The sequence below is a fragment of the Sesamum indicum genome, linkage group LG5 (genome assembly GCF_026168435.1).
Source record: "Sesamum indicum cultivar Baizhima isolate 11 linkage group LG5, ASM2616843v1, whole genome shotgun sequence".
NCBI lineage: Eukaryota > Viridiplantae > Streptophyta > Magnoliopsida > Lamiales > Pedaliaceae > Sesamum > Sesamum indicum.
In genome coordinates, this window is record NC_142661.1 from 13,436,290 (window position 1) to 13,703,965 (window position 267,676).

At 34.7% G+C, this 267,676-nt stretch overlaps 13 protein-coding genes, 5 long non-coding RNA genes and 2 pseudogenes across 25 annotated transcripts; 7 read left to right on the forward strand and 13 right to left on the reverse strand.

The window, feature by feature from the left end:
* The first annotated feature begins 6,581 nt into the window (after window positions 1–6,581).
* On the forward strand, window positions 6,582–10,341 carry LOC105162249 (protein PHOX1). Of its 2 annotated transcripts, none has more exons than XM_088880752.1 (3): window positions 6,582–9,337; window positions 9,434–9,678; window positions 10,031–10,341. In XM_088880752.1, exons 1-2 carry the CDS (start codon window positions 7,291–7,293, stop codon window positions 9,580–9,582), a joined length of 2,196 nt encoding a protein of 731 aa, XP_088736878.1. In that variant the 5' UTR covers window positions 6,582–7,290; the 3' UTR covers window positions 9,583–9,678; window positions 10,031–10,341. The 2 variants fall into 2 exon arrangements, with proteins under 2 accessions (XP_088736878.1, XP_011078545.1); XM_011080243.3 differs by having other exon boundaries at window positions 10,044–10,340.
* A 14,440-nt stretch (window positions 10,342–24,781) lies between these two features.
* On the reverse strand, window positions 24,782–38,534 carry LOC105162248 (protein S-acyltransferase 24). Its single transcript, XM_011080241.3, has 13 exons — window positions 38,145–38,534; window positions 37,364–37,504; window positions 36,059–36,171; window positions 35,151–35,230; window positions 34,847–35,010; window positions 34,494–34,629; window positions 34,308–34,407; window positions 34,075–34,132; window positions 32,876–32,953; window positions 31,690–31,788; window positions 31,295–31,373; window positions 31,036–31,184; window positions 24,782–25,377 (listed from the first exon to the last, which is right to left on the reverse strand). Exons 1-13 carry the CDS (start codon window positions 38,397–38,399, stop codon window positions 24,970–24,972), a joined length of 1,860 nt encoding a protein of 619 aa, XP_011078543.3. The 5' UTR covers window positions 38,400–38,534; the 3' UTR covers window positions 24,782–24,969.
* A 23,763-nt stretch (window positions 38,535–62,297) lies between these two features.
* LOC110012025 (uncharacterized) lies at window positions 62,298–70,157 on the forward strand. Its single transcript, XM_020694102.2, has 5 exons — window positions 62,298–62,371; window positions 64,072–64,894; window positions 64,984–65,055; window positions 67,436–69,580; window positions 69,680–70,157. Exons 2-5 carry the CDS (start codon window positions 64,219–64,221, stop codon window positions 70,018–70,020), a joined length of 3,234 nt encoding a protein of 1,077 aa, XP_020549761.2. The 5' UTR covers window positions 62,298–62,371; window positions 64,072–64,218; the 3' UTR covers window positions 70,021–70,157.
* A 15,492-nt stretch (window positions 70,158–85,649) lies between these two features.
* Window positions 85,650–92,946, reverse strand: LOC105162316 (putative (S)-N-methylcoclaurine 3'-hydroxylase isozyme 2). Its single transcript, XM_011080326.3, has 2 exons — window positions 91,207–92,946; window positions 85,650–86,428 (listed from the first exon to the last, which is right to left on the reverse strand). The coding sequence occupies exons 1-2, from the start codon at window positions 92,080–92,082 to the stop codon at window positions 85,823–85,825; spliced, it is 1,482 nt and encodes a 493-aa protein (XP_011078628.1). The 5' UTR covers window positions 92,083–92,946; the 3' UTR covers window positions 85,650–85,822.
* A 732-nt stretch (window positions 92,947–93,678) lies between these two features.
* On the reverse strand, window positions 93,679–94,703 carry LOC148788152 (uncharacterized). Its single transcript, XR_016065465.1, has 2 exons — window positions 94,356–94,703; window positions 93,679–94,252 (listed from the first exon to the last, which is right to left on the reverse strand). It is a non-coding gene; the product is annotated as an uncharacterized LOC148788152 (long non-coding RNA).
* A 6,867-nt stretch (window positions 94,704–101,570) lies between these two features.
* Window positions 101,571–103,321, reverse strand: LOC105162247 (uncharacterized). Its single transcript, XR_847828.2, has 3 exons — window positions 103,239–103,321; window positions 101,809–101,912; window positions 101,571–101,728 (listed from the first exon to the last, which is right to left on the reverse strand). It is a non-coding gene; the product is annotated as an uncharacterized LOC105162247 (long non-coding RNA).
* A 1,179-nt stretch (window positions 103,322–104,500) lies between these two features.
* Window positions 104,501–106,600, reverse strand: LOC110012024 (putative (S)-N-methylcoclaurine 3'-hydroxylase isozyme 2). Its single transcript, XM_020694099.2, has 2 exons — window positions 105,718–106,600; window positions 104,501–105,300 (listed from the first exon to the last, which is right to left on the reverse strand). The coding sequence occupies exons 1-2, from the start codon at window positions 106,585–106,587 to the stop codon at window positions 104,689–104,691; spliced, it is 1,482 nt and encodes a 493-aa protein (XP_020549758.2). The 5' UTR covers window positions 106,588–106,600; the 3' UTR covers window positions 104,501–104,688.
* Window positions 106,601–112,736: 6,136 nt separating this feature from the next.
* LOC105162314 (uncharacterized) lies at window positions 112,737–113,162 on the forward strand. The gene has a single exon (XM_020694098.1). The coding sequence runs from the start codon at window positions 112,737–112,739 to the stop codon at window positions 113,160–113,162; it is 426 nt and encodes a 141-aa protein (XP_020549757.1).
* Window positions 113,163–122,196: 9,034 nt separating this feature from the next.
* LOC148788153 (uncharacterized) lies at window positions 122,197–124,190 on the reverse strand. The gene is made up of 4 exons (XM_088880372.1): window positions 124,134–124,190; window positions 123,166–123,420; window positions 123,034–123,117; window positions 122,197–122,586 (listed from the first exon to the last, which is right to left on the reverse strand). Exons 1-4 carry the CDS (start codon window positions 124,188–124,190, stop codon window positions 122,197–122,199), a joined length of 786 nt encoding a protein of 261 aa, XP_088736498.1.
* Window positions 124,191–128,490: 4,300 nt separating this feature from the next.
* LOC105162246 (senescence-specific cysteine protease SAG39) lies at window positions 128,491–129,598 on the forward strand. Its single transcript, XM_011080240.3, has 2 exons — window positions 128,491–128,926; window positions 129,009–129,598. Exons 1-2 carry the CDS (start codon window positions 128,491–128,493, stop codon window positions 129,596–129,598), a joined length of 1,026 nt encoding a protein of 341 aa, XP_011078542.1.
* A 20,207-nt stretch (window positions 129,599–149,805) lies between these two features.
* On the forward strand, window positions 149,806–153,734 carry LOC105162244 (heparanase-like protein 3). The gene is made up of 9 exons (XM_011080239.3): window positions 149,806–150,465; window positions 150,941–150,977; window positions 151,077–151,260; window positions 151,352–151,500; window positions 151,646–151,876; window positions 151,972–152,161; window positions 152,247–152,372; window positions 152,911–153,010; window positions 153,110–153,734. Exons 1-9 carry the CDS (start codon window positions 150,238–150,240, stop codon window positions 153,476–153,478), a joined length of 1,614 nt encoding a protein of 537 aa, XP_011078541.1. The 5' UTR covers window positions 149,806–150,237; the 3' UTR covers window positions 153,479–153,734.
* Window positions 153,735–154,407: 673 nt separating this feature from the next.
* PHT4;5 (phosphate transporter 4;5) lies at window positions 154,408–164,924 on the reverse strand. 2 transcript variants are annotated; one of them, XM_011080237.3, is made up of 15 exons: window positions 164,413–164,924; window positions 163,858–164,003; window positions 163,082–163,181; window positions 162,822–162,874; window positions 160,945–161,019; window positions 160,612–160,692; window positions 160,247–160,308; window positions 158,914–158,981; window positions 158,480–158,595; window positions 157,743–157,779; window positions 156,290–156,385; window positions 155,464–155,605; window positions 155,322–155,374; window positions 155,098–155,184; window positions 154,408–154,809 (listed from the first exon to the last, which is right to left on the reverse strand). In XM_011080237.3, exons 1-15 carry the CDS (start codon window positions 164,785–164,787, stop codon window positions 154,708–154,710), a joined length of 1,593 nt encoding a protein of 530 aa, XP_011078539.1. In that variant the 5' UTR covers window positions 164,788–164,924; the 3' UTR covers window positions 154,408–154,707. The 2 variants fall into 2 exon arrangements, with proteins under 2 accessions (XP_011078539.1, XP_088736641.1); XM_088880515.1 differs by having other exon boundaries at window positions 154,408–154,872; window positions 155,073–155,184.
* An 11,785-nt stretch (window positions 164,925–176,709) lies between these two features.
* On the reverse strand, window positions 176,710–177,381 carry LOC110012016 (uncharacterized). The gene is made up of 2 exons (XR_002287160.2): window positions 177,193–177,381; window positions 176,710–177,081 (listed from the first exon to the last, which is right to left on the reverse strand). It is a non-coding gene; the product is annotated as an uncharacterized LOC110012016 (long non-coding RNA).
* Window positions 177,382–178,998: 1,617 nt separating this feature from the next.
* LOC105162312 (protein LATERAL BRANCHING OXIDOREDUCTASE 1) lies at window positions 178,999–190,885 on the forward strand. Of its 2 annotated transcripts, none has more exons than XM_088880535.1 (4): window positions 178,999–179,443; window positions 188,968–189,215; window positions 189,525–189,852; window positions 190,502–190,885. In XM_088880535.1, exons 1-4 carry the CDS (start codon window positions 179,204–179,206, stop codon window positions 190,736–190,738), a joined length of 1,053 nt encoding a protein of 350 aa, XP_088736661.1. In that variant the 5' UTR covers window positions 178,999–179,203; the 3' UTR covers window positions 190,739–190,885. The 2 variants fall into 2 exon arrangements, with proteins under 2 accessions (XP_088736661.1, XP_088736662.1); XM_088880536.1 differs by lacking the exon at window positions 178,999–179,443 and adding an exon at window positions 182,179–182,319.
* Window positions 190,886–190,968: 83 nt separating this feature from the next.
* On the reverse strand, window positions 190,969–194,604 carry LOC105162242 (arogenate dehydrogenase 2, chloroplastic). The gene is made up of 2 exons (XM_011080236.3): window positions 193,277–194,604; window positions 190,969–191,321 (listed from the first exon to the last, which is right to left on the reverse strand). Exon 1 carries the CDS (start codon window positions 194,421–194,423, stop codon window positions 193,296–193,298), a length of 1,128 nt encoding a protein of 375 aa, XP_011078538.1. The 5' UTR covers window positions 194,424–194,604; the 3' UTR covers window positions 190,969–191,321; window positions 193,277–193,295.
* Window positions 194,605–214,698: 20,094 nt separating this feature from the next.
* LOC148788154 (uncharacterized) lies at window positions 214,699–215,752 on the reverse strand. Of its 3 annotated transcripts, none has more exons than XR_016065582.1 (2): window positions 215,163–215,752; window positions 214,699–215,020 (listed from the first exon to the last, which is right to left on the reverse strand). It is a non-coding gene; the product is annotated as an uncharacterized LOC148788154 (long non-coding RNA). The 3 variants fall into 3 exon arrangements; XR_016065581.1 differs by having other exon boundaries at window positions 215,107–215,752; XR_016065583.1 differs by having other exon boundaries at window positions 215,102–215,752.
* Window positions 215,753–219,046: 3,294 nt separating this feature from the next.
* LOC105162240 (pyrophosphate-energized vacuolar membrane proton pump) lies at window positions 219,047–224,832 on the reverse strand. Its single transcript, XM_011080235.3, has 8 exons — window positions 224,397–224,832; window positions 221,704–222,278; window positions 221,240–221,619; window positions 220,898–220,984; window positions 220,482–220,812; window positions 219,955–220,365; window positions 219,731–219,790; window positions 219,047–219,631 (listed from the first exon to the last, which is right to left on the reverse strand). The coding sequence occupies exons 1-8, from the start codon at window positions 224,638–224,640 to the stop codon at window positions 219,425–219,427; spliced, it is 2,295 nt and encodes a 764-aa protein (XP_011078537.1). The 5' UTR covers window positions 224,641–224,832; the 3' UTR covers window positions 219,047–219,424.
* Window positions 224,833–241,574: 16,742 nt separating this feature from the next.
* Window positions 241,575–252,261, reverse strand: LOC105162310 (putative disease resistance RPP8-like protein 2; annotated as a pseudogene). The gene is made up of 3 exons (XR_016065563.1): window positions 251,892–252,261; window positions 245,536–246,459; window positions 241,575–243,534 (listed from the first exon to the last, which is right to left on the reverse strand). The product of XR_016065563.1 is annotated as a putative disease resistance RPP8-like protein 2 (transcript).
* Window positions 246,467–249,370, forward strand: LOC148788155 (uncharacterized). 2 transcript variants are annotated; one of them, XR_016065565.1, is made up of 5 exons: window positions 246,467–246,972; window positions 247,112–247,216; window positions 247,394–247,493; window positions 247,586–247,838; window positions 248,702–249,370. It is a non-coding gene; the product is annotated as an uncharacterized LOC148788155 (long non-coding RNA). The 2 variants fall into 2 exon arrangements; XR_016065564.1 differs by having other exon boundaries at window positions 246,467–247,216.
* LOC148788156 (putative disease resistance RPP8-like protein 2) lies at window positions 249,439–251,613 on the reverse strand (annotated as a pseudogene).
* Window positions 252,262–267,676: the final 15,415 nt, after the last annotated feature.

Sequence of the window (267,676 nt, forward strand, 5' to 3'; positions counted from 1 at the left end):
AGATTGGAAAATGAAGGGATTTCAGACACACCTCCACAACCACAAGATTTACAATCACAAAGGCCAAAGAGGAAAGAAACGTGTAAAAGATCAAGAATCTGGGACCACTTCAATTCTTACACTGATAGCGAGGGAAAGCCTAGAGCTAAATGTAAGTATTGCGAACGAAATTATGATGCTGATCCATCTAGAATGGTACTTCTATGATGAATAATTACCTGAAAGCATGCAAAAAAAACCCACATAACGCTGTTGTTGCATCAAATCAAACAATAACTAATTTTTGTCAGAGTATAACTGGGGATGCTAATGATGGAGAAGCTTCTTCTCATTCGAAATTTGATCAAGAAGCTATTAGGCAAGTCTTAGCTCGCATGGTCATCATCGATGAATTGCCATTTAAATTTGTGGAAAATAAGGGATTTAGGCAATTTATATATCTTGCACTTCCACAGTTTATTGTCCCGTCTAGAATCACTATAACCAGAAATTGTTATAAGTTATTCTTCGATGAAAAAAGAAAGACTGATGAATTATTTTAAGTCTTCCGGACAAAGAGTTTTCTTAACAACGGACACATGGATTTCTGATCAGAAACTCACCTATATGTGTTTGACTGCCATTACATTGATTTTGACTAGAAAATGCATAAGGTCATTCTTAATTTCATTTCATGTCCTACTCATAGAGGTGATGATGTGGGTTTGTTGATTGGAAAATATATGTTGGATTGGGGTATTGATAAAGTTTTTGCTGTAACTGTGGACAATGCTTCTTCTAACGATACAACTGCTACTTATTTGAGAAGAAGGTTTGTTAATTGGGGGACTGCCATACTTGATGGAAAATATTTGCATATGAGATGTGTGACTCATATTATTAATCTTATTTTCAAGAATGGTTTGAAAGAATTGAATGATTCCATTGAGCATATACGAAAAGTTGTTAGGTATGTTCGTTAATCACTAGCTAGGACAAAAAAAATTTAATGATTATACTGTTGAGGAGAAGGTTCAAAGCAAAACAGTATTGTGCTTAGATGTACCTACAAGATGGAATTCAGTTTATACGATACTAGATACTACTTTAATTTTTCAAGGTGCGTTTGATAGATATGAAACATATGATGCTGATTTTCGTAATGATTTCATGCTTGGTGGGTGTTATGGTAAGATTAGATTGCCTTTGAAAGATGATTGGGTTATGATTTGCAAAATTTGTGAAGGTGTTGTGATTCTTTTATGATCTAACCAATTGAGTTTTTGGGTCTTTATGTGTGACATCTAATACTTTTTTGGATGAAAGAAGTGATGTTGATGATTTGTTGAACGAGTGGCTTATGAGTGATGATGGTTATTTGGTAGACATGGCACGACAAATGAAGTACAAACTTGATAAGTACTGGGGAAATGTTGAAAAGATGAACATGATGTTATATGTTGCTTTTATACTTGATCCTCCTTATAAGTTCTCCTATCTCCAATATTTTTTAAGAATATGCATGGGCCAAAAGTAGGAGAGAAAATGGAAATTTGGCCAAATCTGCTTTGTATGATGTATTTGAAGAATACAAAAAAAATATATTCTTCTACAAAATCACGCCCTTCTTCTACCACTTCATCTGGTGAATTAGGTCAGACTGAGGATCAAGATATGATAGTGAACAAAGGGCTATTAGAGACAAGAGAAAGAAATGAAAATAAATGATGTTTGAGATTGGAGGTAGGCATAGGTTAGAATTGAATAGTTATTTGAACGAGGAAAAATTAAGACAGATGAATCTCCGAGCTTTAACATCACTGAATGGTGGAAATTGCATACGTCAATATTTCCCATCTTAGCAAAAATTGGCACGAGATGTGTTAGCTATGCCTATATCTATCGTTGCATCGGAGTCCGCTTTCAGTACCGGAGGTCGCATAATTGATGATTTTAGAGCTTTATTGACTCCAAAGATGGCACAATCTCTAATTTGTTGGCAAGATTGGCTACGTCGCGCTCCATTCAAACCAATTGAAGAAGACTATGACGCCATTGACAAAATTGTAAAAGGTATAGTTTAATTTTATACTTATTGCAAATATTAGTTCATTGACATATATTTTTCAGTTATTATTTTATTAATGATGAGTAATCTTATAATTCTTGTAGATGCTGGATCAAATATTAACCCAGAGTCAACCATCATCGGGTTGTGATGTTGTGTATCGCGTAAGTCGTAAGTAGTGTTTTTTTTCATGCACTTTTATAGTTTTACTTTTATTCGTCGTTTGTTTTATAATTTTTTTTTTTGTTTTGTTTCTTAGGTGCAAGTTGAATAGTTAATGATCGATGACTCAATACTCAATTGCGGAACTTTAATTCGCTATATGTACTATTTGGAATCTTGGATACTGAATATTGTAGTGGTGCACTTGTGACTTGTAATATTAAATTTGAATTTAATTTAAATAATATTTTGTTACTTGTATTTTTGGATAAAATTAAAAAATATCAAAATTATTTATATATATTATTTTTAAAAAAATGGTTTTTTGGTTTTTTTAATCGAAAAATCGAACTTTTTCGGTTTTCGATTTCGGTTCGATTTTCGATTCTTAAAACCCCCAACCCAAATTTTCAGTAACCAATCGAAAAAATACGTTTCGATTCGGTTGGATGAACCTAAATGAACAACCCTACTTTTATGTGTTCAGTAGAACGTGATTTAACACTGGGGATTAATTAAAAAGTTAAGTTGTAAGTACTGTTAAATTGTCTTGTGTTAAAGTTGACTCCTTTTAAGTGAATTTGAATTTGGTAAATAAATCATTGAGGATTATGGACATGCATTGTATCTACATGTTCTAGAGCAAATATCTACATTCAAATGTCTTGCATTTACAATTAAGAAGTGTGATGCTATGCTTAGTTGTTTCTTCTATGTTGTTAGATTTTCAAGTATTCAAGTGGACCTGAAGTGGTAGATTTTGACAATTTTGTTTGAAAAGTGAAAATGATCTTCTGTATTATTCATCTTATTGTCCATTCTGCCTCGACTCGTTTTCTCGAGTTTTAATTTCTTTTTCATTCATTTGATGGGTAATTGGTATTTAGGGAAAATTATTATTTTATTACACCAAGTATGCCTAATTTTAATTTTAGTCCGATGACGATGTTCATTTTTACTTAGGTCCAGTAATTTACGAAATTGCTTACTTTTAGTCATTTGTCAGATTTTTGGATAATTTTACCCCTATAAGTGCATATGGACTAAAACTGCCTTTCAAAATTGCATAGGGGTAAAATTATCCGAAAATCTGCCAAAGGACTAAAAGTAAGCAATTTCGTAAGTTATTGAACCTAAATAAAAATAAACATAATTATCGAATTAAAATTAAAATTAGACATACTTAACGGACTAAAATAATACTTTTCCCTATTATTTATGTGAGGCAATGAGATTCAAATTGGGTATTCGATATTGTTTAGCAGGATCCGGTGATGTGATCTTGAGGTTGGATCTTCTCTCTCTCTCCTTTTTCTTTCTTAATGTTAAAGATTGAGTAAAAATTTAATCACATCTTCCCCTACCTTTTTCTGGTGGCCTGTGGATAATGAGCACGACTGTGGTAGCTAAGTAACATTTGAACTGCATCAGCCCCGTAATGAAAGCCCGTCCCGTTCGTCTGTGATTCAGATTTTTTGGAAAATGTATGCAATTTTCTGAAAATTGTTAAGTAATATAAAATTTTTATGCAATTGTTTGAAAAATATATATGTATTTTTATGGAATCTATATGTAATTTATATGTAAGTACGTTTTGAAAATTAAAAAAATAGAAAAAATTTCTAGTCTCATTTTATGATAATGCTGGGATTTAGTGTACACTATAAGTATTGGATTTACCATAATGAATTAATAACATAATAATTACAATAATCCTAAAAATGAGGCTAATATGAAATAATAATAACATTATTTACAAAAATACTTAATTTTTTGGTGTATAGATAATATGTCTAATGTTACGATTCCACTACCATGTGGTCGTGGACGTGGCCGGGGCCTTGGCCCGCCAGTGCCATCGGTGCCGTCTGATGCTTCCCATGTTGGGGAAGCAACATATCGACCACTCCCACCACCCGACATTGCCTTGCTGTCATTCGCCGCGCAAATCCCAAATGAGGGTGAACCATTTGTTACAGGCAACCCCCCGCCACGAGGAGACAGAATAGCCATCTGATCTACCAGCGGTTGATCCTGCCCGTCTGTGGGTTGTTCCTACACCACCACCACCACCACCAGTCGTCCCCGCACCATCAGCCCGCCAGCATATTACCCTCGATGATGCAAGGTAATTTTATTTATTATTAATATAGGTACTTATTATTATTTTTTAATATTATTTTATCTTCAAAATATCTAATTAAATTGTCCCTTCAGGTCTGGTAGAAAATTCCACAAGCTCATCAATGCAGTCGTGCGGGGGCAATTTCCATACCCTTGGGGATGTTTGAGGCAGGTGTTGCCAGAGCACCAACAGTTCTAGTTCGAAAGCATAAAGGTTCGTAATTTTTTTACTTAAAATAAGTTATTATCTTAAAGCTACATTGTTACATGAATTTCACTAATGTATTTTCTTAATTTGTTATTTTGTAGATGACCTACTGATGGGATTGTGACGATGAATTCATATTTTGGTTCTTCCACATATAGGCTGAAAAATACATCCGAAAAAAGTTCGCCGTAGCTTGGAGGGAGTTGGTGAGGCCACTTTGATTGCCCAAGGAAGTTTGGCTCTAGCTCCAAGTGTACTGAGCCAGCGCGACTTCCAGGAGGAATCCACGAAGAATAAGGCCAACAAGGCGACGAACCCTATGACGTCATCCTCTGTGTACTGCGGGCGATCCTCCTCTATCGGGATGAACAAGAAAAAGTTGGTAAGTATTTTTAAATATTTTTTAAGTTTTATCATTATTTTACAAATATTGTGCTAACTATTTTGATTTTTTATAGGAGGCAAAGCTTCGTCGGCTGCCCAAGCAACTAGAGCTGTTTGCCAGATGTTATAAGAAGAAGGCGAACAGCGGTTGGAGCGGCTAGAGGAGAGCTGAGGTAGTAGTAAGTATATTACAAATTTTACTATTATTTTTTTATTGATATTGGACTTAATTTCTAAAAAAATTGTTTGTTTTGCAGGAGACGTTCCAGAAGATGATGGAGGAACATCAGCCTCAACCAACGCCCAAATATATCATAAACATACAATTACAAAGACTGTGCCTAAATATATCCCCTTCATAAATATAATGAGTTCCAAAATGCTGTCAATAGTATTACAAAAACCGTTCCAACTACATTTCATAAAAGTATTTCTAAATTACCAAGACCATTCCTAAATGTATGCCAAGTACAATCTCTAATTCATAAGGATACAGTTCTTAAGACCATGCCTAAATATATCCCCATTTTAAATACCATGAGTCCAAAACTCTTTCACAAGTATTACTAGGACAGTTCTTAAATTCAGACTGAATAATTTCATCGAACATTGCAATACACGTGTTCATTACTAGTAATAAAATTAAAAGTACTAAAATATTTATGTACTTCTATCATTAAATTAAACAAATTAAATTTTATAAATAATCAATTAATAAAAATATTTAATTTATTATTATCATATATCAATTTTAAAAAGTATTTAAATTATTGTGATCATATATCCAATTCATATTAATTTCTATTTGCAACTTTTTGAATTATCTTATGAGATTTAATAAAAAAAATTAATTTCAATTTATTATTAAACTTAAGGTACTTTCTTCTTAAAACTTTTTTATGGTAAGTTCAATTTTACTAAATTACGATTGTTTTGCGAGTTAATTATTTATGAACATATATAACAAAGGATACACACTCACTTTATTTAGTAATTTATTTTCATCTTTTTTCTTTCTGGTTTTATCTTTTTCAATTTAATTTAAACAAGGAAAGTAGAAACAATAAATATCTTATAAAATATTGAAAATATTAAACAATTAAAATTCTCTTAACCAATATTTATAAAATTATGCTAAATGTACCCCAGAAATAAAATTTTGACATAACACTCACCAATATATTCTGAATTAACTATCTTTTATTCTTGTTTGACATCTCAGATTCAATATTAAAAACAAAATATTTTTATATTATATTTCTTAAAATAATAATGTGACGTCATTAATTTTTTAAAAATTTCCTTCTAGATATAACAACAAAAACTAAATTAATCAACTCATACTTAATTTCATTTATACGTTTTCTTTTTTTATTTTGGATACGTTGAAACAAAAGAGTATCGCTTTTGACATTAAACAATGAGACAACATTAAGTCATAAACAGTTAAGCAAAATAATGAAACTTTATTAAGAAAGAGTCAATTCAAACATGACGGTTGATTCATCGCCACACATGATGTCGCCCTCCAACAATCTTGGAGTTCAGTGAAACGCGGGCCCGCATTCTTGTGTGTCCCTTGTGCAAAACCGTTGTTCTACACAAACTAGAAAATAATTTCCCTTCTTTATCTATTCTTGTGATTAATAAGTTCTTTTTTGTGGCTTTTTACCTCGAGCTACAAAGAGTTTCTTGGTTCTTGGCATACAAAACTTCTTCTTCTGATGGTGGTTTCTCCTTTCCATTTATCTGCAACCGCATAGTATCATTCAACAAACCTACAAATTTCTTGATTTTCTCCTGAAAATCTCAAGAAACTTTTGAAGGGTTTGATATATTAACATTGCGTATTTGCAGATAAGTTTTCTCATTTTTCCATCATATTATCATAATCTTCTCATTGTTTCTTAGAGGAAAGAGGCTCGAAAGAATCAAGTTTATATCCTGACCTTCGTTTCTGTATAACTCTTGAAATATTTGGGATTTACAGGAAGAAGATTCTGTATTTTGCTTTGGATTCTTCTTTTTTTTTTTCATTTCTTGGTGGTTTGGTTAGAAATTTTCTGGGATTCTGGTGAACTTTTATATCTGGGCTTTTTGAGTAAGGTTTGGATCAATTTTTAGTTATTATTGTTGCTTTTTGGGATGTGCATTGGGGTAGATCGTGCTGGTTTTGGTTTTTGGATTGTGGATTAGCTTGAATTTGATTTGTAAAGTTCTATATTTTTCTCCGATTTATTGGATTGATATACTTGTTGAGTGTGGTATTTGGATCTAATTATTAGGCCTAGTAATAGGTTGAAGGCGATAGCATAGAAGTTGGTTGTTTGAGATCAAGTTTTTGGTAGTTTATTGATATCTTGGTATGAGCATGGGGAGACAAACTGGGAAGGAGAAGACCAACTATGGAGATAAATGGCGTGAGCTGAATTTGAAACAAATCAGAGCCAGCGGAAATAGCCTGCATGCTCATGATCATGACACGGCCATGTTCATCTCAATGTCCCAAGAACTGAAGGAAGAGGGTAATAGGTTGTTTCAAAGGAGGGACTACGAAGGTGCCTTGTTGAAGTACGATAAATCCATAAAATTACTTCCAAGGAACCATGTAGATATAGCATATGTGAGGAGTAATATGGCTGAATGTTACATGCAGTTGGGTATACACGAGTATCCAAGTGCAATCAACGAGTGTAATTTGGCCCTTGAAGTCTCGCCGAAATACAGTAAAGCTCTCTTGAAAAGAGCTAGATGTTATGAGGCGTTGAAGAGGCTTGATTTTGCGCTTAGAGACGTCAGACTAGTACTGAAGATGGAACCGAATAATCTCATGGCGACTGAAATAGAGCAAAGGTTGAAGAAAACGTACGAGAGACTAGGCTCCAGGTTTAGTGAGATTTCTGTGGATTTGGTTCCATTGCCCGACTACGTAGAGCCAGTTGTTTCACCTAAAAGCAAAGGAACCAAGGACATGGGAAAGAAAAAGAGAAGCATAAGCCTATTTGATGGGAGGACAGGGGGATATTACGAAGGGACAGGAAGTTATGTGAATGAAATGAAAGGAAAGCCGGCAGAACTAAAAACTGGTGCTGGAGTTGGGATGAGGATGTTTCATGATGTGATTGAGGAAAAGAACACTGAAGACAAATTGGTGGTAGAGGAAGAAAAAGTTAGTAATGGTACTGCCGAAGAGCCAAAAAGAACGGTGAAATTAGTGTTTGGAGAAGACATAAGGTGGGCACAGGTTCCTGTTAACTGCGATGTTTTGAAACTGAGGGAAGTCATATTTGCTCGGTTTCCAAACTCAAAAGCCGTTCTTGTTAAGTATAAGGATCGAGAAGGTGATTTGGTCACAATCACGACAACTGAAGAACTGAGGTGGGCTGAAGCATCTACAGAACTTGGTTCTGTCAAGCTGTATGTTTTTGAAGTTAGCCCAGAGCAAGATCCACTCTTCCCAAAGGTTAAAAAGAACAGGCTTGACACGAGACATGTTACTGAAAATGAAAATGTCGACAGAGGAAAGGAAATACAGTGTGAACCGACTTGTATCAATGATTGGATCATTCATTTTGCTAAAGTTTTCAAGAACTACGTGGGGTTTGACATCGATGCTTATATAGATCTCCGTGAAGTGGGAATGAAACTCTATTTGGAAGCTATGGAAGAGACGGTCACTAGTGAAGAGGCTCAAGACCTTTTTGGTATTGCTGCTGATAAGTTCCAGGAACTGGCAGCTTTAGCTTTGTTTGATTGGGGGAATGTTCACATCTCAAGGGCAAGAAAACGGGTGTATTTTACGGAAGATTCTTCTCGAGAATCTGTGCTTGAACAAATCAAATGTTCTTATGACTGGGCGCAGAAAGAGTTCACTAAAGCAGGACAAAGATATGAAGAGGCTCTAAGAATGAAGTCAAATTTCTATGAAGCAGTTGTAGCTCTTGGACAGCAACAGTTTGAACGGGCAAAACTCTCTTGGTATTACGCAATTGGCACTGGGGTTGATCTTGAATCATGGCCTTCAGGAGAAGTTCTTATGCTTTACAACAGTGCAGAGGAAAACATGGAAAGGGGAATTCAAATGTGGGAAGATCTAGAAGAGCACCGTCTTAGTCAGCTATCCCAGCCAAATAGAATTGAAATTCTACTGCAGAAAATGAAACTCGATAACTTGTTCAAAGACATATCTGTAGATGAAGCCGAAGAACAGGCAACAAATATTCGGTCTCAGATATATGTACTATGGGGTACTATGCTGTATGAAAGATCTGTAATGGAATTCAAACTAGGACTTCCTGTGTGGCAAGAATGTTTGGAGGTCGCTGTCGAAAAATTTGAACTTGCTGGAGCTTCTGAAACTGATATTGCTGTTATGATAAAGAATCATTGTTCCAATAACACGGGATTGGAAGGTAATCCACAAACATAGCATCTCAAAGTTCTTTGATTTCGTGAACGAAAAATTATTTAGTTGATTACGTACTTCTGACCTTTTAACATGCTTCCAGGTTTAGGATTCAATATCGATGAGATTGTACAGGCGTGGAACGAGATGTATGAAGCAAAAAAGTGGGAAGGACACATTTCTTCTTTCCGTTTGGAACCACTACTTCGCAGACGAGTTTCAAAAATTTATTATGCCCTCCAGCGTGTATAAATGCTTTATGTTTTATGCATTACAGAGGGAACAAAAGTACTGAATGGAGGTTCCAACTTATGTCGCAAGCTTCTGTGCTTATTGCATCCTTGGAGAGTAAGATATCGTTTTCAGTCGTATTTTTTCTGTTTTATGGAAAACTTAAGACTAGAAGAAACTCACAGCTAATAACAAAATGCTTTTGAAAAACTCTATTTCCTCATGTAACCATCTTTATTCATATCAAGACCTCTCCTGAAAAGACGCATCAACGTCTAATTCTCTATATGTTCTCATATTCTACAAACATGTCCTTCTTGATAATATGCCTTTCGTGTATATGTCCTCATATGACATTCAAAGCTTTAGCTACCACGGCGATTAGCTAATTATAATGACTGCTTATATTCTACTCACAATATTAAGCTTATCATTGTTGATCATTACTCGCTAAGTTTATGTGAAATAGATCCGATATGCAGAATTCAGTGTTACAATCAACTTCCGGTGACCGTGATGAAAATGTTCATTCGGCGGGTGTGGCAGCCTGCACGTTACCTAACGACAGTGGGAACGCAATCAGCCATACGGCCCTTCCAGTTTTTCAGTTCTGGGGGACCAAGTTGGAGTTGCAGAAAATCATTTTTGATAATTTCTGCTTCATTGTTATCACCTTCTCTTGGTAGTTTATTTATTTATATATATCTATATGTAAGAGCATTCATTAAGATTGATTTTGTGATATTATAGCCTTTTGTTTTATGTTTCTCTTTAGGAAGTTTTTTCTTTGTGAAGCTTAAAAGCTGTAATTTCTTTTGTTGTCTGTTTCAATGTTCATAAATGGATGGAAGTGGTTTTAGTCATCCTAACAGAAGTATTTTCTGTTTGAAGTGAACAGATGCAATTGTTTTTCAGTTTATTTCATGTGCTACAGCTCTCAAAAGTGACATTTCTCTTGATGAACGAATGGTGAAATGACTTCATTGATACTATATTTGGATTGATAAATTTGTGTTTGAGCGAAAAATCTCAAATGATTTTATTTTACAAAAATTTGCAATCTGCTAAATATTTAGTAAATTTTGGGCCTTGTTTACTTGGCCGGTTTGAATCGACTATCCACCCAAATCTGCCACAGTAGGCCATTTACTTGCCAAAGGACCACCCAACTTATAGTCAGGCCAACCTAATCTTAAAACACAAAGAAGGAGCGGATTTAAAACCCATAGGACCCACGTGAGTTTGGACAAATTGTGTGTTTGAATTTTGGAAAAATTATAATTTTACTTCCGTAATTTAAGGATGGTGGCATTTTTTATTCTGTACGAATTGATTTTCGTATTTAGTCTTGTAACTTCATAATTTTGGCAATTTTAGCCTTTTTGTAGCTAATTTGACAAAAAAAATTGCATGTGACTTGTATATAACTTTATTAAATTGCAAATTTAGTTCTATAAATCAATTCGTGTAGGACAAAAAATGTTAACTTTTCTAAGTTACAGCACTAAAAATGTCACTTCTCACAGGATCGATCCAACGGCATTTGAACAAAACGATCTTCATGTTTGGAATAAGTGGGTAATCCAACTGAATTATCTATTCGAGAATCCATAGAAGTCACTACCCATGTCTGTATATAATGAGCTTTTGACACATCCCACAGTTCATAGTTGGTTTGCTTACGCTGTGACGTTCAATTTGAAAATTGTAACTATTCACAAAGTAACACTGCAATGTTGTGACCTCAACTGTAGGACCCCAATAATGCAACTTCAACAGCTTGTTGTTCGTCTAATTTAATTTAGATTTCACCTATATTAGTCATATTAGAGAAACCATATATGGACAATGACAGATGTGACACAATTCATCAGGCACAATTTATCCTCAATATTGGAGTCCTCCGAATAGTGGTGCTCGTAAAGTTCATTCAGAAAGGACTTGTATATAAAAAAAATTGAATACATATCAATACATAGGTTAAAACTCTAAAATAAGAATATGAATAAACTAGCAGTATCTTCACACTTACTTATAGTATGGCGTGATTACTTCACAATTGCACAAGATGTACATCTCAATTATGTGACGCTCTGAGCCGCTGAGCCACCTCTTGTTTGAGGCACCACTTGCTCGGCCAGGGTGATTGAAAATAGACCGTTGGATAGGAGTATCATTTGTACAGAGGTCGTCATTTCTACGGGGCTTGTTTCATTTGCAAAGAATCTGCGGCTCAAAGTAGTGAGAAATGAATGATCGATTTTTTCTACAAGGTAAGCCTCTATAATTGACTCATCGATGTGTGTTTTGTATTTCACATTCATTTTCATGTCTCTATAAAATCTAAATGGATGAATATTTATTACGAAATATATGATACTAGAACTATTTTAAAAAATCATAATAACTCGTGTACTTACCTCTCAAATATGTACACATCCACCAGTATTGCGTGGGCCCTCTCACACGCGCTTCATATGTCAGGTGAACAATTAGGTGCTCCATTGAGTCAAAAAAAGATGGCAGGAATATTTTTTCGAGGTTTCACAAGATGGTCGCTGAAACTACCTTCCAATTCTTGTACCTTGTTGACATATTGTGTCATCGAACATAAAATTTAGAATAGAAGGTTGACCTCTGTTAACGCATTCCACACAAACTCAGAAATATTTCACGAAAGGCAATCGAGATTAATTTTTGTATGAATACTTGACAATTATGTTTCTTCATACTGTGCATCCTCAGTTCCTTCCTATCGACACAACGGGCCAAATTAAATACGTAACCATCAGGAAACATAAGATGACTAATTCAGTCACATATCCTCCTCTACTGCTCCTTAGTCAGGGTATATATGGCTTTGGGCATCACGTTCGGCCTTCTTTTATCCACCTCAAGCTCTAGTCGATTACATATGATCTTCAGGCTCTTCCATGCATTCAGATTGTCCTTCGTTTATCCTTTTATGTCTATTGCGGTATTGAATATATTGTCAAACACATTCTTCTCAATGAGCATATTAGATGCGTCCCCCAGTACTCGAGCTCCGAGAAGATACTTTTCTTTGTCCATTTATGCTCGATACTGTAGTGTGGGAGTGACAACAGTACTTCAACTGCCGGACTAAAGTTTTCAACCCAATCGCGGATCTGTTCTCTCGTCAATCTTGGACGTTTAACCTTTCTTTCTACTCGGTTCTTAGTGAATGCTTACTTGTTCCTGCAGTACAAATGGTCTTAGGGTAGGAACTATCTGTAGCAGTTAAAGTAGCACGCCTTCTTACCGTTCTTGAAATAGAATGCACGTATGTCTTCCATACAAATTGGACACTCAATTACAACAGTGGTACTCCATCCAGACGCTATTCTATAGGCGGGTAGGTCGTTCACGATCCACATCAACGCGGTGCGCATCGTGAATGTCTCGTTCTTTGCATTGTTCTTGTATCAGTACACTCACATGCCACAAATTCGGCAACTCTTCAATCAGCATATATAGGTAAACATGATGAGACGTTTCAGATTCGAAGGGCCAAAGATCACCATTATCAGGAATATAATGCTAGCTATATAATGCGCCAACATGAATACGCCAACATGAATGCGTCAACATGAATACGGTGTAAATATAATGCGCCAACATGAATACGTATGGTCATACTACCCCTGCGGTGCGAACCCATTCGTGCATAAATCCAGTGTAACATTACAGGGCTCTGCTGCAAAATCGATATATGTTCGGTTAAAATGCCTTTATGCCTCTGTATCAGATGGATGGCACTTGGATCCCTCCTCCGTCTGATGGTTGGCATGCCACATCATTTGTTCAACAATCGCTTCTGAAGTATACAACCTTTGTAGGAGAGGGGTAAGCAGCAGGTACCTAAGAATGGCATACGGGGTCTTCTTTCGGTTAGGATTTCGCTCCCTCGTTGGCTTGTACTTAGCTTCTCCATAAAACTTGCAGTGGTTTAGATTAATGTCGTTATTCCAAAACAACATGCAACCATTCTAACAGGCATTAATCTTCTCAACAGGTAAACTCAAGTCTCTTATCAACTTCTTTGTATTATAGTAATGGAGGGGTAGGGTGGCACTAAGAAATATGGCCCTTGACTTTGATATTCACGAACTTAGCCATAGATGTCAATTGAGATTGGGTGCAACTGTTCCACAACGACTGCTCAGTAGCATGCACTACATTATGAAATCGATCTACCAGCGTAGACACATAATCACAAGGGCCCCCGCCGTATTATGAATTAGGCCCGGCATCAATAGGATATGACCTCGTACCATCATTAGGTGCACCATTCTGGTTATAATTAGACCAGAAATTCAGCTCGAAGGCATAAAAAACTATCCTCTACGTCCAATCTATCTGCGTAGTATCATCCTAGTACGTACTAGTACACTGCTCTTCATGAGAAGAGGGAATGTGCTCTTATTGCAAAGGGGGCACGATGACGGCCTCAATATACTCTTGCACCCTCTCCTCGCCATGAGAATTCCAATTATGATACTTCAGCATAAAACCTTTCATATACAAGTCAAAATTTACCTCGTCTAGAATTTTGAAAACTTTGTTTTTGTACTTAATAAGGACACTTCATTTTCTCACTGTCCTTATATGCATGTTGAGTCTTGGCTCATTCTATAACGCACTAACACCATTCTCAAACTTTGGAGTAAAACCCACCCTCCTCAGCAGGTTTTTCGCATACACCCATCTCCTCAACTGTCTTAATATGAGTGAGTCCTACACACACATACTTATATCAAGACAATATTAAATTTAATTGATAAAAATACAATAAATATAATCAATTGACAACTAAACGGTTAAAACTATTACCTAATCAAAATAATTTCAAAAATCAAAAAAAGTTCGAGAGAGATTGATGAACGAGAATGTAAAAATATTAGTGGATAGTCAAAGATTAAAAGAATTCAAGAGAGATTGAGGAAACAAAGAGAATATAAGGAGAATGGAAGAAGATAATGAGATTAAATAGAAAGAGAAGAACATATATATATATATATATATATATATATATGGAAAACTGGAACGATTTTTGGAACGGTTCCTGCCACATATAAATAGCCATTAAAAATAGCTGTTAGTGTACAAGTTGTAACCATCGTAGGACCACATATAGGAATGGTTTCTATCTGTTAAATTATAGCCATTATACTATCTTTGGAATGATTTTAGTAATACAATATTTAATAATAATTCAAAATCGTTCCAACATGTATCACATTTAGATACGATCCTTGTAACACATTCCGTTTAAAATAAAACTCATACTAGGAGCAATTGTTCCTCATTATGGAATAGATTTACCAACTATCATTTTTGAGACATCAATTGTCTTATATATAGGAACGGTCTAGGCAAGACCGTCCCTAACTTTAATAACATGTTCCAAAATGAGTTCCAATTATTTACTGTTATAGGTTTGGAGCGATTTTATGAACACTACTTGTGACACTTGTTTTGGAACACTTGTGGTAATGGTCCGGCCATGCCAAAACCAAAAAACATAAAAAAGGAGGATCATGACGTCATTGGCCAATTCTCGTTCCTCATGAGTGCCAATAATAATTTCAATGTAGAACGGGCTTTGGCACGGTCGTCCAATCCATACCAAATTCCGCTTTTTTTTGTAGTTTAAATCTGTTCTAAATTTGCAACAAATTTATTTAACCTGTTACAAAGTTTTGGGCAAAATCGTGTTTTGGTACCATTAAAAAAGGTAAGTTTTGTTTTTGGTATCACAAATTTTGCAAGTTCAGATTTTTGGTACCATTAAACCAAAAAATAAATATTTTTGGTACCAACTTAACAGCAGAGCCCATGTGCCGTGCACATGGGCCTTAACGGCCGTCAAATCCCGTTAAATCACGTGCCCAATGTCTGTTGACCTCTAAAGACCAAAAAAACTGGCAAAACTGCAGAACCCTCTTTCACACCTCCAAAGAAGAAATTTCCCCCTTTTGAAAATCCTAACCTCAAAATAGAAGCTAAATACGAAAATTAAGCCAAATGTGTGATTGAGAATCTGAATTCGAGAGCGAGGAGACTGGTGTTCATAGTTGATTCGAAGAAATGGCATTGACGCCCATCCTTCGACCCGATTCAGGTGTCAGATGGTGTGCCCGATTATGGTGAGTTTTATTTCTTCTTCTAAACTTTTGTAGTTAGATTAGGTAATAGTTACTTTTGTCTCTAAAGTAGGATTTTTTGGAGTCCAACTGAAATCAATTGTACCATTGGCTTTAGGAGAAGAGTTCTGCATTTTGATTTCATGGCGTCTTTTATAATTTTTCTTGATTAGTATTAAATCAGTTCACATTGAAGATCTGCATCATTAGCTGTTAGATTTGTCATGTCATGTTTTCAAGCTTCGTCTAAACTCGTTAGTACTAAAAACTTCTTGAGGTTCTTACTTACATCTTGGACATTGTTCTATCACCCCCTATGTCCCCTTTGCCTTTGGTATCTTCTGCAACATAAAGCATTTTATACGTTAGACCCAACGGTTTAGCATATTTTAGTTCTCTGTATAAAAAGATGAATTTGAAAAATTGAATTCCCTGTACCTTATTTGGGATTTGGATATCTATCTAAGAAAACAACTAGGTACTTCATAGGCTACCAATGCCTGGTATCGTTTTTATGCTTTATAGAAATTATAAGTCTTTGTCCTGTTAGGGAGGCATATATTTGTCTACTGCTGCTTGCAGTTTTTATGATGTATAATTTGCTGAAATTTTAAAGCTAAACTATACTACAAAATGAAAGATTGTTCTTATACTGGCTTGTCCTGAAAGAAATATAGGTGTGATCTTTGATATCTATCATACTTGTCCTCCCCAAGGACTTCGTTGAACTACCAAATTGTGACAAAAGAGGCAAATTGCACCCAGTTTTGATATTTCACGTACTTTGCTTGATTGTATTAGCTCTGTACGCTCCAAATGTGGAAGTGCAGAAGTAAAGTTTAGAATATACTGATGTCTTAAGTACTTCTTTGGAATTTTTTATCTTATGTTTAAGTATTTCAATTTGTTATATTATTTCTGAAATGGGTTATAATTATAGTACTTCATCCCCAGTATAAATCATATTTTCTTTAATGTAATTTTAGCTATACAACTATTGGATTCTCCTAATTGGTGATGTTACCAAGTTTCATTCGTTTATAGTAGCATGTTAGGCGAGATGTTTTTTGCTTATATTTAAACATGGGAAGTTGAGAATGGAAAATCACGATTTTACTATAGAGGTGATGGTTAAAATTTGTTCGTGGTAACTTCATAAGTAGATCAATTGTGTTTCTTGCCAGATGGCAAATTTGAATTCTGTTCTAATTGTTTAATTGATTTATTTGTGATTGGTGCTATTATTTATATTTGCAGTAAAGATAAATTTCTTATCAGCTTACGAATTTATCATGGGGGTAAATTGATATTCCATCCTGAAGCTGAGATAGAGGGGCTATGAAAACTGTGTTTGACTTTGTTGATAAGGACACTTTTTCAATGCAAGTACTTGACAAGTGTTATGAACTGTTGGGCTATTTGGGTAGGAAAAAATACTTTAGAATCAATATGTTAAAAAAGTTTAGAGCATTATGCTTTGAAACAAATATTTTTCAACTTATAGATGACCATGGGGGTGAGATTAGGGTATACCTTGAAGCAGTTAGATGCCCCATAGTTGCTGCTGAAATTCAGGGGGGTGATAAAAGTAAGAATACTGCAACTGAGGGTGATAAGGGCAAGAACATTATGACCGAGGGTGATAAGGAAAAAAATACTGTGACTGAGGGTGATAAGGAAAAAAATACTGTGATTGAGGGTGATAAGGGAAAAAATACTATGACTGAGAAAGAACTTGTGCAATATAATAGAGACAAAGGGAAGGGTGTGATAATAGAAGAGAGTGGGGATGGTGAGAGGACTGATTGGGTTGATTGGGATAGGGATGACGAAGATATGAGAGACACTGAAGAATGGGTGGCTGATTCTGAAGATGATTTGTTAGATGTAGATGAAAGTGTTGATTATGATGAGGATGATGAGTGTTTTGATGAGAATGTAGAAAAGGATGCAGAATGGGCTGGTATATTGCAAGATGCTTTTGAAGATGAGATATGGTTTGACAGTGATGATCATACCGATGGTAATAGCCCAGATGAATTTTTTAATCGGAAAACCAAAATATTACAAAAAAATTATATAAATAATTTTAGTATTTTTTCAATGTTGTCCAAAAATACCTGTATAAAGTATCAAAAATTAAAAACTAAAATGTACAATGAATATTATTTTATGAATGCAATTCAAAATTTCAAATCAAAAGAACACAATAACAATCCATTCATTCAATCCAAAATTTAAAAAAAAATTAAATTCAAATTTAATAGTACAATATTCAATTTCCAAATAATACATATAGCAAATAAACATCGATGTATCCTTTCAATGACATCATAAGTTCATAACCCGTCACTCGTCAGTTGGGACTTGAGAATCCTGAGAATCTGTCTGATATTGAAGTTCTTCCCTTACAACTAAGAAACAAAACCAAAAAAAAAAAGAAATTTTAAACAAACGACAACTAAAATTATAAAAGTTCATGAAAAGAATTCATATTTACGTGGTACACAACATCATAACCTGCTGATGATTGAATCTACAGCCACATTTGATACATCTATAAGAATAAGATTACTCATCAAAAATAAAATGTGGTTTTAGATGGGACAATAAACTGTGGAATCGCAACAGATATAAATTGCCTAAATTTTTCATTTTCTACAAACTTAAATGACAATTAATCGATAATGATCATACGAGCTAAGGCTTTTTTAACAGCTTCTTGATCAAAGTTCGAATGAGAAGCTTCTCTAAACTCCCCGGTTACACTCTGGTAGAAACTAGCTATTGTTTGATTATCAGCAAGAAAAGTGTTAAGAGAATGCTTTTTGCATGCTTTTAGGTGATTATTCATTGTAGAAGAGTCATTCTTAAATGGATCAGCAACATAAGTTCGTTTGCAATACTTACATCTAGCTCTAGGCTTTCCTCGCTATCAGCATAAGCAATGAAGTAGTCATAGACTTTTGATCGTTTACACGTTTATTTCCTTTTTGGCCTTTGTGATTCTTGTGGAGGTGTGTCTAAAATCTCTTCATCTTCCAATCTCATTTCTCCTTATTCGTTCCTCTCAGGCAAATCGGATGTTTTCCTTTTCCTTTGAATACACTACAAATAATTACACGTTGAGTTGAGTGAGCAATCGTATTAAAAAGCAACAATTCACAAATACACGGTTCAAACTTCAAAGCAACAAAGCAAAGCAAAGAATTCCTTGATAGGCAATTACAAACTTCAAAGTTTATTTTTCTTGTTTATTTGACGAATCTCAAGAAATATATATATATTTTTTGTTTGTCTTCATCTTTTTAGTATTGGATTAACAGATAGCGAACTAGGGAAGAGGGAGATTTGAGGCGAATATATCGGGCTAATATATGTTTGTTTTCCGGCTCAATAATGTTGCTACATGAAGACTAGTTTGCTAATTGTGGTTTCTTCAATGCATATAACAATACACAATACACGAAAAAGCAAAGTTCATCTTCAATTCATATAACAATACGTCATTTGTCATTCCCACAACAGTGATACCAAAGACCAAGCACGAGAACGACTTTGGAAGCTGCTGATGGTGTTGTCGCCTGTTGCACTCTACACATGAATGACCAACAACAGATGAGCAGAAATCTACTCAATCTTCACAAATGAATCGTGTCTTGATCCTGAGAGTGACAGAAAGGGCAACAATAATTACCATCTCGAATTCACTTCAGAAGGTTAGTAGAAGTATGGCTAGCATTCAAGCTTAGTTTCCAACAAAATAGACGTACCTTACTGCAAAATATTTATGGCCCAAACCAAAAATTGCCTGGGCTCATAAACAAACTGGACGGCTAAATCACTAATGGCCCAATGGGCCATCTAACCCACCAGGTTCAACCCGTCTACTGTCCTATTAATACCCTCTCTCTCTTTTGCTCGTCACAATCCTAACCCTAATTTCCCTCACCCCTACACCGACTATCTCTCTCTCTTCTTATCTCTGTGACCTTTTGGGTCTCCCTCCTTCTCCCTTGTTTTCCTCTGTGATTGTTCCTTCTCCGATGGCTCTTACCAGTCATTTAATGGCCAACTTCTTTAAATGGTTGGTGCTAAAATGGTTTGGTGGATAACAGTGAAAAACCTCTATCCTCTTCTTCCTCCTTTCTCTGAAACCTTAACCAGTTCTTCATGCTCTAAGTTGGAAGGTGCTAGGTTAACTAATAGCCTTAGTGGCTTAGCCTTGGTGTCTTTGTGAAATCGCCTTAGTGGCAGTCCTTGGTGGTTCTATTTGAAAAGCCTTCGCGGCTAAAGCCTTGGGGGCTCTGTGATTTTAAGCAATCGTGTGTTTAAGGGTTGTGGCTACTGGATCTGGCTATCTGAGCCTTAATCTCTATTATTAGTTACATGCACTATCTCTCTTTGATTTTGCAGTTCTTAGGGTTGAGCATTATTTATTATGTTTATTTATGAGATTTGTAATAATTTTGTAAAAGGGTTTGTTCAACCCAGAAGGTCTGTAATAATTTTTAAATTTTTGTATTACTCTTTAGAGCTGGTCACTGATCCTCACCTTATAGTGGTATCAGAGCCCTAGGTTAAGTCTCTGGCGCTAGGTTAGTACTTTATTTTTCTCTAAATATTTAATCCTTTGCCCCAAAAACCTTGCTACTACCGTCACCTAGCCAGGCTTTTGAAGCCGTCGGGTATCTGGCTTGAGGGGCCCTAGTTATTACTTATATGTGCTTAATATTTTATCATTGTTTATATTTCTGTGAATTTTTCTATGTCTGTTAAAATGGCTGGATATAATCTGCAACAATTTGATGGAAAAATCTTATTTTTCTATATGGCAACAGAAAATGAAAAGAATATTAATACAACAGAAAGTGTTTAAAGCCATTGATGGCAAATATGCTGAAAATATTTCTGAAGAAAAATGACTTGAAAACAATCAATATGCTTATTCTTCAATTATTTTAAATCTGTCTGACTCTGTGATCAGAAAAGTTGGTAAACAAAACTCTGCCAAAGAACTTCTGGAAAAAATTGGAAGAACTTTACACTGAAACTTCTCTTCCTAGTAAATTGTTTCTACTTGAAAAAATTTTTAGATATAAACTTAATTTATCTAAAAACATTGAAGAAAATATGGATGATTTTACAAAATTAATTCAAGATATTAAGTTAACAAGGGATAAAAATATAGATGATTATTCACCTATTGTTTTGCTAAATGCTCTACCAGAATCTTATGGAGATGTAAAGGCTGCCATAAAATATAGTAGGGATAATGTGAGTCTTGAAACAGTATTTAGTGGGTTAAAAAGCAAGGAAATGGACTTAAAAACTAATCAGCCTAGTCAAAGCCATAGTGAAGTTAATTATGTCAGAGGAAGACCTAAAACTAGAAATTCTAGTCATAAATTTAGGAAACACAGTAAAACTCGGAGCAAAAGTAGAGAAAGAAGTCCCTGCAGATCTAAATACACTGAAAATAAAAGGAGTGATGAAAAACAAAATTCAAAGAAAGATTATAGGTGTTATAATTGTGGGGGTAGAGGTCATTTCATAAAAGATTGCAAAAATCCTAAAATGAATTTTCAAAGAGATTCAGCAAATGTGTATGAAGAAACATTAAATGAAGTTTATATGATTTCTGATATAAATTATGCTGAAAATTCTTTGAATAAATTTGAATGGGATATTGATTCTTGATGCACTTTTCACATGACTCCATAAAAAGAAATTTTGATGAACTATAAATTCGAAAATTTAGGATCAGTGTCTATGGAAAATAAAAAATTATGTGATGTGCTTGGTTTTGGAGATATCTGTTTAACCTTTGAAAATGGTTCTAGAAAACCCTTAAATGTAAGGCATGTCCTTGATTTGGCTTATAATTTAATCTCTTACTCAGCCCTAGAAGAAGAAGGGTTGGAATGGAGATGGGCGAAGGGGTTATGCGAATAATGAAGGGTTCTCTTACCATTTCTAAGGCAGAAAAGAAAAGAAACCTTTGTTTATGCACTATCAAATATGATTCCTTTGCTGGTAATATTTTGAAAGAAAACAAAACTAACCTATGGCATAAAAGACTCGGTCATATTAGTCTTCAACGTCTTGAATTATTGCATAAAAATGGTTTCTTGCATGAAAAACCAATAAATATAAGTTTCTATGACGAGTACATTCTAGGAAAACATCATGGGGTGCATTCTCCTTTATCACCTTCTCTAGGTCCCTCTTCTTCAAATTGCATCTTAGACTATGTGCATGCAGATCTCTGGGTCCTACCAATACTGAAACACATAGAGGAAATAAGTATTTTCTTTCTATTATTGATAATTTTTTCAGGAAAGTTTTTGTTTTTCTAATGAAACAAAAATCTGAAGTATTTGACAAATTTCAAAACTAGAAAACCTTGTTGAAAATCAAACAGAAGAAAACTTAAAGCCCTATGTACTGATAATGGTCTTGAGTTCTACAACAAATAATTTCTGATTTATGTGATACATTCGGAATTAAAAGACATAAACAACCCCCTACACCCCCCCCAACAAAATGGTATAGCAGAAAGAATGAATATGACTTTATTTAATAAAGTAAGATGTCTACTTATTAGTTCATGATTACCTAAATCTTTTTGGGGAGAAACTTTATTAATTGCTGCACATTTAATTAATAGGTCTCCTTCTGTGTCCTTACTTGGTAAAATTCCAGAAAATGTATGGTCTAATTATGATGTTGATTTTTCTTCTCTTAGCATTTTTGGTTGTTTTGCATTTTGTTTAACTAATGGTGATAAATTAGACCCTAGATCCCAAAAATACGTATTTATTGGTTATCCTCAAGGTGTTAAGGGTTATAGGCTTTGGCTTAGGAGCCAGCTTGGTTTGAAGGTAATAATAAATAGAGATGTAATTTTCAATGAATCTGAAATTCTTGTCTTTCAAAATCACCTAAAAATACTGAAAATTACAATATAGAAAACACCTTTAATAAAGTGAAAGTAACTAATGAGGATAACCAATAAGGGGTAGAAAATAGAGAAGAAAATCAAGATAATGAAAACTTAGAAAACGAAAACACTGAAAATAATTCTAATAATGATCAACTAGTAAGGGATAGAGAACGTAAGATTTCCTCTAGATTCAGAGATTATCACCTAGCACTAAACACAGAAAATTTTGAACTAGCTACCTATGAAAAAGCCACTGAAAGCACTAATCCTAAACAGTGGATTTTAGCAATGAATGATGAAATCAAATCTCTAAAAGATAATAAGACTAGGGTTCTGGTTCCAAAACCTAAAAATACTTCCATTATTGATCGTAAGTGGATCTTCAAAATTAAACAAGAAAATAATTCTACTCGTTTTAAAGTTAGGTTAGTAGCAAAAGGCTTTACCCAAAAAGAAGGCATTGATTATACTAAAATATTTTCTCCTGTAGTTAAATTTACCACTGCTCGAATTATTCTTGCTTTAGTTGCTCAATATGACTGGGAACTTAAACAGATGGATGTTAAAACTGTATTTTTGCATGAAAACCTGGAAGAACAAATTTACATGTCTCAACCTTACAGTTTTATTGATAAGAAAAATCATGACTTTGTATGTTTGCTCAAAAAGTCTTTATACGGTTTAAAACAATCTCCCAGACAATGAAACAAAAAATTCGACCAGTTTATGTACTTTTTAAATTTTAAAACCAGTGCTTATGATCTTGCTTATATTACATGTATGAAAATAATGTACCTCTATTTCTTGTGCTCTATGTGGATGATATGCTTATTACTAGCCCTAGTATAAGATGATTAATGCCTTCAGAAAAGTTTATGTAAAAATTTCGAAATGAAAGATCTTGGTGATGCCAAGAAAATTTTGGGGATGACTACTGAAAGAAACATAATCAAATCCACTATTTTCTTAAACCAAAAATCGTATATTCAAACTGTACTTGAAAAGTTTTCTATGTTAAAATCAAAACCAAAAGTTTTATTATGTTTATTTGTGAGATTTGTAATAATTTTATATAAGGGTTTGTTCAACTCAGAAGGTTGGTAATAATTTTTAAATTTCTGTATTACTCTTTGGAGTTGGTGACCGATCCTCACCTTACACTAACTTGGAACCTTAGCATTCCAGACGAGTTTCCTGGAACATATATGGTGGCGGGTTGCAGCCGTGCTGGTAGACGCTGAGTTTTGTTGCTCCAGTGTAATAAAGTAGGCACTTTTGACACTAAACTGACAATCCTTTGAGAAGTGCCAAACAATAGAAATCTGGACAAAGCTCACGCCCCAAAGGAATACTAAGGATGTAGCTCCATCACACTCGAGAAACAGATTATTGATGATATCCAGGTCCCAGTTCTTTGTAATCGGATTAATAAGTGCAGCGACCTTAACATTTTCCAATCCTTCAGGTGTTCGAGTGATAGGTCCGAAAGATTTAGGCCAAGGTAACCACTTATCCAATTCCATATTTTCACCTCTGTACCTGCACCAATTCGCCACCTTCAACCAGCATTAAGCACATCCCGAGCACTGAGATACAACTCCAGGTAAGGGATGGTCGGTAACCAAGAGATACTGTCGATGGCGATGCGTATGGCTAGTATTTTGCGCTAAGGACTTGAGCAAGAAGGCTGCGAGGTCTGGTCACTAGGCTCCACAGTTGCTAGTAGTTTTCTTTTTCTTCAAAAAAATATAATCAATTATGCTGTTAGAAAACAATAAAAAGAACTAATTATTGTATTTAAACTTTACGTATGAATTATCATATCTATCTTTTAGTAATTCAATTTTTTTTTTTTATTTCATCAACTTTTGAGAAAGTCAGCTAGAAATTTACTTACCCAATATTTATTCTTCCTTATTACCGTTGCAAGTGGTTGATTTAATTTTTTAAATGTAGTTTAGTTTTACAGCAATAGTACTAATTAATATACACTGAAACATTTGTTATTATTGTAATGCCTTTTATAATTTTGTATTTAACTACATTTACATATTTTCTTATAAATTTCTTTTTAACAAATAAGATTTTGTGTGTAACTGGCGTAAAATATCTGAAAGAACATCTGCACTATACTTTCATAGTTAGTTGTCTCTATTGTACACATTTTTAAACGTACTCTCTACTAGTTTTAAACAAAATTAAGCATATTACAGACACTTTCGTCGCGTGTAGCTACACACAGCAGGCGCAGCACAAAGACAAACATTTTCGACCAAAAACTAAAACAGTATGGTGTTAGCCAAAAACTACTGCAGGTCGGGCACTATTTCGACCAAAACCTAAAGGACCAGACTCGATTTTTCTGCTGTGACTATGATCATGGTGGCTACAATGATTGTATCCATCATGTTTGCTGATATTCACATCGATTGCTACATGAGCATTTCCATTAGTTTTATGAGAAAGGCCGACGATGGCATTTGGAAGGTTACCACAGTGAGGCTGTATCATCCCGATTCCTTCGTGTTCTGTTGATGGTGCTTCAAGAAGTTCGATATCTTCGTTGTAACCCTTTATCAAGAAATCTGAGCAGTTGTTCTTACAGCCATGATCGTATGGGTTGTGGAATTGATCACCTGGTCCTCTAAGGTAATCATACCGCATTACGTTCGCCAATTCATTCGTCGTGATATTGCGAGCAATCTGCAGCAGGAGAGAAAATTCTCAGACGCAAAGCAGCAAAAATGCCAATGGTTTGCAGAGACACTTACACTCATATTTAACTGAGACTAAAATAGTTGTCCGTGTTCATGTTCCAAACAAGAGTTCTTGAAATGATGAGTTAAAACTATTAGGGATTCATTACCAAGTACTACGACAAAAGAAAATTGATGTTTGCCTACAATATAAACCACCACGATTCAAAAGAAATTTAATTTTTCCCTACAATGTAAACCACCATGACTTAAAATCATGCGTGATCAAACAAAACTAATGTGAATCTTAATTTTTACCATGATTAATAAATATTTTGTCATGATTTTTAGCTGTAGTCAAAATTTTTACCATGATATTAGTTATGACTAATGTTTCAGCCTCACTTGTAAAAGCAACAGTTAATAACCATTGCGGAGCCATGATTAATTTGTATTTGCCGTGTTTCATTTTTTCATTTGTTCATAGTAATTAAAAAAAAACAGTCTTTTTTTTTTCCTAGTGTGTGGACATATATTATAACCTGAGTATTGATCTCACAGGTCACCTGTGAACGGAAGGAAGGGGGAATTTCTTACAACTAGATATTTAAGAAAGGATTCACTAAAAGAACATTTGGGTATTCATCATTTTCATCCATGTCATTTGTAACTCATATGTAAATTCATCCTTCTATTTTTCAAATCCAAATGTCGTCCTTCTGGCCACTATTTCTGGCCGAAATTGGCTAAAAAAAATGAACATTTGACTAAAATACGGTTCAAATGACCATAGAAATATGCACCTGAAAGAAATAGATCGCTCTCTTGCAATTAGGCCGTTGGAAGGCCATTAAAATCCCAACCAAATGAACTTTCACTAGTTTAGCAGCAACATGCAAGAATTCAACAACAATCATCCATTTTTTTTTCACTAAAATCATAAACACCAAGCCGTCAACCACATATCATTTTCAATCGATTACTGTCTACACATTGACTACATATGCCATTCTTCAGGTTCAACTAATAACTGGAGTATCATCGGCAAAATGTATTTTTCGTCCAATAAAGGTAGTGTTGTAGTACTTTTGGTCTACTTTGATTTTAATTCTGCAGTTGAGGATAATAATTTATAAAAGACCAGCACGTTTGGTCATTTTTGCTGGAAAATGCCAATTTCCCCAGAAAAAAGCACATTCTTGACATATAGCACTTACAAAATCAGAACAAATTTGAGTCTCGCAAGATTGAAAGTTCTAAATCATTTCAGATTATTTCACTAGAGTATTGGCTGTTGTTAATCAATTAAGACGATGTGTGAAAAACTATAAGATATTTGGGTAATTGAAAAGTTTGTTGTTCTCTTGATCAAAGATTTAGTATATTTTTGTGGCTATTAAAAGAATCAAAAGATTCAGATACCCTAAATATTGATCAGCTCATAAGTTTTCTACAAGCCCATGAAGAAAGGTTGAAGGACAAAGAGAAAGCTTATAGTAGTGAAGAATCTCGGACTGGGAAGGAAGAGGTGGCGGAGGCAACAGAAGACTTTATAATTACTACGATCAAGGAAGAGAAAAATCTGACAGAAACTTCAACAACCAAAAGGAAACAACTCAAGAACATTTTCAACAAATCAAAAACAACCTCTAAGAGGTCGCCCTAGAGGAAATTGGTGAGAAGTAGAAGAAAAGAATTGGTGGGTATTATTACAATTGCAAAGGATTTCACCATCATATTTCTAAATTCAAAAAAATGCGTGTTATAGCAGAAATTAGGCTTTCTTTTCACATGTAACACGACAAAGATCAAGAGGTTGGTTCCTGGATACTGCTGCAAACAATCACATTACAGTCAAGAAAAATTTGTTTATTTCTTTGGGTGCATCTTCGGCAAAAGCATTTCCTTTGGAGATGGAAGAGTGGTAAATTTTAAAGGAATTGGAGATATTTTGATCTTGGAGAAAAATGGATCAAATCAATTTCTCGAATTTATCATGTGCATATGCTTAAATCAAATGTTTTATGTTTAGGCCAACTTTTGGAAAAAAGATATGGTATCTGATTGAAAGATAGTGGATTGACCATCGGATTCAAGAGGCAAGTTAATAGCACAGATGACTATATCAAAGAATAGATTGTTTTCTCTTTTATTTTAACCTGGTAATCCCAAGTGTGTCAAAACTTGTGCATTATATTCTTCTTGGCTATGATATCAATAAATGGGTCATCTGAACTTTAGACATTCAAAGAACCTATGAAAGACAAGATGGCATATGATCTACTTTGAACTGATTGCCCACATCAAATGTGTGAAAGATACATTTATGGCAAGCATTACAGGAGAAAAAAAAACACCTTAATAAAGAAGTCACCTACAAGAGCTAGAGCTCTTTATGCATGTTGAGATTTGTGGAGCAATTAGTCCACCTTCTCTTGGTAAGATTAGATACGTTTGTTATTCATTGATGATATTTAGTCAAAAAAAAAAAAAAAAAATAAGGTCTATTTTTTGAATGAATAGTTTGAAGCCTTTGGCTTATTTAGGAAATTAGAAGGGCTAATGGAAAAATGTATACTATGTTATGAAATCCTTACAAACTGCCAAAAGAGGCGAGTTCACTTTAAGAGAATTTGATGATTTTTGTAAGTGTTGTTGCTTGCTATTCAAGATCGACTTAGCTTAATGGTGTGGTTGACATGCCTAAGGGGGCAATTGGTATGAATGAGTTTTGATGTGAATAGAATAAACTTAGAAATGCAATAAATGTAGGAGTGAAATGATTTTAGTATATCATTTCTATGTTTGGTATACCAAAGTAATAAGAAAACGATTGAATCAAAACTTTCAAAAGTACTCATTTATCTGTTTGGTAAATAAAGAAACTTAAAAATTATATTTAGAAAACAACTAAACGAAGTCTCACTGTTAAAAAATATTGTTTTGAAATGTTAAATTAATTATAAATTTATAATAATTTTTTTTGGATGTTTTCATATATTTTAAATTATTTTTTGATAAATACTTATTATTTTCATATTTTGGCATACATGTTGAAAATACAAAATATAACAATACATGGTATATATGTTGTTATATAATATTTTATACTTACAGTAATATTTGGTCAAATGCAAATAAAGATGTAAGTAACTTTTGTATTATATGAATAGAATACTTAAAGTTCAAAATTATATATACTATATACTTTTATATTTTGATAACACATATTTAAATATTTCATATTAATATTCATTATATCTAGTTTATTTAAAATAATATATAAGTTTGTGACTATAAATTTTGCAACTATGTTATTGGAAATAGCTAAAATCATAGGCAAGAGGGGGAATGCCTAATTCCATAGTTGTGGGAATGGGAATTCCCAAGGAAATAGATATTCCTAGTCCTAGGTTATACCAAGAATGAATTTTGAAATAAGTTTAGTAATCCCTATTCCCTCATTTCAATCATACCATAAGAGTTTTGGGTAGAAGTTCTTGCTTGTTTGGTTTATTTTTCTAACATAGGCTGAACTGAAAGCTTGCAAGGCTACACCTCAAGAAATACAAAGTGTAATAAAACCAACTCTTTTCATTTAAGAGTTTATTATAGTGCAGCTAATGTTTATGTTGCCAATGAATCAAGAATTAAGTTGGATGATAGAAGTGACAAGATTGTATTCATTGGATATGATGCAAAATCCAAAACATACAAACTCTGTAATAATCCCAGAAGTTAGCCGTGATATGAAGTTTGATAACGATGAATGCTAGAGTTAGGAACAACAAAAAGATTACAATTTTGCAATCAACTCAGAGATATGATTAGTAATTCGATCACATGTTATACCAACACATACTCTTGATGATTTTGGTTCTTCTAGCTCATCTGGTATAGGCAAAGGAAGATGTGAAATCTTCATGATATTTATGCTAATGCAGAAGAAACTAGCAATGTGTCTCTTACTTCACAGTCTGTTTGTAGGTTTAGAATTAATAAACTTTGAAGAAGTCCAAGATGAGAATGGAGTGCAGCCATGGATGAAGAAATAAAATCCATCTAAAAAAATAAAACATAGGATTTTTTTTCTTCTTTTCTTTTTTTTTGGTAATTAAACATAGGAATTTGCTACACTTCCGGAAGACAAGAAAGTTGTTGCAGTCAAATAGATCTTCGAAATCAAAGAGTGTTTTGGGTTTCCTATTTAGTCTTCGAGATGCAACATTCACTTGGAGTTCAAAGAAACAATCTATTATAATAGAATGCAACTGCAACACATGAAGTCTCACGATCACGTTGCTAATATATTTACCTAAGCACTGAAGTTTGAAGATTTTACTAATTAAGAGCAAGACTTGGATTGAGAAGAATTCAAAAGTAAGGAGGGGTGTTAGAAGGTAAACTTGAATTGATGAAATAATTAGTTATTATTATGTATGTGGAAAATTAAATGTAGGATATGAAAGAGTTTGTTAGTTTAATGTTCTTATATTTGAAGGGTTAAAAATCATATATTTGAAGAGCCAAGGGTCTAGTATCAAGGATCATATATTTGTAAGTTGTTTTCTTCATGAATGGAATGAGTACAACCAACAAAATATTTTCAGTCTTATTGTCATCATCTTGCAAATAGTACTCATGTGCAACATTTGGAGGAGTTACTAGTAGGCCTGTCAATGGGTACAAAAAGACCCTACCCAGGCTCAGGCTTAGGCTCAGGCCCAAAGAATTGCAAAACAAATTAATTTATACCTAGACCCTACCTAATCTATTGAACCCAACTCAAGATCCCTAGGTCTCTAGTCCCGACCAAGACTTAGCTTTTTAGCGGGGTCACATCCAGGCCTAATTTTTTTTTCAATTCAATTTTTCTGCAATTCATACTAATTAAATTAAATTTCTTTCTTTTTATTTCTAATTTTTACCCATAATTTATCAATAAAGAGCAATTCACAAATAACTCTTTTTTAATAAATATTTTAAATATTATATCATTTATTATACCATTTACAAAATAATCTTATGAAAATATTAAATCTACATATTTACTAGAAATCAAACTTAATATTATAAAACTTTAAAATTCAATTTTATCACTTCAGTCTTCAAACAAACAATATTGCCTATCAAGATATTGAAAAATATGCCCAGCATGATAATATATTTATGTAACTAATTATTTAATTATTATTATTTAAAACATATACATGGTTAAAGAGTTACACGATAAATAATGTTATGGAGTCTTTAAATTTTTTAGATTTGTTCACTTCAATGTATATCGACTGATAAATAATAATCCAATTGAATTGGAAAAAAAAAAACATATTTTCTTGTCCAAATTGGGTACAGAGACCCATGAGTATTGATCGGTGGAGACCTAACCCAGATTCAATCTATATTTTTTTGATGGGTCTGGGTCTGGGCCAGGACCTAATAACATTCATTGGGTTTGGGTATAGGTCTTTGAATTAGTTTATGACTCTATGGGTCTGGGTAGGGTAAGACCCTACCCATTGACACCCCTAGCTACTAGGTAGCTGCAACCCTAAAAATTGTGCGAGAAAGATGCTAACCATGTGAGATTGGGAATCATCGGCATTTTATGTGAAGTAGCTAACATAAAAACACGACAAACAAAAGATGAAGCTTCTAAGTATACCTGAGAGGCCTGCACACAAGTCAAGGCTACAACACCAGAAAGGATGAAAAGATCTGCAATCACGAATGATAAAGCACCAATATGCTGACCACCGACATGGTTCCACCACGCACCAAATGAAGATGGAGCCATTGGGTCAGTCAAAATTCCTGCAATGATAAGAAAATGTTTGCAACGGATAAAGACACAAAGAGAAAACTAAATCTTAATGCAAATTTCAAATACTTTTTATGTTATAAGGCAATGAGACAAATCTCACTTGTAAGAGCCACTGCTCCTGTGAGTAACATTGCCAAAACTTCCAAACCAAGAAACAAGATGAAGTCCCACTTGTTTTTCTGTTCCAGACAATTAAAAGCAGTTAGATCATGACAAACTTGTAAGTTTTGATGCTCTCTCCCTATATATGCGCAAAGCAGCAAGATTCTTTCAGAACAAAAAAAATTATTCACCAGTTGACTAGAAAATATGACACTAGCAAAATATGAAAACTCAAGATATCATGATGAAAGACATTAAGCATAAATAAACTTGTTCTCTAACCGTAGCATTGGGATCAGCATACTATAATTTCTAAGACGTAAAACACGAAAAAGTCTCAGCTATTTATATAACAGTTATGTAAAATGGAAAAACATGGAAGTGTAGAAGCACCTTGCCGATGCAAGTAGATACCCATGGGCAATGATGGTCAAATTGTTCAACACAACGATCACAGGTGGAACAATGCTTTGAACGTCGAGGCCGAACAATCTGATAAAGCAATCAATTATGAAGCAAAAGAACTCAAAAGATTAGTTTAGATATTGGCATTACCTGAACCTAAGGGGCTTAACACTTTACTTTGAAACTACAGATTTGTGTGGTCAATATCCTAACCTCTGTAAAATATTTAACTACAATCTACTCTTGTTTAGAGAATTGAAATATTATTATGTGCGCAGGTACCCACTAGCTTTAAAAAGATGGGTATTTAATCGTCTACTCTATTAAAAGTATTGCACTTCACTATTGAATCCTTATTTGGTAGAATAAGGTGGAGTATTTCGCCAAAATATTGTCATGTGTTACTCTTTTACCTGACATTTCAGATAATTCTAGTTATCTTATAATAATAAACTATTCTTAGTTATTTTCTTGTCTTGGTTCTGCATGCTAGGCAACAAAATTTTTTTGATGGTTATTCCCTAGTTAATGTTTTGAACATTTGCATATTTGTCGAGTATGTTTTAACTGGAATTTGAAATAGATAAGAAAGATAAAAATGTTTGATTAGATATAGGCACTAAGAAAAAGAACCATGGTATCATAATCACCTTCCTAATTTATCCCTGGACTGAACTACTAACATTCCATCATATATCCATAATTTAGTGTATCATAAGTCATAGGTTAACTCATATTGCATACATAGACATATGATAACAACTATAGAATAGTTTATATTTATACAATTGATAAAATAATTCAAGTTGGAAATGTTCTACATATTTGGTAAGTGGGAGACACATGAGAATATTTAATTTTATTCAACAAAAATAAGGATTCAAGTGCAAGATTTCACTAAGCTAGATAGTTAAACACAGTTTCGTTAAGAACGAAGGACATGACATAATGTATTTCAAAATTTTCAGCAACGTATTATATATTCCATCAATTTGTAGGTGTGGGGCATATCTAATGTGCTATCTGCACAAATTGATACTTTGGGCGAAATGCTAACCCCTCTATAAGCTCAGCGGTTTTCTGTAAGTAATCTGAATAATAATTACACGGAGAACTATTTGACACTCCCACTTTTAGAGTTATACAATAGTTAGTTCAAAAAAAGAAGTCATACCTTGCAAGTTACACAAAGTTGGGACCAATTCCCAGCAAGCAAAGTTGGATTATTCATCTCAATCTTCAGTAAAGGTTCCTAAACAAAAGAAATGAAGGTAACATTGAAAAAATTTCCAATGATGCAGAATAATTTCAAGCTCGAATCATTAATCAAACTGGATAGCTACGTGGGTTATTGGGTCATTAGTCCAATTGGTTTAATTTCAAAAGAACAGTTTAGAGTAAATATATAATCCTAATCTATACTTATAAATACTTTCGTAATTTTTTCAAAATATAATATAATTGTATTTATATTAATTCAAGCCCACAAATAAGTGACTACTGGTTAACATTGAAATTGGCTTGCCCAATATATATATCAAGTGCATTATACACTGGGGTTCTCATCTAAAACCATTATCTATTGAATAAATAACATTTCCATAAATACTATCTCTTTCAACAAACCATTTAACGCGCATACACCAACACAAGTCTGGTCCGTTCATAAACCCTCTTTACACCTCAAAACAACACACACACACACATGTATATCTAATTATACATATTAATGTTTTTGAATCATGGCTGCCACCCAATCCCATCCTAACTAGGTCCCAGATAGCAAACCAACCACAATAGTAGAACAAGCAAAATGGCAACCTCCATTTGGTCCTCTTTCAAGTGAATCGTTGTCAACAGTCAAACGAACCCAAAACCAGTCACCCCAAGACCCAACCTCACCTGTACTTTCACTTCTTTATTAAAGTCAACTAAAGATCAACAACCAAAAGAGGGGGAGAAAACGATGGCTAAGGTCTAAATCCCAGTCACCAATTTGTGCAAAACTATTAGTTCTGGTTGATACTAGTTCGGGGTGGGGGTGGGGGTGGGGGGTGGAGAGGGGTTAGGATCAAAAGCAACCCAGTTTTAGGGTGTGATAGTATCTTGTGGCAATTCATGATTTAACTGGTCGGATCAGCTAATGTTGTCAAGCTTTTAGAAGAGTTGCATATGCATAACACTTAAATAAACCAGCAAGTTGATAATTTAACAACAAAGATGAAGCCCCTAAGAGCGTGTACATGAAAAGAAGAGCTATGACATGGAAGTATGAGAAGTAGTGCTTATCCAAAAATAGAGGCTCGATGTCAAGTTAGCAAAGAGAAAAGTAACTAATAGAATGTGGATCCATGATATATTGTAGCAACTTACTTCATCTTTCATGTTTTCTGGATCATGTATATTTATTTTGATATACCCAGGATCCATCCTGCAAATAAAAAGGATATAAAGAGTTAGCTTTGCTGATGCATCTTAGCACATAATGCCTGGCTTTAAACAAACTGAATAAGAAGGTTTGACAACCCATGAAAACTACTAGGCGTCTTCGTGAAATTCTTTCTCTTCTACCAACTACTAAATATTACAAAAGAACCGAGTTTTACCTGCTACATCTATAAAATGGAACCAGTCCAACTGTTGTCAAGAATACGCCTATCCAAGCAAAAAGACCAAGACCAGCTGTTAATCTTGGCAAATTGGGAGCTGCAAAAATGACCAAATACCATAAGTACTAATTCAACTAAACGAAAGAAATGGAAAGACTGATGAGAAAAATTCGTAAGGAATACCCATAACAACTGAATGTATATATGTCATAAGTAGCAGCAAGATTATAAACCAAAGTAATGGAGCAAGTCCTAATTTTGAGAATTTGCCAAGAAAGCTCTTTCCGTCCTGTCTGTCCAACAACTTCCTAGCAGTTCCCTGCCAATCAAATCCAAACAACATTAATGTTAGCTGCATGGTTCAAATTTGCAACATCGCAGCACATCAGGATATGATAATAAATAATTACTTGTAGAGTGCTTAAAGAAATTTCAAAAGAAAAATATAAATAATGCAAATTCCAACTTATTAGTGCAGTTGCAAGAACGATATTTTCACAGAAACTTATAATCAATAGTATAGCTAGAGTACCCACAAGGAAAAGTGCTACTTGTTTGTGATTTTTATCAGCAGCAAGTTGTGCAGGTGTAAGGCCAGTATTATCTGATACTATCAAATCATCCTTCTTTCCAGCTTGCACAAGAACGGTGCATGCTTCTAAGTTACCCCTAATGGCAGCCCAGTGGAGAGGGGTGCAACCTAAATGATGAAATACAGTATTAGACATTCTTTAATCTGAATAATGTAACATATTTTCCACATGATACTAAGTTGCACTTAAACAACATGAAATATGAAAATGCACAAATCACACCAAATATTAAGCATTGGAATGTGACCTTGTTTGTCCTGGCGTCCTCTAGAAGCATTTAGATATAGCAAAAGACGTATGCAGTCTGCAAATCCTTTGTAAGCAGCCCTTTAATCACCCAAAAGAAATTAAACAAAAATTATTAAGTACTTCAACTTTTAGACCAAACAAATGAATAATGTATGGGTATAGCTTATAAAGAATAATTTGGAGAAATAGTGTGCTATTAAATAAGAAAACAAATTATACTGCTCCAACAATGAGAGTTGTTTGCCAACAACAAATCAAATGATATCAAATAAATTTATCTCATTCATTACTGTCTGAAATTTCCTTATATTAAATTCCAGGTGCATATAGCAAGCAAAAGGTTGATGCTTAAAAGAGATGGCAACCATAGTTAAGTTAGAGGACTGAATGTTAAAGATATCAAAATATTTACCATTAGATATGACACAAATTAAGTGCCATTGAGTTATAAATTCAAGTGAGCATCAAAAGATTCAATTTTTTTATATGGGCCAGCTTTAACCGGAGCATAAACAGAGTTTGGAAAAAGCAAACATGTAAAGGAAAAATAAGCATATTTTAGGACTATGCATGAGCTATCTCAACAACATTATTTTATGAAATACCAGCGATGAGGAATAAATATGAATTCTAATTTAGAGCATGATCTCGTCTTTATAGAAACAAGTCAAGAAGAACTCCACACCAACCTCAAAATGGACAAAAGTAGTCGATCAAAATTTGAATTTATAAAATTCAGACCAATACTCTCTTTTCCAATAAATAAAATGTTGTTTCCCAAATACCTTGCTTGAATGAATGACATCTACTAAGTATTTGATCTATAGAGATAAAACAAAACAATTAAATGATAATATGCCTATATATGTATTAGACAGAAGAATAACAATTATATTTGTCAAGTACCAGTGTAAAGGAGTTCTTCCATTATTATCGCAAACATCAGGATTAGCACTCCATTTTGTGACAATATGATAAAGAAAAGCCGTTTGACCATATTGTGCAGCAACATGTGTTGTCTGCAACCAGAGTAAGAGTAACAATGAATGTATAGGACAAGTCCCCTAGGGAACAGCCCAACATCTTGGGCTCAAGATTTCTTATGGGAGGTCTTGGGTTCAAACTTGAAAGGGTCTGAGTGTGTTGGGTGTGTGCATAAAATATAAATAAATATATAGGACAAGTTTCGGAACATATTATGGAAAGTGTTACTATAATAACAAACTGGGAACTAGCATCAAGTTGAAAATACACAGACTCCAAATGACAAGATGGAAGCCAACACCAACCAGCAAGCATAGTTGGGGGTAATTTGTTATTTACTCTACTCAAAATGAGTGTCATGATCGATGATAATTTTTACTACTTCCATGAATTTTTCAAGTGGAGCATTTAAATCACATTCAAATTGTTGTTCACATCGTCAACCAGTTTTCCTGTTTGTAGCTTCGCAAAAAATTCTCCTTGTGTCAGAATCAAAATAAGCAGTCATTTTTCTCATACTGTGTTTGCCAATTCATTTATTTACTTATTTGTTATCCTACTCAATGAAAAGTGACTTTTCATCATTTGGAAGGTAACTTAGGATATTCCAGTCCCTATTAGGCAGAGAAAAAGAAAAAGAGAAATAAAAACTTCACATTACCTCTCACGTTGTCAACTAAGGTTGTATGATCTGTCTAGTTAAAAAGACCACAGTGCATATATATAAGATATGCAAGGGTAGATAGAGAATATGAACTAAAACTATATTGATGGCATAATATTACAAGGAATTACTTATTTTATATATTCTAAAGAAAATAACTGATTTTATATCTTTCTGCCCATTCATACTACAAAAGAACCACATAGAAATGAAGAATCCATGAAAAATAAAATGAAAATTAAGGTCTCAAGATCTTACATAGCAGTTTTGAGAATAGAATACAAGTGAACACATGCGAAACTCTTCAATATTCTGATTCAGAAGAAAAATAATAGCAGTTGAAGAGGGAAATCGGAAAACAAAATAAGAGCCCATCATTAAGGTTGACATCTAGGACCAAATTTTCGAATAATAAAAGGAATTTGGCTACTGTTAATGTTGTGTTTCAAGAAGTTCAGACATCGCCATGACTGTGCTTATTCCTTGCCAACTTTTCATAATAAATGCATCTACAGATCAGTAACTAAGCAATTTCTATGAAGACTGCCACAATCAAAACAAACCTGATACCCATTAACATCAGTTACAGAGAGACGAGCACCCTCCTGCAACATAAGTTCAGCGACCTGGACTGCACCTCTGACTGCACTCCAGTGTAGTGCCGTTTGGCCTTGATGATCACAAGCATTAATATCACCTCCATGCTGTAAATGATACACCATAACATAATCAGCACACAAAGTACTTTACCAGGATACCTATAAAAAGAAAAATTGAACAAATTCTTAACTTCACCTCCTACTCAGCTAAATTCTTATGCCCTATCTTTGAGAAAAGAAACTATGTAATGGCAACCCCACCCCACCTTTCCTGCCTCACAAACCGAGTACAACAAATGAGTAACTTCTCCACCCCCTCTCCCCTTATCATATTGTAGCTTCAGTCCTTCGTACTCAGCAGAACACAGATAAGAAAATTAGAAATATGTTACTAACTGGACCATTCCAAATTTCCATGTATCATTTAGAGCTCCAAGCTTTAGTTATAGGACAACTTCTGCATGCATATTTAAGCAATTAACTCTATGATGAAAAATGTGCAAAATCACCAATCACTTGTACTATTGGGAATGACACAATTGGTCTGAGTTCTTTCACAAGTGAAATGAGATAATCACATTACCCCCACCCCGACCCCGTTATTTCGAGAATCAATTTTCTCATTCCCAATCTAAACAACAAGACTTAGAAAAAATGCTTAATGCTCAAACCCAAAATCAGAAACCTATAATATCCCACCACTAACCAACATCAGAACCTTAAATGCATTTAACATTCCTCGTACCTCGATGATGTATTGTGCAGCGGCCGTTCGGTTATTAAGCGCAGCCCATTGGAGGGCGGAGTAACCAAGGGCGTCGGACTCGGAAACCAAGCAACCTTCTCTCTCCACCAGCCTCTGCAGCTTCTCCATGTCTCCGTAGGCCGCGGCCGTGTACACGTCGTTTGTCAAGCTCTCATCTTCTACTACGACCGGCGTCGCCTTCTTGAGATGATATCCGGATTCCTCCTCTTCCATCACCTCGATCTCCGACGACATTATACAATGCTCCGAGAAAGGGATGATGGGCTCATGAATCAGGAGGATCCAGTTCACAATCAAGAATGGCGAGAATGATTGTTATTTACATATACTATATTTATAGATTTCTCTTAATTGACGGTTTTTTTCCGGTTAAGTGAAAGGGACAGTCCATTTTTTCCCCCTATTTTTTGCAGTTCTTATTCTCTAATTTATTTGTTTTCAATTTTTTAAAATTATAAATGACAAAAACCTAGGGTATATATATATGGATATTTTTTTATATTAATTGAATTTTCAGCATCACAAATTCGTAATTTAAATTAAAATATTTTAATAATATAAAAACCCAAAAAAAATAAATAAAAAATAGTGACAAAAGTCGTAATTTTAATATTGTTAATAATTATATATATATTTAATGATAAAAAAATTATTTTGTCATAATAACGAATTTCATAGTTTTAAATACTGATAATTATTTTGTAAAACCAGCCGTTAGCAAGAAGTTGTGATAAAAAATAGTTCATTAAGTTGTCACTGAAAATAATTAATGATATATTTATAGTAACAATTTAATGAAATAATTAGTTATTTTCATTGTATTTGTGTTGTTATTAATTAATTTGATATTATAAATGTGTCACTAATTATTTATAATGATAATTTTATTAATAATTAATAATTATATAGTAACAAAATCAAAATTATTATCATTTCATATATATTTTTAACGATAACTTTAAAATTTCACTTATTATTTTGTGATAATTTAGGCACAAACTTTTTTTTATTAATTATTGCTAATAAACAACTTTTATAAAATAATAACCAATATTTAACTCATGAAATTCATTATTATGACACAATAAAATTCTTGTCATTAAATTATATAATAAGGACTATTAAGTTTGTTACTTGATCTTTTTTGCTTCTAATTTTGTGTTTTTATTGTTGTATAATATGGTTAAATAGAAGGATTTTGTTAAAATTTTTAAATAAATTAAAAAAATTTCTTATAATTTTATTTAAAATAAACTTTTAAACTTCCAATATCTTATTATCAAATTTATAAACTCGTCATAAAAATGAATTTACTCGACACTTTTCAATACTTTATAAGCTTTCAATCATTTTATTTGTTGTGATGAAGACCTACAAAGTCCTTCCCTATTGCAGATTTCCAAAAAGTATGATAGCTAAAATAGATTAAGATCATTTTTTATAGCTCTTATACAAATAGACAGCACAAGATGCATAATATGTAACCGTGGCTAATTGTCATGATTAATAATAAATAGTCGTAATTTTTATAAGGATGGCTATTTTAAGCTAAAAGCCATGACAATGGTTTTATCATGGCTCTTAGTTGTGGCAAATAAGTTTTTCACGGTGGAAAACTAATTTTTTGCATCGATTTTATTTAACTGTGGTTAATAAGAGTTATTCACAATGGTTTTTATCACAACTATTAATATTGTAACCAATAGCAATTTTTTTTTATAGTGAGATATGATACAACAAAAATATTGCATTAAAAAATTCAGTAATAATTCTTTGACAATAAACAGTGATTTTGTCTCCCAAATTCCAACATCAAACTGACACCACTTAATTTAGAATATTTTAAATTACCTCAAACAAATTCAAACATACCATTTATTTTCAACACGCACTTGTTTATTTCTAATTTTTTCTCTCTATCTCCAAAACACAAATCCAAATATTATGATAAGCTTTGCTAATAGCCAACTACACCCTCAATTTATTGAGTGGGAGTGGCTTGCTTCAAATGAAGGACAGATGACCTCCAATTCAAGAAGATGGAAGCACTAGTGAAGGATCTTTAGTGCCTAATAGGGCTTGTGGTCTCTTGTGGATCCCTGAGTCTTGACCACAATTTAGTTAAATATTATTTGATTTTACATTAGTAATTAATTGAGACAATCAGTTAATTTGAAGCCCACATCAAGTTCTTATTTAGCTCTTGTGCCTAAGATAATTAATCTCAAAATCTAAATATTTAATTAATCTAATTAATTAACACTTTGGTATTATATCTGATAGGATCTTGATTGAATAATTCAATTATTCAAATGCTTAATTTAAACTCCTTTGAATTAATCTTCTCTCTCTTTCTCTCCATTAATTCGAAACTTAATTTTTATCCAAAATTAATCTTCCAATTAATTTCTCAAAATATCATTAGGTCATGTTTACTTTAATGTATTAGGTATGATATTCCATACAGCCCGTTACTAGTTGGGTTAACCTGGTATTAACCCAAAATTTGGGTGATTCTAATATCTAGCATTCATGGTTGGCCAACATTGTATGATTATTTTTTGTTGTCCATTTGTCCCCAACTGTTTATTAGAAAAAGACCGACATGCCCTCAAATGTTTCTTATTTTACCACCTTACATGTCAGTGGTTCCCGTGCTTGACTTTGATAAATATGTATCCAGTCTTCACTGTTTATTTAATCAACATAGGAACTACTTTTCCATTTGAACAACAACTGTGATTATAGACTTTCAACAATTAGCATAGTCCAAAGGACATAGGAGATTGTCATCATTTGATGATGGACTATGGATTTCTTCTTAGATTACACCAACCTCCATGTGTATTGTAATTGCACTGGGCAAAGGCTTTTGGCAACCACACAATACCACAGTCACATCAATCAGGACCAAAATACAACTGCCCCATACATAAGGTTGTTGTGGTTCTTCAAGTTAGATGATGAATTTTTGTACTATCGCAGCTAAAGAATTCTAGTAATACCGATCATGTTACACGTGCTTCCAAATGACAACTCTTGTGCGTAATTTCGATGAATGACAACCTATGCCAAGCACCTACCAAAGTGTGTAGACATCATACGTTTGTGCCGATAATACGTGAGATTCATCACTTGAATGCATTACTTAGTACAAGTTTCTATAAAACTATTACTACAAAAAAAAAAGAAAATGATACTAAAACTAATGTCGAGCTAATTAACAAGTAAAATTTTCATTACTAATCTATATACGTGATTTAACCACTACAAAAAAAAATGGTGATTTATAACGATTTTTTTGGAACGGCCATAGGGTCGTTGCAAAACGCACGACTTTTGTTACGTTTTTGTAATGGATTGGATGTGATGACGTCATAAAAGGACTGATAAAAATTTACTTTTTTTGTAACTACCAAAGCCATTGAAGAATCAATTATAATCATCTTTGTATCCATAAACCCGTTACAAAAGTAAAGCCGTTATAATTTGTAACGGTTTTGTAATGGTTTCTGAAATTAGGGACGACTGATTTTTCGTATTATGCCAGCCGTTTCAAAATACATTACATATACTTGATCATTACTATTTTTCTATGATTTTTGCGATGGCTGGTAATCTTTGTAACGTTTTTAAGAAAAAATTAAAACTCGTTACAATTAGTGTGGAAAAAAATGCGAGAAAATATATAAGAAGAAGGTATTACAAAAACTGCGTCATTAGGGACGCCTTTTTTTTTACAGATAGTATTACAGAAGTCGTGAAAGGCGGACATGATAACAACTAGTTTTCAACAACTATATTAATCGCCCCAAAAAGCCGTTAGAAAGGCATGCAGTTACAAAATAGATTATATATAATTATGTTGCAAGTTGTTTACATTTCATTTCATTTGTTGTAGAAATTCTTACTGTTAATATAAATGGCCCAACAAGACCCAAACAACTTAAGCCCACCTGGAGGCCCACCTAAGCTATCTGACGGGTTGACCCATTAACCCATTGACCCGACCCAGGTTTGTCCTTATAAATATTGTCTAAGCCTCAAATTTGATTCTATTTCCTTCTCACACCCCCAAATCACCGTCTGCTCTCTTCTCCCTCATATCCACTGATTCTTTAAATCTCCCATTCTTCCATGGAAATGGAAGCTTTCCCAAAACCAAGATGATGGTTTTGGGGAAAATTTCCATGGCTCTATTTTTCCGTTGATTCTCTACACCTATAAAAGGCTCGTGACCCCGTTTGAAAGTGATACAACTTGAATCTCTCAGATTCTCACCACAATCGGTTCTGAGTGAACACGTCATCCTTTGTGGGTCTTTGTGACAGAAAGTTTCTAAGTGATTTCTTGAGGTTTCCCATCGGGTTCTTGGTGGTGGTGCAACCGTGGTCTAAGATTTGTACAACTGATTTTGTGTGACCAAAATCTGGCTTTCCTGAGCCACATTCGTTAAGAATCTGTTTTATTATAGTTTGATTTGTTCATTCTATTATAAGTTGTAATATCGGTTTGTATTTTAAGGAGTTTCGTACTCCATATTATTGTAATAGTTGATTAGGATCTTAAGGTTGCCACTCTACACTTATTAGCACACACACTCTCAATATTCTAATTTTCGTGCATATACACTTGATCAGGTAGATTATTACTTAATTTTTGGACCATGAACTGCTGATCATCTCTTAAGTTGGTTGACCAAGTAACAACGACTAATTTAATCCTTTTGTGTTTAATTAAATTAATTGTAGTTTACTTATTTTGGTTTTATGATTTTTTTGATCTTATATGTTATGTATATTTAAATCGTAGTAATGTAATATTTATAAATTTATAGATCATCGAATTATATAATTAATTATATATATACGTGTTAATACACAGTGGTATATATATCATCATGTTACGAGAATTGAGGAGATACCACCCAATGTAGCACCCCCTACTCGCTACATCTAATTATTACTATTTCATCATTTCTTTAATCAGAACTCATTCTATAAGTAATTCTCTTTCAACCCGTAAAATAAATTCTAATTTATCAATATAATATATATATATATATATATATACACCACAAAAGGTAGTAGATACCTCCGAAAGTTTATATTTACCCTTACTAGATGCCTCATGTACATAACCTCGAGAAAAATCATACCACAACTTATAACACAAATCCTGATAAAAGACCAGAATATTTAACAACCCAACAATCAAAAACTCTGGCTTCAGATGTCACAGCTGACCTACCTAATAGAGACGTCGGCACCGCTCAAAGTCCAATGTGGTTAATTAGTGTGACCTATCTCCTAAAAAGTATGTGGCAAGGAATGAGTTCCCTACTCAATAAGTATAGCCAATCAGTTTATATATATACACAGGCAATAATTCACATACATGCAGTCACATTGACTAACAGTCATTACTCATATAGCAACATCATATATAAGCAGTAATACATACTCACAACTGTAAATCAATCCACGACATAATATTCGACGTTATCGTTTATTAGTTAAAGGCCCCACTTACTCTAGTTGGAGTACATCAGTCAATAGTTTCGTCGGCCATATCATATCATATACAGCACAGGATACCCGTTGTGTGATATCCCCACACTCTTTTACTTCAAATGTGTAGCAATATCAGCATTGGACATCATAACAAATATGGTATCCCCACACCACCCCAGTGTGTAGCTAACAGCACAGGATATTCCCTGCTACCCGGAATACCCCGGTACCCTACGCGCCATGGTACCTAGCTTAATTCATATATTTTTCATATCTCATTATATCATATCATCATCAATCACATTTTCATAAACCATTGACTGTGTTCCCAACTAGGTAAGCATCATCTTTTATTTCAATTTACGATCATCATTCTATTCTTTATAATAATTACTTCCTCAATAATAACTCTCAATTCGATTTCATACAACAATCAATTATACGATCACGTCATCATACCATTCTCACGTCCAACTATTACAAATACATATGACACATAGTAGCAATTCCATCGATATTAAGGTAATCTAACAAATAATCCACAACTAATTATATAAACAATCAATATACGAAAGTCACGCATAATAATATAAAGCCAAGTCCATGTTCGCATCCAAGAAACCAATATATATAATATATACAATACTACACATATAGATATATATATATATAAATCCAATTAGCTATACTTACCTTAAATCCCAAAATGCTTCAATTTCACGAGCGACTGCTCAATCCTCTACTTTATCGTCACGTCCTATAATAGAATATTATACGTATAATCAATATATTTAGAATATTATAACTCTAAATAAAATATTATATAATGTTCGTACATTTTCTACCAATCTTTTAATATTATATTTATACTAAAGTCCAAACCCCTGTTCCATTTTATTTTAGATAACTATACTTTCTAAACTTCTCGAACATATATTTAATTTATCAACTAATTCTTAAGAATTCATTTAATCAAACCCCTTATATATATTTATAACTATCGTTTTTAATAACGTCCGTAAATGAAATTATCATTAAACCCTCATCTTCCCTTCTTAATAATATAATATTCTAAAATATAACTTTTCGAGGTATTTTTATGAATTTTCTGTCAATTTATCGTTGCTATAAAATTTAATTAAGCTCTAATACATAGAATTACATATTTGGTTAATCATTCCGATGGAATTGTGTAAATTAGCTATAATAATAATTAAATCTAACAAATCTAATAATTTAATTAACCAACTATATCATTTTTATATCAAATGTGATATTTATGAGACGCTAATTTAAATAGTTAAAATTATAAAATACTCCGATTAAATAGTACATCGCTCAATATAAACTATATTTAATAAAAGGACTAATTAAATAATATAATTATATAAATTATTAAAGAATAAAATATAAAATCCGCACCTCTGTTTCCTCTGCAATTGTGTGCATCGCTGTGTGTGTAAATGTGAGTGTGTGTGTGTGTTAATGTGTAAATATTTTCAATTAACATACATATATATATTGGATGATTGGTGAGGCGGTGGCGGCACATGCCACGCCCACCATCTTATTTTCTCTTTTTTTTTTAAATTTTTTTTAAATAATTACTTTTACGTCCTTCCTAATTATCTTAATTAATATAATTTGCTCTCAAATATTATAACGAACTCCAATTTAATCCATTCAAGTTTTATTATATCCCAAATTCAGTGGGGTTAAGACTTTCATCAAATGGGTTAAGTGTCATCTTGGACATATGGATGGATACAAAATTAGATGCCTTTGGCGAAAGTGCAAAAACATAAAGTTCAGAACACCTGAAGATGTCAGTTATCACTTGTGTATGCGAGGGCTTATGCCAGAATATTATAATTGGATTTCTCATGGTGAGAAGAGAGTGTAGGAGTACTTTGATGCTGTGACTGCCCCTCTAGTGCCGGAGTAGCAAACTCCAGCTACTCATGTCAAGGGTATTATTCACATTAGGGTGATGAACAACAAATAGATTGGGCGCAGAGGATGGTTTTTTATGCAATCTACCCGTATTATTTTTCTTCTTCTCATGATGGTGTGCCTGATGATGGTACGAGGTCCTATCCTGTTCATGCCGGTCCTAGTTCATGTTATTATGTCGGTGGCCCATAGAATTATGAGTCAGGGTTAACAGACCATTTTTACAATATTAGTGCATGTTACCGACCAGCTATTCGGGAATGGTTGCACCCAATCTCAATTGGCATATGTTGCTGAGTTGGTAGATATCAAGGCGGACGGTCATATTTTTTAGCGATCATACGATGGAATATCCAATGGGCTAGTAAAATATTGTCCCCCCATCACTCCCTATCGAGAGATCACTACAACACGAAGAAGTTGATAAGGAATTTGGGTTTACCCATTGGAAAGATTGACACGTGTAAGAATGGTTTCATGTTGTACTAGAAGGACAACATCGATTCGGAATACTACAAGTTTTTTGGAGATGCTAGGCACAAGCCAACCCGAGAGTGAGACCGACGATGCAAGAAGTCCTAGTATGCCGTCCATAAGTACCTGCGGCTTACTCCCCTGTCTGCAGAGGTTGTATTCTTTGAAAGCAACTACAAAGCACATGACGTGGTATGCCACACATCAGATGGAGGAAGGGTCAATGTTTCATCCATCTGATGCAAAGGCTTGGAAGCATTTTGACTGTACATATCCCGATTTTGCAGAAGAGCTGCATAATGTTCAGTTGGGCCTTTGCATAGATGGTATTGCACCGCACGGGCAATACGATCATACTTATTCATGTTGGCCCGTTATTATTACACAGTACAATCTCCCTCGGGTATGTGTATGAGTTATGAGTACATATTTCTTACGATGGTGATCCCTGACCCTTCTAGTCCGAAGTGTCTAATCGATGTGTACTTGGAACCGTTGATCGAAGAGCTGCTGCAGTTGTGGCATGTGGGTGTTCGAACGTACAACAATGCCACGAACAAGGCATTTATTATGCTGGTAGTATTGATGTAGATTGTGAACGATCTACCCACCTATGGGATGTCGTCTGGGTGGAGTACCTGGTGTTATGGGCTCTCCAGTTTGTATGGATGACACGCGGCATTCCATCGGCAGCACTGTAGGAAGGCATGTTATTTTGACTGCCACAAACAGTTTCTCCCTGAGCACCGTGTGGAATATAAAGTTGCACATCCGAGGCTGACAGGAGACTAGATCCACGATTTGGTTGCAGACATAAGTCTTGCAGTTGAAATGTTGTTAACACTTCCTTCTGGATATGTATCCTCCACAAGAGGACGAAGAAAAGCATCTTCTTGGATCTTCTATATTGGCAACATATCTGATCCGGCACAACCTTGATGTCATGCATATTGAGAAAAATGTGTTTAACAATATATTCAACACCGTGATGGACATAAAAGGAAAAATGAAGGATAATTTGAATGCACGGAAGAATTTGAAAATCATCTATAATCACTCGGAGCTTGAGTTGGATGAACATAAACCCAACGCTATGCCTCTATATCTTGACGAAGGAGTAGAAGAGGAGGATATGTGAATGGATTCGTGGTCTTAAGTTTCTTGATGGCTACATGTCTAATTGCCCGCTGCCTTGACATGATGAAGTTGAGGATATACGACACGAAGAGCCACGACTCTCACGTATTCATGAAAAAATTGATCCCGATTGCCTTTCTTGAGATACTTCCCGAGCATGTATGAAGTGCATTAATAAATGTGAGTCTTTTATTCCAAAGCATATGCTCGACCATGCTTTATGCTGCCAAGGTACATGAGTTGAAAAACAGTGTTGCCATCATAATGTGCAACCTTGAAAAAATATTTTCTCCAGTTTTTTTGACTCAATGGAGCACCTAATTGTTCACCTGTCATAAGAAGCTCACATAGGGTCCATTGCAATACAGGTGGATGTTAAAAACTTTATTTTTTTAAATAAAATTATGTATTTAGAACGGCTAAGAAATAAAGGACTGTTACTAAGGTCGTTACAAATAGACACGAAAATTTTGAGAAATAGAATGGAAAGAGGAGGAAAGTGAAATTTCGTACCGACCATACTTTAAAAAACTGTTATAAACGCCATTCCATTTTAAATTAATGGCGGCAAAATAGAAAAAATTGGGTGAATTTTTTATTGCAACAGCCATTACGAAAGCTAGCCCAAATGTTGTTACAAATATTAAATATATAGGCCGTTTAAAAAGGCGTTAAAATATTGAACTATTTCAAAAATTCATATTGAGAATTACGATTTTTTAAATTTCGAGCACCCAATTTATACCGAATTTAAATATATACAGTATGTGTCCATTAGATCATACCGCTCACATGGCTTGATTCAACGATACACCATCTTGAATGATTACTGTTATGTTCCAAGTACGATATATCGACATCCATATACCTAATAAGGCTAAAACTTTATTAAATGTATTCTTTCATAAGTGTGATCATATCTAACAGTTTGATTTGAATTTGGACGGTCCGATTAACTCATTCAGTTCAACAATATAAGATGATAGTTATATCAATGATACTAACATTTTATGAATATACAAATTTATTGCATATTGTGAAAACATATATCAACTATATTTTTTTTATATTGTATTTTAATTATATTGTTCCATATAATTGATACATTTCTATAACATTAAATTGTCTAATACGGTATTTTGTTTGGTACAGTTTAATTAAAAATAATTAATTACTTGGAATACCATTTATAACGATTTTTGGAACAAAGAGGAATAAAACAACGTGAATTTGTTGTTTCGGAATACATTTGTAATGGTCTTTTACACGGCTACCAATACGATATCGTTTATGATAATACAAATATCATATTTTGTAACTCTTTTTGTAACGGCTTTGTTAACGACACCTTATTGTAATTTCTTTTGAAATGACCTCTCAATTATTGCAACACTCGTTGTAACCATTTTTAGAACAGTCAAAAAAATAAATATAAGCCATACTTAGTATTTTTTTTCCCTTCTCCTCCCTCTCACTCTCTTCTCTCACCCCCGATCGCCCCTGCGTCTGCCCGCCCCCACCACCGCCCCCACCACTCTCTCTCTCTCTCTCTCTCTCTCTCCATCGATTGGACCACCACGCCACCACTGCGTCACCAGGTACGTCCCCATTCTGAGATTTTAATTTTTCTGTAACTTTTCTAATTTTCTGCAATTTTCTAAAATTTTTGTAATTTTAAAAAAATTCTAATAAATTTCTGTAATTTAAAAATTGTAATAATTTTCTGCAATTTTTTTTACCTTTTCTCTGTTTTTTTTAAATTATGTTAAATTTTTCGTTATTTTAAGAAAAATTCCGTAAAAAATAATTATGTTATGTAATTTCTGCATATTTTTTAATTTTCTGTAATTTTTAAAATTTTCTGAAATTTTCAAAAAATTCTGTAATTTTAAAAACTTTCTAATAAATTTCTGTAATTTTAAAAAAAATTAATATTTTTCTGAAAAATTTTTTTTGGTTCTTTTAAGAAAAATTCCGTAAAAAATAATTATGTTATGTAATTTCTGCAAATTTTTTAATTTTCTGCAATTTTTCAAATTTTCTGAAATTTTCAAAACATTCTGTAATTTTAAAAACTTTCTAATAAATTTCTGTAATTTTAAATTAATAATTTTCTGAAATTTTTATTCTTTCCACTATTTTTTTAAATTATGTTAAATTTTCAGTTATTGTAAAAACATTTCCCTAAGAAACATTTATGTTACGTAATTTCTGCATATTTTGTAATTTTATGCAATTTTTTTAATCATTTTCTGTATATTTTTTAATTTTCTACGATTCTAAAATTTTTTTACAATTCTTAATTTTTTTTAATCATTTTCTGTATGTTGTATTTTTTCTGAAATTATGTATGTATATATGTTGTATGAAGTATATTTATGAAATTATTTGTAATTATGAAGATGATTGTTGATTTTACAGAAATATATTTATTCAAGTTTTTGATTTTACACATTTTAGCAAAATTTTAGGAAAATTATGGACTTTGAAAAACAATTGGACTTTAGTACACTTTTTAGGAAAACATTAGGATCTTAATGCATTTTTATGAAATAATTGGACCTTACAACAATTTTAAGGAAAAAAAGTTTGGACCTTACTGCAATTTTTAGGATAATTAGGATAAAATGGACCTCAATGTAATTTTAGGAAAGGTGGACCTTAATGCCATTTTAAGAAAAAAATGGACCTTAATGTAATTTTAGGAAAAAATGGACCTAATTGTAATTTTAGAAAAAAACAACTTTAATGGAATTTTTAGAAAATTAAGTAGTTTACGATCATAGAATATAATACAATTTTTAGAGGATTATGAACTACAATGCAATTTTTAGGGAAAAAATGGACTTGGATGCAAATTTTAGGAACATTTAAAAATTTTAGAAAAAAAATATGATTTTATCAATAATAAATTAAAATTAATACTTTTTAATGTGAATACTTTTAATATTCTAGATTCATAGCTATCGGTGCTCCGCCTCCTCGACGACGAGGTCGTGGTTGGGGCCGTAGTCGTGCACGCAGCTATGTCTGTTCGAAACCGCATAAACATGTCCTATGCGGGGCATAATCGAGGGGTTGTTGTCCAACCGATTATATTGTTTTTCGATGTCATTAGTCATTAAAGTCAAAATTATAATGTGGATCTTTCAGTTGTTCTCAAGTCATTTTTCGAACGTTACACGTTCCTCAGGAGAGGATCTCTCTAGCAAGGCCATCGGGAGCGATTTGTCCAAGATATAGCCCTGGTTCGCAAAATCGAGGACAATACTCAAATTTTGCAGCCAGTCGCTATAATTCATGCTTTTGAGTTTGTTAGTCTCCATGATCATAGTTAGAGGGTTCTTAGACATATCTGCATAAAAGAATGTAAACATAGATCAAGAAATGATTGTAATATTCTTATTAAAGTTGAAGACGTGGCTTGTAGTCTTTAACCCTTACACTATTTATATGAAAGTCCACCATTTTCAAATGCGATCTCGAAAAATTAATTCATTGTGGGCTTGGGATCCACAACCACAATTTATTATGTCCCGCTTTTACGATGCACATGAAAAATAACTCGTGGGAGGTATTCAATACCATTCTCATCTAATGAGATTCCCAAGTTGTTTTGCCTGACCTCTTCACATGATCCCGAGGATTCCAAGCGAACCATGCTACACTGTGTTAGACCCAACCCATCAACCAAATCACACCTCAACTGTCAACCCCCACAACTCGTGAGACAGAAAAATAGTAAATATATTCCTTTGTTCCCAACAATTGTGCAACTTTCCTCTATTCCAAATGTACCATGACTCATGAGACCACATTGTTGTGAATGGAAGGCTTGGATATATCAAAACAATTTTGATCCAAGTGTATTATGGGCATAATATTTAACTTGATCTAAATCAAGTTAAAAATTATGTTCAAAAGGTTTGCATCATTACAGACACTTAAACATCTATTCAGAAGGTCAATTACATGTGTCTCACTGCTCATTTATTGATGATGATTGGAATTTACATACTAGAATTTTGAATTTTTGTCCAATTATCCGATACAAAAGTGAAGAAGTAAGTAAAGGTATTGAGAAATGTTTGCTTGAATGGGGGTATTGATAAGATTTTTACTATTATTGTTGATAATGCATCTTATAATAATTAGGTTATGGTTTACTTGTTAAAAAAAGGGTTTGAATACTGGGGCCATAACATTTTAGGTGAAAATATGTGCGCATGTGGTATATGGCATATATAATTAACCTTGTGGTTCAGGATGGTTTCAAAATGCAAGGATGAACATGAGGACATCTCTCGTATTAGAGGGACAGTTAGGTACATGAGAAACTCTCTGGCTAGGTACAAAAAATTTCAAGAATGCGCTAAATTTATGGAAACAAAAAAGTTATTATCTCTTGACGTACCTACCAAATGGAACTCCACCTACTTGATGTTAGAAGCTACAACATGCCTTAAAAGGGTATTTGATGCTTATGAATATATAGATTTTACTTATAGGATCGATCTTTCAAAAAATTCATTCGATGGGTTTCCGATTTAATCCGATTGGGATAGGGCAAAACTACTATTGAAGTTTATAAAGCATTTTTACAATCTCACATTGTGCATTTCCACTTCTTCATATGTCATATCTAATATTGTATTTGTAGGGTATAACCCTCCAGTGGTACTCTTCTTTCACAAAGAATCCTATCAACTATTACAACAGATATGGAGTGTATACTCCTTAGAAATTACAGCCCCGAAAAATAGAGATTTACAAGAAAGAAATATACAATAAAAGAAAGATATAAAATCACTGTTTGAAAATGGCTCAGGTATTAAGCCAGATCCATAAACCGAAAGAGGGACTCGGTCACCAAAGAGTACCGTTCCCAGAACCCGAAAGCCCTCACAAACCCACGGTTGCACCTCACCAAAATCACCCTAGGAACACGGGTCACAAAGACCTCAGAGGTCACCGAGAAGACTAAGAAACACACACACAGTAAACTCACAGAGATATCGGAGTGAATATAGGAGAAAACAGATTTCAGAATTGCGCGCACCCGAAGAGGGAGATAGAACCCCCAATTTATACAACTCTTCAAGTAACGACCGAGGGGGTGTGACGGTTAGGCGGTTTCCTCGAAGCCATTAAGTTGGCTTCGAAAACTGGCCGACCGGAGGTGGTTCTGACCGTCATCGGAGGGTGCAAGAGAGAGAGAGGAGAAGGGGTCGGCGGATGAGAGAGAGAGGAGTGAGGGTTTTGACCGATTAGGGTTAAGGAGTGATATTTAAGTGAGCTGCTCGGGTCGGGTAACCTGTTAGGGTCGGGTCGGTGGGTAGAGGGCCTCCAAGAGTGGGTTGTGGGCTTGTCGGGTTTGGGCTCCGGGATTTTGGGCCATATATACATAACATACCCCACCGTGGACCAAATACCCAATAGGCAGGTCAGGGGTGTTGGATCTGGTCTTTTTCATCATAGCCAAAACAAAAGTACTCCGTGGGTGTACCTGCAAGATAGCACTACACACAAAAATTTTCAGTCAGGATTTAAATGAAGTAATTTTAAACACTTACAGAATTTCTCTGACGGTAGGCATTTAGTACCCATATCTGCAGGATTTTCTTCAGAACTGATTTTGTCCAGTTTTATAACATCTCTCCCTACGATATCTCTAATGAAATGATACCTAACATCTATATGCTTTGTTCTATCATGAAATACGGGGTTTTTACACAGTTGAATAGAGGATTGACTATCAGAAAAAATTATAAGTTTTTCTTTTGAAAACCCAAATTCTTTTATGAGCCCGTCATAAGGCTTCTTTAAAAGCTTCTGTAGTTGCTATATATTCAGCTTCAGTGGTTGATAATGCAACAATGTGTTGTAATTGAGACTTCCAACTAATGCATGAACCACACAAAGTAAAAATGTATGAAGATGTAGATTTTCGACTATCTCTATCATTCGCATAATTTGAATCTACATAACCAATAAGACGAGTATCATCAGAATATCTAGAGAAGGAAATACCAACGTTATCAAACCCACGTAAATATCTAAGTAAGTATTTTAGTGCTTCCCAATGAGGGGGACCAGGGTTGGACATAAAACGACTAAGACAGCTAATAGAATAGGCAACATCAGGTCTGGTACAAACCATTAGAAACATAATAGAGCCAATCAAATTAGAATAAGGGATTTTGTCCATTCTTTGCCTTTCAGAAATCGTTTTGGGAGATTGCTCTTTGCTAAGTTGAGAATGAGCTGCCAGGGGTACAGCGGTGGGTTTAGCATTTTCCATTGAAAACTTTCTAAGGGCATTTAAGAGGTATGATTTTTGATTTAGAAAAATGGAAAACTATTTTCTATTCCTAGCAATGCTCATACCAAGAACTTGTTTGGCATTTTCAAGATCTTTCATTTCAAAGGCTTTACACAAATTCTTTTGTAAAGTAGATATAAGGAATGAGCTAGGACTAGCAATTAACATATCATCCACATATAGGACTAAGAAAATTGGGGAATCATGCACATGCTTAAAGTAAAGACAATGGTCATATTGACTTCTAATGAAGTTTAAAGATAACATAAACTCGTCGAATTTTTTGTTCCATTGACGAGGAGATTGTTTCAATCCATAGAGTGATTTTTTCAATAGACACACATAGTCAGGTTTAGACAAATCAATAAAACCAAGTGGTTGATTCATGTAAATGCTTTCTTCTAAGCCACCATGCAAAAAAGCAGTTTTAACGTCCATTTGTTTTAATTCCCAACCATAATGAACAGTGAGGGCAAGTATTATGCGAACTGTAGTATACTTAACTACCGGTGAGAAGATTTCATTATAATCTATGCTTTCTTTTTGTGTAAAACCCTTAGCAACTAATCTAGCCTTATATTTGATGGGGTTTTCTTGTTTTATCTTGAATAACCATTTACAGTCAACAATAGAAGCATCTTTTGGTTTAGGGACTAGAATCCATATTTTATTATCTTTTAAGGATTTCATTTCCTCTTTCATAGCACTAAGCTACTTTTCAGATTTTAAGGCTTCTTCGACACTAGAGGGTTCTATAGATTCAGTGTTGAAGCTAGTATGAAAATCCCTAAGTTTAATAGGTATTCTAGGTTGTCTTCTATCTCTATCTCTAGTGAGTTGGTAATTGTCTAGAGGGTTCTGAATTTCTGGGTTTCGTACCTCTTGATTGTTCCCTAATTGCTCGTCTAAGTGTGTTTCATGTGTTTCATTGTCTCCTAATTCCTCCCCTTCTTGGTTATCCTCTAATTCTACCTTATTGAAGGTTGAATCTTTTTCTAAAGGTTGTGATTTCTCTAAACATGGCATTTCATATTCATTGAAGGTAACATTTCTACTTATTAAGACTTTAAAACCTGGTTGGTTCCTAACCCACAGTCTATAGCCTTTAGTGCCTTCAGGATAACCAATAAAAACACATTTAACAGATTTTGGATCAAGTTTATCAGAATTTTGAAGAGCAAACGCAGCACAACCAAATACACGTAAAGATGACACATCAGGTAATTTTTCATACCACATAAAATCAGGAGTTTTTCCAAGAAGTGGCACAGAAGGAGATAAGTTGACAAGATGAGCAGCAGTTAAAACAGCTTCCCCCCAAAAGGTTTTAGGTAACCCAGAGCTAATTAATAAACATCTGACTTTATCAAGTAATGTACGATTCATGCGTTCAGCAATCCCATTTTGTTGAGGGGTATAAGGGTTTGTCTTGTGCCTTTTTATACTAAATTCTTCACACATATCAGAAAAACTTTTGTTGCAGAATTCAAGTCCATTATCAGTCCTAAGTGATTTTAACCTTTTTCCTGTTTGATTTTCAACAAAAATTTTCCACTTCTTGAATTTTTCAAAAACTTCAGATTTATGTCTCATAAAAACACTTTGCGAGAAAAATTATCAATAATAGAAAGGAAGTAACGATTTCCACCATGAGTGGGTGTATTACTAGGACCCCAGACATCAGCATGCACATAGTCTAAGATACATGGAGACATAGACGGATTGGGGGATGGGGATGCAGGAAAATGAACTCTATGTTGTTTGCCCATGACACATTCATCACAGAATTCTATTTTATCAATTTTGTCATTTAAAACACCATCTCTTTTTAGAAAATCAAGGCCTTTTTGGCTAATATGGCCTAATCTCCTATGCCACAAGTAGGTGAAATCACAGTTAGAAACTGATGCAGCAAAATTATCATAGGATGCAGTACATATATAAAGGTTTCGTTTTATTTCAGCCTTGAAGACAACTAAGGATTCTTTCATAATTTTCATGAGGCCTTTGCCCCATCTCCCTTCTAAACCATTTTCTTCTAATGCAGCACATGATATGAGATTATGACTCAAGTCAGGAACATATCTGACATTTTTCAAGATCATTTTATAATCTTCAAAACAAAGTGAGATGTCACCTAGACCCTTAATCTCACATTTTTTCTCATTTGCCATTGAAACAAAACCAATGTGCTCATATTTCAAATTTGAGAAAATTTCTTTAAAAGGACTCATATGAAATGTGCACCCAGAATCTATAAGCCATTCATGCATATCAAAAGTATTCACAGAATTTACTTCATAAACAACAAATACTTCATCATTAGCCTCAATAGACACATTATTGATTTGTTCTTTATCATCATAGTTTCTATTTTCACGTCTAGGTTTTCTGCAGTCTTTAATATAATGACCTTTAGTACCACAATTATAACAACGTCTATCTTTGATTTTATTATCCCTAAGGTTTGTTTCTCTTGGTCTTGACTTACTCCTATAACTTTTATTTTTACTTCTACTCCTGCTGTTATATCTGGGATTAGGATTCCTAAATTTAGACCTACCCCTAACAGAGTTAATCTCATACTGGTTCTGACTTGGTTTATTAATCTTAAGGTCTAGTTCTTTACTTTTTAGTCCATTTACTACAGTTTCTATGTTAACACTGTCCCTACCGTATTTGATGGCAGCCTTAACATCTGAGTATGATTCAGGAATGGCATTTAGCAACACAATAGGAGAATATTCATCAATGTATTTGTCACCCGTAAGTTTAATATCCTGAATTAGCTTAGTAAAATCATCAAGATTTTCATCAATATTCTTGGACAGATCAAGTTTATATCTGAAGAATTTTTCTAATAAAAACAATTTGTTAGGAAGTGAAATTTCAGTATACAATTCTTCAAGTTTATCCCATAAAGCTTTTGAAGATTCTAATTTTCCAACTTTTCGTAAAACAGTATCAGACAGATTCAAAACAATAGAGGAATATGCAAATTCATCATTTTCTTGTTTCTTTTCTTCAGAGATATTTTCCACATATTTGCCATCAATGACTTTAAAAACTTTTTGTTGGATAAGGATGCCTTTCATTTTTTGTTGCCATATAGAAAAGTCGGATTTTCTATCAAAGGGTTGAAGACTGTAACCAGCCATTTTGAAAAGGTTTTAATATAAAAAAAAACAAATTTTCTGAGTTTTGTAATGAAAGAAAAAACAGGAAACACTCAGAACCAGATATAAACAATTACTACCAAATACTCCAAAATACAAGGTTACGAAAAACAGTGTAAATTTCAAAGAAAAACACACACCAATCCTGAAATCACAGAGATATAACAGTAACCGAAAAGTATACACACAGATGATATACTGAATAAGCAGAAAATAAAGAAAACAGGCCACAAGCAGTTATCGACAAGATACTCAGGAAATAAAGCGAAGAATAGCAGGAAAGAGTAATCAGTAGTTAATATCACAGTAAACAGAAATATAGAACCGAGGCTCACCAGCCTAAGTCCCGTCTAGATACCCGACGACCTCAAGGGTCTGGCCAAGAGGGATATTAGGGGGCAACACCAACGGTAAACAGAAATATAGACTGTAATAATAAAAGCAGTAATATGAACGGAAAAAATAAACGGAACAGAGAACCAGAGGAGGGGTTTATCGGAAGTTACCACCACCACGGATCTGCACGGATCAGATTGTGGGCTCTGATACCACTGTAGGGTATAACCCTCCAGTGGTACTCTTCTTTCACAAAGAATCCTATCAACTATTACAACAGATATGGAGTGTATACTCCTTAGAAATTACAGCCCCGAAAAATAGAGATTTACAGGAAAGAAATATACAATAAAAGAAAGATATAAAATCACTGTTTGAAAATGGCTCAGGTATTAAGCCAGATCCATAAACCGAAAGAGGGACTCGGTCACCAAAGAGTACCGTTCCCAGAACCCGAAAGCCCTCACAAACCCACGGTTGCACCTCACCAAAATCACCCTAGGAACACGGGTCACAAAGACCTCAGAGGTCACCGAGAAGACTAAGAAACACACACAGTGAACTCACAGAGATATCGGAGTGAATATAGGAGAAAACAGATTTCAGAATTGCGCGCACCCGAAGAGGGAGATAGAACCCCCAATTTATACAACTCTTCAAGTAACGGCCGAGGGGGTGTGACGGTTAGGCGGTTTCCTTGAAGCCATTAAGTTGGCTTCGGAAACTGGCCGATCGGAGGTGGTTCTAACCGTCATCGGAGGGTGCAAGAGAGAGAGAGGAGAAGGGGTCGGCGGATGAGAAAGAGAGGAGTGAGGGTTTTGACCGATTAGGGTTAAGGAGTGATATTTAAGTGAGCTGCCCGGGTCGGGTAACCTGTTAGGGTCGGGTCGGTGGGTAGAGGGCCTCCAAGAGTGGGTTGTGGGCTTGTCGGGTTTGGGCTCCGGGATTTTGGGCCATATATACATAACAGTATTTTATGAAATATATGAAGTTGATTTGCTTCACAGAAGATGGTTGAATAGTGATGATGTTGAATTAAGTGAGATGGCAATAAAAATGTGATAACTATTGGGGATCAATTGAAAAGATGAATATGATTTTGTATTATGATGTGATTTTTGATCCACGTCACAAATTAGGGTTTGTCGAATTTTTCTTTGACAAGTTATTGGTGGTATTGGAAAAAGTAGTGCTATGAACGAAAGAGTAAGGGATGGTCTTCATGAGTTGTTTAATGATTATAAGTTAAGAATGGACACACTCGTTAAGGAACTATAGAAAGCTCGGCTTCTTCATCTTTTTCCTCATCAGAGGAAATGTCTATGCATGATGAACAGAACGCGACTCGCATGTTTTCTTTACAACAAGAGTACATATGATGTACGTGTATAGGGGGAAAGATCACGTGAAATCAGAGTTAGAAAAATATTTTAGTGAGGATATTGAAGAATATAGGAAAAAGCTTGATATATTAAAATAGTGGAAGGTGAACACTAAGAGGTTTCCAATTCTTTCAAAGATGGCTCAAGATATAATGGCAGTTCGCGTCTTGACTGTTGCTTCAACGGTTGCGTTTAGCATTGGTGGACGTGTTCTTAATGCATTTAGGAGCTCATTATCTCCTAAAATTATTCAAGCCATTTGTGCTCAAGATTGGATCCGTAAAAATTCTAAGCAATAAGCATAGAACATTTAAGTGAAATTGAAATGTTTGAGCAATGTACTTTTTATTTTTTCTTTTGCTTCGTTTTATATTAAATTCTATATACTTGTATTTATATTAATCTCAATATTTTTTTCTATTTTCTTGTAGAGTTGACAAAATTGTGAGTCGATACAACCATCATTGATATTTGACTGGACTACTTTCGACTATTTGGATCTAGTACTTCACATGTAATTGTGAATTGATGATTAGAATGTAATTATTTCATGCATTATTTTGTTGATCTTGTTTGCAAAAATTAAATTTATTATTTAATTGATAACAAAACTAGAGGTCCGGGTGTGTTCGTTTTGCTAATGCAAAAATTGAGTTTATTATTGCTATTTATGAAATTATGTATTTAAAATGAGTTTATAAATTATAGGTGTTGGGCTATTGGTTATATTTTTAGCTGGGCCAATGGACTTTTGTGATTGTTTGCAATTACAATTTTTTTTGTGAATAAAATTTCATTGCTTCATAATAAAAATAATAATAGAAAAAAAAAACTCTCAGTTGCAATAAAATACCCAAGCCTGATAGGTACCCAGTTAGACTCGAGTAATACCCGAGAAACCCGACCCGATGCCCAACCCCTACTTGAAACGTTTCAGATCCAATCCCATAGCAGTTGATTTCATAACCGTCATCCAATACATGGTCCAACTGTATGGGATATCTAAATGGTTTATGGGTTTTGTTGTGATGTTATAAATGAGCGCAACAAAAATAAAGCCAATAATGAACACTCATTTCTACTTATGAATAATATTACATAATATCGAGTTTGTCAAATAGATTAATGACGCACAATCTAATTGGCTTTCTAATCATCTATTCTAACACCAGGCAAGACGCACATAATTAATTTCAATGACTTTTGCAAAATCCAATCCAGGATCTTGCGGATTTAGGTGTGCTTTCCTTACGTGGTTTCAAAAGTTGACCACGACTATTCTAGAACTAATTAAGGAACGCAATGACATAATAGCCACATAAATTATTACAGGTACGTATAATAATATTTGAGGGATTCTATTAGTACCCGTAAATGAAGGGTCATAAACATTACCTTAATTAATGGTTATATTATTGTAGATAACGCCTCCACTCCTAACAGCAATATTCGAATCTAACAGCCGCCATAACAAGACAAAGTTCACAATAAAAAAGAATGTTAGCGACAATAAAATAAGTAACAAAATTAAAATAGTCACTAGTTATATGTATTAAATGATTTTTTTTTTATTTTATTACTATAACAATTTTTATAACTTTAATACTCACAAATTAATTAAGTAAATGTTGCTACTAAAATTAATCAGTGACCAAATATTTGTGCATAAAATTATTATTGTCATTATAAATTGGGAAAAATATTTTTTTAGTCCGTTAAGTATGTCCAATTTTAGTTTTAGTCATATAAGTATGCCCATTTTTTATTAACTCCAATAACTTGAAAAATTGATTAGTTTTAGTCCTCCGATCGATTGTATTTGTAATTTACGCCGGAAAAGTAACATGGAATGACACTTAGATGCATTTTTGTTGATTTATAATCCTATGTGGCTAAAATTATGATGTGGAAGACAAATTGATCATCTTTTGTGCAAGTTTGGAGAGAAGAAAAGTCACCTTTCTTCCCTCCAAAAGATGGCCAATTTGTTTTCCACATCAAAATTTTAGCCACATAGGATTATAAATCAACTTTTTCCTCTGTCTTGAATGATTGGAACCCACGGAGCGGTAAGGGATTCCCAAGTAAGAAGCACCGAGGTACACAATAGAATAAAGAGGAGCCCGAGGGTGTGTCCAACAACTCCTTTCCATAGGACCCAATGCAGTGCGTGCTGCTTGGAGTGTCAGGCGCGGTGGATGGCGAGACCCGATGGGAGAGGCAATGTCAATTGTGCTTGGCAGATTCCGAAGCTTTACAAAAATGCATCTAGGTGTCATGCCATATCACTTTTCTAGCGCAAATTATAAATCCAATCGATCGGAGGACTAAAACTAATCAATTTTGCAAGTTACTAGAGTTAATAAAAAATGGGCATACTTATAGGACTAAAACTAAAATTGGGCATACCTAACGGACTAAAAAAATATTTTTCCCTTATAAATTTATAGTAACACATGTACGACGATAATACTAATAACAAAAATATTTGTCGTTATGTTATGTTGTCACTATAAATGCGTCATTAATTATTTATATAGTTGTGAAGTATTAATCTTGCATGTTAAGGGTGGCCATTTATAATGATAATATTTATTCGATTTTCTTCGACTTAAGGACTCCGACTACCACAGTTGCCATTCGGCTCATGGGCAGTGGTTTGGTTAAGGGGTTAATTATTTTAATATTATTAAAAACAAATTATAAAAATATAATTTATATAATTCAGGACTCAAATTAAAAATATGTTTTTTAAAAAAACAATTGCATGTCGTGGTTTGTCTTGAAATGGGTTTTAGCTAGACACACAAAATATATATATATATATAAATTAGTCTCATCCTTGTTCACGTGCTTTCCACATGCAATTTTCCAATCAAATCCAATAAAATTCTCAATTCTAAAGATTCTCAATTGGTACAGTAGAATTCAGGTTAAGTTTTGCTTGAAGGACTGAAGTTGCATAAAGTTATTAATTCTAGGACTAAAATTAACGGGTTAAATTCATTTCGATCTTGGGTGATATATTAAAATATCAAAAATTTTCCAATGAAATTTTTAATATAAAAAATCATCTCTATGACATGAATAAATAATCTATTTTTTAGAAATAATGATAAAATACTCTTTCTAGTCAACCGTTCAAATTAAGTCTATTAATATATAATTATTTTGATTTATAATATATATTTATAACTATTAAAATATATTTATAATATATATAATTATAATTTATAAAAAAATTCAAAATAAGAATTATAACTCCCTGCCTCCCTCCACCCCTCGCCTCCACCCTCCCCTTCCCTTGCCCCACCACCAGTCTGGGCAACGCTCGCTGGTTGCCCAGAAGTGGTCGCCCTAGCTGTGTTAGTCAATGGCCGTCGCCCATGGGTGAGGAGGGCGCGTCCTTGATGCCGCCGCCACTGTATTTTTTAAAATATATAATTTTTAAATAAAATATTTATTAGATGTGAGAGAAAGGCAAAACATAATTTTTTAAATATTTCTATTATCATAAGGGGAGTTTATGAATTTTTTCCTAAAATTAACTGCTAAGGACATAGTTACACAACCAGACCCGTTCTTGAGGGTGGTCTGTCTAGGGCGATGGCTCAGGACCCAACTCTGAAAGGGGGCCTCTAGTCCAAAACAAAGAAATAATAATAATAATAATAATAATAGTATATGTATATACATATATATGTAGAGAGATAGAGACGAAAGAGAGGGTGAAAAGACAAAAGAGGTGGGAGCCACCCGGCCCACCCCACCGCCTCAACCTTTAGATACATATGTACATAACGTATGTATATATATACATATAAATTAAAACAAAATCACACTCGTACACACAAACTTGAACACCACACTCTCGCACCTTACGGACACATTCACCCAAAGTTCCAAAACTCAGGTAAGGAAAGTTTTAGATTTTAATTATTATTAATTTATATAATTATATTGTTCGATTAGTTCATTTACTAATTGTAATTTATATTGATTGATGTATTATTTAATCAGAATATTTTATGAGTTTGATTATTTAAATTAAAATTAATTAATTAATTTATTAATTAAGTTTGTTAGATTCAATAATTACTATAATTGATTTACTCAATTTCATCGGACCAATTAACTCAATGGTTAGTTATGAGTATTGGTATTTAATTAAATTTTATAATAGTGCAGAACTGACAAAAAAATTATAAAAATATTCACAAATTATATATAAGAAATATTAGAAAGTTGTATTTGAAAATATTTTATTTACTGAAAAGAAAAATGATATTTTTGAAATAATTTAATTTATAATCAGTGTCGATACGAGGGTGCTACATATTAGGTCAATTGGGAATAAAGAAAGTAACTATCCATTTTAGTCGCTATCATATTGCTACTTTCTTGTGCCTCTTTTTTTGATTTTTAGGTATATGACATATTATTTGTTAAGGTATTATTGTATTAATCAATTAAAATTATAATAAAAAAAGTTATAATTATGGATCAACCATTTTATATGTTTCGTTAGGGGTTTTTTTTTTCTTACTCGCTTTAAGCCCACCAAAATATCAAAAACGGGCCTATACACAGCTACGATCGCCACCCGTGATATGTATATGATTAAAATTATATATATATATATATAAAATTTCTGTCAGTGTCGTAGGTGGTAGGAAAAATATTGAATTTTATTGAGTCAGTCGACGGGCGGACTTCTTAAATTGTGAAAGTTCAAATATATGCAACCTCCAAAAATGGGTGTCCTTAATATGCCACCTACCCCACTAATACATAGGACTCAAAATGTATTTTAGACTTATCTATATTTATAATTTAATGCATAATTTTTGTCATTGATAAATATAGTGTTAAGATTAAAAATATTATCAGTTGAGCTATATTTATTAATTATGACACTTTAATATTATTATTTAATACTTTGTTATATGGGAAGATTAAAGCTAGCATTAGTTAATTGACAAGACATTAATAGCCCACATAATTCATGTCGTTACCATCGCTACAAAAATATATTACTGTCTATGCTTATACAGTTATGGACTTTGATGGTATCAAACATGTTTAGAGATCAGCAAATACTGCTCCTCATAACCTTGCTTGATTGAATAAATTATATTTTTCCTATAAAAAAAAAAAAAGAAAGCTGTGATGGTACCATTACACATATCGATTAATTGTTACTAAATTTGTGCAACATCAATTGCGTAGTATGTGGAAATGAGATCATGTGTTTGTTCCAAGCGCCTCGTTTAGGGATTGGTGATGTAGACAAACGTCCCACATTAATTGCAGATGACGCACTGCTGCAGCGACTTATAAGTAATAATAAGTCCCGTAGCCTCATTCCTAGAGAGGCATGTTTTTATGATAAAAAAATCATGAGGTTCATACGATATTAAAGCGGACAATATACCTTATATAACATAATATCGATTGAGTCGTAAGTTACATTAATTTATCGTTAATTAATGTTATTTTTTAATTGTATAGTGGCATCTGAATTGTCCTGCCTCCTATTCTCCATTCCCACGTGTGTAGACAATTAACATTTTCTTCAGCTGACCTGGCCTCATTCTTCGCATGTCATCTTAGGTATTTGTAGACCGCCGTTGAAGCAGGAGTGGAAGACCTCATTATCCCAGCTACCATTCTCCATTCCCACATACATATATATATGTGGACAACATAGTTAAAACCGAAGAGAAATTCCTCTTTATACACACACATACGTTCAAGCATATGGGTTGGGCACATACAGTGCTGGTGCTAGTGATTTGCATGGGGATCACTAGCACGGGCTCATCGTACAATGATGAAGCAGCCCTTTTAGCCATCAAGAATCGTGTAACGTCCGACCCGAACAACCTCTTGCTAAACAATTGGACCCAAGCAACGCCGTTTTGCAATTGGTACGGTGTTACTTGCAGCACAAGGCACACGACGAGAGTGACCTCGATTAGACTTCTAAGTGCGGGCCTAAGTGGCACCATTGCCAAAGAAATCGGCAATCTTTCCTTCCTCGTTTTCTTGGAAATTGGAAACAACAGTTTCCAAGGAGACGTCCCGGAGGAAATAGGGTTTCTGCACCGGCTAAGGCACTTGTCTCTTCAGTACAACATGCTCTCGGGCTCGATTCCCCAGAGTTTTGGATTGCTGGGTAGTCTCCAACTATTAGATCTCTCGAACAACCACCTCATTGGAACTATACCTTTTTCCATCTTCAACATCTCTTCTTTGGGGGTTATCGATTTCAATGACAACCAATTACAAGGGACTCTCCCGACGGATATCTGTCGCAATCTGCCTAGGCTGCGGGCCTTGTCTGCTACAAGCAATCAGTTGGGGGGTGAACTCCCATCACTCGACAAATGCACACAAGCTATTTATATTTCCTTGTCCAGAAATCGATTCACTGGTAAGAAAATTAAACTTCTTCTTTGGTGTTTGCTAGCTAGCTTTTTCTTTCCCTTGTGTTGAAGCTTGTGACGGTTCGTGTCGATGCAGGAAGCCTTCCCAAGGAATTTCGTAACTTCTCAGTACTTGAGGGGCTATATCTGGGATGGAATAATTTGACAGGTAACACTCCGGTCAGTGATTGATCAACAAGTATGAATGACTTTGCGACAGCAGCGATGGATTTTGCAACAAATTTGGTACGGGTATTTCCTATACCAAAAAATGTAGCAAAATCCTCGCAAAATTTAAATGAATTAAACTTAAATTTGCAACGGTATAATTGTCTCAAGTTCTGTTACAAGATCGACAAGGAATTGACGAAGAGCTATCTGTCGCAAATTTTGTCGGAAATATCCAGAATTTGCTTCGAATTGAGTAAACTTGTAGTAATAATACATGAGAAAAGTTTTTGAAAAATGATTGAAGAATTCAGAGTGATAAATAATTTGGTATTTTGTTCAGACATTCTTAATTTCTTTACCAATAATTTGGCTGCTCCTACATATTATAATGCAACAAAACGTAGTTGAACAACCTCAAAATTTAGACAGACGTGTGGTGATATTTAATGAGGATTCGCTGTAATCATTATATATGACTAAGATATAGTACTATATGGTCCCATAATTCCATATGAAGGGGCTGTAAGAAATAGTCAACGTTACTAAATTTAGATTGATGATCTTATGACAACAACTGCTGATAAAAAAAATTAAATGTCATAATTAGGTTATTAAATTAATTGGGAATGATCAGAAAGACTCCTCTTGGAGTTTATCTAAATACAAATGGATCCTTCCAAATTTTTGAAATTACACCCGCTTCATGTCAAACTAATGATTAATGTTTGGAAACCTTTATAATTTTTTTAAGTAAATGAAAAATCCCTACTTGTTCCTTGATAATTAAAATTACATAATCTTTTAGTCAATTATTTTTAAATCAGATCAATTTCCCTTGAACATGTCAAACAATTTCTCGAAAATATAGATTTTGTGTAGTGTTTATTTTAAATAAAATTTTTATTAACAATTCAAATTAAATTTAGGAGAATGATTGTAATATATATTTTTCAGGGGTGTAAATAATATGGTCATTATCGTCATAAGAAATTTGATCTATATTACGAGGGGTTATTTTATTACATTTTATAATTTAGGGGTGTAAATGCACTTTATGTATAGTTTAGCGGTGCAGAATATATTTAACCCTAATTTTAATTAGTGAGAGAAGAATTTCTTTTGTTCCAATAATGGGTTTTATAATTTTATTAGTCATAGTTTTGTGAAAATGATCTTTAGAAAAAATTAATGATAAAAATAGTGTATAAAGTTGTCATCAATGACATATATAATGATAGTCTAGTGATAATAATTGTTTATTATCAACATATTTGACGTTTTAATTATAACAAATATTTTGGCCTTATTTATAAAACAAGAATTTACATTGCAACTTTTTATTTTTTACGACAAAGGTAATTAATTAGCATTAACTTCTTCCGGTGTGAGATATTTATATATATATGTATATGTATTATATGTATTATTCCTGAAATTAATCAAAAGATTTTTTATCAGTACAACAAAACTATGTTAGGAAAAAAATTGGACAGATCTCTACAAATCGACAATTAAAAGTTTGTCCTCAATGCGTGACTTGATTTTTAAATAATGTTCTCAATTATTAGATTCAATTTTTTACCCTACGAAGGTGAAAGTCTGTATGCTCTTTATTACTTCTATTGGACATATTGTTTATTAAACCTCATTTGCTATTGAGCAAAAAGTAACTAGGACATATGTGGTTTTCTTTTTATTTGAGAATCAAAGAGGGAATTCCGTCCAAAACTTCAAGTTGGCGTTAAGTTTTGAACGGAATCCCCTCTTTGGTCCTCAAATTGAAAGAAAAAAAAAAACCACATATGGAACTAAATATGCAAATTCGTCTGAGTATGGGATTAAAATTAAAAACAGGTCCACCTATGGGACTAAAAATATAATTTACCCTAACGTAAGTTATTTGATATTATTTTTTTTAATTTTTTAAGATAATATTTTGGTCATGTGCATTGTTCGGAGTTCACAATTCTCGCAAGAAAAATGCATGTGTTATCATGTAAAATTTTAAAACTACTGCTTCTATTGATTCTTTTGTGTCAGTATTTTTATCCTATAAATTTTTTGAACAACATTTTTGGTTTTACATATTTTAATTTTTACGAATTCAGTCATTTTTTTCGTTTGGAGTTTAGCTCTCTTACTTGTGGAGGTGAACTTGGGCAAAAGAAGGCCTAAAATTATAAAAATTAAAAAGAATTCAATAAAAAATTAAATGATGAAAACACGACATGAACGAAGTTACAGTGAAAAAAGTGCTTTTAGTTACCGACAATTCAATCTAAATGGACTAAAATAAATTAAAGAATATATTGTCATTGGATATTTTGTTATTACTATTATATCTTGTTGTAGTGATTCTGAGATTCATGTATTAACAGGAAGTTTGCCAGAAGAGATTGGAAATGCTCCAGTGCTCCAAGTATTAAGTCTTCGACAAAACAGATTGGTAGGCACCATACCACCTTCACTTGGCAATCTATCAAACCTGGAGATGATCGACATAGGCGTAAACAACTTTCACGGATCTATTCCAACTGAATTAGGACATCTCTCAAACCTGCAAGAGTTGTACCTTAGCTTTGACAACCTTAGCGGTGAAATTCCAATGTCCATCTTTAATATCTCCACGTTACAAGTTCTTGCGCTCACCGGAAACTCTCTCTCCGGCAGCCTTCCAACAGATATGGCCGTCAGGCTCCCAAATCTGCAAGGAGTCTTTCTTGGAAGTAATCAGCTGACAGGACCAATTCCCAGCTCTATTTCAAATGGATCAGTACTTAAAGCAATTGATCTTGGTTACAACTTTTTTGATGGAAATATACCTATGACTCTTGGGAATTTACTCCAGCTGAAGATTATAATGCTTGAAGGAAACCAATTGACAAATGATCCCACTAAGACTGAATTGGAGTTTCTTACTGCATTGACAAACTGCCCGAGATTAAATACCATACAAATCGGCTATAATCCGCTAGACGGAGTTCTTCCCAGATCCTTCATGAGCTCAGGCAACCTGTCGGCTTCTCTTGGAAAATTTCATGCCTCCGGTTGTGGCCTAAAAGGCGTGATTCCTACAGAAATCGGTAACTTCAGCAACTTATACTGGTTAAGCTTGGCTAGAAATAATCTTACAGGGCAATTTCCAGACACAATTGGGAACCTGAGAATTCTGCAAAGATTTCAAGCAAATGAAAATGGAATTCAAGGTAGAATACCAAGTGGTTTGTGCAATTTGGAGGGTTTATACGAACTAAATTTGAGCAAGAACAAGTTCTCGGGAGAATTACCGAGTTGTTTGGGAAATATTTCTTCGTTGAGAGAGATTTATTTGGACTCCAATGCTTTAGCTTCATCCTTGCCATCAAGTTTTTGGAAAAATAAGGATGTTTTGGTTGTGAACTTGTCATCCAACTTCTTGTATGGTGCTATAGGTCAAGAAATTGGAAGTGTTGCTGGATTGAGACAGTTATACTTAGGTTGGAATAATTTTTCTGGTGAGATTCCAACTAGTATTGGGGGACTTCAAGAGTTGGTCAATCTTTCATTGTCAATGAACATGTTAGATGGCTCAATACCAGAGGAATTTGGAGACCTAGTTAGCTTGGAATACTTGGATCTATCCCACAACAATATCTCCGGCATAATCCCCCCGTCGATGGAGAAACTAGGTCACCTTGTCTATTTAAATCTCTCTTTCAATGAGCTAAGTGGTGAAATCCCAAATGGAGGGCCTTTCCAGAACTTTTCGGCAGCCTCATTCATCGGCAACAACGCTCTATGTGGAGCGGCACGTTTCAATGTCATGGCATGTAAAGCAACAGAATCAAGAAAGCCAAGGAGAAATAGGGTTTTGATATATGTTCTGCCATTTTGTGCATTTTCAGTGTTGATCATTGGTTTATTAACTTGGATACTGATAAGATTCAGGAAGAAGGGGTACAAGCTTCAAGTTGAGAGCGGTATCGCGCTTAGACAGAGGATTTCATACCTAGAAATTCTTAAAGCGACAAAAGAGTTTGCTGCAGACAACTTATTAGGGAGTGGAAGTTTCGGCAAGGTGTACAAAGGAACGTTTCTTGATGGAGTGGTAGCCGCTATAAAGGTATTCAACTTAGATGTTCAAGACGCAATCAAGAGCTTTGATAGAGAATGTGAAGCAATGCGCAATATTCGTCACAGGAATCTAGTTAAGGTGATCAGCAGTTGCTCGAATGAAGACTTTAAGGCCATAATATTTGAATATATGCCGAAAGGAAGCCTTGACAAGTGGCTCTACTCTGAAAATAATTTCTTGGACATGAAACAAAGACTGGGAATCATGATCGATGTGGCATCTGCACTCGAATATCTACATCACGGTTATTCTTCTCCGATGGTTCATTGTGATCTGAAGCCGAGTAACATTCTTTTCGATGAAAATATGGTCGCACGCCTAGGCGATTTTGGTATAGCCAAACTTTTGGGAGGAGAGGAAATAAAGGTGCAAACTAAGACACTTGGTACCTTGGGATACATGGCACCAGGTACAATTTCTCCTAACAAATATTGCTGCATTGGATTTTTTATTCTAAATTTTATTATATTTTTTTATTTGATTTAAGAGAAGATTTTCGTTTTTACAGAATATGGGTCAGAAGGTATGGTTTCCACTATGGTTGATGTTTACAGTTATGGGATCCTTTTGATGGAAATATTTACTGGGAAAAAACCCACGGATGATAAATTTACGGGGGATTTGACCATGAAGAAGTGGGTGTCTGAATCATTACAGGATGAAATTATGGAGATTGTTGATGCTAAACTAGTTACGATGATGAATGAAGCAGAGTTGGATGCTAAGAGTAAGTTATTCAGGTTAGTCATGACTTTGGCCCTGGAATGTACTGAAGATTTGCCAGAGAATAGAATTGATATGATGAATGTGCTGGCAAGAGTCAAGAAGATCCAAGCTCAAGTTCATTAGATTAATAGAACAAATTCATGCATCAAGAAGCTCTCCAGGGAACAACCACTAAATCTTCATGATGTGTGTGTGTGTGGTTTTTTTTTTTTTTAAATCGCATTTTCGGACTCATATAATATAAGCTCATTTTCAATCAAGTCCATTTATTATTTTTTTTTTCACATTGGCTCATACATTTTAAGAAAATCTCAATGTTAATCCGACGTTACTTTTTCGCTCAATTTTTTTACGAAAAAGGCACATGAATTAAGAGTGATCGCTAAGTGCTGTTCTTGGAGGCAAAAAATAACACGTGAGCATAACATGTATTCTATCATTGACTTGAGAAAACGAAAATTTAATATTCCTTGACCTAACCTGCCTCGAATCCCCTCAAACCAAAAACTCTATCATTCAACTCAGCCACAACTAAACCTGAAATCAAAGAAATTGAAAAGATAACCGCAGTATATTGTATGGAGTGTAGGAAGCAAGAAGGTGACTCAACCAAAACGACTAAAAAAGAAAAATATCCAAGATATCATCAATACATAAAACAACATTTTCACTTTCCATTGCAACATTGTGATAACTCCTTGAAACTTTTTGATTTCTTCTTTCATGCATGCTCCACTTTTCTTACAACCCAAGTATAACAACACTAGACTTTTTACACAGAAAATCACACTCACCTACACTGCCCCTCGGAATTGTAGAATCTTCTACCTAAATTTTTGTGTGTCCATGAAATCGTCAACTATGTCGACCTTCCACAATAATATGTGAGCTCTTCTTTTACTCAGCTTCTACACTCAATGGACTTGCTTGGGCTCCTTAACAACTTGCAAAATTAATTTTCAGGGTGCAAAAATGTTGGTGTGAGCCATAATTTTTATTTTTCTCTTATAAAGCCGTTGTTTCCCACCAAAATAGACCAGCACGTATACTCACTAACAATCACGTGACTTTTTTGTTAAAAAAATGGACGAAAAAGTCATGTTGGACTAACATAATTGAGATTTTTTTTTTTAGATTTATGTGAAGAAATATGAGAAAAGTGTAACAAATTGGACTAATTAATTGATAAAGAGCCTATTATATAGGGCTAAAAATGTGATTTTCTTGTTTTATGTTAAGTACTTGTTCTGTAAATTACAATTAACACCTCTAATTAAGATTTCTCATGATTAAAAATATTTCATAAAATTAATGATCGTCTAACAAATTAATACCTCCTCGTGAAAAAACATTGTAGGGGGTATTTGTTAGACGGCAGATAATCCCAAGGAGGTTCTTATAATATTTTAAATAATAAAAATATTTGTAATATTGACAAATTTCAATGAGCTGATTGTAATTTATCCTTCCTAATATTGAGCTCATTAAATTGTGATCATGCATTTCTTGCTAATTTGGATCTTTATCATATCTATCTATCTGTTCAATTATAAAAGTGTTAACATTTCTTTGAATTTCTAGTTAGACTAATTTATTATTACGATATAATCATATAAGGGTAATGAAGTAAATTAGTATTGTTATTTTTCAAAATTTTAATTTGGATAAAAATTATTTTAATGGAATGCAGAAACTTGAAGCAACGAACTTAAAGTTTATCTTGGAAAAATGATATTCTTCGTTCCGTAATTTAGTGCGTTTTCACTTTTGGTCTCATTGATTATAAAGTTATCATTTTTGATCCTGTAATTAAAAAGTAGCATTTAATCTCCCGATACATTTCCGTTATATATTTTAAAAAGCACAGGGAGATATAATTGCTATTTATTTTTTCATAAAATATAATCTACTTATTTGTAATATCAAAAATAAGTTGTTTGTATTTTTTACATTATAATTTTGTTGAACTATATTAAATTAAACTGAAAGAATATTAGTTAATTGCAATGGATTTTTTGAGGGCCGAAGGGACTCAGAAAAAGACCCATCACAGTGTTTTGTGACGGAATTTCACTGTGCATCACAAAATATTGTTACAGTGCAAACAGTCTGTTGCAAAGTTCGGCAAATTTCATTTAGAAATAAAATAAGTATATATTTAGGACGAAATTTACAACGGGAACTATCTGACAACAACCAAAGAGAGGTTGCAACGACATTTATAACGATCTTTTATTACAAAATGTATTTTCTTCTAATTATAGGAAATTTGCGACGCTTATGTTTGCAACGGAATGGGCATAGCGGATTTGTGATGACAAGTTTGTTAAGTTGTGAAGATTGATTTGAAGAAGAAAAGGATAACCTGATTCAACTTAGAATTCCCAAGTTGAGTTGGAGAAGGATAACCCGATTCAAAGTTGAGTTGGAGAAGGATAACCTCATTCAACTTAGAAATCCCAAGTTGAGTTGGAAAAAGGATAAGTCATGGCTATATATACTACTCTTATTAGCATTGTTTTATAGAGCAAAGTAGAATAGAGTAGAGAGAAAAGAAAGAGTTGAGACGAGGGTGAGTGTTGTTTTTCACGTGTGGTGAAGACTTGCATACAAGTGTGTGTGTGTTGTACTCCTCAATTTTCCTCCTCTTTGAGTGTTTTCTCCTGGCTTGGTATCGCCCCCAGACGTAGGATTTATATCCAAACTGGGTTAACAAATTCGTGTGTCTTTTATCGCCTTCATATTCCACCTGTTATCCATCTTAACCCGATCCATTTCCTAACAACTGGTATCAGAGCCTGGTTCAAGGAGTTAAGATGGAGGGAAAGTTTCCAGTCGAACGGTTCAATGGTTCCGACTTTGGGTTTTGGCGTATGCAGATGGAGGCCTACCTGTACGGGAAGGACCTGTACGAACCACTTGCAGAGAAGTCCGAGAAGACGAGTGATGAAGAATGGAAGGTGCTCGATCGAAAGGCGATGAGCGCAATAATCCTGTCGCTCTCTCGGAATGTCGCCTATCATGTGAAGGGAGCAAAGAGCACGAAGGAAGTTCTACAGACTCTTGCCGATATGTACGAGAAACCCTCAGCAATGAACAAGGTTATGCTGATGAAAAAACTATTCAGGTTGCAGATGGAGGAGAGGAAGTCGGTGGCCGATCACCTCAATGACTTCAACCAACTCACGACACAGCTGGCGTCTGTGGATATCGTGTTTGACGATGAGGTAAAAGCGTTAATTTTGCTTTCATCTTTACCTGACAGTTGGGATGTGGTTGTTACTTCAGTGAGCACTTCGTCTGGGAAGGAGAAGATGAAGTTCGACAACATCAGAGACATGATGTTGAACGAGGAAACCCGTAGAAAGCAAACGGGTGGATCATCTGGCTCTGCGCTACATACAGAGTCCAGAGGGAGACCTGACACACGGGGTAAATACCGTGGAAGGTCAAGGTCAAGGTCCAGGGGGAAGAACAAGGGCAAGAAGGAGATGGTGTGCTGGAACTGCGAGAAGCCCGGACACATGAAAAGCGAATGTCGGGCGCCAAAGAAGGAAAAGGAGGGCCGAACAGCGAATGCCGCGACGGAGGAGATCACGGATGCACTCTTGTTGAGTGTGAGCAGTTCTTCCGATGATTGGGTTGTGGATTCAGGGGCCTCATTCCACTCATGCAGCAACAAAGACATCATGGAGCCATACACCTCAGGTGATTTTGGCTTAGTTTATCTTGCAGATAACAAACCCCTCAAGATTGTAGGAAAGGGAGATGTGCGGATCAAATCAACGAATGGGTCATGCTGGACCCTACATGATGTGAGACACATACCAGGACTGAAAAGGAACTTGATCTCAGTCGGACAGCTGGATAGTGATGGATTCCACACGACGTTTGGAGACGCGAAGTGGAAGATCAGTCGGGGAGCAATGACTTTGGCTCGAGGACTAAAGTCGGGAACGCTCTACATGGCGGGAGGATCTAGTTCAAACATTCCCTTTGCAGGAACTGTATCGCAGGCTAACCTGTGGCACAATCGCTTGGGCCACATGAGCGAGAAAGGAATGAACGTGCTGAAGTCGAAAGGACGGTTGCCCGAGTTAAAATCGGTGGAGGTGGGTCATTGTGAACACTGCGTGTTCGGAAAGCAGAAGCGGGTGAGCTTCTTGACCACAGGAAGAACTCCGAGGAAAGAAAAGTTGGAGCTTGTTCACACCGATTTGTGGGGGCCAGCACCAGTGTCATCTCTTGGTGGATCAACGTACTACATGACATTCGTCGATGATTCCACTAGAAAGGTATGGGTGTATTTCTTAAAAAGAAAATCTGATGCCTTTGATACATTCAGGAGATGGAGGGCACTAGTGGAAAATGAGACAGGTCTACAAGTGAAATGTCTCAGATCGGATAACGGTGGCGAGTACAACAGTGAAGGTATCAAGAATTACTGCGCCGACCATGGAATCCGAATGCAGAAAACAATCCCGGGGACACCTCAGCAAAATGGCGTTGCTGAGAGGATGAACAGAACACTGAATGAGCGTGCGAGATGCATGCGATTGAAGAGCGGACTACCAAAGATGTTTTGGGCAGATGCAGTCAACACGGCTGCTTTCTTGATCAATCGAGGGCCTTCTGTCCCGTTGAACAACAGGATACCAGAAGAGGTATGGAGTGGTAAGAAAGTGGATCTTTCTTTCTTACGTACGTTTGGTTGTTCAGCCTATATTTTGAACGATGATCGGACTAAGCTGGATGCTAAGTCGATTAAATGTACATTCATTGGGTATGGGACTGACGAATTTGGGTATAGATTCTGGGATGATCAAAACCGGAAAATAATTCGTAGCAGGAATGTTATATTCAATGAGGATGTAATGTACAACGACAGGAAGGTAAGCCCGGACGATGACAAGAAGGAAAGGGAATTTGTTGATCTCGATATTTCAAATTCCGGGATCATGAGACCAGCAGATACGGATTCAGTGGGAGTTCAGACGGACGAAACCGAACAAACGGAGATAGAGCCAGAACCAGTATCGGAGGAACCGATTACTGAAAGCAGCACACCCTTGGCACTAGGTCGAGAACCGAGGCTGAGAAGGGCCCCAGATAGGTACTCCCCCTCTCTTTATTACTTGCTTTTGTCTGATTGTGGAGAACCCGAATGTTACGCAGAGGCAGTCAATGATGTCCACAAGAGCAAGTGGGAGCTTGCGATGAACGACGAGATGAACTCGTTGAAGAAAAACAACACATGGGAATTGTGTCAGCTCCCAAAAGGAAAGAAGGCCCTACAGAACAGATGGGTCTATCGGGTTAAGGAAGAATCAGACGGGAAGAAGCGGTACAAGGCAAGACTCGTAGTAAAGGGATTCCAACAAAGATACGGTATTGACTTTACTGATGTTTTTACACCTGTTGTCAAGTTAACTACTATTCGTCTTGTGTTGAGCATGGTAGCGGCAGAGAACTTGGAGTTACAACAGATGGATGTAAAGACAGCCTTCCTACACGGGGATCTTGAGGAGGAGATATACATGGTACAACCAGAGGGGTATAATGGAGATGATCAGCAGGTGTGTCGCCTGAAGAAAAGCCTGTATGGATTGAAACAGGCTCCGCGGCAGTGGTACAGGAAGTTTGACAACTTCATGCTAGAGATAGGTTTCTCTAGATGCAATGCTGATCATTGCTGCTACGTGAAGAGGTTCGATGAGTTTTTTATCATTCTACTCCTGTATGTTGATGACATGTTGATAGCAGGATCAAATGTCAAGGAGATCAATAGGCTCAAGGATCAGTTATCGAGGAAGTTTGACATGAAAGATCTTGGCGAAGCAAGACAGATATTGGGCATGAAAATCACAAGGGACAAAGGTATTGGTAAATTATGGTTATCTCAATCTGATTATATTGAGAAGGTATTATGCAGATTCAAGATGGAAAATGCAAAACCGGTTGGAACGCCATTGGGAAATCAGTTCAAACTATCCAACAGTGATTCGCCCCAGACTGACTCCGAACGTGCAAAGATGAGAGTCACACCGTATGCCTCAGCAATTGGGAGCCTGATGTATGCTATGATCTGTACTCGACCGGATATAGCACATGCAGTGGGAGTAGTTAGCCGTTTTATGAGCAATCCAGGAGTGATGCACTGGGAAGCTGTGAAATGGATTCTTAGGTACCTGAGGGGTACTAAGGACCGAGCATTGGTGTTTGGTAAGGGCAAGCTTACCTTGTTTGGGTTTGTTGACGCTGATTTTGCAGGGAGTGACTATGACAAAAGGAGGAGCACTACAGGGTACGTGTTCACATATGGCGGTACAGCCGTATCCTGGGTCTCAAAGTTGCAGAAGGTTGTCACACTGTCCACGACGGAAGCTGAGTACGTGGCAGTTACTGAGGCAGCTAAGGAGCTCATTTGGCTGCAACACTTGTTGGGTGAATTAGGGAAACCTCAGGCAGATGTGATTCTTCATAGCGATAGCCAGAGTGCGATCCATCTGGCAAAGAATCCCGCGTTCCATTCGCGGACAAAGCACATCGAGATCAAGTACCATTTCATCCGACAACTTCTGGAGAAGAAGGCACTGCAGCTGGAGAAGATCCAAGGAGAAAAGAATCCTGCGGACATGCTGACCAAGGCGGTTGCGATGGCGAAGTTGAAGCTGTGTACGGCTTCGACTGGCCTTGATGACTAGAGTGGACAAACCCGGCGGTACCAAGAAAGAAGTGGAGAAAAGCTAATCAATCTTCAAGTGGGAGATTGTTAAGTTGTGAAGATTGATTTGAAGAAGAAAAGGATAACCTGATTCAACTTAGAATTCCCAAGTTGAGTTGGAGAAGGATAACCCGATTCAAAGTTGAGTTGGAGAAGGATAACCTCATTCAACTTAGAAATCCCAAGTTGAGTTGGAAAAAGGATAAGTCATGGCTATATATACTACTCTTATTAGCATTGTTTTATAGAGCAAAGTAGAATAGAGTAGAGAGAAAAGAAAGAGTTGAGACGAGGGTGAGTGTTGTTTTTCACGTGTGGTGAAGACTTGCATACAAGTGTGTGTGTGTTGTACTCCTCAATTTTCCTCCTCTTTGAGTGTTTTCTCCTGGCTTGGTATCGCCCCCAGACGTAGGATTTATATCCAAACTGGGTTAACAAATTCGTGTGTCTTTTATCGCCTTCATATTCCACCTGTTATCCATCTTAACCCGATCCATTTCCTAACAAAGTTTATGGTGTTTTTATCAACAATATTGCTATGAGACATACGCCAAGTTAACCACGAGTGTGACGAGTTTAGTGACTTGAGCTTTCCTTGCAAATTAAATAATTTATTATTACAATTAATAGATAACAAAAATTGCAACATCACCTGTGAGTGCAATGGATCTGCGACGGATTTGTGATGTCTGTGTTTCTTTAATTTAATTGAAAAAATAAGTATTTAAATATAAATTTTAATAATTAAGAGATTTAATGTAAGAGAAAAATTACATTAGAGATTAAATATTATAAGATTTGTAATTTACAGAAAGGAAAACGAGATCCTGATCTTGTCAATTGCCTCATGTTCTCTATACGAGGCTTGGTTGCCTTGACAACTGGATTCATTGGTACTAAAAGAAAATTAAATATTCGCCGGAATATAAATAATTATGATTTAAAAATTATGATAAATCAATACTATTAATTATGGTTAAATAAAATTAAAATAAAAACTTAAACTTTTATTATGAATAATCAATATTCGCCATGATTTTTAGTCATAGCCAAGACGTTTCCCATGGTTTTAGCCAAAGCTAACGTCTTGGGCACACTCGCAGAAACAACGGCTAATGGCCGTTGCGAAATCATAATTAATTTGTATTCATTACAATTTCTTTCTTTGACTATAAAAATTAATAGCAGGAATGTGAGGAAAGTTGGCTATTAAGGTACTAGGAAGCACGACAGAGTACAATGGCACCGTAATGGGACATCCAACCCGCCCAATTTTTGTTCCAATTCCTGGAATTTGTGTTCTAGAAAGTCTATGTGGTGCTACCTTCACTACAAAGAAAAATGATCAATAATTATAAAAAATTTGATACTAAAATCAGCGTCCAATTAATTAGCAAATAAAATTTTTATTTTTAATCTACATGTTTAATATATCTTTTAAATAGTTTGTCGCTAAATTCGTAGCAAGTTAATTTTCCTTGATAAATCCATAGCAAATAAGTTTCTTTTACTAAATAATGTAGATTACCGACGAACGTTTTACTTATTAATTATCATAACGTTAATTCTTTTTCGTTCCTATTAGACAATTTTCTTGCAGTGCTTCCAACATCGGTTCAACGAAGGTAGTGGGATAACTATACATAGTGGTAGACTAGGCCTCCCACTCCATCGTAAAGATCTGGCCCCTTCTCGTGCCCATTGTTACCAATAAGGCCTTCCGGCCGGGTGGCACACTGCTAGCAGACATACCTTCGTCCGGGGGGCATGACTTGCTTCATCCTCCAGTAACTTTTTGTAATTCTCTTGAAAGGAAAAACATTATGAATAGTTAGAGAAATCTAAAAAATGAAAACATCACAGATAGTTTTGGTGAAACATTACCACAACTTCCTACCCCTTGTGCCTACTCTTAGGTCTATCAGCCTGTTTTTTCCAGGTCTTGTAGACCTCCATCAAGGATTGTGTCTGCTCAATTGATCCATCTAAAGATACAACAAATTAATAGACTAATAAAAAAAAGGGGATAAAATATATAAAATCCCACTGTGTTTTAAAAAGCTGGCTAAAAATTTATTTCTATTCTAAAAATAGGCTAAAATCCTCCTGTGTTTTGTAAACTCAACCCAATTCCCCCCTCTCGGTTAAATCCAACAACGGTGTTAATTTTTTTTATAAAATGACCGTTATACCCACACTTAATATATATTATTTTTTAATATACATTTATCTCAACAAAGTATCTCAATTGTCAATAAAAAATGATGCCCCAAAAATATATTCAAAGGTAATTAATAGACTTACTCTAATCCAATTTCAGGAAGCTCAAAAAAATTAATACGGAAATTGATAATAAATTCGAGATGTAATTAACTGCAACACTCCGAATAATATCAACATATTATTATGTGAAGAAACACTGCTGCAAGAATCCTTGGTGTTCTTTAGCTTCACCTACGGACAAGAGAAAATATATTTAAAGAATAAATTTATATTTAATGTCACAATAACATTAAAAGTAATACTACAGTGGTGAGCCATACCTATATTGTCCTCATCATCAATCTGAATATATAAATTGGTTAGTTTTGAACTCAAATGCAATTCATTATCACAAAAATCTTCATTTACAATAGAAAATTAATGCCTGAACAATCTATGGTTTCAAAGAGCATCGATATTGATCAAGTACTCTTCCTCCAGCACTAAAAGCGGATTCTGAGGCTACAGTTGTCATAGGAATTCAAAGTACATCTCGTGCCATAATGGGTCAAAGTGTTTTGATTTCCACCAATCTAGTGCATTAAGATCGACACCTAAATCTTCCTTACATACATAAAGACCCTCTTCAAGGCATATATCCAAATCAGATTTTGTAGGTACAATGGTATCAAGTTCTTGTACCCACTGTAAAAGCTGATCAATACAGTAGCTGTCTGCAGGTGTTACAATGAAAGAGAAGAAGCCATAAGTCGCAGATTAAACCTCTCGCGTTTTTATTACTAAAATGCGATCTTATTACTTTAGTCCGCTTATAGTCGCATTTCCACACTCTTGTCGTTTCTTCATTTCACGTTTTTATAAGTAGAAACGCGAGGTAGTTATAGGCGGTTATTGGTGAACGTTATATAATGAAGAAGGGTTGTTGTCTTCTTCAACTGAACATGGAGAAAGAACAAAAACTCTGTACTTCAAATAGCAGTGCAATGCTCTGCTAATTAGAAATCTTTTCCAGAAATTACTTCTTCATTCTTTATGCTTTCGCTGTGATACTTTTACATGGTATTAGAGCCATCTTTTGATGGTCTCTGGTTTATCCGAGAAACTACCCAATACAATAATTTCTTGAAATCAAGAAACTGATACAATATAACCATGGCCGAAGATCCGGAGATTTTAAAGCTACAACTAGGAGACAACCCAGGTATAAGCTTGGTGACTGCGCCGTTTGATGGATCAAACTTTCTAATTTGGAGTCGTTCGATAAAGCTGGGATTGAAGGCAAAGATGAAACTTGGTTTCATCAATGGAGATATACAGAAACCGAACAATAAGGCTAAGGACTTTGAACAGTGGACAAGAACAGATTCCATGGTGTCATCATGGATTCTGAATTTCATCACAAGAGAGGTGGCAGAGAGCTTCATCTATACCAACACTTCAAGAGAGCTGGGGGTGGAATTGGAGAGCAGATTTGGCCAAAGCAATGGGCCTAGGGAGTATCAACTCAAGAAAGAACTAGACTCCATCTCACAAGGTTCCATGAGTGTATCAGCGTATTTTACAAGAATAAAGAAACTTTGGGACTAATTGGCTTGTATTACTGGAACGTTAAATGCACACGTGGATGTACATGTGGAGCAGAAAAAGAAAATGCAGAAATCAAAGGGAATGATCAGCTCATGCAATTCCTCATGGGATTGAATGAGATGTATGATCATGTGAGAAGCCAAATTTTATTGATGGAACCATCACCAGACAGTAACAAGCTCATTCAATGGTTCTCAGGGTTGAAAAGTAGAGAGAAGTGAATTCAGAACAAACATACGTGGCACCAAATTTGGCAATGCAAGCCTTCAAGAAACCTGATTTCTCAAAGAATTTTCAAAAAAAGAAAAATCTTATAGACAAGAAATCTCAGATATGTAAACATTGTGGAAAATCTGGATATTTGAAAGAAGGATGTTTTGAAATCCTTGGATATCCAGAATGGTATAAGGGGTTCTTGGATCAAAAGAAAGGGAATACTATGAGTACAAACAAAGTTGCTGCTATGGTGAAATATGAAAATGAAACAGCCAACAGTGCGATGGATGAGAGAACTGTGGCAGAGTTGGTCAAGTCAGAATTCCAGAGGCTTGTTGAGACATTGAAGTCACAAACATTTCTAGGAACACATGGTGAGAATTATGAATTCTCAGGTAAGTGCCTTGAACTCATCAAATCTGAAACTAAGAATTCAAATGCATGGATTATTGACAGTGGTTCCACTGCACACATGTGTAACAATGAGTTATTATTTGATCATGCTAAAGTTCATAAATAGAATACCTTTATACATTTAGTTGATGGTACAAAGCATGTAGGTAAATGTACTGGAATTGTTAGATTAAACAATAAACTGTTGCTTGAAAATGTTCTGCTAGTTCCTGATCTAAAGTTTAATCTGTTATCTGTTAGTAAACTATGTAGTAACTCCTCAATAAGATTTAAATTCTTAAAATCTCACTGTATTGTGCAGGACCACAAGATTAAAGAGGTCATTGCCATAGCATCCCTTGTAGGAAAATTATATACACTCAAGGCTGAATCCTTTGACAAGAATTTCATACAAGAAACCATGAGTATCTACACTGATGTTGTTTTAGCTGCATCTCTCATATCTCCTGAAACCTGGCATAAACAATTAGGACATCTATCTCATGATGTTTTGATCAGCACTGGACTATTGAAGAATAACAAGGATTATAACTCCTTTTGTGAAATTTGTGCAAGGCAAAACAACAAAGGCTGCCATTTAGTTCAAGCAATTCTTATTCTGATGCTTGTTTTGACCTTGTACACATTGATTTGTGGGGACCTTACAATGAGTATTCAATAACTAAATGTCTTTACATGTTAACTATTGTGGATGACCATAGTAGATGCACCTGGACCTATCTTATGCAACAAAAATCTCAAACCTTCTACCTATTAAAGGAATTCCATAAAATGATTTGGACATAGTTTGATAAGAAGATCAAAAGAATAAGAACTGATAATGGATTGGAATTTTTAAGTGAGCAATGTCAAAAAAATTTTAAGGAAGAAGGTATCCTTCATCAAATCACTTAAACATATACACCTCAGCAAAATGACATTGTAGAAAGAAAACACAAGCACTTGTTACAGGTAGCTAGATCAGTGATGTTCCAATCCAATTTTCCAAAGATGTTTTGGACTGAAGCCATTCTAACATCCACCTATATTATAAACAGACTTCCAACACCTGTATTAAAAATGAAAACTCCATATGAGGTGCTGTTTAATAAACCTGTTGATTACTCATCCTTTAGAGTTTTTGGATGCTTATGCTTTGCTACTAATAATATGCCCCATAAGTCTAAATTTGATTCAAGAGCTGTTAAATGTGTCTTTTTGGGTTATACACTTAATCAAAGGGGTTATAAAGTTTATGACATTGATAAGAAAGTCGTCTTTGTTTCAAGAGATGTAGTTTTTGAGGAAGAAGTTTTTCCTTTTGCTGATAAAATTACAGATCCTATTACTTATTACACATCTCCAACAAACACAGAATTTGGCATTGAAAACTTGGAGAGTGAAAATGATGACTTAGAATCAGATCCTGAGCCTGTTAATGACAACTCCTCTGATAATATTATCCAAGAACAGGAACAAAGAACTGACATTATTAATCTGAGAAGACCAAAAAGACAAGTCACTAAACCTGCAAAGCTTCAAGACTATGTATGTTCCTGCAATAAGGAAGAACATGATATCCTTAATGTTACATTGTTGAATGATATGGACAGCTGGATGTGTACTACAAACAGTTTACCTCAGGAACCTAAGAACTATAGTGAAGCTGTAAAGGAAAGGAAATGGATAGATGCTATGCAGACTGAAATAAAGGCATTAGAGGAAAATCAAACATGGGATATCACTGAACTACCAAAGGGAAAGAGGGCCATAGGTAGTAAATGGGTTTACAAACTGAAATTGAAACCAGATGGTAGTATAGATAGACATAAAGCTAGACTTGTCGCCAAGGGTTCTAACCAAATTGAGGGAATAGATTACATGGACAGTTTTTCCCCAGTTGCTAAAGCTGTTACAATTAGAATCCTTCTGGCTATTGTTTGTAAAGAACACTGGTACTTGCATCAACTTGACATAAAAAATGCCTTTTTGCATGGCTTCATAGATGAAGAAATATATATGTATCCACCTGATGGATACCAAGTCCCAAAGGGACATGTTTGCAAATTGAAAAGGTCTCTTTATGGCTTAAGCAAGCCTCTAGACAATAGAACTTAGAATTTACAAGATAATTAGAGAGAATTGGTTTTGTACAATCAAAGGTTGATCATTGCTTGTTTACTATAATGACTAATGCTAGTTTTTTCTGTCTTCTTGTATATGTAGATGACGTGCTTCTTGCAGGTCCATGTGAGGACACTATTACTGGTTTTAAACAAAAGCTACATGATCTATTTACCATAAAGAATCTGGGAAAAGCCAGGTTCTTTCTTGGTTTAGAAATAGGAAGATCTGATGCAGGTATGATCATAACACAAAGAAAATATATGAAAGATATTATAGCTGATACAGGACTCACTCGAGCCAAAGCAGTCAACACCCCACTACCAGCTGGACTACAACTCAGAGCAGCAGCAGGGCAACAGTTAGCCAATCCAGAGTCCTACAGGAAATTGTTAGGTAGATTGCTATATCTAGGCTTCACCAGGCTTGATATATGCCATGCTACCCAACAACTTAGTCAATATATGCAGTATCCTTGCACAGATCACTGGAATGCTGCCCTACACTTGGTGAAATGCTTGAAAGGAACGGTTTACAGAGGATTGTTTTTTAACTCTGAAAATAACTTTGATTTGGTAGCTTTCTGTGATGCAGATTGGGCTACTTGCAAAGAAACACGAAGGTCCCTCACTAGATGCTGCATATTCTTGGGGAAGACTCTAATATCTTGGAAAACCAAGAAACAAACCACAGTGTCTAGGTCTACAGCAGAGGCAGAATACAGATGCATGAGTTTAACTACTTGCGAATGAATGTGGATTTTTAGTCTTCTCAAGGACTTGAGAGTTAAGGTGCCTACACCCATTCCGTTCTACTGTGACAACCAAGCTGCGGTCTACATAACGGCAAATCCAATTTTCCACGAGAGAACAAAACATATTGAAATTGACTGTCACTTGGTAAGTGACAAATACAAAGAAGGTTTTATTGCTCCGAAACACATACCTTCGAAGGAACAACCAGCTGATCTTTTTACAAAGATACTACCTGGACCAAATTCATGTCCTTAATTTCCAAGTTGAGCTTGGTAAAATGTTACCACGAGCTCAACTTGAAGGGGGAGTGTGAAAGCTGACCAATACAGTAGTTGTCTGCAGGTGTTACAATGAAGAAGAAGAAGCCATAAGTCGCAGATTAAACCTCTCACGTTTTTATTACTAAAACACGATCTTATTACTTTGGTCCGCTTATCGTCGCATTTGCACACTCTTGTCGTTTTTATAAGTAGAAATGCGAGGTAGTTATAAGCGGTTATTGGTGAACGTTATATAATGAAGAAGGGCTGTTGTCTTCTTCAACTGAACATCGAGAAAGAACAGAAACTCTGTACTTGAAATAGCAGTGCAATGCTCTGCAAATTAGAAATCTTTTCCAGAAATTACTTCTTCATTCTTTATGCCTTCGCTGTGATACTTCTACACCCACAAGATAAATTCCGCTCGACCTTTGGTTTTACTTTTCATCTTGTCGCTACGATCACTTTCAGTGAAAAAGCTAGCTCTTGATTCATCACTTAGCTTCATACTACTAGAAGAACAATTAGCAGCACATTCATTGTAAATCTCTTGCAATGAATAGTGCACCAATTCAATTTCTTTGGGAAAAACAATAAAGAAGTTTTTGACTCCGACAATGCTTTTGATTCCAATTTCTGAAGGGAAGTGAAAAAATTTCCTTAATTGAAGACATACATCTTCTGTAAAATCATTGAATTCCATAATTAATTTTTGTTCAAGGGATGAAAATGTAGTTGAACAAGGAAAAATTCATATGGAGAATGTAAGAAAGTTGTATTATATATCTTTGATTATATTTGATATTATTTATGATATAATGATACTATCTCCTGTATCTGATAATATCGTTGATAATATTTGATATTATCGGTGTGAATATGTGAAATATGAAATTACAGACAAGTATGGTTGGGAGAGTAGAAATACTGAAGAAGAGGAGATAAGAGATTGCTTCAGGGCATTATGCACGTATATATTGACACTGTAATTCCATCACTATCTTATATTTCTCCTTTTCTTGAATCTCCGTTGCTGAAAAGGGCTCAAGCTCAAGAAAAAAAAGAGAAAAATATGAAGTTTTATGGGCTCAAACTTTGTACAAAAAACGTAAGAGAAGGGAGCAAATAATTGAGAAATTCTTTCTTCTATTCAGCCCATTGTGAAAAAACTCTTGTCTCGTCTTCACAGTTTTCTTAAATTAAATATTTCTTTTCAAATATTATGTATATTAAATAAATTTTTAAATATATCGACTTATTCATTAAAAATGCTATTAGAATTAACTTTAATTGAAATTAAAAATATTATAGGAGGAGTGATGATGATGCCCATCATTTTGAGCCCCACTGTATCCACTTTCTTTTCACTATGCATATATGTCTTAAATATTTATGTAATTAATTTCATTGATTTTTAATATTATAAAACTTTTAGTTTGTAACATTATGTAACAATTTGTGATGCTTCATCATTCTCATAATACTAATTTTTCTGATATTTTAAGCATTGTACAACACATTCTTTCTGTCTCGCCTCATAATATCTCGATACATCGAGATCCATGTATAACAATATCTGCCAACTTTATTTCGAACCATGATCTGAACCAAAACAGTTGATTCAACACATATCAACGTTATGGTCATGTTCTTGATCTAGGAATCAAAGACAGTGGTTCCTTCATGTACACTGTTGTCTCAAACTTCTCGGTCATGTTGAGATTATCTGGGCTCATACCCTCTGGAAGAAACCAATCAAAATGATGCACCAGTAATGCCACCATACCCTGAATATGAGTGGTGGCCAGACTAAGTCCAGGACATGCCCTTCTCCCAGCCCCAAACGGAATAAATTCAAACTGAAGATTTCCCTTCAACTCTAATTTGGACACAAGAAACCTCTTTGGCTTAAACTTCAAGGGTTCGTCCCAAATCGTTGTGTCTCTCGCTAGTGCCCAATTGTTTATCAGTATCACAGAATCCTTGGGGACGACATAGTTGTTCACTGTACAAGACTCTAATGCACGACGCGGTATGACAAACAATGTCGGGGGATGCAACCTTAATGTCTCTTTGAGACAAGCCTGCAAGTAAGGCATGTGACACAAAGAGGCATTTTTAATATCTCCGTCGACCATATTTTCAATCTCATGGCGAAGTTCGTGCAGAACCCCTTGGTTCTTTGTGAGCTCCGCCATCAACCACTCTATTGTTGCACAGCTCGTAAATGTTCCGGCTGCCAACATTTCCTGTAGGGTAACAAACGTTAGACAACTTTGTTCGAAAGAATGTTGAGAAATGAAGGGGAAAATACAATTTTTGTCTACTTAGTATAGGATGGCTGTACTTTCAGTTTTGTCCGGTTTGAAAATTGTGATTGATGAATATATCAAAACATATAGTATATTTAATTCAACTCTCACCCAAAAAATTAAGGCATGTGACCTATGTAATTTGGGCCTTTTAAATTTTTTGGTCATTTTTTATACTGACGTGACATGAGAATCATTTTTTATACTGACGTGACATGAGAAACGTAAGAAAAAAGATGCAGTTTTCATCCTTAAATATAGCCGACGATACATTTACTCCAAATGTTACTAGCGAAAAATGTTACATTAGAAAAATTGATTAGAAAATTAAAAATTTCGGCAAAATTGCAAAATTGATCCTGTAAGTATAGGGGGGTGGCAGAATTGGGACCGTAAGTACAGGACTGGCAATTTTAGTCCTGTAAGTATTGATTTTTTGGCAATTTTGGTCCTTCCGACAAAAATTGCCCAAAAACGCGGCGGAGAGATTTGGGGCTTAGGGTTCCGACGTCCACATGCGCAACTTAAACACGTAGGTGCTTGCGTGGCGAATGACATGGCCAATGACGTGGCTTTAGGCGGGAAAAGAGCTCCTCTTCCCGCTTTTTTCACCTTATGTAAGGGCTCTCTCTCTTTCTCTCATTTTTGCTGCTGCAAATGAAGTTGCAGGTGAAGAAAAACAGAAAAAATGTCTTCTTTATCGTCGGGCAATGACTCCACCAGTGTGATAAACTGCTTTTGTGGCATTAGGGCTCTATTAAGAACCTCTTGGACCAATGACAATCCCGGAAGAAGGTTTTATTCTTGCGCAAATTATAAGGTAAGAATTGAAGTTTAAGTTTAAGTTTTGTAGATGTTGGCTTATTTTTTGTTCAATTGCAGAGTAGAGGATGTCGATTTTTTACATGGGATGACCCACCTATGTGTGCTAGAGCTTTGTGGTCATACCCGGTTTGCGTCGCAAGCTTCAAGCAATGGAAACCGAAGCAAAACAGCTGAAGAAGAAGATATTTTGGCTTAAAGTTTGCTTGGTGGCATCATGGTTTGTGTTGGTCGGTTTTTGGATGGGTAAACGGGTGGTGGTCTTTGGATGAATCGTTCAATGAATTGTTCCAAGTTGTTAGATTTGTAGGGGCTTATATTATGTTGTTAGATATGGGAAAAAATAAAATGGAGGAATTGTAATGGGATTTGGTAGTTTTGATAATGAAATTGAGACTCTCAAATTTGAAGCTTTTGTGAATTATGTGTTATGTTGTTAAAGAATTCTGTTAATGAATTTTAAGAATGATATTAAAAGCCTAAAACTGCAGTTGTTAATTAATTTAGTAATAGAATAAAAATAAAAATAAATTTTCAGTCATTTCTGCACCCTTTTCAGCCATTTATGTACCCTTTTCAACAATATAAGAAATTTTCAGCAGCATTTCTGCACCCTTTTCAGCCATTTCTGCACCTTTTTCAACAATATAAAGAATTTTCAGCAGCATTTCTACACCTTTTTCAACAATATAATGAAAATAAAAACATTCATTTCTGCACCATTTTCAACATGTTAATGAGAAACATTCATTTCATAATAACATCAACAATTTTATAACATCCTGTCCACAATATACAGCCCGTCTTCACAAAAAACATGAACATCCATTTACGACATTTCTTTAACAACATATGCACAAAACCCCCTAATTCATAGCATATGAAATCACAACTGATTCCTCAAGTTTCTCAAGTATCTTGGGATTACAAACAAAAAATGTTTCAATCAAAATAAAAAAGTTCTTAAACAAAAGGTGAATTCCTCCCATCTTTTTTCTTGCCCTTGTCTTCCTTGTTTCCCTTGTCCTTCGATTGTGATAAAACATTGTTCAATCGTGATAATGTAACATACTTCTTGCCATCCTTCTCCAAAAATGTACATGTTGACAGAAGAGATTTGGTCTCTGGTTGTAAAGGTTGTTTTGGAAATACCTCCTGTCTCCCTATCCATCGTGGTGGAGCTCTAATATTAACTTTTGGGATTGGTGGCTGCAGATGACTTGGTTGAGTTGGTGGAGGAGGCCTAGAGTTTTGAGCTGCATTTTCTTGTTGGGATGTGGAAGACTTGTATGATGGCTTCCATGGTTGTTTGTGTGCAACTTTTTGTTTATACCGGGGTGGCTTGAATGGTTTAGGTATTACCTATAAGGAGAATGAAATAAACCGAGTAAGTAAATGATAAACAAAACGCTTGAAATTACTTGAGAAAAAAAAAAAAAAAAAGAACACAAACAAACAAACACAAAACAGAACAAGTTAAAATTCATACAAAATCATACATAAAAAGAAAATAGAAAGATTCATAAAAAAACATAAAAAGAATCACATTTACACATAATTTCAGAAAATGGATACATTTACACATAATTTTAGAAAATGAGTACATTTACACAAAATAGATTTCTAAGAAGACTTCGTAATACAAAATATGATTGTCAAAATTCATTAGATTTCTAAGGAGACATCATCTTTTTGGGTAATAAAAATAATAAATAGGATTGTTTTCTTGTGAGATTAGAATATGAAAAGTAGCATTAAGATCACATTCCATCGCTACAAGTGAGATTTCTCAAAATCTCTATGAGATGATAGCCTACAGATTGTATGATTTCCTGGAAATTTAAAAGCAAAATTAGCTCTTGTTCTGTATAGGATTTAGGAGAAGTTGCTATTATCTTTCTTATATTTGTGGTTGAATATGCATTTACTGGAATAGGTATGTGGAGAATGTTATAGCATATCTTTTTCCTTGCAAATGAAATGCTATTCAACTGAACACTGAGGGGACTCTATTGTATTTATCCCTTTGTCAATCTTGTAAGCCCCATCAAAGTGACAAGTTTTGCCTTATTTTTACTTTCTTTAACTGGAAAATAACTACACTCAAATCTCTAAATTTACAGTGGTAATGAGTAAGTATGCAGGTCGCATTTGCTGTGTACAAGCAAACTATCCCTCTCGAAACTCCGATGCTCAATTGCACTTTCAACAACTTTCAATATACTCTGTCTACGTACACTTAAACCACATATCGACAAACAACAAACAATTCTTCATTGGAATCACAAAATTAAGACAATAACAACATAGAAACACAATGGACCACTTTTATTTTTGGGACCACAAAAAACCCTAGATTTAACTCTAAAAATCAGATTTTTTGAAAACATAAAAAACTTACCGTACAAAGGTGGAGGAAAATCGTTAAACTCAGGATCCCGAAGTGGCATTGCTTCAATCGGGTTTCTTCCTCCTCAATCGACGATCAGTTGTAGATTCGAGTTGAAAGAAGAATTTTTAGGGTTCTTTCGATTTGGGGGTGAATTTTTACTGCTTTGTTTTACAGCTCTCTTTTTTAAGTTTTTAACTCCTCAGTTTTTTTACAATTTTGCCACCTCAGTATTTTTTCCCATATGTCAGGCCACGTGTGCTGCTGACTGTGTAATCTTGCCACGTCATTAGCCACGTCATTCGCCACGCAAGCACCTACGTGTTTAAATTGCACACGTGGACATCGGAACCTTAAGCCCCAAATCTCTCCGCCGCGTTTTTGGGCAATTTTGGTCGGAAGGACCAAAATTGCCAAAAAATCAATACTTACAGGACTAAAATTGCCAGTCCTATACTTACGGTCCTAATTCTGCCACCCCCCCATACTTACAGGACCAATTTTGCAATTTTGCCTTTCTAAATCAAAGGGGTTACTTACCACACATATGCTTAATTTTAAGTGAATTTAGCATTTTTCAGCAATATTTGCACAAAAAGGTGTTATTTTTTTATTTATATTCCTCAATTACAAATTTAAAATCAGAAAGGATGAAAAATATTATTCCTATAATTATAGGACTAAAATTATATTTTTCTTAATAATTAATGTACTTAGTCACACACAACAACAACAAAATAATAATAATGAATTTACTTTAGGTGCTAAGCAGAGATTTTGGTTCTACTAAAATTCAATTGGCAATTAAGTGGTTTAATTTTTAAAAATTAGCACATGCGAAATTCTAAGCCAAAATTGCAATTTCAGGTGGATTTCGTCCTTGATGGACCGATTTGTAGAATAATAGGACTTAAACAATCATTGTAAAATGATCAAATAAAATTGAAGCGAAAATTTAAATTTTTACTGTGATTCATCAATATTTTTCATGCTTTTAGGTTAAAATATTTGTTATAGTTTGTTGTAGCTGATGTTTTGACCTCGTTCATAGAAACAACGGCTAATAAGCATTGCACAAATGTGATTAACACTAAAAAAAAATTTGCTATTGACTACATATTAATGCTTGTAGCTAAAAATTATGGTAAATGACTACTATTAACTACGGGTAAACAAAATTGCAAAAAACTAGCTTTTCCACCATAAAAAAATTATTTGCCACGACTAAAAGTCATAGCAAACGTTTTAGCCACCTTAGCAAAAAACTACGACAAACAATCATTTGGTGGCCGTAGTCATCAACTATTTGTTACGACTATTTTTTTTAACCATGACAATTGTAGTAATTAAATGTTACAATTCTTCTAATATAATTAGCTAGCATTCGGTATAATTTTAACCATAATAAAAAAATAATATTTCTTTTAGTGTCCCAACCTACTATAATTACGAAATTAAAAATATAATTTTGCGAAATATATGCAAATAAAACATAGCATCAAACCATCAAAAGTGCGCAGATATCGTCGTTGCAAAATCCATCATCGATCAAAGCATCCAACAAGTCTTCCCTACCACATTTTGCTTGTCTTCTTTCTTCAATAACTTCCCCCCAAAGAGACTTGAACTCTTGATGTAACTTAGTGGCCTTCCTCCTCTCCCAAAACCCTAGTAATCCATCCAAAGCCGGAAACAGGTCAACTAGACTTGGAGTTCCAAGAATGGTAAGCATTCCCTTTATAAATCCCATCAAACTCTTAGTTCCATCTTTACATTCACGTTCAAGATCGATTATGTCCGTCGACACCATCATGTGACACATAGAGTTAGCAAGAGTTGCAAAGACTATATCCCTTAGCCTCACGACTTTCCCCTCCTTAGCACGCAAATAATCCGCCATTTCCATCACCTTCCTCGCTCTAACCTCATTCCTCAGTTTTATAGCTTTGGTAGAGAAAACCAGATTGTGACAAGTACCTCGTATGTGTTTCCAACTGTCGTTGCATTCTTTGGCTCCCAATACCGACGATCGCTCCATGTGTGGGATCTTGTAATATAATGAGGGGATATACCTCCCACAAAATATATGGTCGTGAGCTTTTAGTATTTCCATTGCTGTTTCTGGTGATGAAGCAACAACGATGAGCAATGCTCCTACTCTTAGAGAGAAAATGGGGCCATAAATCTGAGCTAGGTTGGCTAATGAGGCTAGGGGACTCATGAACATGTTCCGTAAGAGTTGCCAAGCAGACGGGCCTGGTGGAAGTCGTCTAGAGCTATGAATTGCTTCATGACGCCGAACAAGAAAAGACAGACAAGCTGGTATTGATACAAGAGCAAGAAGAGGAAGAAGATAAATATACCCGACATCTACGTTCATATTTTGTTTCTTATTCAGGGAATTGTGGCTCACTTATTCAAACATTCAAGCAATATTTATGGATCAAATGTTTACTGTTTATGAGTATGTATGTTAGGTGAAGGTCACAATTGCTTTTATTACTGGAAGCTTTATGCTGCTACTGATCAATCACTATTGATTATGTGAACAAATTAGGATCTATTTCTCTCATTTTTATTGCACCTTTTTTGTTAAAGAATAATTGCACAGGTTCAAAATGCAAAAATAAATATGAGTTCTGATGATGCACATGTTAAAAATACAAAAAAAAAAAAAAAAAATTGGCTAAATTGCATAACCCCTTGTTTTAAAAGTACAACTAAAAATTTCCCGTATATAATAAACAGGCAGAAAACTCCATTTGATTTAAACATAGCTCACTTGTCCCTCTTCATTAAATGCACCGGTTAATTTTTTTATCAAGCGACTGTTATGTCCTTACCTATTATATGTTATTTCTTATTTTAATAATCGTTGAATCTTTTTTAAGTTATAAGAGCCATAGGATCTAATCAATTTATGTCAACAGTTAGATCTATAAATGATTAGGGGTACAGATTTATCAAATTTTAAAAATACATTATAAAAAATAATCTTATTATTTTTTAAAAATAAATATAATAAAATTAACCTCCCTTCCTCCACCACCCACCCCAAAAACCCCCCTCTCCTGCCACTCACTACGGAGGGGGCACCGCCGTTGCTTCCGTTGCCCATCCATGAGCGACCGCAACGACAATAGGGAGATTTGGGTGACGATAAATTTTAGTTAAAAGAAATAAGAAAATTAATTTTATAATTTTCAAACTTATAAATAATTCAAAGAAAGTATTAAAAGTTTATTTTAAATACTTATAATAGTAATTTAAATTCAAATACTATTTATGATAAATAATATAATTTATTTAAAAATATTTAGACAAAATAATAATTTAAATTAGTCAACCGTAGTATAGTAGTAATAGAGTATAACCTAGCATGATTCATAGTGGGGGTAGCCAAAAAAATTAATAGTACTTAAAATATAATAGTACAAATGCAAGCATTAATGTTAGGGATAACTTATATAGACTTTTAACTCATATGTATATGGAGTCTTTGGGAGACCCCATACCTCAGCTCCTAGAGACTTCCCCCAACCTACATGTGACATGACCGACCATGTAATGACTGTGTTAGGACATTATGGGGACTTAAGGTAAGGTTGTGGTATAGTTGTGGAAACTTCTGGACAAAAGTTGAAAGGAGAATGAATACTGGAGGGATGATGACATGAGGTTGGATCTTCCTCGCAGAGAACGAACAAAAATAGTTGTTGAGTTAGAAGGAAATTTGGAAGAGCAAATACAAACTAGCAAATCCCAAGTAGAGCAACTTCAAGTTGAGATTAGGGGTTTGAAGCATGATAGACAATCCTTACAGCATGAGATACTCAACTTGCTGGAGTTTGATATGATCCTATGTATGAATTGATTGGCGGGCAATTTTGCCTGTGTGTATTGTATGGGTAAGAGGATAACTTTCACCCACCTTATGGGAATTGTTTCTCCTTTCAGATGTGTATGAAGGGACAAATAAGGAAACATGCACCATTCTATTAGAACCTCACACATTTAGGGCCATCAGAAAGGGATGTGAGGCTTTTCTAGCTTCTGCAATTAACACTACAAAGGTCACTTAAAATTGAAAGATATCCTAATAGTGAGAGTTCTCAGACGTCTTTCCTAGGGACCTACTTGGAGCACCCCAAGATAGGAGATAGAATTTGAAGTCAACTTGCTCCTAAGAGCAACGCGCACCATCATGCGAGGATCCTATTATTGATGCAGGCAAAATTGCAAAATTGATCCCGTAGGTAGGGGTGGCAAAATTGGGACCATAACTACAGAACTGGCAATTTTAGTCCCATACGTATTGATTTTTTGGCAATTTTGGTCCTTCCGACCAAAATTTCCCAAAAACGCGGCGGAGAGATTTGGGGCTTAGGGTTTCGATGTCGACGTGCGCAATTTAAACACCTAGGAGCTTGCGTGGCTAATGACGTGGCTTCTTCTTCCTCCCTCACTCTCTCCCAGGCCATCTTCTCTCGCTCCACCACCCTGTGCCATGCCTCTTCTCACCCTCCTCTCTCTGTCCCTGCCTGAAAGAGCTGAGAAATAAATTATTAGGGAGAGAATACACCCATGTGCAGGGGAGAGCACAAAGTTGTCACGGTTAAATTAATAGGGATTCTTAGGATTGTACTTCATCACCTCATCGTACAATATGTGACCCATCGGCGCGTAGCCCATAGGCAAACCAGGGTGGCTGGAATTGGCCGGTGTCAATTGACAAGAACCTAATAGTGTTGATGGATTTCTCAACGAGCTCAGTGTCAGTTGTTTGCTCGAGGGTCTTGACAGCGGCGAAGGCGCGAACAGGGAGGCGGGTGACTACGGGGGTGCTACGGTGGCGGGAAACAGAAACAGGGGCGGAAGAGAAAGCGGATTTGAGATCAAAGATGGAAGGGATAGAGAGATGGGGGTGAGAGGAGGCATGGCGTGGGGCGGTGGATAGAGCGAGGATGGCTTGGTATAGAGTGAGGGAGGAAGAGAAGCCGCGTCATTAGCCACGCAAGGTCCTAGAACGTTAGAAACCTAAGCCCCAAATCTCTTCGCTGCGTTTTTGTGCAATTTTGATTTTTGACCAAAATTGCCAAAAAAAACAATACTTACGGGACTAAAATTGCCAATTAAGTAGTTATGCTCCCACTTTTGCCACCGCCCCATACTTACGGGACCAATTTTGCAATTTTACCTATTGATGAACTAGTAGCTACTCAATTCAAGGATTGATTCAAACGTTGTGTAAGTTGTGTATTTTTAATTGTGTTACAACTGTAATTTGTCAATATATGATTTCCCTAATATGTGCAACACAGGTTAAATCTGAATTGAATTACTTGGACAACGAGCTTTTAAAATTGCATTATTGGGGTCCTACAGTTGAGGTCACAATATTCCCGTGTTACTTTGTAAATTATTACAATTTCCATACTTTAATTTTAACTCTAAATTACAATAAATTCAGACTTATGATTATTTTTGTTTCCAATAGAGTAAAAACCAAAAAATTATCAAACAAGGACACCCCCCCCCCATACTACGGTGTTTTTAATTTTGGGGGAGAATTAAATGTTATGTTTCTCACTTCGCCATTAGGAAGGAAGGTGGTAATATAGGGCCATCAGTAGATACCAAAAATTCAAACCAAAAACAAAATTGAACTGAAAATTCAATTCGGCATTCAATTTTGTCTTTTCAAAGTTCGGTATTCAATTCAGTTTTAATTTTTTGTGTTAGCCTACCGAACAGTACCAAGTACTGGTTTACTTTTATTTATTTTTTATATACATTTTATGTATATTTTTATGTATTAATTATTTTTATACTATTTTTATTTTTTTACTTACTAAAAATTTTAAAAGAATAACCAAAAGTATAATTTATTATTTTTAATATTTTTAACAAAAAAATCAATTTTACCGAATACTGAACCAACTAATTTGATTTGGTATTCGGTATATGATTTTGACATGCAAAACTTCAGTTTATTAAAATCTCGTCTCAATTCGGTTCATTTTTTCCTGATAGACACTCCTGCTTAATTACAAACAAGCGAATTAGACTCAACATGCTTTCAGAGAGCTGTGGAGGACAATAAAAGGACGATTAGGTGACCAAGGGATTTTGGGCGATTTGCTCCTCATCTAGTCCACCCGAAAGTTCAAGGAGAAATCCAAGATGAACAAGGCGAATCAGGTGGCAAATCCCCCATCGACTAGTACAATATACCGAAATGGATCGTCATCTATCGACCAGGATATATTGTAAACAATTTGCTAGCAAGTAATTTTTTGTATTAAATAATGTAATTTAGCAACAAGAAGCTTACTTGCTAATTACATTAACGCTAATTTGTTTTCATTGCTATCAAGCTATTTTTTTGTAGTGCCTTTCAATTTTGATAAATTTAAGATCTAGCTGTTGAAACTTAATGTCTACATCTGAAGGTTTTTATGTAATTAAAAAAAAATTCCAACAATCATTAAAATAAAAAAAAATATATAGTAGGTAAAGGCATAACGATTATTTGATAAAAAAAAATTAATGTTGTTAGGTATACTTAATAAAGAGGGGCAAGTGAATATGTCCAAAAAAATATAAGATTTTTTTTTAACGTATTTTAAAATACAAGGAGATTTTTTACTGAATTTATAAAATATAGGGAGGTTTTATGCTGTTTGGCCAAAATTATGTAGGGGAGGCACAATTCGGTAAACGGATTTAGATGTGTCAAAATCAACACGAGTTTTTATTTATAATTCGGTATTTGATATTTATTTAATTTTTTTAGATATATAATACGATTTTTTTTTTTCCTGAAATATGAATGAAGTATTAGACAGGTTTAATTATTTAAGCATGAGTCATTGAATGTTTGTGTTGTATGATTTATTTAGTTTAATTGCTTTTTATATATATTGGAATTGTGTGATTTTAGTATTAGAATTTAATTCTTTTGTGTTATCTTGTTTTCTTGTACTTGAGATTCAAATTTGTAATGAAAAATAATTTATTTATCTTTATCAAAATTTTCTTTTATAGGTTTTTCGTAGAAAATAAATTTAGTTAATTTTTTGACAACATAATTGATAATTTTCAGTAAATTATTTTGTCATTATTGGTTCATTTTTATAAAAAAAATTCATTTAATTTTGTTTTTAGTAAAATAATCGAAAATTTTCCAATTACTTACCAAACCCGATCGAGGAATTCAGTTCAATATTTAATGCACTATTTTGGTGTACTGAATTTTTTATTAACTAAAATTTCAGTTCAATTCTGTGCAGTTGTCCGAACGCACACACCATGTTAATAGATGAACGTATCCTTTAGAACTGTCTGACGCATGTACGCTTAATACAAAACTAGAACCACCAAAAATGAAAAATCAAAATAAAATCGGTATTTTAGGTACCAGCAATATTACCAAATTAGTGGTACAGAATTTCTCTAGGATCGACTGATTGAAGCAATGTTTACCTAATTCATTATGATATATGTTGGAAATTAAAACTGTCCCGTGGGAAATTACTGTTTTGAAAGCGAAATTTCAGTACTATCGTAGTGCAGATAGTATAAATCGTTCACTCCCCAAAGTTAGCACAACTATAACTCTCTTACATGCGCACTCGTGATAGAGAGTTTGGAACAACGAACAAAATGACATTCAGAAGAGGAAGGAGAGAAAACAAAGTAGATAGAAGAGGCTCTCGGATTTTGGTGTGTTTCAAATGCATAGGGGCTGAGGCTATTTATAGACGAGCAGCTCAGTTGCTTGAGGACTTTGGACTCTATACCAGCCACAAAAAATAGACTCCTTATTTACAAACGGATTTCTCATTTAACAAAAGCCAAAAATTCGGCTAATAAGGGCTAATGAGGAGACTTGGTCACCTAAAAGTCCAAAAACGTGAGAAATGAAGGATTTGAATGTAATTTTTTCAAAAACTATCTATAAACGCGCGTGCCCCGCCCCGCCCGAATTGGGACTGGCCGGCGCACGCTTGTGGTGATTTTTCCAAAATCCACCTACCCTCATTTCTCATTTCAAAGGTAGCAACATGGTTTAATATATAGAAGAAAAGTTGTTTATAATATCTATATGAGACAAGGAAATGTGCATTGGTCATTCCCAACAATTCCCCACAAATGACTAATTTAGATGAAGAATATGATTTCTGAGTAAAGAAAGAAATATACTTAAGCATTAATATCTTTCGATTGAATTAATGCATAGTGAAGTGAAGCAATCAATTTGGCTAACGAGAGTGATATGACTCTTGAACTTTCGATATCTCAAATTGAGATCCCCACAATCACGTATGATTTTCTTAGTGTTCGTTGTTCAGCGATAAAGTTCCGAGCGCTATTGATGGCCTTGCGCTTATACCTTGGGTTCTAATGAGTACTCTAGAAAGAACTTTCATTCTCTTTTCATCGAAGGCGGCCCACCTCCACACTCATCCAGATAGCTTCATCTAGTTTATAGACCACTCAACAACTGAGGTATGAGACTATCTTTTTGTACAAAGTCAGAGTTATCCATCAAGTCCTTATTAGGACCACCCAAACACAGGGCTATGGATTTATATGATCATTATCATATTCCATCAATCAAGGGGTTTTAGCCCCATTGCTCTCAAAGACAATTCTCCTGGTAAGTCCTTTTCTGAGATGATCTGCCAAGTTCCTCTCGTTCCTCACATAATCCAAGGAGATTATCCCATTCTTTAGGAGTTCTTTTACTGCTTCATGTTCGATACGAATATGTCTCTTTTTGCCATTGTAAGAATAGTTTTTGGCAATTCCAATAGCAGTATGAGAGTTGTAGTGCAGAGACACTAGCATAGTTGAGCCCCACAAGGGCACATCTCCCAATAAGTTTCTCAGCCACACTGCTCCTTGACCTGCTAATTCAAAAGCTATAAATTCAGATTCTGTAGTAAAGCGAGCTATACAAGTTTGTTTTGCAAATTTCCAGTAAATAGCTCCCCTACCCAAAGTAAAAACAAATCCACTAGTTGAGCTTACTTCATCATTATCGGTAACCCAATTCGTATCACAAAGTCCTTCTAACACTGCGGAAACTTATTAAAGTGCAAACTCAAGTTTATAGTCCCTTTTAGATATCTTAACAAGCGACGTATTGCATTCTAGTGTTCATTATTGGGATTATGGGTAAACCGACTTAGTCTACTCTCAGCATAGGCTATGTCAGGTCTAGTGTAATTTATGAGAAACATGACACTCCCTATGATTTTTGCATACTAAACTTGTGACATACTATCACCTTTATTCTTTTTGAGACATACACTCGGGTCATAAGGTGTTTTGATTGGTATCTAATCTTGAACACCAAACTTGTCCAAGATTTTCTCTATGTGTGACTGCCAAGGAGAGAACCCATTTTCAGTTTTTCTAATTTTAATGCCTAGGATTACATCAGCTTCTCCTAAATCTTTCATGTTAAACTATATGCTGATAAAAATCTTTTGATTTCGTCAATTATTTCTATGTTACTGCTAAAAATCAGCATATCATCGACATATAGGCATATAATAACACATTCTGTCCCAAATAATTTTGAATATACAATGTATCTGATACATTTATTTTGTATCCATTAGTTTTTAAGTATAATTAAACTTTTCATACCATTGTTTGGGTGCTTGTTTTAGTCCATACAGTGAGTTTTTGAGTTTACAAACTTTATTTTCTTGGCTAGGTACCATAAATCCCTCTGGTTGTTCCATATATATTTCTTTTTCCAAGTCACCATTTAGGAAGGATGTTTTTACATCCATTTGATGGATTATTAAGCCAAGAATGTGTCAAAATAGTCTATGCCTTTCTTTTGTGTATAACCCACAACCACTAATCGTGCCTTAAATTTGTCTATTGACCCATCTAGTTTCATTTTTTTCTTGAAGACCCATTTGCATTTTATAGGCTTACTTCCTATAGCAAATCCACTAAATCCTAAGTGTGATTTAACATTATAAAATCTAGTTCATTTCTAATGGTTTCCTTCTAGAAACTAGAGTTTATGGAGGTTATTGCTTCCATATATATCTTAGGATCATCTTCAACTAAAACATCAGAAAAAAGTCTTCATTTAACTTTTCTTGGTCTTTCGTTAGGAAAACAGTTAGAAAGTCTGGTCCAAAACTATGTTCTGTTTTTTGTCTTTTACTTCTTCTAGGTTCATTCACAGCAGAATTAGAGGAAGTTAACAAAAGTTTGTTGCTTGAAAAGACTGTCTGTTCTAGTTGTTTTAATCAATGGAAAAACTAGTTGAATGAATTTAACATCTCTTAATTCACAAAAAGAGTTATCATTTAAACACGTGAATCTATATGCGACACTATTTTGGGCGTACGCAATAAATACACAGTCGAAGATTTTAGATCCTATGTTTATTTTTTTAAATTCTTGATATGCTACTTTAGCTAAAGAACCCCACACCTTAAAAAATTTAAAGTTATGAACAAACCTCTAAATAATCAAGGCACTAGAAAGTCGGAAGCCTCTCTTAGACAAATCGACATAATATAAGTCACACCATGTTCATGTACTTAAATGGTGAAACTAGTCCTTTTAGATATCCAACTTAAAATAATTTTAGTTAGATGTGGATCGTCATCTTAATTATTTTATATTTTTATATATTATTTTCTATCACATTCTAGATTGAAAGTCAAATATAAACTCAATATTTCTTTATCTCTAGGTATTTTTCAACTTTTCCAGCAATTTTCGTGGAGTATTTTTCTTTTCTAGTTTGATAATTTCAAAATGCATGCTGTTGAAGCATGGCAATGCTTTTTTTTTTTGTTTTTTTCCCAACTCTCAATTATTATCAAGAAAATCGCCGACAAGCATTCACATCTTTAAGAAAACAGAAAAGCATTTCATTGAGAAAGAAGCATTCTCATCAAGGGAGATGTAACACTAAATGGGAAGAGAGGATCCCATGCCCATTATTGACTGTCTTGAAAATGCCAGCCTTCACCTTATATATGATCCCAAATATAATTTTTCCTACTCTATTACGTAATTATACAGTACAAATGAATGCACATATATGCATCTATGGAAAAGAACACTTTTCCTCCCGTAATTTAGGATTTTTACGTTTTGTCATATTGATTAGGAAATTTTTATTATAAAAAAAGGTGGGATTTGAAGCAGGTTTAGGAACGATTTTTTGTTTTGTCTTTGGAACGGTTTGCAGGAAACCAAACTTATTTGGACCTATTTTTGGAACAATTCTGGAATTCCGTCCTTACAAATGGCGTTACAAAATTTTAGGAACGATTTAGGCAAGACCATTTATATTTGGGACGGAAACTGTAGAACACTATGAAAACCGTTCCTAATATTGAATTTTATCTGGGAAAACTTATTTTTCTAATTGAAATGGTTTTAGAAACGGTCGCTCTTATTTAGGAATACGTATATAAAACGATTTTAGTAATTGTATTAGGAACGGTCTTTTTGAGTTTGGAACACATACTTAAAATTGAAATAGCAATGGTGTTAGCAACGATCAGCCACTATTTAAGAGCACTTATTTGTAATAGTTTTAGCAATGGCATTTGGAACGGTCAATGCAGTTTACGAACACGCGTTTGGAATTATTTTAGTAATGGTATTTGGAATGGTTATTTATTTAGATTTGTAGTATTTTTTTACCATTACTAAAATCGTTCCTAGTTTTTTAATTTTATAATTTATTCATATATTTAATAAATTGTAACAAATAAATAAATTTATATATTCTAATATATTTGAATATTTATGAATTTAATTAACTAACTAAATATGAAATAATGGAATGTAACAAACATTATGAAACATGAATAATTAAGAAAAAAATATTATATTAATATGAAAAATTATCTAATTACAAAAATAAAAAATAAAAATAAAACCTAATCTAACCCCTCCTCTTTAGCGACATCTATATCGTCCTGGTTCGAGGTTGGGGGGATTTGTTGGAGGCAGTTCTGGAACGTCTCCTACAAAACAAACAAAATTAATAGTACGTTTAACAAATAATTATTTTTTCTAAAAAAAATAGTATTAATAATTTACTTACCGCCACCTCAGTCGTACTCAGCTTGCTCCAACCGTCGTCCTCCTTTTTCTTGTAGCACCTTTCAAATAACCCCATTTGCTTGGCGGCTGACCGAGTTCTGCCTCCTATTGAAAAAAAAAAAAACAATTAGCATCTTATAATTTATCAATATTGTCTTTTGTTGACAGCTGAAAAAGGCTCAACCTAACTAGTTCTACTGACAAAATTTACTTAATGGGCTAAACAAGCTTAAAGACATGCATGATCTGTTTGTATGTGGTTACAATGGAACTATATATTTTTAAATAATTATTAATTATATTACCTTAATATTGTTATCGTCGATATTATTTTGTAAATAATTTATTATTGGGATTATTGATCTAATTTTGTGATTGTTAACATTATTATGTAAAAATATTATTATTGAGAATATTTTTTAATTTTGTGATTATTGATATTGTTATGTAAATAATGTTATTATTGGGAATTGGCTAATTTTTGTTAATGTGATTATTATGTAAAAAATTATTAATGGGAATATTGTTCCAATTTTTGTGATTATTTACATTTATTAGGTAAAAATATTAATATTGGGAAAATTAATCAAAATTTTTTTTATTAATGTGATTATTATTTAAAAACTTATTAATTGGAATATTGTTCCAACTTTTGTGATTTAATTTACATTTATTATGTAAAAATGTTAATATTTGTGAAATTGGTGAAATTGTGTTTACATAAATTACATAGTAAAATAAACATAAATTGCACAAATTACTGGATAAATTACACATAAGTGGCATAAATTACTCAATTAAATTACTCATAAATTGTATAAATTACTCATAATTTAAAAAATTACACATAAATTGGAAATGACCGAAAATCAGAAAAAATTGACAAAAAAATGTTAAAACTAACAAAAATCTTTTGTCAATTTTTCAAAAATTAAAAAAAATTACAGAAAATTCTAAAAAGCACAAAAATTTACAAAAAAAATTTAAAATTACCAAAAAATTTACAAAAAATTAGAAAAATTACAAAAACATTACAGAAAATTAGGAAAATTAAAAAAAAATCAGAAAATTTTCAAAAGTATTTTCTAGAATATTTTCTGGAGAAAATTTTAGAAATATATTCTTAAAATATTTTCAGAATTTTTTTCCAGAAAATCGAAATTAATTTTTTCAAAAAAATTTCAGAAAGTTTTTCAAAAAACTGAAATTTTATATTGAAAAATGGTTGTATTTTTTTTTTTTTTTTGGAAAACTGACGAAATGTTTCTAAAAAACTTGGAGTTTATTTTTATATGGAAGTGGGGGAAAAAATGGAAGAAAAGTGTCGTAAAAGAAAAAAAGAAGAAAAATGGTGGGGGAGGGGGGAGTATCAAAAAAAAAAGGAGGGGGGGTTCGTAAACCAAAAACAATCGGCCATTTGATTCCACTTACCTCTAGACAGAGATGGAGAGGCGAAGCCGAGTACCAGGTGAGGGAAGCAGTCGGTCGAAGAGAGTGAGGGAGGGAGACTGAAGGAGGAAGTGGGAGGAAGAAATGAAAAAATCTGCCAAGTGTTGTATATATACTGATTTTTGGTGAAGGACGCAATTTCCCATCAGACCGAGTGATTTTAGATCAGAGCGCTAGATATGTTCCGTATAAAAAGAATTGTTATGCATTTAAGTTTGGAATTAATCAGTGTCTCGGATGTCGAGATATCCTAATCGAAAAGTGAACGAGGAATCTATAGACATATTTAGGAACGGTTTTGGAATTTATTTAGGAACTATTTTTTGTTAATAATTTTAGGAACGGATAGTTTATACATTTAGGTACGATTTTATTTAAATTTATTTTAGGAACAGTCAAATATTTAAAATTTGTTCCTAAGTTTGAACCATTCCTAAACAAGAAATTTCTTTTTTGTTTTCAAGAATAATTTTATTTGTGTGACAATATTATTTTGTAAATTATCCACAAAATTCCCTCGAAAAACCGTTCCAACTTGTAGCGGGTTTTAGAATAGTTTTTGAAACACATTACTTCTTAAGTAAAACTCATAATTTAGAACGATTTTGATATAATTGATTAAATGTGTACTAATCGTTCCAAATTGTACCTTATTTTGAAATACATTTTCTAACTATCATCTTTTTAGACCTCCGTTGTCACAGATATAGGAACGGTCATTACAAGACTGTTCCTAATTTTGGTAATCCATTCCAAACAGAGGTTCAAATATTAACCATTATTATTTTGGAGTGGTCTTTGGAATGAATTTTGTAACGATTAGTTTGGAACACATATTGGAACAGTTTGGTCGTTCCAAAATTATAATTCAAAAAAAATATAGATTATGACGTAATCTATTAATATCCATTCCTCATATGTTTCAAAGCCCGTTTCAATATGGAACAGGTTTTGGAACAGTTCATTTACCCGTGCCAATTCCTGCCTTTTTTTATAGTGTTTTGCATTTGGTCCCGTAACTTCTAAAATGTAGCACTTTTAGACCCATAACAAGGTTTTGTTAGATATTTTGAAGGCAATGCCACGTGCTTAGCACATGGTTAGTCGAGTCTTTACACTTTTGGTTTCATTTGTTATTAGATTTTTACTTTTGGTTTTATAACTTTTAAAAAGTAGCAGTTTTGATCACATCCACCTATCAACCTCTTAGCGTTTTTTGTTCAATATCTAATGAAAAAGTGTCATAGAAACAAAAGTGCTACTTTTTAAAAATTACAGAAGCAAAAAAAGTGATAATTCCATGACTAAGGCGTCTAAAACTGAAAATCCCTAAATTATATGGCAAAAAATGCTATCTACCTTTAAATTTTGTCTTCCAACAGAACAATGGAACACTCAATCTGAAACGAAAGAGTTGATAAATATATCAACATTACTGTGAACTTCTTGATCTAGGAATCAACGACAATGGTTCTTTCATGTACACTGTTAGCACCAATTTCTCAGTCATGTTGAGATCATTTTGTTTGATTCCCTCTGGAAGTACCCAATCAAAAGAATGCACCAATAATGACACGATACGCCCAATATGAGTAGTAGCTGAATTAAGTCCCGGACAGATCCTTCTCCCAGCCCCAAAGGGAAGAAATTGAAACTGAAGATTTCCCGTCAACTCTAACTTGGACTCCAAAAACCTCTTTGGCTTAAACTTCAAAGGCTCGTCCCAAGTCATTGGGTCTCTCGCCAGTGCCCAATTGTTTATGAGAATCACAGAATCCTTGGGTATGACATAGTTCTTTACTGTACAAGTCTCTAACGCACGACGTGGTACACCAAACAAAGTTGGGGGATGCAGCCTTAATGTCTCTTTGAGACAAGCTTGCAAGAAAGGCATGTGATGGGAGGAGGCATTTTTAATATCTCCATCGACCGTATTTTCAATCTCACGTTGAAGTTTGTGCAGAACTCGTTGGTTTTTTATGAGCTCCGCCATCAACCACTCTATCGTTATACAACTAGTAAAAGTGCCCGCCACCAGCATCTCCTGTACATGGGGTAACAAAGGTTGGACAACATTAGTTGAAAGACATGAATGCCGAAAACGTACTTTAGGTGCTAAACATATGTGATACGGCTTGATTTTATGCGACCTTGATCGACGACCATGAACTTGGCCACATCACCTCCCCAGATGTGTCATTAGGCCTCAGAATAAAATAGGTAGGTTAAGCCAGTCAGGTTCGACTCCGACGACGACCCTCCGACACTTAAGTTAGATTGTGGTCGAAAGGAAAATATGCGATTTCATTGTCGGGACGAACCCGAGTAGCTTAACCTACCTATTTTATCCTCAGGCCCGATTTGGGGAGATGATGTGGTCAAGATCGTGGTCGTCCATCGAGGTCGCAAAAAATCGAGCGGGATCAATATTTAAATGGATTGAAGGCGAGATCAAATTGACCATCAAAAGTGCGCAGATTTTGTCGTTGCAAAATCCATTGTCGATTAAAGCATCCAGCAAATCATGATATGGCGCTTTCCCAGCACATTTTTCTTCTCTTCTTTCCTCGATAACTTTCCCCCAAAGAGACTTGAACTCTTGATGTAACTTAGTGGCCTTCCTTCTTTCCCAGAACCCTAGCAATCCCTCCAAAGTTGGAAACAAGTCAACCACGCTTGGAGTTCCAAGAACGTCCAGCATTATTGCCTCTATAAATCCCATCAACCTCTGATTTCGGCCTTCACATTCACGTCCAAGATCAATTAGGTCCCTCGACACCATCATGTTACTCATAGAGTTAGCAAGAGTTGCAAAGACTATATTCCTTAGCGTCATGATTTTCCCCTCTTTAGCACGCAGATAATCCGCCATTTCCATCATTTTCCTCTCTCTAATCTCATTCCGTAGTTTTATAGCTTTGTTAGAGAAAAGCCAATTGTGACACATACCCCGTATGTATTTCCAATCATCGTTGCATTCTCTGGATCCCAATACCGAAGATTGCTCCATGTGTGGGATAATTTTATAATACAATGAAGGAATGTACCTTCCAGAAAATATATGATCGCGAGCTTTAAGTATTTCCTTCGCGGTTTCTGGTGATGAAGCAACAACGATGAGCAATGCTCCAACCCTTAGAGAGAAAATGGGGCCATAAATTTGCGCTAGATTGGCTAATGAGGCTAGGGGACTCATGGACATGTTGCATACGAGCTGCCATGCATATGCGGTTGGTGGAAATCGAGAGCTTTGAATCGCTTTACGGTACCACAGAAGAAAAAACAGACAAGCTGGTATTGATACAAAAGCAAGAAGAGGAAGGAGATCCATATTTTCTTTATTATTCAAACGATCAAGCACTGATTTATAGTCCAAATAGTTAGCTTTTATTTGGAGGCATGCATGTTAGGTGAGGGGTTACAAATGCATTTAGTACCAAATTTTAACGTTGTAATCACTCTTGATCAAGTGGTCCGCGAGGTACATTAATATGAATGTTATGTGCAAAAGGTATTAGTTAAATTTGATACAAAAATGAGGTCCAGTTCTCTCATCGACAATCCTTTGCTCTTACAGTTTATCAGTTTGCTTATATATGAACCCAAGTTAATAAGATTAAGTAATCAAGTGTATATATATTGGTAACTATACATTTATTAGTTCGTTAATCAATATCTCATCAGATTTTGCAGAATGTTTATTTGCTTTTAATTCAATTGATTTTAGTTTAGTTTTTATTTAGTTAGTTTGTTGAGATTTTTTTGAATTTGTGATAGTTATGTTCTCGTAACCTATTCCTATAAATAAGCTAGCAGTGTAATGGAAAATCATCATCTTCTTTTCCGAAAACTTAACATAATGTTTGGATTCGTTTTCTAAATGTTGTGTTGTGTTTTGTGGAGATAGAGAGAGAAAAACAAAGATAAATAAGTGTGTGTTAAAGATAGTATGTATGTTTGGATTTGTTTTTGGAGATAATTTTTAAAATAAGTATTGTATGTTTAATGTTGTGTTTTGGAAGACAAAAATTATTATTCATTGTCAAATCATGTCTGTTTTATATATATTTATGTATATGTATGTGTGTATATATATGTATGTATTTATGTTAAAACAGTTTAAAACACCTAGATAAGGTGTTTTTGAATGATGACAAACATTAGGTATATTTTGACTTGTTCCAGAGATAACTTGAAAATGAAAACAAACATAGCGTAAGTCTTAGGATTCTTTTTTGCCAGAAAAGTGGTACCAGAACCCTTTTCTTAAGGACTTGTGTCAGTGAAACTAATGAGGAACCTGTCATCAAACAACTGACATCGAGCCTACGTCAATGGCAGGCAGTAGTTTCTTATATGCTTTTTTTCACATGAGAAAATTGTCATGCATGGATTGTGAAAATGGAGTACTCCACCACTTCCTGCGGATCCAACAATTGCTCAAATTAAGAGATTATAGGGAGGTCATGAAGAGGATACTTAAGGCTAGGACCTATAGTCCCAACTAGAAAAGAAACATTTATTAGTACGAAATTTCAGGACGATCGTAGTTGGAAGTACTGTCCCAATTTTCAGACCAATTTGTAAATGTGGGTACTTTCTAATGAATTTATATGGGCTGATAAGACACTTGCCATTTTATGACTGGAAACAAATAGATCGTTCCAAAAACCATCCGAACTTAGGATGAAAAAAATTATCCATCCCGAACCCTTTGAAGTTAGTTAGAATATTCCTTTGATTAATTATTTGTGATGGAGTTTTAAGCGGGGCAATGTCGGTCAGAAACTTTGGACTTTGTCAGACGATATAATTTTTATTTCGGACGGTTTTTGAGGATCCAAATTTCTAATGGTTTTTTGTCGAAAAAGCAATTCAAAATATTCGGTTTAAGATGGAGCTTTAGACGGCATGCTTCAGTCCTAAATTTTAATGATTAATTTATAACGGCTAAATAATGTCGTCCCAAAATCCGTCTCAAAAGCTATCTAAAACCTTCTATCGGCTATGTTTCAACCGTTATATTATAACGGCTATTTGTCATCCCCAAATCCATCCAAAAATATGATATTAATAAGTCTGCAAATTCGTGTACTCTATCGCATTTGTATATTCATTCAATTGCATCATTCCTTTGAAATTGAACACTCGAAGTTGAATATATATATATATATATCAACTTTTATTTTTATGTATTGAGAAATATATATATTTATATATCTAATACGTGTAGCTTAGAATTTGCGATTGATCATTCTATTCTGAAAAATTGAGGTGGAGGAGATGCATCATTATCCAAATATTACATAATGTAATTATTTAAATTGGAATCTTGTTCTTGTTTTAATATATTATATATTAATTCTAAAAAGCTTATTTTATATACATATAATTATTGAGGTGCTTGTAAATTAATATATACATATATATATATATGTGTGTTTTATTTATTAGGTAAATGTGTTATGACAACAAAAGAGTTGGATGTATAAGAAAAAACCTGCCTGAAAATTTAGGAGTTAGGCAAAAGTTTGAGAATAGTGTTCATAATTAATAAATTGGGTTAAGAATCAACATGCATACATGAACTGCGAGAAAATTAGATACCCGTGTCTTAAGTGTAGGAATCTTGTGCTGAAAACAAAGGACGAAATTATGTATGAAGGGTTTTATAGAGAGATACTACAATTAGAATGCTTGTGACGAAGCACAAGGAATAGAGTGCTATGACGATCCGCCTTAAGAGCCTCCAGCCAACCTAGTAGCCAATCTACCCTCAATCCAAGAAAGCAACCTCCTACTCACAATCAGGACGCAAGTAGCCTATTACGACGTTTTAATTGTGCTTTTTTTTTTTTGTAAATTATTATTATTTTTAAATAATATATTATTGCTTATACTATTTTCAATTAACTGTTTCTGCGCATGAAATTTACTTTTTACTGCATGTCATATGAGAATTTCTTATTTACAGCAATTTACAACTTAATAAAAAATATTAAAATTTCTTATTATCTAAAAAAAGCATAGCAAATTCCGTTACAAATCCGATGGAAAATTTGCGACGGATTTGAGTGATGACACCTTTGCTAACTGTGAGGCGATGTACCCTCTCAAATCCAAAGGAAAAAATTGCAATGGCAGTCCAAATTGCCCATCCCAAATTTTTGCGACGGTATTATCTGTTACAATCTACTGACTATCTCCCTTCTGATTCGGGATTACTGGTTGTCACAAATTCCATCTCAAAATATCTTCCTCCATATTTCAAAATGTTCGGTCGCAAAATTAGTTTTTCAACTTTTCAAGAAAAACAGGTTTTGCAGCACGTTTTTCTTTTTTCCATTGCAAAATATATTTTAGATCACAAATATCTGACCGGATATTTCGGCTTCCACTTGGGCTTCATAAATACCATCGGAAATTTGCTTTTGGCTCCTAATTTTAGGTATGAACTTAAATGTGCCTATGTAGACCTAATTTTGGTTCACTTTTTACGTACATGAGACAGAGACAGAGCCTCATTGTAAATGTGCATGCGAAAATGTCCTCAACGACCCCATCTTCCGAACATGAATGTTCAAAGTTTATTTGTGTTGGGATTCTAATGGAAAATAAAATAAATAACAATATAGAATTGCAAAGGAATTAATTAGATGTATTCGGAAGATATTAATTTTAAATAATTATCTTCTCCAACAATTTAAGCCTTTATGCTTTACACAAGCTTAAAAACAGTCTGAAAATTAGATATTTTTCCGACAGATTTAAACCCACAATTCAACTTCTGTCAAAAAATAGACAACAAAATCACATATGCTGTATGTGCCATTATTTTTCGTCCAAAACTGGCTCTGGTCTGTGACTGTGTCTAATCCCATATGGCCAAGTTGGGATATCTTCGCAATCCCCATTAATGAAAGAATTGTACCTAAAATACCCTCGACCTTGTAATGTCCCACATGGCCAAGTTGTTCAACTGTTTTCGTGACGTCCTGTGTGCACAATAAAAATATAATATTTAATTGTAATTAATTATTATGATTAATAACAAATAATTATAATAAATAATCATTAACTATGATCATACAATAGTTGTTGGCTCGGCTTTTGCAATGACAAAATACCATAATAATGGTTGTAAGAAGACCAAGTGAAAAGAAAATATATTCATTCTCAAGAACAATATGGAGAAAAATTAGTGTTAATTCATCATCAAACAAAATACAATGAGAAACTTGTATAAATACAACAAGAGGGAATCTAACTAACCAAATCTATGAAATAACCAAAAAATCTAACAAAATACAGAAAATGACAAAATAGTTAAACTGTACAAATGATGTCGCAAGTGATGATCAGGTGGAATGGCGATGCGACCTGGTGAGGGATAGCGACGCGACCTCGAGGTCTTGTATATTTTGCACAGATAGGCGATGCAACCTAGTGAGAGATAGCGACCTTGAGGCCTTGCATATTCTTCACAATGGTTTTACCAGTACTCTTAGGTGTAGCAAGTAAATTTTTTTATGGTGAAAAAGGTAGTTGTTTTTTGTATCCATTTTATTTAACTATCACACAATGCTATAGCAACGAATTTTGCATAAAATCCGTTGCAAAATAGTGTTGCCACGAAAATTTGCAATGAAAATTTTGCGCCGCTATAGTTGCATCGATTTTCTCCATCTGTGGCAAAGTGAGAGGAAAACTAAAAAAAAAAATTATAAAGAGAGGGAGAATGAAGAGAAAAAACTTTGATGTTACTTTTTTTTTTTATTAAAATTAGAGAATGTATATCTTATATATATTTTAAAAATCATACTTTTTATAATTTAAATTTAAGTTATATATACTTCTCCTTTTAATAAAAAATAATTAAATTTGTCTCTTATATATATATTTTTATACATTATGTAATCATATTACTTATTTTTTTATGTTTTCTCAATATATTTAAATAAGAAACATTGTAACGAAATACATTATAATTAATAAATAATAATCATATCATCTCAAAAAATTAAATGAGACAAATTTCGTTCAATCAATAATCATCATCTTGTACAAGTGCTTATTCATCATCATCTTAAAACTATCTTCTTCTTCTTCTTCATTAGCAAATTCTTCATTATAGGCTGTACCGTTTGTCATATAGAGGTGGAATTTTATTTTCCGCAGTAACTATTGGAATAGATTTAACCTCATCATCCTAAAACATTGCCTAAGTCCACCTTGACTCAACTCTGTGGTAGGTTGTTTTTAGATTTGATGTTTACTAACTTGGCCACTGTAGATCACTGAGAGTGGCTCTCGCTCCACTGTACAATGGCTGATCTGTAGTGCTTACAACATCAAAAAAATTATCAGTGTTGTGCTTTACCTTGTCGTTAGAACTCACATCAGCCTCGTTCTCATGTGACTGATGACTAATAGGTGTCATTTCGTTGAATCTATCCCCATAATTATGATATCCATGACCAATATATGATAGAGGAAATACAGGTCTAGCTGCATCAAACACCATTCTTTTAACCCAATTCAGTTGCTCATAGTTATTTTTCGATATTAAATGCTCGTATTCTAGCTCACATGAGATGTCAATTGTAGTAATTTTCTACAGAGCCTTTTCTATATATGGAGTCGTATGTTGCCTCCTCTATGGATTTGTAGTTACTATTCTTACATTTATCTAAATGAGTTGTTTGTAATTACTCAAATACCAAAATTACATTATTGAAAAAACTCCGAAACCAAAATAAATTTTACTCAGTCAGTTAATACAGCTATGAAAATCAGTAGATGCGTTTTATAATTTTAAAACTATTAAGAAGTGCTTATTTCAAATGTATATACATATACATATGTATATATATCATCAAAAGTTGATAGTATGTTGAAAAGACGACATAGTAACAAAGAATTAATTATTCCAACGTTTATGCATATGCATCTATAATATTTTAAAAAAATTATAATCTCAAACGTTGTTTCACTTAATTTTGCGTAAATTAAAGTACAATAATTACTTAATGAATACTCTCTCTATATATATAATTCATTTCAATTTAATATATATATTCATGAGTATTATGATTATACTTTATAATCTGAATTCTTGTTTTTATTTTAGATTCACAACTCGAACCCATTGCTATCCTATCAATAGGTACACACAATTAATTGGAATTGTCAAAAAATGAGAGAGCAAAAATGAATAAAAAACAAATAGAGCTGTGGATACTTATGGGACAATTTGATCATATTAATGCAAAACTTTAACTCTAATTAAATTTTCTCCTTTAAAATGAGTATTAATTGCCAACTTAAATAGACTTAAGACAACATTAAAATTCTTGCAACACGATACGTCCACTTGTAAAAAGAAAAACATATTCAAGCAATGCTACAGTTTCAAACTCATACATCCCTAGTTATAAAAGCCATCCACATGACTTCTACATGCAATTTCCAGCGAAGAAAATGTCCAAACCTAGCCTCATTCATGCAGTTGCCTTCATTGCATGCACTTCCATCCTCGCTACGCCAGGCCTCGCACATTTACTCGGCAACTTAGGGTTTTCGGGAGGAGGCTTAGGCGTCGTGAATGTGAACCAATGCCTCAACGTCATCTTGGGCGTGCCTGGATGCCTTCATGAAGTCATATACTCTGCTCTCAGTCTTCAAGCCCGACTGCTTGATCCTGCCTGTTGCAAGGCCTTTTTGCAAATTGACGAGAGTTGTTGGCCGAAGGTGTTTCACTTGAACTTGGCCTTTCTCCCGTCGTTAGAGAGTTATTGCACGGGTAAACAAGGTTTGTCACAGGCGCCACCTCCGCCATGCACCAGTATTGATGGTGCAGGTAGCGACCCGACTGAGGAAGCAGATGCTGACGATGATTCAGACTAGTTTTGATGTGTGGATAATCTTGAATTATTGTGGTAGCAAACATGGATTGAGATGGCTCGCTGAAGGATTTATCTGGTAATGGAAAATGAATTTTCAGTATTTTGGTATACTAGAGACGTTTTTTCTCAAAAATTCAATTATTGTGTCATGAAACCCCTGAAGATTTGAGGTTAAGTTCTCAAACTATTCGTGCAAAGGTATGCAATTTGCTTTTTTTTTTTTTTTAAATAATAAATTTCTTGATATTTTGAGTAGAAAAATAAAGATATGAGAAGAAATCGGAGATCTGTGGTTTCTCAAGTACTCAAAGATGTAGACACATGCACAATATTAGGGTAAAATGCAATTTTCTTGTTATAATTTTGGGTTGGCACTTTTGCTTAGTTTGATTTTAATTTTGTAATTGAGGATAATAATTAAAATAATTAGTATGATCTAATTTCTTTTGGTAATATCAATTTTCCCGATAATATGGGTTGTCACGTGCTAAGTATGTACATTTTCTGATAAAATTGGTATTTTCAGACACAAAGTGGATTAAATGTGTTACTTTTTAAAAATTGTTGTCTTTAATTGTAAAATTAAAATTAGAGTAGACAAAAAACGCCACCCACCACAATTACAGGACTAGAATGTATCTTTTGTCCCTATAATATTATTATACTAATTTGCTTCTCTCTACAAGAAAATACGAAATATGAAGTTTTCCTTCTCTGAAGCCTATAATCCATCTCTGATAATTTCGATTTAAAAATTATTGCTGAAAGTCCAATTTCCGATTCAGTACCAATCCTCTCTGAACTTTAAGACAGAATGTAATCCATCTTAAAATATGTCTCAGTTTCCAAACAAATTTAGACAAGATCCACCTTTAAATCAAATCGTCTTTAATTCTGTTTCTAATTTGTGAAAATTCAAACATCCATCTTGAATTCCGTCTCAAAATCCATTGTCAACATTATCCAATGTTGTTTCCTATTCATATTTTCCGTATTCGGCATTGTCGCTGATTCCATCTCTAAATCAATTTCTAATTTGTAGCTGAAGACAAAATTTCATCTGCAATTCAACCCCTACTTATATATATATATATATATATATATATTCGATAAAGTTGGAGCAGAATGAGACTAAGGTATCCGGAGAAAATAAGATACCATGGCTTATTACAAATGCAACTATCACTGTCTAACAATAAAAAATAAAAATATTCATGTTCACAAGTACTATACCCAATTACAAGCATAGAAATGCTTGAAATACTATATTCATCTTACACTCAATACTTAAACACTAGGATATTACTATTTATGGGTTTTTTCCTCTATTCTCCAACTTGCTTTACAATCAATAAATACCCAAAGTTGCACAAGAATTCTTCCACAACTTTTTCGGCTCAAAGATTCATAAATTTCAAGCTCCCTTTCTAAGACCTGTCGAGACATCAAGAATGCAAAGAGTTGTGAGTTGAATCAGAAAGAGGGTCGAAATTATAGATCGAATATCTTCAGTAGGAAACATTAACTTTCAATACTCATGAAATTAAAGGCTAAATTGCATTTACTGCCCCGTATATTGGGGGTAGCATTTCAGGGACTGTAGTTAAGGGTGTAGCAAATAGCATCCCAAAATTAAATTTTTTTTGGCTATCGAAGGACTCCGGCAACCGGATTTTTCAAATGCACCGGAAAATGCTTACCTGTACAGAAATTAGAGTTCGAATTTGGGGCTTTTGCTGATGTGGCGGGGGGTAATAAATTATTGCTATATAAGCTGCTGACGTGGCTGTGGTGTAGATATAATTGCCAATTTTGCCATTGACGTGGAAAAGAACATAAAACAAAAAGAAAAAAAAACAAAAACAAAACAAAACGGCAAAAGACTGAAACGCGTACGTTACTTTCTCTCCCAAATCGACAGACAAAGAACCCTAATCCCCAATAATCCCCAGCCCTAATCTTTGACCTGAAGAAGACGATTAAGCCACTAAACGACGAATAGAGAGCACCAAAGGCAAGAAAATGGTGGTTATACGGAGTAAACGTCACCTAAACCTCCCACCTCCTCTATACCGTAAGTTTCCTTCTTCTTGTCTGTGGTCCCCCATTGCCCCTCTTTATCTCCCACTGCGTTTTCATTTTAATACGCATTTTGTGGTCCCTCTTTGTCTGCCACTGCGTTTTCATTTTAATTGTTCGAGGGAAAATATGTGGGGGGATGTTATGAATATTCATATTATATTTCTGTATCTTTCTGTATCAGCATGTGGGGCATGAAAAAATTAATTTTTTTTTGTTGTTTCTATTTTTAGTATGTTTAGTTGTGAAATGGTATTCATTCTTCAACTTTTATTAATGCTTTAGCCACTTGTGTGAATAAGGAGAATAGTAACTGTAAATGTAGTTGCTGCTATTTTTGGTGAGTCAGTGACTATGAATTTATTAAATCTGTAAGTAGGGATTGTTTTGTTTGTTTTTTGTTGCTATTCATCAATGAACCGTATTATATTTTTATTTGTTTTTTGCTTAGTCTGTTGGTGATGGTGATATTTCTAATTTAGTATTATTTTTTTTGTGCTTTTTAATTTACAGATCTTGACAGTAGTTCAACTACTGTCACATATTATTATGGGGGAAAATTTGGCCCATGTAATTGTACTATTCCTTATTATATTGGTGGCGAGATTGCTAAGTTTGACTATGTAGACTCAAGTCACCTATGTTTTGCAAACCTTAATTTGTTCTGTGATAAATTAGGGTTGGTTGGTGATAAGAGATACTATAAGAAAGTAAAAATTGGTTTTCAGCTCCTAACTACAGATTCGCAGTGTTTAGAGTTGGGGAGGGAGTACAGGCATGCTAGGGATGTCCCTGTATATGTTGAGATGTTTGGTGACTTCGGGGTTGGTGTTGATGTAGATGAGGATAGTGAGAGGGGTAGAAGGGAGGAGGCTGTTCATGTAGATGAGGAGGGGGGTAGAAAAGATGATGTTAATGATGAAGATGAGGATGCAGACTTGTTTGATTCTGATTATGATTTATCAACAGAGGTAGATGATGATGACATATTATTTGATGATTATGTGGATGATAAAATAACATCAGATTTAGAAGTTGATGATGAAAACAACTCTGATGGTCTAAGTGGGTCTAGTGATGATGGTGAAACATATATTATGGGTGATGAGATTGATCTAAATAAAAATAAAGTCAGTGATGATGAGCAAAGTGAATCTAGCTACCCTATTTTTAATCTTGCTGAAAAATTTGATCCAACATTTACATTGGGGATGATGTTTAGCACAAAGGGTGAGCTTAGAAATGCTATTCAGTTTCATGCAATTAAGACAAGAAGACATATAATTTGCACAAAAAAGTGACCCAAGCAGATACTATGCTAAATGTGGTGATACAAATTGTGATTAGAGGTTACATGCTCGTAAAGTAAAAGATGAATGCACTTTTCAGATTAGCGATTACAACCTAAACACAAGTGTGCCAAGACTTTCAATCTAAAAAATATAAAGTCTAGTTGGCTCTGTGATAAATATCTTGATAAATTCAAATCTGATCCCAAGAGGTCTATGAAGGGGTTTAGAGTGGATGCTATAAATGAGATTAGATGTCATATCTCCAAAGATCAAGCATATAGGCCAAAAGGAAAGCATTGAAAAAACTTGAGGGCAGTCCTGAGTACCAATACACAAGACTTTGGGATTATGCAAATGAGATTAGAAGAACCAATCCAGGTAGCACTATCATTGTGGGGACTGAAGATGTGGGAGGGGAAAACAGATTCAGTAAGTTTTATGATTGTTTTTCAGCAATGAAAATTGGTTTCAAAGAGGGGTGCAGAAAGATAATTGGTGTTGATGGGTGCCACTTAAAGGGGCCTCATGGGGGAATTCTTTTAACTGCAGTAGGGGTGGACCCAAAACAACAATCTTTATCCAATTGCATATGTTGTTATAAACACAGAATCAAGGGAAACTTGGGAGTGGTTCTTGATTTTGTTGAAAACTGATTTGGCTATTGAAAATCAGAGTGAATATGTCTTTATGTCTGACAAACAAAAAGGATTAATTCAAGCTTTTCAAGAAGTGTTACCTGCTGCACCTCATAGGTTCTGTGTAAGGCATATGCATAGTAACTTCAAAAATGCAGGTTTTAGAGGGTTGGCATTCAAGCATGGCTTATGGAGAGCTGCAAAGGCATGTACCATAGGTGAGTTTAAAGCTAGAATGAGGGATATCCAAGTGCTTGATCAAACTGCTTTTGATTGGTTTTCTGATAAACCTCCTGAACAGTGGAGTAGGTCACACTTTAGTCCAAATGTAAAGTGTGATATGTTGTTGAGCAATTGTTGTGAGACCTTCAATATGATGATATTGGATGCTAGAGAGAAGCCAATACTGACTATGTTAGAGTGAAGAAGGGAATTTTTGATGAAGAGATTGCAGGAAAATAGGGACATGGCTGAAGCAAAATGGAAAGACAGAATCTATCCAAGAATAAGAAAAATACTTGACAAACATATAGAAAAAGTTGGTGACTGTATTCCCATCAAAGCTGATAATTTTCATTATCAGATATCATGCTTTGATGGTGGTCAGTATGCAGTGGACTTGTCAAACCATACTTGCAGTTGTAGGAAGTGGAACTCAGTGGGATTCCTTGTAAGCATGCCATCTCAGCAATCTTAAATCAGAAAGATGATCCTGAGGATTACATTGATGACTATTATTCTATAATTGCTTACAAGAGGATATATGCTAGAGCAATAATGCCAATAAGTGGTAAGAATCAGTGGAATGAGACATGCTTCATACCTCCATTGCCACCAAGGTTTGGCAGAAGGAGTGGAAGACCTTCCAGTGCATGTAGAAGAGATTTAGATGAGCCTATGACAAAGAAGAAAATAGGGAAGAAAGGTAATAGGATGAAGCTGAAAAGACAACAGTCAAATGTTCTAAGTGTGGCTAGGAGAAGCATAATGCAAGGACATGCCCAAATAAAGATCTATCTCAGTGGTATGAAGAAATTACAGACTTGACAGTTGAAAAAACAGCTTTTGATGTATTGGCAGCTGATGAAGCTTTACCAACAAAGCTAAATGTAAGGAAGAGAGGGAGAATTTCAATACAGCAATCTCAAAATAAAGGGTTTGTTCCCAATTTTATGAATTTTTTTTTTTTTGCTTCAGTTTTATTTTGCTAGTTCTGATAGCTTCTTCTGATATTATTTGCAGGTGGTAGACAAAGGAAAAAATAAGGTCACAAATGAGGCTCCAATTATTTTAGCCCCAATTACTGTAAGTATTTTTATAGTTGTCTTTTTCTTAAGATTTTGTATGTTTTCTAGTTGTCTTGTCATAGTTTATTTCGATGTTTCTTAGGGAAAGGCAAAGGAAAAAAGAAGGTGACAAATGAGGCAGAAATGATGCAAGTGGACAATGAGGCAGAAATTATTCTACCCCCAATAACTGTAAGTATTACTTTACATCTTTTTGCAGCTTTCTTTCACAATTTATTTCACACTTTTCCCTTTTCATGCAGAGCCTAGTCACCTCACAATCTGCAGAAAATGAGAATGAGATCTTTACTACACTCCAAGTGCCCAATCTAGTTTCCAACTCTCCCCAGTACACTAAGGGACCTTCAATGTACACTCAACTGCAGAGTGTTGGACATCCCAGGAGTGCAACATCAAGGGTAAATATTAGAGCCCCACCTCCTATGCTTGGTAGTCAATACAGTGTCACACAGCATCCAGTCCAAGAACATTTTCCAGTTATAATGCAAGGGGGAAAGAAATTCATCACATTGTCAAACTTGCAGAGATTAAGCTCAAAAGGGCCTCCTAGAAGCAGTAGCAACAACACATAAGAAACATAGACTTGACTTGTATTTTTGGCATTTTGGATTGTTTTCTGATTTTGACTTGTTTAGCATTTTGGCATGATGTTTTGGCAGGATTTTATACTTTTTGTGAGCCCTTTAGATTGCCATTGTTTGGCAAACTAATTCAAACATCATGTTTTGAGGTGATCAAGTTAATATAATCATCTTTACTCTTTTTATGTCTTTACTGTTGTTTTTAGTATAATCTATTACTTAATGTTTATAGCTTATTCACATATTCACAGGTTATAACTTAAGACAATTTAAACATATAAACAATCAAATGCTTACTAATCCATAAAAATAAAGTTCATGATGCTTACTAATCTAAATTTTACATAGCAAAACAACACCATCACAACAAAACTCCATCTATTACATAGCAAAACACCATCAATTACATAATCCTTACACAAATTACTCCATTTATGCACGACTTCCTAGCATCCAAACACAAATAAAAAAAAAACCATGACAAGACAAGCAACTTGAAGTAAAATTTCATCTTCTTTTCCATCTTTGTCTTCTCCAATTCTAGCTGATTCATCTTCCTCACCAACCCAGGAATTACAGACCTTGCTCTTGAGCACATTGGAGGATCTTCCCACTGGAAGAATCTACACCCATTATTCTACATTTCTCACCAAAAAAAAACTTTTTTTGAGAGTATGAAAAATGGAAAAATAGAAAGAAAAAATGAACTGCTCTCTACATACCTTGTAGTCATAGCATGAATGGAATCGTCTACCTGAATTTTGGTCAGTCCAAGATGTGCGAATGTAAGCTGGCTTACCACAATAACATTGTGTCCACTTGGGCATGGAAGACATCACGCAATCTTCGCTCTGTCGGGCTCGGAGCAGGGGAAATGGTGGCGGGTTGGGCTCGGTCGTCTTCTTCAGCTTCAGGGATGGGATGGGATGGGATGGGGAGTGTTGGGGGTTAGGGATTTTTGTCTGAGAGAAGAATACTTCGGTCGATTTCAGCGGGAGAAGATTTCTTCTTTTATTTTGGGTTTTATTTTTTGTTTTCATTTTCTTATGTGCTTTTTAGCTTAGTTGGCAATAATTTATTACCCCCCGCCACATCAGCAAAAGCCCCAAATTCGAACTCTAATTTGTGTCCAGGTAAGAATTTTTGGGTGCATTTGAAAAATTCGGTTGCCGGAGTCCTTCAATAGCCAAAAAAAATTTAATTCTGGGATGCTATTTGCTACACCCTTAACTACAGTCCCTGAAATACTACCCCTCCTAATATATAGGGCAGTAAATGCAATTTAGCCTGAAATTAAATAATAGGGACAAAGATTATTTTGGTCCAATAAATTTTCCTGCGTTCAATTTTAGTCCATTATGTTTACGCATTTTCAATTAGGTCCAGTAACTTGCAGAATCGCTTAAATTAGGACCACAGATCGATTTTTGGACATTTTTACCCTTGTGCATATTTTAAAAAGAGCTGTTTTAGTCCATTTACACTAAAATTCTAATTTTTCATCCATGCTCGCCAAAATGGTATCAGAGTTTAGGTTCAATGAAGAAATATATAATTATATTATATTTTGATATTATTAATCCATTAATGGAGGAGACTCTTTGAAAGAAAATGGAATCGAATGAAAGTTCAAGTTACAATGATAACATGGAATATTTCCAAATTTTGGAAATACAGAGAAGAGAATTTCTTATGGAAATTCTTGACAAGTGTTACAGCGGTCCCAAGAGGATTGATCCAAAACTTCTCACGCCAGAAGAAGATGATGATGAATGCAATGACGTCATCAAAAAATAAATTTGGAGTCCGAAGTTGCAGTCCGCGGACAACTATAAATAAAGTGCAATGAAGCAGAAGGGATCATCAGAAAACTTCTCTTTTTAAAGCATTAGAATTCTGAGTCTTTTCAATCATTTGTAGTATTTTTTTTCAGTTTATGGGGGTTTCCCCAACGAGTAAAGTCCTCTACAATATGAGAGGCTAAATAGTTGTCTCCTCCAACGGAGGAATAATATCTATTTAATATTCTATATATTTGAGGTTGATCACTTGAGCTTGGTGTAAAAGGGGTTGAATTTATCACCTTCGACTTCTTGCTTCTCATTCTCTTCTTCTTCTAGATGTGGAAGAAAATGATACGTTTCTCCTCATTGGATGTTCCAATTCCATGAGGTGTCTTCCTCGAACTCCAAGTCTCTACTAATCACAACTTTCTTATTAATGGGATCAAAACATTTGTACTCCTTAGAATTCTCATCATAGACAAGAAACATCATCTTCTTAGTCTGGTTATCAAACTTTGTTCTTTGTTGTTCCGACACATGAACATAACAAAGAGAGCCAAAAACTCTTAAGTGCTTCACACTTGGCTTCCATCCGCTCCATGCTTCTTCAGAGTTATCTTCTCCAAACTCATTGGTGGTGATCAGTTTGAGAGATAAATGGCACATGCAACTGTTTTGGCCCAAAACTCTCATGGCATCGCCTTACTTTTGAACATTGTCCTTAACATGTTTAGAATTGTTCTATTCTTTCTTTCCACAATGCTATTTTGTTGAGGTGTTCTTGGGACAATCATAGGACGTCGTGTTCCATGTGTTTCACAAAAAACTTTAAATTCATTAGAAGTGAACTCTCCAACTCTATCGGTCCTTAGAGCTTTGATTTCAAAACCACTTTCTTTCTCAACACGGGTTTTGAACTTTTTAAATGTCTCAAACACTTTGGCTCTTGTATTTCAGAAAATAAATCCACATCTTTTTTGTAAAATCATCGATAAAGAGTATAATGAATTCTTACAGAATGATTGTGGATTGAATGGACCACATACATCCGTATGCACAAGTTCTAAAGCTTGGTTGCTCTGGAAAGTGACTCCTTGGGGAAACTCTTTCTTGCCTGCTTTTTAAGTAGACATGCCTCACACAATTAATTAATGTGGTTGATTTTGGGAACTCCTCTCACCATATTCTTTTCTCATAACATCTTAAGCCCTTCAAAGTTGAGATGCCCAAATCTCATATGTCATATCCATTAAGAATCATTGATGCAAACTTGTAGATACTTTGCTTCGGCCACCTTCACATTTAGCTTGAACATTCAGTTATTTGTCATGGCAACTTTTGAGACAAGCCTATCATCTTAATCCCGAAGTCTTAGATACTTGTCCTCCATCTTCACTTTGTGTCCACTCTCCATAAATTGATCGATGCTCAAAATGTTATTCTTTGTTTTTGGAATGTAGTAAACATTATAGAGAAGTTTGTGATCTCCATTCTTTGTGGCCAAAATCATTGTTCCTTTTCCCTTGATCTCTACTTTGGTATCATCTCCAAAGCGAACGTCACCAATTACTTTTTTGTCCATTTGCACAAACTTGCTACTATTTTCGGTCATATGGTTGCTTGTACTATTGTCAAGGTACCATGTGACATCATTTTTCATAGTACCCTCCTTTCGAGAAAGCAAGAGGGGATCACCTTCATCCTCCTTACGCTCGGCAATGTTTGTCTCTTCAGCATAAGTTTTAGACTGATATTCCCATAAATAGTGTCTGGTTTGTCCACATGCATAACATTCAACATAACTTTTATCATTTTTTCACCAAATGTTGTTTCTTCCTCGACCACGACCTCTTTTAAAATTTTCATTTGCACCGTCTTGGAGTGGATTTTTGTTCACCTTTTCCGTTGCCTCGACCTCCTCCTCTTCCTTGACCACGACCTCGGCCTCTACCACGAACTTAACTTCTTCCTCCTCTTTCCGAAGTATTTCCATTAGGATTAAAATGCAAGTCTTTCTTGCAAGACTTGCTCTACCGGCACTTGTTGAGTTTTTTTTATTCTTTTTTTATGAACTACTAACGACCCATTTAGCTCATCATAGACAAGGATTCGATGCCCTTAGCCTCTTCTATAGCTACCACCACATGATTGAATTTTGCATTGAGAAGCATAGAATTTTCTCTACTACGCTTACATCCATCAATTTCTCATCGAGCCGCTTCATTTGGTTCACCACCACTAAAACTCGAGTGAAATAATCCGAAATGGATTCATTATCCTTCATCAAAAGTGACTCAAACTCATCCCTTAGAGTTTGGAGTCATACCTTCTTTACTTTATCAACTCCTACTACGGAATTCTTTAGAATATCCCATGCATCCTTGACTTTTGACTCATCGGCGATTTTCTCGAACATTTCGTAATCCAATCCTTGATGGATGATGCTGAGGGCACTTTCATCTCCACTAGTTTTTTGCAAGGTAGCTACTTTGACTACAGAAAGAGCACCTTTTTCAGTGGGTTCATCATACTCGGTCTCAGCAATATTCCACAAGCCATGAACACCAAGAATCTCTTCTTTCTAATTGACCATTGATCATAATTGATTTTAGTAAGAGTTGGATATTGGGAGGAGATAGATGGAGTTTTAGTGGTCATTTTAACGGGCTCTAGATACCACTTTTTTGGAGGCTATGGTGGATTCAAGTGTATAATACTTTTGAATAAAGAGAAGACGAGGAAAACTTAGGATTTTTGTATTCTAAATTATTCCTTTCTATTCATTTGAATAATCATCAAATTACAAGCCCTTTTATAGGCCTAAACATCCACGATAAGCATAAAATTTCGTACACAAATAAATGCAAAAATAAAATTCTAAACATCATTTTCTATTTTGGCAGTCCATAGTAAAAAGGTCATAACTTCTATAGAAACTTTTAATGCGCTTGAAACTTGGACCATGTGAAACTAGACCATATAGCTTTAATTTCATATAAAATTCACCCAAAATGACAACCGTTTACCTACCAAAAATGCGTCTAAAAGTCAGATAAAAACTATGACTGCTGAAAATGAGAAGACAAATTTATCCTTTTAGATTTCTCAACACCAATTACATCACGTTATACAAAAAACCTTCTTTCAATGCTGGATGACCTTTCTACTGTTGGCAATATCATTGAAGACATTAAAGTTAGGTCTTTGTTTTTTTTTTTATGCTATTGTAGTTTTATTTTATAGTTTTAAAACGGAAATCATTCCGTCTCTGAATGAGAAGTAATTTTTTTTTACGAAAATTGTTCTATCTCTTATTTTCATCTCTGAAAGCTTGCTCTCTTTCAAAGACATTTCAGTACACACTAAGTTGGGAAAATTACTTGTTTCATCCCAAAGGACAGAAAAGTCTATACTTTTGATACTTTGCTTTATGCAAATTCTAAAACAGTCCCAAAATTAAAAAAAATTCAACATTTAGTCCAACAACTCAACTTTCACAAAAACAACAGTGGGCAAAATCACGTGTCCCGCACCTAGCATTATTTTATGAGAACTAAGTGGCTAAAATTTTAGTGACTCCAGTATCCTTTGGGACGAAAAATGTTAGGACAAAATTACATTTTTACATTTTTTGCCCCACATAATAGGAGGTCTACAACTTTAATCCCAAAATTTGACTTTTTTTGGACACATTCAGTCCCAATAACCACTTTTCATCGAAAAATAACAGCCTCGTACAGGGCACCTAATTTTGCCATTTTTTTTTTTTTAAGTTGGGTTGTACTTCTATATTGTATCAAAAAAATTCAATTTTGAGACTATTTTCACATAAAGCAATGGACAAAATATATTAACCCCATAATGTTGAACTAAAAATGCAATTTTCCCCACTAACGTGGAATTCCACTATGATATTAAAACTTAAATTTCTAAAATCAAACTTATATTATGGGCTTTGAAACATAATACCCAATGGGCTCACACATGATTCAAGATAAAATAATATATCAGTTATTCGGCCGGACGAGGGATGCCTAACATGACCTCAAAATAACAGTAATACTGATGCATCATACATGTTTCGGCCCTCACTTGTAAAAATAAGGGTAAATAACATTTTTGGTCTCATGATCCCACATTCAGGTTAATTTACACATTGAGTTCCATATGTGATTTTTTTTTTCAATTTGAGGACTATTGAGGAATTTTCGTCCAATTAATAACGGCAGATGCTCTCTCCGTTAGTTAATACAATCAAAATAAGGGTTAATTATATTTTTGGACCCATAAGTGGACCTCTTTCTAATTTTGATCCCACACTCATGCCAATTCGCACATTTATGTGTGGGACCAAAATTGAAAACAGGTCCACTTATTAGACAAAAAATATAATTTGCCCTTATTTTGATTATATTGACTAACGGAGAGAGCAGCTACCATTATTAATTGGACGAAAATCCCTCAATGGTCCTCAATTGAAAACAAAAACCCACATATGGGACTCAATGTGCGAATTGGCCTGAGTGTGGGATCAAAATCAAAAATAGGTCCACTTATGGGACCAAAAATGTAATTTATCCTAAAAATAATAACCAATATTTGTTATACAATCGTAATTAATTAATATTTATTATAATTTTTTATTTTTAACTATAAATATTAATCATAATAATAACTCATATTTCTTCGCCTCCAACACATAAATATAGGGGTTTATGTCTGGAAAAGTCAATTTGAAATAGAGGTTTCCGAAAAATGTATCGAGGAATGTATATACGCATGGCTGAAAATTATTGGTTTTTTTTTTTTTAAATTAGCAATATTGCATCAAACTTATGATGATTGAATTACACAATATATGTATATATTATTGATATAATAATTGAAACGTGCATACATATAAAAATAACAAATATTATAATTAAAATTATTGGCATTAAATTTTTTAGATAAATTATTATTTAATAATTCAAATAAATTAAATAATAATTAGGTCTAAATGACAGTCTACACCAAATTTGAATTTCATATAAATTAAATACAGTTCACATCACGATGGACAGATAGTCCTCAAAACCCATCAGAGATTTCGCGCTCCAAATCAAAAAGCCCTACTCATCTATACTACTAAGAAAGGTGGCACGCGGTTTTCGTGCATATAATTTTTAGCAATTTTGAAATACTCATAATTACCCTATAATTTATTTTTTTCCTTCAAAAAATATAACTGGACAGAACAATAATTTTAATATTTCTAATTATCTTACAATTGCAATTTGTTTTTTACTCAACCCACTAATCTACGTAGTTATCTCACCTTACTTCTCCATGTTCTTTTTCTTACAATTTTTTATGTTTTTAATAAACTCACAATTAAATTTTTAATTTTTTTCCTCTCACATTACTCCACTTTTTTTCTTCTCTCGGACTTCTTTCTTTCTCATCCCTCACACCATGATTGTTTCTTTTGACAATTTTTTTTCTCTTCGTCTAACCTCTTACTTTGTTTTTATATGCTTACAAAGACCGTATATAACGACGACTAATGCCTATAAAAAGGAACTTCAAGCTACATTAAATTCAAGACGCAACAATCAAGCAAAAAACTACCAAAACCTCAAAGTCTTTTGTAGGCCACGTCAAAATTCTACCGCCGCCAACATTTTTATTAGCATCAAATGTAATAAAAAAACATAGTATATATATTAGGATTTTTCTTCCAAAAATTATAAACTCATTATTTAAATTCATAAATTGATTTGTGCATATCCTTTTAGTCTTGTAACATTATTTGATGCCAATTAGTTTTATATTATTGAGAAAAAAGAGGTAGCACCTAATCAACTATAACTAGTTGTTATTTCTTCCCCTTTCTAATTTGGGCTGCTAAAGATGAATCCCAAAATCAATAGTAATAATTACATTTTTACCCCTAATCTATGATCTATTTATATAAATTATTCATATTTTTTATTTAATTATAAAAATGAACCACTCTTTGCAGTCAAAAAGTAGTAGCTTATGTAACGATATGGACGTGGTAATTGTGTGGCAGCTTAGGAAATTTGTTCTGAATTCTCTCAAGGAATCTGGCCATACAGAAGACAAAAACCAAGTATCCGGAATTCTTGAGCAGAAGGTGAGCGCTTTTGATTTGCATTCTTTATTTGTCAGAGAAAAGAAGTCAGTAAAGGTTCTTATGCCTCCGAAATACACAAGCGACTCTCTAATTGTTTAATCCCCTTGACTATTATCTCGTGAAATGTTTTGCAGATAAACTCAAGTTCTAAATTTATTGTTGATGGAAAATATGTTCGCCTAAGCCACGAGCAGCTAAGAAGGAAAATAACTAGTATTATTTTCCTACGCACAACTGGAACTTGCTGAAACGCATTATGCTGTTGTGCCACTTGGACTAGGGAATTTTGGTTTTAGATTTTTATCTTCAGCACCAGTGAGCCGCTCTGCGTTCTAATTGGATCGTGAACAGTACACAGTTTTTATCTTTGTTGAGAAATTGGATATACGGAAATGGTTTGTACTGCTCACTGTCATAATTATGTTAATGAACAAGATTTTTTATTGCAAAATATACTTGATGTCCTGGAATCGTGGATCTGTTTTATGTTATTTTCTCAGCAGCAGAATCCTTTTTAAAGTAGAAAATGGCAAAAATGGGAGTTGGTTAATAGACCTGAAACCTCAAATGTCAAGAAGGGCCAAACAAGGAGCAGATATTGGGAGTAGTTTTATTCAGGAAACACTACCTTGGATGACTGCAGGATGGCTTAAATTCTCAATTCAAAAGCATTTACGTGCGATGCATCTTTTTCAACACTTGAGGCTAATTATTCTTAGAAGTTGCAATTAACTCTTGTTGATGCCGTTTCGCTTCTTTAACCAATAATTTTTCGCGTACATTGTATGAGAACATACAAGTCAATGAAATTTTGTTCTCAATGTATGAAATTTTTTATGTTATAGGACTAAAATTATAATTTTCTTTTTGTTTCTGGCTTTCATTACGTTATTCCTTAATGAGGTTGATGATTGAAAATGAGTCCACAAAATAAAAGTTTGGAGACATCATTTGTCTTCAGAATGGGTGATGAACTGATTAGCTTTTGGAGCAAACTGTCTTCTTACATTCCAAGTTTTGGCGTGTTTTATCTCAAAATTTCCTCAGCGGACAAGTATTTTCAGTTAATTATTTTTCTAAAGCTATCTCTTGCATTTGCACCGTTTGTTCTTGACGATGTAATATACAAACTTAGATATTGCTGCAAGAGACAGAGAAAATCCGACAAAGAGACGAAGATGTTGCTTTTCGAATTATGCTGCTTCAAACTATTGGTCTCTTAGCATGTATCAATCAACATCACAAACGGTAGGAGTAAACGGTGGAGCGTCCAGGAAACTGAGTTCTGATTTGTCTCGAGGTGTATAACTTGCCGGGTTTCCCAGGGAGTCATGGACGTTAGTTATGTCCAGATTCAAAATGGAAATATAGGTATATGGCAATCTCTCTCAGTGACCGCACTGACCGACTCTATAAATACCCCTTTCATTCTAAAATGATGCACAACAATCCTTTGTGTCAAGTTTAGTTTACACATCAGAAACCCTGCTTCTAGCACTCAGCTAGCGGAAAATGGCCATGAACCCAAGTTGGAGGCTTGTCATTGCTGCATTACTAGTGCTGGAAATGTGGAGTTCTCAGGGCACAGCCCGTACACTGCCTGATGCAGCAACGGTTCAGGAACATGAGCAATGGATGGCACAATTTGGACGTGTCTACAAAGATGAAGCTGAGAAGTCCAAGAGATTCAGAATATTCAAGGAAAATGTGGAGTACATCCGGTCATTTAATGAGGCTGCGGCTCGTCCTTACAGGCTTGCCATAAACAAATTTGCTGATTTGACAAACGAGGAATTTGTGGCATCGCGAAATGGATACAAGATGGGATCTTACATGAAGTCGACTAAGGTTTCATCGTTCCGGTATGCAAATGTTAGTGCAGTTCCAGCCAGCATGGACTGGAGACAGAAAGGAGCTGTTACTGGTGTCAAGGACCAGGGCCAATGTGGTAAGTGAATGAAGCTATTCCAATTCAAGTTCACTTTTTTTTCTAGAGAAAAAGAGACTGATCTTCGGAAACAACCAAACAGGATGCTGCTGGGCATTTTCAGCTGTTGCAGCCACTGAAGGAATCAATCAGCTGACAACAAGGAAACTGATTTCTTTATCTGAACAAGAACTTGTGGATTGCGACACAAGTGAAGATGAGGGCTGCAACGGTGGTCTCATGGATGATGCGTTTGAGTTCATTATCAGTAACGGTGGCATCACAACAGAATCCAACTACCCTTACGAGGGAGTTGATGGCACCTGCAACAGTAAGAAGGAATCATCCCATGCAGCCAAGATTACAGGGTACGAGGATGTTCCGGCCAACAGTGAGCCTGCATTGCTGAAAGCTGTGGCTAACCAACCGGTATCCGTTGCCATTGACGCTAGTGGATCTGACTTCCAGTTCTACTCGAGCGGAGTTTTCACAGGAGAGTGTGGAACTGAGCTGGACCATGGTGTCACTGCAGTTGGCTATGGGAAAACTAGTGATGGAACCAAGTACTGGCTGGTGAAGAACTCATGGGGAAGTAGCTGGGGTGAGAATGGATATATTAGAATGCAAAGGGATATTGATGCTGCAGAAGGCCTCTGTGGCATTGCCATGCAAGCTTCTTACCCAACTGCTTAAAATTCTTGAAACCTTGGAAGAAGTTGTACAAGCTCCCATGTTAAGACACTCCTGTCCTTAGAATGTGTGTGTATACATACGTGTAAATTACTTTTCGGTTCCAAGAATTGCTTGCAAACAAAGGCCTCAATATCCAAATTATTCTAGTTTAATTACTTTTTGTGCATCATATTTCACGAATAGGATTTTCTATTCTATTTTACATATACATGTCACGTACATAAATATTATTTACTTTATCTAAAAAAAAATTTTATACCCATATCATATATATGTTAAATGGAATAGAATATGCAATCAAATTTCTGAAATAGAATGCAATCTAGATATTTCATGGCACCCACAAGACAACACTTGTGATGTTATCTGTGTTCTATATCCATATATCTATTATGATTTATTGTATTATGTTCTATTATACTATCATTTATTGTGTTATTATATTATCATTATCTATACTATATATAAAAGTGTGAATTCTAAAAGGATTTGTTGTTATTGTAAAAAGATATCGATATCCACATCTAAATAATATTTTTAATAATAAACACAAATTAGGTAAAAGAAATAGTCAACTTTTAGTAATTCTTTGTTGGGGATAATTAACTCTTTTAAAAATATGAAATTATACTTTTCTTTAAAGAAAAAATTAAAGAATTACACTTGCACCCTGTTAAAATAATACATTGTTACACCCGATCCTTTTTGTTAAAATTTGTATGAAAATGCTTATATTAGCAAATAAAAAAAAAATTAATTTTACCCCTCATTTAACATTGCCATTTAATAATTTTGTACTTAGATGAAAATATAAAATAAAATAATTTTAATCTCACTCCATATATATGTGTAATATATTTATCCCTTAATATATATATATATATATATATATATATATATGAAAATGTCATATGAAAGGCAAAATTAAAAATTATGTAATTATTTTACTAATATCAACATTTTCTGAGATCAAAATTTTTAAGTGTAATTTCAATGAAAGAAAATGTGATTTCACATTATCAAGGGAGGTCTAAGTGAAATTAACCCTTCTTTATTGAACTCTAATATTGCTTTATTGAAATTTTCATTCTAGCACATTAATTAAACAATCCAGTCCTGCAACAACTGCTGCTCAAGTACAAGAAAATTAGTATAATGCTGTCTTTGTTTTAAACAGCTGAGGGTCAAATGAGCTCTTGATTTGTCTGTCAAATGAACATTGCAGTGGCTGCTTCTGTAAAGACAACAACTAAAATGGAACAGTGGTTTTGTCCCATATACAGGTGAATTAACAAACCTAATTTTCTTAGAAAACACTTTTTGCTTTCTCAATGAAAGATTCATATCAACATGTGTATGTAAAGTCAACAACTCTATATGGATGCTTGTAAATATCGTGGAAGCCCATGGAAGCAATAAGATCAGAGCTAGAAAAGCAGAATCATGACTACGATTAACAATATAACAGAGAACCCCATAGCCTGCTAAAAAACAAAGCGGGATTCAGATTGATTCGGGTCGAATTATGCGATCTTGAGATTCGATCTCCAGTAAGAATACAAATTCGTCCAAAACCAGATTTTGGGTTCCCTGAGAATGAAACAAGCAAAGTGAGCTCGTCGGGCACGTCCCCGACAATGACCCTCCGATGCTCAAGTCAGGTTGATCGAGAGAAAAGTGTTCTATCTCAAAGTTCGATCGCAATAAATACGTAACAGGTACCTTTAATGTCGGTGTTTCGGGTCTATTTATAGGACTCAGCAGATCAGAGTTGACCAGCCACGTGGTCTCATCCTGCTGGCTCGCGTCCTCGATCGGACGGCTATCATTGTCTGGGTCTTCGAAGGCGGATGGATCCGGGTCGGGTCTGTTCGACCCGACCGGTGGAAAAGACGCGGATCCTCGCTTAAATGACGGGAATGCCCTTAATGAAGGGTTTTTTTGACATTTCCCAAGCATTCTTCATTAACACACATCATTACTCCAGCACTTATCGAAAAGTGGCGATACACTTTTGGAGAAGTCTTGCGGTCGCGTCTGTCATCTCTGCCGTCCGTGCGTCCACGTGTCGCCATCTCGCGGGTTACCAAGCGGCGCGTTTCCCCAGAGGTTGGGCCTTATAAATACCTCCCTCTTTCAAACGTTCTCCTCTACCTCACACACAGACGCCCTGCGACCAACACTGCTGTCCCCGAGATCATGTTCGACCTGCTGCTTCCAGAGCCATCCTGCTTTTCTAAGGTACGATGTCTTCCAGCTCTAGTTCAAACTCTAGGTCGCGACCTGGTTCTAGGTCGTCCGCGACTTCTTCTGAGTCTACGTCTGGGTCTTCATCTAGTTCTGAGTCCGGGTCTACGTCCGGGTCTGCGTCTAGGTCTGAGTCTGGGTCAGCGTCTGGGTCAGCTCACGGTTCGTTCTCTACCTCCCCAAAAAAGGAACAAAAAATTCCCAATTTCCAAAATCACCGATGAACAAGCCGGTCCCTCTACCCTTGCGAAATTCCAAGATAGGCTTGCTAAGAATCCTTAGGAAACCGTGGTCAGTAAGGTTAAGACCCCAGTTCTCAAGATTAGGGAGAAATACCATATACCCTCAGGTTATGACATTGTCATTCCTGCTAGTTTTGATCGCATGCATCGACCTCCTGAGGGTTACAGTGCTTTTTCCATTAAACACCTCGATGCAGGGCTTCGGTTTCCTCTGGCTCCTCCAATAGCCTCAATTTTGAATAAGCTAGGGTTGTGCCCTATGCAACTTTCCCCCAATTCTATCTCTCATATTGTTCTTTTTGTTGTAATAATGCGCTTCTTAGACTTAGAACCCAGTTTTGATAATTTTTGGAGCCTGTACTCTTTTACCACTTCGAAGCGATCCGGCAGTAGGGGTTTCTTTTATCTTTCGGCCAAACCTGACTGTGGGTACTTGAGCGCCTTGAAGTCGAACGTAGGAGCCTGGTTAGATCGCTATATTTTCATTCGATCTCGTAGAGGTGTCTGGCCCTTTAAAAACGAATGGACTAAGTATAAACCCATTCCGAAAATGAGTGGAGTGGGGGTGGAGGGTGATCAGATAAAGAGCCTCACGGTTTATAAGTACGACCCCAAGAAACTTCTCACTGAGAAGGTTTTGCAACTATCTGGGCTCTCTCCAGCATCCCTCCACATCGAAGAGTTTTTAGGTGATTTTCTTTTTCTGGCCTTGCTTATTCTGTTGTTGTCGCACTCGCATGTATTGACCTTTCTGATTCTGCAGATAGTCTGATAATGAGTACGCGCAGTTCTATGCGGATGAAGGCGGCCCAGAACAAAGTGAGGAAGGGAAAAGAGGTCGCAGATCCTTCGGGCCTCCCCTCAAGCTCGCCTGCCCCTGTGCCTTCGAAGGCTCTAGTTCCTACGGGCCTTGCCGAACAGCGACCTGTCATGGTCGATAGTGAAGAGACCCCTTCTGCTCCCGAGGGTCACCTTGGCTATAACTCCTCAGAGTTAGAGCTAAACCTAGATGAAGTCAGTGGTGGCCAGGGAGCCGAGCAAGTAAGGCGTGATCGTTCCGGCGAGGAGCGATCCAAGAAGAGGAAGCGGTCTTCACCCAAGAGAGGGTCAGGGGATAAGGCCAGGCTGAAACCGAGCGACAAGGGTAAGGGGAAGGAGCCAGCAAAACCCTTCAGCCTGCCCCCGTCTAAACCGCATAGCTCGAATTCGTTGAGTAGGATGGCTAAGGAAGCTGCAGAGCAAACCAGTCAGAGTGAGGAGCGGGACAAATACTTGAAGTTGGCTCAGCTCGCTTCCTGCTGGGAGGACAATAGGACTGCCCTTCGGGGGAACCAACCTCCTCCGAGGTGGGATCGCATGTCCAGCTCGGTATTCTACGGTGAGGCTGGGGGCGACACCTTCGATCTCTATGACTCTCTCACTTCCGTTCGTGATCAGAGTTCGTTGGTGATGAACAACCCCATCCAGCTCGAAGAGTTCGGGGTTCAAGCTCATCTTCAGGTATATATCCTTACTCGATCGTTTGTCTCCTTGCTCTGCTCTTCTAATCGGCTCTGTCCAATTTCGCAGGCTTTGACCTTTTTTCGGAGCGTCCTGAAATGCACCCACTATTGGAAGAGCTTTATCTCGACAGATCAGAAGCTGCAAGCTCTCAAGGCTCAATTGACAGAGAGGGACCAGGTCGATCTCAGGCATGCGGACGATATGATGGTCCTTGGTGAGAAGATCAAGAGCTTAGAGGGCGAGCTCGACGTTGCCCGGAAGGAGAAAGAGATCATGCTCTCTGAGAGGGAGGTGGCTTTATCGGATGCTAAGAAGAAGGCGTTCGAGGCTGGTCGTGAGGTCGGCCTCGTTGAGGGCCATAAGCAAGGTTTAGAGGAAGGCCAAGCCGGTCGCATCCCTGTCGAAGAACATCATCAAGCTCTGGCCGGCTCAAGGATGTCCGTGGTTCGTGACTTTTTGAAGACTGATACCTTCACGACCGCTCTTGAAATCAAGTCCGCGGACTCATTTGCCAAGGGCTATGAGACCTGCCAGGCCCAAATCGCAAAACTTGGTGGATTTCAAGAATCTTTTGACCGCGGTCAACTGGACATCACGCTCGATGGCGACCTCCAGCCTTATCCTGCTGATCCCGACCTGAAGGATGACGAGTTCATGGCCTTGAGGGACGAGCTGGAAGCGGAAGCTGATGCCTAAGTCCCCATCCCCCTGTTTTTTTGTCATAGGATTCTGACTTGAACATTCTCGAATTGTAAATCCTAGGGACCATTTGTGTTATGTAATTCTTTTGGGGTTCGAACTTTGGGGCGTGGATTTTTTGGTTGCCCATGTAAACAAAAACTGCAAGGTGATGGGTCAGTAGATCGTTATAAGGCTCGTCTGGTCGCTAAGGGTTTCACCCAAGTTGAAGGAGTGGAGTATGGGGATGTTTTCTCTCCGGTCGCCAAAACTGTGACTGTACGACTCTTTCTCGCCATTGTTGCAGCTCGTGAATGGCCCATACAGCAGTTGGACATCAATAATGCATTTCTACATGGACACTTGGACGAAGACATTTATATGACTCCCCCTGAAGGATATGAGGTCGCACCTCATTTGGTTTGTAAGCTAACCAGGTCGCTGTATAGACTGAAGCAAGCATCTCGTCAATGGAATGTGGAATTCACCTCTCGACTTACATCTTATGGATTTCGCCAATCAGTGCACGACCACTGCCTTTTCATTAAGGATACTTCTTCAGGACCACTTGTGTTGTTGGTCTATGTGGATTATATACTGCTCACTGGTCCTTCTATTTCAACTATTCAGGCCGTTAAGACCTATCTTCACAATTTATTCACGATCAAAGATATTGGGGACGCTCGGTATTTTCTTGGGCTGGAGATCGCTAGGTGCAGTGATGGTCTCTATATCTCGCAGACTAAGTATGTCATGGACATTATTCGCGATACAGGTTTATGTCAATCGCGACCTGCTTCTACACCGTTTCCACAAGGTTTGCGACTTCAATCTACTTCGGATGATCCGCTTCCCAAGCCAGATTCATACCGTCGCCTTGTGGGTCGTCTACTATATCTTGGATTCACTCGTCCAGATATTTCACACTCGGTTCAACAACTTAGTCAGTTTCTCACACACCCGTGCGAGTCGCACTGGCAAGCAGCTCTACATGTAGTTCGCTATCTTAAGAGTTGTCCATCAAAGGGTCTCTTCTTTTCCTCACAGAGCTCGCTAACACTGACGGCTTATTGTGACGCAGATTGGGCGACATGCCCAGATTCCAGACGATCACTTACAGGTTTTTGTATATTTCTTGAACCAGCTTTGATTTCTTGGAAAACTAAGAAGCAATGTACGGTATCTCGGTCGACAGTTGAGGCTGAGTATCGTAGTCTAGCTGCTACTGTTTGCGAACTGCGTTGGATTTCTTATATTATGACTGATCTCAGTATGTCTACTTCTCTTCCGATTGATCTATTTTGTGATAACAAAGCTGCATTGCATATTCTGGCCAATCCTGTTTTTCACGAACGAACTAAACACATAGAAATGGACTGTCACTTAGTTCGTGATGCTTATAAAGAAGGTTTCATTGCCCCTTCTTTTGTTCGAAGCTCGCTACAGCTCGCTGATATCTTTACTAAGGTGTTGCCCATGTCTGCCTTCACGAGTTTGTTGACCAAGTTGGGCTTGTTCGCTATCGAACCAGGTCCAACTTGTGGGGGGATGTTGAGAGTTTGAAGATGTCCTCTGATGAAGATTTGGATGTTGCAGGGTAGTTTTTTATGGTTTTATGTAGTTTCATGTTCTTATCCATTATTGTTAGTTTTATTACAAGTAGTTACAACATTTGTATCTATAAATACTTGTATTACGACATACATTTTGAGTATTGCAACATATCAAATTTAGAGAGTTTTCCTTTTATCATTTTGTGTATTTCTCATTTCCTGCTCCTTTGACTTATTTTCAAGTTTCTACACACTATGATATTAAAACTTAAATTTCTAAAATCAAACTTATATTATGGGCTTTGAAACATAATACCCAATGGGCTCACACATGATTCAAGATAAAATAATATATCAGTTATTTGGCCGGACAAGGGATGCCTAACATGACCTCAAAATAGCAGTAATACTGATGCATCATAAATGTTTCGGCCCTCACTTGTAAAAATAAGGGTAAATAATATCTTTAGTCTCATGATCCCATAATCAGGTTAATTTGCACATTGAGTTCCATATGTGATTTTCTTTTTTAATTTGAGTACCATTGAGGGATTTCCGTCCAATTAATAACGGCAGATGCTCTCTCCGTTAGTTAATACAATCAAAATAAGGATTAATTATATTTTTGGACCCATAAGTGGACCTCTTTCCAATTTTGATCTCACACTCAAACCAATTCGCACATTTATGTGTGGGACCAAAATTGAAAACAGCTCCACTTATTAGACAAAAAATATAATTTGCCCTTATTTTGATTGTATTGACTAACTGAGAGAGCAGCTATCGTTATTAATTGGACGGAAATCCCTCAATGGTCCTCAAATTGAAACAAAAACCCACATATGGGACTCAATGTGCGATTGGCATGAGTGTGGGATCAAAATCGAAAATAGGTCCACTTATGGGACCAAAAATATAATTTACCCTAAAAATAATAACCAAATATTTGTTATACAATCGTAATTAATTAATATTTATTATAATTTTTTATTTTTAAATATAAATATTAATCATAATAATAACTCATATTTCTTCACCTCCAACACATAAATATAGGGGTTTATGTCTGGAAAAGTCAATTTGAAATAGAGGTTTCCGAAAAATGTGTCGAGGAATGTATATATGCATGGCTGAAAATTATTTGTTTTTTTTTTTAAATTAGCAATATTGCATCAAACTTATGATGATTGAAATACACAATATATGTATATATTATTGATATAATAATTGAAACGTGCATACATATATAAATAACAATATATTATAATTAAAATTGTTGGCATTAAATTTTTTAGATAAATTATTATTTAATAATTCAAATAAATTAAATAATAATTAGGTCTCAAATTACAGTCTACACCAAATTTGAATTTCATATAAATTAAATACAGTTCACATCACGATGGACGGATAGTCCTCAAAGCCCATCAGATATCGCGCTCCAAATCAAAAAGCCCTACTCATCTATACTACTAACAACGGTGGCACGCGGTTTTCGTGCATATAATTTTTAGCAATTTTGAAATACTCATATTTACCCTTTGATATATTTTTTTCCTTCAAAAAATATAACTGGACAGAACAATAATTTTAATATTTCTAATTATCCTACAATTGCAATCTGTTTTTTTCTCAACCCACTAATCTACGTAGCTATCTCACCTTACTTCTCCATGTTCTTTTTCTTACAATTTTTTATATTTTTAATAAACTCACAGTTAAATTTTTTATTTTTTTCCTCTCATATTACTCCACTTTTTTTCTTCTCACGGACTTCTTTCTTTCTTATTCCTCACACCATGATTGTTTCTTTTGACAATTTTTTTTCTCTTCGTCTCATCTCTTAGTTTTTTTTATATGCATACAAAGACCGTGTGTAAAAAGGACTAATGCCTATAAATCAACCAAAAAACTACCAAAACCTCAAAGTCTTTTGTAGGTCACTTCGAAATTCTACAGTCGCGAACATCTTTATTAGCATCAAATGTAATTAAAAAAAATAATATTTTCTTCCAAAAATTATAAGCTCATTATTTAAATTCATAAACTGATTTGTGCATATCCTTTTAGCCTTGTAACATTATTTGATGCCAATTAGTTTTATATTATTGAGAAAAAAGAGGTAGTAGGTTTCAAAAGGTAGCACCTAATCAACTATAACTAGTTGTTATTTCTTCCCCTTTCTAATTTGGGCTGCTAAAGATGAATCCCAAAATCAATAGTAATAATTACATTTCCACCCCTAATCTATGATCTATTTATATAAACTATTTATATTTTTTACTTAATTATAAAAATTAACCACTTCTTGCAGTCAAAAAGTAGTAGCTTATGTAACGATGTCGATTTTTTTTTTTTTTTTTGCAAAATATACGTATAATTTTGTAAAAAATAAAAATAATTCGTATAAATGATGTTGAAATTTTTCGTAGATACGTATATATTTTTTCAAAAAACATGCATACATGATTTGTGTTCATATAACTCTCCCAAATAAATAAAATGTGTTAGAGAAAAATCATTTGGCCAGCCGAGAGACAACTATATAGCCGAAAGTGCCTCATGTAACAACAAAAAGTCCATACACGTACAGCACATGAATGTTTTTTTTTTTTTTTTTCCCAGCTAATCTCAATTTTCAATTGCACTAATCAAAATCTCCACTCCTGACATATAGTTAGATATTAAGATATTTTGTACATATATATTTTGAAGAATAAATACAATTTTGATTTTGAGGATGGGAATATTAATTATGTTGGAATTTAATTTGATAACTTAATGTTGCAATTTGAAATAATCCAGCAGATTTTGTCATTCATATGCTAATTCTTTTAAATTGCAAGGTTTAATTTCCAAATCGAATTTGAATAGGACTAAAATTGCAGAGTCGATCCCGTAATTATAGAGGGTAGTAGTTTAGTCATGTTGGAATTTAATATGGCAATTAAACCCTATAATTTGAAATATTTGGGGATAAATATTTTTTTAATTCCATAAAATAAGGACATAATTATTTTTTTTTGGTACCACGATTATGGTAAGTGACGCTTTTAGCCTTATAAAACTCAAAAAACCATATTCTTTGGGATCAGTTAAAAAAAAAGTGGCTTTTTCACGTACTTTTAAATTTGAACCGGTATGATGTATAAACATAATATTGCGAGTGTTTGGAAACTATTTTTTTTTTCTTAAAATGATAATTTCGTACATAATTACATCAGCACTTCAATAAGTTAAATAACACATCAAATCAACTGATACAAAAATATGATTTATAGAGCAATAAATAAATTATAATTAATAACTCACATAAAATATAATAAATGCCCATATATCTAAAAATACTTAAATTCATAATATCGAACTTGTGTGGTTTGAAAACTTGAAGTTTGCAAAAGTTAAGAAAATTGTTATTATCTCTTCCTGTTGGTGTCGTGGAGCAGTTCGACAGTCAGTGCGTACAAGTTGGAAGTCAGTGACCTACTTTACTTTTCTTGGAAATTTGTTCTCATAAAGAATACGTATGATGTGGATCACGTTCCCCCTTCTCGAGGAGTTCTTCAAAAATACATTAAACATTTATCCGAATCAGATTTAGTCGATTGAATACATGCACTTATTATATAATTAATATTTTTTTTAATTATATATTAATCACATATATATTTATTATAGAGTTGGTCGGGTTTGATAAGATTCAATTTGAATTATATTTATCGTAAATTGAAATTTGATCGAAACGAATCAATCATATAACAAGTATATATAATGAGAAAGAAGTTGCATTTCTTGTCCCATAATTTAGGTCCGACATATTTTCAGCCCTGCTGCTTACGAAGTTCTTAAAAATAGTCTCATAACTTGCAAGAAGTCCCATGTGCAGTCATCCTACCAACTTTTTTTCAGGTAATTAACATAAAAAAAATTAATAATTAAAACATGCAAGTCACATGGCCGTTATCTTTTCAAAATAGAGGAAAATAGCCACGTAATTGGCATGTAAATTTTTCCATCAATTTTCAAAGTTAGTAAAAGACTAAAAATGAGAATTTTTTAAAGTCGTAGGATTATTTTCGGGATTCTCGTGAGCAATTGTGTTTACTTAATTAAAGTGTACAAAGCCTAAATTATGCAACAAGTACTAAAAGTGTTCGGAGGCTAAGTTATGCAACTATATGATTAATCACTCTCTTTAAGTCGTACAGTAATAATATAAATAGTATTTGATGGGTATACATATAATCCCCCTACAAAAAGACTGAAACGCCCTTCATTAAGGGCATTATGGTCATTTTCGCGACCGGATCCGCGTGTTTTGTAACGGGCGGGTCGCAGAGGACCCGACCCGGGTCGCATGAACCAACGGAAGACCCGGACAATGACGACCGTTCGATCAGAATGTGAATCAGCAAGATGAGGCCACGTGGCCCAGTACTTGCCGTACAATTGTGTACTATAAATAGACCCCGATACGCCATAAATGAGGTAACTGTTACGCATTAATTGAGATCGAACTTTGAGATCGCATACATTTCACTCGATCAACCTAACTTGAGCGTCGGAGGGTCATTGTCGCCCGACGAGCTCACGGTTCGTGTTTTATTCTCAGGGGATCCAAAATCTGATTCGGAGGAGTTAGTCAATCTGTGGTGAGACCGTCTCAGGAGATCGAATAAACCGACCCGCATCAGTATTACATAATGTACAAACTCTCCAAACACTGTCAGACACATGTCGGCATCGAAAACACAAAGGACATGACACCTATGTGTTTAAAAGTATAAAATAAGAAATCTGGACACAGTGTCGGACACGCATGTTCAACACGTTTTAGACACGTTTAGGATTTTTTTTTAATTTTAAAAAGTTTTGGGTTGTTTTTGGAAAAAAATAAAAAAGAGTTTTTAGCTTAATAAAAAAAAAAAGAATTAATTCACTCCTCTCACACTAAAAATTTTGGGATGAAATTACTAAAATATTCGAAAGATGGTCATGATGATTTAACTAATTTAGATGATTAAAAACTTTCCATTGCATATCTTTTACAATAAACTTATTATGCATATTTTTGAAAAAATTATAATTTACATCCCATAACTTAGCCGATTTGCAATTTTGGTCCCATTTTTTACGACTCAACATATTTAATCCCACAAATTAAAAAAAAAATTGTAACTTACGTCCCAATAACAATTTTCGTTAATTTGTTAACAGAAGGAGCACGTCTTAACTATACATAAAGTGCAACATTTTTTGACTTGTAGGACTAAGTCAACTAATTCGTAAAATAATAGGATCAAAATTGAAAATTGGCACGTTATGGGACACAAATTACAATTTTTCCGTATAATTCTAAAGCTCGTTTAGTTAAGAATTGAGACGTAAAAACATGTTTATTTTATATTCTATTTAGATATTTTTCATATTGCATAATTCAATTTTATTAAAAATCGAGAATATGTATAATAAAAAACATATTATATATAATCAAATCAGTATTATGTAGTATTATAAATTTCTTAAATTTATATATCGCCGTGTATATGTTCATACATCACACATATATATCAGTCCACGCAAAAGCTGGAACTGACAGTTAACAGGCATTCGTAGGCCAAAATAATAGTCGGGAACAACTTAGTTCGTCCGCAATCCACTGTGGTTCGAAGGAAGGAATGCCATTGGAGAGACGAGAACACGTAAAGTGTAGTATTGGGGAAAAACATGGAAAGTTGTTAAGTAAGACAGGCCTAGCTGCCTACCAAGCTTTAAAAATAATAGTTGAGTATTGGTAAAATTTAAAAACGTAGAGTTAAAGCCTATTACAATTAGGGATTAATTACGTCGTCCTCTCTTCAAATTTGATGTAATTATATATAAATTAACAAAAATGTGTTTACATCTAATAAATAAATTTATCTATTGGTAAAGTATATGAAATTTGTCGACATCAACAAAAAAATTAAATAAAAATTTCATATTTATCCTCAATTGAGTTACAGATTTATTGTACTTTATAAGAGTGGGGATGTGCACCTCCTCGAATGCATTAGCGTGGGGAAATGTGTAAGGGCAGTTTAATCAGAAAAATTTGTTTGACCTACAATAAGTTTATAATAAGTTAATTCAGGATAAATATTTATTTCCTTCAGTTCTTTTGTTGATATCAACAAATTCCCTGAAGTTTAACTAACAGATGGATCTATTTATTGTATGAAAACAAAAGTCATGGATACAAAATGTAATTTCACAAACTATAAGAAACTTAATCATACTTGCACTAAATCTTAAGCTAGGGCGGTGTAATTGTCCCTTACAACTACTTATACATATTGCATCCAACAATAATCCCATGATACAAACAATCACAATCGTCCAACGACTTAAACGGATTTAATTTTCAATTTTAAAATCTTATTACATCTTCTACTACATTTAATATGTGTCATGCGTACAAAATTTCATCATCTATTTTATTTTTTCAAAATAACTTACACATATTACGCGTATGTATGCGTATTTACACGCGTCACTCATTCTTACACACACACAAACACCTAGAATTTGAACCCAAAACCACTACTACGAGATTTTAAGCCTAAAACTACTGGAATTTCCCCTAAGGGACTATATGCATGCACGTATATTAAAAAGTAAATTATATTGACACTTTCCAAGATTAGGTTCAAAAATATCTTGTCATTTGCAAAACTACAATGCATTCCATGAGCTTTGTAGTTGTGATTATCAGTACACCTCAAATTCAATGGCGAAACGTTACACAAATACCGTTTGGGTACACTAACACCCCCTCAAGTAACGCACCTGTAATTTTATAAAGGATATGAAATATTTGTGTAATTAGCTCTTACATCATAAAATGTCGAGATAATTTATTTTATATTAAATGAAACAAAATAAAATAAATTTTGAAAAAAAAATCCCATTTACAATCTGAATGGATAAGATATATTAAAAACCAAAAACAAAAGAAAAAGGAACATTTTAGATGAGGTTAGGTTTGACTTTAAAGGTATAAACTAGTGCACCTAATGAAGTGAGGGTTGGAAATGCAAAATGGATGAGGTGATTTGTTCTTCTACTCAATGTTCTCTTTTGATACAAATTTGGCTTTTTTTTGCCATTCACACAAGAAAAGCTAAAGGAGTTAGTAGCTGTCATATTTTAATTTTATGTCCTATCACAATTATGATTAAGTAGAAAGATTAATTAAGCTAGAAAAGGGAAAAGTAGTTATATTTATAGGAAAAAGTATTATTTTAGTACGCTAAGTATGCCTAATTTTAATTTTAGTCCGATAACTATGTCCATTTTTGTTTAGGTTTAGTAACTTACGAAATTGCTTACTTTTAGTCTTCTGACAGATTTTCGGACAATTTTACCCCTATGAGTGCGTATGGACTAAAACTGTCTTTCAAAAGTTGCATAGGGGTAAAATTATCTGAAAATCTGCCAAAGGACTAAAAGTAAGCAATTTCATAAGTTATTGAACCTAAACAAAAATGGACATAATTATTGGACTAAAATTAAAATTAGATATATTTAGCGAACTAAAATAATACTTTTTCCTATATTTATATGATGAAAGTTGTTGCCTCTTCATCCATGCTAACTTTACCAATCAAGAAATTCTTGCAAGTTGACATGTAAATGATTCCTTAATATACACTAAAATAGAAATTAGCATAAGTGATAAAATATTAAGTGGGAGTTTTTAAATTGTAATTAAATATATATATATATATATTTTAAGTGGTAATAATTTTGGTTTTATCATAATATAATTATTGATGTTAAATATTGTGCATAAACATAGATTAAGAAAATAAAATATTCGTTACAAAATCAAGTGATGATTTTAAAATTTGTCATTGAAAATGTCTATTAAATGATAATAATTTTATTTTTGTCAAAATATAATAATTAGTGACAAAAATTGTATACAAAATTGTCGCTATCGATAATATAGTGAAAATGAATGATTACGGTTACTAGGTTATCAATATATATATGCGTCACTAATTGTTCTTAGTGACAACTTATGCATAATTTGTTATACTAACTTTTACTAATGATACACAAAAATTATTATAACTAATAAACCTATTAAATATTTATAATTAGTGAACATATTAGCATTATCAATTGAAAACTTATATCGCTAATCTTTTCTTTGTTTTTTTTATTTTTTTGTAGTCATAAGTTGTCACTATGAGCAATTAGTATACTGAAAATTTAGTCAGAACACAAAATTTATAATTGTCGAAAAAATTGTATTTTTAGTATTATGAGTTACGCCTGTTTTTAATTCAGCCTCATTTATTACGATTTTCTCACATTATATTTTATAAATTATAAATTATCTCAGTTTTAATCATCACGTCACTTTTTCATCCAATAACTTAACAGAAAAGTCACAAGGCTGTTAGTCACAAGGGAATATCAACTCTCAAAGATGAGAAATGAATGGGATGATTAATTGGTCTTAATCTTGGCAATTTTGAAAACTTCAACCACCAATAAACATAAGACCATGAACCCCACATGTCTTGTGACAATAATTTCACACCAAACATGGGTATTTATATATATATATATATATATATATATATTTATGTGGGAAAAAGATTGAGTTGGGAGAAGGATTAGTTTCAACACATGATATATATAATATTAATGATAAAAAATTAAATGATAATTTTATAATTATTAATATTTTGGTTAAAAACCATTTAATTTGCCCTTCAAACTGCGGTTGATTTTATCATTTGTCATATAATTAAATATTGTTTTTTTCGATTTATCATAAAAGTTTTCTAAGTTATCAATTTCACCAGAAAATTATCACATGCAATCCAAATGTGCAAGAATCTCCCGATTTCTAAAAAATCACTCATGAGTTTGTTAAATTTTGAATTTTATTTTTTTATTATAATAAGAACATGGTATTCCTAAAAAAAAAAATAAACCAAATTTGAAATTTTGTAGTGAAAAATTACACATGTATGATGCATATGTCTATTTTTCAGTGAAAAGTTCTGCTAGAAAATGGCATGCTATGATAACTTGCAAAACTCGTGTAGTTAGTATATGGCAAATACAGAAGTGACCATAGTTTGGGAGACAAAATATTTTTTTCCTAAATATATTTTCGAAGCAATAATAATTCTAATTTTATCATTAATATAATTGTTAATAACAAAAATTATGTATAATTTTTATTATAGATAATTCGTAATATATTTCCAGCGACAACACAAATATAATAACAACAATTAATTGTTTTTGCTTGGGCTTCGGATGGCGGACAAGCTCAGCAATTTTGTTACAAAGGGGCAATGACATTGGACTCTCATTATGGACATTGAGTGCTTGGAGATTTTGCATGCATTGCCAATAATTCATGGCTAGACAGATCGCATTATTTGGCGATTTGAGAAAGGACGACCTACAGTTGCATCTCTTTACAGGCTATTGATCCCACCGAGACCCAAGGTAGGTTGGTTTTCACTACTCTCGGGTTCCTTGAAGATCCCCACGCATAATTTCATCCTATGGCTTGCAATTTTGGATAAACTATCCACAGCTGATAAACCATGGCTATCATACCTAGGTGCATGTATATTATGTGATGAGGGAGCAATTGACACACATACTAATCTATTCTTTCGATGCCGTTAGCCAGAAGATGCCTCATAGTGATTCGGTGGATTGTTCGGTTTGAATGGCCTAATAGAGATTGGCCACGGGACGTTGAGTGGGCTACAAGAAAATTGAGATGAAAACATATCATTAACTTGGCTTATCGTGCACTCCTTGCAGCTTGCATTTACCACATTTGGAGGGAACGAAATTTGAGACGCTTTGAGCATACAGAGCGACCATCGAGCATCATAGCCACCATTTTTATGAAAGATATTAGACAGAGGATTATCAGTGTTAATTTATCTCGTTCTGTTAGTTCATATGCGTTATATAGATTATGGCTTATCCCTTGGCCTGTTAAGGCAGAAACCACCAGTTGAGCAATGTGGTACTGTACTATCTTATTTTATTATTGAAACTTATATTTACCCAAAAGTAATTACTTGTTTCCAAGTCATTGAATAATTGTTATACATGTTTCGTTAGTTGTTTTTTGTGAGAATATTACGCTTAATTTTCTTGTCATTATTTCTTGTTAGTAACAACTTCTACAAAAGTGTCACTATTAAAATTATGAAACTCATTATTCTGACCAAAAAAAAAAAATATCACTTAATATATATAATTAGTGACAATATTAAAATTATGGCGGAATTTTGTTATATATGATCTTCACTTTCTTTTTTTTTTTCGGTAAAGGTAAATTTTATTAAGTAAAAGAAGTATAATAGTACAATACATCTTGCTTAATCTAATCTAATCTAATCTAATCTTCACTTTCTTTATATTGGATTGTAAGTTCTCGTCAATTGGAAGTGGTTTGAACACAATTTGTTCCTCAAGTTCTAATTCAATTCTTACAATTACCCCTCTATGGGTATTTATAGGTTCGGAAAATTTTTGTTCAGATTAGGTTTAGCAGAAATAAATTATTAGAGAGTAAGTATATCATACTTGTTATTCGATTAGTCATTTTTTCTGAATTATACACCAATCACGTGGCAAGTGTATTGCACTTGACATATGACTGGTTCAAATCCGAGCTAGAATTTCCCGAATAGGTTTATAGACATAATTATTTTTAGGGCAAATTACAATGACCTCCCTTAAGGCTTGGCATAATTACAAGTACCTCTCGTTGTTTGAAAAATTACTATATCCCCTAATTTTAGCGGTCGTCTAACAATCAACCCAATCCATTAGATTTTTTTTCCATTTTTTGTGGTGAACTAACCAAAATAATCTTGTGAATTAAAAATTATAATTTTATTTATTTTTAGAAAATTTCTTATTTTTTTTATGGACTGAATGGATACTTTTTTTTATAATTTTTAAAAATTTTTCATCCACCCTATTCAATTTTTTTTATAAATTTTTAATTTTTAAAAAAATAAAAAAAATACTAGAAAGGCAAAGTTGACTGTTTCATACCTTCACCCAAGGATTACATAATTTCGTCAAACATGAGGGGGTATTTGTAATATTGAAACAACGAGGGGGTGTTCATAACTATGTCAAACGTCAGAAGAAGTCTTTGTAATTTACCTTATTTTTATGGTAACGAGTTTGAAATCTCATTTTGCCCTTATTTAATTTTCTTCTCCACATTTTTCACCAAGGGCGAGTCACTGAAATGTCTTTTATGCCCATGGATCAATTTTCCTTCACCAATCAATTTTTTTCCCTAATTATAACTTGAAAATAAATACATTGATATGATGTAGGACAATTAAACTAAAACTGAACCAATTATGTGGTAATTAAAGATTGATAACGAAAAATTCATTCAGCAATCAAAGGTATTGAATAATGAGTTTAACCCATGTATTTATAGGCTTGCAATAAAAGAATCACAGTCTCACGAGAAAAAAAGAATTTAACGAAAAGAGAAATTAAATACATAGACGTTAATAAAATCCTAATCAATATAAAATTTAAAAATTACATCGACACCCCTTAAAGTTATATCTAAATATACACATAAACCCCCTACTCATTGTCAAATTACAATTACAGTCCTTGCGGTTGTAATTGTAATTATAAATATACATCCTATTCAGTCAAAAGTCTATACAAACACCCCACTACAGTAACAACCTCTTAAGGAACTGTGTACTTATAATTTTACAAAATACATAATATATTCGTGTATTCGAACGTAATCTTAAAATGATACAAATGAAATTACCCCTAAAAATTACTATAAATTAAATATATTATATATTAATATTAATTAATTTTATTTTATTCCCCATCACAATATTTTCACCTAATAAAATATGGCATATATATACACTACAATTTTCAGTCCCACCAAATTTCTAGCACATGCTAAAAACTCACATAGCATGTGTTGATGAGTACTATGGTTGTGTACTTTAATGATGTAAGGATGAATCACATTTATGCCAGATTTTAGGGTTTTGGGGTCCAAAAAGCTAATGAAATCACCATCATATATATATATATATATGTATATATCAGATCTCGTACCTACATATATATATATATATATTTACCACACAATCATGTGAAAGGTTCCATCCACACGTGGGCTGAGTTTAAGTCTATGTTTAAAAAATTTAAATAAAGGAATTAATTTTAAAATAATAAAATTAATTATTAAATTGCGATTGGCTAGAAAATTCATTTTCGTGGAACGTCGATTATTATTTTTAAATAAATAAGACCATCGAACCCCAACGTAAATTACGATACATTAACTGTAATTTAAGCTGTCAGAAATTATGCTAGTACAGAAATAATTCTAAAAATAAATCTTGAAATTTTTTAACAGCTATTTAAAATTATATTTGTATTTATTGTTATTAATTTTTTGTTATTGGGAAAACACAACAATTTTAGTTAATGATATAATTAATTATATAATAATTGTATATTGCTAAATTTTGATTTGTTAGATCCCAACTTGGTTGGCTGGCAATCTTAAAATGGAAGAATAGTGTCGTTTGCTTGAGGTGAACACATTATCCATCAACATGAATTCATCATTACCTTCTCTGAAAATATGAATTCATCAAGATTTTAATTTAATATGAAATTTTAAATAAAAGTAGGAAAAAAGAAGTATAATTATGGATTTTTATTTGTATTGTTGCTAGAAATTCTTATTTATATTATTTATATTTTAAATTCAAATATGGAGTTATATTTTCAGGGAAAAATGAAGTTTTTAATTCATAAAATCTTATTTGGGAAAATTGCAAGATTGTATAATTACAGGGTTGAGACGACAATTTTAGTCCTATTGAAATTTAATTTAGCAATTAAATTCTGCAATTTACAAGAATTGGAATATAAAGAACAAAATCCATTAGAAATTTCAAATATGGTTGGGATTTTACATATATCCCTCGTGTGAGTTCCAATTTTAGGTGGATTTTGATGTGTCAATTTTTTTTTTAAAATTGCACTTAATTATTAAATTGAATTCTAACACGACTGAAACTGCTACTCTTGTGACTTAGTTAGTAAGAATGAACAACTAATATGAGTATGATATTTGTGAGTAATCTGTAAACATCAATATAAGTAATCACGAGGCACACCTAGTCCATGACAATAATCGAAAATCGAAGCCACTTTACGACTAAAAAAATGTGTTCAAAATTTATACGAATAATAAATTCAAAATAAATAACGATATTATTTTCCAACAGAATTAAAATTGCCGAGTCCTATAAGTATGAAACCATATTCATAATTTCCAATCTTCTTTTAACATATTTCAGAAAGAGTACCAGCACTTGTCGGCTCAATTGAAAAAATATAATCAAATTATTTATTCGATTGGAATCGATTGATAAAAACTTATTCGGACTCAATATGTTTTACAACTCGAACTTTGTTCGTAAACTTTTGAGCTCGCTCAAGCTCGATTCTATTAATATAAAAATAATAAAATATACTTAAAAATATCGAATTACTTGAGTTCGATTTGTATTTGATTTAATTAAAGCTCAAACAAATTAATAATCAAATTAAATTTAGATATAATTTTCAAAATTTAATAATAATTAAAACAAACCCGAACAATAATGTGCTCTCGACTCAAATATTGTGTCGGTAAGGAATCATTAAACATCCATGTAGGTGGTCCTGAGGCATACCTAGCCTATGATAATTATAGGAACAGAAGCCACCAAACTTCTTACAACTGAAAAAGGGTGTTCTAAATGAACTAAAAATGATAAATTCAAAACCAAGTAAGATACTATTAATGCATTTTTCATCATTATTTTTCTTTCTATATAGCAGCGTTGTTAATGGGCGTGGCCCCAGATCTTGTGAACCCCACAACAGTTCATCAAAATTCCTATTCGGCCATACTTTACCTTTCCCTCTGCGCTTCTGCAATCTTTCTACGCCTTTCTGAAGCAAAGCACATTTTCAATGGCCCACTTCAACGAACTTGGACATTGTTTATTTACTTCCACACCATGAAAAAGGAAAAACAGCACCAAAAATCTTGAATTCGTTTCTCCATTATTGTCAGCTCGAATAAAGCTTTCCTAGCTCCTTAAATGTCCCTGTCTCTTTCTTATTTTAGTTCATAGTCCGGACCCCCCACCGGTTGTTTCTTTCTTGCTATATGAACTTTGTTTTCAACTGGGAAGATGATTTTTGAGCATTTGGGACCTGTGAAGTTTTAGTCTTTTTTCTGGGTTTAATGAGGCTGGGCAGGTGTTGAAGTGACGTTTCTTGAATTTTTGTGGGGTTGTCAGAGATGGGTTCTTTCGTTTTGCCGAAGGCGTGGTGGGTGTTGGTGTGTGTGCTGTGCTGCATTGGTGATGTGAAGGCTGGTGAAACTGTTGAAGGGATTGTATTTGTTGATGGGAAGAGCCCCATTGCGAAGACGGATGAGGATTTCATATGCGCGACGCTGGACTGGTGGCCGCCTGAGAAGTGTGATTATGGAACTTGTAGCTGGGGCCACGCTTCTTTGCTGAATTTGGTCTCTCTCTCTCTCTCTCTCTCTCTAAATATATGTATATATACATCTGTATATGTGTGTGTAGGCGCGCTTGCTTGTGCATATATGAAGTTGGTGTTTGGAAGAAATCCAGATGTTCTGTGTTTGAAGTTTCGGAATTCAATTCAAAGTGCTTTTTTCGGCCTTACGGTTTTGTCTTTGTGTGTGTGTGCACATATATGAGCTTGGTGTTTGAAGAATGCAGTTCTTCTGTTGAGGTTTTGAGATACAATTCTTATGCTTTTTGGCCTTTTTTATATGGCTGTTTCAATAAACTACGGTCAAATTTGATAACCAGGGTCCATTTTGATTCCGTTTCTTGGTTCTTGATTTTGTTACTGTCCACTTCAGAACAAAAGTGGTACTCCATTTTGTCATTGCTTGTGCTCATCTCTTCATAATCTCAATATAAAATTTGTAAGCAGAAATTTAATCTGTTTCATGATTTTAATTGCAGGATCTTAAGAATAGTGTTTTCTTGAACGCGGTAAAAGGTATAGATTCTTTTATATTTTCTCGGCACGAAGTGGAATTTTATCCCATTAAATGAAAATGGTGAAGCATAACTTGCTTTATGCCGTATAATCATGTAGCCTTTTCACCATTGAAGATCAGATTGGGGGGCACTTTACAAGACAAAGTCATCTATCAAACTGAGGATAAACCGGAACCGTGCATTCCGTTTGCCAAGAACTCCTCGCAGATGTTTGGTTTCACTGGAGGATGTCTGCCCTTGGCCAGATGGGATGAACTAAATTCCTTCTTTAATCAATCAGGGTAAGGAGGTCGTCCGTTGTCTGAATTCAAGTTCTATACAAGAGGTGATGCTGATATTCAGACTTACAATCTCTTTGCGTGTTCGATTCAGGGCTCTTGTCATTTTCGGATTGAACGCTCTTAAGGGAAAATCGATACAGCCTAACAATACTGCTACGGGTCCCTGGGATTCGTCGAATGCAGCATCTCTCATTCGTTATACTGTGAGAAAGGGCTATAACATTTACGGTTGGGAACTTGGTAAGAATTTTTTTTTGTAATGTCGTTTTGCCAATACCATGTCAGCGTGTGTGTGTGAATTTGTTGATGACTATGAGTTGAGTTTAATCAAAGCATTTGTGTTTTTGGGATAGTTGAAAAGTTTCTCTATCTCGTATGTTGTCAGGGAATGAATTGAGTGGAAGGGGAATAGGTGTAGGAATCGATGTGGATACGTATGCCTTTGACACTATCGTTCTACACGACTTAATACATGATATTTACAAGGAAGTTAACACAAAACCACAGATCATAGCACCTGGAGGATTCTTTGACCCTGGATGGTTCCAGCAGTTCCTAGCTAAAACAGTCGGATCAATGAATGTGATCAGCCACCATATATATAATCTTGGCCCAGGTATTTCAGAAAACAAAGTAAAACGAGAAGATATCGGTCACAAATCTGCTGCTGCTGACCCCATATAAACAAATTCTCACTTGGGTTATTTGTAGGAAGTGATGAGCACCTTATAGAAAGGATTCTGAATCCATCTGTTCTTGATAATGGAGCTGATGTCTTCAGGAACCTCCACAACATCATCAGGACCTCGGAAAACTCAGCTGCCGCCTGGGTTGGTGAAGCTGGGGGGGCTTACAATAGCGGCCGCAATGGAGTTACAAACGCTTTTGTGTTTAGTTTCTGGTAATAGCCCCTTGCAATTTGGAACAGTTCTTGGATTGGTTGGACTTGACGTTTATAGCTGATAATGATGTTAAATGATGAATAGGTACCTGGATCAACTAGGACTGGCATCAACTTACGATACCAAGACATATTGCAGGCAGACATTAATTGGTGGCAACTACGGTTTACTCAATACCACCACATTTGCTCCAAATCCAGATTACTACAGGTTAAGTGAAACTGGATTTTTCGTTAACTGCGTTTCCCTTTGCCCTTCTGTTGCATAAATTTCCCTTGCGTGCCATAGACATTGCTGCAATGCTTAAAGCTAGTTTGGATTGTTTACCAGAAGTTCGACCCAAGGTGAATTTGTTTCACATACCGTTTCTCAGTTCACTGCCGACCACAATTTAGAGTTGCGGTATCCACAAATGGTCCCTAGATAATATTTAGCATTAGTCGTAGAGATATTATCAAGCGGTACGGAACAAATACATTGAGGAATACTCAGGTATCTGAAATTAGTAAAAATAAAGAAAAATACGAATAGTAAAAAGTTGGACTTACTAGAACAGTTAGTAAGATCGTAATAATGGCCTATAATATAATCATATTGGCATATACTATCAGTGATACAATGTGAATCCAGAAACAATAGGTATATCACTGGATTTTCTCGGATTTGTATTGCCCAATTATCTGGTATCGAGATATACTTGAACTATGTTTTCTTTCTGACTTACAACTAGCTGGTTGCATTCTTGCAGTGCTCTTCTTTGGCATCGGTTAATGGGAACATATGTTTTGTCAACCAACTTTACAGGGAATCGAACGATCCGTGCTTACGCTCACTGCGCAAAGCAATCTGTAAGTATCACTCTACTTTAGGGAAACAAAACCTTTGCCCGTCTCATAAACCAAAACAACAAAGACATCAACCGGCCTGATCGCAGCCTGTATTTGCAGCAAGGCGTCACCCTACTTCTCATAAACATAGACGGGAACACGACTGTCCATGCAAAAGTCGACTTCAACGGTACATTGACGCGCCTACGCAAACACAGGCACCACAGGCATAGATCAACAGCAACACCGTTGCATCATAACAAACAGGTATCTGGCAAAGTAAGAGAAGAATACCACTTAACACCAGCGGACGGGAACATACAGAGCCGGACCATTTTGCTGAACGGAAAGGCATTAACAGTTAACTCATCCGGGCTTATACCTGTACTAGAGCCTGTGAGGGTGAATTCATCGGAGCCCATAATGGTCGCTCCTTACTCCATTGTATTTGTTCACATGCCAAATGCTGCTGTCCCAGCTTGCAGGTAGAGATACAGAAAAAACATAAAACTGATTCATTTCCCAATGGTGATTTGATCAAATAAGAACTAGCCAGCAAAGGTTTTCAGTTTTTTGTTCAATTCTTTCGGTGGAAAAATGAAGTGTACTTGTGTTTTTCATGAGTAATTAATTGGTGTTTCTACACACAATTGATGTATAGTTCGGAGAGAGTTATCAAGAAGCATATGCAATTGTAATTGTCGCATGATTGTCGGATTTAATTAAATTTGTGATTTGAAAAGAATTTTCTCTGGAACAATTATAAATTGTTGCATTTCTCTGGAACAATTATAAATTATGCAACGTGGATATAATTTATTTATCGTGGGATATTAATCTACTTTAATAATATTCGCGATTGTAATAGTAGTTGTTATGGGATGATGCCCATTTAAATTAAGTCCCAATTATCTCTGTGACAAGTTAGGATACGACTGAGAACCGACTTGTTTACTTGTTGCTGATTTATTTGGACACAATGCTTAGTTATTACACTAGCATGTTTACTAACAATTATGATGCAAGAGACAAAAACATAAATTTTATGCTTTTGGTCCCTATAGAAGTCAAAAAAGATGTTGGTGCATTAATTGTACTTACCAAGTTATTAGGTTGTTTCGAAAAACATTAAGGGCATATTCGACAATACAGAGCAAAATTTCAGGACAAAGGGCAATGGAAAAATAGAGCCCAACACATGGGCTTAACAAGATTGCGATCACAATCCTTCATAAATCAATCATTGTAATATAAACAAAAAATCTCGAATTTGGCTCAATAATGCTATTTATTAAAAAAAGAGTTCATGAAGAGGACGTGTTACAATATTAATATAAATTATTCATTTCTCTAACAGTTTAAATGATGTGGTCGTTCATCAAAACTGAAAACAGGGAAAATTACCCCAAGACAGGTAATTTAGTTTGAAGTCATTTGCATTTACAGGACTCACTGAAATTTATAACCATAAATATCCCTTACAAAACAAATCAAACATTAATACAGGAAGGTACGTACATAATATGTACACTCATATGTTGTACTAACAATGATGCAATAAAATGTTATTAGCCTATGATTTTGCACAAGGGGTAAGAAGGGATACAAGAACCTAAGTAGTAGGTAATATAAAAGGGCAACCTACACTGCGCAAAATTGTTCGGATATGTAATACATCCGAAAATGAGATGGGGTTGTTCCGACGCTCAATGCTACTATTAGTCGGTCTTGGAGAATGTTTGCTGCTTACTGCTAGCTAACGCCAACCAGACAATTGTACCGGTGAGGTAGAAGAAGATCGACGGAGCAAACAACGACATCTATGTGAGAAATAGACGTATATGTATTAGGACAGGGGTATACGAGAAAACTTAAATCACTTACTATTTTGAAAAATTATGCTATAATCTTTGCAAACATATTATGCATTACAAATTCTTCCTAAAGACCAGATGGTAAAGGAAATCTGTAATATAAAACGCGACTACAGGAAGTCTTAACGTAGTTTTTCAAAATTGAAGGGGTTTTTGGCAATATGCTAGAAAAATTAAGAGATGTCTATGTAATTGTATCAAGAAAACACAAATGTTGCTAAGAAAGGTACTTACCGCCCATGAGTGAGTCGAATCGAGAAGGTAACCTGTGAGGGCGACACCAACAATTCCAGGTATTGCTCCGACTGTGTTGGTTATGCCCTGCAAGAATGACCATATAATTCAGTTTCAGTAAGTATATGAAGAAAATCGTATCATAACTTCGTCATCAATAAAATAATATCCCAAAAACATTGTTTAGTAACAACTTCAAGTGCTAGACGCACAAAAAATCATACCAAAAGGACACTTGCATATTCGGGCGACATGTCTTGGTGGGTACAGTACAAGCCTGCCGCAAACGAATGACGTTGTATTAAAATTTATAACTTAAGAATCTGCTGTTTGAATATGCTACCAAAGCTGTTACGGGTTTAGTACCTGATAAGGCAAAGCTCGATAGCGCTAAACCACCTGTAAGGATTGCAACGACTTCCCATGGACTCAGTCCTAAATCGATAGAGGAAAGAATCATGCAAGTCGCAGGAGAAACAAATGCGATTGTTTGGCAAATTTTCCGTACCTGTTACCATACGAAACAGTGGATTTCCTAATTTAAAGTTTCAAATGCAGATGACTTCCTCCAAGTTGCAAAAAGTAGTTTGACTTATGATTGTAGAAGGAACTTGGAGTGACAAATAATATGACGAGAGGTTTGAGAAGAGAATATGAAGTATTTCCAGTACTGTAAACAGCAGACATGCTAAAGCAAGTACTTCACTATGAAGGGCATATTAGCTATACAGTTCCAATAACGACAAATCACTGACACAAAATATCAAACAAGAGCTTTCAGGTTTGAGAATATCAAACAAGAAACTCGTGACTTCGACTGAAAGGTCTGATTTTTTTAATTCAAGAAACAGAAACGGCAAAAAGAAGACAGTAGCTTAAGGTAATGCAGAAACCAACGGGATTTTATTACGAGAGGAGTAAGCATATGTACCTAGGTAAACTCTACACTTTCACCATTTAATTTCTAGTGCTTCTCTTCACAGAGAAGGTTCCATGTACACCAATTACATATCACAGAGCCCTCCATTCTGTTAAGGACTATCAAACAGAGAGGATGATACGTTTAAAACAAGCATATATGGGGTAGAAGTTTTCTAATCCTGAATCCAGGGGGTACTAAGGTTCTGCATTTAATGTACTTTTGAACTCATGAACAAAAAATTACATAAATAAGCATCCGCCTTTAACTCACCACTGTGGTTTCAACGCCTTTCGAGATTAAGCTGTCAGCCAATTGGGATGCAATGCTGGTGACAACGACTGAAGCTAGTGGCGGAAGAACTGAAACCTGCAGTTGCATAAGACAAAAAGTTTGTATTAATCCTCGTTAATTGCCAAGAACTCACACAACCAAAATCATTGATGATGTATTGTCATGCAACATTTTCAATACAAACTCCGAATTAGTTTATAAGCATGTTATCATATTTCAACTCTGTCTTCCCATGAGCACTCACTTTCTCCTTCACAAGTAACATATATGTACTTCATCTTATTTAATCTTTGGTATTACTTATGCCAAAAATATGTAATTAATTGGAGAGAAACATTACACAGGTACAGATATTTAGAGAGATATAAGGAATATTAAAGCAGGTTTGAAGATATATGCAGTCAAATATAGGTTCCCATATCATATTCAAATACTGTAAAATAAAGAGTTGGTTTTCAAGCTACAACACTGGTGTGGACAACATGGTATCCTGAAAAAGAATTTTGTCAAATCTGGTACGATGTTCTATTATGTAAAATGAGGTGATAATATATACAGGAGGTCCTGTGCGATACTTCAACCAACTAAGTTTTGCATTCCTACATGAATAGGATCTTGGTTGCTGTAAAGCTGCTCTAAAATGGAAGAAACAGACCGCAATTAAACATCCTTGTGGATAAAGGTTATTGTCCAATTTGATATTTCCATTATTATTACATTTCTTTTTGCAGTCAGAAAGGATATTTTTGTACCATTCTGTTGGTAACTCTTTCCATAGGCAACCCTACTATGACCACTCCAAGCAGTCTTTTCCATGTTTCCAGGACTTGTGCTGGCTGCTGGGTTAATTTTAGAAGGTTTCCCTATATGAACTTTGATTAAAGAGTGCGAGGCCAACACTATTAGCTAATTTACAGAGATATAATATTGATAAGAACCATGAGTTTAACCATGAAGTCTCATGCCACCTAGTTTCTTCCACACTTTCTACAATAACATCAACAATGCTCAGATGCGTTAGATAACACTTCCAGTAGTTTTCCAACTCAATATTAAGTCAAAACAAGTTCCTCTGAAGCGCCATTTATTATCAACTTTAGTAATTAGTTAATGATGAGATTACGGGACTAGAATTTAGGTTGAAATTTTTTTTGCATTTCTAAATTCATTATCTAAAAATACTATGGAAATTTGCTCCGCAGCTTATGATATCTTCTATGAAACAATAAGGTAGAAACAATGTCCCTTTCTTCTGTATTTGCATTTGATACAACAATCATACTGAGGAAGTAAAGTCAGATTGAGTATATTATCATGTTCTGATATGGAAGTTAATGAAGATATTACTAATTGGATGGTTATTGATGCATCAAAAATAGGACAAACAGCATATTGATGTATAAAATCTATCACTAAAATGTTCTAGACTTACCCAAGCAGCTTCTGTCAGATCAAGATTCAGCTCCTCACTGCAAGGGATGTTGCTCTATTTAAAATCCGATTGCATAATAACTTGCACCGTAATAAATTATTTTCATAGTGAATTGCATTTATTGACTAAAAACTAACAATAGAGAAGAGAAGAATACAGGATAAAGAAAAGCAAAGGTTGTCTCAAAGATGAAAAGGAATCCAAGAATTTCAGCATTTACTAGTCTAAGAGGACAAATTTCACAAACTCAATGTAAATAATTTGAATGCTACAAGGAATTACACTTCATTTAATAATAATGTGCCCCAAATTTGCAAAGTTGAGATGCATGTATAAAAGCCTTCGAAAAGTGAACATGTAAATTTCCGACAGCATTCGATCTTCAAACTAATAAAGTCATATTGAAAGTTGGTTCAAAGTCCAAATATTCAAATATTTTCTCCCATTTTGCAGATGCAAGCTCGTAGTTAACAATAAGACACTGGGTATAGGCATTACGATACTCTCATGCTGAAAGGTTAAACTTTGGTTACTTAGATATCCATGTCGTGATAGTAAAGTCACCAATTAGTACCATCAAAGTAAATACATATTGCAATGATCCAATAAAGTTGTGAATTTCATAAGCATAGTCCATGGGTAAACCTTTAAAAGTTCCCAAGAAAGAATCCTGCAGCTATGGCGACAAGAATAAACGGTTTTCAATCTTTTGACAAAATGTAGCAATAAAAGTGCACCTGAAATATGTGGGAAGCCAAGATAAGCAGGTATAGTGACCCCAACTTCCACAAAAGTGAGCATATATCATTGCCCATACAGCTTTAGATTTGAAAAATTCCTTCCAAGGTACATCCTGTATATTATCAAGAAATAGTCACACAGAAGCTCTCAACTCCAATCAATGTTCCCAACTCTTTTGATTCTTAATTTAATTCATTGTTTTTCTTGACAACAAAACCAACTGTTTTAAGTTATTATTATTCCTATGCTAGCAGATACTATTATCATAGAGAAAACCACAATTCTCAAGGATGTCATGCAAAGAGACATGTAAAATCCTTGTTGTTTTATGAAACATGATAATAATAGGGTCGGATTCTGCTTGTTTCAAATTCTTTATGTAATTTAAATACGTATCTGCGTCTAGTATTAAAGGAATAGATACACCTACCCCTAGTGAGCTACTCAACTCTTTCAAAGAGGAACCCCATGGCTTGCTCATAGGGTTAGATTGAGGCCCTGCAAAGATAAATTATAGCATATATGCGAGTCAGGAAAATATCGGACTATAAGGTTTCGGCATTTTCTATATGTAAAGCGTTGATGGAAAACATTACAATCTTAAACTTCAAAACAGAGTTATTGGAACTTAGGACAAATCAATCCAACCGAAGCAGAATCGTCCCACATAAATCTTCTCACTCACTTGTATAGCATAATTTTGTACAAGAATTGTCTCACATCACTAGAAAATGAACTTGTAACAACCTTTCTTCAATTATAGGGAAATAGTCTAACTAGTTTAAGAAAGTTTTTGTTGGCTCTTGCAGTGTGAGCTTAAGCTATTTATGTTGCAATTATCTAGTGACAACTGCATAGACTAAGGCAAGAGTCTATTCAGATACTTCGGAGCCATGGTTTAATATCACCTCCTCAATTGGTCCTAAACTTTAGGTTGGTATTTGACCATAACCAGAGGATGGATACAACGAACATTTCGCGTACTGTGGGGGAGTTGCAACATCTTCCCACATCAGCCTTGGGACGAAATCTTTTGGAGTAGTTTATAGGCCTGCCTTAGATTTTACAGTCAAGATATAGCTGGCTAGGGTCCAATATATGAATACAAGGGAGTGTGATTCAATCATTACAAACAATTTCCAGAAGATGCGAATTGAAATGAAAAATGAAAAAAATTTAATAACTAAGTGTCCATGACTTCTCAGATTCTTGTCAGCTGATTTTGTAAAATGCAGATGTTAGTCACTTCTGAATCGGACGAGCGGTTTTCTTAAAACCATAAACATTTTACTTCATAAAGATCATCGATAAACTAGATCTGGTCCAGAATTCTAATCTGCAAGGGTTGATAATCGAGAAAAAAAGGTAGAATCAGATCAAATAAGGAGAACGGTCAAAAGTATACCTTATGGTTGCGTTTAGTTACCTACTTTGGAGCCAAATTTATATGTCCATAATAACTAGTCTATTACACTTATTTGTACAAATGAGTTATATATGGATTTCAAATTCTTTAGCAACCATTTGGATTACGTAATAACTTTGACAAAACTAAAATGATTACTAGATCAATTTGTACAGAAGCTATTCAAGGCATTAGCACATGCATTAACATAACAAAAAATGAAGACGTCATCACCATAGACTACTGAAATCGACAAACAATTAAAAACAAGTTAAGCTTATTTCAAACAGCAAAGACTTTAAAAACGACGGAGGCAGAAATTTAGACAAAAATGAAAAATAAAAAAAGAATAGCATACATGACAAGTAAGGAGCTCTAAATGGAGGCTCATCTTCTCTAACGAACTGAAATACTGAAAACCTGAAAAGTAGTTTAAAAGATTTGAGGGAGAAAAGAAAAGTCTATGTTAGTTTAAGTGACCACATCAATTACTTATGTATCTTTACCTATGAAACTGGAGAAAGAAAATTATAGTGATTGACAGGCTTTCACCAGGGATATTTTCTTATCCTATTACAGAAGAGAAAAAAGAACTGATTATGTTGCATCTAGAACGAAAACATGAGATTTTTGGGGTTATTCTGCTTTTTATTTTCATGGTTCTTCTATTGGTTCCAAGGGACAGGGATATACAATCTGATTTAAATTCGAACATTATCTTACCAGGCTATACCCAGGGAGCCAAAAATGTAAAATACAGATCCCCAGCCATAATTCTGGATTAGTGGAGGCGCCGAAAGAAGCCTGCAGTTCAACGATCCAAATATTACAAGTGAGTGAAAACCCAATCACAACATTTGACTAACAAGAAAACAAATAACGAGTTCAAATCATTCTACTGTAAATTCAAATAGATTTTATGTGTTATAGCTGCCAGCCAATCAATTCCATACTGCGTAATAAAAGCTTCGCTATCTTCCATATAAGATCTTGCAAAATCTAACAAATATGATGCATGGAAGGCAAAATGAAGATTAATTGCTAAAAGATCATTACCCCAAGACACTTCCAACACTCAAACCACCGAAAACAAATGCTACTGCACGTGAACGCTCTTCAATTGGTATTGACCTGAAAATAGTTCAAATCGATGTTACATAGAACACAAGTGAAGAAGTAAGCAATCACAAATACAGAACCCCTCAAAAGAGTTAGTGATGAAGTCAATTTATTATCATCAGAAGATACAGGCAATGACTCATAAATTGATAAAGGAAGAGATTGAAAGGAAGTAAAGTTGAACCTCGGGTACCAACCTTCTCAAACTATTAAACCGATCTACCACCTTTTCTTCACTTCCCACTCCACAGATAATGAAGCAATGAAGAACAGGCAAAAATAAAATATTTTCCTTTGAACTCTGGGCTACAACATTTGAGGTGCATCCAAACAAATTGTGCTGTTTCCCCTATTCCCTAAGATATAATGAAATCAAACCCTTTGTGGACCACTAACTTTTTGGATACCTTAGTGAAGTGTATTGAACAGAGCTTATAAACAACGATCATATGTACTTATGATGTGAAATGCGGACTCATCGTACACTTCATTGTTTCTATACTTGACTCTATTCTACACATAAATAACTTCACTTACAGCAGAGAGGATCCATTATAGCAACTCAGAAGGCAAAGAATTTTCGGTTAGCTTGCTCCATGTTCCAAGTTTTTATTGATATAGACATGGTTAAGAAGTAGAGAACACTAGAGATAGTCACCTTATGGCATAATCAGAAGCAAAAGATGGCATTCAAGTACATACACGTTGCTTACATCTGATTTCTAAGTAAAAACCTGCACTGTGCAATAGCCACTGACTCCTAACTAAAGAGCAGGAGAAATGATTTGTTTTAATGAAACACTTAGACCTTAAATCTATCCTTAAGATTCACTATTTCAGCATCGATAAACACCTAAAACTTGCATAGGTTAAAAAAGCATTCCCCCATTACAATACATGATACAATAATTTATAATGCACTTCAGAATGAAAACTTAAATCATGGATTCTTGGGCAGAATAACAAGAGTCAAACCAATTCCTCACCAACGCCCCAACAAATAATAAAGAAAAAAGAAGGAAAAGAATCTATTATCTGATAAAGATCAAAACAAGAGAAGTATCTAAATCTGTCAGTCCCAGAACAAAGAACTCCACGAAGAAGAAATTACATATGCAGTAATTATAAGTCCTAGATTGCGTCATCGCACTCCTTATAAAGACCAGAACGAGCAGCAATGTGGTTCTTTCCTAAAATACTTCTGACTTCCGCTAAAAGTATTTAAGGTTACACTATTTCTTGTTAATCTTATCATTATAACAAAACTAGTGTAACAGAGAATATCTCAGATCATCTAGAAAATTTCTAATCTGCAGAAATTTTAACAATTGAATCAGTGGTCTTTGAACTCATGAATCCAGACGGCATAGTTCTGTCTTCATGTAAATACAAAGGATAACTCAACAGAAAGCAATGCTTGCAAACAATTTTATAGTGAGAAGTCATAATGGACTACTTAAAGATCCTGACCTTTGTACTTTCTAATAACATTACCTTCTAAGATAACTTTGTCAAGAAAACCATAAGAATAGGCAAGCTAATATGAAATAGAAGAAACCCCAACTTTTCCGCAGGTACAGACAGAATTTTAGGTGCTATAAGACATTGTGGAACCTAATAGCAGTTAAAAAAATCAAAATATTCCATTTCTTACCAGTGCCAAAAGTATCTAGAATAACGATTTATTGTTCTCCATCAGTGATAAATTCTCTATTTCTTTTCTAATTCTCATTATCTCATTCTCTTTACAATATTTTTCATCTTTTATCTGTGTTCATCCTTCTGGTTTCAAGGACGTCACATTAACAACGTACCTAGCAATCATATCAGTGGCAGCAGATGGTGAAACACCTTCTCCTATTCCAACCTGAATTGTTAATTAAGCAAGTCAGGATAAAGGATAAACAGAAATGAATCTGAATGCGTGCAAAGTTTTGAATGAAATTAATCGGAAGAAGTTTAAGTTGTCATCAGACCAGAAAAATTATTTTGCTCCCAGTTTGATAACGAAACAAGTAGAGAGTTTATCTTAGCATGAGATAGTATTTATGGAAGCTCGGAGAAATGGAATTACCAAAATCCTGGAAAATATAAGTCCTGGCATAAACCCAGCAAGAAGGGGAACCAGAGCTGTGGCCAGCGACCAGACCAGGACTCCAATTTCGAGAACTTTTCTGCATACAGACAGGGTAATCGATGGAAAAAAAGATTTGAATCGATAATTCCCATTTTCCTATTTATGATGCTCAAGATAAATATTGAAAACTGCATAGTACCAGCACTTCAAGAAACTTAATGAGGATGTGTTTTATCAGTTGTAAGCAATAAGACACATTTGACAGGATTAAGGCGCCAAAATTTTCTTTTTGCTCATTGTTGAAAACGAAGACTTATATCAAAATAAATGCAAATTGTAGAAATACATCCATTACCAGTGCAGTTGATCAAACAAAGAAAACTGTTGATAAAACAATTCGATCACAGACCAATTCTTAACGCATTAGATTTCATTTTAAGGTTTCAACCTCTTCCGATCTTTTATAACTTCGGTCAATCAAAATGTCATTCTGAGGTTTGAATTATCAGTATTTGTAAAGATTTCTGATTCTGAACCAAGAACAAATCAAATTAGCTGGCAAAACGTAGAGGAAAGTCAGTCTATTCTCAGTAGCAACACCATCTCCATAGTTGCATGAGCATACAAAATATTTCTTCACATGTTAGTATTGTTTATATGTTCATGCAACTACCAAATGGCTTCTTATAAGCAACCATCCCATGCTTTAGGATCCTCCACAGTAATGTCGCTAGTGTAAACTTAAACAGCCAAGTTTGGCCTCAGGTACCAACCTCCCACCAAAAACTTTTGCGAGCCAACCACCAGGCAACTGACTAAGTGCATAACCCCAGAAGAAAGATGACTGCACCAATCCAGCCACAGAAGCATTCCACCCAAATTGATGCGACATTGGAATTATGGCAACACTCAAATTCACCTATTCAGTATAGGAAAAATTAGTCATAAATTTTCCCATAGTTAACCTAATAGCATTTATCAATTCTGACAATATATCTAGATGAATTTTCATAACTTTGCAATCAGTAGTCATAAATATCCAAAAGGCAAGCACACCATAGCAACATATCACTCCATAGCAAGAAAAGATTCCATTATTCCAACATAAGTTCCTACTCATTTCCAAGGCAGAAAACTAATGCCCCCTCCCTCGGTAAAATGAAAAATTTGGCCTTCAAACATTTACACATCCCAGGCATTAAATACATCCTGTCTGCACGAATTTACTTTGATCCAGTGAGAAATCAACCCTCTTCAATTATCACAAGAATTGTACTCTCACAAGAAAGGCTTAGAACATATCCTAAACAACAAACAAGAAAAATTACCTTATCCATATTGCAAACAACAAAGGCCAAAGACGTAGTCCCAATGAGCTTATATCTTTGAGGAAGATTCTTCCATGGCGGCCAATCCCAGTTAAAGCCCACTTCCCCACCCACACTCCCAAACTCCCCTAGACCGTCCTTCTCCTTCAACTGACCATTCACTTCGAGCCCACTTAGAATTCTTTGTGTTTCTGCAGCATTCTCTCTTTCTGTCTCTTTTATGCTGCAAGAAACTCTAAACTTCAAGCTTTGCTTAAAGGGTAGCCCATTCAAGGGTTGGTTTGCCACCGAAGTTCCGAAGGTTGAAGCTCTTATGCTTTTGCCATATGAAATATTGAAGAAATCGCTGCTTGGCTTAGAGATGAGTCGAGCCATTTTTTCTTCTTCTCCAAAGTAAAGGGAATATGAAGAAAATGTCAGAAGCTCTGAATTTGGAAGGAACGAAGTTGAAGAGTATAAGGTGGAAGCGAGCGTAGTTAATGTATTGTGTGTGTGATCAGAGAGTGAGGAGAAAGAAACACGACATTTAAGAAAAGGACCAAACTTTGCCACGGAAGTTGGAGGTTTGTGGCGCCCAATTAAATTGGAAAAATATCATCGAGTCTTTGTTTTTCTCTTTTTGAGTATATTATTATATTTGCAAACTCGTAATTTAGTTTTATAAGACACGAAGTTCCGCAATTAAACATAATGTTTGGTTTTGTTTTTAATTTATTTTAGGGTATTTTGTGGAAATAGAGAGAGAAAAAACAAAGATAAATAAAAATAAGTTAGAGATAGTGTGTATGTTTGGATTTGTTTTTAAAGATAATATAAAATAAGTATGGTATGTTTAATGTTGGGTAGTAGGGAGACAAAAAGTACTGTTCATTATCAAATCACGTCTCTTTTATATATATATTTATATATATATATGTATAAAAATATATATAATTTATTTAGAATTGAGTGATTAAAAATAACTATTATTTTTTAATTAATTATATTTTTTGGAAAAAGTAATTAAAACTATTTTAAGATAATCAAAAATATATTCAAAACTTACAAAATTAAGCAAACCAAACATACTCTATATTCAAAATCAAACATAGTGAAAGTCTCTTGCTTTATGGGATTCACAACTAAATTCATCAATATTCAAAAAAATTAACAAATTTCATCCTTTTTCAAGAATAAAAAGTTTATGGCATTTATATATGATTCTCATACGTAGGGGTGTTCAGTTCCATCAATTGAATTGAACTTAATCGAATTTTTGATTCTTCACCCAAATTTTAGTTCGATTTTGGTTTTGGTTATAACCGACATTTTTCAGTTTAAAAATTGAAAAATCGAATTTTTCTAGAAAAAATAATGTTAGTATTTTTTTTCAATATTGTCTAAAAAATACATATGTAACCAAAGCCCAAGCATGTTGTATTGCAAAGGAAGAAAAACAATTGAAGTTGTAAACATTAGGGAGAAAATTGTGTTCTCCATTTCTGCAAAATATCTCTATTAATTTTCTGTTACAGAGAAGACGATCACCTCTGCTCTATATATATATACATATGTCATGCAAGATAACTGCCAAAATAACAAACTAACAATATGACGATGAGATGGCCCAATAATAACAAGAATAAATGACAAGGCCTGACACATAAGTTATACAACACAGAAACAGAACTAAAATGTGTTGCCAAAAATGCGACTTCAGTAAAAACTCTTTAGCTAGTATCCAAGAAGCCAACGTCTTCTTCTTCCTCAAGCTGTTGCTCTGTTATTTGTTGCTGCTGTAGCTGCTGAGATTGTTGTTGTTGCTGCTTAACTTCAACATCCCCCCCACAAGTGGGACGGGGATCGAAGGAGACCAGTCCCAACTTGGAGACAAGAGAGAAGAATGTCTTCATGAGTAAAGACTTTGTAAACACATCAGCTAACTGTAGAAAACCAGGAATAAAGATAGGGGAAATGAACCCGTCTTTGTAAGCATCTCGAACAAGATGGCAGTCCAATTCAATATGCTCTGTACGCTCATGAAAAATCGGATTCGCCAGAATGTGCAAGGCCGCCTTATTATCATAGAACAAGTCAATAGGTAGTGAAACGGAAACATGGAAATCAGAAAGAATATATAATAACCAACGGAGTTCACAAACAGTTGAAGCTAAACTCCTATATTCATATTTAGCAGTAGACCGAGAAACGGTGGACTGCTTCTTGGTTTTCCAAGATACCAACGCATCACCAAGAAATATGCAATACCCTGTGAGAGAACGTGTGGAGTCCAAGCATGATACCCAATCCGCATCACAGTACGCGCGAAGGACTAATGAATTTGCAGCAGGAAAATACAATCCTCTTGAAGGACAACCCTTAAGGTAATGGACCACATGTAAGGCTACCTTCCAATGTGAGTCGCTGGGGTGATTCAAGTAATGACTCAATTGCTGGACTAAATAAGAAATATTCGATCGGGTGAAGCCAAGATAGAGTAAACACCCAACTAATCTCCTATAGGATTCAGGGCGTGAGAAAGGGGAACCTGATCCAGCAACCAATTTCAAACCCGGAAGGAATGGACTAGAAGCGGATTTAGCTTGAGCTAAGCCAGTATCTCATACAATGTCCAACACATATTTAGTTTGTGCCACGTATAAACCTGAAGAACCACGGGCGATTTCAAGCCCAAGAAAGTACCTCGCATCCCCTATATCCTTAATGGTAAATAGTTGGTGATGATACCGTTTAACTGCAGCAATATCATCGAGAGAAGGGCCTGGGATGAGGATATCGTCCACATAGACGAGAAAAACCATAATGCCTGAAGAAGGAGGCTTGATAAAAAAGCAGTGGTCGTGGACAGATTGAACGAATCAATAAGCCGTAAGCTTCAAAGTGAACTCTGTGTTCCATTGACGTGAGGCCTGCTTGAGGCCGTACAAAGAACGCTACATTTACAAACCATGTTGGGAGGAACCTTATATCCATCAGGGGGCAGCATAAAAATATCTTCTTCAAGGTACCTGTGAAGAAATGCGTTATTTATGTCCAACTGTTGAATAGGCCAAGAATAAGCAGCAACAACAACAAGGAAGATACGCATAGTTACACACTTTGCCACTGGGGAAAAGCTATCCGTATAGTCAATGCCCTCAATCTGGTTGAAGCCCTTGGCCACCAGACGTGCCTTGTACCTGTCCACTGTCCCATCTGCACGAAACTTGGTTTTAAAGACCCACTTACAGCCGATTGCACGTTTACTGGACAGCAAAGGAGAAATTTTTCCTGGGGTGATTAGCCTCCAAGGCTTGCAACTCCATATCCATGGCCTCCCTGCACTCCTTATGTTGAACTGCTTTTGAAAAGGACTCGGGCTCCTGCAAGACAGACAAGGAAGCTACAAACGATATGTATGCAGGGGTACAGGAATGCAATGAAGAGAGAGTTGACTAGAGCAAACAAAGTCGTTCATCCAAGTAGGACGCTAAGAAATTTGAGTGGAGCGTGTAAGTGGTTGTACTGAAGCTGGAGAAGAGTCAGAGGTAGGCAAGGATGGCTCAGGAGAGGGTATAGAAGCAGAAGAGGTATCATGAAATGGAGCTGAAATATCTGCAGAATGATATAACAGAGGCAGAGGACAAGAGTTAGTCTTTTGAACAGAAACAGAGAATGGAAATACATCCTCATAGAATTGGACGTCTCGAGATATAATAACACGATTGTTGTCCATGTCAAACAACTTATATTCCTTTTGTGTCATGGGATAACCTATGAGAATACACTTGAAGGCCTGGGATGAAACTTAGACCTATGGGGCTCAATATTCGCTGCAAAGCAAAGGCTACCAAAAATACGAAGATGGTGATAAGTGGAAAGTTTACCGGTTAAACGCTCGAAGGGTGTTTTCCACTGAAGAATCTTAGAAGGTGTCCTATTAATCAAGTAAGTGGTGGTGAGAATACAATCACCCCAAAACTTAGAAGGCAATGAGGTTTGGATTAATAAGGCTCTAGCTACATCTAGGAAATGTCTATGTTTACGTTCTATCCTACCATTTTGTTGAGGTGTATATGTGCAAGAAGTTTGGTGGATGATGCCATTCTCTTAACAAAACATTAGGCAATCTTTGTTCAAGAACTCAGAACCATTATCCGTTCTGATCATCTTAGTATTTGTAGAATGTTGGGTTCTAACCATAAAAAAGAAGATTTTTAGAATAGAGGTTACTTGGGATTTCTGTTTTAAAATATACGTCCAAAGGGAATGAGAGTAATCATCAAGGATTATCAATACATAGCTGCAATTTGAAATGGTATAGGTTGTATAGGGTCCCCAAATGTCTAAGTGTATTAAATCAAAGGGGGCTTTGGCTTGTGAATCACTTGGAAGAAAAGGAATTCTAGTTTGTTTGGCCTTATGGCACACTTCACATGGTTCAGTAGATGCAGCATTAGAACAATTAGGAAGATGAATGTGTTTCATTACGATCAAGGGAATATGCCCCAATCTATGATGCCAAGTCTGAGCATTACAATGAATATCAGCAGAATTTGAAGAACTGTTACAGATAACAGAGATGGAAGAAAGATTGTATGAGGTCTGTTTAACAATGTACATTTCTGAAAAGATTTCCTTCAAACAGATTCGCATTATTTGCTTGGTCCTGCAACAAACACTTAGAATCAGTAAAGTGAAAGGTGTAAGAGGTGTTACGGCAAATTTGGCTAACAGATAATAGGTTGACAGAAAACGAAGGAAGGTTAAGGACTTGAGTAAGAACGACATGCTTATTTAAGTGAACTGTTCCAATGTAAGTGGTTGTTTTATAGGTTCCATCAGGTAAATGTATGTGTATGGGTTGTGCAAGAGTAGTGTATGAATGAAATAACTGGAGATTAGCACAAATATGGCTTGTAGCTCCCGTGTCTATTATCCAACAGTCCAAATCAATGTCTGAAAGTTCAGAGATATTACCTGCGAATTCAACATCATCATGGCAGGTGAAGTTTGAATAGCTACTGATAGGATCGCCAGCTGCAGTGCTCTTTTGCATCAGTTTAATTAGGTCCCCCATTAACTCAGTCATGTGCTTAGTACTGGATTCGTTTGCAGTCACATGTTTCTCAGCTTAACATTCATCACCTTCTTTCGCTTATCACCCAACGCTTTGTACCAATCTGGTACACCGTGGATTAGAAAGCACGTATCCATTGCGTGCCCAGTCTTGTGACAATGTGTGCACGTCAAACTTCGCTTATCCACATAAGGTCTTCTCCTGCTCTGAAATTTTCCATTTCCATTTCTCTTGCTATCTCTATATATGAATTGATAGGCCATGTGTTGAGGAGTTGCAGCCGTTTCTGTTTTGACTTCTCTCTGTTTCTCTACCGTATAAATCATAGAAAATGCTCGTTCTATAGTTGGCAAAGGATCTACCATCAGTAATTGACTTCTTTCATTGTCGAACGTTTCATGTAATCCCATAAGAAACTGTATAAGTTGCATATGTTCATTCCGTTCTTCTATCACTTTGTTGATTCCGCAAGTACAACAACCACAAGTGCATCTTGGATTAGGTGCTAAAGACAACAGCTCGTTCCAAAACTTTTTCAGCTTAGTAACATAGGCTGTTAATATCAGACCATGCTGTGCGATGGATGAAATTTTGCGTTGGATTTAGTATATCATCGGTCCATTGCTCCTGCCATAACGACTCTGTATTTCTAACCAAAGTTCTCGCTAGGAAGTGACAAACATGAAGGATTCGACGATCTCCTTCGAGATAGAGTTCCATAACCCGGAGGTGACCATTAGATCAACTCGACGCCACTGTTCGAACATTGTTGTTCCTGCCGCTGGTGTTGGAAACGTGCCATTAATGAAGCCAAGCTTCATTTTTGTTCCTAAAAGCCACATAGATAGCACGACTCCATGTTAGGAAGTTTGTACCATCCAATGGAGAGGATGATAATGCCAAACTAGAGTTTTCTGACGGATGAATATACAACGCCTCGCGCTCTATCTGCTCTGCAGCCGTTCTGTCAATTGGATTGGAATCTGCCATATCTCACTGATTTTGTATATTGCAAGCAATTGTGTATCCAGATATCTTCATAGAGAAGGCTCTAATACCATGTTGGATTACAAAGGAAGAAAAACAATTGAAACTGTAAACATTTGGGAGAAAATTGTGTTATCCATTTCTGCAAAATATCTCTGTTAATTTTCTGTTACAGAGAAGACGATCGCAACTGCTCTATATATATACATATGCCATGCAAGATAACTGCCAAAATAACAAACTAACAATATGACGATGAGCTGGCCCAATAATAACAGGAATAAGTGACAAGGCTTGACACATAAGTAATACAACATAGAAACATAACCAAAATGCGACTTCAGTAAAAACTCTTCAGCCAGTATCCAAGAAGCCAACGTCTTCTTCTTCCTCAAGCTGCTGCTCTATTATTTGCTGCTGTTGTAGCTGCTGAGATTGTTGTTGTTGCTGCTTAACTTCAACAAAACACAACCAAAACAAAATCAACAAAAAATCAATCATGCATTTCAACAAACACTTTAAAAGCATTCAAATTTCTTCTACAAACTGTAAAAAAAAATTACAAAGAAGAAAAATTACATATTAATGGAGTTGGAGCGAAGCTGTACCAATCGAGTCAGAGCCGTCCGAGAGAGAGAGTTAGAAGAGAGAATTTTGCACAATTTTTTCTTTCTGCTTCAACCAGTCTGCCATCTCTGTCATCGAGAGAGAGTTAGAGGGGAGAGAGAGAGAGAGAGAGAGAGAGGGGGTTCTATTAACGGCTATTAATTCATTCAATGACTATATATTGGTAATAATATTTTATTAAATTCAAAATTATTTAACTTTATATATGTTACATTTACCCCTTACAAGTATAAAAGTATTAATAAAAAAATGCTGAATGAGATTTAAAATTGAAAATGTATGTAATATTTTTGTTCACTCTAACATTTTTTGTCCAACCCTCGAGAAAAATGATAGTTTAAATAGAAAATTTTTGAAGGGGGTGCAAATAAAATTTTAAAAGTATTTAGGAAGGAAATATAATTTTTGTATTTTTAAAAGGAAGCTAAATGTAATCAACCCTAAATACAATCTTTAAATTTAGGTATTTGGCAACAAAATGTGAACTTTAACCATGAAAAAGAAGATGACAAATATTTTTTTATTATATATACTTCCTTTGTACTCCAATTATTACTCTTAATATGTTTTACCACTAGAAAAAAAATTAAGTTTTTGCTACACTATAAACGATTGCAGCTTAAAAATGATAAATCAATATTATTAATGACAGTTAATTAAAATCAAAGTAAAAATTTAAAATTTTACCATAATTAATCAATATTCACCGTGATTTTTAGCCATAGCTAAAACATTTATCATGGTTTTAGCAATACCTACAAAAAGAACGGCTAATGACCGTTGTGAAGTTGTGGTTGATTTGTTTTGCTACGATTTTCTTCTTTTAGCTACAATAATTAACCGTAGCGGAAAATTGTATTTTTTCTTGTTAAGATGTCTCAAGATAATATTTTTTCATGAAATAATTTTTTGCTAAATACTCATTTACTTAAATTAATGATGTAATACTACTAACTTTATTTTATAAAAATTGCAAAATTTTTATTACCTTTGTAAATTAGTCAAATGAAAACCTTTCTAATCTTAAACTGGGTAATTTATATAGGCTTAGTTTGTTTCTATTTTTTGATTGTTTGAAAGATAGTAAAAACCATTTTGAATGTTTGTCTATATTCTGAAAAAAGAAAAAGAATATAATTTTGATCTGCTAGCTATAGAGTTGTCGCACTTTTTGTCCTGTCTGATTCAAAAATTATAATTAAAAAAAATATTGCATATTTGGTTTAAATATCGTCAAAACAAAAAAAGGCTAAATTAGCCATATATTTTCACATGTCTTTCACGTAACTTAGTTATAATTTGAGATTTTTAATTTTTTTTGGCCACATTTGCTAACGTGGCTAGAGGAATGTAGGAAAAAATACAACTTTGATCCTATAACTATTTTAGTCCAAATGTCACCTCAGCAAAACTAATTGAAAATATAAAAATCAAAATTGAAAAGGGTCACATGTTAAGCATGTGCCAATTCTTGAGAAATTTAGCATTTTTTAACTATATTTGGATTAAACGTGCTATTTTTTTTTTAATTATAGCCCTCAATTACAAATTTGAAATCACAAAAAACCAAAATTGTATCTTTCCCTTTGAAAAAACTCATAACTATAAAATATTTCTGTTTACTTTAATTTATCTTATATAATACAAAATAAAACATATTTAAAATCCTCAAAAATGTATTCATACCTATCTATCTTTCTCATTTTATCTATAGAAAAAATTATTTTTTTAATTCGCTAAGTATATCCAATATTAATTTTAGTCTTGTAACTATGCTCTTTTTTTATTAAATACTTTAAATTTCAAAATTAATAAAATTTAGTCAAATTTAGGGTTTTGTATATAATTTTTCGATCAATTTTTGAATTTTAGCCCAAAAATTGCACAAGTGTATAGCTATGTGTACATCCACATATGCTTGAAGTTGACTAAGCGATTCCTATATAATATTACATTTTTATATTATTTATAAATTTTAAAAAAGCTTAATTTTCTTAACTTTCAAAAAATATTTTTGAACTTTCTTTAAAAACTTAATGTTTCTTAATTTTTAAATTACTTTTAATTAAATTAATTAAAAAATTTAATTATTTTTTTTAATAACTAGCGGAGGCAGTGATGTTGTTGCTGCAACAGCGACGCGCCTTTCTCACCATTGGTGATGATGGTCGCCCAGGCATTTGGGCAACGCAACTGTTCATCATAGCAGAGGGCGACCTCGAATGAAGAGGTTGTTGTACCATTGGGCAACGTTGTCGCCCAAATCTATCTTCAGTGTGGAGGCGCTCGTTGTCCCTATCTGTGGGCGCGAGGGGTTTAGATAATAATTTGATTTTTATATGTTATGATTATATATAATATAATTATATCTAATATTTTTTTCAATTCATGTATAAAGTCACGTAGGACCAAAAATCCTAAAAATATATCATGTTGGCATGTCTTATCATTTTCCGAACTAAAAATCAAAATTTGGATCATCGAAGAACTAAATTTCATCAATTTTGAAATTTAAAGAACTTAATAGAAAAAAAAATGCATAGTTATAGAACTAGAATAAATATTGAGCACAGTATCACAATTATATTCCCAATTAGATACTTTTAAAAAATAATTGTAATTCTCATTTTTATTTATAAAAGTGACTACATGTCATTTTAACACAATCATACTAATTTTTTTATTGTGTTGACATTACCATAAAGTTGGTTTTATTTGCTTCTAATTTCTTTCTTTCTTTTTTTTTTCAAATGTGATTTGTTGGTCTATATATTTTATTCTTATTTATAATATATTTTAAAACGCAAAAAATTATTTATTATATGCACGAATAGTCCGCATACCACGATTGCTAATACTAATATAAAAAAAATAAGAGTATTTCAAACTTACAAATGGCGATTTATGATACTACAATATTAATTTTTTGTTATGCCAAGTTAACTCTCTATAACAATTGATTTTTTACCAATCGGATTAGGACATTATTAATCCCATCTTCGTGCCTGCTTGATCGAGAAGTAATCCTCTCCTTCTAATACCTGATACTCGTGTTTGGCATTTTACTAAGGATGGCCGCTTTACTATAGGGAGTGCATATTTCGAAGCCCGGTCGCTCGAATTACACTGTTCACATAGTTGTGTCCACCTTCAGCAAGGATCCTGGAAGTTGTGTGTGGTTGGCTTCCTACGGCTACAAACCTTAACAAAAGGCTAGGGGGACGGAAATTCCATTGCCCGATATGTGGAGTGGCTGACGAGGATCTCGAGCACGTCATGGATTGCACTTACTCTAAATAGGTTTGGGCTCTTTCGAACCTCCAGTAGAGTAAGATTGCAGCGTGGCACGGTGATCCATTTGCTGGATGCGATCTCTGGTGATTTCTATCGCATGAGGAATTTGGTTTCTTCCTATCTCTCCACTGGTTCTTATGGTGGGTGATGATAGGGGTGATTACACTCCCTTAAGATAGAATGATGAAGATACCCTCCTAAGGAAGAAAATTAACAAAAATGGCCCGAGATACAAGCATTTTTTATCGGGTTGTTGGACCTACCTGCCCAAGCCAACCCGGAATTAAGACCCGTATTATCAGCCGTTGGATCTTTTAATAGGCATTCCACTAGATGTTGTCATATGGGCCTACCTTCTACGGACATGGGAACCTATAAATATCGTTGTTCAGAAGCATTTATAGTATATTGCATTCATTACTCTATCGATTTCATTAAAGCCCTTTAGATCGCTTTTGGCCTTCAGACTTTCTAACTTAAGCATCAGAAGGCCTTAGTTGGGGGCTTCCAGCAAGCCTAATGATTTCTTTGTTCTCAGGACCCACATCCCAAATAGCTCAAGATTGATCACGGTCCGACCCATATAAGCGACCTGGATCAATTTGGTGCCGTCTGAGAGAAAAATCTTGAGAACATGTCGAATGATATGGAAGGAGCGTCCAGGAGAGATCATTAGTATGAGGATGAGATGCCTACACGAGAGGAGGACGAACTTGAGCTAGACTCAGAACTAGAAGAAGACATAAGAGCAGGGCAGAGTAAGTACCTAGAAGAAAGGAAGAAGGCTGAGAGGGAAGACGATCCCCAAAAGCAGCTCGAAAGCGAAGTCAGGGAGGGCGGTCAAGAGAGTCAAATAAGGGCCTATATATAGGGGGAAAGTGAAAAAGCGCGCCTTTTCATGAGCAAGGAGATGGCGACACGTCAATAGGGATCAACAACTAGGATGCGACGGTCTGACAAATGGTGATTCAATTTCTCCTGGTGTAAAAAATAATACTAGAAGAAGTGGGGGAGTAATGACAGGGGTGATCTTACTCTCCCTTAAGATAGAATGATAAAAATACCCTCCTAAGGAAGAAAATTAACAAAAATGGCCCGAACATGCACTTTTTATCGAGTCGGGTTGCTGGACCGATCTGCCTAATCCGACCTGGAGTTCAGAACCATATTATCAGCTGTCAAATCTCTTAATACCCGCTAGATGTTGCCATATGAGCCTATCCTATACGAACATGGGAACCTATAAATATTACTGTTCAGGAGCATCTATGGTATGTTGCATTCATTACTCTTTCGACTTCATTAAAGCCCTCTAGATCGTTTTCGACCTTCACACTTTCTAATTTAAGCATCAAAATATCTTAGTTGGGGGTTCCCAACAAGCCTAACGAGTTATTTTATTCTCAAGATTTATATCCTATGTACCTCAGGATCGATCGCGACGCGACCTTCAATCATTGAGGATCACGAACTGACCTGGATCAGGTGAGAAATTAGAGACTGATGGAAAATGTTTTGTTCTCCCTAGGTCACACGATCTTGGTGGCGCGCAGTCTCGCACGGGCTTGTGCTACAGCAACTGAGAGATTACAGCCTCTCCAACTCGTTCCCCCCCCCCCCCCCCCCAAGGTGTGGGCTCCCCCTCCAGCAGATAAATACAGACAGGGCTATTTTTAGGGCGACAGGAAAGATTGGCATTGGGGTTGTGGCTCACGATTGCAAGGGCATAGTGGTGGGTTTGCTCTCTCAGCGCTTCTCGGCCCCCTCTAACAAGGAGTTGGCTAAATTTCTGGCGGCACGGGCGGTGTTGGGGCTCGCTCATCATATGGGATGGCAGTCGGTCATTTTAGAAAGTGATTGTCAAGGGATGGTTCATTCTCTAAAGGTGAAGTCTGACAATTTCTCCGATCTTAGGCTGATTCGGGTGGATATTTGGATTTGCTTGTGGACAGTTTGGAGGTGAGTTTCTCTCGGTAGAGATGGCTCATTGTTTCCATCTGATTTTTTTTGTTGATTTTATAAATTAGTTCTTTTCCTTTCAAAATAAAAAAAATAATATTAGTCTTTTTTTCTTTTTTTATTTCTTTTTTACTTTGAAATAAGATCTCTTGGTTATATATATATTTTATATTTATAATATACTTTAAAATATAAAATATTATTTTTATTCATTATATAGACCAGAAACAGTGAAACAGAACCAACACATGCTGACCATCAATCGATTCTCTTGTAGCCAACAACAACGTGGCTATAAGCATTACCACATACAACTACACATTCAAGAGAGAGAGAGAGAGAGAGGAGAGAGAGAGAGAGAGAGAGAGAGATCATGTTCAACTTTTCTTTTTTTCTTGTTTTTTTGAATCACCGATCATATTCATTTGAAGCTAATGATTATGATCATACGATATACCATGCAGTATGTGATGAGAAAACATGTATTTATCATCACAATTATTTTTCTATATTCAAGAGGCAAAAAAAGAAAACTTAAAGAAAGATGAAAGAAAAATGAAAATGAAACTGAAGCTGAAGCTGAAGCTTCTTCCATGGTGGGCGGGCGGCGTCATCACGGCGGCGGCCGGCGGGCGGAGTTGATGTAATCTTCAAGAGCTTGGAGCTGCTCCCGTGAAGGTGGTTTCTCATTGTTCTTTATGGATCTGTGCACATCGTACGTTGTTGCGGCCAAGAATAAAACCCTGCAGAGCACTCATGTTTTTGTGCAATTTCAATTGAACAAAACAAGAAATTGGAGTCGAATGTAGTGGAACAAAATTGAAAAAAATAACTAAAGTTGGAAATTTTCATACCCGGAAGCGAAAACCATGATTTGCCTTGGATATACATACTTCCCAAACATCCTCATCTCTCTCTCTCTCTATCTCTCTTGGAAATATTTTCGACAATCCTATCGATTGGTAAATTAGAATGTCCCCCCACATATTAGACCGAATTATACATGCAAGTTTGAACAAATTCCTAATTCCCCATTACTTGGCGCTTTGTGGTACATCAACGGATAAATTGGAGGTTATGAATTTGAATCCTACCAAATTTATAAATATTGTCTTATTTAACTTGTGTATGTGTATTTATTCACTTAATTTGGTTTATTATTGTATCAATTTATTATACTGTGAGTTATTGATTGAATCGATATATTTATCGATTTATTAATATTGTATATAATCATCGTTTCTATTAAAAAGATTTATATATGAAAGAAAAAACCGATCAATTCTAATATATAAATTTTGAGACAAACTTAAGGACAATAGCTGGAAATCGTTAGGGCATCACAATTTCCTCGCGATGAAAATAAAATATCCGTCACAAAGTTTGCACTGAGAAAGAAAATCCGTTGCAAGATCTTTTTTTTATTTTCAAAAAAGTGGAAAAACTCATGTTGTGAGAGCTAATTTTGCAAAGGTTAAGATTTTCATTTCGATTGCTCGTAAGATCATCATTTCATTCCGTTCTTTTGTTCATTTCTTCTCTCCAAGCCAAATGCCATTAGGATCAGAGTGTATTAGGGGGTGCTATATAGGTGGTCAAACCGATTGAGGCAATCGAGTTTCCAAATGCCTTATCCCCAAATTTTCTTTAGGTGACTGTTGATTCTTTGAAACTATTTCTATTAAATTTTCTCTAAAGTATAGGTGACTTGTTGCTAGAGATAGGTCTTGGACGTACATTAAGATTTACATCAAGATGCACAATGGGTCGGGTTGGCTCAGGACCAACGCGGACCAACCCAGAAAAGCCTAGTCTAGGACCAACCCACTACTATTCATGATTAGTCCTAGGGTAGTCCGGTGCCTTTCAATGGATTCCAATTGGGTCCATTTATAAATCTAGACACAGTCCATGAACCTACCCGATTGAGGCTAGGACTAAGCCTAAATGTGCCTTTTTTTATTTTTTATTTTTCTACAATAGAGGTTTTCTTTTGAACAATTACTTAACTTTATAATTGTATTATGAAATAAAATAAATAATCATTTAAATCACATAAAATTCACAACAAAAAAAAATATTTAAGATTATATAATGAACTTAAATAATAATTTGACGAACAAGCTTTCGAGAATAAACTTAGATGGTAATAAATTCAACAAGGATGTAAAATAAACTTTCAAAAAAATAAAGAAAGAGTATTAATGAATTAAAATACTGAAACATTAAAAGTAGAACAATAAAAATAATAATTTTTAGAGTTTTTAAAAGTATCGAAAAGCTACAAGAATAGTTAGTTTAAGAGAATAAAATAAAATTTATATGATATGTATTATTTTATAAAAAAAATGATCCATTAGGCCCGGCTCAAGACCAAGTGATCTTAGACTAGTGGACTAGGCTGGTCCTAAATTTCAATACATGAAATTGGACTGATCCAACTCGATCTACTGTGCATCTTAAAATTTATATGACTCGTTGACTTCCAAATGGGCTTATGAATTGGGCTTGATGAGCCTCTAGGTGTGTATTCTCACTGCCACACTCAGCTGCTTTCAAGTAAACTTTCAAACACGTCATTGTTACAAAAAGAACATTTTTAGAAAGAAATTCAAGTTTGAGCAGATAAGGTGTAATTTTACTATCCTGAGGAAGTCTAATAGATGATAAATTTGATGAGAGGACGCCCTATCAAAACTCCCCAAAACCAAACAAAATTTCGTCATGGTTATCCTTCCCATCCTTCGACTACTTGATTAATATATATATATAAAGGTGGGCTTCTACAAAACATAGTCCCCAACCCATCCCACACACTCAAAACCTTCCATCTCTTCCACCTGTTTGACGAAATTAATCAGTGAGATGACTGAAGTCTCTTCCACCGCAACAACAGTTCAAGAACTGGTTGAAACCGGCGATGAGCTGCCACAGAGCTATATTTGGAGAGACATTAATGGCGATTATGGGGCCATAGATTTCGGTGTTCCTCTGGCTACAGAAATCCCAGTTGTTGATGTTAGCTTACTGGCTTCCTCGTCATCCGCCATGGATCCGGAGCTGCTGAAGCTCCGCTTAGCTCTCACCTCATGGGGTTGCTTCCAGGTTCCACCTTCTCTTCAACTATACCAATTGTCTTCCGCGCTTTTTACCTGCACCAAGTTTCTTTGATCTTGCAAGAAAACGCTTTTCATGAGTTTGTGCAAAGTTTTTGTGATTTAAGTCCCTGATGAAAAGAAAAACTACTCAGGTTTGGGATTTCAGTTTCTTGGTAACATCCATGTATATATATATATATATATATATATATATATATGATTAGTTTATTTTTTGTTTTAAATGATAATTAAATATGAATATTATTTACACAAAAATAATATAATTAATAAAAACACATAGATAATAATTTAAATTAATTTATAAATTATAATTTAAATTAATTTATAAATGATAATTATTATAATTGCTTAAGATTTATATTCATGTACATATCTAAATTAAAAAAATGAAATTTAGTATATTATTCTTTTTAGTGTAATTTTTTAATTGTTTTGGTATTTAATATGTAATAAGTATATTTTCAAAAAATTAGGAAAAAAAAGTAATAATGTATATTAATATGTATAAAAAATATATTTTTATATTTTTTGGTATTGTTAAAAAATTTGAAATAAAAAATAATAATGTATAATTTTTATAATTTAATAAATTTAAATATAATTTATTTAATATTTTTAATTATATAATATTTGAATTTGTTAATTGTATAATTTCTATAACTAATTAATATCCATATTTGTTGAGATACTTAAATTTTGAATTATGATTTTAATATAATTTATTAAACATTAAAAATTTTATATAATTTTTTTGTATATTTAAAAGAATTTTTTTAATTTTTTAGAGAGACGAAAATAAAAAAAAAACACTCAAAACAAGTTAAAAATAAATAAAACAAAACCTATTATATAGTCATATAGGGGAATTAATTTTAATCATAATAGCAACAAAAAATCATGAAAGGACGCCAAAACAGTCTTCAAGTCGCATCACTCGTACGTGCATTGCACTTTCCGTCAAATCCTAATGTCAAACAATTTTTTTGCAGGGATTTACAAAATACGAATTTTCTTTTTTTGCCTATTTTCAAATTATAAGAATTTTTTTTGTTAATTCAACAAAATATGAAAGTAATTTTGTGAAACTATATATGGGATTAAAATTGCAACTAGCAATTTTCTTATGCCGAGATGTTATTAGTAATTGTTATTCTGATTTTTTATTTTATGTTATTATGATTAAAAAAAGAAGAAAAAGGTGGTCTACCATAATAATTAATGATGCATGGTCAAAAGAATTGGGCATGATTAATTATAATAGGAGGATTTTGTAATTAATAAAATATATAGCAGCAATTCATATAGTTCTAGAAATGTCAATTTCGAGGGCTGATGATTTGACTTTGGATATTCATATCTCTTCATTATTAGTCCGCTAAATATACTTAATTTTAATTTTAGTCCAATAACTATATTCATTTTTGTTAGGTCCAATAACTTACAGAATTGCTTACTTTTAGTTCTCTGGCAGATTTTCGGATAATTTTATCCATATGCAACTTTTGAAAGGCAGTTTTAGTCCATATGCACTCATAGGGGTAAAATTGTCTGAAAATCTGCCAAAGGACTAAAAATAAGCAATTTTATAAGTACTGGACCTAAACAAAAATAAATATAGTTGTCGGACTAAAATTTAAAATTAAGCATACTTAACAAATTAAAATAATACTTTTCCTTCATTATTATTTAAGAAATGTGATCTTCTAGGAAAGATCAATGTGTTAGTGGAGCCAACATCTTAGGACAATTCTTAAAAAGTTATTAAGATAAATTGTGTTATTTAATTTATAGAGTAAAAACCTATCTAAATCTTTATCTATATATATATATATATATATTATATAAAAGTAAAAATTTCCCATATGTTTGTTTCTATTATGAAAAGATGTTTGTATCTTTATTTAAATAAAATAATAAATTGAAATTAGTTGGAGAACATAAATTTCTATAAAAAAAGGCTATTTAAGAATCTTGATTCCTCTAAATTACTTGGACATTAATCATAAATAGACAGATACTATTTTTACATGATTAATTTTTAGAAGTTATTTTTAAAAATTAAACTTATTAATATAGGGACAATAAAATTTAAAAATAATAACATTAGAATGACGTATAAAATACTAATATAAACTTCAAAAATTATATATATATATATATATATGTATAAAAGAATAAAAATCATGAATAAGTTTTAAATAAAATTTATCAATCTTATTAAATTAGAAATGCTTTTGAAAAATTTAAAATGGGTGGCTCTAACTAATTAATTTTAGAAAAAAATATATTTTTGATCCCATATATTTCGACCAAAACACCTTCAGCTGTTATAATGGATAAAAGCCAATGAATCCACTTAGAGAACTTATCAATCGGGCAAACTAAATATTGGACCCATTTGGACCACGACACCCATCACCGCTGCTGCCTCCCCACTATCCGATTCGAACACGCACCGGTTCCTGTTGTACCAAAGCTCCCAGCATACTATGAGGCACGTGGTGAACTCCTCTCTGTCCAACCCCTTGTGAGCTCATCATATCCAAACGTCAGCGCCAAGACCTTCACGGGCCACCCATCTCCACGGGATATGTGTTAAGTCCCATATCCGTCTCGCAAAGGTACATTCGACTAACACGTGTTCTAGCCTCTCCTCCCTATCGCCACACTAGAGACGTAAATCACAGGTTCGCTTTGGTTGGGAGTGCTGAGTGGAAACACCTCTAGGCGAAGAGGAGGACCTCAAGGGCTGCTTTAACACGCCAAATGAAGCTCCAGGCATTAGGACTGTCGATCTCGCTTGTGCATGACAGATCAGCAAAGGTGGAGGTAGCGCGATATGCACTCTTAACTGTTGAAGAGGTATTTATCTTCTCCGTCTCTACTGACAAAACTAAGAACCGGAGAAACCCTCTACCTTTACTTGGCAATTTCTGGAGACGCAGTTAGCTTGGTCTTGGTACGACAGAAAAACAAAGAGCACCAGCCCGTGTACTATGTCAGTAGGATGCTGCAAGGGGCCGACTCCAAGTACTCCCAAATCGAAAAACTAGCCCTCTCTCTAATCACCGCAGCCAGAAAATTGAGGCCATATTTTCAGTCGCACCAAGTAGTAGTACTGACGAATCACCCCCTGAAGCAAGTACTTTCAAGTCCGGAGGTCTCCGGAAGAATGGTCAAGTGGGCTGTAGAGTTAAGTGAATTTGGTGTCGAATTTCAACCAAGACCAGCCATTAAGGCACAGGCGCTAGCTGACTTCATTGTAGAGTTGGCATATGATGAAGCGAGTATCTCTACACCTTCCTGGAGTCTGCATGTCGATGGATCATCAACTTCGACGGGAAGCGGGGCCGGAATAGTTTTGGAGAGCCCTGAAGGTGACTATTCATTGACGAGACTCCTCATTCTTGAGAATTACACATTTTTGGCAGAAACTATATTTCACCTGGTGTAAAATTCCGTCGTGGTAAAATTCTGATTTATTCCCTAGCAAAAAAACCTCGACCACATCATTGGCGCAGTCTGTGGGAAACTTTTACCTCGACGTTGAGCATGCAGACCAGGTCCTGAGCTCATGACGTGCACGATCTAGACGCCATCCAAGAAGCCCAGGCAAACGGAATGGAACAGAACCCCCCTGGCGAACAGTCAGTTCCTCAGGAGGTAACCCCCCTAACGCACCAGCAGACACCCCTCAATGGAGGAGTCCCCTCGTTCCATCAGAAATCTCCAGCTGTACCCCCAACCGGAGTACTCCCCCCGGATGCTCCCCCCCAAGAGCCGATGATTCAGCTGACAAAGGAGGCTTTGCTAACCTTGATTCGAGATGCGTCCACACGAGCTGCGGCTCAAGCCGTGGCCCAATTTGTGGCGCAACAACCAGTGAACCCGCCCCCTCCTTCCCCTCGCAGAAGTCGAGAAATATCCTCGGGTCCCGAGGAGGAGGGCAGAGGCGAGAGGAAGTATACAGTCGGATTTCCAGACCTGAAGTAGCGCAAACTCACAACCGGAATCTCCCTAATCGAGAATCCTCCGCCCCCCCACCAACTCAGGGAGCCGAGGATTCCTACTTGCCGTTGGCTGTGGCACCTCCGAGATGAAGTCCATTCGCCTCCTATATTCTAGCCGAGGCGCTCCCAACCGGTCTCAAGGTGTCGAATCTGCCAGAATATGACGGGGCAGGAGATCCACAAGAACATTTAGACAAATTCTATGCCAAGATTGATTGGTATGATCTGAGTGATGCCGCATACTGTAAAGTCTTTCGTACTACACTCTCGAAGTGCGCATTGGCCTGGTTCAACCAACTGTCCGCTGGAACTATTTCCAGCCTCGAGCAGTTGGTTCAGCGTTTTTTGCACCACTTCTCTATGAACAAAAAGATCCCGAAAACAGCGGCATACTTGTTTACTGTTCGCCAGAGAGAAGGCGAGACCCTGAGAGACTTCATGCAAAGATTCGTAGATGCGGTTCATGAGGTCCCTCACGTCAATCAAGAGTTGTTGGCCAGTATCGTCCAGCAGAATCTACAACCGGGAAGATTCAAGGAATCTATAGCCGGCAAACCCCCTAGCACTATGGAGGACTTGATTGTACGCTCGCAAAAATACATCCGCATAGAGGAGTCGAACGCGATGGATCGTTCCTTCAACAACAAAAGGAAGGGTCGGGAAGAAGAGAAAGAGCCGAAGACGAAGGAGGAACGCAAACATGTACCTCCAGTTGGTTTCGCCCGCTACACCCCTTTGAATGCCCCCAGAGGAGAGATATTAGTCGTAGCTGAGCGGCAGGGACTGATCAATCAATGGCCAAAAAAGATGAAGGACAATCCTAAGAGGCTCAAGTCCGACAAATACTGTCGTTTCCATCGGGACAGAGGCCACACTACGGAGGAGTGCCACCATCTGAAAAATGAGATCGAAAAGTTGATTCAAAGAGGATATTTAAAGGAATATGTAAATCAGGGACCGAAGCACCAACCCCGCGAATCAACCTCCAAACAAGCTGGAAACGGCGACAACCAACCCACGGCAGGGGTCATCGCCGTGATTTCGGGTGGCCCCGCTGGGGGCGACTCGGCCAATGCTAGAAGGGCCCTCACTCGAGCAGCTAGGGGGAGTCATGCGCAAGCCCCTATCCAAGTTCACACCATTAGATCGCTGCAAGAGGATGAGATTTCATTCGGCAAACAGGACTTAGACCCTACGAGGAATCAGCACAACGACGCCTTGGTCATCTCCGCCACAATATCTAACTTCTGGGTCAAGAAAATCTTGGTGGATAGTGGAAGTTCTGCTGATATTATATTCCACGATGCATATGTCCAGTTAGGAATTGATAATGCACAACTTCGGAAGGTGAATACCCCTCTCACGGGTTTTAGCGGGGACATGATCCAACCAATGGGGGAGGTGATGCTGCCACTATCCCTCGGTTCTCATCCAAAAAGATCCACGAAATTAGTGAAGTTCCTCGTGGTGAAAGCCCCACCCGCTTACAACGTCATCTTGGGGAGACCGAGCCTGAACCTCTTCTGAGCGATAGCATCTACTTACCACCTGAAGCTGAAATTCCCCACTCCTGACGGCGTGGGAGAAGCGATAGGGGACGAGAGAATGGCGAGAGAGTGCTATATGAATACACTTAAAAGATCTCGCGAGAAGACGGATGACGCGACCAATGGAAAAATGAAGAGAAAAATAACCGACGGGAGACGAGAGACAACGGACCCCCCCGAAGAGTACGTGGGAGCACCTTGTGGGGAAAAGAGAGTCGAAGCCGTGGAGGAACTGAAGGTAATCCATCTCTCCGTAGATGGTGCGAAGACCGTAAAGATAGGCACGGAAATGTGTCAGCCTACTGAAGAGAGTTTAACACGATTTTTGGTTGAAAATGAGGAAGTGTTTGCATGGAGCATGACGGATTTCTATGGAATCCCACCCGGCGTCATCACTCACCAGCTCAATGTAAACCCCGAAGCAAAACCCGTGAAGCAAAAGAAAAGGATTTTCGGGCTGGAGAGAAGTCAAGCAATACAAACGGAGGTGGATAAACTATTGGAAGCAAAGCACATATGCCCGGTGCAATATCCGGAATGGTTAGCTAACGTCGTCCTGGTCCCGAAGCCAAACGGAAAGTGGCGTCTCTGCATTGACTTCACTAATCTGAACAAGGCATGCCCAAAGGACCCCTTCCCCCTCCCGCGAATCGATTTGCTGGTTGGCTCGACCTCAGGATGTGAAATGTTAAGTTTTCTTGACGCGTACCAAGGATACAACTAAATTTCGTTGGCGCCTGAAGATCAAGAGAAGACGAGCTTCGTCACAGATCAAGGTATCTTCTGCTACAATGTCATGCCGTTCGGCCTCAAGAATGCCGGAGCAACGTATCAACGACTCGTCAACGACATGTTCAAAAACCAGATAGGTCGGAACATGGAGGTATACATAGACGACATGCTGGTTAAGAGTGTCAAAGAACAAGATCACGTCAAGGATCTGGAAGAGTGTTTTCAAATCCTAAAAGCTTTCGGCATGAAGTTGAATCCCGCCAAGTGTACTTTTGGGGTGCGAGGGGGAAAATTCCTCGGTTACATGATCTCTGAGAGAGGTATAGAGGTGAACCCCGAGAAAATCAGCGCTATAATGAATATGCGCCCTCCCAAGTCAATCAAAGAGGTGCAAACGCTCGCCGGAAAACTGGCTTCCCTGAATAGATTCATTTCGCGGTCTGCGGATAAGGGACTGCATTTCTTCAAAGTACTTCGCGGTGCAGCAAAATTTGAGTGGGACAAATCTAGCCAAGAAGCATTTGATGCGCTGAAGAGGTATTTATCTTCTCCGCCTCTACTGACAAAACCAAGAATCGGAGAAACCCTCTACCTTTACTTGGCAATTTCTGGAGATGCAGTTAGCTCGGTCTTGGTACGACAGGAAAACAGAGAGCACCAGCCCGTGTACTATGTCAGTAGAATGCTGCAAGGGGCCGAATCCAGGTACTCCCAAATCGAAAAACTAGCCCTCTCTCTAATCACCGCAGCCAGAAAATTGAGGCCATATTTTCAGTTGCACCAAGTAGTAGTACTGACGAATCACCCCCTGAAGCAAGTACTTTCAAGTCTGGAGGTCTCCGGAAGAATGGTCAAGTGGGCTGTAGAGTTAAGTGAATTTGGTGTCGAATTTCAACCAAGACCAGCCATTAAGGCACAGGAGCTAGCTGACTTCATTGTAGAGTTGGCATATGATGAAGCGAGTATCTCTACACCTTCCTGGAGTCTGCATGTCGATGGATCATCAACGTCGACGGGAAGCGGGGCCGAAATAGTTTTGGAGAGCCCTGAAGGTGACTATTCATTGACAAGACCCCTCATTCTTGAGAATTACACATTTTTGGCGGAAACTATATTTCACCTGGTGTAAAATTCCGTCGTGGTAAAATCCCGATTTATTCCCTAGCAAAAAAACCTCGACCACATCAACTGTGAAAGACCCCTTATTTTTGAAGTGCTAGTACAGTCGGTCCTTCACCCCTCAGTCAAGTTTCGTTAGCCGAAACCACTCCACATCATATGCCTCAAATTCTGCCAATTGCAGCTCTAAGCTTCAGCCACCCTCTGCCATCAAAAGCGCATCATGGTGGTACTCGACGATAGTGTGCGGGCTGATCAAATTGGTTAAAAAGTGGATGGTTTAGGGATCCAAGGATCTTTGAAAATCCGAGCCCTCTTGACCCGATGCCCACCTCACTCCTACCAACAACAGTGGCCTAGCCGCCATTAGCGACCGCCATGCATAAGAGGGATGCCCGCCTCCTGATGCCGTTAGAAAGGAGTCATTCCAAAAACACTTGTGTTTATACACATTATGCAACAAGTTGTTTGATGCTGATACCATTCTCCATGCTTGCTTACATAACAATACATTGTTGAACTCCTTCAATCTGCGAATCCTAAGACCACCTTCCTTCTTCCCCTGACAAATCTTACTCTAAGACATCTAGTGGACTTTTCGATCCCCATCTTGGTTTCAAAAAATGCCGCTATCATACTCTCAATCTGGTTTCAACAGACCGTCCAGGAGCCGAAAGCAACTCATAACATATGTTGGTATAGCCTGGATAGCTGATTTGATCATCACAACTCGTCCTGCCTGTGATAGCCTCTTCGTCGACCACCCCTAAAGTTTTCTCCAAATCCACTCCTTTATCCCCTCAAAGACGGCTCTCTTAGATCAGCCCACAACCAACGAGAGACCTAAGTATTTGTCATGTTTGTCCAGCACTGGCACCACCAGGATGCCTATAAGGTTCTCCCACACCGATCCTGGCATGAATTTTTTTTTTTTCAATTTAATAAGATTCAATTTTCCCATAAGATCGTAAGAGATGGGATTAATTGAAAAACACTCTAACATATGGGCCCAAAAACTACGATTTTTCCTTAATTTTATTTTGATATGAATAGTAGAAATTTATTTTGAGATTGCATTTTAATTTACGTACTTTGATTTTTATCATAATATACTAGAGGTAAAATAATACAAATAAGCGCAACTTATCATTAAATATATAATAGTGAGAATCTCTTGACCGTTTATTCTTATTGTGAGGAAGCCATTTGTACCCCTAATGAGATATTCCTTTGGATTTTGATACTTCCAGTATATATGTATATATATATTAGTGATTACATAACTGAATCGATATTATGTTATAATTAATGTTTTACATATACATTTACAATAATTACAAAAGTTTACTCATTATTAAAATATACTAATTTTCAACTTCTCATCAAGAAAACAAATAACCCAAAAACAAAAATATAACAGAATCAATCAATAACAAAAAGCATAATATGAATTGATTATTTTGCCCTTGGAAAATAACTTTTATGGTTGGTTACTGCATTAATTTTCACATGAATTATGGAGTAATATATAGGGTAAGTTATAGCATGCTTTCCTGAGATTAGACATGATTATAAATATCTTCTCATTGTTTGAAAATTATAAATAACTTCTCATATTTTATGAAATTATGTAATCATTGGATGGACAACCTGAATTTAGTTATCAAATTTGTTGTTGGTGTGTTGTTTTTCTCTTTTTTTTTTTAGAAAATATTTGAAAAAGTGTAAAAAAAAAACAAACGAGGTGGACAGAAAAAAAATTTTAAGTGTAAAAATATTGTTCACTTAATTTATAAAAATATTGAAAAAAAATTATAAAATAAGTAATACTATATAATTCATGGTCGACAATGGCATTTGGCTAGTTCATCATAAAAAACTGAATGCCTAATGGAGACTAAAAGATTGAGCTAGTCGTTAAAATCATAGAGTATTGATAATTTTTAAATAACAAGTAAGTATTTATAATTATGTCTAATTTCAAGATATATAGTTATATATAACTAGACGAATTTGTTCATTTGTTTTCCTTTACTATACATAATACATAGAACAATGAAGCAACGTTCGAAACGTCAACTGCCAACATTTTTGGATTTCAGGCAGTAAACCATGGCATTGAGAGTTCCTTCCTAGATCAAGTGCGCGAGCTCGCCAGAGAATTTTTCCACTTGCCGACGGGGGAGAAGCAGAAGTACGCCAGGCCAAGCGATAACTTTGAAGGTTATGGCAATGATATGGTTCTCTTTGACAACCAACTCCTCGATTGGGTTGATAGGTTGTATCTTTTAGTTCATCCGCAAGATCAGCAAAAGCTCAGATATTGGCCCGAAAACCCCGTATCTTTCAGGTAATTTTCGACGTTCCAAACAGTGAAACGGATCGACTTCATCATGCACAACGACAGATGAATCCCGTGTTAATTGTTACTCTCCATGTGTACTAATTTGATGGTGTGAAAGATATATATGTCGGGATAAATTACATTGATACCTTTGAAGTTAGATCTAATTACACAAATAACTACCCATCGTAAAAGGTTGTCGATCATGGAGTGTCCTTATAAGTTCTGCATCGTGAATGGTGTTTTATACAATTAGACTTAATGAACGCCAGAATGTATCGTTGTAATTTACCCTATATGTCATTCATTTTGCAGAGATATGTTGTATGACTATACTGCTAGGCTGAGACACATCGAAAACCAGCTCCTCAAAGCAATGGCAAGGTCATTAAGCTTACCAGAGGATAGTTTTGTGATGCAATTTGGGGAGCGACCCTCGATGTACGCAAGGTTCAACTACTATCCACCGTGTGCGAGGCCGGACCTAGTTGTCGGGCTCAAACCACACGCAGACGGTTCAGGGATAACCATCCTCTTGCAAGACGAACAAGTAGAAGGGCTTCAGCTGCTGAAAGATAATCAGTGGTTTCGTGTTCCTATAATGCCTTACGCTCTGGTTGTTAACGTCGGGGACCAACTTGAGGTATGTATATATTGTTTGACTAAAATGATTTTAATTCATAGTTCTTGTTATGTATATATTGCCGATTCCGCCTCTAAATTTTCAGTATCAATCGAGTCTCAAGGACGAGAGTAGTACAGTAAATTTTAAGGATGATTAGTGATATTTGCACAAGTTCTAAATTTACTCCATGCTCTAACACAACTGGTGGTCTTTCTATACTGTTTATTAAGTGTGGAGGGGCTAGAGTAATCACCTTCGGATATATGTTGATCACAATATTTTTAAATATATTTGTTTTTACACTAAATTACCATTTCTTTAGAATTTTTCTATTAAAAAAATTATTCATTTGTATTTAAAATTACTGAAATGTTATTTTAAGAAAATATCAGTCATGATCAATTATTTATTTTATTTTTCTTTTGTTTCATATTTTGAATTATGCACGCACGTCGAATATGGTACAATAAATATTAACTTGAAGGAAAGCCTTTAGCAATTTCAAAAAGGGAGAGAGACATAGTAATGACAGTGACTCCCAGTCCCAGAAGGGGTCTGTTGCGTTTTGCCTTATATAGAGTCGCTTCAATGGGATTCATCGCCATTACCTTGTTTAGCATGATACGAGCATTCTTACGATCTATTGTTGTCGCTCGTTTTTACACAGATAATGAGCAATGGGATATTCAAGAGCCCGGTGCATAGAGCACTTACAAACTCGACAAGGGAGAGGAACACATTTGCTATGTTTTGCGCCCCGGATCCTGCAAAAGAGATTGGGCCGGTGGAGGAACTTGTGGATGAGAGGAGGCCGAGAGCGTTCAAGAAAATAAAGAACTACACGGAGAGTTATTTCCACTATTATCAGCAGGTTAAGAGGCCGATCGATGCAGTTAGAGTTTAGTTTCTTTTTCTGGGTTTCTGGTTATGATGAATGTGAGGGTACCTTTAAACTACATGAGCAGCTGATCATAGGAATCGCGTACCGATATATAACAAGAATTACCATGGTTGGTTTAATACCTGGAAAATACAAGTCCAGAATTCTTCATACTTCAGTCCAAGTGAGAATGTTTTACCAGTTCCACTGAACGCAGAACATGATAAAGACAAGAGTATAACATGAGAAAGGGATGAGCATTGATCAGACATTACATTCCCAACTTAGATTAATTCATCAAGAAATAAAACATATCAGCTCTGGCTGACAGCTACTCCATGACAACGATTAAGCTGGACCATACAATATATTTCCGTTAATAAACGACTACAACACGGTGCGAAATAGACAAACATGAAAAAAAGAAAAAGGAAAGGGGGAAAAAGAGGCACAACAAAGAATGCAAGGAAAAGAGTCTCTCAGTGATAAGTTACACTACCGTCTGTACACCACTGAATGTCTCCATCACCCTTTGGTCTGTTACCAGGATGAGTAACCTTGATATGCAGAGCCAGGAAATGGTGACACATCTGTCTGCCGATCAAAGCTGGAAATACCAGAGAAGTATTAAGCCTTAGAATCAGTACAATCAATAATGTAGTTAAAGACATGAACTGAGTATCCAAGGCAACATAGTGAGGCAAGTAGTAATGACAAAACAAATCAACAGTTCGATGTAATTTTGGTTCATTCTCAAAGATACACCCGCAGAGAGGTGGTTCTTTTGAGCATGCTCATACTTGGACCACATATTAACACAAGATTGGTCCAAAAGATAGCAAATTCTCAAGATCCAAGTATGCAAGTGGTGTGATGTATCTTGCCATAATCTTCTCAGAATTATTTTCTAGACAATGCACTCTTTTGCAGTAAAATAAAATTATCATTGATTGAATGCTCAAACTGTTCCACAGATACATTTGCATATACCAAGAGTAATTACAAGTCTGCTCTTGGTGATTTTTGCAGGAATAGATAATTGCAAAGCGTGATTCATCTACAGCCAGGTTTTGACATGATCATAGTGAAGATGATTCTTCAACATCAAGAAAACTTTCAGCGTTCTTGAATTCTCCCCTAACAATCTTCCTCTTAGTTATTAATTAGCCGAGAGGAAGGTGAGTATCGGAATCTACTTTGCATTATGAATATTTGCAATTTTGCCAATCAGTTAGATCTGTAACAGGCAACAGTTATGTTAGCAGTCCCGTCTCACTGATGAATTAATGCCTAATACTCCCAGATATAACCTCAACCCCATGAAGTTCTCATCTTCCAAACTATAATTTCCCAAAAGTTTCTCTTTCTTAAGAAAGCCAATATTTATGGACACAGCATTAATCCCATTGAAGTACACTCTTTTCCTACTAAGACTTCTCAATCAGCTTATCATTTATGATAAAGCCGATTAACCCTCCACACCCCACAGTACAACAGATAGGGCAGCATACACCAAATAAAAACAGGAAATTTCAGTTTTTAGGTTAAAGACCAATTTTATACATGCCGTAGCATGTTCGTTCACTCCAAACCCCGACTCCAATATCTTCAGCAATTCAGCCAACATATGACATTTTTTTTCAGCTCAACCAACATAGGTATAATTGATCAGGGGTTCCCAACATCAAATTCACAAGGGAATGCGCTAGGAGTTTCCTACTTCACACAGCTAGAATTAATTAGTGGACAAACCTCTTCATACTACCATCAGAACTGCAGAACCTTTCTCAAGGAGTTCTCAAAAGTAAAAGGAAAGACTGAGAAGCACATAACAATAAGTACAACTCTCAAACTAAACTTGATCTACGTATAATCAAGTAAACTCAGCACAGCCTTGAATGGAAGTCTTAACCACATGCTTTGTGGGTATTGTATTGATAAAACGGGAAGAATCAAACGAGAGTAGAATTTGATCATATCATAGTACAGATATGATCATGTCAACCAACCATCCATGTCCCAATGTTTGCTCTTCCATGTGAGGTATTGATGCCAGGCAATGAATTGGCGTTTTCAGTACATAATGGCAATAGAATTCCAAATGCACTAGCAATATCAATTTCTCTTTCCACTTCTTTCATTTAGCTTTATTGCCATACATCATTTTCTTAATATTACATGGCTTTGGAGAATAGAAAATTAAAAATTATAGTTCACTCCCCTGTTTGTATGCATCAAGCAAGTGGTTATATTTGGCATGAACGCATTTGTTATATGGATACAGAAGCAACTTTAACCTTATTTATCAATAACATAGAAGAGTACCAAATCTGTCTCGCATCCTATACTTTGAAATTGATCGTTCCAGCATATGTGATGCACTTAAAAAGACCCAAGAATACCTACTCCATTTTATTTTGCATTATTCAATCAAGACAGGGAAGCTATACAAATAGATTGATTATATCGATGCATCAATTAATTTCATTGTTTTCACTCACAATAAGGCCAAAGAACAAATCCCTTCAATCAAGGTATCATGTTGGAAAGACAGGTGCATACCTAATACAACAGAAATCATCTAATTGCTCTTGTTGCTCAAAGTCTCTGATTGAGGTGGCAACAATGGAGTCCCATTCTTCGGCAATTTAGCCAGCATGGGCCTCCGAAAGCCTCCCTCCTCTGCCTTCCCAAACAACTGCTTCCTCAATACCTCATGCAAGTGTCCAAATAACTCCTTCTTCAACGCCTCAAATGCCAAATCCAACCTTTCCAGCTGCTCCATCGCATTCTTGTTATACATAAAAAGCCCATAATACAGGTCAAAACTATCACTAGCCGTATTCTCCACCAAATTCAACAAAGTCTCGTACCCCTTGGTATTAATCGGAGTACTCTCCAACTCCAACTTCTCAAGGATCCTACCCATCGTGTGTGTAATAAACTGCGATCCCGCTGCGTACTTATCGTGCTCGGCACAAGTCATCTCCACCATAGTACACCCTTCCTTCTTGAAAATATCCAAGAAAGCCTCTACCCTGGCGACCCTCGACTCCTCATCCCCAATCCTCACTTTATCAAACACAAAGGGCAAATTCTGCCAGCTGTGTTTCCCACTCTCCGGCCCGAACATCGGGTGAGTGCAGAGAATATCGAAATGGTTGGGAAGATGTTGAATGAAAATATTCTTCGGGAATTCTTTGACCGACAGAACATCAACAAACAGCGTGTTCCTCCTTAAGCGCTGGAGGGGCATAGCTCTGAGCACTGATTCAGTCGAAATGATAGACGTACAAATGAGGATGACGTCCGGGTGCTGCTCGCAGAGGTCGTGGAGATCGGAGAAGAAGGCGGCGCCGAGCGATTGAGCGATAGACTGGTAATTAGATCGCGAATGCGCGTAAACCGTGTGTCCCTGGCGAACGAACGCCTTCGCCAGGAATTGACCGAAGTTCCCAAACCCAACAATAGCGATTTTCAACTTGGTGGATTGAGTGAAGCGGTTGACGAGGTGGGCCTCATAGTCATAGGGCTGAGCGGCATCAATTGCGCGGACCCGGAAGCGGTGACGGCGGCCGGAATGGAGTCGCTGGGCTGGAAAGGAAGAGAAAGACAATTGGTGGGCACAGTGGTAAGGAAGGAGGGAGGTGCGCGTGGCGGCGGGCGGCGGCGGCGTGGTGGTGGGTTGAAGGGAGGAGAAGGAACTCATAGCTGCAAATTTAAGCTGGGTTTAGGTGCTTAATTACTATAAGTGGAACAATTAAGAGGAGGAGACATATGTGGGCGTGTATATCTATACTATATATATATATGTATAGGCGGACACACAGTGAGCGTGCTGGTGTGTGTTTGTCTGTCTGCGCGTGTGGAGGGAGGAGGAAGTTGGTGGTGGCTGATTGAGGGGGTTTGGTGGTCCGCTCTATTTTTTTCTTTTTTCTTTTTTACACACGTAAATTTTCTATAATTTAAATAATTTTTTATTTATTTTTTTAATATTTATTTTTATTTAATAAATATTTTTTTATAAATTAAAATTTAATTAAATTTATTAATATTAAAAAATTAAATAAAAAATTATATTTATTGAGTTATTACAGATCAAATAAATATTTTCTAATCAAATTAATCTTACACATCTTCAACACATATAAATACCTGTGAAGAGGTATATTTCCACTCATAATTTCATTTTTGGTAGAATATTCCATGGACAAATTTGAAATAATTTAAGTCATGTGCATGTTACCCTAAACTTAAAAAATTTATGCATCTAACCACCTAAGCTTAAAAATTATAAACACACACACACACAAACCACCTAAATTATTTAAAATCTTCACACTTTTAAAAATACAAATCAAAAGCTTGTGGGGCAAAATGCATTACCCCCTAAAGTTAGAAATTATTTAAAAATTGGACCCTTCTAAAATTTATGAAACATGGGATAAAAAGAAAGGATTTTTCTTTTTTCTTTTTGTTTCTTTGACATAAATCGATTAGAATTACGTCATGAATTTTAATTAAACAATCGGTATCCATCGACAAAAATGTGGGTTTTTGTTATTGATATGGTCAAAGGTATAAAGCATGACTAATTAACCATAGCCTGCCACGACTATTAGTCTTTATTTCTGCAGACGAGGTCGAATTATTTATCATAATTGAAAATCATAATAAATATTTTGATAATAGTTAAAATCGGGACGTATATTTATTAACTGCAGTTAAAATTTAAGATTTTACGTTGGTTTTATGCAGATTGAATTTTATCTTGCAAATTCTATGGTATCTCTTATTTCATTGAATATATACATGTCATCCGTATAAAATTTATGTTATTTATGCTATTTATAAACATGTGATGTGTATATATAAATTAGAAAAATATAATAAAATGGGTTGATTACACTTAATTCCCCTAAAAAAATACTAAATTACACTTTTTCCTAAAAAGTCTTTGAAATTACGTTTTACACTCCCTCCAAAAATTCTCAATTTACACATGACTCCCTTTTCATTAGGATTTGGAAGAAAAATGCTGAATCAAGCAAAGAAAAATACATAAATTTTCAAACTTGTCCCTTATTTAATATTTTCAGATTAAATTATATCGATAAGTCCTAAGGTTATGTTTAATTATGCAAATACCCCTATCTTTATCAAATTACAAATACATTCTCTGAGGAGCTATATTTGTAATTTTTTATTTCTAAAAAGAGGATATACGTATAATTATAACTATAAATTCAAAACATATACTTATAATTTTATAAAAATTAAAAATTAGTATTTAAATCTAATTTTACTCGATTTCTCCATAATCTACCCAAAAATAAGTAGTTTATAGCGTAAGGAACAGTCGCACAAAGTTGCATTTCCCACTTGCAATATATTATACCTTTACCTCTTTGTTTTTTTTTTTTTTCCTTTTTTTCTTCCTTTTGGAGTTGTGTTGTAGTTGCCTTTCTTTGAATGGGACTTGCTGATGATTAGAATTTCTTTTTTCATAAAAAAAAATTTAATATATTTTGACTTCTCGAAAATTCTCAGGTGAATTACGTTGACACTTCTTAAACTTAAACTTAATTATACAAATATTTTATAATTTTTACAAAATTGTAAGTACATCTTTTGAGACTGTAGTTGTAATTATAAGTGCGATCCCTGTTAAGTTAGAAAAGTCTGCACAAATACCTCGTGGTACGTTATGGGTGTATATAATCTTGCAAAGGACGTAGAGTGATTGTGTAATCAGGTATAATTTTAGAGGATATCGATATAATTTAACCAAAAAAAAAAGGTACCGAAAGATCCAATGAAATTGCTTTTCAGGTCTAGAATACCTATAATTGGTAATTGGTCACTTTTTATAAATTATACATCAATATATCTATAATAACTGCTTTAGACAAGTCTGTGCTAGAATTTTTCTAGTTGTCTTTTCAACTCTTTATCGCCAGTGATGGGTATCACCCAAGAGAAATTGACCCAAAACGAAGTACTAATCTCAGGCGAATGCCCACCAGCCCAAGAGGAAAGCAATCTGTCTAAATCACTATGCCCAGCCCAAGAAAGGGACCTCCTACGATTCAGCTTGGCCCAACAAAAAGATCCATCTGGATCAGCCCAAAGGGCCCCCTCCGTACACCAAAACCCAGTCGAGGAAGAGCCCACTTTGTCATATCTAACCCAGAGGAGGAGCCCAATTAAGAGGCCACTAAAGCCAGCTGATAGGAAAGAGAGTGCCCTCAAGAGGAAGCACTCTTCACCCTAAAGGACTCTTCACCTGATAATAACTCGCACGGAGAAAAAGTCCCCCGACTTGTTGTTCAAGAAACGGATAAGGAGGAGCACCTTCCCCAAATCCCGCTTTTTTCACCGGAAATTCAGGTTCCCCTGACCAGATACACCTCATTAGATTTTTGCTATAGAAGGACTCTTCTTCTATAAATACAAGGAGTACCCCCAACGGATCTTCCTCTTCCACACTCTAAAGACTCTTTTCGCTGCTACTCTATTACTTTAATCTCGTGCTCTTGCATACGAAATTTTTATTTTTATCATAATTTTTTGTCTTAATTTATTTTTATATTCATCTATTCTTAAATCTAGGACTAACTTTAAGTATCGGAGTGCTAATCCTTTGTTTTGCAGGTCTTCTTTTTCAAAATTTTTAGCTCAATTAGCCCAAATCCAACATCAAGAACCAAGAGTTTTGGAGTCTTGCTAAAATTGCAGGCATTAGCCAGCATTCTTCATTTTAAAATAGTGCAGTACCGGCAAAATGACCAAGATACTTTACCACAAGTTTGGTCCACAAATTTGTACAAGGAGTATTTTTGAAATATCACATAAAAAATTCACAAAAATTATACCAAATAGAGTTACATGTGAGATGGAACAAATTTGAATTAAGATAATAATAGTTTTTATCTAATAAGAATGTATTCGTAATTAGATCAAATTTCAAGAAATATGAATGTAATTTACCTTTATAAATATTTAATTTTTGAACCAACTCTCGTTGTACTGTACTCTTGTAACCAAATATTTAAAAATGTTTTGTGCTTTAAAAAATATTTTAAATGTTTGGTAGAGGCCGATATATAAACAGACACACAACTTATATGAAAAATTAATTCCCTATATTCGTTGAAAAAAATGAAGAGATTCCTCTCCTTTTTCCAATGTAAATGTGGGCCCTTTTATGATAAATTAAAAATATACGTTAAGGATCAATAATTGATTCTTCAACGTAATTATAAGATCACAAAATAGTTATTATAATATTTAGAATAAATTACAATAAATTTTTTTGAGATTTGACGTAATTACCAATTATCAGTAGTCCTTGATTTTAACGATTGTCTAACAATAAACTAAATCCGTTAGTGCCCATTAGGTATCATTTATTTTTGTATTGATCTGACCAGAATTTTCTTGTGGACTAAAAATCATATTTTTATATATTTTTTTATGGTTTAAGTAGATAATTTATTAAGCATATTTGATAGGGTTAAGTGTGCTCTATCTATTTATTGAGGGATCTAGAGATGGTTGATCAAGTGCAACCACAAGGTTTTGGATATGTAGCGAGCTTTGAGTTGAAGAGTTATGTCAGTTCGGTGATGACTTAATATAACTCTCCTCACAATTCTTTTCTCGCTTGGTCGCATGCCTTATTTCCTCTATAAAAGGGGGAATGAGAGACGAGAAATTTTAGTTTAGAGAGACTATATCAAATATATATGGGTTGGAGATATTGGATATACATTCATATTTTATAGAGTTTTCTAGTCTTCCAAACTTATCGTTAGGAGAACTTCTCTTGGATGTCTTTATCTAATACAATATTTGTAGGGGAAAAGTATTATTTTAGTCCGTTAAGTATGCCTAATTTTAATTTTAGTCTGATAACTATGTCCATTTTTGTTTAGGTCCAGTAACTTACGAAATTGCTTACTTTTAGTCCTCTGGCAGATTTTCGGATAATTTTACCCCTATGCAACTTTTGAAAGGCAGTTTTAGTCCATATGCACTCATAAGGGTACAATTGTCCGAAAATCTGCCAGAGGACTAAAAGTAAGCAATTTCGTAAGTTACTGGACTTAAACAAAAATTGACATAGTTATTGGACTAAAATTAAAATTAGGCATACTTAACGAACTAAAATAATACTTTTTCCTATTTGTAGTCTCCAAAACTTGATATTGAGATAAAAGATTAATCTTGGATAAATGATATCTGAGTAAGAGTTTGAGATCTCCTGAGTTTATCTAGGATTAGGACTCCGCTTGTGATATACATGATACACACCTATAAATAAGGCGTTTCTTTGAATTCAAGAGTGTGCATTAATTCATTCTACGTGTATTCTCCCAAAAATTCATCCAAGCATTCTCTCTTGGAGTATCATCACAGTCTCGTAGGGTTTAAGGCGTGAGCTTGTATGTGGGCCAGAAAGGTTCAGGATTTGTTGGTTTATTTCCCTACGAGTTATTATACCAAACTAGAAAGGTAATCACCGAAACCCTTCGTGCAATGTGTATCTATTATGTGATACATGTGCTTAACTTTCAATAGTTATCTTTTCTCAAAAAATTGTATATCGATATTAAAGTAGTAAGGTAAAACAACTTGGAGAGAAATTATATATACGAGTAATAGAGTAAAGAAAAATAAAATATATACTTTTATTTTTTATTTTTTTGGACTTATATTTTCACTTTTTCGCCCAATTTTAGACGAAAAGAAATTAAACTTCAAAGGAATTTCAATTACATCCAGTTTTACTTTCCTCCAACTATTTTTCCTATCCAAACACCAAACTTTTTCTTATACAATCATTTTGTGGCACCCCATAATTATTATGTTAAATATTAAGTATAATCTTTAATAAAATTATTTACTATTACTCACGAGATTTATTCTTTTTTCCCTATTTCTATTTAGGACTTATTTACAAAAAGTGTATTTGAGTTAATTTGAGATGCAAAAGAAATTATATATATTAAACATAATTACCTAATTTGCTTGAATTAGAAAGTCCCATATCAATTAGAAAATAAATATAGTCAAATATATATCAACATTTTAAAGGACTATATTAAAATTTTATAAATTTTCGGGGTTGAATTAAATAAGTCTAAAAATCAAGGGACTAAATTATATATTTGTTTCTACATTTCTTTCTTTTCTTAATTTTCATTTCTTTTTAATGCTTTTCATATATTTGTCATTAGTCACTATCGATTAGATAAAGAAATTTGTTTAATTAATTAGCTTTTAATTAATCGGTTACTCCCTAATGACAACTCGTTTGCTTGATTCAATTTATTTTAAATAAATGATTATTTAATTATTCACTAAGCTAATATTGACTAATTCTAATTAAATAATTGGTAATAATTTTGTTTCTTGAAACTGAGTATATATCATTGAAAATCTAAAAATAATTCTGTTATTACTTTAGTAATTTACAAAAAGGACAAAACATGTGAAAGTTACTTATTGGGTAATTTTCCTTATTTTTCAACTACTCTTGTCAATTATGTTTAATTAACTAATCAAAATACAAAGTGCAACATGATACATATGAATGTGTTAAAATTACCCACACTCTACTTAGGAGAAGAATAAAATATGTAATCCATACATAACCCCATTCTAGTACAAGTGAACATCATATTCATACTTTTGACAATATTGGAATTATAGGATTTGTTGGAGATGAATTATCTACTCAACTTTCTTGTGATTGTTCAAGATCAGTCTTACATGGATCTCAGTGTTATTTAAAATTATATTAGTATTTATTCAATATTGGAGAAGACTTTTTGAGAGAAAATGGAATCGAACGAAAGTTTGAGTTACGATGAAATATGGAATATTTCCAAATTTTTGAAATACAAAGAAGGGAATTTCTCATGAAAATTCTTGACAAATATTACAACGGTCCCAACTAAAAGAAGAATAAGAATGGTTGAGGAATTTTCAAGTTTGAGAGTCCATGGTAGAATCCCAACCAAAAGAAGCAGAACGTGTAAATTTATGCATAATTACAATTCTTAAAATTATGATTAAAGGAACTAACTGGTAAGAACTCGAGCCGGATACCTCGAAGATCTCCCAAAATTTGAGAGAAATACAAAAGATAGGTCAAAACTATGGACATAGGTTAATTCACATACCTATGAAAATAGAAACCTTAAGCTAGAAAGTTGACGAGATCCTTAAAATCCTTCCCGATCTACACAAGGCCTTACAGATCTGAAGTCAAAAATTGCAGATCTATAGAGAAATCAAAGGGAGATTCCTAAGACATTAAAATCCAGACAGGGGCGGATCAGGGACGCCCTTGAAACAGTACATCTTCTACATAAGGGGAAGGCCATGGAGATTCCAAAGTCGAATACTAGAGAAGATATGATCATCGCATCCACTAGATCTATTAAGTAATGGAGGTGACAAGAGCAGATATGTCATTTACAAAAATTGGCGGAATCCTTTTCCTAGCCTGGGATCGTGGAATTAAGTTAATATCCAAACTAATAAAATCACTCTAGTATTACCACTGCCAGAGGGAAGTACATGTTGCAATGGTCCTCCACAAGATCATCAAATGAGAGAGAATGAGGATTTCCACACCAACGTCAACCCAACGTTTGTAGGGACTAGGCTAAAAGAAAATCCAGGAAGAAATCCAAGAAGAATTCCTAAGAATACACCTTGGGCGAGAATCATGCTCCAGCCCTTGCATCCATATGGCGCTATACTTAATCTGGATATTATCGATTTTCAAAATATTGGAAAATTGATAGATGAATAGGTTGCAACCATAAAAATAGTAGTAACTATCTTAGAACTCGACAAGGAAAACTTCATAAAATTAGTGGAGTTTAATTTCTTTGTAAAGATTATTTTGAATTCGTATTTGTCTACATTGACGACATACTAATTGCATCTAAAATTAGAAAAGATCATATTAAACATCTTGAAATATTTTTGGATGCAAGCCATAAAGAAGGTTTAGTGCTTTCTGAGAAGAAAGCTACTATTGCTATCAATAAAATTGAATTTTTAGGAGATCTTATTGACAAAGTAGAAATTGAGTTACAAGATCATATTGTGGAGAAAATTCACAATTTTTCGGACGTACTCAAGGACAGAAAGCATTTGCAGAGCTTTTTGGGAGTTGTTAATTTTGCAGGCATCTTCATTGAGGATCTTGCAAGATATAGAAAGGACTTCCGACCACTTTTTAAGGAAACGGAAAGTTTAAAGTGGAATGGGAAGAACTCCACACGAAAAGGGTTCGTGAGCTGAAATAGGTTTGTAGTAACCTACCAAAGCTTGCTATACCGCAAGACGGGGATGAGTTGGTGGTCTATACAGACGTTAATGACTATAGATGGGCAGCGGTGCTCATGAAAAAGACAACTACAGGGGAAGAACCTTGTAGATATACATGAAGATTGTTCTCACAATAAGCCAAAGTGTGGCACATTAACGAGAATGAATTCTTTGCGGTTTGAAAGGCTTTTAAAAAATGACTTTTATTTTTACTAGCTAAAGAATTCATTTTAAAAGTTGATAATACTAATGTTAAGGCTTTCTTAAGGAATAAATTAGAATCTAAAATAGAGAAAGTTTGTATTATCAGATGGCAAGCTGAATGCCAATATTATTTTTATAATATTGTCATTATAAAATCTCATGAGAATGTTCTTGTAGATTTTCTAACAAGAGACGGAGGCATCTGAAGCAAATTCCATCATGCTAAGACTCAGACACCTTTAGAAAAACCTCGAAGAGCTTGACAAGAAGTACGAACAGCTAGCGGTGAATGCACAAGTTACCGGACGAATTCAAAAAGCTGTGTTAGACACTGTCCAGATTGCCATAAAGAGTCCTTTGTTAGCATCCACCTCGCTATGGAACGACCTACGAGAACCAATTCGGAAGGCATCACCCTCGAGGATGACTCACGAGTTGAGGGAGCATAACCCTAAACATGCCCTTAGAGTGCAAGGCTCTAGACCTGTAGCATCGGATTCAAGTACCGATTGCACAATGCCATTGCCAGACTCTGGTGAAACGACATCAATTGGGTCACAGGAAGTGCAAACTCTTGATGATTCAAGTCAACCCAATACCTCTAGGGTAAAAAAGGGACAAATTAGTCTTAGACCAATGGCAAGCACCTCTAGGGCTAATACTAACAAGTTGAAATCTTCTTTTTCTACTGCTTGGCAGGAATACCAGCTTATGTGGGAAAAATTAATTTCCAGCAAAGGAGTAAATCCAAGCAATACTACCATAAAAAACATCCAGAAAATATAACAGAGTTTGGCCGTTAGAGGGTTCCAAACCAGACGAGGTCATAGAATGGTATGATTTTAAAGTTTTAGCTTTAGTCCATACTATGTCCTAGATTTTCGAAAATATCAAAGCTGCCGGAGTGGATTAGTGGCGTGACTTTTAACTTATGGCAAAATTACCCCACTTAAAGAGAGAAAATATTCTGGAGATAAAGTTCGTATTAGTAGCTGCAGACACTGCAGGTAGAGGGTCTCATTTAGCATTTCATTTTATGAAGTTGTAGAGTCCGGGCATGGTAGCTTTCAATAAAATTAAAGCTGCTTTAGGAGAAGCTTCCCTGGTATCAGCTATTAGTGAAGACAATATCTCTACCAAAAGAGCTTTGGGATTATGGGTCTGTCTCATTCAGATGGATAAAGTCAAGTACCCATGCAAAAATTTCTAAAACAAAGTGAATGGATCTTTCCTATTAAATTTCATGATAGGGAAAAACACCGAGTTTGTTGAGAGCTTGTGCGAGAAAAAGAGAATGCTGATATAAAAAAATAAGCTGCTAGCAATTAAGTCTATAAGGATGAAGACATGCAACATGTTGCATGTTGGGCAATGACATAACTATGTATGCCCTTGCTGTGAAAAATAAGAGAAACCTCTGTTTGGAACTAAAATTCAGGTTACCCAATAGAAAAACCCAAGCTGAAACTGGACAAGGATAAAAGAAAGAATTTTACAAGATAAAGTAAAATCTAAAAGATGTAAAAAAATTCAAAAGTGAGACTGTCGGCAGAAGACGACAAAGGCCAACAGTCAGAGAATAAGAAATCCAGATAGCAATCAAGTGGCCGACAAGCTATCATGGTCAACAACTGGAAAGGATAAGAAGATGACGAACACAGTGATGTCATCTAAAAGAGACAAGATGATGAGGAGCGCAGTGACATCATCAAAAAATAAGTTTGGAGTTCGGATTTGAAGTCCCCAGACACCTATAAATAAAGAAGCAATGAAGCAGATGGGGGATATCAGAAAACTTCTCCAACTCTTCAAAGGATAATATTTCAAATTCTAAGTCTTTGTATTTTCAAATTTCTTAGTTTATGGGGGTTTCTCCAATGAGTCAAATCCTCTATCATATGATAGCTAAACAGTTGTCTCCTCCAATGAAGGATATAATATCTACGTAATATTTCATATATTTCTTCAATAAAAGTAAAGCTTCTATTAAACCAGTTTGTCCAAAATTCTATTAAGTCCTATATTAGAGTGTTTTTTATGTCCTAAGGTAGGAAACGAAATAGGGTTGTGCCGTTTGTTACTAAAGGAGCCAAATGCCTACAAACCATATGTTGCGATACTGTGGTTAGAAGACAAGGCGGTCAGAACAAGGTGTGAATTTATGATGGCTTAATTTATCTCGAAAGCATATTGGGTCTAACTTGGAGTATGTAGTGAACTAAGGTTAATTTTTTCCTAGAAGGGCAAAATGGTTATAAAAGGGCTGAAGGACCAAAATCGCAAAAATTTGTCAACCCTTTATACATACAGGACGAAAATTGGGATATTACCAAATAAGTGGTCTTTCTTGCGACGAACCTCGGTAAAATGTTTCTTGAAGTTGTTCGTTGATAAATGAGAATTAATATGATATTTGGTTATCTATTTTGATTGAAATGGGCCTTTGGAACTCTATGGAGCTAAGTGCTACGACGAAGTTATTATGTTTATCATGTGATATTTGATATTCAATATGAACGTGCTTTGGAAGCCACCTCTAGAGTCCATATGAGTATCCAAGAGGTCGCATCTATATTGAAATTATTCAGTTCGTCGTAAATTTCAATATTCATGTGATATTTAAACGATTCGTCTATATGATTGTTCGACTGGCTTTATAGATTAGATCATATGGTTCTTTCTAAGCGGTCAATTGGTCCGGGGTTGGACGGTTCGCGGGGCAAGTTGAGATAGCATTGGGCTGCTAGTTGAGGCTTTGTCGTTCAGTTCCCACTTGGGTATCATTCCACAAGCAAGCTGGAGGTTGTCTGCATGTGATTGGCGCCGCCATGGACTTAGGCATAGCCAGTTCAATGCAGTCGTGAATCGCTGCCTGTATGGAGGATAATGTAGTAAATGGTCCTTTAGGGGACACAAGGTGGTGCTCATGTGATTCGATCTTAGCCTGATACAGTCTTCACAGGCCCAATTATTATTGTTGTCAGTCAATATAATATGCTTTAAGTATTTTGATCGAGTTTTTAATTATAACTATTTTCTTCTACGTGCACCTGCTCATGGCATCACCAAGCTTTTGCTTATGTAATTTAAAATTTCTTTCTCCAGATACAGATGAAAATTTGATTATGACTGACCTAGAAAAGAGATCAAGGCCAATTGGGATAAGGCTGAATGATTAGGACTTGTAGTTGCTCTATTTATCATGTTCCAATTTTAGTGAGTATATTATTATTATGATTTCGGTTAGGTCCCATCCCAAAAATAGAGCCTAAGGTAGGAATCCTACTTTTAGGGCGTGATGCATTTTTACTCCCACTTTCCCTATTCACCTATTTTTCACCACGACCAAACCAACCCTAAGTACACCCTTCAGTTAGGAGTCTTAGCTCGCTGAAGAAAGACCCCCAATAAAGAGGGGATTTGATCCCTAAAAACAATCACTCTCCCAAGTGCCAAGGAGGCGGGGCTCCTCCTTTCGGGTGAGGGAAGAGGCTATAAATAGACTCCTTTCCTCTTTGTAAATGCTATTGTCTTCTTGACACTTGGACACGAGAAAGATCTACAGTTCAAGCATATTTGCTTTCATTTTAATACTCATTGCTATTCTTTAGGTTTGTAATTACCATTTTTACAATCATTAATAGACTTGAACTTTGGAGTGTTAACATGTTTTTTACAGGCTCGCTCCTTTAAGTGTGCAAGGATCCAGGCCGAAAGACCTCAAGTTAAAATTATTGAAACGAGCAATTTTTTGCTCGAATCATATATCTTATTAATACATTAAAATAATGAAGATCAATATAAATACCTAAAAATTGTGTTGTCAAAATATAAAAGTATATAAGATAAACAATTTACATTCTGAAATAGTTTACTGAGTACATTATAAAGTTAGCTATATCTTTACATGCATTTTTTTACCAAATATTACTATTAGTATAAAATACCATGTAACAGTAATTGTGTAATGTATTTCCAATATATTTGCTAAATTATGTAAATCATAAATATTTTGTTAAAAAAATTAAATATATAAAAACATCCAAACAATATACATTATAAAGTTATAATTAATTTAACATTTTAAAGTAATACTTCTTATGTAATGAGATTTTGCTTGTTTTTTTTTTTTATTTAAATTCTTACATTGCACTATTATTTACCAAATAGACAAATGAAAATTTTCAAAAAATTTGATTCGATATATTTATTTATTTTAATATACCAAACATATAAACTATATACTAAAATTATTTTATTCTTATTTTTATTTTATCTTTAAATTTACTTTATTCCCACCTAAATTTATTCCCCATCGTCATCTTAACATCAAATGCGACATCGACATGACTGGTCAATGCAAGCGTCGAATAACACTGGGCGTCGTTTGCAGACATAATTGGGTAGGTGAAGTCTACTTTTCCCCAAAATTCAGTGAATATGAAATCGTGTTTTGCTTCCCTCAATCCAACTTGACATCATACATCCATTATTTCGCCTACTTTTGACTTTGGAACAACATGAAAAGATTTAAATTTGTTTGAACAAACCTCTAAGTCAATAAACCACTTTGGGACTAAATTTGCCTTTTTCGCTTAAGTAATTCACGGGTCTGACCACGTCGGGTTAAACTTATAAACTCCTCAAAATATCTTGTAAGATACTCGAGAAAGTATAAATTTTTGAAATCGTCCGACTGATTATTTTTTGATAAATTTTTGAAATCCTAAAATAAGATGTTACGAATCTCGTAAGTTATTTTAAAAAGAAAAATAGAACTTCATTGAACTTTTTTGAAACGAACTCATAATTTTTATTAGTATATTTTAGTTTTATCTTTCGTATGATTGACGGGTTTTTTTTCCCAAAGCCTAATTATCTATTTATAATGTTTAAAAACACTGAACTGTTTGATGATTTTTTCAGTCATTATTACAATCTATTTATATAATTTAAAAATTTTGAATTGTCAAATGTTCCAACATATTAATTATAGGCACCGGAATCGAGTCCCGCCAATGAGTGGATCGATATTGATTTACTTTAATAGTAATTGTTGATATATTATAATAGTAGTTATTGATTAGTTGTTCCTATTTGATATTAATAATTGATGTTTGGTGATTATCGATGATTGAAATTCACAATGTAATTTTAATCAATTGTCCGAAAAGAAATAAAATTATCTGGATTTTGTATTCTTATGTGAGGGTGCATCAATACTTGATGCTTCATGCATTTTAGGGTATTCTATGATTTTATATATATACTATTTATTAAATTTAAGCATCTAAAAATAACTAATATTTATTGATATTTCAAAAAAAATTATTTGACCTGCAATAATTTAATAATAAGTCAATTGAGGGTAAATATCGACTTTTGTTTAGTTTTTTCATTAATATCATCAAATTCAGTGAATTTTGACTAATAGATGGATTTATTTGTTAGACGAAAATAAAAGTCAGGAATACTAGATGTAATTTCTCAAAATATATAAAATTTACATATAATTATATCAAACCTCAGGGGAGGGAGTGTAATTATCCCTAAATAAAACATAAACTGTTAATTTTGGTGATAAATCTAGACCTTCAATTTAAATTTACTGAAATATAATAATTCATTTTTATTTAAATTTGCACCGTTGATTATATTAAATACATATAATTAAAAAGTTAATTTGAATTATACAAAATTTCAACCATAGATCTTGACAAGTAAAATCGAACGGTTGAAAAATTAAGGTCTAAAATTAATTTTATTGCCAGAAAATCATGAAATTTTGGATAGAGGACGAGTGTAAGACACCTCTAGTATTCAGGGGGTGTTTTGTTTCATTTTAAAAAATATAGCAGAGGGGCTTTGTTGTTGTTTTTCAAGAGAATTTATTCAATAATTTATATATCACACGAGGGTAAATTGTATTTTATTTTTTATTTCTTTTATAAATAACTATCTTCTTAATTAAATTAGTTAGATCAATAATATTATATTCATATACATTTAAAATTATATCTTTTAAGCTTTTCTCAATTATTCATTTTATACAATTTGTCTATGTTATTTAATTAAATAAATATAATAAAAAATTAAATTATACATAAGAATTTAATGTGCTTTAACGATTAGTTATTTATAAGAATTATTACACTTCTCTCCCCTGAGATCTGGTGTAAATATATATAAAAATAGGTTTTTAAATATATATATTGTATATTATATAAAAAAATTCTGTCAAATGAATATAAATCGTAGATATTATTGATGAAATCTGAATCATTCATTTATATAATATTTAGATATATTTAGAGAGTTACCTACACACGACTAGAAACTAGAGTGGTACGACATTTTGATCTATTTTCAGCCTTTGATCTCTTTGAATAGATAAAATTACTACTATCATATACAATTATCTTCTCTCTCTCTCTCTCTCTCTCTCTCTCTCTCTCTCTCTCTCTCTCTCTTTTGAGTTAATTCTTCATTTATATTTTACTAAACAATTAATATTCATCAATATTTGATATGTAAAATTATAATTACATCATATTAAATTATTATACATATAAAAATATCAAATGCCAAAATGAAAATGCATAAATTTTATTTTAAAATTTAATTTTGTGTTGAATATTTCCAACATTTTATTATTTATATAAATTAAGTAAATAAATTTTAATGCTTTAATATAATTATATTTAAACTAAAAAATACATAATTAATTTAATTCATTACATTACATAATTAAAAAAATACAACAAATAAAATAAATTAATTAATTAAAAAAAGAAAATAGAAAAATGACAACTGCATCGTCTTCTCCAAGTTTCCTTCTCTGCTTTCCCACCACCTCTGCCTGTTCGTAGCCGCCTCTCCAGGCCACCTCACCTCTCCCTCCTCTCCGCAGATACTCACCGCCCAAACCTGTCTTAGCCTAATAATTAAGGTGTACCATACGAATGACTTGCGACGCTTTTCTACCTAATTTAGTTTCTCACTTATTAAAATCGAGCTCGAATCGAGTTTCAATATTTATTAAAATAAAATTATATTTAAATTTGATTTATTAAATTTAGTGGGTCGAACTCAATTTTGAATAAGTTCCAAGTAATTTAATTTAATTTTCAATCAGACGCGAAACTTATGAGGGGCGGTGATTTGTTTATTTGGTTGTGTATTCTGAACATAAAAATACTAAATAAAGTGTGTAATAATACAACATGCCAAGAAAATATAAATTACATGTTGATATTTTTTAATTTTCACCTGATATATTTTAATACTAAGAGAATATTTAAATATATATACTTATCTAAAATTGTAGATCACCCTTCTTGGTGTTTTTATCTATTTTTTTAATTATTTTATTAGTTTTCCTCTCTCTTCTCAGCTTACTATTTATGTCTTTCTCAGTTTCCACATATTTTTTTTTTCATCTTTCACTCTTTTTTTAGTTTCTCATAACTTTTAATATTTTTATTTAGATAATTAATATATTTTTTAAAAATAATAATTAATTTTTAAAGTACAAAATTAATTGTGTACACATATTTGAGTGTGCTTCATATACTAATCTATATTGTATATTAAAGGAGAGCACATTTTCCTCTTTATTTGGTCTATTTTTTTAATATTTAATTTAATTTTTTATTCATTCATCTAACTTTCCACTCTTCCATTATCTCTTGATAGTTAATTCTTTTTTTTCCTAATTTTCATGCATATTTTTTATCACTAGTTTCTTATAAATTTATATTAACTTATTATTTTATTAGTAACAAATATTTTGTAAAAAAAATTATTTTTGAATAGCATTACAGAATTTGAGTACATATAAAATGTGCCACAAAATATGAGCCCACGAATGAGAAAGGCCCGTTGAAGCCCGCCAAGTACTTGAGCCAGCAAAACACATGGGAAGGGGGACACACGGCAACATCGCCTAGGAGGACGATGTCATCCGTACAAAGGTTCTTAATTAACCAACTTTTACAATTCTCACTAATATACGGCCTATCCACCTACACGACTTAACTTGAACGTCAGAGTGCTCACGCCCGATCAAAGCTGACACCTCTCCTTTGTATAGGTCCCAAACTCCTTCCCTGTACCTCGAGCTCAGGAGTCGAGCACCAAACAACCTTTGAAAGTCAGATCCCATCATATTTTGTTTTAAAATAGCATTAATTTTTCATGCATTTTTCTCTCTCTAATATTTTATCAATTCCTTTTTGTAAATCGAATATGTACATTAACTTATTATTTCTGTATGCTTTATTGGATAATTTATATTATATATTATTTAAAGGACCATTAAAGTGTCCAAATTAATTTTAGCGTGTTATTTTTTAGAACTTTTAAATTAATTAATTATTTTTCTCATACATTTTTTTATCTCTCCAATTTACGTATTATCATAAATCAAAATATTTATATGTTATCATATATATACACATTAGGTATCTTTTACCTCTATGAAAAATAAATAATATAATTTATAGAATATTATATTGCAAATAATTTTTAAAAATTATGCACATACATAGGATGCGCGACACTTGCTAATTTTAAATAATTACGTACGCATGTAAAATGTACCACAAATTACTGACATTTATACTTATTATTAAGGGAGAGGGACCTTTTGATGTCTCACCTATTTTTGATAGGTTATTTTCTTTTTTAATATTTAATTTATTTTTATATTTTCATACAAATTTTCACGAAACTTTCTATGTAAAAAAAGTCGGGCTCCTTTCAAAATTTAAAATGCTTTAGAGAAAAACATAAAAAAATAAACATTGCTGAAAAATTACCACAAAGTACAACAAACTCGAATATATATTTTAAATTATTTTTTACGATCATATCCATTTAATTTCTAAAAATCATACTTATTTTTGCACACATACCGATCGTGTTCATATAGCTAGTATATAAGAAAACTCATTTTCTACTTGAAATTATATTACATCTATTTCAATTAATATAAACACTATAACTATAATTTTTTATTAAATAAAATAAATCATGTTATTTTTATATATATACTGTAGATATATAAAATAAGATAAAAAATTCAATCCGCACCGTAGCAATAAATAATGGACAGTACTATGAAATTGGAGTACCAGTTTTGAATTTTGTGTCACTTTCAGTCACTGTAGAAAAAAATATTAAATATAAAATGGTCCATTGTCATTTATTAATAATTTGGTCTGAACTATGTAAATAATCAATGAATGTAACGTGACAAAATTAGAATTTAGTCACATGGGGCTTGTCGCCCACCACCAACCTACCAACAAACACACATTGCAATGTAGTAATAACAATTCTACTCTTTTATTTAAGACTCCATGCCCATGAACTTTTTGGTATTTGTACTTTGGACCCTCCTTGCTATACATTTTACTTAGGTAAAATTGCATTTTTTATCCCACTAGATAGGATTATTTTCTTTTTTGGTTCCTTACCTTACGGGGTTGATGCTTCTAGTACCAACATCCTAAAATTTTAAAACTATTGGTCCTATGCTGTTAAATGTTAATTGAAAATCGTTAGTCAATGATAGTTGACTTGACCAATAAATATCCAAATTCTATTTTACTCCTTTATATTTTTTAAAAGGGGTTAAAATCCCCATGTTTTACAAATATGCTAAAAACCCTTTGTAATTTGAAGAAAAATAATTCTTTTTGTACTCAATTTCACTAAAATATCTTCTATAATTTTGTAAAATCACCCTCTATTTTTTTTAATTTTGAGATGTTTTTGTGTTTTTTATATTTTTCTCCATCCTAAAAAATAAATAATTCTTTTCTTTAATATATTTATTTAATATTAAAATACTGGAAAGTATAAAAAGATTTAATCCTGCATAAGTTAAATTAAAAATTAAATTAACATCATAATAAAGATTAATGTACTTGATCCCCATAAAAATGAATTGGCCCAAAGAAGTTCAAGCGGTTTAAAAGGAAAAAATGGATGCGAGGTTCATGGTGTCCCCTAAGGAAGCACAGTTTAGGAGAGGGCCCAAAATACCTCCAGGAAGCCCAATCTAGGTAGAGCGCGTCCAAGAGTCTGATAAGCGTAACCTAGAAATATATTGGCTAAATATAATCGAAATGACCCAAATTTGAGAGGACCTCGATCCAAGAAGGCCTCACAGGCACAAAAGGAAGTTTAGGCACTTGAAGTCCCCCAGCCAAAGTCAAAGCCCATCTCTGGAGGCTCACCTCACAAAATCGGATAAGGACCAGCAGGCCCCACGGGGACGCATGGCGCCTCCAAAGAAAAGTAACCTAAACCCTAAAAGCTTGGACAAAGATTGCGAAAGGGCGTCTTCTCAACCTCCTTGAAAATTTGGGAAAACATCCTTATCCTCAAATGAGATCTTCATCCACAACGGACTCTAACTGACTCCCCCAAATCCGAAAGGGATCCTCCAAGTGCCTCCCTGGATTAGGGGGGACGGGGATCCTCTAATTGTTGGCGACTCTCCACTGAATTTGAGAGGGATTAAACATTATCTAATAATTTTTAGATCATGCTCCCTCACATTCATGTTCTTCTCTAACCAATTTAGAGTTCCCTATAAATAGAGAGTCCCCCCCCCTCCAGTGGGAGATGACATGTTTTCTTTTCTTTTTTTTTTTTTTTTTTTATATACTTTGAATCTACATACTACAACTTTAGCTTAAAGGAACTATTGCATTTCGTACTTAGGGTGCTTCTTAGATGCCAATCTTTTTCTTGTACTAAAAATTCAAGCAATAACACTTTCCTTTTCACTCATTTATACATTTTATCTTCTAGCATTTTTTTTACTACTTCGCGCTCCAAGTAGACCGAGCACCATATTTATTTTGCTCACATCAATACTAAAGTTCATTTTTCAAATTTGAATATCTATCTGAGTATAAATATTAATCAATTATAAGAAACATATATTGTTAATTAATTTAAATATATTATATTCTTTATTATAAATAATATTTAAAATTAAACAATCATTATAAAGTATAATCCTAATTAAAAAAATAAATTACCATGCTTCATATATATTATTTATTATATGTACAAAAATATAAATTTAAAAAAATTAAAATTAACCACCTACCCTACCCCACCCTTGCAAACCCTTCACCACCCACTCACAATCTCCCCATCCCTCCGCGCCCTGCCACCAACCCCCACTTTGGCTCCCCCACCATCGTAGAAGGTGGCGATAATAACGTCATCCCCAAGTTGGGGGCAACATCGTTGTCGCCTTCCTATGAGGGGTGGCGGGGAGTAGGGGAAGGAATGGGGGTGGGTGATGGAGGGTTTCCAGGGGGTGGTGGTGGGGGTGAGGGTGAGGGTGGGCATTGGGTTAATTTTATTTTGATATATAATTGTACATCTAAATAACTAATATATATTAATTATGATTGTTTATTTTTTAGTCATTTTTATATTTATAATGGTAATTTAACTTTGAATATTATTTATAATATAATATATTTAAATACATAATAATTTTAATTAATTTAAAATATATAATTATTATAATTGATTAATATTTATCTTTTGATAGGTATTTAAATTTGAAATGAGATCTCTGCCCGGGTACAAAGAAGAGCTGTTGAGTGTCTAGCTAGTCCTAGGAGAGCAGGACAAAACTATCAGGATCGCCTTTCAACTCAGTCTTGAGTTAGGAGGGCAACTGACCATTTTCTTGCAAGAAAATGTGGATGCCTTCTCATGGTCAGCCAACAACTTGGTAGGAATTGACCCTACTGTTGGTGCATAGCTTGAACTTAGGCCCGTCATTCCCTCATGTGAAGTAGAAGAAAATACATTTTGGTCCTGAGAAGGACAAGGTGATCCAGAAGGAGACAAGTAAGCTCCTTGCTGTGAGGCACATCAAGGAGATTTAATTTTCCCAGTGGTAATCAAATATCGTGCTTGTCCCCAAGCCAGGAAACAGATGACACATGTGTGTGGGTTTTAGAGATGTTAATAAAGCATGCCCTAAAGACTTCTATCCTCTCGCTCGAATAAACCAGCTGGTGTATTCCACCTCTAGTCATGAACTGTTAAGCCTAATGGAGATCGTAGGGATATTATCAAATTATACTTAACCCTAATGACCACAAGTGAATAAGCTTCACCACGTCAGTGGTACCTATTGTTATATTATTATACCATTTGGCTTAAAATGCAGGTGCTACCTATAAGCAGTTGGTAGACCATATGTTCCGAGAACAACTTGGATACAACATGGAGGTGTATGTCGACATCATGCTAGTCAAGAGCCGGCAAGCTGACCACGAATCACTAATCTTGTTGAGACATTCAAGATACAAGGAAGTACCATATGAAGTTGAACCTAGCTAAATGCGTGTTTGGAATCTGAAGCGAACAACTCCTCAACTATATGATTGAGAAAGGCATGAAGGTCAGTCTAAATAAAATACGAGCAATCCAGGAGATGAAACCTCCTACCATCCTCAAAGAGGTACAAAAACTGGTTGGCCATATAGCTACTCTTAGTGGTTCATATTCCACTTGGCAGATTGCAGCCTACCCTTCTTCCATTCGTTGAGAAATACTAAAGATTTTGCACAGGAAAAAACCTATCAGCAAACATTCTAAGTCCTGAAGGCCTACTTGATCGAACTGCTCTTGCTCACAAGGACATCACTAGGTGAACCATTATATCTCTAACCAGCTAAGCAGTTCGCCTCCCAGCACAATGGCCTGTAATCAGAGCGGGTCAAGTTAAGTTCTCATTAAAATTTGATAAAACTTATTGCAATTTATAAATGCTTGTATTATCACCCTACTGAGGTGGGAAGTAAAACGCTTAATAGCTTTCATCCGAGGCAAATTGTCCACGTACTTCTTTTCCATTGGAGGTGGTATGCTTTTCAAGAAATCTGCACCCAAGCTTCTTCTCCCTCCCCAACAATAGGGATTGACTCTATGACAAAGTACAGTCAAGGAGGACCTTCTTCTTAGCCACCATTTCTTCAGTAGGGTGAGGAGTCCCAACTCACATAGTAGTGCGAGTAAAAGGTGGCACAAGAAAGCCAGAGAAACCTTTAGCCCTTTTGGAGGACATTGACAGCGGATCAACAGGATGCTTGCCCTTGGGATCCTTTGTAAAGGCAGAGTTGGCTGGGGTAGAAGGAAGACTCTTCAACAAGGTTCTCTTACTAGAGGATCAAGCAACAGGGATCTTCTCCCCTTTTCCTTTCTTAGTCCTATCTCGCAACTACTTCTCAAACATTTTTTCTACTAGAAAACATGTAAAAACAATTGTTAACATAAAGTTAAAACATCTGTGCAGTAGGAAAACAATAAGAAAAGAAGGCTACAAGAAGTATATCGGCAGTTGGATCCATATTTGCCTCTTTAGGGATCAGTCCAATACTATGAAGGATAGTAAAGCGGACTAATTTGAGGGGATCAGAAAGATAGACATTTAAATATTCCAGTAAGTTTTGGAAAGCAACAGAGTGAGTCCTAACGGAGTACTTAAGCTGCTCAGGAGGGTTCGCAACACAAGAGGAAACTTCTAGAGATAACGACGCTTCCAAAAGATAAAGCAATAGAAGGAAATTGTACCTAACAAAGGTGGTAGAGGAGCAACGAAATTAAAAAATCCCTAGAAAGCTGCAAACGTTTAGTACCTTTAGAGACAAAAATAGAGATTGTAAGTAAAAAAATCATTTTTCAAAGAAGAGAAAAAGATGAAGAAAAGGAGGAGACTCACTAGGCAAAGGAAATGTGTGAAATCGGGAAAAGAAAAATTGGTAAGGAGTCCCATCCGCATAAGAGTTGGCTCCCCTTTCTTCTCTCTTGCTCAATTGGGGAGGGGAGTGATGATACCTCCTCAAACATTTTTTCTCAAAGCCGAAGAGTAAGGTAGTAGGCCCCCACTAGGAGTGCCTAGCAGGCCAACGCTCTGTTGGGTCAAGAGCAAGGTATAATGTTCATAAACTATTTCTTTCTCTAATCTGGCAAGCCCAACGAATGAGCCGAATTCAGAACCTGAGTCATCATACAATAGGAAAGACACGTCGTATAGGTGACAGACACCTTAAGATACATCATAGTAAAAATATTTGATTAACTTCAAGAGATCCTGTTGGAATTGGCTATTTAGTCAGCAAATAATTGCATCCCTAGATATGCGGACAGACTGGGCAAGGCCTGGTCAAAATGTCATACCTTCATCTAAATAAGTCCAAATCTTAAAATTCTTTTTCCGTTATGTAGCTAACACACGCAGTGATCCAATAAAATTAGATTCAAGCCAATTATCTTCTAGATCTTGCTCTATAAATACTCATAAATTAAGACATTATGTAATCATTTCCGTAACACAAACTATCTTTTAGCTTCAGTAGGCTTGGCTTCTTGGTCATTCTGGTCTGATAATTCTTTGGACTTCGGAAAAATTGATATCCTAGATATTATAACTAATTATTATTAATGTAATTTTTATGTAAATATTGTAACTATTTCAATTATAGAAATCATTATAATGACAAAATAGAGATCTCACCAGGAACTACAAGTGTGTTGAGAAATCCGCCGGAAATTGTTTACAAACTTCTAATCATTCAGGAAAGAAAATTGAAGTAATAAATATATTTCACATCTAGATATTAAAATTCAAAAACATACACCCGGAAAAGTTTGCATTAATTTCAATCAACATATTCTTGCTTTATTTTTGTGAGTTGATTTTTTTCTTTTTAAACATTGATTACAGTAAAACCTTTATAAATTAATACTCTATAAATTAATAAACTCTCTAAAATAATAAAATCTTCTGGTCCCGACTTGGGCCTTTGTAAAAAATCATCAAATTCGATAAGATAATAAGATAATAATTTTTCAGAAAATTCCTTTATAAATATTAGGTCCCATTAAAACTCTAAATTAATAATTCATAAATATTACAATTATAAATATTATGGTAATTTGCTAAAATATGAAGTCTGTAATGCTTTACGCATTTGATCATTCATGGATGATTTTACGATGCCTTTTAGATGAGAAGACATGGTGGGTTGTTATGAATTATTTTATTTTCATATTAAGATTTATATAGTATATGTTTCATTCATCATGTATGAATGTATTTAACTGGTTATAATAGTTATTTAAGTGCAACAAATTAATGTAAACATGTATATTTAAGTAATTTCAATAAATTGATACATGCGTCTATGAATATAATAGTTAATTGAATACAATGAATTGATATTATACATAAATATATTTAATTAGTTACAAAGAATTGATTGATGCATGAATATAATCAATGAAACATATATGAATTCATTTATTTTTAATACATATGTACTAAATTTGTTGAATTTAAAAAGTCATCTTTTAATTAATAAAATATTAATTTATCGATAAATTAATATCTCTCTAAATTAATAAAATTTCATGGTCCCAAGGTTATTAATTTATAGAGATTTTCCTGTATATTGCTTTTATTATAATGTATTTCTGCCATCTTTATCAAAATGCATTGTATAATTTAAAGAATATATTGAACTTGCATGTATTAAATTTATTTATTTTTCTGAATAATTAGTAGTTTTTTTTATTAATATTTCTATTTTATATCTACTTATACTATTATAACAAAAACTCTTGTCCTACCAATTTTTTAATGCCCAAATTTACCCTTAAACTTATTTCTTTTCTTTAAAACAAATTTGATCAAAATAGTAATATTAATTTTTTTTTAATAATCTCACAAATTTCTTTTTTTCTCTCCATCTAAGAAGTAACTCTATTTTTTAATTTTTAAAAAATTATTAAAGTACACGAATTTTCAATTTTTACCTTTCATTAATAAAATATTCCCACCACGACACAATTTAGTTAAATTTCGTTAAAACTCGGGATAAATTACTAACGAATTTTTCTAAAATTTGACATAATTACAACTATCTTTGATATTTTATTGAAGTATATAATCCTTAGATGATGGTTTTGAATTGTCAACTTTACCCTTACTGTATTTTTTCTTGAAAAATTGAAAACTTGTAAAACAAAATCCAACGAGGTGGATAGAAAATTTTAAATAATTATAAAAAAAAATATCCATTAATCCATATAAAAACTATTATAATAAATAAAATTATAACTCTTAATTCATAAAGGCATTTTGATCAATTCACCATAAAAAATGATTGAAAATCTAACAAAAAATAATGAATTCGGCTAGTTGTTAGACGACTACTAAATATGAAAGTAATGATAATTTTTCAAATAAGAAGAAACTATTTATAATTATATTAAATCTTAGGAGAGATTGTTGTAATATATTCATGTGTGATGAATGAAACATATACTATATAAATCTCAATATGAAAAATAAAATAATTGATAACACCCAACCATGTCTTCTCATCTAAAAGGCATCACAAAATCATCCATGAATGATCAAATGCATAAAGCATTACAGACTTTATATTTTAGCAAATTACCATAATATTTATAATTGTAATATTCATGAATTATTAATTTAGAGTTTTAATGAAACCTAATATTTATAAAGGAATTTTTTGAAAAATTATTATCTTATTATCTTATCGAATTTGATAATTTTTTACAAAAGCCCAAGTCGGAATCGGAAGATTTTATTATTTTAGAGAGTTTATTAATTTATAAAGTATTAATTTATAGAGGTTTTACTGTACGAGGGATTATCATAGTGCATTTGATAAACATAAATTAAAATAGGGCCGAAAATACAAATAAAGGACTCATAAAAATATTTCACCGTAATAAATATTTGTCGAGAGAGGTCTGAAAGAAAATTGACAAAATTTCCCTAGTTTCTTGTCCCAATTTGAGCGAACGTTCTTCCCCAATTCCTTACATACGACGTCGTAGATTGCCAGGTGAAAGACTGATTATTGTCACCATGTTCATCACCCTTAACCAACAAAGCAATACCAAAAACTCCAATAACAGCGTCCACACTAAATTTCTCTTCACAAGATTTGACCATTAATGATGTTAACTCTTCTGTTTGGAACCTTGATCTTACAAATGGGTAGAAATCAGGAAGACAACCGAGGATCATACGTCGAGATAAGGTTACTAAGAATTCAGGGCAGCCTTACTTCAGAAGATCTTGAAAAGTAAGCCACCGTGGGTGGCAAAGAAGGGGGCGAAAACTAGCGATTCCACGGCCATTAGCTTGATGAGAATGTTCAATGATGGCCCGGATGTGTCCTTGAGAGGGTCGCCAACCGTGTCCCCGATAACAGCTGCTTTGTGTGCAGCGGATCCCTTGGGGCCGAGGGCTCGGGCATGCTCGGACGCACCGGCCTGTTATTGTCCCATGATCGTTGGCACAGTAGTAGTAGGTTAAGATGGCACAATCAATATACTTCACCATGATAAGTATCTAATAGAATAAACGTTTACCTCGATGTATTTCTTGGCATTATCCCAAGCACCACCCGTGTTGGATGCAGAGATAGCAATCTGACATTACGTACGAGTTTTTATGTTATGTGTCAATTTAAGTGATACAATGTTCGCAGGAGAATGCAGTAGAAATATGCAGCAACCATGATGAACGTTTTGACAGAACCAGCACATCTGCTCAGGCATCTAACGGGTAATGATGATAAATTCAAAGAGCTTACCTGAACACCAGAGACAAGGGCTCCAGCAAGAACACCAGAAAGAGTTTCCACACCAAAGAAAATGCCCACTATGAGAGGTGTGAGCATGACGAGGGCACCTGGAGGAATCATCTCCTTTATTGAAGCATCCGTAGAGATCTTGACACAATTTGTATAGTCGGGCTTTGCTGTTCCTTCCATGAGACCAGGGATGGTGTTGAATTGCCTACGCACTTCTTCAACCATCTTGAGAGCAGCACTTCCAACACTTTTCATTGTCATGGCCGAGAACCAGTAAGGAAGCATAGCACCCACAAGCAAACCGATGAACACTTTTGGAGTTAAAACATCGACAGTTGAAATGTCTGCACGGCTCACAAATGCACCAAAAAGAGCAAGGGATACGAGAGCAGCAGACCCGATTGCGAATCCCTGAAAAAAGGATTAAGTATTTTTGTTACAGATGGAAAATAAGGGTAAGAAGACACTCCTGGAAACAAGTTGATTGGCCAAGTACAAGATTCAGTATCATGGACCAAAAAAAGTACCTTGCCGATAGCTGCTGTGGTGTTCCCTGCAGCATCAAGGGCATCAGTCCTCTCTCGAATACTGTGACTCATGCCGGCCATCTCAGCAATACCCCCAGCGTTGTCGCTGATGGGGCCGTATGCATCAATGGCCAAACCAGTTGCTATGGTGCTCAACATTCCTAGGGCAGCCACAGCAATACCATACATTGCAGCAAAACTAAAACTAACGAAAATGCTAACTGCTATAGCAAGAATTGGGATGATAACTGATTTGTATCCCAATGCAAGGCCAAAAATAACATTAGTAGCTGCTCCAGTGCGGCATGAATCAGCAACATCTTGTACTGGGCTGAATAGAATAAGACAAGACATGTCTAAAAATATTTCACATTCATAAATTGCTTTATGCTAGATAATTGTGTCAGCAAAGATACCTATAAGCATTGCTCGTGTAGTACTCTGTAACAAATCCAATAATCAGCCCAGCCCACAAACCAACAGCGACACATAGGAACAGTTCCCTGAAAGCACAGAATCATATGCTATTTGGAAATTGGAATGACCTAAGGCGCACATTTTCTATATATTCAAACATCACAGCGAAAAAGAGAGAGAGAGAGCAACATGGTTGAGAACTTCACTATATTTACCAATCAGGCAAAGTAATTCTTGAAACTTAAACAGCTACTAGCGAGACTCGGTAAAACACTTCATGGTAAAGATGCGAATGATTGCACAAAAATGATGGCGAAAAGGCCAAAGATGTTGAAACTCACCAGCTCTTAACTTCTTTCTGCACTCCGAAATTGAATATTGTGAAGGTGGATGGAAGGGAAATCCAGCTAACAATTGCTATTCCAAATGTCATCAGTACTGTGGATATAATAAGTTGCTTCTTTAGTGCGGGCTCAATTTCTTCAACAGCCTTGACCTCAAAGAAATCAGTTGCAAATAATGTCGTCAGCAAACAAATGAGGATCCCAACAGAACTCACTAGAAGAGGATATAGCATAGCAGTCAAGTCATGAGTGATCCCAAAAGATGATATGGAAGCAACAACCAGGGCTGCACAGGAAGATTCTGCATACGAGCCAAATAAGTCTGATCCCATACCAGCAATATCTCCAACATTATCACCAACATTATCTGCAATGACCTGTAACAATTTCGAAAGATAAGATGCAGATGAACAAAGTAAATAACTAAGAAAGTTTGAGCATCCTAATTTTACTAGGCATACCGCAGGGTTCCTGGGATCATCTTCTGGGATGTTCCTTTCCACCTTACCCACAAGATCAGCTCCGACATCAGCAGCTTTCGTGTAGATACCTCCACCAACTCTGCCAAAAAGAGCCATTGAAGATCCACCAAGCCCATAACCCGTTATAGCTTCAAACAGGCCTTCCCAGTCAGAACCATAGTATAGCTTGAAGAGGTTGATGGCAATGTACAAAACCAGAAGACCATTTGCGGCAAGGAGGAAACCCATGACTGCACCAGATCTAAATGCAACAATGAAAGCCTTTCCAACACCTTTCCTAGCCTCTAAAGTAGTTCGGGCATTAGCAAAGGTTGCAATTTTCATTCCAAGAAAGCCAGAGACCACAGATGTAAAAGCACCAAGAAGGAAGGATAATGTGCTAAAAGCAGCTGTGGCAAGAGCGGGCTTGCACATTCTGGTACTGTCATATGTACAAGGTTGGCTTTTTGTACTGAATCCCTCCACAGAGCCGAGGAAAACGAAGATTAATATGGCAAAAGCAACCATGAAGATTCCAACATACTGGTACTCCGTAAAAAGAAATGATGTTGCACCTGTAGAATCACAATTAACTTATTAGAAGGATCCCAGTAAAGGTGAGGGCTGGAACCTTCAACCAATAAACAGCAACTGTTGGGGTGCTTCATTTCTTTCTCCACTACGAACACAATGCTGTGGAAACAAATATATATTGTGATAGCAACAGCAGATTCTGCGTCCCTGATCTCCAAAGTGAACTTTCCGAAGAAAAGAAATAAGTAGACGAAGAGGAGAAAATTGGAAGTTACAATATTGATCAAGGCAGTCTTAAAGTAGCATTACTCATTTAATAAATATGATATCCTCCGCCTTGAAAATTATATACTATCAAATACACTCCCCCTCCTACAAAAGTATGACATGTTTAACTTTCTGGTAAAATAAAAAAGTCAAGTAGTAGCCAGTTTCTTCCAAAACCATACTCCAGAATTAATAAAACCATAAAACCTGTAAAAAGTGAAGCTAAAATCAATAATAGAAAACATCCCATTTCTTTCTTTAAGACAAAAAACCATATGCAGGTTCATTAATAAAGCATGAGTTTTAATGGCACCTAATCGTGTTTCTTTCCACATACGGTGATTGCGTATGTGGAAAATTTTGTTTTATTTTCTTTCCCAAAATCTTAAACAAAAGGTCAGAAATGGGATTCAAATGAATATTTACACTAATTTAAAGGAAGGGATGAGCATTCTGGGACAAATGAAAATAAAAACTCGGACATCCTTGGGACGTTGAGAGCAACTCTTTTTACACATCCAGTAGAATCTCTTAGCGGTTGGAGAATGAATAAGGCTAAAGAGTGTACGTAAGACTAAGATAAAGAATTCACTCAATGACGAAAGAAAAGACAAAATTCTAAATACAGTCTGCAGTGTTGCTATTACTATTAGTATCACTATTATTTATTTCTGAGATAAATTTCAGTTATATAAGAGTATAACTGTATAAGGGCTCCCAAGATGCCCATATATACTCACTTGGATAAATTAATTCAAGCACTCCATCAAATATCTATGCAAAGACAGCAAGCACAGTCAGAGTTATCAGACCTTGCTACTTATTTAGCACTAATGTTAGAATTATGCAGGAATGAAGCAGAGAACAAAGAAGTATTAGGTACTAAACATTGCTAGAAAATTACCAAGAAAAATAATCCCATGTGAACAAGATTGACCAAATCTAATGTGAAAATAATGACAACAAATGCATCATAAAAGAGAAAAAGAATGTTTTGCAAAATTTGAACATAATTAATTACAGCCCAGTGGATGAACAACTAAACTGCAAAGAATTCGTGATCAAATTATCAATGATGCCCATGTTGAATTCAAGTATCGACTACAATAATTTAAGAGGACTAACGAATAAGTCAAGGTCCACACCACCCATGTCAATAAAGAAACCATTATCATAAACAATGAGAACTATCAAATAGCAAAAAGAACAGGATTTTTTACAAGAGCATCACATCATAGGGGCTTGACAAAATGGAAAGACAAGTGCATTTTTTTAATCAATCAAGCCTACCAGAAAGGAAAACTCAAACTTTGATTTTCATTTGCCCAGAGACTATTAAGGCATTATAAGAAATCATCCAATAAGTTAAAAAAGAAGAGAAACCACGAATTTCCCACCTTCAAGAGAAGGGAAGAAATCAGAAAATGAGAGAATAAGGCCAGAAAAAGGATGGAGGAACCGAAGTAACTCACACCAACATTTATCAGCCTTCACAGAACAATTTGAGCATTCTATCTAAGACTATATGCAAACATGAACGAGAAAAGAGAAGGGGGAGAAAATCTGAGGTTCAAACACCCAAAACTCAGAACTTTTACTCAAAATCACACAATTTCATAATTTAAACGCATAAACACACAAGAATATTCAGATACAGGCATACATAAAGATACGATAAATTGAATCAAACGTAAACGGCTTGAAACCCACCTTAACAAAGTACCCAAAAATTAAAGCACTCAACATCCATCCACTCATCATCGGAAGTAAGCATCTCGAAAGTAAGAAAAACCCACTCTTTCCTCCATTTCAATAACTCCCACAGCATACAGGTTACTACATATAACACACACACACATACATACATGCAAGTAAGCAACACACAAGATTACCTTCGGAAATGGCGGACTGGATTTCGGCGCACTTTCGGACGACGGAATGATCACTGACGCCTTCCTCCTCCTCAATCAGGGCCTCCGTGTATCCACTTCTCCCGCCTGCATAGTCCTTTCCGTTTGAAAGCCTCACCTTGGCCACCAACAGCCACTGCACGAGGGCGAACGCTATGCCGATTACGGCGCAAACAGGGATGAGAATTTCGGTTCCGCGATCTGGAAGTAGCGTGGCGTCGCCCATTGCTTTTCCTTCAAAGGAACTCGCAGGGAAAGCAAAAAGGAAAAGAAAACAAGAAGGTGACGAAGTGGGGCGTGAATTTACGACAAAATGTTCGTATGGGATTCTTGTTTTACGATGATGCGTGGGTGAAGGGAAGTTCTTGATGAGTTATGGTTTCTATGTTACAGTGTGTGTGTGTTAAATGTGTGTATATAGCAATTTATAGTGGAGTGGGGAGAATTTGTTTGGTCAAAACAAGGGAATGTTCGAGTTCGAGTTCGCGGTCTTGTAAGATCAACACACACAAATGAAATTTTAGAAGGATAAATTTTTGGGTACATTTATCTAAATTACATCTAATCAAACAAATATTTTTTATTATTTATAAAATTACAAACACAATATTTGAAAATACAGTTGTAATCATAATACATCGTTTATTAAATGACAAAATTTTATAAAGAAACCCCTTAAATGACATTGCACTAATATCTTATAGGTATTTATAATTTGAGAAAAACGCAAGCAACCCCCTTGTGATATCGCAAATGAGCAAATTACCTCCTTATGAAAAAATAAATAGCGATTTACCTCCTTATATTTTTTTTAAAATACAACACTTTACCACCATATGATTTTTAAAAAGAAACAATTTACCTCCCTATCTAAGGAGGTAAATTGCTTCATTTTAAAAAACACAAAGGGATAAATTGCTATATTTTTTTTATAGGAGGATAATGTGCTAATTTTCAATATCACAGGAGTAAATTGTTATTCACCCTTAATAATTTTATACAAAAATAAATGGTATTTTTATATAATTAATTTAATTTTAAGTAACATCGATCTAATTTATTTTAAATTAACGATATCCCAAGTCTAGAACTAAATTGATTAGTTTTTATTTCAAATAATAGTGATTTTTCTATTCCATTTAATACACATGTTATATTTACAATGTTTTCTAGATAGCCCACCATTTTTCCTTTTTTTTTTTTATTACAATATTTATTTTACTTTTTGTTAATGTTGTGGGCTACACTCGGTATTTTGTATGGCCAACGTTTTCTTTTTTTTGGTAAATCATACTAATATACTTTGAAGTCAGGTCTAATTAAATAAATATTTTTTATTTTTTTATAAATTTACAATTACATTCTTTGAAGGAGTGTTGCTTCAAGGTGCACAGTGGTATAATAAATAATTATTTATGCTTTAAAATATATTATAAATAAGAATAAATATATAAATTTACATCCATTTAAAATAAATAAATAAAATAAATAAAATAAAATTAATTTAAGGATATTATCGACACAAAAAAAATTGGTGCGAGTGAAATTTTCATATTAGTGTATATAAATAGTATAGATCATATATATGATAAGAAGAATTCGAGTAGGGGTAGTTGAAAATACATAAGGACATTTTCGGTAATTTTAAAAATTGGTACCGCGTTGTAAGTAACCGTTATTTGTATGTAAAAATGGGGTTTTCTTTTTAATATAGTATAAATTAGTATAGATGTACCCTAAAACTGAATTTTTGAGTGGAGAAAGAATAGATAACAAAAATTTATTGTGAAAATAATACTTTATTTTGTGAATGGAGAAAAAAATTATTACAATTTGCACACAATGATACTAGGTTTATTTTTTTTTTTCTTTGTCCCACATTGCTTTTACAAACATTTTCTTCAATGTTTATATAGAGCCTTTTGCTACCTTGAATTCAAAATTTTATGTAGATGAGTTTTGGTGGGAAATCCACACAACATTACTGAACTTTGCTTGGTTTTAAATTTTTTGGAGAATAAAATTTTTTGTAATACTACACTTATCCAACTCTGATTTAATTTTTGAATCCTATCCTTTTGGAACAACTTAATTTGATCCGTCGATTGAGCCTATTCCTTTTGACTTGATAAAACTAAAAAAAGTTCGAACTTGTCTGAAAGTACTGCATGGAAATCCAGCGGACGGTGTTGAAGTATCTGAACTACTAACGCCTCTCTTCACTATAAATATGCTTGAGTTCTTCAGCACTTTACGCACCAAATTCTCTCTTCATTTCTCCCTTATCTCGTTTTCTCCAAGTGACACAAAACTTGTTGTTTTAACTCTCCGCAACAGGTGCACATGTCATAGAGCAATTGCATTAACCTTGAGGAGCGAACGGTTCTATACTATTGCACGACAATAGTATTAAAATTTTACTTTTATGACGGTGGATTTTTCACAGTAAAGTTTTATCATTCCGACACAGGTAATCGAAAATTGATTATTATTAATATTCCAAAGAACATACGTATTCTATATTACAATATAACTACTAAATAAAAAAAAAAACACAAAGTCTATGATTATTATTACTAATTCAAACTAATGATGCATGCACATACGAATTTCATTTTGATGGTAAAAATGGCCCATTGAATTTTGTTAGTGGTTGATGTGTGTGAAAACAACAATTTGCCATTTCCAATACCACCAAGAACTTAACCAAAATTATAGTCAACATGAGGAAAGTGTAGAACATGATTGAACAGACTAGTTTTGGTAATTTGAAAAATTCAATTGATCAAGTAGCTAAGTTCATTGAATTAGGATAGTCTTTTTTATTGCATTAACCATTTTTCTCAAAACACAATTGATTTTTGTATGTACAGCTTAAATTTTTATTATATTTATTTAATTGAATAAAAAAGATAAAATTAATAACTCATTCAAAATTAATAAAATAAATTAACTTTAAATATGCATGATTGAGAACTTATTGATTTGATTAATTAATGAAAAAATATGGTCATTTGGGAGGAAAAAAAGTATAATTAAGGGTTTTCCTTAATAAAAAGGACCAGTAGTCGATCACGCTCGATGAGTGTGTATAATTTTTTTTAAAAAATAAATCTATATATTTTTTAAAAAAAATACGAAGCATATGCTTTTTTTTTTTATATATCGTAATAACATCAAGATAGAAATTTATATTAATGGTCGAAATACATTTATATATATGCATAATTAAGAATTTTATTATACTTTTTGTCTAGCTTGTTAAATCAAATCAATTATTTATCAAAATTGATCAAATAAACTTATATCGAATACGTATAAATATAAAATTATTGAGAGAATTAATTGATTAACGAAATATATATCTTGTGAAAATATAAATATGTTTAAGGGTACTTTGTCAATAAATATTTCTTCATCCAAATTAGTTAGGAGATATAATAGAGTTAATTTATCTTTGTTCGTTGCACGAGAATATTAGAAATAAGGGGTTTTTACTAGAGGATAAAAATTGGAAATTTTACCTACGGCACAAATACACACCAGGTGAAGTGCGATTTTCGAGTGAACAAGAAAAATAGTCAAATCAATAAATAGTGCTTCCCTTAAAAAATTAATGTTTTTGGTATTTATAGTAGTGTTGGAAATTATATAGTGTGGTGGATAACATTTGTTTAATGTGTGTCTCATATATATTAAATTACTTTTTTACCCTTATAAGTTAATATCTTTTACCAATGTACATCACTAGTAAATTATTAAGCTATTGGGCAAAAATGATTATGAGTGGAGGGAATTGGACGTTGAGGGATTAACACTAAATTTGTGTGATTTAAATAGTTTAGAAGGATTCCAGTTTGTTACAAAGGGGTGGACAGCAATTTATTCCTATATGATATTGAAAATGAGCACATTACCTCCCTATGAAAAAAATATAACAATTTATCCCCTTGTACTTTATAGAATGAAGTAATTTACTTCCTTATACTAGGAGGTAAATTGCTTCATTTTAAAAATCATAGGGGGGTAAATTGATGTATTTTAAAAATATAGGGAGGTAAATTGCTATTTATTTTTTCATAAGGGGGTAAGTTGCTCACTTGCAATATTACAAGGGGGTTGCTTGCATTTTTCCATTTAACAAAGTCCCAGTATTTAAGGAAAAAAAATGTGAATTTAATCTCTTTATCTGAAATTGATTTAATTAGTAAAGTCGATTGGACCGCCCTGTTTTTTTTTGCACAAGGAGATTTTGAAGAGTTCTATTGATTCGGGTAGAAATACGCAATTTCTTTGAGGTAGGCTTCGAGTTCGCTAATCGCTATACACGTCCAAATATCGAAGTGGTTTTTGAGAAAAAATAAAAACGTTAGGCTAATTAGACCGTCTCCGACTAAAACCCTCAGAAGAATATCTAAAATCAAGGGTATTAGTGTCACAATATTCTGATAGTCTACATGCAAAGTCCATGCATTTTCGAAAAGGAACAAACGAGGTGGCTTAGAAGTGTGGGGGTTCAAACATGTAAGAATTGGTGAATAATCCGAAAACGGGAAAACAAGATGAGTAACAAGCGTATGACGAAATAAAATACTCCATATCAGCTTAGCAAACATCTACCGAGATATGGATTGAGGAACCACTACAAGACAGCAAGCTATGAGAGAAGGAAATATATTCGTAAAAAAATTTAATCTTTTAAAGACGGATTTAACGACAAAAAAAGTTTCCGTCTTAAAATTATAAAATAATCTTTATATTAACTGAATTTTTGATGAATAGGAATTTTTGGAAAAAAATTAAAAATATAAAAAGTATTCCGTCTTTGACTTGATAACAAAATAACAAATTTAAGACGGAATTAAAGATAGATTCAAAAAATATATTATTTTTTTTATTTCCGTCTTTGATTCTATCTTTATTTCCATCTTTATCTCATATTTTTATAAACAAAAATTAAAAATAAATTTTGTTTTTTTTTCTTTTATTTTATAGATATTATTTTTTAAAAATTATTATTGTGAGTAAAAATAAAATTAAACCCTCAAAATTCCCAAGTTACCCCCAAATTACATTCACGTACGAAAGTTGTTCTTCCTTTCTCGCTGCATGCGCCATCAACAACTCACCACCATCAACAACTCATCGTGTTGACGACAACTCGCCGGTGTATTGCGCAGCTATTTGTGGTGGCCGGTGGAGGAAAAGAGTCATTCGAACAAAAAGGTTAATTTTTCTTTTGCTTAGTTATCGCTCTCAAATCTCTTCTTTATTTTCTATTTTTTTCTATTTTTTACCTTCTTGATTAGCTTAATGTTGAAATAGATTTCTGTATGTAATCATATAAGTTGATGATTGAGTGGCAACTTAAAATTAGAGAACACATTTGAGTGCTTGCTACTTGTTTGATAAATTGCTTGAAAGAGATTGCTGTATGTTTTTTTCAGGTACTGAATAATTGCCTGCCTTTATCTTTAGAAAAGGCTTTTGTCCAACCTGTTCACCCAAAATTTTATTAAGTCTCTATTTTGGAGTATCTATACGCCCGAAGGTAGGGAACAAAATATGATAGTGCTGTTTGCTGCTGAACGAACCAAGGGCCTGCGAACTATCTGCTGCAGTAGTGTGGTCGGAGGAAGTCTGTAAAATTGAGGATTTGGAATACTCGGGACAAAGCGATAAAAAATGAATGAAATTTATGGAGGTTTAATTTTATTTCAAAAGCATATTGGGTCTGATGAATTGAGTAGTAATAGGAATAGGTCTGCAGGAAAAAAAGAAAAGCTTTTAGGGACTAAATTGATGCTTTTGAAAAGTTTTAGAGGCAAAAATGAAAATGAGATACCAAAACTGCAAACCTCTAGAAAGTATGGTATCAAGAATGCTATTCTATAAATTGTGGTACCTGACTTGCAATGCTTCCTATATTGCGGTACCAAAAATGCAATTTTCTCGAACTAAATGGACCCAAATAAAAGATGATAAGGTTTATAGCAAAATGCATATAATTTACTATAACCTACACAATCTAAGAATATTTTTGAATAATTGCATCAAAATAATTAACTTAATAATACGAAAACAGACAAAGTTCAAGCAAGAAAATTGAAAAATAGAATAACTATAGATTCATTAAGGACATTTCTTAAAAAAATCTTAATAAATAGCATCTATTATAAAAAATTATAATATTAATTCTTAAACAAATAGTTATTACTAATTATATTTTTAAAAAAGATTCAAAGTTTATAATATGTTTATAATTTTTAAAACTATCTTTTATAAGATTAACAAAAAATCAAATAGATGTTGACCGTCCACGTAGACATGGGTGCATCTATAAAAGTTGGATATGTTCCCTATTACAAAAGAAAATCGAAATAAAACATAAATTAAGTCACTTAATTTTGATTGGTTCAAAATTTCATGTAAAGTTCATAAAGTATATACATCAAATTGATAAGAAATATGGTGCAGTATATTTGAGAAGACAATGAAAATAGTTAATAATGAATGAGAAAATTGATATTGAAACTCCAACGATTAGTAATGTTCAGACTTCATGCATATCCCCAGTGGGAGATTGTATTATGTAAGATAATCAGCCAACATAAATACATACAACCATACTACTTGTGCGGTGCAAACCCATCTAATGATAACCTAGTCTAATATTATGGGACTCCAAAGCGAAATCAGGATATGTCTGATCGAAATGCCTCCAAACCTCTGCATCGGACGGAAGGCACATGGAGCGCTCCTCCGTCTGATGGCTAACATGCCACATCATGTGTTTCGTAGTTATTGTCAAATCATACAACCTCTACAGTTTCGGAGTAACCAGCAGGTACCAAGAACGGGATAAGCGGACTTCTTGCTACGGGGGTTTCGCTCCCTGGTCGACTTATACGTAATATCTCTACAAAACTTGCAGTATTCCATATTAATGTCATCCTTCCAATAGAGCATACAATGATTTTTATACGCATCAATCTTCTCATTAGGTAAACTCAAATCCTTATCAACTGCTTCTTACTATTGTAATCGGGGGGTAGGTTATGATAGTAGAGCCAAATATTACTAGCCTACTAGGACACGTGATCGTAGCATCTCTCAGAAAAAATGTTCTTGGCTTTGATATTCACTAATCCAGCAACTGTCGCCAACTGAAATTGGGTACAATTGCTCCACAACGGTTGGTCGACAACGTACAATACATTGGAAAAAAACAATTTGCGAACCCTGACACATAAACATAGGGGTCCGGCCATACCATGAACTAGAATCGGTATCAGTAAGACATGACCTCGTACTCTCATCAGCCACACCTTAATGGTAAGCAGGAAAAAAAAAAAAAAAATGACCTAGCTACATTTAAAACCATACTCTGCACCCAATTCATTTACTAGTCAACACCCTAGTGTGTAATACCGCCTGAGCAGCTTAGGTTTGCTCTTCCTGCACCGGGGGCATTGTCACTGCATCAAGTTCAAAACCGCTTTTCGGTACCATTAAAAAAGATCATTTTCATTTTTGGTACCACAATTATTGCAGGTTAGTGTTTTGGCACCATCAAACCCAAAAATAAGCTTTTTTGGTCCGAAGTTAACTGCCGTTAACCCCACCATTTTAGAGGAAAAACGCACATGATGCTGCAAAAAAGGAGGAAAAATTGACATAAGTTAGGGCTTTCAACGTCTCAATTTCATTTCTCCTTCATTTTCTTTTCCCACTTCATTTTTTTCTCATCTTTGTCGAACTTTGGCCACAAACTATAAGAATTTCTTTTCACAAAAATGAAAATATCAGAAAATTTTTATTTTAATATAAATAATAAATAGTTATAAAATTATAATTATTTTTATTTCAGATAATTTCTAAAATCTATTTTACTATTTTTAAAATTAATTTATTATTTGGTCTAAAAATATATTAATACTTGAGCACAAACTATAAAAATTAAAATTTATTTTGAATAAAAGTATTAGATAAATTTTATTTTATTAAATAATAAATTTTTAAAATTATAGATATTTACGTTAGAGATAAATTATAAAAAATAAAACTAAAATTTATTTCTTGATTTTTCGGTCAAAGTTTATTAAAATATTTTTAGAATAAATAATAATTTAATTTTACAAATAATTAATATATGCTAGAATTTATCTAAAATACATAATTATAAATTATAAACTATTTTAATATTTACATTAAACTAAAATTTCTTTTATTTTTTTAATTTTTGAAAAATTTTATTTTATTTCTTATAATTTATGGTCAAAGTTTATTAAAATATTTTCAAACAAATAAAAATTTAATTTAAAAAAATTAATAGTTGCTACAATTTATCTCGAATGGAAATAATTTTAATTTAAAAATTAATTTATTATTTAATAAACAAATATATCTAGTACTTTTACTCAAAAAATATATTTTAGTTTTTATAGTTTGTGATCAATATTAATGTATTTTTAGATCAAATACTAATTTAATTTCAGAAATAGTAAAAAAGATCTTAAAAATTATTTTAAATACAAATAATAAAATTTTAGAGCTATCTTAATATATATTAAAATAAATTTTTTCTAACGTTTTTATTTTTGTAAAAAAAAAATCTTATAATTTGTGCCAAAGTTGGTCAAAATATTTTTTTTTTCTTTTAATGGTACCAAAAAAATATATTTTTTCGTTGTTTTGTACCATGGTAGAATGCCAGCCAGGAGAAGCGGAACGGGTAAATTTCTACATAATTTCAGTTCTAAAAATTATGACTGATTGAAAAGAACTCGAGCTAGATACATAAAAGATCTCACAAGATTTGAGAGAGATACAAAAGACAGTTCAAGACTATAGACATAAGTTAATTCATATACCTATGAAAATAGAATCTTTGAGCCAAAAAATAGACGAGATCCTTAAGATCCTTCCCGATCTACACAAGAGCCTTATAGATATGAGGACAGAAATTAAAGATCTGAAGAGAAATCAGAGGGAGAATCCTGACACATCTAAATCCAGACAGGAGCGAATCAGGGACGCCTTTGGAACAGTACCTCTTCTACACCAAAAGGGGAAGGCCATGGAGATTCCAAAGCCAAAAACCAGAGAGGATCTGATTATCACAGCTATCAGATCCATAAAATAATAGAAGTAACAACAGCAGATCTATCAGATCTACAAGAATTGGCGGAATTCTTTTCCCAACTAGGGATTGTGGATTTAGTCAATATCCAAACAAATGAGATCACTCCAGCACTACCATGAGAGAAAGTGCGGATTTCCATAGGATCAACAAATGAGAGAAAGTGAGGATTTTCACACTAATGCCACTCCAACGTTTGAAGGAACTAGGCTAAAGGAGAATCCAGGGAGAGATCCAAAAAGAGTGCCAGAGAATACACCTTGGGCAAGGAAAATACTCCAGCCCTTACATCCATATGGCGCTATACTAAATTTGGATATTATCGATTTCTGAAATATCGAGAAATTGATAGACGAATGGGTTGAAGCAATCAAGACAGCAGCAACTACCCTAGAGCTCGACAAAGAAAACTTCATAAAGCTTGTGGAGTTGAGCTTAGAGGGATCTGTAAAGATCGGATGGGATAATACCCCAGAAGATACCAAAGCCAGCATCCTTGCCGGAGATTCAAAAGGTGCGATTGCAGACTGGCTAGGAAGACTTATCAAAATACACTTCATTGGAGATGGATACTTCGAAAAGAGTAGAGCAGAAAAGGCTAGAGAATACGCACAAGCTCTTTTCAACCTTGAAAGAAGAAGTATTTAGCAGTAGATGAATATATCTATTGGTTCCGCAAATATTTTTTCCAAAGTGGAGTAGCAACAGAAGTAGCAGCTCCAATGTTCTTCGCAAAAATATGTAGTCTATGGAGGGAAATGTTGATCCAGTCAAACAAAGTACCTGAAGGACAACTAAATTCAGTGGCGCAAGAATGTCTTTTCTTAAAGACAAAATGAAGGATTGGTGTTATCAAGCATCCATCCACAAGAACATGAAAAGATTGAGAGGTAAAATTAAATGAACTCCTCTCTGTTGTGATAACAATGATTTTCCAACTTTTATAGGAGAATCAGGCGAGCTAAGGAAAAGGAGGAAGCAAAGTAGTGACTCCTACCCCAAGAGTTCCAGAAGAACCTTTTCCTGACGGAGATCATGGTGGTCCAAATCCAAAGCCAGAACATACAAATCTGGACAAAGAATAGGACTAACAAGGGCTTCATCCCAAGCATCTAGACGAACAGATGCAAGATCCACCGGAAGAACCCTTACAAGAAGAACTTTCAGACGGGCACATACTCGAGCCAATGAAAGTTTTAAATACTATAATTGCTGGACTTGCGGAGCAAAATGACATATATCTTCCGACTACCCGCAGAAACGTGGTGAATTGAAAAAAATTTGAAGTTACGGATGATATCTTGGATGCAGTTTATTATGGCGATTTGGTACCCATCTGCCAATTCGAAGATCTTCCTTCAGACGAAAGCGTCTATGAGGAGGAAATAGCAACTGATTTGGATGGATCTTCAACCGAGTCAGAGTAATTACAACGAGGGAGATAGGTTTTAAACTTCCGAAAGCCTATCAGGATTCTTTTCTAGGATGACCGTGTTAAACAAAACCATATAAAGAATCATCCGACAAGATTCCAACCTCAGCCCATAAAATGGATTTAGGATTGGAGGCATTGGGAAAGTCCTGAACTAGATAGGACTGAACCAAAGGAAGCATCACATAATCTACAAAGTAAATTCAGGTGAGTTTGCTATACCTATGGAACTTACTAGTAATGTGATGGAGATGCAATTAATTCCTAAGGAAGAAATTTTTGAAGAATTAAGTAAGCTTAGAGAAGAAGTAGCTGTTACTATGAAATGGATCCATACAGGGGCTATTGAAGTAGTAATAAAAATAACTTTTAAGGAAGGAATTGATTCAAAAATACATTTATCGATAATGGATAGAAGAATCAATAACTTTGAGAGATGGTTGTCTTAGAACAATGATAGGAAATTTGTATGTAGGAAAACTGATGTTTGACATTCATCCTAGGATTGCATACAACCTAGCAGACCAAGATTTTAGTAGAGTCTTAACCCTTCATCAAGATTTCAAAAGAAAAGATCTAATGAAAGAAGGTAATAACCATATTTTATAACTTATAGAATAGCTTATGCCCTTTCCAATATGCATCATTCAGATTTATTTCTTAGGAAAGAGTATATTGAGATTCCTAGAATTTTCAAAAAAATCGCCAAGGTAATGACACCAGATCCTATTAAGATACCTAGAATAGGTGGTGTTGATATTATTATAAAAGATCACCCAGTTTTAGATCGAACATTTAGCTCTAGGACTGAGTTTAGTAGTCGAATGTCCTTCTCGGAAGATAGGATTATAGGCTACAGAGGAAAGGAGAAACAGTTATTAAAAGCTTTAACTCCTCAAGAGATTAGGGTAGATAACGTAAAACTTAGATGCCCTAAAGGATGGAAAGAAATAAAAGTTATATTTGACATCAGTAAGAAAGAAATTTTTTTCCCTTATGATGACTTATACCATTTGCAACAACCTATTGTTGAAAAATATAAGGGCATGCTAGAAATAGCAGGCTATTAAATTTTAGTTGCAGGTGTTCCAGGACGAGAAAATGGGAGTATGACTTTGGGGTTAAGTTTCCTTGAAGATCATAAACCATGGGGAAGAAAAGGTAACGGAATGGAATTCAGTCTTGATGGTGTTACCATAAGGATTGAATGACGAGTCCCTTTTCTATATACATATCTGTTGGTATGTTCTATGATCAATATAAGACAGAGTATTTTGCAGCTTATATTGATTCAGGATCAAGAATTTGCATGGCAAAATCTGGAGTTTTCCCTAAGGAAGCAAGAGAAACCTTACCCGTTATTGCAGGAAGGGATTTTTCGCAAAAATTCCTGAAACTCAATAAGGGAATACGAGAAGCCATAATCATGATTAGAGGAGCATTTGGATCGCCCTGGTTTAGGGTAAAAACACCTCCTATATACTTTCATGATACAGGTAACAATTTCATTCATTTGCAAGATATATGCAGGATAATTGGAGGAATCCGTTAATCTTTACTACTAACTGTGGTAGTGAGATACAGGTGTTGCAAAGAGAAAAGACATTTAACAGGATAATGCCAATAAATTTTCGCAGAAAACGTGGTGATTTTGATGCCAGATTAACTCATCCAAAAATATAGGATAAGAGAAAATTTGGTAAGGTCCGTTTGTCTTTCGGGCAGCAAGGACTCATAGATAGTGATAGCTTCTATAAGGAATCCGAGGAGGAAATTCTGAACCTTAAAGAAGCACTACTGGAAATGAAGTCGCTAGACATCAGTGAAGAGAGCAGGCTTTCTCTTGAGAATGTCAAGAGGCTTATCCAGCGGAACTTCAGTGAAAATCCTCTGGCTTGGTGGGATAGGAACAAGATTGAAGCTACTCTAAAGGTCAAAGATGAATGCAAATACGAGTATGTACGATACAAACCTATCCAGATGAACATGGGGGATAAGAAGGATATGCAGATGATAATCAAAGAGCATATCAGTCTTGGACTCATTGTACCTGGAGTCTCTACCTACAGTAGCCCTGGATTTCTGGTAAGAAACCATGGTGAGATTAAGAGAGGTAAACCCAGGTTGGTTATTAACTATCAAGGTATTAATAAGATATTAGAATTTGATAGTTATTACATTCCTAGTAGAGAATACTTAATTGATTGCATTAAAGGGGCAAAAGTGTTTTCTAAATTCGATTCCAAATCTGGTTTTTATCAGATTAAGATGGAGAATGAATCAAAGAAATTTACTACATTCTCTACACCAAAGGGACAGTATACTCTGGAATGTGCTTCCAATGAGTTTAGCTAATGCACCCCAGATATTTAAAAAAAAAATGGATAATCTCTTCAAAGATTATTTCGAGTTCATGTTCATCTATATTGATGACATACTAATTGCATCCAAAAATATGAAAGAACATATTAAACATCTTGAAATAATTTTCGATGCATGCCATAGAGAAGGTTTAGTACTTTATGAAAAGAAAGCTACTATTGTTGTCAATGAAATTGAATTTCTACGAATTCTTATTGACAAAACAGGTATTGAGTTAAAAGAGCATATTATGGAGAAAATTCACAATTTCCAGAGGTGCTCAAAGACAAGAAGCATCTGCAGAGCTTCTTGGGAGTTGTTAATTTTGCAGGTATCTTCATTAAGGTTCTTGCAAGATACAGAAAGGATTTCCGACCACTCTTGAAAGAAACGGAGAGTTCAAAGTGGAAATGGGAAGAAATTCACACAAAAGGGTTCGTGAGCTGAAACAGGTTTGCAGTAACCTGCCAAAGCATGTTATGCTGCAGGACGAGGATGAATTGGTAGTCTATACAGATGCCAATGATTAAAGATGGGCAGCAGTGCTCATGAAGCAGACAACTACAGGGGAAGAACCTTGTAGATATATAGGAGGGTTGTTCTCAGAACAACAAGCCAAAGTTTGGCACATCAGCGAGAAAGAATTCTTTACGATTTGGAAGGCTTTTGAAAAATGGCCTTTATTTTTACTTGCTAAAGAATTTACTTTAAAAGTTGATAATACTAATGTCAAAGCTTTCTTAAAGAATAAATTAGAATAAAAAATAGAGAAAGCTCGTATTATCAAATGGCAAGCTGAATGCCAATATTATTGTTATAAAATCTCATGAAAACGTTCTTGCAGATTTCCTCACGAGAGATGGAGGCATCTGAAGCAAACTCCATCATGTTGAGACTCAGGCACCTTCAGGAAAACTTCGAGGAGCTTGACAGAAAGTTCGGACAGCTAGCGAATGCCCAAGTTGCTGGACAAATTCAAAGAGTCGATCTAGACACTGTCCAGGTCGCAATAAGGAATTCCTTATTAGCATCCACCTCGCTACGGAACGAATTACGAGAACCAATTCGGAAGGCGTCACCTTTGAGGATGACTCACGAGTTGAGGGAGCATGACCCAAAACATGCCTTTAGAGTACAGGGCTCTAAACCTGTAGCGTTGGATTCAAGTACATATTGCACAAGGCTATCACCAGAATATGGTGAAACGACAACAACTGAGTCTCAAAAAGTGCAAACTCCTGATGATTCAAGTCAACCCAACACCTCCAGGGTTAAGGAGGGAAAGATTAGCCTTAGGTCGATGACAGACACCTCTAAGGTTAATACTAACGAGTTAATATCTTCTTCTGCTTGGCAGGACTACCAGCGTATGTGGAAAAATTAATTTCCCGCAAAGGATTAAACCCAGGCAAGACCATCATCGAAACATCTGAAAAATATAATAGGATCTGAATGTTAGAAGGGTCAAAACCAGAAGATGTTCGGGAATGGTATGATTTTGGAGCTCTTGCTTCAGTTCATACTATGTCACCAAGTTTTTCGAAAATCTCAAAACTTCCGGAGTGGATTAGTGGGGCAGTTTTTGATTAATGGCAAAATAACCCCCACCTAAAGTGAGGCGATGTTCTGGAGATAAAGTTCGTATCAGTTACTCCAGAAACGATGGGAAAGGGGTCTCATCCAGCATTTCATTTCATGAAATTGCAGAGGCCAGACATGGTGGCTTTCAACAAAATTAAAGCTGCCTCAGGCGAAGCTCCCCTGGTATCGGCCATTACTGAAGATAGTATCTCTACCAGAAGAGCTTGGGGTTTATGGGTCTGTCTCATGGAGATGGACAAAGTCAAGTATCCATTCAAAATCTTCTCAAACAAAGTGAATAGACCGTTCCTATTAAATTCCATGACAGGAAAAAGCACTGAGTTCGCAAAAAGCTTATTCGAGAAAAAGACGATGCTAATCTGGGAAAATAAGTTGCCAACGATGGAGGCCACAAGGATGAAGACGTGCAATATGTTGCATGTTGGGCAATGGCATAACCTATTGTGCCCTTGCTGTTAAAAACAAGAAAAGCCCCTGTTCGGGACAAAGATTCGGGTCACGACAAACAAACCCGAATTAGACCAAGACAAGGGAAAGAGAAATATTTTTATCAAAAGAAGTAAAAATTAAACGATATAAAAAATCAAAAGGATAAGACTATCGGTGGAAAAGGACGAAAGCCAACAGTCAGCAGAGTAGGAAAGACAGTTGGAAGTCACATGGCCTACAAGCCATAATGACCAGTAGTTGGAAAGGACGAGGCAATGACAAATGCAGTGACGTCATTCGAAAAAGACAAGATGATGATGGGAGCAATGACATCATCAAAGAACCAAGTTGGAGTTTGAATTTGAAGTTCGTGGACGCCTATAAATAAGGAGGTAGTGAAGCAGAAGGGGATCATCAGAAAACTTCTCCTACTCTTCAAAGCATTAAAGATCTAAGTCTTTTTTAATCTACTGTAGTATTTTTCAGTTTATGGGGGTGTCCCCAACAAGTCAAGACCTATACACCATGAGAGGTTAAACAGTTGTCTTCTCCAATGGAGGAATGATATCTATGTAATATTTTCTATATTTCTTCAATAAAAGTAAGGCTTCTATTCAACTTGTTTGTTCAAAATTTTATTAAGTCCCTATATTGGAGTCCTTTTACGCCCTAAGGTAGGAAACAAAATAGGGCTGTGCTGTTTTGTTACTGAAGGAACCAAGTGCCTGCGAACCATCTGCTGCGATTGTGGTTGGAAGAAGTCCATAAAACTGAGGATTTGGAATACCCGAAAGCAAGGCGGTCAAATCAAGGTATGAATTTATTGGGTCTTAATTTATTTCGAAAATATGTTGGGCCAATTTTTTAGCTTTAGGGGTTGATTATTAGAGATAAGCAAGAAGATATGAATAAGAGACAAAATACTGCTGAAATTCTAGAAAACTTTGGGACCATTGGTGTACTTTCATAGCCCACTCGCATTCAAAACGCGTGTGGTCCAAATTATGTGCGGAGGGGATTTTTCGAACATTATTTTATATTACAGGGAGGTAATTGATAATTTAATTTTCACAAGGGGCTTTTTGAATATTTCCATTATCACATGGCAGATTTCTGGATTTTTACCTATTCTTCTAGCTTAATTTATTTGCGTCAATAATCTATTTTAATAAATTAATTGCAATAGGAACTTTGTTACATTTATGTATCAGATTTTGCTACAATTTTACGCTAATAATATTATCTTATTAGTGGGGAGAAGCATTAGCTTATTAATCTAAAAGCTATTTATTTTAAATCATTGTTTGCAATAGCTATTTATTTTTAAGGGTAAAATACACTTTACCCCTAAACTATTCATCATGCAACAATACCCCCAAAACTAAGAAATGTAGCATTTACCCCCAACAATTAAATTTTAGATAAGATTATCCTTATATTATACACACATATATATATATATATTTATTTAGTTCAAAGGATTTTTTTTTTTTTGGCAAATTTGCATTTAAATTAAAATTTTCTTAATTCAAAAAAATATCTTTATTTATAAAAAAATAAAATATAATTAGTGAGTTAAATACTTTGAGTTTTATTTTTTTACAAACTCAAAGTTAATACACAATAAAAATTAATGACAAGATTTTATTAACTTGGTAATAAAATTAAGTTATTAACTATTTATTCTTTCAGATAACAATTAATAATTATATATTGGTTTTCTTAACATTTTTTTTAAAAAAAGAATATGATAAATATATTCTTTCATATTTTTCCAAAAATATTTAACTTTTGGTTACGCATATATATTATTTGTTAATTTCTTTTAAGAAGCATATATGAGTTGATCATTATATTATATTTATTGTGTATCTACTATATATAGATATATTAATTTATACTCAACTTTAATTTAGATTCTTCACTTGCCAAAAAATAATTTGGTGATGATTTAATGTGCAAAATACTAAAATATATTGAAAATAATCTAATTATTCAAGGCATGAAGGGCATTTTTGTCCAACTAAAAGGGGTAATTATTACATTTATTAATCTATGGGGTAAATATTACATTACGAATAGTTTAGGGGAGCAAAGTGTATTTTACCCTATTTTTAATTATAACAATTTGTTGTGATTAGATGTTATATGTCTTCTAGTGTGCATAGCATGGGACACACGCTATAGATCAATTGTGGTTATAAATAACTGATATTAATAATATAATTTTGATTTACACTAGAAATAAAGAAGAAAAGACTAAACATATATGTGTAAGAAAACATAATTAGTCAAACACAATGAAGAAAGAAATAAGATTGATGGATGTAGCAAGGTTGGTTCATAATGCAGCAACCCCACAATAACATTCTCAAAATAACAACACCTATCTCACCATTCTTAATAAAAGTCAACGTGTGGTATGTGTTTGATTTTATGATAATCCTCCCCTTCTTCACCATCCACGACTCGTGCCCTTTTCTCGAATTCTTCTGGCATGGATACAATTAGCAGTTCTTTGAGAGTTGTGATGAATTTCAATCCAACCGGAATCATCTCCAATTTATTGCAGCGACGAATCTCTAGAGCAGAGAGATTGGGCATTGCTCTTTTCTCAACTTTCCACTCAACTAAATTAGGCAACTCTACCAGAATAAGTGTTCTGAGTTGAAGAAATCCAGATGCCCCACAAGCCATCTCTCTGCCCACATATGCATTGTTATACAAGGAAAGTTCTCTTAACACAGGAAGCTTCTCTAGAATTTTCATTGGGTCTTCCTCAATTCCTGAATTGATAAGGCACAATTCTATCACATTTTGATATAGTTGAACTTCATAGGCGGGTAATTTGCTCACACGGCATGGAATATTCAAGACACTTAGTGAGCGACACATCAACAACCTCCTAAGAAGAGTTGAGTCATCTTTTTCCTCATTCACATTGCGCATATCTTGCATATCAAGTTTTATGTCACGATATTGGTCTTGATGATTTAAGATGTGATCAACAATCATTGATAGACTTTCTTCATCCGAAATTCTTTCGTCTATTACTCGAAGCTTCTGCATATTAAGAAAATTGGTCATATCACCTTGTGAACTGTCGAACCCGATTAATGTTTCCAACTCATTCAACCCATCCAATTTCAAATTTCCACCTCCTATGATGGAGCTACGATCAGGCAAATATAGATGCCTCAAACTCCTCATTTTATGTATGAAGTTAGGCAATTTGATATGATCAGCTACTTGTAGATTCAATGACTGAAGATAAGGTAGCTTGCACACATATACTGGCAGCACTTTCACTAGACTGTCCTTGATACTCAACAGCTTCAGCAGGATCAATTTTCCAACCCCTTTTGGCAATTGCTCATTCTTAAATTGGTAGCCTTCTAATATTAAAATTTTCATAAATTTGAAAATACCAAAATTAAGACCTTCCATGTGGTTCCAATATCTGTATGGCCACCCTTTCCAAATGAAAAGAAGAGATCTTAAGTTTTTATTTTTCCAAATATTCTGAATATCACCATCACCCAATTCGTCCAAATGGATAGCCAACCTACTTGTCTTGCAAATTGAAGACTCATCGGCTCTACTCGTCTGTCTATCTACAACTTCTGTAAATCCTTCTTCTTTTCCTTTCAACAAACACAAATCTCGCATCAGATCATGAAGCCGGCATGATTTGTACCTACTATATATCGAATGTTCATGCATTTCTACTTAAATCATATATTTATTTACCAACTCAAACAAATAGCGTTCTACAACATCACGCAAACTTTCTCCTCTTCCTCTATCTTCCAAAGAAATCATTCCTTCAGCCATCCATAGTAAATATAGATTTTCTGTTTCTATATCTTCATCCTCTCGGAAACATCCCAAATACAAAAAACATGACTTCAAATTGTAAGGAAGCAAATTGTAACTCAAATTTAGTATTTGCTCTACTCTTTTGTCTTTCTCCAAACCTTTCCCACGTTGAAGGTACGAATCAAGATTTCTATAGACCTTTTCCCATTCAATTGATTTGTTTTCACGACGAAGAATTCCCCCAATAACTGAAATAGGTAATGGTAGACAACCACATTTTTTTACTATCTCCTTGCCATATTCTTCGAACAATTTTATTTCAGTTGTAAGTAGCTCTGCATACATAATAAAATGCCAATTATTTACGTTTGTTAATTGAAAATAATATCAAATTTGAATTTCTTATAAAATGGTATAGTAATTTAAACAAATCAAAATGAAAAAACTTCTCCCTATACTTAAAAACAAATAAAAAAAATAGAAATAAAATCTGAAAGCATATTTGTACATATTTTATTGAGAGGAAAGACCAATGCAGAACACATTAATTAGACATTATATATTAGTATAAATAATTAATTATGATCAGTTTTATAATATTATTCTTTCGTACTTTATAAATATATAATTATATTTAAGTCACTTTCTAACTAGATGTGACACTCTTTGATTATTGTTTGAAACTCTTTTTATTAACTTATAACTTCAATTGTCGAATTAATGAATAAACCATCTCAAATAATTAAACAAGTACTTGCAAAATATTAAAGATGTCAAATTGCTAAATTTTAGAATGATACTATAAGTTTATTAATGTATACATGTTTATAATTAAATACACAAAAAATGTTATAAAAATTTGAATTTACGAAGTACATTGATATTTGATTATTAATAAGAGATTTTCTATTGTGGGATTATCATCATCTAAGTTCCTAAATTAGTAATTTTAACATAAATTTCATTAAATATAAGTAATTTTATTTTCACTAAATTGCATATCTTGCAATTGATTTATTTTTTGTTGTGTCCTTTTAGTTGGATTATTTTTAACTAAAATAATCAAATCACTTTTATTATCAACTTATTTGTTTTGCAGAAATAAAAGTAATTTCAACACTATTTTCATGAAATTAATACTACAAAGTATTACGACAAAGGAAAAAAAATACAACATTAATCATGTAAGTCAGTTGGTGATAATTTTGGTCTTATTCAAATTAGAATTTGCAATTTGATCATATAACTTTAAAAATTGCAGCAGTTTTAGTCCTTTCTACCAATATTTGGCAAAAAAAAAACTTCACATTATCAACCGTATCAATACCTAAATTATGGGTTTCGAACAAATTTGGTAATACGAGAGTGGAACATGTTTTCTTTTTCAGGAAATAATAACTTGGCTAAAGAAAATTACAACTTGAAAAAACTTAACATATCATGAAATTGAATAGATTTATACAATAATAATACTCGACATAAATACCATTGAAAACAATACAATCATAGGGATATTTTAGTCCAATCAAGAATAGAAAGAAACCTATATTAATGTTATTCATACTTAGATATAGACATGGGTTAATAACAATTAGGTCCCCAGAAAATACGAAATTTCACTTTCCCCAAAAAAGTTTAATATTTACACTTACACCTTTTCCGAAGGTTCTCACACTTGACCCATTTTCGTTAGGTGTTGGACAAAAAATGATAAAGTTAGCAAAAATAAATTACATAAATTTTTAATTTTACCTCCCATTTAATATTTTCATATATATTTTTGTACTTGTAAAATGATAAATATAATAAATATACATATATGAAGTGATGTTAACATCATTTTCTTTTGCCTTAAAAATACAAAATTATTACATGGGAATGTTAAATGAGAGGTAAAATTAGAAATTTATATATATTTATTATTTTTTTGTTAAAATCAGCATTTTTTGTTCAAACCTTAGCGAAAGAGAGCCAGATATAATAAACAAAGAATTTTGGAGGGGATGTAATATAATTTTAACACTTCTTTAAGAGAATGTATAATTTTACATTTCAAAGGAGTCTAAATGTAATTAATCCTATAGATATTGACATATAGAAAGATATATATAGTAAGATTTGTAACAATGTGCATTTACTGTGTACAAGTAATCAAACTCTAAATCAGAATAATGTTTTGATAGTTAGTAACAGAATGTGCTTCATCTGATTGCATCACTAATGATATAACTAACCAATACATAATATGAATAGCAGAGAATTTATTTGGAAAGAACATTTTAAAATCAAAGGAATCGTGTGATTTTGTCTTAAAAGAAGAAAAATGACAAACTAACCTTGTGAATAGTAGTTCGGGAGTGCTATCTTTTGAAGGAGTTCCCATCCTTCATCTTCATCCAAACACTTCAGATTGTGGACGTATCCTGTGGAAGCAATGTTTTGATTTCTAGTCGTGAGCAAAGCTTTGCTATCTACCTCTGCAATGGGAAAGGCACGCCTTAAGCAATTCCAGTGATCAACTTCCCAGACGTCATCCAAAACTAGGAGACATTTTCTCTCTCTTTGTACTTGGTACAACTTTATGACCAATGTAACTTCGTCTTGCTCCTCACTTTCATTCGGAAGAAGTTGCTTTAATAGTCGTTGGAAAATAGTTTTGGGTTGGAATTGCTGGCTTACACAAACCCAAGCACGATATTTGAAGCACCGCTGCACGGCCTCCCCATTGTAAATTTTAGTAGCAAGAGTGGTCTTTCCCAAGCCTCCCATGCCACATATGGAAATCACTCCATTTGATTTCTCATTAGTTGTCAGAAATGATTCTAACTGTTTAATATCTTCCTTCATTCCCACAAAATATTTTTCAACCTCATGTCCATACGTTTTTCTTGACCAATCGGTATCATCTACCAATCTTGATGAGTTGTCTCCTACACTCATGGACTCCGACTGTTTGGTGAGGTCGGACATATGAGACTTGATATCTTTAATGTCTTCTCCGATTTGGTGCATTCTCGACCACTCGTTCAATATACAAGTAAATCTTTTGAGAACCTTTTTAAGGCTTTTTCCTTCTCTTCTGGACACCACTTCAATAGCATATCTGTCTAGTACATTCTCAGCTTGAATGGACAAATCGCAAAGTTCAGCGACCCAATTCTGGACTGTTTGTGAATTGTACCGATCTTGCCTCCTATTAACATCCTTCAAGAAACAGTGCATGATCTTGAGCTGCCTACGGACTTCCTCAACCTCACCGCCTACACTCGATAGAAACTTTGCTTCCTCAATCAACAGGTCCCGAAGTGTTTCAAGAGCTATTGTTGCAACAGAATCAACTATTTTACTTTATATTTGGGTGATTTTCTGGAGAAATGTATTGGATCAGAAGCAGCTAATTGCAAAGTGGATGGATGTTATTGATCTCTTTAATTCACCAACTGCCTTCATTTTATATATGCGCATACCAACTTCTATTCCTACTTGACACAAATTCTACGCATGGTAAAAATTCTTTTCTCCTCTTATCGTTTCTTGCAAATTGGAAGTTTAGATTCTTTCTCTCATATTTCACACTTTCTTGATTCTCGCTTTTAATTTAAGTTAAAGCAAAAGAATCGGGCTACTCATAACACAAGTTCAAGAAATCCCTTTCAGATTTAATTTAAATTCTACTCTAGGTATAAATTCTTTTTTCCTCTTTCACACAAATTTATATTTTTAATAAGTTTGGATTTGGACTTGAGTCTAATAATAACAATTATTGGATTTGGGTATGGGTCTGAATTGACACCCCTAATCCTATCAGTGTATTCATATCAAATTAGTAGTTGGTTTACTATAATACTAGTTATTAATTAATTATATATTTGATATTAATAATTGAAATATATCAATTATTGATGATTGCAGTCGATGTTCATAAATTAGTTCCAAATGAAGGCTATAATGGCGTGGGAGAAGGTGCAGAAGTACTTTGAATCAGGGGCAAATCCTTTTTTGGTCTTGTTAAAAAAGGTAATTTTCATTTTTGGTACCATAATTATGGCGAGTGTCGCCATCCTCTGTTAAGATGCACAAATGAAAGCTAGTAACTCTCTTATTCTTATTCTTCTTTTTATTTTTTATTTTTAAAAAAGAAAGTTTTATAAATGATTAATTCGGCGTCAATTATTTTTTTCTTTTGTTGGACAGGAGACACAACTTGATCGCAATGCTAAGCATAAGGAACTATTCTCTAGATGCTACAAGAAGAAGTAAGAAAAGAGCTGGAGCTGGCCCAAGAGTAGAGAAGGTGGTAGTAAGTTGTTCATAGAAACGATTCTCATTTTCAATTCTAATTATTTTATACTTCTGTTACAAATGGATTTTTTAGTTTCGCAATAGATCTTCTAGAAGATGTTGGAAGAGCAAATGGCCCAAACAATAGCTGGTGGGTAAGATCCTCCAACCTTTTCTAAAGCATCGGTGGGCATTACTGGTTGAGGAATTCCGCAGTTGACGACCAGAGTAGGATACATGTCTTTGGACTGGGTTTAGAGGTCCACAACTCGGCTTTTGAACCATCACAACCCAATCGAACGCATATACCGCCATCCACTGCCATGCCTACGATCTCTATGAATTCTAGATACTCTTGGTACAAATTCTTTCGCTCAAAATTTCTTTGAGTTCATTCTCCATGTTTATTTACAAGGTGGAATTGTCCATCATGAGATTGAATAGATACTTGTATGTTTGGAGACACAATGGACAACTACCTCATCCTCATGGAAAGCACAATTTTCTCTCAAAAGTGTATGTCAAGACAATGAGGCCTAATTTAGTTCGAATCTAAATTTAATTTAACAATGTTGTATTCAGATATGAGTAATAAGTTTTCATATTTGGTTTGAATCTGGGTATTGCTCGACCTAATAAGCCGATGCATGTGGCCCTTCACATGGTTGGACTATACACACATTTTCAAAAATTATTCATGCTGGAATTATTAGTAAAAATAAATTATAATTTAAAAAAGTCATAGATAGATAATATGTGTTGAATTAATAATAAGGATAAATAATATTAACACCTCTTGAAATTAGGCCAAATTACTCAAATGCTTCCGATCTTTTGCCGAATTACAGCTACAGTTCTGAGGGGTGCTAATGTAATATTTTTTTTTAGAGGGCGCATCTGCAAGATTTGCATTTGCCTAGGGGTATAATTGTAATTAAAACTAAAATTTCAGGGGGTGTAGATGCAATTTATAAAAGATAGAGGATATTTGTGTATTTTGATCTAACCTCAAGAAGTGTAAATTTAACTAATATTACAATCAATATGAAACGTTCGACTTTATCAATATTCACAAACAAGTGAAAATTAGACAAGAAGTTCGGTTCAAATTCAATTCGATTAAAAGAGTTGAATGGAACTTATGAATTTTGATTTTGTAATTATCTTTTCCTCTAACTCGGGCCTTCACTTGAAGTGTTCTGTCATGTCATTAATAATTAGGTTTTTTAAGACCGGTGCTGAATCTCAATCCATTCGGAAGCATCTCCAATTTATTGCAAAGATAAAGCTCTAGCGTAGAGAGATTGGCATTGCTCCTTTCTCCACTCTCGCCTCCACTAAATTTGACAGCTCAGAAGAAGATTTCTGAGTTGAGGAAATCCGCAAGCAAAGTCGTGGCAACATAGAAAGCATCTCTAATATTTTCATTGGGTCTTCCTCGATCTTTGAATTCTCAAGTGTCAAAACCTTAACATTCTGATACAACATATGATACTCATATGTTGGTAATTTACTCACACCACACTCAATACATAAGTTACTTAGTGAGTGAGTTGAACCATGTTTTTTCCAATTTACATTGTAATATTATCGAACAAAAAGTTTGTGCATAAATTGGTCTTTGATGATTTAAGATGTGATCAACAATCATTGACAGGCTTTCGTCATCACTAATAGGTAAATATTATAGTTGGTTCCTTATATTTGCGTTTAAAATTACTTGAATTTTTCAAATTTATTTTTTACTGTTAACATTCCTAAACTTTAATGTTAGTCACATATTGGTCCCTGTGACCTTTTCTGGACGAGAATGTGGCCAGAACATTTTTTTAAAAGTAAACAACAGGACACACACTATAGATCAATGGTGGTTATAAACAGCGGATATATAACATAATTTTGATTTACACTAGAAATAAAGAAGAAAAAACTAAACATATATGTGTAAGAAGACATAATTAGTCAAACACAATGAAGAAAGAAATAAGATTGATGAATGTAGCAAGGTTGGTTCATAATGCAGCAAGCCCACAATAATATTCTCAAAATAACAACACCTATCTCACCATTCTTAATACATGTAAATGGTTGGTATGTGTTTGATTTTACGATAATCCTCCCCTTCTTCACCAACCACGACTCGTGCCCTTTCCTCGAATTCTTCTGGCATGGATGCAATTCGCAGTTCTTTAAGAGTTGTGATGAATTTCAATCCAACCGGAACCATCTCCAATTTATTGCAGCGACGAATCTCTAGAGAAGAGAGATTGGGCATTACTCTTTTCTCAACTTTCCACTCAACTAAATTAGGCACCTCTTCCAGAATAAGTTTTCTGAGTTGAAGAAATCGAGAAGCCCCACAAGCCATCTCTCTGCCCACATACGCATTGGTAGACAAGCAAAGTTCTTGTATCACAGGAAGCTTCTCTAGAATTTTCATTGGGTCTTCCTCAATTCTTGAATACCAAAGGCTCAATTCTATCACATTTTGATATAGTTTAACTTCATAGGCAGGTAATTTGCTCACACGTCATTGAATATCCAAGACATTTAGTGAACGACACATCAACAACCTCCTAAAAAGAGTTGAGCCATCTTTTTTCCTCATTCACATTGCACATTTCTTGAATATCAAGTTTTATGTCACGAAATTGGTCTTGATGATTTAAGATGTGATCAACAATCATTGATAGACTTTCTTCATCAGAAATTATTCCGTCCAATACTCGAAGCTTCTGCATATTAAGAAGATTGGTCAAATCACCTTGTGAACTGTCGAACCCGATTAATGTTTCCAACTCATTCAACCCATCCAATTTCAAATTTCCACCTCCTATGGTGGAGCTGCTACGAGGCAAATATAGATGCCTCAAGCTCCTCATATTATGTATGAAGTTAGGCAATTTTATTTGTTTACCTACTTGTAGATTCAATGACTGAAGATAAGGTAGCTTGCATACAGATACTGGCAACTCTTCCACTAGACTGTCCTTGATACTCAAAGCTTTAGCAGGATCAATTTTTCGACCCCCTTTGGCAATTGCCCATTCTTAAATTGGTAGCCTTCTAATACTAAAATTTTCATAAATTTGAAAATACCAAAATTAAGACCTTCACTGTGGTTCCAATCTCTGTATTGCCATTGTTTGCGAAGGAAAAAAAGAGATCTTCGTTTTATATTTTTCCCAATATTCTAAATATGACCATCACCCAGTTCGTCCAAATGGATAGCCAACCTACTTGTCTTGCAAATTGAAGACTTGTCAGCTTTTCTCGTCTGTCTATCTACAACCTTTAGAAATCCTTCTTCCTTTCCTTTCAGCAAACACAAATCTCGTATCAAATCATGAAGCCGGCATGATTTGTACCTACTATATATCGAACATTCATCCATTTCCACTTGAATCATACATTTATTTGCCAGCTCAAACAAATAGCGTTCTGTAACATCTAGCAAACTTTCTCCTCTTCCTCTATCTTCCAAAGAAATCATTCCTTCAGCCATCCATAGTAAATATAGATTTTCTGTTTCTATATCTTCATCCTCTCGAAAACATCCCAAATACAGAAAACATGACTTCAAATTGTAAGGAAGCAAACTGTAACTCAGATCCAGTATTTACACTATTCTTTTGTCTTTGTCCAAATCTTTCCCATGTTGAAGGTACAAATAAATATTTCTACATACTTTTTCCCACGCAATTGGTTATTTTCTTGGGGAAGAATTACCCCAATAACTGAAATGGGCAGTGGTAGACACCCACATTTTTTTACTATTTCCCTGTCAAATTCTTCCAACAGCTTTATTTCAATTATATGTAGCTCTACATGCAGATTAAAGGGGCGCTAGTTATTTGTTAATTTAAAATATTGTATCCAATTCCTTATGAAATTATATAGTAATTAAAACAAAACAAAAATAGGGGAGTTACACTTTTGTCTTTTGCTTATATATAAGACCACACTGTCCAAAATGTTGGTTACTTTCAGTTGCTCTTTTTATCATTACAAATGTTAATGAAGAACTCAAGATTGGATTGTAAATTTGGTTTAGAATGACCCTCTAGTCATAGTGATCTTACTACACATAACTTTATTTTTGTTTTAGTAAAAGGATAAATTAGAACAGGCATTTAGTCCCTTAAATTAGAACTTAAAATCACTCTAGTCTTTTAAGTTTATTTCTTGATTTGATTTTCACTAATTTTTATCTTTGCCTTAATTTAGTCCCTTTGACTAATTATTTGCGCAAATGTGGTTGAATTTCAACTTTTTGAAGGTTCAAATTAATGGTTAAAAATATATGATTAGTAATCATTTTAATTAGCATTGTTACTTAATCTTTTTGTAGCTAATCAGAGAAATAAGATTCAAAATCAATCAAACAAAATATTAAATTTTACAAGCAAACCTTGTGAATAGTTGTTTGGGAGTGCTATCTTTTGAAGTAGCTCCCATCCTTCGTCTTCACTCAAGCACTTGAGCTTGTGAACGTATCCTGTGGAAGCAGTGTTTTGATTTCTGGTAGTGAGCAAAATTCTGCTGCCCGACTCTCCAATGGGAAAGGCGTGGCTCAGGCTATTCCAATCCTCAACCGCATACCTTTCCAATATAATCTCAGCCTCAGTGGCCAGATCTCGAAGCTCACTAAGCCAATTTCGGATTGTTTCGGAGTTGTCCGTATCTTGTCTTTTACTAGCATCCTTCAAGAAACAGTGCACGGTGTTGAGCTGCCTACGGACATCGTCAACTTGATCGCCGACCCCAGATAAAACTTTCACTTACTCGATCAACAGGTCACGAAGGGTTTCAAGAGCCACTGATGCAACAGCTTCAACCATTTCCACGATTTCCCCGAACGAAATTGCCGGATCTAGCGGCCGATCGACGATTGCAAAGGTATTTCAAGATAAGGCGTGGGTTTGGATGAGTTGTCAATACTATTAGGTTGTGAATGAGTAATGGAGATTTGATTCTGATTGCCTGAATGCATTTTTTTTCTTTTTGATAATTAATTATTGGACTGTCTGTGGGGTAGATGATTTGCATATTTGGCCTAAATCAGTTTGATTACATAAGTTTAATTCAAACACATATTATATATCTATGAATTTTTTTTGTATTATAACTTATTGGAATAATTATACCTAAACCCTCTTATTTATAGTTTATTTACACAAACTATTTATATTTTTTTAAAAAAGTACACATACATCCATCAGATACGTCAACATCGTGTATATAAATAACCCATATCTTTTAAAGAGTTGAAGGGAAATTTTGTCCCCCAACTTTAGCCATTTCATATTTTAATCCTTTAACTTTAAACAGTTGCAATTTAGTCTGTAACTTTTCAAAAACACTCACTTTTAGTCTTCCAGTCGGATCTACTAGATCTGGGCAAAATTCAGACAATTTTAGCAATCAACAGTTTCATTAGGACAGGACTAAATTTGTCAAAAAAAATAAGGACTAAATGTGTAAATTAAAAAAGTTACGAGATGAAAAATGTTAATAACTTAAGTCATAGGATTAAAAATATATTTTTTTCAAATTTGATTTACTTGAAATAAAGAAAAAAAATCAAAGATGTAACAGAATGGAAAGCCATGTATGATTCAAACAGTGATAATATGCAAATTGAACCTCTAGAGGGCTTAATGATTGAACTTGTACATATATGCAAATTGAAGAAGTCCCTTTATGGAAAGTGGACAATGTTGGAGGAGGGAGACTGAGCTGAGAGACGGAGCTGAGAGACTGACTGGGAGATCTTACACCTAGCCGTCGACACCTGCCACTGTATCCGCCGTGGCTTCGCTGCCGCGCCATCGTCGGAACTTCTCTGGCGCGTTTTCGGCCATGCGCAATAGATCCAGAAACGCCGTCTGACGATCTATCCAGCCGTGCCGCGCGTGCCCAGAACTTGGCCCTGACGCGCCGCCAATCGCCAGCCGAAGGTCGCGATTTTCACCCCTTTTTCGACTCACCACCGTCTTTCTCAAATTCTAGCGCGGTCCCGACGAGACACCTGCCGAAGCTCATACCATTCGACTCCCCATCACGAGGCGAACATTTCCCATAAATTAATTTTGGGTTTCATTAATGAGAGAGGTTGGGCTTTCTCCTTAACCGTGGATTCTTCCCGTCTTCGATTCGCCGGCACCGGAGCTCCTCCCGGTAGGGACCACCACCAATCGACTCATCTCCTCCGTGCGAGTCAAACGAGCCATCTCCCAACAACTTCCATCAAGCCATTGCGTAGATCACGAAATTCCCAAATGCCGCCTGTTGCGCATCCTTTCTCCATCGTTCGACGAGCGCTCACTGACGGAGAACCACAGGTGGACTCGCCTTCCCATGGCCGACCAGCCCCTCCGATCAGCTTCCACCAACAGAACCTCGACGCCTATGGAGACCTTGGTAGCCAACTCGGACGAGTCCGGTTCCAACTCTGACGAGTCAACTCAGAAATTGTCCCCTATTATGCAGAAACAAATTGAGCAGCAGAAATCAATTCCTCTTGTTAAATCATTTGCTGAAGCTGTTGCTAATTCGGCAGGAAATCAGAGTCTCCATCAACATCCCTCCGATCTCAAAAAATATTTTCTGGCTGATCATAACCCCCAACCACTCGGTATCAAGTCTGTTAACCAAGGCCGACCCACTATTTCATTTGCAGATGCTGAGACGGAGGAGCTCGCGGCGCCCTATCGATTTTCCCTTATTGGAAAATTCTCACATGGAGCACCCCCTTACAGTTAAATGCATCAACTTATTGCTAAATTGGGCATTCGAGGCGTGTTTACAGTCAGCATGATCAACTCCAAACACACCCTTATCTCTCTTTCAAGCGAGTCAGACTACTCCCGCTTGTGGCTACGGCGCATTTGGTTTCTTCAAGATTTCCCAATGAGAATTTTCAAATGGACGCCTACATTTACTCCGACGCAAGAATCATCTGCCGTTCCTATTTAGGTTTGCTTTCCTGAACTCCCTGCTCATTTATTTCGTAAGGAAGCTCTTTTTTCTGTTGCTAGCAAGGTTGGTTCACCTTTATAAATTGATGCTTTAACTCTTAACAAGTCTAAACTATCACATGCCAGAGTTTGTGTGGAAATAGACCTGTTAAAACCTATCATTGAAGAATTTGACTTGCATATTAATGGTGTAACCATAGTACAGAAAGTTGTTTTTGAATATCTACCTGAATATTGTTCTCTGTGCAAGCATGTGGGACATAAGGATTCTGATTGTTTTTTGAAAGGTAATGCCCCTAAACCCCCACCCCATAATAAGATCAGCCCTAGTCATCAATAATTTGCAGGAATTGAGACAAAACAAACCCGTGATAGAGGTAAAAAGATGACTGTGTCAGTAGGCCGTCCTACTGCCGATCAAAATTCAGAAGGAACCAAAGCACCACTTCCCTCTAAAGAAGCTGAACGTTCAATAGCTAACGAGCCAGAAAAGGGGGACAAAGATCAACAGGAGAATGACAATCAATCGGAACAGATTCAGAGCCATGGAAAATAGGGGAACTTAAAGATTGACAACACAAGAACTCCAAACACTAAAACTTATCAGGGAGCTGCCATACAGGGATGCACCTCCCACACTACTTTGACGCCTCAAGGAGAAAACTGCAGAGACAACATGGACAACTTCAACTTGGATGATCCCTTAATTACAGAATTAATGGACAGGGATTGGAATGCTTAAAGTCATGAACTAAGTTCCATAAGCAAGTTGAAAGTCAGAGGAAAAGCTAAGAAGACCCCAAAAAGTGGTGACAAGGGTTGCACTTCAACAAAGGCAACAGGAACTAGAATCCTTTTAAGAGGAGAATGTAGCAACCAAAAACAAAGAAATAAGCTGCTTTCTAAGATGGATATCATTGAGATTCAAGCTACCCAGGAAACTAGTGAAAGTGAGGCTCAGGACACCAAAGAAAATAGTGACAAAGATGAGGCAGTCACACCAATCTACAACAGATTTCAAAGCCTGGATGACTGTGACTCACTTCTGGAGCTTGACACTGAGCTCCAACCACAATTACAAGCAAGAGAACAGGAGATCTATCAAATGGCTAATGACATAGCACTAGAAGCCAACCTCCAGGAACACATTTTGGAAGACTCTACTATGTCTAACAATTAAAGAGAAATAATTCCATGGAAGATAACTCTCTTAAAACAGGCAAAGGTAGAGGCAAAAGAAAAAACAACAAAGGTAACAGTACTACTAGGATCCTCCCTAAAAGGCACACCAGGTCTGTTTTCTCTTCCTTCGTGGTATTAGTAAGATAGACAAACAGAAAATTCTTTTTGACATGCTTTTAACTCATAGACCTCATATTTTGATTTTGCTAGAACCTTTTATTCATGTTGAAGACGCCTCTTTCATTCACAGGTTTGGTTTTCATTCCGTTTTGTCCAACATTTCTAACAAAATCTGGTGTCTTGCTGAGGTTGGTCTTGATGTTCAGGTGGTACAGAACACTAATCAACTACTTCATGTTAAAATATGTTCTATACTTCTTCAAGAGGACATTTTTTGTAGTTTTGTATATGTCAAATGTTATAGGAATCCCAAGAGAGCCTTGTGGGAAGAGCTTAAAAGACTGTCCCTCAACAAGGTACCTTAGATTATTGAGGAGATTTCAACACTATGCTTCATACCCATGAAAAACACTATCAGTAGCTTGGGCTCTATTGAGGACTTTAATGATATGGTTTTGGATAGTGGATTAACTGATGCAGGATTTGAAGGGGAGCCTTTCACGTGGACTAACAAAAGGGTTTGGAGGCGCTTAGATAGAGTCTTATATTCTCAAGAATAGGCTGAATTATTCAATTCCACCAGAGTTTCACATCTCCCCAGAAGATTGTCAGATCACCACCCTCTGTTAATTACTGCCACTAGAACAGAGGACAAAGTTTCCTCCTCTTTCAGATTTCAGCATATGTGGATTATGCACCACAACTTCCAAAATATGGTTAAACAATCTTGGGGTGCCCTAATCCAGGGATATGGTATGTATAGGCTGCAATAGAAGCTATATAGACTGAAGGAATATCTAAAGCAGTGGAACAAGGATAATTTTGGCAATATCTTCTCTCTAGTGGACCAAGCCAAGGCTACTGCTAATGAAGCAGAGAAGCAGTTTGATAGGCTGCCTTCTGAAACCAATTTGATAAACCTAAATAGACAAAATGCTGCTTTGGTCCATGCTCTAAAACTTGAATATGAGTTTTGGAGGCAGAAAAGCAAATTGTAAATGGCTTGAAGCGGGAGAAAGGAATACCAAATTCTTTCACGCCTCTGTCAAAAAGAAAAGGTTGAGATCCAGAATCTCCAGAGTGATGGAAAATCAACAAGAAATCACTGACTCTGCTCAAATTAAGGAATCTATTGTTCACTTCTTTGAAAGTCTCTTAAGTGATACTCCTGCCACATCTCTTCCTCATGATTTTTCATTCCAATTTCCTCAAATTCATCAAGATGTCCTCTTTAACCTCTGTCAACCACCCTCCCAAGATGATATCAAAGAGGTTGTCTTTTCTATTAATAAAATAGTGTAGCTGGGCCTGATGGTTTCTCTTCAGCATTCTTTCAAGCGTGCTGGAATACTATCGCAGAGGATGCCAAAACAGCTGTCATGGATTTTTTTAGGGGCACCCCTATGCCCAAAAGCTTCTTTGTCACATCTATCATTCTTATCCCTAAGAATGACTCACCCTAATCCTGGTCCGAGTTCAGACCTATCACCCTCTGCAATGTTACCAATAAGATCTTGTCCAAGCTTCTTTACACTAAAATCTCCCAAGCTCTTCCTAACCTCATTTTCCCATCTTAGAGTGGCTTTGTGCCTGGTAGGCTCATTGCCGACAATATCCTTTTAGCCCAAGAAATGATACATCATCTTGACATGAGTCATAGCAAAGGGAATCTTATTTTAAAATTGGATATGTCTAAGGCTTATGACAAGGTGAACTGGAAATTTCTCTATGTGATTCTTGAGAAGATAGGTTTCCCTTCCAGATTTATTGTCCTCATCAAGCACGCTATTGAACATTGCTGGTTTACCATTCTGGTTAATGGAGAACCATCTGGTTTCTTCAAATCATCTCAAGGCCTTAGACAAAGTGATCCAATTTCCCCTGCTTTATTCATCCTTGCAGCTGAGGCTCTTTCTAGAGGGCTTAATCACCTTTTCTCAGAATCCTGATATGTTCTATCAGACGGGCTGTAAAACTAGAGTATCTCACCTGGCCTATGCGGATGAGATCATCATTTTCAGCAGATGTGAAGAACACTCTCTGACCAAACTGATGCAATTGCTGGAGCTATATGAGGACAATCTGGCCAAAAAATCAATCATTCCAATAGCTTCTTTATCCCTGGTAAGAAGGCCAATAACATTACCCACAGAATCAAATCCATTACTGGCTTCAACCTCAAGTGTCTTCCTATCACCTATCTTGAAGCTCCATTGCATAAAGGTCATAAGAAGAAATTTTTTTTTGAACCCCTTATTGACAAAATCAGAAACAGGATCAGTGGATGGGAGCATAACCATCTTTCACAAAGGGCAGGCTTCAACTTATTAAAAGTGTCCTGTCCTCTATGCCTGTTTATCTTCTTCAAGTTTTGAGTCTTTGATAGGATCGCATTTTGTGCTTATTTTATATAATATTTTAGATAATATTTTAGCCTATTTTGTGATCAAATGCTCCTAATTAAATATTATTTTGCAGCATTAGGACAAAAGAAATGAAAAATGAAGAAAAGCACCAAAAGGAAAATTCAAACAAGACTCAAACTCAATTTTTGGCAAGAGTTTGGAGCTGCTTGGACTACCTCTGATGAAGGAAGAGTTTAACTAGGATTATAATTTTATCTCTATAAGTCTTTTAGTTCAACTAGGAATCTACTTCTAATCCTAGTAGAACTAGGTATCTAGCTATTATAAATAGGTGATGTAATTCACTTTAAAAGACAACTTTTGAACTCTTTTATTTCTCTATGTTTTTATGATATTTTCTTATTTTAGTTTTCATGCGTTCTTCCTTGAGCATGTCTAGCTAAATCTCTCATTCCGGTTGAAGACTTGGTGAACACTTAAATCCAACGAGTTGTGAGATCTAATTTATGCTTTCTACTTTTATTCATATTGGTATTTGTGTTGTTCTCTGTACTTTTAGTACAAATAATCTGATGTATTGTCAAGAATATTTTCCTAGCCAATTGAACTTGCAAATCCGTAATTGTTTGTTTAGTTCAATAACTAGTGGTAGCACAACATAATTGATTATGTAGAAGTTTTCGATTATGTTGTGGGGAATGCTCAATCTAACTTAAATAAATCCTCGTAGGAATTTATTGGTTAGAACTGGGCCTTTCTAGTTCTTAATGTTGTCGGTAAATTAAATCTTCAGGACGCTCCCAAGGTTGTTTATTGATTAGGGATTTAGTCAACGGACGTTCCTTGACTATCTACAAGGTAAGGAAAGGTAAGGTCGTTAGGTTGTACCAATTGCCATAACCAATTTATCTATCATGAATAATTGTTATCTTTGCATCTATGATCAACCGTGGAATTAAGCGTGATCCTATCTTTAACTGGAATACTCTTCTCTTATATTTATCTCCTCTAATTTTATTAGCTTTTTAGTTTTATTCTTCTTCACAATCAAAACTCCATCTAATTATTTTTATTTTTGAAGGAATTAATTTAAAACCAATCTCTGTGGATTCGACCCTACTCACACATCTACAAAAGTGTTCGTAGGAATTATTTTTGGTGAATTCGACACCCATCAGTCTTCCTATTGGCACTTTGCAAAAAATCAAACAATTGTTTGCCAAATTCTTTTAGGGATCCACTACTGAATACAGGAAAATTCATTGGACTAAATGGGCTTTTCATATGCTATCCTTGTGAAGAAGGGGGCTTGGGTATCAGAAACATTACGGATATCGTCACAGTCTTTACCCATCAACTCTGGTGGTGGCTGAGACAAAACAATTCTCTATGGGCCAGCTTTACTATTAGTAGATATTGTAAAAAGTCTACTCTTGCCTCTACTAAAGCTAAACCGAAGGACTCTAACATTTGGAGAAGAATTTGTAGCATTAAATCTATCTCTCAGGAGAACATTTTTTGGAGCCTTGGAGCTGGTAATGTATCTTTCTGGTATGATTGTTGGCTCCCTGTTGGCACCCTTCATCTCCTCATACAACCTAACAGAGCATCCAATGCGCTGATCAATAACTTCTGGAACAATACACATGGGATATTGGTAAATTGAAGGAGGTTGTTCCTCAGGATATCATAGAGTTTATTTTGCAAATCCCCATTAACCCTCAGCATTAAGATTTTATGCATTGGAAACCATTCCCCCATGGTTTCTTTTCTACCAAATCAGCTCGGGAGATTAGTAGAGATCAAAAACCTTCTCTTCCCATCTTCAAAAATCTCTGGTCTCCCCTTGTCAGGCCTACTATTTCTATTTTTATTTGGAAAGTCCTCCATAACTGGATACCAGTCGACAGCAGACTCAAACAAAATGGCATCTCTCTTGCCTCTAGATGCGTTTGCTGTTTGAAGGAGGTGGAGACTATCCCTTACCTTTTCCTTCATAACAAGGTCTCCCTTGAAGTCTGGAGCTTCTTTGCCTCCAAATTTCAACTCAATATTCCAGTCACGGACACTTTTTTCATGATCCTTCAAGCCTGGAGAAGTAATATTTCTAATCAGCTTCACATCAGAGATATTCTTCCCCCGCTGATCATATGGAACACTTGGACTTGTAGGAATGTTGCCATATTTGAGGGGGCTCCTTTCAAAGCTAATCATATTATCTCTCAAACCCTCAATTATCTTCATCTTCTTGGTAAAACCAACCTCTTGAGAGCTATACACTGGAAAGGGGACAGATCTGTTGCCTCTATTTTTAAATTTTCACTTCTCCCTCGAAACACATCATCCTGAGTCTCTATTGCTAAGTGGATTAAGCCAGATAGGGGATGCTTCAAATCCTTCAGCCGATTCAGATCCCGAATCCTATCTCTTGGAGAGAGGTGCACAGAAGCTCTCCTTTTGACTCAGGGGGGATAGCACGGATGGGGCCTCAAAAGGAAATCCAGGCGTTGCAAGAACAGGCAGCATCATAAAAAATCATCTAGGTCAGACCGTCTTTGCATTCCAAGAACATCTTGGCCTCATGTCCAACACAGCAGCAGAACTAAATGCTATATATAGAGGTGTTAAATTGTGCATTGATAACAACATTAGGAAAATTTAGGTGGAAACAGATGCCAACATCGCCATCAAACTTATTTCCTCTCCCCCCCCCACATGGCACCTACAAAACTTGCTGCAACAAATTAGAGAGTTTCTATCCCAAACTGAGTTCAAGATATCACACATCTTTAGAGAGGGTAACCAAGTGGCCAATTATTTTGTTAACCAAGTCTGTTTCAGCCAACATCTCACTATTTTATCCCCTGATAGTATCACTGGTATTTCTAAAGGTTTGATTGGACTTGACGTCTGCTCTTTGCCTGCTATTAGAATCAGAAGTACTAGTACCTTTAATTTCAGTTAAAATATTTTTTCATGAAATTAGGGGTACTTCATTACTGACTCGTTCTTCGTTGATACATGTTGTCCTATCTAAGCTTTTCTATGCTGTTTTTGTGATTGCTCTTATATGGGTTCCTTGGAGGTTACTCATCCATATGGCTGACGTTGGGACCAATATTTCTCTGGTTACCTTTTGGTTTTGTCACTTCTGCTAATCTCCTTTATCTAGTTGTTTGTTGTTATATCTTTTGCAGGTCTTATGAATCCCTCTCACAGGTTCAAAGGCTGTCAGCCACACAAACATGATCTCCACGTTAATACTTATGTTCATTGTTTATCCTTTTGGAATATTACACACACTCTAGCTTCGCCTTTTTCTTATAGATTTATTTGCAGATGCTGTGCGATCCACGACGTGGTGGGATAAAAAAAACCTTTTTGACTCACCATAATTTTTCTACGACACCTGTTCGGGTCTTTTATTGTAAGGGAGTAGTACTCCTTGTTTATTGTTGCTCTATTTGTAAGGGAGTAGTACTCCTTGTTTATGGCTTTACTAGAAATTTTAGGGAGGTAGCTCTCCCTACTGTAACTATTTTGTGCGTTTTAATATAGAAAGACTGGGGACTCCGAAAAGCTCCCCCCACCTCTAGGTGGTTTTTGTTAAAAAAAAAAAAAAAAAAAGTCCCTTTATGATTTGAAACAAGTCTTAAGAGAATGGAATCATAGATTTAAAGAGAAAATGGAAGGCATTGGTTTCAAGCAATCCAAGCATGATTATTACATGTTTAAGAAATCAATAGAAAATGAATTTATTGTGTTGTTAGTATATGTAGATGATATACTACTTACTGCTCCGTCAGAAAAGATGTTGAATGAGGTTAAAGGGCACTTACATCAAAGATTTAGGATCAGCCAAGGTTTTTCCTTGGCATTGAGTTTGCTAGATCACCTCAAGGACTATTGGCCATACAAAGTAAGTATGCCACTCATATTGGGGTTAATTATTTATGTATTAAAAAAATAAAAAAAATATATTAATATAATTTATTATAATATACTAATATTAATATAAAATCACGACTTTGAATAAAAAATAATATTTTTTTCACAAAAATGCCCAAGTCGCAATTACAAATCATGACTTGGGCGGTTTTCTTTTTTTTTTTTTTTTTGGTTAGTTAAATTTTGTATAAATTAATTATATAAAATTAATTTTTAACATATTAAAGTCCAAAAAATCATAATATTAAAATTGTATTAATTTAAAAAATTATAATTAAGTGTACAAATATAATAGTGTATATTTTTTTTGTATAATCGTAAAAAATACAATAAAGTATACAATTATTCTTGACAATTCGGTACCGACACATTTGATTGTGTAGAAGAATTTCTTTGTTGGGATTGTTGCCATGCAAGCGTTTGCGCTCAATCCATCTCGTTGTGAATACGTAATGTTTGATTTCGGCCAGGGTGTGAAGAGATGGGAATAGTAGTGTCGTGGACCAACTCAAATCCCTGTACATCCCAATAATCTTCGAAATGCATAGGTTCAAATAACTTGGAATATGTATTCTTGTAAGCCATTATTTCATAATAATCATTCACCATTGATGCAGCATTAATCATGTATGCGGCACATACCTTTTGTGCGTGACTGCAAGGAATACCAAATTGAGTCCACTTGCCGCAAGAACATTCTCGATTCATAATTTTGACAACATGGGTATTGAATCCATTTCCACTGTAACGTCTTGTAACAATGGAGGCAGATTATTGGAACTGATGGTAATTGGTGATGGTACGCTCAACAAAATTTTGATGCCAACATGTGAACATCTTATGTGCAAAATCTGTCCACAGTTGGTTGTTGGCCAACATTACAGTACTTTTCGCTAACCTCTCACGAAAATAATGGACAATTCGCTGAAACGTCATCTCAGCAATTGCTGTCAACGGTAGGCGACGAACTCCTTTCAATACTCCACATGCATTCTGACATATTTGTCATCAAAATTCCGCATCGCCATCCACCATCATGAGATGTTGTCCATTTTTCCTTGTTGATCTAGTCTAAATACTCAAACACGGCTAGTTAGTTTCTGGCTATTTATCTCTTCCATAATGAGATTGAATTTCCTGATCCGATATTCAGAGCTAGCTCTCCAACAAAGATCACTCAATATGATATTTTTGTGTTGACTGTTGAAATTGGAAAACACATGCCTCAAGCAATAGATGGCGAGCCAGTGACTGGAGCTGATATCGACCACACAACACAACGATGGCAGGAATATTGCTTATTTATTTAGGCTTTAATCCGGATGCAAATGCGTTCAAGGGCTCTAGACTGCAAACACAGGCAATTATATCTCATTTAGCGGCGGTCGATATTACTCATAAAACTCCCCACGACATCGTCGTCTAGTACGCCCTTGTTGTTGCTTTGCTTCTCTTGGTTGGGATGATGTGCCCAAATTCATCAGGTAACCTGGCATCATTACTATTCTTTCAAAATTAAAAGATATAGAACGGCTAGGAACTATTATTGGGGAAGTGCTGTTCTGACATTTTTATATCGTGAATTATGCAATGTCAGCACAAAAGGAAAAGCTGCAATTGATGGTTGCAAGTAAAAATTTACTAACTCTTACACAATTTTTTTTGCTATGAATATTAATTATTAACACATATTTGTATTATTCGTACAGATTTGGGCATGATCACGATCACTCCACTTTGCCTTGGACTTGGTGCGAAACGATTATTTATGGGTCAAATCCAAATGGACTACAATCGCTAGCTCCCACCAGCACTATATGGTGCTACTTAGAATTGTCAGCACACATTCACCCGAACAGTATGGGGTACTGTCCGGGTGATAAGAGAAATACTGGATGAGATGGGGGCGGATCAGGTAACTTATTTTTAATATTATATGTATATTTAGACCGTGAATTAAATCCGTATTAATTTACATATTTTTATTTATTACAATTCATGTGGCAGTCGTATAACATGGACTCGGATGTCATTATGGCTTACGCCGCTGATTTGAACCCTCAGTTGTGGAGGTCATCATGTCCATTGGTATTCTACGCAATAGTTGAAATGCATCGTCCCGAACCAGTTCTTCGCCAATTCAGGATGAGGCAAAATATTTCAGAAGCGACGGATACCCAGGATATGAGCCTCCATCAGATCTCCCGTAAAATGACATGGGTATAGATTGACACCTGCAACACATACAATACACCACTAGATGGGAAAGACAATATGACATGATTGTACAGAGGCCACCCATTTCCAATGGAAGAGAATTAGAACGAGGTTATTAGGAATGGTATTACAACATAATAAGAAATTTCGTGTCATCTACTGATAGGCATGTGGAAAGCGGGAGAAGCACCTATGTTACAAGTTGTGGTATGTTGTTATACAATATCACATACTTTATTTTAGCTATTACTTTTTACAACACAAGACTCATTATTTTTCTACAATCTTCAGGCAGACGAGGTGAATGCTCTTGAAACTTTGTGTCGATCTAGACCACTAAATATTGAAGGATATAATCCATTGATGGATAGATTCGAACACAGGTTACATATTATCAAGGAAGCCATAAACCATCAGCCACAATAATTGCTTCTCAATCGGATGATGCTCCTACAACGTCCCACATATAAAGAAAAAGTTCTAGCCAAATGTCTACTGGTTCAGTTGAACGTCATGATGTTAGGGTGGATATAGCGGGTCCTTCTACATTATATACACCTCAGGATTATTACGTGCCTCAATATTATTACATGCCTCAACCGCCTCAAGATGATTTGTTTCAATCGGCTCCATTTATGCCAAACCAAACACAAGATTATTCTTCACAAGTACATCTTTACCTTGTTCTTGATATTAATCAACCATATACACAAGAATACAATATTTCACCAATTCCATTTCCATCATTTAGTGCATATCGTGACAATGTGGAATCTAATTTCGCAACAATATTAAATCGGTTCGGTGGTGATGAAAATGAGGCACAAAATGACCTAGTGCAAAATGTGGGCGAGAAAATAAGACGACCTCAGCGTCAACACCACATACGCAATTGTCGTACGGGTGGACATATTTTACAATTGAAATTGGATACTTCATTGTATTTTTTACAATTGTATAAAAAAATATACACTATTACATTTGTACACTTCATTGTAATTATTTAAATTAATATAATTTTAATATTATAATTTTTTGGACTTTATAATATATTGTTAAAAACTTATTTTATATAATTAATTTATAACAAAAATTAATTAAATGAAATTAATAAAATATATATATAGGCCAAGTCGTGATTTCAAATCGCGACACCAAGTTGTAATTCTAAATTGGCGATTTCTTTAAAAAAACTTATTTTTTTAAGCGAGTCATGATTTCAAATCACGACCCGACATATTAATATTAATATACCTACTGATATTGTAATTGATATGAGATTGATGCAAGCCAAGGCCAAGGATACACCATTGCCAGTGGGTATCAAACTATCCCCTGAGGCAGGAAATCCATTGCAGGATCCATCTAAATATCGTAGACTAATTGGCAAATTATTGTTTACTAACCTTACTAGGCCAGATATATCATATGTTGTGCAACAACTTAGCCAACATTTACAAACTCCTTGCCAACGACATTGGGAAGCTGTTGTTCACTAAGTGAAATACTTGAAGGGCTGTATATCTAGGAGAAGTTCGTTTGACTTTACCTCTCAGTCTTTTCTTGTTCTTCTAGATAGATGTTTGATAACACCAATTCTTCAGTTTGTCTTTAAGGAAAGACATTCTTCACGCTACTGAATCTCGTTGTCCTTTAGGTACTTTGTATGACTGGATTAACATTTCCCTCAATAGATTGCATATCTTTGCGAAGAACATTGGAGCTGCTACTTCTGTTGCTACTCCAATTTGTGAGAAATACTTGCGGAACCAATAGATATATTCATCTATTGCGCAAATACTTCTTCGTTCAAGGCTGAAGAGAGCCTGAGCATATTCTCTAACATTTTCTGCTCTACTTCCTTCGAAGTATCCATCTCCGATGAAGTGTATCTTGATAAGCCTTCCTAGCCAGTTTGCAATCGCGTTGGCTTCGGTATCTTCTGGGTTATTATCCCATCCGATCTTCACAATATCCATCGAAGCTCAACTGAACGAGTTTTATGAAGTTTTTCTTGTCGAGTTCTAGGGTAGTTGCTGCTATCTTGATGGCTGCAAGCCTGCAACCTATTTGTCTATCAACTTCTCGCTATTTTGAAAATCGATAATATCCAGGTTCAGTATAGCGCCATATGAATATAAAGGCTGAAGCATGGTCCTTGTCCAAGGTGTATTTTCAGGCGCTCTCTTTAGATTTCTTCCTGAAATTTCCTTTAGCCCGGTTCCCACAAATGTTGGAGTGGCATTAGTGTGAAAATCCGCACTTTCTCTCATCGGTTGATCCTGTGGAGGATCATTAGAACATGTGCTTCCCTCCAGCGGTAGTAGCGCTCGAGTGATTTCATTTGTTTGGATATTGACTAAATCCACAATCCCAAGTTGGTAAAAGGATTATGTCAATTCTTGTAGACCTGATAGATCCACTCTTGTTACCTCCATTATTTTATAGATTTGATAGATGCGATAATCAGATCTTCTCTAGACTTTGGCTTTCGAATCTCCGTGGCCTTCCCCTTCTGGTCCCTCATTCGTTCTTGTCTGGATTTTGATGTCTCATGATTCTCCCTTTGGTTTCTCTTCAGATCTGCAATTTCTGCCTTCAGATCTGTAAGGTCCTTGTGTAGATCGGGAAGGATCTTAATAACCTCGCCCACCTTTTGGTTCGAAGATTTTATTTTCACATGTATATGAATTAACCTATATCCATAGTCTTGAACAGTCTTTTGTATCTCCCTCAGATCTTGGGAGATCTTCGATGTGTTCGGCTCGAGTTCTTTCCAGTCAGTTCATTTAATCATAATTTTTAGTTATGTAGGAATTTATCCATTCTCCTTCTCCTGGCTGGGATTCTACCATGAACTTCAGTGGAGTATAGACGTCTCACTATATTTCCTGATAATACTTGTCGAACTTCAAAATTTCTCAGTCATTCTTGTTCTTATTTAGGCCTGAGAAGTCTTGGATCATTTCTCTTGGGACCGTTGTAACACTTGTTAAGAATTTCCATAAGAAATTCCCTCTTTTGTATTTTTAGAATTTGGAAATATTCTCTATTATCATTGTAACTCGAACTTTCGTTCGGTTTCATTTTCTTTCAAAGAGTCTCCTCCATTAGTGGATAAATAATATCAAACCTAGTATCTGATATCATCTTCCGAGAGCAGGGGATTAGCATGTATGTAGAGATGAATGAAGACTAAATGTGCAAAATTTTATAAATCCATGGGACTAAAATTGTTGACCAGGGGGCAGTGTGATAATTTATTCATAACACAAGGGTGATTTTTTATTTAAAATTTTTATAGGATTTTTTTTATATTTTCATATATCACAGGGGTCAAAATGAATTTCACCCAAAAAAAAACTGAAGACATTGCTCCAAAA

Excerpts from the sequence above, each read along its gene's own strand:
- LOC105162249 (XM_088880752.1), top strand. The coding sequence starts at position 7,291 with ATGAGCATGGGGAGACAAACTGGGAAGGAGAAGACCAACTATGGAGAT. Across the intron at positions 9,338-9,433 it reads CAATAACACGGGATTGGAAG|GTTTAGGATTCAATATCGAT; the intron begins GTAATCCACAAA and ends ACATGCTTCCAG.
- LOC105162248 (XM_011080241.3), bottom strand. The coding sequence starts at position 38,399 with ATGTCGTCGGAGATCGAGGTGATGGAAGAGGAGGAATCCGGATATCAT. Across the intron at positions 34,408-34,493 it reads TATACATTCAGTTGTTATGG|CTCCCAATTTGCCAAGATTA; the intron begins GTATTCCTTACG and ends TCATTTTTGCAG. Across the intron at positions 31,789-32,875 it reads AACTTTGTGTAACTTGCAAG|ATTGTTCGGCCTCGACGTTC; the intron begins GTATGACTTCTT and ends TTGCTTTATCAG.
- LOC110012025 (XM_020694102.2), top strand. The coding sequence starts at position 64,219 with ATGGGTTGGGCACATACAGTGCTGGTGCTAGTGATTTGCATGGGGATC. Across the intron at positions 65,056-67,435 it reads GGGATGGAATAATTTGACAG|GAAGTTTGCCAGAAGAGATT; the intron begins GTAACACTCCGG and ends ATGTATTAACAG. Across the intron at positions 69,581-69,679 it reads CTTGGGATACATGGCACCAG|AATATGGGTCAGAAGGTATG; the intron begins GTACAATTTCTC and ends TCGTTTTTACAG.
- LOC105162316 (XM_011080326.3), bottom strand. The coding sequence starts at position 92,082 with ATGAACGTAGATGTCGGGTATATTTATCTTCTTCCTCTTCTTGCTCTT. Across the intron at positions 86,429-91,206 it reads ATATCTGCGCACTTTTGATG|GAAATGTTGGCAGCCGGAAC; the intron begins GTTTGATGCTAT and ends GTTACCCTACAG.
- LOC110012024 (XM_020694099.2), bottom strand. The coding sequence starts at position 106,587 with ATGGATCTCCTTCCTCTTCTTGCTTTTGTATCAATACCAGCTTGTCTG. Across the intron at positions 105,301-105,717 it reads AAATCTGCGCACTTTTGATG|GAGATGCTGGTGGCGGGCAC; the intron begins GTCAATTTGATC and ends CCCCATGTACAG.
- LOC105162314 (XM_020694098.1), top strand. The coding sequence starts at position 112,737 with ATGTCCAAACCTAGCCTCATTCATGCAGTTGCCTTCATTGCATGCACT.
- LOC148788153 (XM_088880372.1), bottom strand. The coding sequence starts at position 124,190 with ATGTCTTTGAAAGAGAGCAAGCTTTCAGAGATGAAAATAAGAGATAGA. Across the intron at positions 123,421-124,133 it reads TAAGAGATAGAACAATTTTC|AAAGAAGAGATTCTTGGTGT; the intron begins GTAAAAAAAAAT and ends ATGGTCAATTAG. Across the intron at positions 123,118-123,165 it reads GAGTTGATAAAGTAAAGAAG|GATAATGAATCCATTTCGGA; the intron begins GTATGACTCCAA and ends CTTTTGATGAAG.
- LOC105162246 (XM_011080240.3), top strand. The coding sequence starts at position 128,491 with ATGGCCATGAACCCAAGTTGGAGGCTTGTCATTGCTGCATTACTAGTG. Across the intron at positions 128,927-129,008 it reads CAAGGACCAGGGCCAATGTG|GATGCTGCTGGGCATTTTCA; the intron begins GTAAGTGAATGA and ends ACAACCAAACAG.
- LOC105162244 (XM_011080239.3), top strand. The coding sequence starts at position 150,238 with ATGGGTTCTTTCGTTTTGCCGAAGGCGTGGTGGGTGTTGGTGTGTGTG. Across the intron at positions 150,978-151,076 it reads TTTCTTGAACGCGGTAAAAG|CCTTTTCACCATTGAAGATC; the intron begins GTATAGATTCTT and ends ATAATCATGTAG. Across the intron at positions 151,501-151,645 it reads CATTTACGGTTGGGAACTTG|GGAATGAATTGAGTGGAAGG; the intron begins GTAAGAATTTTT and ends GTATGTTGTCAG.
- LOC105162312 (XM_088880535.1), top strand. The coding sequence starts at position 179,204 with ATGACTGAAGTCTCTTCCACCGCAACAACAGTTCAAGAACTGGTTGAA. Across the intron at positions 189,216-189,524 it reads GAAAACCCCGTATCTTTCAG|AGATATGTTGTATGACTATA; the intron begins GTAATTTTCGAC and ends TTCATTTTGCAG. Across the intron at positions 189,853-190,501 it reads ACGTCGGGGACCAACTTGAG|ATAATGAGCAATGGGATATT; the intron begins GTATGTATATAT and ends GTTTTTACACAG.
- LOC105162242 (XM_011080236.3), bottom strand. The coding sequence starts at position 194,423 with ATGAGTTCCTTCTCCTCCCTTCAACCCACCACCACGCCGCCGCCGCCC.
- LOC105162240 (XM_011080235.3), bottom strand. The coding sequence starts at position 224,640 with ATGGGCGACGCCACGCTACTTCCAGATCGCGGAACCGAAATTCTCATC. Across the intron at positions 220,985-221,239 it reads CAGAAAGAAGTTAAGAGCTG|GGAACTGTTCCTATGTGTCG; the intron begins GTGAGTTTCAAC and ends CTGTGCTTTCAG. Across the intron at positions 219,632-219,730 it reads ATGCCAAGAAATACATCGAG|GCCGGTGCGTCCGAGCATGC; the intron begins GTAAACGTTTAT and ends GGACAATAACAG.